General features: G+C 44.2%; 5 protein-coding genes across 6 annotated transcripts; 1 reads left to right on the plus strand and 4 right to left on the minus strand.

Annotated features, from left to right (window-relative positions):
- Positions 1 to 2,912: 2,912 nt before the first annotated feature.
- Positions 2,913 to 30,733, minus strand: LOC129328636 (uncharacterized). 2 transcript variants are annotated; one of them, XM_054977827.1, is made up of 5 exons: positions 29,866 to 30,733; positions 23,632 to 23,750; positions 15,757 to 15,858; positions 13,587 to 13,751; positions 2,913 to 3,816 (listed from the first exon to the last, which is right to left on the minus strand). In XM_054977827.1, the coding sequence occupies exons 1-5, from the start codon at positions 29,951 to 29,953 to the stop codon at positions 3,670 to 3,672; spliced, it is 621 nt and encodes a 206-aa protein (XP_054833802.1). In that variant the 5' UTR covers positions 29,954 to 30,733; the 3' UTR covers positions 2,913 to 3,669. The 2 variants fall into 2 exon arrangements, with proteins under 2 accessions (XP_054833802.1, XP_054833801.1); XM_054977826.1 differs by having other exon boundaries at positions 23,632 to 23,753.
- Positions 30,734 to 43,611: 12,878 nt separating this feature from the next.
- Positions 43,612 to 91,935, minus strand: XYLT2 (xylosyltransferase 2). The gene is made up of 11 exons (XM_054978796.1): positions 91,793 to 91,935; positions 64,201 to 64,672; positions 62,741 to 62,916; positions 61,594 to 61,796; positions 60,839 to 60,919; positions 59,619 to 59,835; positions 56,357 to 56,533; positions 53,633 to 53,895; positions 52,159 to 52,354; positions 49,576 to 49,909; positions 43,612 to 46,191 (listed from the first exon to the last, which is right to left on the minus strand). The coding sequence occupies exons 1-11, from the start codon at positions 91,925 to 91,927 to the stop codon at positions 45,869 to 45,871; spliced, it is 2,577 nt and encodes an 858-aa protein (XP_054834771.1). The 5' UTR covers positions 91,928 to 91,935; the 3' UTR covers positions 43,612 to 45,868.
- Positions 91,936 to 105,880: 13,945 nt separating this feature from the next.
- HEATR9 (HEAT repeat containing 9) lies at positions 105,881 to 152,476 on the plus strand. The gene is made up of 16 exons (XM_054976302.1): positions 105,881 to 105,962; positions 107,795 to 107,844; positions 108,138 to 108,307; positions 112,331 to 112,427; positions 114,335 to 114,391; positions 118,556 to 118,612; positions 119,866 to 119,926; positions 130,248 to 130,381; positions 130,532 to 130,717; positions 135,657 to 135,749; positions 138,290 to 138,409; positions 144,436 to 144,509; positions 146,599 to 146,650; positions 150,583 to 150,669; positions 150,776 to 150,867; positions 152,392 to 152,476. The coding sequence occupies exons 1-16, from the start codon at positions 105,881 to 105,883 to the stop codon at positions 152,474 to 152,476; spliced, it is 1,497 nt and encodes a 498-aa protein (XP_054832277.1).
- A 1,231-nt stretch (positions 152,477 to 153,707) lies between these two features.
- Positions 153,708 to 172,736, minus strand: LOC129327550 (CMRF35-like molecule 1). Its single transcript, XM_054976303.1, has 7 exons — positions 172,666 to 172,736; positions 166,634 to 166,824; positions 166,309 to 166,402; positions 160,939 to 161,048; positions 157,531 to 157,568; positions 155,424 to 155,564; positions 153,708 to 153,877 (listed from the first exon to the last, which is right to left on the minus strand). Exons 1-7 carry the CDS (start codon positions 172,734 to 172,736, stop codon positions 153,731 to 153,733), a joined length of 792 nt encoding a protein of 263 aa, XP_054832278.1. The 3' UTR covers positions 153,708 to 153,730.
- An 80,793-nt stretch (positions 172,737 to 253,529) lies between these two features.
- On the minus strand, positions 253,530 to 257,329 carry LOC129327551 (CMRF35-like molecule 7). Its single transcript, XM_054976304.1, has 3 exons — positions 257,248 to 257,329; positions 254,762 to 255,131; positions 253,530 to 253,713 (listed from the first exon to the last, which is right to left on the minus strand). Exons 1-3 carry the CDS (start codon positions 257,285 to 257,287, stop codon positions 253,530 to 253,532), a joined length of 594 nt encoding a protein of 197 aa, XP_054832279.1. The 5' UTR covers positions 257,288 to 257,329.
- Between the last annotated feature and the right edge of the window lie 18,560 nt (positions 257,330 to 275,889).

Consider the following 275,889-nt stretch of genomic DNA (forward strand, 5'->3'; position numbering starts at 1 on the left):
GGCTTTGCAGTGTTGATGTCAGTTGTATGCTCGGTAAACTAATTCATCTGTTAAGAGAGGCAGTTTAGCGGAAGGCGCAAAGCTGCTTTACACTGCCTGAGCGACATCCCCAGGGTTAAGGCTTGGTGGAGTATATCTGTCTAACAGTGTTAAGGCATTGGGGGGGGGGGTAATAGCTATCGTGCTAAGGGTCCGGCGGAATTTTGAAGAATTCATGTGCACCCTCCAAAATCACCCTTGGAAAACCCAGATTTAATATAAAAGCCAAAAACAGACCCCCTAAGCTCTACTCGTACATGTTAAGCCAGAGAGTGTTGCCCTAAGATTCCCTACATTCTGCAGTCAGAAACCCCAACTTCTGAAAAAGGAATACGGTATGCAGATTAGGAGATTTTAAAAATATAAATATCCTGATTGCAAATGTGGTGACTATCTACAGATTCCTTAGTTCTTCAACAGTGGAAGCCAACTTTTTCGATAAATCAAAACCACAAATCAAATCCTGCGTGTAGCTCTGGTACCAGCTAGCCCATGTACAGTCCCAGTGGCTTGTGCTTTGCCTCTGCTCCAGTGGTACGGACGCTGAGAGTTGGGGCCAAAAGTGAGTTGAGACTCTCTTATTGGTGGGTTGCAAAACCAGGGCTGTTTTACACTCTTTAACATTGCGCAAAACTCATGGAACGAGGCCCGCCTTCATAGTGCGATTACTGATGTCATGGCACCACAAAAATGGAACCGTGGCGGGGTGACGTCAGAAATCGTGCCTTGAATTCGCCCTCGTTCCATGAGTTTTGTGCGCTGTTAAAGAGTGAGAAAATGGCCCAGGAGGGAGGAGGAAGAACTGAGTGAGCAGAGAGAAGTGCTGGGACGTTCAATAGCAAATTTCGGTTGGTAGCTATATATGGTGCATAATGGTAATCAAATACAGCCCCTTGCTCGGTAATGCTATTCACAAATACTAAACATGAACAATACATTATAACCATATTCACTGCTATCTGAAGTGAGATTCCTCCATTTATGATGGGAAGGGAAAGTAGCATGGAGTTATTTTGTAAGTGGATTTCAAAAGGTACGCTAATAGTTCTACCCTAGGCATAGTTACACCCTTCTATGACTTCGGTGGACTTAGAATGATGCAACTGGGCTTTGGGCGGCACTGTTAGTGTAGTAGCTGGCCCCATTTTACAAAGGCTGAGATGGAGAACTTTGCTCTAGTCTACCGAGGCTGTCAGCAGCACATGGAAAACACACAGGAGTGAAGGTTCGATTCTCTGCCGTGAACACTCCTGTGTCTTGACATAACACAAGCCCCCACTGGCTTTGCCACAGGCTGAACATGTTCTCTCCACCAGTACCTCTTGCTCATTTTTGTTGATAATTAATCTGAGTTACCTTTTGGATCACAGTTGTTGGTTCCACGCATTTTGATTTTTAGATACGAGGGAACTGGTATGGGCATGTGTCCAACCATCCATGCATCCATCCATGTACAAGTTTTCCTGTGTTCTTCTGTGTGCCTGCAGCCTCTTCTGATCCCAGAAGGATAATGCTTGAGGTTGTGTGGTCCAGGTAGAGGAACAAGCAATGAAAATGGAGCTACGGGAGAGGAAGGAGATCGCGATTTCACCCCCTTGTCCTTCCTTACTCCATGCCTACACCTACCTATGGGGTAGAAGGGGCTGCAAGAACGCAGGAGGGCTCTTGTGTTTTGTGTACAGAATGGTTGAAGCCATATCATTATAGAGCCATGAAATTCAAATGATTCAGAAAACAGAAATGTTTCCCCCCCACACACACCTTAATTTTTGGATGCGTAAGAAGATGTATTTAGGACTATCGTGTATAAGTGTATTTGTGTGCATAAGAAATGTAATGGGTTGGTTTTCACGTACCACAGATGGTGTGCATGTTTTCATGAGTTAGTATAAGCGGATGTGTGGCATGGTTCTTAAGTCACACTGCGTCTTAACGTGCCAAGTCCGGCTAGAGGGAACATTTCTTTCAGTAAAGGGCAGGCATCGTTACTTCTAAAGTGGAGGCCAACCTCAGAAACGCTGTTCCAGAGCCGCCCCTCCCCCATCCCATATTAGCAAATTCCTTTTTCTGCCTTACAGCAACGTTTAATTAGCTTGCTGGCACCAACACGGTTAAAGCTGTTTGCCCCGGAGTATGTGAAACTGTGTTAAATGTTGAGTTAAGGGAAACCTGGTTAACTTTAACTGGGCTTAACGGAGCTGGCAAATTGCTAGACTGTGGTTAAGGAGGGGCCGGGAAACATTTGCTGGGAGAACAAGAAGGAAATATATCCCCGAGTCACTTGTTGCTGCGGCTTACTAGCAACAGTCAAACCAGGCTGTGTAAAAAGACCTTGAAATAACAAAAATCAGGTAATTCATTAATTCTGATGTCACCTGACTGCTGTTCCACAGGTAGGTCACAGACCGTCTCCCCCACCCCACCCCACCCCATCCCTTGAGAGGCTCATTACATTGGACCAGAGAGAGAGGTTCCAGACATTTCTTCATCAGATTGTTTTAGTTTAAACTATGGCATTGGGATCAACATTTTAAAAGCTTGTCAAATACAAAAAAAAAAGACCTCTAAGTAACAAAAACCGGAGTTAAACTTTACAAGATTGTCTGAGCTCCAACAGACAAACCTTCAGACAGAGTTAATGAAGGTGCCTATCCCCTTCCTGGGAGGAGAGACCTCTGTCTTTGCACGTAACCGTTTCTCAGCTATATGGCTTGGACTGAAGCTCAGGCTGTGAACTCTGTTTGCTCATCCGTCACAGGCGCTTACTGCAGAAGAGTTTGCTGCAAAGAACACACATCCTGCCTGTTGTGGAATCTCTTATCTTGTTTGGATTTGCAAAACTGTTCAGCACTTGGGGGGGGGGTGAGGGGAGAAGTGGAGGAGAGTCGCACTGGAATTTGTTCAAGTAGTAGGGCTGCATTGATTGATACAACTGGAGGGCAAAGTACATTCATTCCGTCACTCAAAGCGCCAGTCGCTTATTAAGAGTTCGAAGACAACCAACAAGGCAATGGAGATGCCTCCCTTTTGAGATTTAATACTTGGAAGGTTTGCCATCTCTCGGGGTCTCGCAGCGGTGTCTCTTCTTTGTTCTACTGAAACTGCCTGTGGCTCCTCCAAGGATTTTCTTTGGTTAGGCAGCTTTGCTCCGTCCCTTTAAAATGATGTGGCAATCTTCTGACTGGCTTTGTTCAAGGTATCACTCCCACTGGAGCTGACAAGTTCCTGAAGCATTTGTACTTGGCTTATTTATTCCTAGGGCAGGAAAGTACCCTTAAGATTCAGTCCTCTGTATTGGTTGGCAGGATTCCCTGGATCTAGACCATTCCAGATGGGAGATTTCCCCAGCCTCTCATACTTCACAAAAGAAGAGATTCTATTCTTCGAGTCATTTCATCCGTTACCCATCCGTTTTCACTGTTGGTTCCAGAGAGCTGGGGGTGTGCAGATCTTCTATTGTTTGTTCTCACTGCTAGTCCGTGAACATGGCTGGTTTTGTCTGGAATGTTCTAGAGCATTTCTTTCAGCTACTGTCGCACTGGGAAAAGGGCTTAGCAGAGTGCATGGTAGACAGGAAACCCATGTAGCGAACGCCGCTGTCCCAGAGACAGTTAGGGGGACTGACTCGGCCTATACCGATGTGTTTCTGTGAGGTTGGAATGTGGGCGAGGCTTGGAGCATGTCCGGCAAGCTCTGTCTGGCTGACAACTCTGAACCCGGTCCAGTTCCTGATAAAGCTGCAGGATACCTCAAGGCCTGTTCATAGGGTGGTGGTAGCTGTAGCGGGGGGGAAAGGAGGAATCCATTATATCACCTCGAACCAGGAATGATTGTGTCATCACCTCACAAACATTTGCTCAGACATATAGCTGCAGGGATCAGGATTCTGCTGGTTCATCCGACAGCCAACCGTCGATCAGCACATTGCATAAGGACATGGTAGACTCTGTGTGAGAGGCACTTACACAAGTATGATGCTCCATGTGCAGACCTTGGTGGGTGCTTAGGATGGGGCAGAGCAAACTGAGGCAATTCTAATATGCCACTCTGGTCAAACATTAGCATAAGCCACACTATAAAAGAATATCTGACACCCAGTCGATGAAGCAGTCCCACCACTTAAAAGGAACACCAGAGGTTGGATCCAGACTTAAGTGGCAATTTCTGTCAATCTCTCCTCCTCCCTGGTTGTTCTTCGGGGCTTCCTATTCTCTGGGGAAAGCATTTCATGGATATCAGTGGGTTTCAGCTAGCGGGGGGGGGGGGAATGTTCTGTTCCGCTTAATTTAGTTCCAACCCCATTTCTGGTCTTCGCTAGCCCCACTCAGTCTATCTTGCACTTCATTGTCCAAAATCACTGTCCTTTCAGTTCCTTCCTGTTCCCAAAACTTCCTACAGATTACAGATATGGAAGATCGAGAACAATTCCCATCATGCTGGTACTTGGTCTGTTGAGGTTACTGCAGTTCAGAGCAATTGGTGGTTTGTTCAGCAATGAAGTATAGCAACTCTCGGTTGACTACAGCAACACTTACATGTTTGCTTTAGCTTGGGAGAACAATTGGCCAGTTTATAAGTGAAAACATTCATGGCAGAGGTTAGAAATGGATTAAAGCAGGCCTTTTTTTCTGCCGGAATGCTCCGGAACAGAGTTCTGGCAGCTCTGCAAAGTAGTCACGTATTCAGGTGGCCCTGACCAGCTTGCAAACTGTGGGAAAGGAGCTCTTAAACCCCTGCTCTTCAGCTAGTCGGGGGAAGCCCCAAACGGGCTTTAAACTTCAGCTGAGAGGAGGGGCATTCTCCCCTCCCAGCTGAAGCCTCCCTTCCTTTCTCTTTCTATGTCTTTCCTTCTTTCTCTCTTTCTTTCTTTCCATGTCTCCTTCCTTCCTTTCCTTCCTTCCTCTTTCCTTCTTTCTTTCCTCCCTCCCTTTCTCTTTCCTTCTTTCCATGTATTTACTTTATTTCTTTCCCTTCCTTTCTCTTTCTTCTAGTGGGGCGGCTGCACCGTGCACGATGACATCACTTCCTGGAAGTGACGTCATTGCATGGTCCCAGGAGCATATGCGTGCACTTTACATGTGCATGTGTAGTGACAGGGGTGCCACCTCCTGTCGGGAGTTGCCTTGGGTGAGAGTTCCCCCACCTCTTTTCCCAGAAAAAAGCCCTGGAAGTCGCATTCATCCAAGTTCTATGTGACCTTCCCATAAAAAGATGGTTCACATGAGAACTTTTAAGTGTTGTGGCAGAAGGTGAATTGAAATTTGAGCACTCAGGAAAACGGGGATCATTTTCTGACATGAGTGGTTCTTTTATGAGAGCAAATCTGGAATGCACTGAATCAGAAAGCAGAGCATTGTAAGTACCAGAGAGTGTATTAGCTGGGCAATTGGTAAAGAGGGAGGTGGGCTCCTGCCCCAAGAACTTGCTCATGTGAATCTCATTTTTTAAAAAAATTAAACAATTGATTCGATCAACTATTGGCTGCTATATTTTCAACTGGATAGCTTCCATATTTTTTGCTTCTTGGTCCCAGCATGCCAAAGGTGTAACCTGAAACTAGCCAACTACACATTTAAAAGGAGCCCTACACCAGAACAGACTTTGCTAGGAGCAGTTGGACCAAATGGACTGCTTTGAGTTTCTCTTTGTTCTGGGACATGGATGCTGACATGAAAACCGCACTCGCTGCATTTTCCTCCATGCTGTAAGTAGGAACCTACTATGTAATTTCTGGATCCTTTAATGGAAAAGAGTCCAGTAGCACCTTTAAGACTAACCAACTTTACTGTAGCATAAGCTTTCGAGAACCGCAGCTCTCTTCGTCAGATGCATGATGCATCTGACGAAGAGAACTGTGATTCTCAAAAGCTCATGCTACAGAAAAGTTGGTTAGTCTCAAAGGTGCTACTGGACTCTTCTATTTTGCTACTACAGACTAAGACGGCTAACTCCTCTGGATCTGGATCATTTAATGTGTCATTTTAATGCTAATGATTTGTTTCCGCCCTGTTTCCGATTTCTGCTTGGTTTCAGATTTCTACAATCCCAATCTTATTGCATTGTTTATTGGATGTCAGGTGCTGTTGATTGTATTGATTTACACTGTGCAATCCACCTTGAGTCACAGTGAGAAAGGTGAACTCTAAATAACATAATGAAAAAATAGCAATAAATGTGCCCACTGAAGCATCCTACACAGGATGCTGACTGTCTGTGTTGGCTTCCACCTTGTGAAACGGCCTGCCTGGCAGGCAGTCTCCTCAAGCTTTTATCATTCTACAGAATATGTAAACTAGAAATGTTTAGGGGGCCATTTTTATAAAGAGATCAGAATTGCAGTACAGTTGAACAGTCCAGGAGGGCGCTTTTATGAATAAATAGGATTGTAGTCTACTGCAATATTTATTATATGTATCATCTTGCTTTCATGGCTCTGTCCTCTACCTTTATAATACACTTTCTCCATTGTTTATGGTATATCATGCCTTAGAAACCCTTGTTTTCTAATTCTGTAATCCTAGTTCTATTGCATTTTCCTAGATGTCTTATCCTATCCAATAAAATATTTTTTTATAACCCACCTTATCCATCTCAGCAAGAAAGGTGGGCTACAAACAAAGTAAGTAAATCAATCAATAAACTTTAGTCCACTTCCCTTTGTGAACAACATTAACACATTTTCCACTATACAATTATTTTAGAAAAAAAACTGTATCTAGAAATGTAGGAAGATGTAAATGTGACAAATGTGTATCATACAGGTACATTTGTCAAAGCCAGGTTTGGCAGGCTTTTCTTGCTAAGGGTACACTTGCTAGCAAAGCTTGGCTTGCCACATAATATGCCATGTGTATGCTTCCTTCATTTCACATAGCTTCTATTGGAAATACTCCTTGGAAAACCATTGCCAGAATATCAGTGAATGGAAGGAGAAATCGTTCCATAACACAGTTTCTTCCTCCATGCAAACTGTCCTAACCTTCCTTGAGAACTTTTCACGTCTGCAATCATAATTTGTGAACTGGGTGATCACTGACATGGGCAGCTGCAATTTCTCTGCTACCACCATCAGGGATTTTCTAGTGGCCAGAGACCCAGTTTTGTGCGTGAGTCTATAAATGGAGAATGCTCACATGCAGCTGGAAAAGAGTATTACATGGACAAACCCAAAGCCCGCAACTGTCTTGGGTAAGAAATGAAAGATGCAACACTAATGTGGTTCCGTTAACTCAGCTACCTCACCCTTTTCCATTGCCCTTTGGCACAGCTTGTAGGCATTTCCAGTACAAAACAGGCACAAGTTGTGCTGCAGGGGCTACTTGGTAAGATGGAGTGGTTGGGTTCACAGAAGGACATTAGAGGGGCATAAACGGCGAATTCTGATTGCACACTTTTGCATCCATGAAACCGCAGTATTGGAAAAATCTATGCCATTGTGAGCGTTTATATGATGCGCTTAGGTAGAGAGTGGGGAGAGCGGACTATACATTAATAAAAATAAAATTAAATGTTAGCTAGCTGAATAATTTTTTTTATACTCTTTTTTTTTTAAGTAGGTGGGGACTTGCTAAATTTGTAGTGGCTGCACAGACACTGGCCAGGATCCACCAGAGCACTTCCACGGAGGGATCTCCACCAGCAGAGCGTGACTCCCCCCCCCCTCCAGTTGTAGCCCCAAATGCTACACCTGGGAGACAGGAGACTCATGGAACAGCATTTCAAGGATACTGGGAGAGGCTCAGTGGGAAATCCTTCTGTACACAGAAACGTGTTGGTGGATTGCTTTAGGAAGAGACCTTGGCTCAGTGGTGGGGCGTTCGTCATGCAGAAGGTCCCAGGTTCGTTCCAGTTTAAAAAATCAGGTAGGAAGTGACGTGAAAGACCTCTACCTGAGACCCCCAGAGAGCCACTGGCTTTTGGAGTAGACCAGGGTTCCCACAGACACCTTTTCTGGAGTGGACCAGAAAAGTGATCAGGGCCAGGTGGGGCTTTTGCCTAATAGGGTTACTGATTAGCCATTGGAGATCTGGCTGGGCAGATGTTTAAAAAGTTATTTTGGCAGCAGCCACTACCATAGCACAAGGATCTTCACTGTGTGACTGGAGATAAGCTGTGTATAGGTAAGAAAATATTTCTAAACAATATGCTCATAAGGCATCCTGTTAAGAATAACTTCTTGAAATGTTTAAGAGTTACTATTAGAATTATGCATGAACTCGCTCCCAGAGACTTTGTGGGTGGCTTCGCCTCTGGTGGCAGCCATTTTTTTGTTGCAGCTTCCCCCCACTCCCATCCAATGTCAAAAGTTCCACAGGTATCCACAGGCTCCAAATGGTTGTCAAAATGGTAGACAATAACGACCCTGGTGGACCGATGGTCTGGTTCAACATACTGCAGCTTCATGTGTGTTCATGTGTGATCCAAGCCAAAAAAAAGTATGCCTAGATGAACCAATACTAGTTTTATGATATAACTTTCAACCAAGGAATAGATTTAAGCAGTCTTATAGCCACTGTTGGATATCAATTGCTAACCATTCTTGTTTTAGTGATGGCTTGTGATTTTGTGTGCTGACTTTTGACACCGAGCAATAAAATTTGTGTAGCTTCCAGTATAATAAACCTTTGCCCATATTTCTTGATATGTCATCTGATTAATCAGAGAATTATTAGGCTGGGAGAGACTTCAAAGGTCACAGAACAAAATAACAGAAATAGAAGTGGAAAGACATCAGGTACTCCAGACCCAAACAGCAAGAAGGCTGGGCTCCCTGACCTTTTCAACTATTGTGCAGGAAGAATTTAGACAGGTGTAGCCTCAAAGGATGGAATAAGAAAAGCTATACCTGCTCAAGTTTTGTGCAGCGAGGGAAGGGCAGTATCCCTGCCCCGCCCCCAGCCCCATCACTGGACTACTGAGGTAAGATCTGATGTGCTCCAGACAACTCTTAATACCATAACCCACAGAAGGCCACAGTTACTTGGGGACATCAAGCACCAGGACTATAGGTTTCTGAAGGTCAAAAGTAAGTTTTGATAAAGTCCAAGGACATGGAGGGTTGAAATTAGAGAAAATAAAGAACCTACCCCAAACTAGCAGTTCAAAATTGATCTGGGGTTAGGCCAAGTTTGAATTTGTGCTAGGAATGTTCAATGAACATAAGGAAATGTGGGTAAGTGGACAGTGAACAAGTGGATCATTTTAAAAGATACATTTATGGAATGCACACAACATAAAATAGTCCTTGGCTTCCCTGTCCTAGATTGGGGCTGGGTTGATTTTGGCCAGGTGAAAGTGTCCAGCATTATCAATATATAGGAGCTTTGTGTGTGGGGGTCCTCTTTGGGCCTTTAATTAAAGAATTTTAATAGCTGGCCATATCCTAGGAGCTTATCCCTTATTTTTCTACTAGCACCAGAGCCTGTTGTGATTTAATACAATGGGCTCTAGTGGCGGGTGGTGGGCTGAGCCACACCACAACGGGCTGGGCAGCCCCGCACTGCAGCAGCCTGGGCAGCCCCAGGTGCCCGGGCAACCCCACACTGCAATGGACTGCCAGGCCATGCTATCCCATGCCACAGCAGACCGCCAGGCTGGGGTGCAGCAGGCTGCCAGCTGGACAGACCCACACCGCGCCTCTCTGCCAGCTCTGCAGGCAGGCCTTTGAGGGGCTGTGGAGCCCACAGGGAAGCGCAACGTGGCCCACAGCCACCGCAGAAGCAGCGAGAAAACTGGAGGGGGCTGCCCTGCACTGTGCTATGCCTCCCCGCTGGCTCCACAGGCAGGCTTCTGAGGGGGTTGCAGTGGCAACAGGGAGGTACAGCCCAGCTCCCCTGTGCTACGCCTCCCTGCTGGCTCCGCGGCCCCTCAGAGGCCTGCCGTCCAATGACTCAATTCTTATTCTGGCGCAAGTGCACTTGCAGACTCCTCAGTGCCCCTGCGCCAGGATAAGAAGTGAGTCATCAGGAACACGGTTTGCCTTTTATGTCTTAGAATAGGCAAACTTCTTATCAAGCCCTTCCTTTCTCCAGACATCTCTCAGTCTTTAGAGGCCAATGAAAATAAATCTCAGCATTTTGGGAGGAGGCATTGCCCCCACTGCCATGAATACAGACTGAGGGCAGGCGTGTGATCTGAGTATAAAGAGCTGAAATCTATAATTAGAACGTGGATTCCAACACGTGCTTCTGCTTTTCCACCCCAGGCCTGCCCTTATCTAGACCGTGGGCTGTTATGAGGGCTTGCCTATCTGAAGAAAAGCAATTAAGTGCCCAGTATAAAACTGTAAGTGAGGCTAAGAGTGCTGACTGGCACTGCTGCCTGGCACTGGCTGTGGGATTCAAGGCCATTAGAATCAACTGAAGGATCTGAATACTTGAATGTTTTTCATATTTTGGTCGTGTCCCAATCAGACTGGTGTGGAGCCAAGACCAGTAATAATAGAATCCCATGACTCTGGTGGGCTTAGACTGGAGTAACTCTCTGTTGGGTTGCGCTACTGGGGAGCTGGACCCTTTAATGCATCAATGGAAGATGCTGATGGTTGCCGATCTTTCCAGTTGTCTTCCTCCCCCAGCAATCTCTTCTGTCCCCAGGGGAAGTTTATTTCTGGGGCCGTGGGACCCATGTAGAGTAACAGCCATGTGGGTCAGGATCCTGCAGTGGGGAGAGGAAGAAGACAAACTTGCTCCCTCCTGCCCCTTGCATGAGCATAGCTCTGCTGATGGAAGAGGCAGGAGGGAATCATTCCACCTCCTCCTCTCTGCAGCTTCCTAACTTTCATGGCTTTTGCTCCATGCAGGTCCCACAACTCAAGGAATAAACTTTCATAGCTTCATAAGGGACAGCTTAGGCAAGGGGAAAGCTGGAAAGATTGGCCTCACAGGGTCCTTGCGCTGAATTTAAACCAGAGTATTTTAATTCTGTTATGTGTTAAAACATTTATATTCCGCTTTTTGATTCAGGAATTTCTAGTATCCTACTCTAACAGTGATTGAAATGTCATTTGGCAAAATGATTTGGCTTTTGCCATTTATTTATTTAAACCTTTTCAACCCCTCCTTTCTCATTATACAAGGGCAACTGAAAATCTGGGCAAATTTAAATCTGTTTGGAACAGGATTCAGTTCAAGCTATGGCTATGGGTTTTGAGAACCGAAAGGACTGGTTTGATAGAGACACGGGTATCCACACCAGTTTCTTTCATCTTGTTATTTTTCCTGGTCAAACAGAGTTTGCAGATTTTTGCAGCACTCTGAAAACCTACAGTGTCTGTGAACAGAAACAAAAGAGGGACAAATGAAGGCAATATTGTCTCCTTCGAGCCACTTTCAAGTTTCTGTAACAAAGATTCTCTCTCTCTCTCTCTCTCTCTCTCTCTCTCTCTCTCAACAGATTCTTGTATTGCTCTTGTAGTTGTAATCCTAACTACATTTTCTGCATGCAAGTTTCATGGGCACCAAAAAGATTTCCACAACAATGTGTACAATCAGGGCTTGATGTGTAAACTACAATGCAAAACAAATTGCGCTCAACCACACCAAAGGATTACAGCCAGGGGAGCATGCTTTTCAGTGCAATTCTATGCATACTTACTTGGGAGTAAGGCCCTCTGTATACAGCGGGACTTACTTCTGAGTTAGCCTGCACAGGATTGTGGCGTCACTCTATCAGTTTCAGGTGGCAAAGAGAACCCGACATGGAGGAAATCTAAATCGCTTTCACTGTTTTGTTGTGCTTCCTCCCCAATTTAGGTCTGTATTGTAGACACCAATGAAGCAATGAGAAACACGCATGTGAACAGCTCCCCACTTGTTACTGTAAGTTTGCAATGTGAAAGTGGCCACAGCTCAAGAGAAACTTTGGCACAACTATGTTATGGGTAGATTTACAAATAACTCTCTTTTTGAGACTAAGATAAATTTCTCCCCTCAAAGGTATGAAGATACATGGGCTCCTGCGGTATTCTATTTAAATGGCTAAGAAGTTATGTCTTCAATTTGGGAACGACTTCAGATAATATAAGGGGCAATTTGGTTATTAGGATGTTACTTATTAGGATGTTACATAAAATTTTTTAAAACTTTTATTGCATGTGTCTTTTTTGGTATTTGATATATTGCATGTATAAACATTTTTAATTTTAAAAAAATGAAAGTGTCCACAGCTCAGTAGTGGGACATACATTTCACACGCTTCATTCCCAGTGCCTTCAATTTTAGATAGAAGGGTTGGAAGAGCTGCTGCCAGGCAGAGTAGATGGCATGGGGCTAGTTGAGTGACCCCCCCCCTCAACATGGAGGGGGGTCACTTAACTAGCTCCATGCCAGTGGGTTTCCTGACATGTATTTGCTTCTTTGACATAGCATTTCTTCCCCAAAGCAAACAACCAGCCAGTTTGAGAGCCAGTTTGGTGTAGTGGTTAAAAGCGGCAGGACTCTAATCTGGACAGCCAGGTTTGATTCCCCACTTCTCCACTTGAAGCCAGCTGGGTGACCTTGGAGCTCTCTCAGCCCCACCCACCTCACAGGGTGTTTCTTGTGGGCATAATAATAATATGCTTTGTAAACCACTCTGAGTGGGTGTTAAGTTGCCCTGAAGGGCGGTATATACATTGAATGTTGTTGTAATTATTATTATAACCACCCCTGTATTTCATTGGAGCAGGAGGTGCTTCAGAAGAACCCAGGAAGCATCATCTTAGCATCTTCAGGCTGCACCCGTTGTTGCCCACATTGTTGGTGGATGCTTGGCTTGCAACCTCTTAATTTTGGGGGGACTGGCTCTCGATAGCAGTCATTTTGTGGTGGCACCCACTCACTCTTCATCCTGAAAATTCCTAAAGTGGCCACAAGCTCAACAAGATCAGGCTAACGGGACAATATAAGGCAACTCCAAAGTTTCAATTAGGTTCTCTTTAAATTAAGTATTCTGTGGACTGCAGCCTTCATGTGCTGGAGAACTGGCCAAAAGCAAGAACTGAACAACAAAAAATTAGTTCAAGTACTTTCCAGACCTCCTGATCTTAATTCCTGTCTTGATCCTGATGGGAATCAGCCCGTTTGGACACAGCTCATACTGAAATGGATGTGACGGCAGCTATGGATAAAAGTCCATGCCCCCTCTCATATAAACATGCTTGCCACACACGTTCAGCCCATTCACACATAGGGCTGGCACACACTTAAGGCATGCCAGGATATGTGCAGAATGCTTATTCAGGCAAGCGCTTGACCCATGGCTGCCCCCCACATCTGATTAGGCTTCTTGTGGAAGACAGAAGAAATGCTACCTTTCCAAAGATACTTGATGAATCATTAACCAGAAGGAATATAAACAAGTAGCTCTGGAGCCTCCTGGTACGTTATGTTCCTTCTCCAAGAGATAAAAAAGCCATTGAAAAGAGAGCAGAGTTCTACAATATCACAGTAAGGAGTGCTATCCGCCAGTTCTACCAATGAACCCGACAAATGGGACGATTCTTTGCATTCATATGATGCGGGATGGGCACCTGGACAGTCAAAAGAGCCTGGCGGATGGTTGCTCACCTCTTGGGAGACTTCCGCCCACAAGCCAAACCTTTCAGCAATCATCTGGTGGATCTCCCGCTGCCGATCTTTCTTCCGCACACTCTCGTAGCTTGGCAGACGTGGCTGTTCCCATGGAGGCAGCTGATAGCTGCTGGGGGGTCCAACGCAGAAGAGTTCGTCCCCCTGGATACACAAACTAAGGTCACTTTCTTGTTCTGGGATAGTCATCTTGCTTAACTGGGATGGGTTTACAAGCTCTGCCCTCAACGATTACAGTCATTCTAGGCGTTGCAGCTTCATTGGACATTCAGGGCACATCAGGAGACTGGGGTCATTCAAGGTCAAAGCCAAGGTTAAGGTCATCCTCCTGCCCTCTCTCTTTCAAAAGCTGTTTCACACAGTTCTAGATCCTGAATATGTAAACTTATCTGGTTTACAAAACCAGATAAGTTGCATGGAGAACAAGGGTACCACGCATCCTGCCTGTCTCTGCATGCCACACCCACTGCAAAACACTGGTGGTGTGCCGCTATAAAATGCTACATCAGTAGCAATCTTTTCCTATGTCTGCCATACTGGCTATACTAGATATTCTTTGTTCAACAGACACACTATAGAAAGAAAAGTAAGGAGCCTTTTTTGCTGCTGGGCCATTCCCTTAAAATAAACTGCACTGAAATTCCACTCCCTGTGTCTTTGGAAGCCCTGATTTATTCAAAAGTGTGCACGCACACACTGCCCTCCTCCCATCTGAAAACAGAGGAAGGAGCTGTGTCTCCGTCAGAGTCGTGCTGTTCCTCTCTTAACACCAGGAACAGTTAGGATTTTCTCTGCTGAGAAGAGCCATCTGGGCAAGTGAGTGCAGTGCTAAAGCATGCAATTTACACTTACGAGCCATTTGCCATCATGTTTTAATAAGGAATTCTAAACGTCCAAAGAAAAATGCATTCAAAAAATAAAAAAGGGAGAGCTGATCTATACGCGCGGCAGAATCACCACGTGAACTACTCCTGGATTATACAATGCCAGGCTATAGAGTGGGGGACCACATTTCTGAATGCTCCTCTGCAATTCCAGGCCAGCCTTCTTTCTACCTGACATGCTAGTTTTCTATGTACAGGCAATTCTTCCCCAGGAGAGGGGCCATTCAAACATGCAGTGCACGCCACCACCCATAGCCTGAAGAGGTTCAGTCAATAAAAACTGTTCTTTATGGTTCAACATATATCAGTTGTCAGTTAAACACCAGTTAATGCGCAGCAATAAAAAATCAGATACCTACACATACAGTAAAATTAAACCTAATTGTTCAAGAGCCATTACCAACTCCCTCCTAATGTTAGCTGTGGCATTAGCAAAGTAAGCAACTATATATGTTTTTTCCTAACTTCTCAGAATAATTCCAATTTTTGCACTGGCAGTTTTTGTGCTAAAAAGGGAAGAACCCACCTACTTCTTCCCGATGTGTCCAGTCTATAAGGTAATGCAACTACTTTATCCCATCTGTCCAACGACCAGACTGAAAGAGAGCAAAGCCATTCCGGATGCTTTTGGTGAACCAGTTTCTATCAAGCAGACTCTGAGGCCAACCCTTATCCCATTAAAACCTCCAATGGTAGGGCTAATAAGGCATCCTGTATTTTGAAATACAGTCAGGGATCCATTCTGGAAAACTATCTGAGGATCTGTGTGGCAACGTATCCATCTAACCATGAGCAGCCTAAGGTCAGCAGACCCAAGATAAGCCCGTGTAGTCAGGGCTTTTTTTCAGGGGGAACGTGGGAGAACGGAGTTCCGGAACCTCTTGAAAATGGTCACATGGCTGGTGGCCCCGCCCCCTGATCTCCAGACAGAGGGCAATCTAAACTCCGCTCTGTCTGGAGATCAGGGGGCGGGGGCCACCAGCCATGTGACCATTTTCTCCAAGGGCAACCCACTGAGTTCCACCACCTCTTTTCCCACAAAAAAAGCCCTGAGTGTAGTGATAGGCAGCATTTTAGACTTTGACAACAAATACCTCAATTCAATTCATTAATAATACTGCAGAACAGTTCATCAGTTCTATCCATGTGAACCCTCCCTTTGCAAAGCCTCCTCACACCCTCTCCCTTGTGCTTTATTAGCTTCCCACTCGTGTCAAACTCTTCTTATAGATCTTCTATACCATTCATAAAAGACCTCCTCCCACCTGTACAGTGCCAGAATTTTCAGCAGCGCTCTCCAAACGTTGTGTTCCAGACTGGAGCCCCACCAATCGCTGGTTGCTACTGAAGTACGGAGGAGGACAGTCCTATATAATGTGAAGAGGGAGGGAAGGAAATTAAAATATGAATGAGCGTTCCTACGGGGGGGGGCGCTTACTGATTACGTGCCAAGATGTTGGCAAGTGACGCACTGCAAAGAACGAAGGCGACAAGCTGCCTAATGGAAACAGTAACTCCAAGTTCTTCTTTCCTTCAGGCACATCCATACACCGTATGCCTTTTTGGAAGCCTCTCTAGTTTAACCAGGGGTAGGATATGTTGGATGGATGTCAAGAAGGAAAGCAAGACATAGACTGGATGTTAGAGGAGGATTTTATTGGTTTCTAAAATGGGAAATCTGCTTGTGATAACCAGATTCTCTAAACGTTATCTCCTTTTGGCATGACATGACATCTTACACACACACAAAAGAAGACTGTCACACATCCAAAAAGGCAGTCCTACATGAACTTCTCCCCCTCCTCTTCTATATTACCTGTGGTTCAACTTATCTCATCTCCTAACGTCATTTGGTGGAAAATGCCATCAAGGTGCAGGTGATTTATGGTAACCCAACAGGGATTTCCAAAGCAAGAGACATTCAGAGGTGGTTTGCCTTTGCTTGATCCTAACCAGATCAGAGCACTGATGTCATTGTACTGGGCTTTTCGCCACTCTCCCTTCCTCTTCCCCAGGAGGGAAATCCTCATTATAATGACACTTTTGACACAAAGTAAGTTGAAGTATATAATATGGGGGATCAAACATGAGATGTTGCGACCATTTTTTTAAAAAAATGTAGTTCTGCTTTCACTCACCTCTCTTATCTGGCAGGGTTGTAAATATGTTTTAATAATAATAATAACAATAATAATAATATAACTTTTGATTTATATACCGCCCTTCCGGACAATTTAATGCACACTTAGAGCAGTTTACAAAGTATGTTATTATTATCCCCACAACAACAAACACCCTGTGAGGTGGGTGGGGCTGAGAGAGCTCCAGAGAGCCGTGACTAGCCCAAGGTCACCCAGCTGGCTTCAAGTGGAGGAGTGGGAAATCAAACCTGGCTCTCCAGATTAGAGTCCCGCGCTCTTAACCACTACACCAAACTGGCTTTAATGTCTTGGAGGGGCAGCTTCCAAACATTTCCACCTTCATTTCAGTACCACCACCCCCATCAGCAGCAGGGTAGCAGAACCTTGGAAGTACAAACAAGGGGCTATGTCTGGGCAATAAAACAAGGGACATCTCTTTCATGTTTCCATGGCACTTGAGCGCACTCTTAGCCTTCCAAAGAGTGGTTTCTTATCAATGATGACTGGTATTCATGGAACCCTTGGTTCCTGTTACACCAGATATGGTTCCCATAAGGTGATTTCCATGAGGAAGACCTATCACCTTTTATTTATTGCACCATACTGCTTACAGGGTGCGTGTGATCATCAAATGATATGATGGCAGAAACGGCAAGATGTTAAAGAAAAAATAAAGGGCCACAGCTGAACTTCAGCTGGTCATTAAGTTATTTAACTACAACTATAGGCAGTGGCAGTAAAATGATTATCATATTCCATGCTGTGAGCTCATATCAGAGGGATTGTGACAGCACCGGTAGCAGTAATCAAAGCATCCCAGTTGTAGATAATAGTGAATCATCTATAGAAATTCCCAACACTGGTCCTTTCTATCCCCGATCTCTGCAGGTGTTTTTCTCTAGAGCGGAGTGCTTTGAGTATAATATGGAGATCTAACGCAGCACTGGCTGGTGGCCCCCCCAGAACAGAGTGCGTGCACAATCTCAGCTGTGAATCCCACCTCCACTTCCATCCCCTTTGAACTCAGCGAGTCATTAACCAATAGGCACCTGCAGAAGGGCACCGAAACACAAAAGGAAGGAGTCGAGAGCCATACAGAGGGAACAACAGACTGAGTAATTGCAAGAATGTAGAACAGAGACCTCATTGCGGGGATGAATATGGTCACACTGCCAAAAGACTGCTCACTTCAAAGGATATATTGCCACTGATCCAGTAGCACTGAGCTATTGTAGGCCAAAGAAAAATTAAAATGAGTTGTCATTGTTAAAAGAAGAACTTAAACAGGCCAGGATCTGCCTTCAGGCCAAATAGTTCTCCTCTGATGAAAATATCTCTAGGTGAGCTACAATAGGATGAGAGGACATTGGGGAAAATACAATAGGAAAAAGACATTAAGGGATAGCAGACTATAATGGCTCGTGCAGGAGCAGGGCCAGGGAGGGAGGGGAGGTTTACTCGCATTCTTGTGAAAAGTGAATGTGAGCTTCACTGACTAGAAGAGGTTGACGCCTCAGTTTTACATTTCACCTTCCTTTTATCCCCCTTTCTTCCTGTTATGGGGAGTTTATGCCCATTGCTCTCAGATAAACCTCCACAGGTGTCTGAACAAGAGGTACCATATCAATTGCCTGAAGAGTTTCCATTGTCTACCCATTAATCCCTTCATGAGCAAAAATAACAAACTTGGCTTCCATCAGCTGTGCAAACTGAATCTGGGATTTGAAAGGTGAGCCGCAAGCAAATAAGATTCAGGTCTTATTGTTTGCAAAATGACTAGACATGTGGTGTTGATTCACATGGCTCAAGGCTCCACAATCTGTGGAGCGCTGCGAAGAAGTCTGATGGCTTTGTTGCCACCCATAGAGCAATATTTTCAATGTGTGCCAATGTTTTGTTGACAACCCACTTTCAGAAGCCTTCATGGCAATGTGGTTGATGTGAAAAAAACCTGTACTCTATGCATTCAGACAATCAAATGGCAATTTTAACCCACGCATGGAATCAAGGTTCATTCAGATAAGAAGGATCCACAGAATAATGTAAAGGCTTACCACAAAGTTACTCATAGCTAGAGATGGGCATGAACTGAAATACAAACTAAAAAAGCATGAACCAGGCCAGTTTGTGGTTTGCGAACCAGCGGTTCATCAGATCCTATTTCTGACAAACTGCCACGAACTTTAGGCTGGTTCGTTTGGTTCGTCAGACAGCCTGGTGCTAATCAATCAGTTTCCTAGGCAACAGGGGATGGACTTCTTGCAGACCTTCTGCTGACCCAGAAGTGACCTTCTGCTGACCCGGAAGTGATTATTTTCTGACCTGGATATGATGTTTTCACAAACCAAATGAGCCAGTTTGCGAACCAGGGGTAGGTTCGTGAAAGTTCGTGAAATTTGACAAACCACGAATCACATGGTTCTTTTTTTCTGGTTCGTGCCCATCTCTACTCATATCTTAAGAGAACTGGAGCTGACTATAGCCTGAAAGCATATGGTTAGCCGTATCCAAGTTCCACAGTCAGTAACCACTCAGAAATTTTGAAAAGTGGAGAGATGGCTACACCAGGTTTCATCACATGGTTAGAGGCTGCACATGATCACTTTCCCATACTAATACAATGGGGGAGGCCTTTAAGCAGCTGAGCCAGTTTCAGTTAGTAGCATGCTGCCACACGCTCAGAATCAGATTACTTGGCTTAAGATAAAAAAAGTAAGATTTGAAAGCACTAAACATGGGGTAAAACACACACTCTTATGGCTGCATTTACAAACATTTGCAGGTTGCCTGGCATGGCATGGCAACCATCAGGAGACTGGGATGGGTGAAAACATGAGGGTACTGTCAGTGATAGTGTGATGTCACTTCTGGAGGAAACCAGAAGTGACACCATGTCTCTCTAGGAATCATCAGATAATCTATGGTAAAACCATAGAGTTTTCAACAATTCCTAGAGCGGACTAACTTCACTTCTGAGTTCCGCTGGGTACTGACATCATGCCATCTCCCAATGGAAATTTTTAAAGACTATTTTTCTCCCCCAGAAGAGGTGGTGGGAAACAGGAGCCAGGGTGGGGAATCCTCTGCCCCTGGTAAGAATTTGACAGTCATAAACCCCCCAGCCATCTTAACATGATCTGAGTTGACTGTTTATATGTGCCACAAAATCAGCCATGATAGGCTTCATTCTTGGTCCCTCTGGCCACATTCATGACATGTGGAAGGCTTTATTTTGACAAGTTTCATCAGGAGTTGCTTGAGAAAGCAGAGGTTATACTGAGGTAGTCCTTCAACCTTTAAATGCAATACAGAACTTTCCAGAGAAAGGCTCTTAAGACTGCTTCCCCCAACTGCCGTCTAAGAATTGTGGCTAAATCAAGGATGAGACAGATGCTAGCTACTTCAAATTAATCGTCAGTGGTTAACTATACAGAATTTGGATTAATCATGATATTATCTCAATTACTCAATCCATTAAGTCCCCCTCAATGTTGTAAGACTCCATACAAAATTAGGACTTGTCACAAGATAAAATAATGTATTCAACTCTTCTGAGTACATACAGGGTATCTTTAGGAACAAAGCAATAAACTCGTAACAACCATGGGATAATGGTGTGGCGATTGTGTTCTTCAGAAGGGCTTTTCCAGGCCTGACTTCTCTACCAGGCTGAAAACTCCGAACAACATGGCTCTTACAATGAATAAGGTGACACGACTGAAGATAATTTAAGATAAACAAGTAGCTACGTGCACTATACTCTGTGAACCCTGAAATCTTTTGCAGATTCATGATGGTTTCCTTTCAAATTATGGAAGATCCCATACCTTGACTACAGTTTATTTATAGTGGGAAAACTTGGGGACAGACATGCCAGATGTCATTGTTTGACCCAGACACGATGGCTTTGCCCTATTTTTGACATGCGGCTACATTTACCCTACACCATCTAATCCTGACCTTTGGCTGCCATCTGCCAGAGCTGCCTTCTCAAAAGCCATCGGATAACAGATACTATTCATTTTTAAGGTGCCCCAACCTGTACCATTCATTCAGTTTGTGCCTGGCATGTGTGGTTTCTTTTGGGGTCTGAGAGACAGCTGCCTGGCTCTCCATTCTTTCTGAAGGTTTTGAATAGGAAAGAAGTGAGGAAAAATAGTTTTAAATTGTAATAGACACAATCCCTGTGCCAAGCTTGCTCCTTATGCTCCTTTTTCCTTGACAGCTTCCCTCCTCCTTCTTATAACCTGTTTAATAATCTCACTCTCATTCTGTTTAGGAGGAAGGATGAATCAGCCCTTCCTGTCACCACCCAGAGAGCAAGTGGAGTCTCTGGAACAGAGAGGATCTCCTTTGGGCAACTTCCTTCTCTCCTGGCTCTTGCTGCTTCCTCATTGATCAGGGTCAGGGCACGAGACAGGGTTGCCAAATGAGAACAAGGAAAACCAACCTGGGCAACTTGATTCGTAACAATCAGCTGCTGCAACTTAACGTGGCATGGAGAGAAGAGTTATTGCCTCCTTCGGTACACAGATCAAGAACAGGAGCCAAGAAAAAGATGGCAATTCTAGCATGAGGTCAAGCTAGGGTTGCCGGCTCGTTTTTCAATCAGGGCTTCTGTGCCTTTAACAGCTACCCATCTTCATATGCTCTCTCATAACTGGAACAAACCTAGCTTTATTTCTGTATACCAGGTAGCTATTAAAAGCAGAGGAGCCTGCTAGAAAATTGCTGGCAACTTGAGGGCAAGTCCTAAAGAGAAATGTACTGCAGGCAGGCCACCTAGCCATCTCTAAACCAGCCTTGGTGGTTACTACATGGCTAGAAGATCCAATGTGGCTCGCATTCCCCTCTCTCTGATTGGTCAGCTGTGGAACTCTGTGTTCTGAGGTAAAAATCAAGTAAAGGAAAGTAGTTAAATACTTTCATGGGTATCAAGCTAGTATTAAATATATAACGATAACCTTTTAAACTACCAGAGTGTCTCTGAGCTTGTAGGGCTGTCTCCCCACCACTGTTGAACAAACCAGTTCTTGTGTATTTGGAGAGAAGGGAAGGGCTGCTCTCTCCACAGCATGAGACACAGCAGGTTGGGTGACAGTGAGATTGCTCAGGTGCCCAGAGGAGACCCAGCTGGCTGTGGAGTGAGGGGAGTAAAACCACCACCCCACTGTGGCCAGCTTGCTCTTTTGTGGAGTGGCTGCCATGGTGGTGGTGAATGATTTTACTCTCTTTTCTCTGTAGTAGGGTTGCTCTTCTTTCGGCAATTGCCTACTGCTGGGATGAGAAATACAGAGACTGCAGAGAAGGAGGTTGTTGGAGAGGTTGGGCCCTTTACTTCCATCCCTGGCACAAGGTCTGCAGCTCAGGAAGGCTCACAGCTTACCTGACTTCCAGTCCCTCCAAGGAAGGAACCACCTGCCAGCCACAAGCACTACTGAACAACAACCTCCCCCACTTTCCTGGAACGTGGGAAGGGTGTCATACTGGGGGAAAGCCACAAGTAGCATGCCAAAGAGCCACATAACAACAGCAACAACAACAACAACAACAACAACATTCAATTTATATACCACCCTTCAGGACAACTTAATGCCCACTCAGAGAGGTTTACAAAGTATGTTATTATTGGTTGTTGTGGATTTTCCGGGCTATATCGCCGTGGTCTTGGCATTGTAGTTCCTGACATTTCGCCAGCAGCTGTGACTGGCATCTTCAGAGGTGTAGCACCGAAAGACAGAGATCTCTCAGTGTTATTATTATCCCTACAACAAAACACCCTGTGAGGTGGGCAGGGCTGAAAGAGCTGGTTTCAAGTGGAAGAGGGGGGGGGAATCAAACCCGGCTCTCCAGATTAGAGTCCCGCACTCTTAACCACTACACCAAACTGGCCCTCCCATGGTGATAGGAGTCACTCTGAAGTGATACCTTGTCCCAGCTCTCACACTTGGATAATGGACCCCCTGACAGGACAACCCCCGCTCAAACATGGGATTCATGAGCCACTGACTGAGTATCACTGATCTAAATAAATTCATCTGAAAGTCAGTCTTTGCTACTCAATGGACACCTCTGCACTTGTACATATTTAAGAACACATATACATTAACAAAGGGTATATTTCCTCCTACAGGAGCAGCAGCCACACCGAACACAATCAACACAGATTCAAGTTGGGGTCTTTTGTGGGGGATGTTGGGGAATTCAGGTGAAGTTGCCCCCTCCCCTTATTCCAGCTCCTCCTCCTCTCCTGTTGCTTGAAAACAAACGTTAGCCCTGAGAAAGCATGTATGAGAGAGGAAGGGAGGGGGAACCAGGGGGGAAATGTTCCCTTTCTGCCTGTTCCCAGTTCATGAGCTGTGGAAAGTATAATACCGGTTGCCGGGATACCAGCAACGGAAAGTGGCATTGTCTGTATTTACCCAGTGCCTTACAGTAGCGTTCCCTGCTGTGCTCCATCCCTGCGAAAGGAAGGAGGCCTGGCTTGGAAAAAGAGTGCCAGAGAGGCAGGGAGGGACTTGGCTCTTTTTTGCCCAGAGGGAGCCCATCATTGCCCTGGTAACAGAAGTCACTTCGAAGTGCTACCTTGTCCCAGCTCTCACACTTGGACAATGGACCCCCTGACAGGACAATCCTTGCTCAAAAGCTACCGGTTGGGGACCGGCTCAGGTGAAAGGGCTTTGTTTGTCGACAGAGTAGGGAATAAGCAGGGAGGTTCAGAGTTCCTTGGGGCACAAGACTATACGCCAGCAGGAGAGAACCACAAATAGCCTCCGAGCAGCTTTCCAACAAGGGATAGCAAACGGCGGCCGTTCGGTGCAAACACGCCATGCAAAGGGACCCTGCAAAAGGCGCACGGTGGGCGCAACTGTGGTTGTCTTTCAATCCAAGCAAAGCACAAAGAAATAATGCTGCTTCTCCAGGTTTGAGAGTGGGGGTGAGAGGATCAGGCAAAGCAGATGGATAAAACTCCTGGTCAAGGGCAGAAGAGAGACTTACATATTGGCTGGGATTCTGGAAGAAGCGGCAGGAGCACAGAAACTGGCAGCACAGAGGGTCTCGGTGATACAAAAGCAGCAGCAGCACCAAAATGGCCACGATGAACACGGAAGAAGAAACTGCTACCAAAGAAGAGGAAAAAGGAAATAGAAGGCAGGTTAATGGGAAGCCTTGAAATAGCGCCAAGCTCACTGTCTTTGCTGAAATCTCAGTCGTACGGGGCAACCGAAAGGGAGTTTAAACCCAGAGAGAGCAGGACAGAGAGTACTATGAGCCAAGCTACAAGTGACACCTCACACAGGTTGGACACTTGTCAGCTTCCCTCAAGTTTTGATGGGAAATGTAGGCGTCCTGGTCTTGCAGCTGTTATGGAGAGCCAAGCTGTAAAACCAGGACGCCTACATTTCCCATCAAAACTTGAGGGAAGCTGACAAGTGTCCAACCTGTGTCAGGCGTCACTTGTAGCTTGGCTCTGAGGCACATGTTGTGGCACTGTAGCAATGTCTGCTGCAAGCTAGGAGCAGCAGAACTGAACCATAAGTGGCAAACGGCAGCATTGGGCATCTAATGCAGGATCCCTTGGAAGACTGAAAATATCAATTACCAGTTGCAAAAAGCTACCACAAAAGCTCCACCCTCCTTCCCACTGGACTAGGATCTGGGAGACCCAGGTTTGAATCCCCGTTCTGACATGGAAGCTTTCTGGGTGATCCTGGGCCAGCCTTACACACTCTGAGACTTGATCGTGAGGATAAAATGGAAGACAGGAGAACAATGTAAGCTGCTTTGGATTTCCATTGGGAAGAAAAGTGGGGAGATAAATGAAGTAAATAAACAAATAAACATACTTGTAATCTAGTGACTTGTGGACTCATCTGAAAGTTGTATTAAACTAATCTATGTTGCTTGATGAGTAAAAAATTAACTTCACAGAACAAGTGTTCTGTACCATCTTGAGTAGAAAAAAACAGATACGGATACATATTTGAATAGCTAGTTGTTTGTAGGCTTAGAAACCAGCAACCTTTTGAATTACAAAAAATTGTCATTAAATACAATGGAAAGAGAGGCTGCTTTTCAGGGACAGGCATAAGCTATGCCAGGATGTCAAAAGGGCGGGGTTTAGAGTTCTTCCAGATTTTGGGGGGAGGTAGTAGCCGAAAAGAGAGTTAAGAACAAACTTCTGATCCCACTTCTGCCTTGGACTGGCTTCAGTAGCACCTGACAAGAAGGTATTTTCTTCTCTAAGTGTCTCCAATTCATTAGCTGCTGTTGGGGAGGGGCGGGGGAGCACTGATGCAACATCACACATTTCTGCAGTTTCAAATTACTGGGAAAATACGGAGTGGTGGTGGATTGGTGATGCCCATGTATCTTCCTGTAATATTTAATTTGCGTCTGAGATTCTGGGATTTTATCATCTTCCTCTCACACCTTAAGAGATGGGCCAACATTCACTAAGGAATAGGATACACCACTGATAAGAGGCAAATGAAAATATTTCCTATTCAGGAATAGAGATGGGCACGAACCAGAAAAAAACAAACCATGTGGTTCGTGGTTTGTCAAATTTCACAAACCACGAACTTTCACGAGCCTGCCCCCCACCCACCCCAGTTCACGAACTGGTTCATTTAGTTAGTGAAAATATCACATCCAGGTCAGAAAACCGTCACTTCTGGATCAGCAGAAGGTCTGCAGGAAATCCATCCCCTGTTGCCTAGGAAACTGATTGATCGGCACCAGGCTGTCTGCAGTGATGAACCAAAAAACGAACCAAACAAACCAGCCTAAAGTTTGTGGCAGCTCGTCAGAAATGGGATCTGATGAACCTCTGGTTCGCGAACCACAAACTGGCCGGGTTCGTCATGAATTTTGGTTCGTGCCCATCAAGTTCTAGAAGAAATCTGCCTGTTCTCAGTCTACGAGTACTCAGTCAGGGGTGGGGGTAGTCCTTCCTTGTGTGTATGATCCAAAACTTATTTGGGTTTAGCCTTTTTTTTGGCAACTCTTCCTTCTCTTATGGGACCTCTGGAGGAGTGCACCTTGGTAACTCTATCTTTGACTGCAGCACAATCTAATCTGGATCATTTGAACAAACCCTTCGATCCTTTCCAGACATGGTTTTCCTGGGATGACTAAGCAGCTGTTGCTAGTTTCTCCAGATATTACCCAAGCCTACCCATCAATCTGAATGCCTACCATTGTGAGGGGTGGGAAGTATTGTTGTAAAAGCTTGTTTGCTGTATACAACTGATCAGTTGCACATCTACAGGCAATTTTTACAGAGACAAGGATCTCTCTGTAATGACAGAAAGGGATAAGGATAGTTGCCTGCAATATTGATACCAGGGAATGCCCTTAGAAGAGAAAGGTTTGGGTAAACAAGGTTCAGTGCAGTGAGGTCAGACTGGTTGATTTCAAGTACCATCCAGTCCAGCTGCAGTGATTTTTGTATCTGACGAAGAGAGCTGTGGTTCTTGAAAGCTTATGCTACAATAAAGTTGGTTAGTCATAAAGGTGCTACTAGACTCTTTACTATTTTGTACCAAAACCATCCAGACTGAGATTCTGAAACAGGGAAATCCAGATGACGTGGACTGAAAAAAATGAACAGGTACTTTCTGGCCTTGTTTTATTATGGAATTAGGACTTCTTACTTTAAAAAAACAATTGGGGTGACAGTGGGAAATATGTTAGAAAAGTCTCCACAGAGGTGGAAGTTCGGTGGGTCACAGCTGGGAAAGATGGAAAGTACAGGTCTTAGGTCAGTCAGGTATGGTACGGAGGTTTACAGCCCAGCCACAACTGGCCCATGTTACATCAAATACTGGCAGAGGCTTTAAATATTTCATTCCATACAAGCATCACTAGGATCTAGTTCTCATTGAGGAGATTGACCTCTCTCTGAGCTGTACCACTTCAGACTGCAGGTGGGGGAATCACATAATGTAAAGCTCCCCCATTCAGAAGAAAAAAAAAATCTCTGTTTGCTGAAAACTAGTACAGGGCAGAAGGCTCAGCTAGATTCTCTCTCTCTGATATCCAGTTTTCTATAAGCGGGGCATTTTTGTATGAATAATCACATTTATTTTGTTTTATTTTCCACCTTTCTCACTGAGATTCTAGGTGGATTAGAGTGCCCCCATCAGCAGTTTCAAACATTTCAACTATTCGGTCAACCAGGAACAGTCCATCTCACATCCCTGTCCCTATCTCGTTCCTACTTTTGCTTTCGGGGGAATGCCAAATTAAAAACAGTCGTGAGGACTGCTCATTGTCATTCTTCAGTGATTAATTTGCTTACTTCAGGGTCCCTGGAATTTAAATCTCGGAAGTGGCCATAGAGACTCTAGAGGTAATACCTGCTCCTGAACCCTAAGGCTGCATTCAACACCCGGCCTGACATTTCATATGCTGCAGCCCCTGGGGTATATTTTGATTGTTGGTAGTGTGAATGAACCCAGACCAATGATGGGAATGCACATCCAGAAGTCAGGCACTGATCTTTGGTATAAGAACTGGAGCATTACAAGCATGTTCCTGTTTATGTCTGTGAAATGCTTTGGGCGTGTGAGGTCTAAATTGGTGCAGCCTGGACACATGGTTTACCCCCAACCCCAGAAGGAAGCCTTCGTTGAGTCACGAAACTTGGCGTGCTCTGATTATTGGCAGGAATTTGATAAAAATGGTCAAATTCTCTGACTTAAATTTCAAAGCTACAATTACTGTTTTCCCATTGGAACATATCTCTGCGCTGGATCGCCACCCAATCTCTAACTGGCAATTGTGTTTGTATCTTTAAATAAAACACAGACCTACTTCCCCCAGGTTTTCCCTTAGTGGCTTTCTCTCTTTCTTAATTCCTGCTTTGCCTCTGTTCTTTGTGTCCTATTTTCTTAGATTGTGAGCCGGTGGGCAGGGCCTACCTTTATTTTGTTCTCTGTAGTGCTTAGCAAGAGGCAAGCACACCACAAATGTCACAGTGCTGATGATATTCGGCCGCTATCAAATTCAGTGAAAATAATGAGCTGTTGCAAACTGTTACGAAATGCAAAACGTTTCCATTCCCATGATTTTCCTTACTTCAGAACAGTCCTGTTGACTTTAATAGGTTCGGTTTTGGATCGTGACTTTAATCTCTACTTTGTCACGTCTCCAGTTTCTCCATCTGTGAATGCTAGAAGGTAATATTCCCTTAATTCACCAGAGAGTGAAGACTTTGATTTTAATCTGGTTGTTTTTGTAAAAGCTACCTGAAAGGTTCTAACATGGCTGCAGGCCTCAAACTAATCATTCATTTCCCTGTAGTTCCACTGATCTGATTACTCCAGAGAAATTAGTTTGAATATTGTCCTTCTGTTGTGTGAGGTTTGGGCATTTTGAAAAAGGGAGTTTAGAAGCTAATGCTAAAGAATATGCTTTGTGAGACAATTTTATTTACTGTCTTAAATCAGAGAAAAAACATATTAATGTTTTGTGTTTTCAAAACACATCTTGGTTAAGGCATACTCAATCAGGAATCATGTATGCAGTGAATTAATTTATATCCTTACATCAAATCATAATGGAACAATTCAGGCAGACTATAAATAAATAAATATGTTCAGTTAGCAGGAGGAAATTTGCCTTCAGCCATGGAAGTAGGAAGTGAGTAAAAAGAGCTTCGCATCTATGTTGAACTTCTTCTGTCTTATTCTTAATCAACATTTCTGGTGTTAATATGGAAAAGTTGTAGCGCTAAATACACATTACAAAAAAAAATTTTGGGAAGGGCTTGGAAACCCAAAACCGATTCGCTCATTTCATCAATTAAAATTTAAAAAAAATATTGCTTCCCCAATACAGAGAATGCCAGTTTTGTTTTATACTCTGATGCCAACACTCCCAAAATGATAATTTCCGATCTAGGCCATGACCTTTGTCCTGAATAAAAATCGGGGTTCAAATCCATATTCTACTTCTACAGAGGATGCTGCATCTTCTTCCTAACAAAAAGGTATGGAAACTCATTCTCTGGAGGCTTCTGAGAAGAAATCTTCATCAGACAAAAACAGTGCTATGGATCTCACTTGTATACTTCTGTACCAGAACACAATGATCTGATCTGATGTATTATTCAGTCTGTAATATTATCTATTGAACGTCTTCCTAAAATAACTGAAGTAAAGGAGCTAGGGAAGAGGCACAGACACATGCACAAAGGTGTCCCTGTCCTGGAATGGGATGCCGCTCTGTTTTCCTCCTTATGGTTCTAAAGGGATGTCTATATGGGTTGTGAACGGAAGCCAGAAGCACTGAGCCTGCATAGCCAGATCTTGCCAGCAACTTGCTCCCACACACAACCTCATGCTAATTCGCCTCAATAACCTAAACAAAAGACCGGGGGAATTGCGGGTCATTGTGGACTACAGAAGGACACCAAATGGGAAGCATAAGTAAGTCCCATGCAGACATGCTTTAATCCAACATCCCTAGCCAGGACCCAAGTACTGGGAAGAAGAAGTAATGGGGGCAATAGCCTGGGGAGGGGTGGCCCGGGGTATAAGTCTATTATTACAATATGGTTTATGTCATTTCAGAAATAAAACAGATTTTTTTTAAAAAAAGCAGTTACTTCGGAAACTTATATGGGGTACAATTGTGGGTGGTGATGTTTGTTCCAGGCCCAGAGCAATGATGCTTCTCGAGTTCTGTTCCTAGCAGGAAATCCCAGATCACTCCACATCCCTTATGGCTGAACACCATGTACCAGTAATTTACAGAATCTACAATTGCCTGAATCAATGCTTAGCGGAGGCTCTGCCCAGGGCTTGTGGATATCAGTTTCTAAGAATTGGGTTTATTGCCCACATTGAGGAAATCGCCAGCATTTCCAGCCCTCAGAAGTTCAGGTGCAAAACCTGTGTATATACAGAGAAATAGCATCTCCTCTGAAGTGCCTTAACTTTAGAACAAATCAGGTTGAAGAGGGGTGGGAAGGGGGAGAGACGGGGGTGTTTTCTGCAGGCAATCTGGTTCCGAGAGGATCCCCCAACCCAATTTATGGTGATTCCGCACATGTTGGATAATGCACTTCCAATCCTCTTTATATATCATTTGGAACGGATTTTTTTGTGTGCGGAACAAAAAATCCACCTCAAACGATTGATAAAGTGCATTGAAAGTGCATTATCCAACGTGTGCGGAATCAGCTGTGGTTTAAGAAAGAGAGGTAGGCATGCAAGTACTCACTGGTCGCTATGATAATGGCCACTACATTGCTGTCCATGGGAACACTGGCAGTGGGCGCATGTGATGGTGCCTCGCTGGGCTCCGACATCTCGGGGGTGTCTGTTTTGAACTCTCCTCTACTGTGGCAGCTCCATAAGCCAGAAGCCCTGCCAGGTCGACCTGACCCCGTCTCCTTGAAGCTGTGTCTCCTGCCCTGGCCAGCCAGTTGCAGGACCCAGTCAACGTTTGCCCCCCCACCACAGAGGCCCTTCACGCAAGGTTGGTTTTTGCCTTCTCCTTTTCTTGATCAGATCCTGCCAGGAGTCCTAATAACGGCTGGAAATTTTTTTTGGCTTCTGTTTTCTATTGAGATTGGATTTGGAAAGCTCTCCTCCCCAGTTTAACCTGTTGTTGCCTGATGAATTCCGCTCGCCGTTCGTTGCATTAGCGGATTACCTTGCAAGAGCTTGTCCTAAAATCTCTTCGGTCGCTTCTGGAATAAACAGCAGCTACTTTCTCCCCCTCTTTTTTTCTCCTACAAAGGGCAAGCTGTACCAAAGGTGACCGTGCCTGGAATGGCTGGCTGGACTGGTCCGAGATGATTCCGCAGGTTTTGCTCCGGCTGTACCCCACCTCCGCTCCTCATAGGGTCCGTCCTATAGAAATCTGAAGAAACCTCTAGTTTCGGATCACCTCCACTCCCCGCGCCTCGACGCAGCCTCTTGCTTTTAGAAACCTTCCGGGCCTGGTTTGCCCCCTCCGGCACCTCATGCACAGCCAGGCTCACTATGCCCTTCCACGTGCCACATATTCCAGCGCCATCAAAGGAGGACCGGTGCGCAAGGATCAGCCAGGGCTGGGATTTGACAGACAAGATCAGACCGGACTAGGCGCTATCAAAGGAACCCCTTCACTTTCCAGCCGCACGGCTATCACCAGCCTCACCGGGAGATCTTTGCACCCTCGCTCTCCTTCCTGCTCCAATAGCCCAGTTTTCGCTCCTGATTGGCTGTTGACTCAACGCTCTGGGGCCCGATTGGTTTAAAGTGGGAATCGCTACATTCTCCGGATAGAACATTGTGTCGGCGGTCGCCATAGAAACTGTGCACGTGTGGGGGGGGGGGGCGCAGGAACACTCTTCCCCGCCTCCTCAAGCGTTCCTTTATCAATGGATTTTATTGTGTATCGTAATAGCTGCTGCCCTGATATCCTCCTGGGTTATTGGTTGCCGGCGGCCCGAGGAACAAAACCGCGCAGGCACAGGCGCTTTCTTTGAAACGATCACGAGGACTGTCTAACCCTAAATTAAAAATATTCACAGGGTGCAGAGATCGCTTCAAATTCCTCTTTGCTGCACTGTAAGGAGCCCGATGTATTCACCCTTCACAGCAAGCATGCTTTAGCACGATGGAGCGCGTTCAACTCTAGGGAAGCTCGGGTTCAGACCCCACCACCATTCTCCAGGCTCCAAAGCGGCTCGATCCACCTCATTCCAGAGCATGAGCTGTGTTAGCACGTTGCAACAAATACAACGCAACGTTTGGTGGCCGAGGGCGGATACACTTCAGGCATCTAATGAAAACCCACGAGAGGTGATGCTCCAAGAAATCATCTCATCTTCAAAGTGCCGCCGCTGTTCTTGGAAAAGTCACTCTCTCCTGTCATGACATACTTCCTGAAATCAATATGAGATAACACCCTGGACGCATGATGCAAATATGAGGGGGGTTTTGTTTGTTTTTTTAAAAAAGACTGTCGTAAAAAGCTCTTTAAAAAATTGTTACATGGCTTGTTATGAGGGGCAAGGTAGAGGTGTTATAACTCCTGGAAAGTTTTCAGTCCTTAGACAGAAAATGAAAGTATACTTGAAAAATAGTAAACAGGTTCCTAATTGATGGTTGTTGTGGGTTTTCTGGGCTGTATTGCCGTGGTCTTGGCATTGTAGTTTCTGACGTTTCGCCAGCAGCTGTGGCTGGCATCTTCAGAGGTGTAGCACCAAAAGACAGAGATCTCTCAGTGTCACAGTGTGGAAAAGATGTAGGTCATTTGTATCTACTCAGGAGGGGTGGGGGTGAGCTGAATCATCCTGTAAGAGTTTCCCAGGGTGTGGAATGCTAATGGCGGGAGGCTTCACTGTATCCTGAGGAGGTTCTTTTGCATATGGATTGGTGCTTGATGTGCTAATCTTCTCTGCAGGGCTATTGTCGGGGATAGAATGTTTTGTTAGCCTGGTGTCTTTCAGAACTGGAAACCATGTTCTGTTCATTCTTAGGGTTTCTTCTTTCCTGTTGAAGTTTTGCTTATGCTTGTGAATTTCAATGGCTTCCCTGTGCAGTCTGACAAAGTAGTTGGAAGTGTTGTCCAGTATTTTGGTGTCCTGGAATAAGATACTGTGCCCTGTTTGAGTTAGGCTATGTAATTCCAGTTTTGCAGACTGTAATTCCTTTGATATATGGCAAAAACACTTTTCCTGTAGGAGACTGTTTTTCCTTGGTTGTTTGATTCATCCTGGGTTTGATTGCTCTTCGGATTTCATTTCTGGAGTAGCCATTTGCCTGAAGTGCGTGGTTTAGATGATTAATTTCCTCATTGAGAAAGTGCGGCTCACATATCCGTCTTGCACGATCCACTAATGTTTTCATTATGCCTCTTTTCTGTCGGGGGTGGTGATTGGAGTTTTTGTGTAAGTACCGATCAGTGTGAGTTGGTTTCCTGTAGACCTTGTGACCTAACTGAAAGTTTGCTTTGCGGATGACCAAGGTATCCAGGAATGGGAGTTTTCCCTCGATTTCTTTCTCCATTGTGAATTGTATGTTCAGGTGGATGTTGTTGAGATGATTCAAAAAACCCATCAATTCTTCCTCCCCATGGCTCCAAATGATAAATGTATCATCCACAAACCGGAACCATACACTAGGCTTGTGGGGTGCTGATTCTAGAGCTGTTTTTTCAAAATGTTCCATGTAGAAGTTTGCTATAACTGGGCTGAGTGGGCTCCCCATGGCCACCCCATCCATCTGTTCATAGAATTCGTTGTCCCATTGGAAGTAACTGGTTGTCAGACAATGGTGGAATAAGGCTGTTACATCCTCTGGGAAAATCTGATTAATAAGTGCAATAGTGTATTTTACTGGAACCTTGGTAAACAGGGATACAACATCAAAACTGACAAGTATATCTTGTGGATTGAGTTTTTGCCATATATCAAAGGAATTACTGATCAGATGGGAAAGCTTATGAAAAAGCATAACCTTCAAGCAGTATTCAGACCCACCTGAAAAATACAACAGATGCTACGATCAGCAAAAGACAGTAGAGACCCCCTCACCTCTGCAGGAGTATACCGTATACCCTGCAGCTGTGGACAAGTTTACATCGGGACCACAAAGCGTAGCATCCAGACAAGAATAAAAGAACATGAAAGACACTGCAGACTTGGACAACCTGAAAAATCAGCAGTGGCTGAACATAGCCTAACTCAAACAGGGCACAGTATCTTATTCCAGGACACCAAAATACTGGACAACACTTCCAACTACTTTGTCAGACTGCACAGGGAAGCCATTGAAATTCACAAGCATAAGCAAAACTTCAACAGGAAAGAAGAAACCCTAAGAATGAACAGAGCATGGTTTCCAGTTCTGAAAAACAACAGGCTAACAAAACATTCTATCCCCGACAATAGCCCTGCAGAGAAGATTAGCACATCAAGTACCAATCCATATGCAAAAGAACCTCCTCAGGATACAGTGAAGCCTCCCGCCATTAGCATTCCACACCCTGGGAAACTCTTACAGGATGACTCAGCTCAACCCCACCCCTCCTGCGTAGATACAAATGACCTACATCTTTTCCACACTGTGACACTGAGAGATCTCTGTCTTTTGGTGCTACACCTCTGAAGATGCCAGCCACAGCTGCTGGCGAAACGTCAGGAACTACAATGCCAAGACCACAGCAATACAGCCCGGAAAACCTACAACAACCATCGTTCTCCGGCCGTGAAAGCCTTCGACAATACAAGGTTCCTAATTGTATTGGTATTGTGTGTGTTTGTGTGTGTGTGTGTGTGTGTGTGAGAGAGAGACCTGTGTTTACTTATTCAGTTCATTTATACCGGGCATTTCTCCCCAACCGAGACCCACAGCATCTTATATTGTTCTCCTCCCCTTTATACTCACAACAACCCTGTGTGGCAGGTTAGGCAACTGGCCCAAGGTCACCCAGCAAGCTTCCATGGCAGAGTGGGGATTCAAACCTGCATCGCTCAGTACTATATTCTAATCACTACAGCACTAGGATTTGTCCCTGCTCTGTCCTCAGCTAGAGGCTTTGTTTAGTTTCTCCTCTCTCTTTCTCTCTGCCATAAATATTAATAACTTACTTCCTGGGATTGTTGCTAATAAATACAAAAGGTAGCATGAAGCACTCAGCAGCAGCAAGGTATATATATTATTAGTAACATCCAGTCTTGCATTACAGCTACACCTGCTAATATATGTCTTCTTGTTTCTTATTTTCAACAGGAGCAATGTTGTTCAAAGTATACTATAAGGCAACAGGTCCCTGCCCCAAGCAATTTACAATCTGAAGCTCCATACTGGGGAAACAGACAAGGAACTGATGATATATCATGAGAGAATTTGTATTCACTTTGTTCACATGCTGGGGGTCAGCTGGGGGTTAAGGGATTGTGCCGTGACTTTTCCTTTGTGAATAAAGCATTTTTTTAAAAAAAAATCATACCATGTCCCTGTAATTGTAACACACACACACACACACACACACACACACACACACACACAATTAGGAAGATTAATAAAATAGATTCAAAATTTACAGATGATGAGCACCATCCAATTAGGTTCCAGTAAAATTACTGGCATTTTAGTCAGTCACAGCTCACTGAAACGAACAAGTACAGGATCAGGCCAAATAACCATACTGTATGTAAATTCCAGAATCGTTTCCATTCCAGAGCAGTCTTTTAACCGGTTTTATACAGAACACTTAACTGTGAACATACAATTTTGCCTCCCATTAACTCTGTTTTGGAAAAAATTAAAGTCTTCTTAAAGCAGCCAACTTCTCAGTGGTAGGTGTTAAAATTCTAGTCCTGATGCAATTATCAGGCTGCAAAGATGAAAGTAATGAAGAATCCTCACCCAAACTTGCAATTCTTCATGCCAAGTCATAAAAGAAAATGTACCAGTAGTCTCTCTACATTAAGTAGAACCAGGACATGAGGACGTATTCTTTTTTATTAAAATATTTATATCTGACATTTTTCCAAGGCCTCATGCCAACAGGCAAAGAAAATACAATAAAATGACAAAAAGCATAAAACAATGTGATTCTTGATGTGTACAGGTGGTTGCTAGACTCCTTTACAACCCATCACCTTTAGAACAGCTTACAGAACCAGCGATCCCTGTCAAAAGTTCTCTGAAATAGGGTCATCTTGCACACCTTGCTAACAATCGGACACCTAAAAATGTGGACTTCCTCTTGTAGGCTATTCCAGAAAACTGACTTAGGCTGTACAGAGAAAGAATGGAGAGATCTAGTAGAAACTGACCAGAGAAATGAAATTGGTTCATATAAGGAGATGCAGTCCTTTAGACAGCTTCTTTCCCTATCACACACCTGGATCCATGAATTTGAGAGCCAGTGAAGATGCCCTGACAGATTAACTCTCACAGGGATAAAATGGTATCCTTCTCCTAGTTTTAGCTCAGGTAATAATTCTCAGTCTGAAGTTACAAAGAGCTTCACTGAGATGTCCCCTTGCAAAGCTCAGTCCATCTACATCCTGTTAGAGGATATTTGCAATTAGCATTTTATTACTGCCTAGAAAATTTCAGGTGGATAGCCATGTTGGTCTGCAGTAAAAGAGCAATGCTTGAGTCCAGTAGCACCTTGAAGACTAACAAGATTTCCAAGGTATAAACTTATGAGAGTCAAAGCTCCCTTCCTTAGATACTTAGCAAGAGGCTCTGGAAACTTGTTCGGAATCAATGACCCAGTAAACAAGTGTACAAGTATCAGTGGTACAGGATCATAATGCAAGTACTAAGAACAATTCAGCCAAATCCTTTCACTGCAAAGGTTCAATTTGCTACCAAGACTTGCCTATCAGGAAAGAATCTGGCAAACCAGGCTTTACCAGTCTTATCCATTCTGGAAGAATGGGAAACCCCTTTAGGGTTTGCAGCTATGTCCCTCATGCCATATCCTTTGGCTTGACACCTCTCAGTCGTGCTTATTTGAATGTAGAGGTTGCTCTGTTAGAGAGGCAGTGGGATGCTAGCTTTCCTGGTTCTGCTGCATTCATATTCAGAATCGAATGTTTGTGTGACCTGCAGACCATCTGTTCATTTGCTTTGCCGAAGAAACAGATTTTCCCCAAGCATCTTCTACACAGCAAGACGCTTTAAATTGCCTGTAGAAATGACACAGGACTTTCTAGAACAGTACATTGGGGGGATTTTCTCAACTTGTAACAACAGTGATTGGACAGAGCGGAAAGGAACTGAAGCACGGTTTCTTGAACTTGTCCTCAGCAAGCAGATCTTGCATGTCGAGGTGAAACATAATGCACTGTAGTTGTTCTTGCCCTTCACCTGTAACATATTATAATTTATATACAGAACAGGGGAAAATCTGGCCATCGGTTACAGGGCACCACCCTTCACTGACCGAACTGCTGGGATGCCATGGAATGACTATAGGCTCTCTTAACTTCTGAAGAGGAAAGGAGAAAGCAACAGAATGTTGACAAACAGTGACAATTTTACAAGGGAACTTGAAGAAGTCAGTCAGGAGGGGGAAAAATTTCCCCCAAGAGAAAGAGTGCTGTCAATTGGAAGATGTGAGCAGGTGGTGTAGACTGGAAAGCTGAAGTAGGAAGCAAGGAACAGGATGCATAGAGGCAAGGCAGCTGGAAGGGTAGCAATACAGTCTGCAAAACTGGAATTGGGAATGATGGACATACGGATGGATGGGATTCCAAGAGGAACGTATTAAGGAGTAAATTTGCCTTGCAAGAAGAGCAGCTGTGCGCTATGGTTAAAAAGGAGTGGATAGCTAAGGGAGCTTTGGCAAGAAGAAAGCTAATTTTTTGCATCTTGATTCATAATTCTAAGCAGGGCTTTTTTCTGGGAAAAGAGGAGGTGGAACTCAGTGGGTTGCCCTTGGAGAAAAGCGGCGTGGAGGGCAATCTGAACTCCCCTATATCTGGAGATCAGGGGGCGGGGCCACCAGCCATGTGACCATTTTCAAGAGGTTCCGGAACTCCGTTCCACCGCGTTCCTGCTGAAAAAAAGCCCTGATTCTAAGTCTTGAGTTAGGATCTTCCTACTAGAATATTCCTTCCTGCTAGAATAATAAAAAAATAAAATGGAGACAAGATTGTCTAATAATATATTTACTTGTTTAATGTACCCAAAACGAACCAAAAATATTATTGAGGTGTACCTCTAGCCAGGAGATTAATGATCTGATCTGATACAGGAAACTTAACTAGCTACCTAGGGCTTCTTAAGAGCACACCTATATCTGAATCAGGAACACTTCGATGGTCTTAGAAGACTGTAGCTGGGCTTAGAATTGAACATAAGCCATATATGTAGGCAGTCGTTTTGATACATACTTGGGTGATTTACTATGAGGCTTAGTATTTTACAAGATTTTGAGTCTTTTCTCCAGCAAAGACTGCTGCATTGCTCTATTTTAAGATGGATTCAAGAAACTATTTCATACTGTACTTGAGAGATGTAACAGGCACGACAGCATTAAGAGTGACCTGAACACTCTATTATCTCCGTAAGCCTAATTTACACTGAAAGCTCAAGAATAGCCGCTATACATCTGGAACACCAAAGAAGGAAGATTGCCACTGCAAAATTCACGGACAGCATGTCTGCAAAAGAAAAAGCGTGGTACATTATCATGTATGCACGGTGGCACGAGAGTTTGTTTTGCAACAATTACTCAGATGGGTCAGTCACATCACACGCAGGTTGACTGCCAATTCCACGCCTGAAAAAAGTGCACCCTACTTCATCTATCACAACTCACCTGCTTTTGCCAACATTGAGATGACAGACATGCGCAGACTTGTGGACAGTCTTCTGATTTCCTATCACATATTATATCGGGTGTCAACGAACAGCTGACAGACACTTTGCATTTAAAGTGCCGTTCAAAGCACTGCCTCTGAATGGCCTAGGATGGTGATTAAGCCCAACAGTGACATAACTCCCAAATATACAGGCGTATCTGGAGATATGCCAGTGCTCCCCAGCTGCACCAGCATACATATGGGCAGCATCAGTGCCATATCTAGAACAGAGCAGGGTTTAGTTGGCATCAGCCCCTGGCGTAGGCATAATGTTATGTCACCCCAAACCCTGGTGAATCCTTTACAAACCCCAATATAACACACAGAGTGTGAAATACAAGTCCCCAGCTTCCCACCCTGCTCCCAAACCCTTGTGCAGTATAGGATACCAACTCTGCAGCCGTTCCCAGCCCTTCAAGCATGATATAACCCTCCTTGGCCCAAACACTCATAGATGATACCATGGGCCCATCTCGCTTTGGCCTCATGTTGTACACAATTAGGACACATGGGGGAGAAGAGTTAGGTGGTAGGAATAGAGAAAGGGGACTTTGCACAAGGGAGCACTGTGCATGGCCAGGTAAAGGAGAGACCAAACATACCTCTAAGGCTGCTCCACTTCTATGGTACTCCCTCTAAGTACACAAATATCCCAGGAGAGCATTTGCTTCTCTTATTGGGATGCAAGGACAATGCACCCCCGACAGGAAAGCAAATGCCTGTACATTTCCAGGGCTGTATGTCTTTAGCTGCAGTTCTCCCTGCCCTGGCCTATATGGGTTGTTGACACTGGGGCTGCTGGGGACTCTCAATAACCTATGCTGTGCCTGAGTCCTGTGTTCCCAGTTGGGTATGGAGTTAGAGGACTGCTCCTAAGTCCATGCAATGTGGGTTCTAGTCTAGCCTGCTCTATTTTGGCAATTAGCCTGTTGTTGGCCAAAAAGGGGGCTTTGCCTTCTTGCCAGCATCCCAACCTAGTGGGATCAGAACCCCTGATTCCTTGTTTCCACATAGGTGACTTTCCCCAGTGAGTTCTTGTGAGGTTGACAGATAATGCTTTCTGCGAGTGTGCAGTTGTGTGTTTTAGTTTCTGTATTCCAAGATGGGTGTTCCTTAGCTACCACTCCAAGGCCTGAACAGGAGAGGTCTTTGGCGCTCTCTCAGCGCTGCCCATGGCAAGGTAGTTACAGCGCAGTGACTATTTCTTTCACTGGTGTACGTGTGTACACCTGCCCAAAGAGAACATGGTTGCTGGAGAGGACATAAAGCAAGAGGTGTTGATTCTAGGGCTCCTTCTGCCACAGTCCTCCAGGGGGAGGCGGCCCTGTGGTCCCTCCCTCGTCGTGTTCTGCATGTGGGCAACAGCAGGTCATGTGGCTGGCTGCTTCCCTGTCTACCATGATTGATGGGTGTTAGTGGGCATGCCATGGACTCCAGTATAGTTGCTAGTTGGAGGACCCTTTGAAGGGAATTGAAACTTTAATGACAAAGTTGAAAGAATTTGGTGTAGCAGTCAGTTTTAAGGTTAATAAGCAGAAAACCAAAGTCTTAACTAAAAATATGAAAATACAAGATCAAATGAAACCTGAGAGCAAAACAGGGTTCAAAATTGAGAAAAGGGTAAAATACTTGGGTATTACTTTGTCAAATATGAATTGTATGTTATTCCAAAATAATTATATTAAGACTTGGAAAGAAATTAAAAGGGATATGCTAAGATGGGATAAAATATGGAAAGGCAAAAAACCAAGGGTCAAATTTAAGGTTCTACGGGATGCAAAAGAAAGAGGAGGTTTGGGTCTACCAGATTTGAGATTTTATTTTGCGGCTGTTTGGTTTGGATGAAGGAATGGATACAGTTAAAAAATAGAAGACTATTGGACCTTGAAGGGCATGATTTAAACTTTGGGTGGCATGGGTATCTATGATATGACAAAGTTAAAGCCAACGCAGAGTTTAATCATTATCATATAAGGCGTGACATTCTGAGAGTATGGAATAAATACAAACTTAGATTTTGTTCGAAAATACCTCTCTGGCTGTCATCACAAGAAGCTCATTTTAGAAGGGAAATGGTTAGTCCACCTAAATGGTTAACTTACTAGGATTTATTGGAATTCTCTCAGGACCAAGATAAAATTAAATCAAGCAGAAGGGCACGCTTGTCAGTGGTTTCCATATATGCAAATTTCAGAGAGATTCAAATTAGACAAGAGTCATTATGACTTTGAGAAATCTAAAACTGAATTTGAAATTGCCCTTTGTACGAATGATGAACACGTTATTTCCAAAATGTATAAATTTTTGTTGAAGTTTGAGACGGAAGAAGTGCAAGTAAAAGAATGTATGACTAAATGGGCGAAAAATTGTGGACATGATATATTAATGGAGCAATGGGAAAATATGTGGATAAGAGGGTTGAAATTTACATTAAGCTCTAGTATTAAAGAAAATTTTTACAAAATGATGTATCATTGGTATATGACTCCTGAAAAATTAGCTAGAATGTATAAGGGGGCGTCAAATGCATGTTGGAAATGTGCTAAACAAGAAGAGATATTTTTTCATATGTGGTGAACACGTAAGAAAGCAAAGAGTTTTTGGCTGCAGATACAATCATCAAGTCAGAAGATTTTGAAGATTAAAATTCAGTTGAAACCAGAGACTTTTCTGTTGGGAATAATAGACAGCCGGTTGGAAAAAAGCTTTAGAACATCGTTTTTATACTTTATTATGGCAGCAAGAGTACTTTATGCACAGAAGTGGAAAACTCCAACATTGGCTACAGTGGAGTAATGGTGGACAACAGTTTTGTGTCAATGGCAAAACTTACTGCATTGATTAGAGAAAGGATATTAGTTAACTTCTTGACTGAATGGAAACCGTTTATAGACTTTTTGCATGAAATGAATAACAAGGATTTGATGACATATGGATTTATGGATTAAGAAACATGAACAATAGAAAAAAAGAGGGGGTTTGTGACTAACTTAGAATAAGTGTGACTCTAGAAATGATATATACTTGTTGCAGAGAAAATCAGAACTCAACTTGTAGTGTAATTTAGGGTTTTTAAAATTTTAATTATATAGATATATGTATTGTTAGTGTGTCTTATGTTTAGAATGTTGTGTTTTTTCTTATTCTCTCTGTTTATTGTTTATAGCTATTATGTTATGGTTTATAGTTTATAGTTCAAATAAAGAAAATGCTAACTGCAAAAAAAGAAGACAAGATTCTCTGAAAAAGTTGATAATACTAGGAAAAGTGGAAGGCAGCAGAAAAAGAGGAAGATTTAAAATGAGATGGCTTGACTCAATAAAAGAAGCCACGTCCTCCAGTTTGCAGTATCTGAGCAAGTCTGTTAATGATCGGATGTTTTGGAGGTCTCTCGTTCATAGAATACACTTCCATCACACGTGGCCAGTTCTGGTGTGCCCCTCAAGACACAGTATCAGGCAGTTAGGGCCGGATTTAGATCAATCTGTAGGTCTTACAGTGGCAACAATCACTTGCTGACCGTTCCTGGGCTAGAAAATGATTGATATGTTGACCCCACCGAGAACGAAAAAGACAGGATCACAGCCAGAACCTTTGCAACCGTAACTAGGCAAAGGAAGGCATAGCAGCACACCTGTGCCTACCCAGCATTAAGGAAACATGCCAAATCCAGAAGCTGCTTTTGTTTAACGCTTCCCCCACTCTATTTACCAATAAAAGAAGGCGGTCTCCTTGGGGCTGTTACAAAATCTATTTGTTGAACGGCTTTGGAAAAGTGCCCTATTTACTCAATCAACCCTCATTAGGCTCATTAAAAGATGGTTATAATATCTGAGCGTAGGCAGCCTTGCTCGACCCCCCGGAGTGCAGCAGTGCGCAGGTTGATAATAAAGCCGATGTGGCAAGGTTAATCACGTTTGACAGTGCAACACCAATTTTTATGCAAGAGGCCTTGGAGCACTTTGCAAAGATTAATTCTCTCATTTCCTTCACAATGGAGTGACAATGATCTTATTCAATACTTGGAAACCCTTGGGACTAATCAGTTCAAAGATCCCATGGGTCAGTGATATATGATGATTAACAGAACCACAATTGCTGGACCAATCTCTTTCATGTTCTCCTTTGCATCTGCATATACCGCTTGCATATAGACCCAAGCTGGATTTTATTTTTACACCAAAATTACATACATTTGGTATTTTACTGTTTTTAGTGGGCTCAGGGAAGCAAATGGGTATGGCCCATCCCATTCGATCACTATGAATCCTGCCCAATCTCTACTCTCAAAGAACACATTTCCTTCCACCACAATAACAGGAAATCAGATTTGACGTCAGACAACTCCATGCTGTATTATCAGTATGGGTTCAACATACCACAGTCCAACTTGCAGCAACTATCGGAGAGCCAGTTTGGTGGAGTGGTTAAGAGTGACGGGACTCTGATCTGGAGAACCAGATTTGATTCCCCACTCCGTCACTTGAAGCCAGCTGGGTGACTTTGGGTCAGTCACAGATCTCTGGAGCTCTCTGAGCCCCACCCACCTCACAGGGTGATTGTTGTGGGGATAATAATAACATACTTTGTAAACCGCTGAGTGGGCATTAAGTTGTCCCGAAGGGTGGTGCACGAAGATGGGCACGAACCAGGAAAAAAAATGAACCGTGCAGTTCGTGGTTTGTCACATTTCACGAACCATGAACTTTCACAAACCTGTCCTGGTTCATGAACTGGTTTGTGAAAACATCACATTCAGGTCAGCAAATCGTCACTTCCAGGTCAGCAGAAGATCACTTCCGTGCCAGCAGAAGGTCTGCAGGAAGTCCATCCCCTGTTGCCTAGGAAACTGATTGGCACCAGGCTGTCTGCAGTGGTGAACCAAAAGAACCAGTCTAAAGTTCATGGCAGCTCGTCAGAAATGGGCTCTGATGAACCACCAGTTCGCGAACTACAAACCGGCCCATTTTGTCACAAACTTTGGTTTGTATTTTGGTCCATGCCTGTCTCTAGCAGTATATAAATTGAATGTTATTGTTGTTAATAATAATATTATTATTCACTGTGAATCTGAGGAACTTATGATAAACAATGGGGGGAGGAATTAGATCTTAAATATTTTTTTAAAATTATCACCTTTCTTTCAAACTCCAGGCTAGTAAGCTTCAATACGGGTGGTTTAGACTATGAATTTTTCACCAAAATGCCCCAAATTTTACAAAATACAAAATTCATATCCTAAATGCAGGATATAGAATACAAACTGATGTTAAATACATTTAATTTGTATAGTGCTACCTAAGGAATTTGTATTACTTGTGGAATCTGGGTAGGCAATGTAGGCAAAGAACTGCAATTACACGGGTCAAAACGGGAAAGCTGTGATGCTCAATCTACAATTCCCCATCATCCGGAGACACTTAGGAGCTGGAGAGAGAAAAAGGAATGAAACTACATCTCCCTTTCCCATTCTTAACCACAAAGACTCTGCACTGGAAGTGGACCTGGGTCCTAGACTTCATCTAATCCTTCAAGCTAAGAATAAGCCATTTTCCTCTAGTTCACACCATCAAAATGAACCCCATTTGTGTCTTATACTGGGGGAAAAGTAATTGGCTCCAAGAATTCACACTCTTCACACACTGTAGAGATATAGATATATTTGTGTTGCATATTTAAGACAACTTTACATAACGCTTCTGACACAAAGCTTTCGGCACTCATTCTTTGGAACAGGCTTTATGCCCTGCCTAGTTCTCCCCACCTCCATCCCCCACCCTTGGCTCAGAAGACAGAATACATTTAATGAGTCCATTTTCTGGAGGCAGGGGCTATCACTTTTCATAGTTAAAATAGTGAGTAGTACTGGGTGGGAAGGGGTATTGGACCTATGCAGAGCTCATACCAAAGAACAAATCAATCAGATCTTTTTCATGTGAGTCATGGATCTGGCAAACTCCATTCCAAAAGATCATCCGTTGCCTTAAAAAAAATGTTAGCACCACCCAAGCCATCTTAAAGCAAAAGCCAGAGATTGTTTATGATCTGCATGTCTCTGACCCAGAAAACACTCAGGTTTTGAAGAAATGCAGGCACGCCCTATCGCATGAAAGGGTCAGTCCAAGCCCTGAGATCCAAACATTCTTAAAATCTTGCCAAGTCCACCTCAGAACTCTGACCTGAGGCCCAGATCAACTTTAAAAAAAGAGCAACCTCCTTAGTTCCTTTGCAGAGGCTGCAGCAACAGTTCATTCCCATGTCAAGTCGTCAGCTATGCATTCGCTCTGAAATTTGATATGGCACACATTATAGAGAAAAGGTTGCCTCAAGGGAGCCCCTTTTCTCTTAACACTTTTGTTTCATAACCACTATTAGGAAAAAGACAATAGGCCCCAGACACTGCTGCCCCTAGTTCAACTTGGGGCGGTTCACTCAGCAACTGGGACTCACATGAAAGATCGTATCAGGATAAGAAATATGATTACACACCGATGACAACATTAAATACAGAACAGGGTCAATCCCAGCGGATGAAAACACTGTTTTTGCCTGGAAGGCATTCAGCTTTAGAGAGCTGACATGTTTGTGTAAAGGAGGGGGAGACACACAAATGGCGCTGCGTGACTTATTTAACAATGTTAGAAACAAAAACCGAAAAACAACCAGCAGACTGATGGAAAATGGGGGATGTGGGAGGAAACGTTGACTATTTACTGTGGCAGCAGTAGCAGGTTTCGAGACAGTGGCAATCCAAAGGCAAAAGAATTCATCCTGAAACCACATGAAGGAATTTCGTGCTCAGATACGGGATAGGCCACACGACCCTTGGGACGGGAGAGGTAGGAGCCAGGCCCCTAGCTCTACGAGATGCCACCAAATACAGTACAGCCAGGTTTCAGGCTAACAAAAGGAAGAATCACCGGGTGCGTTTTGACACATTTTCAAGGGGGTTTTAACATAGACAGAGGTTTGGCACAGACTGGCAGCTCTGTTAATGAGGAGCCGTGGCACAGCAGCCAGAGGGGCCTGGTTCCCTCCTGACTTTTAACTAAAGTGTGTGTGTTTGGGGTGGCAGTGGCGGGGGGGGCGGGGGGATGGCTCTGCATTGGAAAAAAAGAGAGAGTTTCTCTCTCTCTCTCTCAATTGTCTATAGCAAGAACCAAGCAATGAACACCACTAGGAGAAAACCAAGTATTCCACCCTCTTCTCATGCCTACAACATCACCAAAGACAACAAGGTATGGTTCAGTGTAAAAAGGAAACGGAGACACTGAGACCCTCCTTTGTGGGGCAAGGGGAGGAGGAATGACTGTGGTTTCTATTGCACTTTGCTTTATACATACACATAACATTTATTTAAAAAAATATGAACTAAAAGGATGGGGTGGGAAGAGGGGAAATGAGCATCAAGCTAGCACCAACTGCTCACAGGACACAGACCCAGTAAGTGACAGCCTGGCTGCCAGCATTCCCCGTCTACCCTCCCCTCCGTTTCCCAGAATCCTCTGCCAGCAACCATTTGGGAACAAAAAGTCCTGATCTTGTAGTGCATCGTCCGTTGTTGGGAAAAGTGTGCCGGAGCCAAGACACGGGCAGCTTTCCTGCCAGATCAGAATTTCCACTGCATGGATTCATAAACAGATGGCTCCTCCCATCTATGTGTTCTCTCTGACCAATCCTGAGATGGTGGGTGGGACATCCATCTTTACATCATCTTTGCACCGCAGACAAACGAGATAACTGTCTGTTTTAGGAATCCTCTCTTATGTTTGCCCAGTGCAAAATCACAGGACGACGCAATCTAGTTTTCCCTGTGTGTGTTCGTGTGTGCAGGGAAACATATGCTCCGCCTGCCATGTGGATGCTTCCTTGCTCCCAACAATGTGCTGCCGGCTGCCCCTGCTACCTCAGTCGCCCGTCAGGCTTGATGGCCCCCAGTTCTGATTTGGGGTCCGGGGAGAGTGAACTCCATGAGGTTTTGCTACAAAGCTCCAGAATGGAGCAACTGGAAGGACTTGCCACACATAGGCCGGCCACCGACCAGAAGCTGCCAATGCTGCTGTCTGTCCAGTTCTCTAGAGCTTTGCCTACTAGCTGTGTGTGGCGATAGGCGGCTCGTTCTGTTTCATCCAAACGTGGCAGGCTCAAGATCCCAGCCAGGCCCTGGAAATTCTGCTCCATGTACTCATTGCGGGGAGGACCGGAGTGCAGCCATTTGCCGTCATCTGAGCCAGAACAGAGAAGGAGAGGAGATTAGAGAGCTCAGCTGGGCCTGTGCCATCTTTCCCTATAGATAGCTTTATCCTCCAGTCCCCTTACTAGACTCACCCCTAGATTCTCCCCACTCCTGTTGCATAATATCCACAGCCCAGCTGAAGGACGTGAAATCTGGCAGGGGAGGCATCTTAGATTTAAATGGATTTTTTGATTTTGTAATGGCCCCTTTGGGAAATAGGTAAACAAAAAGAATGTGGACAAAATCGAGAGGGTGCAGAGGAGAGCAACGAGGATGATCAGGGGCCTGGAGACTGAGCCCTACGAGGAAAGGCTGAGGGCCTTGGGAATGTTTAGTTTGGAGAAGAGGAGGTTGAGGGGGGACATGATTGCTCTCTTTAAATATTTGAAAGGCTGTCATTTGGAGGAGGGCAGGGAGCTGTTCCAGTTGGCAGCAGAGGGTAGGACCTGAAGCAATGGGCTTAAATTACATGCACAAAGGTACCGACTGGATATTAGGAAGAACTTTTTCATGGGCAGAGTAGTTCAGAAGTGGAATCAGCTGCCTAGGGAGGTGGTGAGCTCCCCCTCACTGGCAGTTTTCAAGAAGAGGCTGGATGAATATTTGTCAGAGATGCTTTAGGCTGATTCTGCACTGGGCAGGGGGTTGGACTAGATGGTCTGTATGACCCCTTCCAACTCTATGATTCTATGAAAAAAAGGTATTAAATAAAATAAAGTTTTCAAAATGGTATAGGAAAATGAATTTAGTTTCCTGAGAGTCACTATTTTTGTTTTTGTTTTAAAAAAGAGGGAGAGATCAACACCCTTAGGAGACACGTGTCAAAGTCACACCTTTACAGCTGTAAAGACAGATAGGTAAGGCATACTGAAGACTCAGAAACATCTTTAAGAATGCTAACAATATCCCAACAGCAGTAGCACTACTTTTCATTACTAGAACTGAGCAGGCTTTCCAGCAGTTGAAGGGTGAAAACCGTGCCCTGTATGGTTCTTTGTCCTGTTCCTAAGAGAAGTAGAATAAATTACGCAGAGAAGTAAAACAGATTCAGATTTGCTCATCGGACTAGATAACAAGGTTGAATTTGGTTTCCTTGGCACAGGTTTTTGCTTAGTGCTGAATGTACATGCACACAGACATGAATACACCCACCATATCCTACAATAACCTTCTATCATTTCTCCCTTGCAGCAACTGTCTCATTGTTCCATTAACGGTACTAATGATTGTCTATTTTTATAATGGATTTAATAGTATGGTTAAATTCATTAGTACAGGTTAATGGTTTATTTGTTTCCAAAACATTTTCTCTTTCACCTTTTCATAGAATCAGAGTTGGAAAGGGCCGTACAGACCATCTAGTCCAACCCCCTGCCCAGTGCAGGATCAGCCTAAAGCATCTCTGACAAGTATTCATCCAGCCTCTTCTTGAAAACTGCCAGTGAGGGGGAGCTCACCACCTTCCTAGGCAGCTGATTCCACTTTTGAACTACTCTGGCCGTGAAAAAGTTTTTCCTAATATCCAGCCGGTACCTTTGTGCATGTAATTTAAGCCCACTGCTTCGGGTCCTACCCTCTGCTGCCAACTGGAACAGCTCCCTGCCCTCCTCCAAATGACAGCCTTTCAAATACTTAGAGAGCAATCATGTCCCCCCTCAATTTCCTCTTCTCTAAACTAAACATTCCCAAGGCCCTCAGCCTTTCCTCACAGAGCTCAGTCCCCAGACCCCTGATCATCCTCGTTGCTCTCCTCTGCATCCTCTCGATTTTGTCCACATTCTTTTTGAAGTGAGGCCTCCAGAACTGCACACAGTACTCCAGGTGCGGCCTGACCAAAGCAGTATAGAGAGGGGCTATGACCTCCTGCAATTTCAACGCTATGGCTCCTTTGATACAACCCAGGATTGAATTGGCCTTTTTTGCCACCGCATCACACTGACTGCTCATATTTAGTTTACAGTCCACTCTTACCCCAAGATCTCTTTCACATATCCTACTGCCCAGAAGTGTAACCCCCAACCAGTATTTGTGCTTCTCATTTTTGTGGCCCAGATGTAATACTGTGCACTTGTCTTTGTTGAATTGCATCCTATTCACAACTGCCCACTTCTCCAGAGTATTCAGGTCTTGTTGAATTTTAATTCTATCTTCTTGGGTGTTTGCAAAGAAGAAACACTTCTTTGATTGTTTTAGTGCTGTAATCTCTCTTTACATATAATAAGAATTCAATAGGAGGAAGAAAAGAAGTTCCAGTCAGGGAGAACAGGATTCTGCCCCACAAAAATGAAACACTTTTTTAGTCCTACAATCTATTGTTTTCTGTATTAAATTATTTTTCGTTGCAGATTTTTATTTACAGCAGCAAATTTTGCACTGATTCCAAGAGAGAGTCAATGTTTTTTTATTTTCATGCGGGTAGCTGTGCTGGTCTGCAGTAGAACAGCAAGATTCAAGTCCTGGGGCACCATAAAGACCAACAAGAATTTCAGGGTTTAAGCTTTCAAGGGCATGTTGACCCTTGAAAGCTTATAACCCTGAAAATGTTGCTGGTCTTTAAGGAGCCCTGGACTCAGACCTTGCTGTATGCTTTTTAGGTGTACGCGTAAGAAGTTTTTAAAAGTGTAAACCTACAAATGAATGCAAGAGTCAGACAAACATATATTTCAAAGGATCTGTATCATACAGGTACATTCTTCACAGAGCCCGTATGTACCCCGGAGAATGCTTAGATCAGCAGGTAAACACCTACTGGTGGTCCCTGGCCCCAGGGAGGCTCAGCTGGCCTCGACCAGGGCCAGAGCTTTCTCAGTCCTGGCCCCAACGTGGTGGAACTCTCTGTTGGAGGATACTCGGACCCACCAAGATCTTGTATCTTTTCGGCAGGCCTGTAAGACAGAGATGTTCTGACAGGCATACGGCTGAAGCCGGTCCCAGGTCCATCAAATAAGCCTCCCTACCAGTCTCCCGTTGAGGGGGGTGCTATACAGCCATCTGCCCCCAACATGTAAAGTTACAGCAGGATGATACCAACTCGCACCTCCCTTCTCCCCCATGTATGGTTGGTAGGGAAGAATGGAAGGGGTTCCATCCTGGGACCTGAAACCTATGTTTATTGAGATTTCTGATTTTATTGTGTCAACGTTTTTCTCTTTTGTATCTTTACGTATTACTGTAACCCGCCCTGAGCTCGCTCACAGGGAAAGCGGGCTAGAAACTGAATGAATAAGAACAACAACAATAATGATGATTGGCTAGTGCTGCCTGTTGAGTACACATTCAGTGGCAAAACCTCAGCTAGTTGCCAAAGAATGTGCAGAAAGGTCCAGCATCTTCAGCACTCGGTATCTCACCAGACCGACAAGGCACCACCCACCTTTCCTGAGAGGCTGCTTGCGATTGAAGGTCTGTGGGACCACCAAGAACTGGCTCTCACCCAACGGTTCCCAGAACTGGAGGAGACGGATGGTCCACACGCCAGGGCGAAGGGGCCGGTTCAGGGGCGGCTTGTACTGTGTGAACTCAGCCTCTGCGTCAACAGTGATGTCGTAAGATGTGGCGATGATGTAGGTGGGATCAATCCAAACGACAGTGGCCGTGAGGTTGGGGCCCCGTGACCATTTCTGCATAGCCACTGGCTCATCAAAAGGCCCAATCAGACCACCAAAGTTGCGGAAGATCCTCTCCTTGGGATCCCACTCAGTCCCTACCTGGAGGAGGGGAGAGAGAAGAAAGGCTCAGGACAGGAAAGAACACACGGTCCAATATGGAAAGGATTAAAGCTTGCCGTTTTCAGCTTACTATAGTAGACTTTCTAACAGCCTGAAAACATTTGTATAATTGAGGGTGGCCAACCTTCCTGGCCGAGTGCTGGAAAAAAATACAGCATCCACCTGTGAAGATGTTGGTACGTCAACAAATCTAAAGACAGTGAGTGGGCTGATGGTTAGACTTGGCCAGACGTGCATAAAGCAATCCAGGCTACGGTGCTGCTGCCGGCATCTCAGGGATTCGTTTTGGACTCAGCTGGTGGTTGGGCAGGTCTGAGAGGTTAGGAAAGGCATAAGCCATACCTGTTGCCTTCTCCCAAACAGCCAGCTCTCACAGCGTTGCTGAGGCTGAGATCTGGCCCTGAGTGGCAAGTAATATGGTCTGATATGTGACTGTCAGCTCATAGGTCAGGGGTTGTCTAAGCCCAATTTAGAACCAATCCTACTAAGTAAGGGTGCAGGATTAAAAAGTTGCAAAAAGCATAGTTTGCTGCACAAAACTACAATAGGTTACAAGGCAACATAACGTTATTTAAAACCACATCATATACCCAATAATCTTAGCACAAACCATGGACTAAGCCACCAAGTGCTTACGGAAGTTCCTCATCAGATCAGGAAGATCTTTTTTCCTAAAATCCCCTTCAGATGGTGATTAAGCCATTCCTCTGTGGCTCTCTGTGCTATTGTGGGTATTTCCCACCAAGTCAGACCCATCACTTTTGACAGGATGACCACTGCTCAGGGAAGACCCATGCAATCAATCCATGCAGGGTTTTTTTCAGCTGGAATGCGGTGGAACGGAGTTCCGGAACCGCTTGAAAATGGTCACATGACTGGTGGCCCCGCCCCCCTGCTCTCCAGACAGCTGGAGCAGCATGGAGGGCAATCTAAACTCCCCTCTGTCTGGAGATCAGGGGGTGGGGGCCACCAGCCATGTGACCATTTTCGCTGAGGCGATTTAAACTTTTAAAAACTCCCCCCCTTGTTCCAGCTGACCCAAAGTGGCGTCATTGGCCCTGGGAGCATGCATGCACTTTGCGCGTGCGCATGTGGTACCAGGGGCACCACCTCCCACCAAGAGTTGCCTCCTGTGCTGGCAACCCACTGAGTTCCACCACCTCTTTTCCCAGAAAAAAAGCCCTGGATCCATGTGACTGTGATACTCACACATTCCATGTGCCAGAGTCATAGAATCACAGAATCACAGGGTTGGAAGGGACCTCTAGGACCATCTAGTCCAACCCCCTGCAAAATGCAGGAAATTCTCAAATACCATAACACTCACAGTAACCCTTACTCTCCCTTTCACTCAGCTGGCTTGCATGTAGAGGGCATTTAAAGTGCTTGAGTAAAGGGACACAAGGTAGCCGGGGAGGGGAGACGTCGCTGGAAGGAGAGAGCTGGCAGGGGCTTTGCAGTGGGTGAAGACGCACTCACCAGTGAAGGAGCTTCTGCTACAGTTGCCCTGGCAGCACTCACATAAGCACTGCGGGCCCACACAGCCAGCTGCACCCTTCAGCTCAGAGGGACGAGGAGAGACCTTGGCCAGGTCTCAGCAGCAAGAGCTCCTCTGAGCCCTGAAGCTGCCCAGCCACTACAATGGCTCTTTGTGTAAAGGTAAGGAGAGGCTGAGGCATGCTGAGAGACTGCAAATCATAGTCCTGGCCAGCTACAGCAGGAGGGCAGATGTCGTATCGACCACGATGCTTTGGCCTAAGTTGAGAGGCACTGATCTCTCCCAAAGGGAGAGGCAGCCCCTCAGTTGACTCCGAGATGAAGGAAGCTTTTGCTCAGAGCTAAGCGCCCTACAGAAGATACCAAGGAAACATTCAACATCGGAATACCAGAGGGAGACCCACAGTCACCAGAGGGGGCTCCCCACCGTAGGGTGCTGATACTGGAGAAGAGGGAGAAGAAGGGGATGAAGTGAGGAAAAACAACATGCTGCAAATTCAGAGGCTTCAGGGAACCCTACAGCTTGCCCAGTTGGCTCAATCTATCCCGTCTCCCATTGTCCCTGAGAGACCACATCCATGTTGTGTCTTAATGGAAGGCCTCTTTCTTCGACGTGCTTTCTCATTGGCATAACTGAGGTTCTAAGAGAGAAAGTGTGTATGCGTGCACACGCTTGGACAGATCTGAGCCGAAAGAGATCATCAACAGAAGGGAGGAAACAGGAATCCTACCTCAAGGTTCTGCAGGCGGTTAGTTTGTCTCCCATGACCTGCTAGTTTGAGTGTCCCGCGGGGCATCATCCACATTTCTAGAGACTCCGCCTGCTGCGTTACAGAGTTCTGCACCTCCTGAGTCACCAAGTAACCCTGGAAATGGTCATCATAGAAATACAGATGCACACTGGATGGGAAGCCCTGTGGCTCAAACCTAGAGAAAGAAAGAAAGAAAGATAGCTATGATTACTTCACAATATCAGAATTAAAAAACAGAGACTCTCCTAACCTCTCTGGGCCCCAGGCCTATTAGTCAAAGGGACTTCTTAGGATAATTTCATCTTCCTGCAGAACTGCTTCTGTTATTGAAATTCACTGACTATCTGCTACGTTACCCTGGATACCCACTGCCACGTAAATGCATAAAGCTTCCTTATGCAGTCAGGCCACTGGTTCATCTAGCCCAGCACTTTCTTTTTTTCTTTCTTTTTTTAATTTAATAAAATAAAATTTATGTATTTAATAAATCTATTAACAGACTGTAAACATATACAAAAAAAGAAGCAGACACACAGCAAAATTACAGGATACAAATAAAAACACTGGTATCTACCGACCATGTCACTAATCCAACATCTCCTATCCCATCTCTACCAATACGTAAACTCACTCATCATCAGCTCATAATATTAATACCTCCTCTAGTTACATAATTCCAGGTTCCATTTTTTGTATCTATACTTTACTGAAATTAACTGCGTATCAGAAAAACGTACTGGTAACACAGATCTTTTATGGTCAAGAGCAATAGCCCAGCACCTTCTACTTCAACCAGCACACAGTAGTTCCCTAAGTCCTTTTCCAAATCTGCAACCCAAATCTGTAGACACCGGGCATTGAACCCAGGACTTCCTGCCTGCACAGCATATCCTCTGCCACTGAGCTGTTGCTTTATTTCAGTGTTTATATCCTGCCTTTCCTACCATCTACGATGGCTCAAGATGGTTCACAAAAGACAGCTAAGCAAATAATAGAGACACTAAAACCACAAATCAATCCAGTTACACAATAACAACAAGCCACCCATGTCCTCAACAGCACCAAACTCCTTCATAATCTTTAATCACTGACAAAAGCTTGGCTGTACAAGCCAATGTGGGGCCCTCAAGGAAACCACCGTGAAGGGCAAATTCCATTACTGAAGATGAATGAGTCCAAGCAGTGGCCAAACTGGTAACATTAAGGGAGGGAAACAACAGGAGGGAACTCTGTGGAGGTCTCAGGGGGAGCTATGGCAATTCTCCCAAGATACCGTGCCTTGTGCTCCCACAGCAGCAAGAAGGCCCCAAGGAATCAAACACCAAATTTCTACAGAGCAGGAGGTGCCTTTCCCTGTGAGTCAAGAGGCCCAAAATTCCAGGAACTCGCAGATAAACGCTCCCGTACCCAACCACTTCTATAATCCCCAGTATTTTGCAATTGGCGGAGCTACCTGCAAAGCCTCTCATCTTTCTGTGCCTGCGTAGACGTCACTTTCTGTAGCCCCAGCCTGGAGAAGGATGTGTACACAGTCAGGGTGACGTCGCTGAGCCCACTCAGCCCATCCACGCGGTCATAGACACTCTCCCAATAGGCCTTGAGGGCTGGCGTGTTAGGTGGGTAGTTACCATAGAGATGAGAGTCCAAGATCTCCAGCACCTCTTGATTGATAGTTGATTCGAACTTCCGGGCAAAGAAGGTGGGTCTGGAGAGTTGCTGTAAAGACAGGCATTTGTGAGAGAGCTTCACAACCCAAATCCTGAGACATTTGGTCTAGTCAACAGAAAATGGAAAGGAAACGGACTAAAAATTGACCATGGGGAGAAGACTTGGGGAGTCAAAATGGAGAAAGTGCCGTTCCTCAACAAATCCCTACAGATCCCGTGTGAAACCGTGCTGACACCTGCAGTAGTTAAAATAGAATCATAGGGTTGGAAGGGATCTTCAGGGTCATCTAGTCCAACCCCCTGCACACTGCAGGAAATTCACAACTACCTTCCCTTCTCCCCCCCACATCCATGCCCAGAAGATGGCAAAACACTGTTGGGATCCCTAGCCAAACTGGCCTGGGGAAAATTGCTTCCTGTCCCCAAGGTGGTGACTGGCATTACCCTGAGCATGTAAGAAGAGGCCACAAGAATTAAGCATTGATGTAACCTGTCCTGCCCTCCCTCTCATCATCTGTCGAGGTTCACAGAATCAGCATTGCTGTCAGATGGCCATCTAGCCTCTGCTTAAAAACCTCCAAAGAGGGAGAACCCACCACCTCCCGAGGAAGCCTGTTCCACTGAGGGACTGCTCTAACTGGCAGGAAATTCTTCCTAACACAACAGATATACAACTGATGTTACAGAGTGGGGCCCTAGCAAGCCCCTGCTTGTCATTCAGTCTTATTTGGAAAGGAAATGGCTGATTAAGCAAAGCGTTTGCAAAAGGGGAAGCCCTTTCATAGGGCGGTGATGGGGTGGGTGAGTGGTGGACAGCACACTGCTGCTGCAGGACAATGCAAGACTCATCCTGAATCGGATCTCTTGGAGATGTGCACTAGTGGGCATCTCTGTGCTCCTAATTCGAGCTTGATCACACTGGTGGAAGTTCTGAAATGACTTGTCAAGGGCTGTGACTGCCCAACTTCAAGGCCCTCAGAGAAAGCAATCTGCCTTTCAAGAACATTTCCTGCCTGATGGCCTAGCCAGGCAGCACTCATCATCATTACACCTGGCTTTTGCATGCAGGTTGCTGTTGCACCCGTTCAGTAGATTCTTACATCCATATGAGAGTCCATGATGCACTCCAAATCAATTTGTTCATATAATACCGAACCACAGAATCCGTTTTTGAAACTTCCAGTGGGGTTTATCATCACAGTTGACTCTGAACAAGATGTCCTAACAGTGCAATTCTACGCAGAGTTACTCCAGTCTAAACCGATTTAAAATCAATGTGCTTAGAAAAAAATCCCTGCGTAGGATTGGAATAAAGCTCAGAGGCCATTGTTGCATCCTTCATGCCGCATGCCTCCTTGAATCCCTACAAGGCTTTCTTCTCATGTTTTATGCTGATTTCAGGGTTGGCGTCAACGAAGCACTCCAACTTGGGGGGGCCTGATGATATGGTCTCGTGGCCTCTTTTCACTCCCTCTATCCCCCTCAAGCCACTCTCCTCTCTCAACTCCTTTCCTTCCCATTTCTATCTTTGTGCTATCCTGCTGCTCTCTATGCTTGGTATTATCCTCCACCTTTTAGTCTCCCCTACCATTTTAAAGAAAACGTTGCCATTCGACCCTTTCTTCTCCCTTCATGGTCAGCTCCTAGCCACGACCCAATCTGCTATGATCTATGTTCCCCGGAGACTGCTTCGATAAGCGGATAAATGTTTACTGGTGGTCCACGGCCCTAAGGAAGCCCGCCTCGCTTCAACCAGGGCCAGGGTCTTTTCAGTCCTGGCCCCAGCCTGGTGGAACGCTCTATCAATGGAGACCCGGGCCCAGCGGGACATATTATCGTTCCGCCGGGCCTGTAAGACAGAGCTGTTCCGCCAGGCGTTTGGTGGCTGAAGGGGGCGGTTCCATGTCGGCCTCCCACCTTTGGGGTGAGTTTTCCCCACCATTGCACCTTAATGTATTTGGTTAATTTATTTTATTATTGTTTATTGTATGTTGATTTTAGAATTATTGTTTTTTTGTTTTTATTGATTTTAACTGATGTTCACCGCCCAGAGCCCCTGAGGATGGGCGGTTTATAAATCAAAGTAGTAGTAGTAGTAGTAGTAGTAGTAGTAGTAAATAATAATTATTATTATAATTTAATAATAATAATATACCAGGGTGCCTTCTCTGTTCTCAACAACACACAACCAGGCAGCAGCACTAAGTACACAGACAAAAGTCAGAACTACCTGCCTGAAGAAGCCCATTAAGTGAAAGAGGCCAGGCTACTTATCAGAGCAAAGCAAGCAGGCTACTTATCAAAGGAGGCTGCTTATCCAAGCAAAGCAAGGTTTTTATTGTATGTGTTTTAATTATTATTATTATGCTGCTGTTTTATACTTTTTCTGTGATCCACTCTCAGGGAGAGTGGAATAGAAATGTAATAAAATACATAAATAAAAATAAAGGGGAGAAAGAACGATGCTAAGAGCCCGACTGTGACAGAGGGAAGGGGAATGTCTCCATCACCTGTAGTCTCAAGAAGTCTTGTGGCTTGAAGTCATTCGGTGAGCAGCCACACCAGTCAACAATGTGCTTATACTGGCACTTGCAGCCCAACTTGCGGTTCCAGTTTGTCACCCGGAGGTTGTTGTCGACCAGGGTATCACAGGCATGGCTGTTCTCCAGGACAGTATGGAAAAAGGACTGTACACAGACACAAAGAGAGCATGGGCTACAGTGAGCAATGGGGCAACCCCTTGCAAGAGACAACCACTGCCCGCCTCACCCCAAGTATGCCTTGTTCTAGCACTGACCATGGTATAAAGTGCAGGTCTGTGGGTACTGTGTGTGCTGCAAACACTTCCACATTCTGAAACAAGAAAAGCCACACTCTGCAAGAAGAAACCTCAAACTTATGTGATCAGAATATTTTAGTCAACATAAGCAAAGTATCCCAAACTGTTTAAGGTATTGACTTGTAGCTGGAAAGACCGCCTTTTCTCCTCACTGGATTCCCTTTTACAGTAACTTGGAAACAGGAAGTGAATGTGGAATGGGGCATTGGTAGTACTGGAAACTGCACCTAACGCTGTCAGGATTATGCATGAATTCTGGGAAAAACCATAACATAACCACAACTGCCAGATTTTGCCAATGTATTTTTGCAGACTTCACTGGGTGCTGTTTGTTAAACGGAAGAGGATCAATCTTAATGCCCATAAATCTACAGATCTGTCCTACACCCTGCTTTACCTTGAGTTTTACTGCAATATCAGCATTATCAACCACATCTGTCAATTTCACCATAGGAAAGTCAGGATGGTGCCCTGGCAGAGACTTTGGCTGATTCCACACACGTTGGATAATGCACTTCCAATCCTCTTTACAGATCATTTGGAATGGCTTTTTTTGTGTGCAGAACAAAAAATCCACCTCAAACGATTGATAAAGTGCATTGAAAGTGCATTATCCAACATGCGCGGAATCAGCCTTTGACAGGAATGTGAGAGAACTGGATTAAAAGAATTTTCAAACGTATGGCTGAGATTCCTTATACAGCAGGTGTTTTTTTAACAAGCAGGGCTGCCACCCAAGTGAAGAAATTGTAGTTGAATATTTGTATGAATTTAGTTAATTAATGAAAATGATTAACAGCGCTGCCCTAAGCATAGTTATACCTTTCTGAAGCCTATTGACTTCAATGAATTTAGAATGGTGCAAACTGTGCTTAACATTGCGTTGTAAAGCCGCAGAAATATGCATAGGAAGAAAAGCAGCATTTCTGAAGGAAGACGGGATACTTTTTCTATTTCAATAGGACGCCTGTGTATCCCAGAGAGTTCTGCCTTAGAAAAGGTATTCCTTTGTATCTCAAAGGTTAAAGGGAAATGCATCTTCTAAGTTGATTGAAAAGTTTTATAAAATCAAATGATCTAACCAATTAATTGACATGACAGCAATACTGATGAGGAATGAAAATAGTAGAAAGACTGTCCCTGAAAAGACAGTCTTCCCTGAAAGACAGTTTGCTCCTCAGCAGTCCCCAATGAATTTTAGAGCTCACTGTTCCCACAGGGTCATGGCAAAGCTCAAAAGGCTGGGCCAGTGCCTTGCAGGAACAGTGCGTCTGGCCTAGGACAGACTACAGAATCGCCCACTCTATACAGAGGCTTCAAATCAGCACGGAAATGGGCCCTCAAAGATAGCAAAATTTGAAAATTACCATCCTAAACCTGCAGGGTTTTGGCAAGGATGACTAAGGAAAATATTCACTGAGCTGTAGCTCACAAAAGCTCATACCCTACCACTAATTTTGTTAGTCTTATAGGTGCTACTGGAAAGAGCCCTGTGGCGCAGAGTGGTAAGCTGCAGTACTGCAGCCCAAGCTCTTCTCACAACCTGAGTTTGATCCCGGCGGAAGCTGGGTTCAGGCAGCCGGCTCAAGGTTGACTCAGCCGTCCATCCTTCCGAGGTCGGTAAAATGAGTACCCAGTTTCCTGGGGGTAAAGTGTAGATGACTGGGGAAGGCAATGGCAAGCCACCCCGTAAAAAGTTTGCCAAGAAAACGTCGTGATGCGACGGCCCCCCATGGGTCAGTAATGACTCAGTGCTTGCACAGGGGACTACCTTTACCTTTAGGTGCTACTGGACTCTTTTCTACTGCTAGACAGACAGACTAACACGGCTACCCATCTTGACCTAAGGAAAATATTGTTACTTGCTTTGAGTTATAAGAATGAAATAGGCTCGAAATAAAAATAATTTAAAAAGCATCATAAGGCTTCACATTTCTGGAAAATCCATCCAAGAATCCTTTTCTCCTTTCATCCTAAACCATGCATATAACCTTTTTCTTCATGTACTACATCAAACGTCAGCAGAGTTGCAGCGATTATATACACTCGCTCTCTGCAATGCCTACTGAAACAAACAGAACATATTAATATATATATATGCATCAGAGTTACTTTCTCCTTCTATTGGAAGACAGTTTGTTTGCAGAGGCCAACTTGTTTTGCTTCTGCACGATGCAAAGCAAACACATGGCAAAAATACAGCCTTGGTTGGTGCCAACAGATCTTGCCAACTTTCCATATTTAAGGTAATTAGGGCCCCGATAGGGAAAAATAAAAGAGATTGCATAAATGGCATCTGTTCATGAGCTACCCCACAGCTCTTCAGCACTGGCATCAGTGGCCGAGCAGGTGCACACAGATATACCTTACTTATACAGAAAGGCAGTATCTACTGTACCAGAGTCAGCACCAATCTACATGCCTATCGTTCAGTAAAGATAATTATATGAGAAGTCAGAAATGGAATGTGGGAGAAACACGACTTAATTTCATTCCAATGTTTGCACTGTGTTCTTATCTTCCTAATTCCCGGATAGTTTCCTTCTCAGAAAAAAGGGATTTCATTAGAGACTTGGCAATTTTATAGCCTTGAAGACGACTAATAAATTTAGACAGGTACAGTTGTGGCAGGGAGAGAAGAAATGACCCAATCCAAGGTTACTGGCTTAGCCAAGAATGTAACTTAGAGGTCTTTAGTCCCATAAAAGGTAAAAGGTAAAGGTAGTCCCCTTGTGCAAGCACCAAGTCATTACTGACCCATGGGGGGACGTTGCATCATGACGTTTTCTTGGCAGACTTTTTACGGGTTGGTTTGCCATTGCCTTCCCCAGTCATCTATGCTTTACCCCCAGGAAACTGGGTACTCACCAGGGCCCTATTCACTATAACTTCTAAGCCAAGTCCCTTGATTTATAGCCAGCCAGGAAACCCACCTCTGCTGGAAGAAGTGTGTACGTGTAGAACTGCCGCAGCTGGGAGACCAGTTTGTCGGTGGTGTAGACGACATATTCCACAAAACTGCGAGTGAGGGCAAACCAATCTGAACCGCCGTCCACCACAATGCCCTCCGGGATCTGCCGTTCGCCCAGCCGCCACATATGAGAGTCGCATTCATGGAAAAGTCGGTCTAGGCCCTGCTTCTTGATGAACCTGTGCAGGGATGAATGAAGGCCTCCGATTCACTAGAAAGCAACATGTAGAACACTAGAAAGCTGAGACCACAGTGCAAAGGAGCGGGATCTAGAATGCTACATGAGAACTCCTGATTCTGCGCCAGAAACTCCACATAATCTACATAATTATATTTATTTTGCCTAATTCATCACAATCTGAACTTCCATCTTATCTGCAAGGGCCCAGAGGATGAAGAAATAGCAAACTAAGCCTAGTTCTGGCAATCTGTCAGAAGTTTCAACAATTACCATGAGTCTGCCAATCTTTTCCCTTCAAGCTAGCAGAATTTCTCTACAGTAGCCTCTCCAGTAACACTCAAATGAAGCGGGTAGCAGAGTCGCTTGACCCATGAAGAAAAAAGTATGTATTGGCAGAAGGGTATGGAGAGTTTCAGGTTATTCAGTTACAGCAGAAACATCCTACATCCTTTGCACTGGGATACTTTTTTTAAAATCATTGCGAGTCTCTGTGAAGAAAAGGGGGGCAAAAATATTGTTAAGTTCTTTTCTTTTGGGCAGTCACTGCCATTGTGGTTTTATTAGAAGGACAGCGATAGTTCCCAATCTACGCAGGATAAGAACAAATTCTAAGTAAAGGCCCATTTAATTTTCTGAGCTTCTTGGAAAAACATATTTTAAAGCCATTTTCCCCCACAGGACTAGAATCATGATTTTTAAAACAAAAAAGTAAATGAAGAACTTCACAAACTGCGACTTTGAAAATATCTGGAATCTGAATTTCCAAACAGTCAAATTTCGCAATTCATGGTTACACTTGTAGTTTTGTGCTTGGGAACACACATCGTTCAATTAACCTGACCTCACTTGCTCAATGACGCAACTGCAGGTCTTTATCAATGAGTCACAGATATTGTGCTACGGAAATATGATGTGACAGCAGCTGATGGACATCTGATCGTCTTCTCTCCACCTACTTTTGCCCACCTTCTACTTTTGCCAAGCCTCGGTGAGAGAATTACCTGGCATTATCTCGACCATGAGACTTCAGGAAATTCTTGTCTCGGTATTTTGACAGGAACGTCACCAGCTCCTCATTGGTCCTGCAAGGGGCAATAATTTAAAGGATGAACTAATATCAATGGGGGGGATTATGGCTGGAATGGGTCACCAATATTTTAAAAAGGCAGTGACAAGCCAGGAATTAGGCAACCAAAACAGTATCAGAATCGGTTTTATATGGACAAAGAATTCAGCATCTAGATCCTGTCACTACCAAGTCGTTAACGCCTTCTCTCCTTGTCACATGACTTTGTCACACGCTCCGTGGGAATCAGGCTACTATTGGCTACAGTTGGTTCAGGAAAAGTAGAAGATCACTGATCTAAGTACTGAGCTAGAAGGATCAATAGTATGACTCAGTATACAGCGGTTTCATGAACTGGATCCCATGACCCATGAGAAGGTGGTGCAGATAGTTCACAAAACAGACCACCGCTTAAAAATATGGAAACTGCTTCCCAGTAACGCTTCTACCGTTGGGTCTCCTGTACTATCTCTCTCCCACCCATTTTTTGTGTTCTGCAGTGAAGGGTAGTCTGCTTCTGTTCTGGCACTTCCACCTCCTCCAGCCGGAAAGGCAAAGAAACGAACCCCTTCTAGTCATCTCACAGGATCCTACCATGTGAGATGGCCAACTCCAAACAATAATATTCTGTTAATGCTATCCTGCAAGTCTTCCCAGCTCTGCCCTCTTCCTCCCTTCTGCCTCACTGACCTCGTAGGGTAGTCTGTGGCACTCAGGTTGATGAAATAATCCCACGGCCAGTCCGTCATCTCCAGCAGATCCTTCATGCTGCGCAGGTACATCTTCAGTAGGCTGGCTCCGCCCCAGATAGTGACCATATGCCAGGGGGTGACCCGGATGTTGGTATAATGCTGGGCCAGCTCCAATACTTCACGGTGTAGGTAAGTGGAGCGCTGCAAGGGGCAAGAATCAGGAGAGAAAACTGAGTGCCAAGCTCGTGTTCTACAGGGCATCTCAAGGAAGATCATTGTTCAATCTGTTTCATTCATTCTAGAAGCAATTAGGAATATACAAGGCAGTGCAAAACTTTGAGGCGCAGTGCAGATTAACTTGAACAAGCCAACTCTAATTTACAAGATTTCTATCCCTCTTTAGTGGAAAAGAAAAACTGGAAACTATCCAGTCTTGTTTTCTAAAGGCTAAAAAAACAAGAAACCAGAAGAGGGTGCTTCCAAAGATCAGCAAACATCAAAATATTAAAACAGCATTTTAAATATATTTATAGATATACTAGCTTGATATCCATGCTTCGCTACGGTGGGAAGTGCATTTTACCTCAGGACATTTCAATGACTCCCAATAGCAACTGCAGACTGTTTAGAATGGAAGGGGGGAACCAATCAGGCCGCATATGCAAATGACCTCTGCGTTCCAATTGTCTGGGAGGGGGGGATGAGGTGTGGAATGTTGTGAGCCCCAAACAGCCTGCATATGCAAATGAACCTGAAAGGCTGGCCAAATCAGGGAAGAGTGGCCGAGCTGGCAGTGTGCGGGGGTGCAAGCAGTCAGCAGCCTGCCAGCCACACAGGGAAGCTGTATCCCTTTGGGAAAACACATTTTACCCCATTAAGGGGCGAATTGCTTAACATTCCTTCTTAGTGGGCGTTTACATCATGAAAGAATGTTCTCTCCAAATTTCATGTTTCTAGGTCCAGGGGTTTGGGCTGGGCTAGATGTCAGGACACACTGCAACTAGCACACGGAGGATTCAGGGGATTCTTTGTGCTGGGCCTCACCAGAGGAGGAGAGGCAGTTGCCCTGGGAACCTGGTGAGGGATTTGTGGATTCTTGTCCCCCCCCCCCCCCGCCACCATATCATCATGCCCACCTACCCCACCTTGTCAACATGGATGTAGAAGAAATGTTGCTGATGATACACGGCTTTGATGAGGCGCTTCAGTTGGCGGATGGCTCGCCCATGAACCACCAACATGTAGGCAATCCGTACTGGCTTGCTCACCGAGACCTGTAGCATTCTGCTGTCGTCCCACTGGATCACAGGGCTGACTTTCCCTGCATAGATCACAAATGGAATGATCATCCCTTGAGCAGGTAAGGCTAAACCTGTCCCCACAGAGAGAAGGAGCGGCCACACAAGCTACTAAGGACAAAATGACCTTTGGACAGAAGTAAGGCTCCAGGTCTTTCCAGTGCTCAGACCTAACAGTGTGGAAAGTTACCCAAAAGCAGCAATTAATTTTGCTATTAGAAACCACTGGAACGTTGTCTGAAGTGTGAGAGGTAAATATTGTCATAAGACTGCTCCCTAATAACTGTAAATGGGTATTTATCATCATGTCTCAAATATGGGGTCATGGCCTTTGACAAAATAAAGGTAATATTCAGTGAATTATAGAAATTAGGGTTGTCAACATATAAACTGGCCCATTTACTTATCCCTTTGATATCATTTTGATCTGTAGCAAATACTGGGTGATTTTTTTTTACCTCTATGCAATGAATCCCACACATTAAGCCTCTGCAAAAAGGCAGGGTATTTTTTTTCCCTGGTTAGTTGGCAAGACGGGCATGAACCGGGAAAATGGTGGTTCACTGCATTTCAGAAACCACGAACCACCATGAACTTGCCCAATTCATGAACCAGTTCATTGGTTCATCACTTCTGGGGCTGCAGAAGGTCTGCAGAAAACCCATCCCCCCGTTGCCTAGGTAATAGATTAATCGGCACCAGGCTGTCTGCAGTGACAAACTGAAAAACAAACCATACGAACCACTCTAAAAATCATAGTGGTTCATCACAGCTCGTAAGAAATGAGCTACAACAAACCGCCAGTTCTCGAACTAAAAACCACCCAGTTCATGACAAACTTTGGTTCGTTTTTCGATTCGTGCTCATCTCTATTGGCAACCCTAGCTGTATATGCTTTAAGTGTCAGGAGATGGTCTGAACTTTCTTATGCTCTTGTTCGTGGAAACATCAGAGAGATAGAGAGAGACAGAGAGAACTGGCTGAAAAGAGAAGCTGTTGGGGAAATCTATGTGTATCCCCCAATGGGGCCAATAGTGTCACCTTGAGAATCAAGTTTTATACAGGAACACTCAGCACACATCTGCTTCACAGTGGGACAGGCATGAGAACGAAGTTATTGTGTCGGTCAACAGAGTCAATTGCACTGGACTTGATGGATCATTGATTTGACTTGGTCAAAGGCAGCTTCACATGGATGCATGAAGACAGTGGATCTTGTGCTCTCAGAGTGTATGTGCTTCTGAGACAAGGGAATTCAGAGCATATGACAGGTAGTGATGACCCTCCAAGGTAAATTCAGTGCTCACCTGAGAGCTTGCACTGCCGGGGCAGAGAGCGTGGCATTAGGTTCCCTGCTTGGTGCAGGCACACCACATTGGCAATCTCCTGCTGACACTGCTTACTGCTGGCTCTGGCTAATGCAGACAGCGCATCCTTTCCTGTGATCTCACACTTGGGAGAGAAGTTGTTCTCAGTGGGCTGTGGTGCTCCTTCCACGCTGCCTGTGTCCCCATGTTGGAACACTGCCAACTGGGCATCCCCTCTGAGCTCTGTCAGGTTACTCCTACTGGAGGAATCCAGGTAGACTGGCATCCTGCGCCCAGGTTTGTGCTTCACTGTGACAGCTCTCACCACCTTGGCTACCAGAACACCTGGATTGTCCGGGCGATTCTTCCATCGTCCGTGCTTCCGGCTCAAGCTTCCCCGTCGGCCTGCTGAGCTGTCTGAATCCTTGGATCCTTCTCCATTTTCGAGTATTCGGGCCTTCTTCTGCCGTCCCTTCTCCAGTTTCAATCACACAAAGGAAAAAGGAAGAGGACGAGAATTTAGTTCAAGGGATCAGTACTAAACTACTATATGCTAAATACCAGCACCCCCCGCTTTTTAAGAGAATACAAACATTTCCATAGATTAATGAACTATGCATAGTACAAAGTGCCATGCCATTTTATTTTTGCCATCTGCTTAAGCTAGAAAAAAATGACAATCATAAACCACTGGTGGCAATATTTCTGGAATGAGCAAAACATGCTTTTGGTTAACCCAGCAACTCAGAGTTCAAAGTACACCGATGGGTCCATAAGCACTATGAGTGATAAAACTTCCTTATAAATATATATATTCTGGCTTTGCATTGGATTTTTTAATGGTAGTGACATGCACCTCAGTTGTTGACAAATGGATGTATATTTAACACATTTCATCTGCTTTTGCTATTCATTTGTAAAGTAGGCAATTATTATTCCCATTTCACAAGAAGGGAACTGAGAAGCAAAGATGACCTTAGCAGATCAAAGAAAGCAAAGTTAATAAGCCGCAAACGTAGATTCATTGGGAATAGATAAACCCCGTGTGTTAAATTGTAAATTGGCCCTTTACAGGGAGAAATTAAGATTCAAATAGTGAACTTTCTATTCAGAGGTGTAAAATGTGTGTTTCATGGGAGAGGGACATGGGCATAGATCCTAAGTGGTGTGAGGAGAGTCACCACACCAGAAGGCAACTTCCCTCCCCTCTCAATATTGCACAGAGCCACTTGAGATTCTCCAAGGGGGGAGCAACTGGCAAAATTGCCTTCCCCTCCCATGCGGATGCAAAAGCCATTCTGCTTGCCTGACAGAACCGCAACTGAATATCCAAGCTGCTGGAGACACATTTCCAAATAAAATTTTGATTTCTGTGCCGCCTGATCCAACAGACGTTTACTCAGAAGTAAGTCTTCCCAAGATCGATGTGGCTCACTCTCATTTAAGTCTGCACTGGCAGGCAGCCTGAATCTCCCCACTGACTGGGTGTCACCCTTTTGTACTGTATCTCCTTGGGCACGTCATTATCAGTGCATGGCAAAGACAGGATCTGAACCCAGGTCTCCACAACCACCTTTTTATCTGCTGGATTACACTGGCTCTCAGATCCTCATAGCAGCCAACTTAAAAGTGTCCAGGGGAGGGAAATCCTCCCATCAATGATATAGCCTTCATCCCCTCGTGTTATGTGAATTGATAAGCAGCCCTAAAACAACGAAGGCAGTGAATGGCTTTTCAGGGAACCGAGGCAGTATTACAGAGCTTATTGTCTGCATGTGCACTAAAAGTGTTTGTGTTCCAACATGTCTTCAGTGAAACTGGTTTTGCAGATCTCGCAGTGCTTCCAGAAGTATCCTGGAAAAAGTAAAAAAAATACCCCCTGGAGGTGCAGTTGGTACTGCTGCAATAGAAAAATGCATGTTTGGGCGTGGCTGCTGGATGTGCCAAGTGGACAGCGCCCATGACAGTCAGCACATGTCCATTATCACCTTCCCACACCTAGAGCAGTTTTGAGATGTTAACATTTTATTTTTGATGTTTAGGCAACAAGTAACAACAGACAAAATAGTGCCCAGTCATATGTCCCCACTCATATCTTCAGAAATGTAAAAAGATGGATGCTTTTCTACATATTTATGTTAGCTTGCAGAAAGGGGGAAAAATACAAGGTTACTTCCACTCTCAAAGAAGTGCTCCACAATTGAAATAACATTTTGTCCAATTTTTACAATCAAGTTTTGTTGTATATAACTTCTCCCTCCTGGTACTAGAACAACGGCAGAAAGACAAACAGACAGACTTCTTCCCATGTAATAATCTATATCCTCAGAGTGAAACTGACTGGACCAGAAGCATCTTACTAGTTAAGTTTATACCGCCGTTCACTGTATGAAATTAAGTAAAGCAGTTGTCACTAGAGAGGAGAAGCAATTAGGTCCCTCACCCTTCCCCAGTGCCCTGACCTGGATAGCCCAGGTGAGTCTGATCTCATCAGATCTCAGAAGCTAAGTAGGGTCGGCCTTGGTTAGTAATTGGATGGGAGACCTCCAATGAAGACCAGGGTTGCAGAGGCAGGCAATGGCAAACCACCTCTGTTAGTCTCTTGCCATGGAAATGCCACCAGTGGTCGCCATAAGTCAACTCTGACTTGAGGGCAGTCTCCACCATCACTACCACCACCCTTCTCCAGTAAGAGGGCTTTACCTTTCCTGCATTGGTGAGTATCCAACCATTCTGTGCAGGGAAGACAACATTTTCCTGTCGTCAGGTGGTAGGACACGTGTGGAGAAATTGCACCGCAGGTCGGGAACTGGAGTGAGGAATGACAAGGAGATAAAATAGCTCCGCCTTCCTCTTCTACCAACACAGCTCCATGGAGGAAAGGGGGTGGATTTCATACCCTTTTCACTCTTCATTCCAGACCACTGACCTGTATGGCTACTCCTACACATGGATCCCACAACCTCTGGAATGAACTTTCTAGTGGTCGGAAGAGGCTGCAGGCAAGGCTGTATGGTACCAATATGTACGTACCAATACGTCTGTACCTACCATACTAGGAATGATGTTAAGGTGCCCCCTTTGCTTGGTAGAAATAATGATCTATAAGCCATCATCAGGGGTAGATTCCAGTGTTAAAACAGCTTTGAAGAGAGCTCAGCCAAGGCACCGCTGCCATAGTGGCAGTGACAATAGGAGCAGGTTTGTAGCACCCACTGCCACCGATGCTGCATGGTGTCCAAGTGGCCCTTGTGGCACTGCCAGCGTCTCAGTGTCTTCTTGATACAACTTGCTCCTGCCCATCAGTGGCCCTTCTGGGCACTGGGCCACCAGGAACTTTCCCAGTAAGCCCAAACAGCTGTTTTATCCCAATCTTTAGCACGTCTGGATTCAGCTTCAATAAACTCAGGGCTTTTTTTCAGCTGGAATGTGGGGGAACGGAGTTCGGGCACCTCTTGAAAATGGTCATATGGCCGGTGGCCCTGCCCCCTGATCTCCAGACAGAGGGGAGTTTAGATTGCCCTCCGCGCAGCGGCACGGAGGGCAATCTAAACTCCCCTCTGTCTGGAGATCAGGGGGTGGGGCCACCAGCCATGTGACCATTTTCGCCAAGGGCGATTTGAACTTTAAAAAACTCCCCCCTTGTTCCAGCTGACCCAAAGTGACATCATTGTGCAGGCCTGAGTTCCACCAATGAGTTCCACCACCTCTTTTCCCAGAAAAAAAGCCCTGAATAAACTCACCCCGCATTCCATCTGCAGTCTCACTACAATAAACTCTACTAGTCCACTTGCGCTTCTTCCGCACTTTGGTTCACCTGAGCAGGCATGTATAAGTAATAGGGGGGGGGTGCATCCAATGGGCTGGACATTACTTCTTATGACTTCTCACATACTTTTTTTATTCCTATACTTGACACTGGTGTCACAAACCTATGGGCAACGCTCTTTTAGACGAGGTCTTGTGAGTTCCAATTAGGGTTGGCAACCCTAGAGAGAAAAAATGTCCTGTCTCTTTAACAGAGGCTTAATGAGATTTTGTTTTCTAGGCAATCTTATTTACCTCCATTCCATGAAAAGCTTCAACTGCCCATTTCTACACTTCTATTAAAAGGACAGGACATTTTTATCCAGGCCTGTTGGCAACTCTAATCCCAACTAAACTCTCTTCTGAAATATGCCAGAGAGAGAACTTTTTGCCGTCAGCTACCTCAACGGCTTTTCCTCTCACAGCGTTGGGGAGAGAAGTCTTCCTTGGAAAGATCACTAAGGAGCATATACATATGTTGGATGCAAGGTCTAATTCTCTACCAACAGTGGTGTTTTTAATCTCATTCAGTCTACATTCACATTCTGGCCAGTAGACCGACTTGAGCAACTAGGGACAAGAAGTTATACTTGAGCTTGCAGAGTTATCCCAGCTACAGCTTTTTACAAAAAATGGTATTTTTAGTGGTAAAATACAGAAAGCTGAATCCTAACAGCTTTTCTGCTGGTGCAAGAGGGAGGAGAGGTCTTATTTTGACCTTCAAAAGGTTATACCAGATCATAGATCCACATCAACAAAGAACCACGCAGGATAAGGACTGCAGTGAAGAAGGGAATCAGCTGACAGGATCCTACTCAGACAGAAAGAGACATCAGCAAAACACACAATTTAGGAAAGACAAAAAGGGGAATATAATTCTAACTTCCTACTCAGCACTGATAATTTGTTGAGCTATAAACTCCAGAACGCTAAAAAAAAGTCAGCACGTATACACACTCAGATAAACTGGAGCCAGAATGAATAGTAATGGTTTTACTGTTTTACTGCATTTTTTCTAATTTCTATTCTCCAGTTTTTGCATTTCTTATATGACATGTCTTATACTGTTCTTATTGCATGGTTTTAAATTTGTAACCCACCTAGAGCCTCAATGCAAAAGGCAGACTATACAGTAAGTAAATAATTTCTCAAAGTGGGCGTTTTCTGCTCCCTCCTTCCCAAATAAAACCCTCTTGTTTTCTAAAGGGTACTTTGGGGGCTGGAAATTTTCTTTAGGCCTCTTACCATTCAATTCAAAGCAGACATGCTCCTGTCAAATTGGTGTCACTCTGTACAGAATTGCACTCACAGCCAACGAGAGCCCAGGTCCGGGAGCCGGGATTTGTCTCACTTGTAGATTTAGAACCAACCAATGGAGAAGTTAAATTTGAAGCTGGTGCTTCCAGGTGGGGTATTAATAACTAAAGGCACATGGAGAAGTGAAGGGGATTACTACATGGCAGTAATGTGTCTTAACAGTTTCCGCTTAACTGGGCATTTATCTGTCTGGAAGGAAATGTGTTGTGACTGCTGGGACAATGGTGTGTGACTGTTCCCTCTGGGCACATTTGCTTGTTCTGGAATGTGACTAAGCCACCATGCTCTCATAGCAACCTTGAGGTATCAAAATGTACCCCAAAGGGCATTTCTCCACCACAATCAATTAATTTAAGATGATTGAGGCTAATTTGCTTCTATTAAGTAACCATCCTGGCAGAAACAGTGAAGCAGGAGAGAGGGAAAGAGGAAACTGAAGACAATTCCAGAGAGTCTGGAGGAAGAACAGTAGTCTTCCCACACCGGACCACGATACAGGATGGACGCTCTCCATCATCAGCACAATCTTATCTGCCTATTGTCATATATGTAGCCAAGCAACATGAAAACACAGGAGCCTTCAGGCCAGAAACTAACAACTGCCTTACTATTTAAGTGTATATATTATGTCCGGTTCTTGCAGCTACCAGCACCGGCTTCTTCAGCGAAAGAAACAGAGAAACCATCAAGCAATTATGGACTGAGTCAAGCCCTATCCATTCCCAAATTGTTAGGTTTTGCACGAAACTCCATCCCTCGCATGTTTCAGCTAATTGCTAGTGATGGGTCACCCTCAAGCCACTTTCCCATGCCTGTTCCAACATTTCACAATTTACAGTAGACTAGATGTCTAACCCTCTCCACACACACACACGTCTCTAAAGAGGTACAATGCTCAAAATGAGGTTGCAAGTGGTTAATTTCTAAGGCTGTCATCAAAGGGCCAACCGTGATGTACTTCAGGTGCTATGCAAATGACGTTTCTGTGTATAAATCAGAGCATGTCACTTGTAGGCATGAAACAATAACTGAACATGACTTCTTTGCAAGAGATACACCCTCCCCTCTCTGCATCAATGAGAACACTTGCAAACTCAGGCTGCTAATCTGGAATAAACCCCTCAGGCAAGGCTGTTCACATGAATACAGCCTCAGAAAAAGCGTCATTTTGGATGTTCATCATCAGCGTTACAAGAAAATGGAATACAATTATTTCACAGAACCTCCGTTAACATAATACTGGCTAGAGAGTTATGACGGCTGACATCCTGGAAGGCTATAGGTCAGTTTTGCTTGCAGTACGATTGTATGCAGAGGAACTCCACTTGAAAAACATTGTAATGAAGGGATTCTACCGAAGCAATTCAGTATAGGATTGCAGTGAAATACAATGTATGTTTATTCAGAAATCAGTTGTACTGTATTTATTCCTAGGAAAGTGTGCAGAGAATTTTGGGCTTAACTCATAACCTGAGTTACACTCATCCGAAGCTGAGTTACCCTCATTTAAGCCTACTGACATCCAACAGACCTGGAAAGCTTTAACTGCTTAGGGTGGCACTGTGAGTCTAGTCTACCCCCTCGTACTTGATCTACTGGAGCTCCTAACGAGTCAGATGTAGAACTGGCAATACCTCCCTTTCCGTCTAGTGTATGCTACAAACTCTATAATCTAGGGTGGCAGAGCGTATAGGAAGCGAGAAGTTTATTTGGCCAAACAACAACTTGCCTTCTCTAGAATAGCCAGGCTCTGCAGGCACTGTCTAGACTCTAGCCATAAAAGCTTCACAGTTGCAGAGTATTGCTGGGGCATTTAGTCCTGACCTTTAAAAAACAGCCCCCACTCTCCTGGCTTTCCACAAACGATGCAAAACCAAATTATTCAAAAAGGCTTTTTACTCAGATAGCAGGCCTGTATTGTAAAGAGGGGGTCTCAGATGCTTCACTAATGAGTTAGGGACCATAGACTTCGCCACTATCTTGCCTTACATATTGTCTCTTGCTTTAAATATGTGCTCCTATGAGCTACCTGTGCTTCATGTTGTCTAATGTCAGTCCTAGAACTGCTTATGCTGTTTCAGCATTTCTTAATTCTGTATTGGATTCTTGTATGTCTTTCTAAACCTGTATTTATTTACCCTATGACATTATTTCTGAAAATGTCCTTGATATTGACTGTACTAATCTCGCACTGTGTAATCCTCCTTGAGCCTCAGTGAGAAAGGCAGACTATAAATGATATTTATTTTTTAAATTTATTTTCGATTTTTATTCCGCCCTCCCTGCATTTCCAGCAGGCTCAGGGCGGATTACAAAATACATAAAGGTTAAAATATATTAGAGTTATTATAGTTAACAATTCTAAAAACATCCAATTTACACATAAATATAAATTATAAATAAATGAATAAATACACTAACTGAATGTCTTTGGAGTAGATTTTCTTTGAGGCTCACAGATAACTAGAAAGCACAAGTCATTAGATCAAGGCATGGCAAGGATCTCCATCGGCTACCAAAGCCACAATTCTAGTATTTTTAAAAATAGAAGCCCGAGGGTCAACCCGTGCCACAAAACAGAAGCGTTCGTGCCAGCTAGCATTTCTTATCCATGCCCCGAGATTCAGTTAATGGCCTAACTGGCCAGCTTTTACTCTGCTTTCTTTTAAAGCAACAATTCAATGTTTTTAAAAACAGGCTAAGTACAAGCAAAGATCAAATACTTCCCTGGGTTTCCACTTCAAACATGTATCCTAGAGAGAGGCCAGAACAGGCAGAGATAACAGCTCATTAGTCACCAGCCTGAGCCATCTGTTCAGAGACTTACAAACCTGTTTTATCTGCTCAGGAGGTGAGAGCTGAGGAGGAAGAAGAATAAACAAGGAAAATGCTGCTCTCCATTCAAATCACACTCCCCGGCAGGGTCAACCATGTACCCTCAGGAGGCAGGAGATACTTGCATCCGCCCCATCTCTGTTGGGGAGGCATGGAGAGAGACAGAGATGCTTAGGGGTCTTGTGGTCCAGAATATATTACCTTTCTCTAGAGCAAAGTCGTTTTGTTTACTTTGAGAGTTGAACTCCCAGCAGCATCTGTGCAAGTGTCTCTGTTCCTTTCCGGCATGCTCCTTTAACCCTCACACAGTCAAGCCCCTTCACATTCTCTTTGCAAAGGAAGGCATCCTTCAGGACAAATCTGTTCTCCGTGGCACACAACCTGGAGGAGCTGGTGACTGGGCAAGACAGAGGGATTCTGCAGGAGCATCTGTCTTCTGCTCCCTCCTTTCGCAGTATGCATGGCTGAGCAGTAAGGACAGGCCTCTTAAAAAGCCGATGCAGACACTGTTTACAGGTGGATCCGCCTCTCCCAAAAGGAGCTCTTCATCTAGCCCATGAGTCTTCCCATCCCAGGCGTCTCTCAGCTGCCAGTTAATGAACTCAGTGGTTCCTAATTGCAGCATGGCACAAATGCAAGCCCTTCCGCATGAACCACAGAGAAAAAAAAGTTTCTCCCACCTTTGGGCTTCATCTTTTGCATAAATTTTGGGTACATCTTTTGGTCCTTACACCACCAACATCCTCATGCGTGCTCTCTCTCCCTTCTTCATTTTGTTTCAGCTGTGGGAAACACACTCAACTGGCCGAAGCAAATCCACAAGGGCAGCTCTTTTAGAGAAACCATCATCCTGGGAAATGGATTCTCTTTCGAGTTCTCCAGACTGCCAGCATCTAGGCAATGCTAAAAAATGGCCAATTTTTACAGTATGTCACAGTCCTAATTTGCTGATAGCCAGACTTCTTAAAAACTTATTTATTTGGTCAAATTACTCAGTATAAACACCTCACTATGTTGTTACAGAGGCTCTATTCTTGTACATAGATCTTACTTCAGACAGTTACAGGCTGCATTCACACAATTATTGTTTGACATCACAAGAATGAGCTTTAGAAGTTCTCCACTCCTGCATTTCTCCTCCCACCCCACCCAGTGCACAGCTCTGATACGGAAGATTTCCTGACCTGCAATAAACCAAAGTTTCTTGCTTATAATATAAGTTTCTTGCTTATAATATAAACTAGGATCCCAAACCACAATTAAACCTCGGTTTAGAATCCTGACTTAGAGGCAAGAAACAAGTCAGAGTTTGTTGTAAACCAGCATTTGTTCTGTGTTCAATGGGAGGAGGGAGTGTGTAAATCAGAGAGGCCTTCCAAGGCCCCATCCCTTAACAACAAACCAGAGTTGATCATTACATTAAATGTCAATGTCCAATCCTGTTTTACTTTCAGAATAAGACTCTCACAAGTCCCTGTGCCAAAGCAAGAGCATGATAACCAACCCTCACAAAATGGAAGGGGAGGTGGCTATAACATATATGGGGAATATAAGCAAATTGCTATTCACTACCCATCTGCCAAAAAAGAAAGTGAAGCTCAATATTAACTCCAGCACTAGAGAAGGGGAGCACTCAGCCTTCAGAAGAACTAAACAACATTTATTTTTAAAAGATGGCAGAACAGTGGAGTGCTATCGTGCGTGGTGATGGGGGTGGGGGCACAGCCTCGCTTCTGTTCACCGCTTTAAGGTTAGGTAAGTGCTCTCATGCTGGAGAGCTCTCAACTTTTGAAGTGCAAATAAAAATACAAAAAAAGAATTTTCTAAACAGCATATGGGAGGGGCAGGGAAAGAGCTGTGCCACCAAGGGCTTCGTGAGCTCTCTCACACAGGGGTTTCTGACACTCACACAATCACATGCCACTCTAAAGTTCCCAGGTCACAACCCGGGGATTCATTTTGTGCCGCCACAGCTACTGATAGAGTGGGAACTGCAGCAGCTATCGCTTCTCCTGTCTGTGATTTCTCCATTCCTTCAATCCTTTGTTTCTTTTCCTGTTAGAGTAAGCAGAACTCCAGGTGTGCAAGCTGGAGGGGGGGGAAGGGGGAGATGAAAAGGATGAGAGGAGGAAGAAGAGGGAGAAGCCATGCTTGCTTCCCTTCTTGGATCATTGGTCGTTTCAGAAGTTCAGAGTCAGAGCAAACCTCTGAGTTGCCAGTCTGTCAGTCCTATTCAACACAAGGAGAGAAAGGCATTTCCCCAGAAATAGAATGCTGCTGCTTGAAACCGCAGGGAGGAATGAGATACACCTGCAAAAGAAACGCAGCTTTGAAAGAAGATGTCAGGACCGTGCAGAACAAATGAACAACAGCTACACTTTTACTGTGAAAAAACATTGATTTATTTGGAAAAGCCTCAGGAGGCTACTGGGAGAAAGATTTCCTAAGACATGTAACAGTTTAGAAGGATAAACTGTATAGCTAAGGGTGAAGGCAGATGTCACAACCTAAATGTGTTAGAAGCTGTTTGAATACACATTCTGGAATGTATTCTCAATTTCCAGAATGTTTTCTTTCAGGGCAGCCAATGCACGTTTAAACCACTTCTAAGATTGCAATGCCCGTCTTCACCCAAAGCACCCTCATATAAAGATCTATGTTAAGTTATATAGATAATTGGGCCAAGCTACAAGTGACGAATGACACAGGTTGGACACTTGTCAGCTTCCCTCAAGTTTTGATGGGAAATGTAGGAAGCTTGGCGGAATGTTGGACAAGTGACAGTTGAAAAGTCCATTGGACAGCAGTTGGAGAGCCAAGCTGCAAGACCAGGGCGCCTACATTTCCCATCAAAACTTGAGGGAAGCTGACAAGTGTCCAACCTGTGTCAGGCGTCACTTGTAGCTTGGCCCAATGTCTTCCAGCATGCACCACTTATACTCTACTTACATGCAGAGAAGTTAGCCGTGTTAGTCTGTGGTAGCAAAATCAAAAAGAGTCCAGTAGCACCTTTAAGACTAACCAATTTTATTTTAGCATAAGCTTTCGAGAATCAAGTTCTCTTCGTCAGATGCCTGATACAGAGGCATCTGTATCAGGCATCTGACGAAGAGAACTTGATTCTCGAAAGTTTATGCTAAAATAAAATTGGTTAGTCTTAAAGGTGCTACTGGACTCTACTTACAGACATCTTTCAGGGCAAATTCTAGAGAGGAATTTGTTGCTTCAAAAACAATCAGGAGTCTTTTGGCTCCTTAAAGACTAACAATAGTCCATTCTGACATCAGCATTTGTGTACCAGAGTACAGTTCGGCAGATGCTCTCCTATTTCTATCAGAAATGAGGACCAAATGAATCCTGCTTGGTGCAGTGGTTAAAGTGCTGCAGAAAGTCCTGCAACAGAAGAGACTGATATATGCTGCCCTGAGCCCCTTTGATTTTTTTTAACGCTTTTATTAGGAATTAACAAACATACAAACAAAACTCAACTGAGCATGAACTACTACACTTATCATACAGGAAGAGAATACTTATCTCTTTTTATCTATATACAAATAGCTAAAATAAGTAAATGCTTTTAATTAACAAGTTACAGAGTAAAGTATCCAGAGTTTGTTATTGATTGTAATATTTTCGATTTAGGTTGGATATTATTCAGATCAACATAATCAAAAAAGGTAACCATTTTTCAACAAAATTTGAGTTATCTGGAAAATGTTCTGCTTTATAAAGATCATTATTTATTTTTTCTAGGATAAAATGATTCCAGACCTTTTCAAACCAATTCTCCAATGTCGGTGTATGGTTTAATTTCCATAGTGTCGCAATTGCGCTCTTTGCTGCTATAAAAAAGTAGCGATAAGTTCCTTTCTAATCTAAGGGATGTATAAATTTCCTCATTGGTCCAAAAATACTGCCCTGAGCCCCTTTGATGAAGGGAATGAATAAAATGTACAACAAATTAATAACCAGTTACCTCATGCGCTCAGAGGGGAAGAATGGACAAACAACCACCACATACGTGGGCAACAACAGCACTCTTGATGCAGAGGAAAACTGTGGGAGGCTAGGATGAAAACTCCAGACCACACTTCCATGGGCATGATTCAGACTTCAAGTACATACAGAGCCCCTGCTCGGCAAACAGAGCTACCATACTCCTGACTGCTATTTCAGTTCAAAACCCTGGCAAAATCCCTTGAACTACGCGACATCACCTCATCAAATAAACTTTTGAACATCTTTCCAAGTCCTGATATCAGAGACCTTTTTAACAAGAAATACGAGAGAATGAATGGAAGAACTTCCACAGGAAAAGTTTATGTTCCAACACAGAGCTTTGCCTAGGGTTGCCAGCTCCAAGTTGGGAAATTCCTGGAGATTTGGGGAGTAATGCCTGGAGAAAACAGGGTTTGGGGAGGGAAAGGACCTCAGCATGGTATAATTCCATAGAGTCCAACCTCTAAAGCAGCCATTTTCTCCAGCTGAACTGATCTCTGTGGTCTGGAGATCAGTTGTAATTCTGGGAGATCTCCAGCCGTTACCTGGAGGCTCTCAAACCTACCATTGGCTCTGGGGGCAGGGTAAGAGGAGAACATGGCTTCTGAGGATACAATAAAATTTTATTTGATTCCTCTACTGATCCTCCAGATTAGTCACGGGCATTTAAAGAAACACTGCAAATTATTTCCACCAATGAAAAACGTCCTGTCCCTTTAACAAAGGCTTAAAGAGATATTATTTACTAGGGTATGTTTTTTACCTCCATACCATGAAAAGCTTCAGCCGACCACTTCCACCCAGAGGTTTAGACATTTGCAGCTTTCTCTCTATTATTGTGTAAATTCTTAGTTTGCTTGTAGTAAACTGTGACTTATATCTTAAGTTTCATGACAAATAGTACTGTTTTATATGTTGAGTTTTAAGCAATGTAAATCATGTTCTTGATGTTGTAAAATAAATTTAGGGTTGTTAAGTACATATTTCATATATTAAACAAAAATCTGTTTTTCCCCTTCACAGCTTCAAAATTTCCAGAAATTGTACATCTCTTCACCACACTGGCTTGTCTGCCTTACTTTCTTTTGTAATAAGTTTTATCAAATCTTTTGTTGTGCTTTACTGCAATCAAGTCCAGTTTCACTCTTGTGCCTCACAGACAACCATGAAGAGCACCTTGTAATAACATAAAGCCAGCTTTAATATTTTCTCTTGTAACTTCTTCCCTCACACTTTAAGTTTCAGTCCTCAGGCTGACCTCTATAGACTACAATCCCCTTGAGCCACCATTATTCCAAAGAACCAGGTCACAAGCTACATGGAAAACAGGGAATATGAGCCACGGGCATCGCTACATTCCTTATCTATGGGATGGAGCCTATACGGCACCAACAGAAGGCACTGGCGAAGCAAAACTTTTCCATCTTCCCCCCAGCGGTTGCTTGTGCATCTTAAAAAGGTGAGGCAAAGGCCTGTGTATGAAAAGCTATGCAATACAGGGGGCGGTTTTAAGGAGAGAAATCACACTTTTCTGCCTCTTCTGTCAATACAGCCTCTAGTTCTGATGGAAGAATTATTGGTGGAATTGATAGGAGACACAGTATTTGCCTACTTTTCCCTCTTCGGAGCAACTGCTTGTTTTGCACAGCAGCCATTTACACAATCTCCAACGGGACCTTTCTGGGACTCACAGTTAGCTAGCTAGTGAAAGGAGAAAGAGTAGGGAAAAATTAGGGCCTGGCATGGCCTACTATCTTTTTGCCGGGCCTGCAAGACAGAGTTGTTCCACCAGGCATCTGGCTGAGGCTGGGCCTCCGCCGGCCTGAAAAAAGGGGTGTATAAAATCTTAACCCTCCCCACCATCCTGTTTTAAATGTGTTGTTTTTAATGTACATGAATTATTAATTGTATTTTTAATATGTTGTTATTCGCCCTGAGCCTGCTCGCGGGGAGGGCAGAATAGAAATCTGAAAGAAATAATAAATAAAAATTCAACTTCCACCAATTCCTTATGTAGGTAGTACTTAGGATCCAACTTCGTGTCAATGGATGCAGATAACTAAAATAATATTTAAAATAAAAATAACTACCACTCTTCTAGACAGATTAGTGCCTAACCCAGAGCAGTGAACAAGTTAGTGTTATTATTCTCACAATACAGCTGGGGAGCTGGGGCTGAGAGGAGTGGCTTACCCAAGGCCGTCTACTGAGCTCATGGGCAGTAGTGGGATTTGAACCAGTAGACTGCTGATTCGCTGCCAAACCACTGTGCTACAACAGCTCTCAATATTAGGGATGATTCTAAGACTGCATATTTAGTTCACCACATTATTTGCGGGGGCAGGGGAGAGATAAGAGATGTGCCAATAACACATATTAAGCTCCAAGTGTTACAAGAAACTGAAAGATGAAGAGTCCACAGACATAAAAACTGATGGTTTCAAAAAAAACAAGCAAGGAAAGTTCATTATACTTACATAGTTAGTCTTTTCATTACTAAGAACATTGATGTCTAGCTGTTTTAGACCCCCTTCTGCTCATCAACTAAGAATACCCTAAACTCCCTCCACTATCTTTGCCTTGTCAGATTATTCAAGTATTTCTCATATTCAATATATAAAATTTCCCGACATTTAATCACTACAGCAAATATATTCATTGATCCTCTAAACTTGTGCTACAAGCAATCATCTTTGTAGCACCAAGGATCCTTCTTGCTCTGACACTTTCCATCAAACCAGTTGTAGAGGTTTTTGAGACCCTCACCACAAAGAATACTTATTTGCAAAGCATGCCCACCATCCAGATCCTAGAGAGATGCCCATTGGCCTTTTTTCCCTTTCAGTCTGGAGGAAGAGAACTTTGACATATTTGTATATAAATCAGAGAAATCAGATCGCATTAATAAAAAGATCTTTTATGATTGGTCTGGCCAATGGCCAGCCTTATGGTATAGGGCTATTTGCCCTTTTGATCCTTTCAGCCCTCTAAAAGCCCTGTATACTACTTTCATCAGCGGTCTGTGCCAATGCTACCAATAGGGAAATTGTAAAACAGCCTACTCAATTATCCATCCAGAGTTAAGAGAAAGCCATTTGCATCCAATATGACTATCACATTCTTCACTAACAGCAGGACTACAAGTGACGCCTGACACAGGTTGGACACTAGTCAGCTTCCCTCAAGTTTTGATGGGAAATGTAGGCATCCTGGTCTTGCAACTTGACTCTCTGACTGCTGTCCAACGGACTTTTCAACTGTCACTTGTCCAACATTCCACCAAGCTGCCTACATTTCCCATCAAAACTTGAGGGAAGCTGGCAAGTGTCCAACCTGTGTCAGGCGTCACTTGTGGTCCCGCTCTAAGACATCCCAAATGTTGCTAGAAGGGAAACAAAAAAAGTACAAATGAAGATAATATGCATAAATATAAATACCCGCTTATCACAGTTCAGATGTTTTTTTAAAGATTTGGGAATTCGTTTTGTGTATCATGATTATTGGGGAGGGAAATGCAATGATACACAGAGCCAGGTCAGCAGTATGGGTGGCTTTATCAAAACCTGGGGCACAGACCTTGAATTTAGCTGCTTAAGTGTGAGCTGGAGTCCAAAGTACAGGCAGCCAATAGGTCATACTTCTACCATTTACATCATCAGGCCTGGCCAATCAATAAGCTTCATACTGCCTGCCAGTCGCAGCAGACAATGTTGCACGCTCGTATATCTTTCTATGTCTGAGAAAAGAGTTTTGAGATCTGAGCACACACTGTCAAACCGTAGGCCTGTTTCCAGCCTCAGACCTGAGGTTTTTATTTCAAGTCACAGGATTCCCACATACTATGGGGTGGGGAAAAGCAGTGATGAGGTAATAGATAAGTATACAGATTCCTGACACCCTGCACTGCAAAATCTTCACAGATCTTTCTGATTTTTGAGTCATTCGCAAACACTGCCCACTTCTTTTCAAACATTTCTCCAAAGCCATTAGGACTAGGGACAAATCAGATCGCCTCAGGTTTTTTATATGAAGGCTAAAAATAAATCCTAAGTAGCTAGCTGCTCAACTTCAATGAAAATACTTAGGAACTGGAAAATTTGACCCATCCCCCAGTATATATTTAGCATTTTATCCTTGCACAAGGGCCACTTCACATTGCAAAATTCTACGAAAATAATAATACATAAACTGCATGTATATTACCCATGTGGCATTCACATCAGCAGGTTTTTCACTGAACATACATGCACTGAAACACCATGACTGGCTGTGGCCACCCAGTGTATGGTTACTGTTTGCAGGAGCAAGAGAAAAAAACCCGCACGTGATTACTGTACATGACATTTTACATGTAGGTTCCGTGTTGTTCCTACAATAAACTAATACCCATTTTGGAACTTCAAAATGTGGAAACTGTCTCAGAGTTCCAAAAACTAACCGTGTTACATGTTTAAAAGTTAGGGTTGCCAGCCTCCAGGTAGTGGCTTGAGATCTCCCGGAATTACAACTGGTTTCCAGGCCACAGAGATCAGTTCACCTGGAGAAAATGGCTACTCTGGGGGGTGGACTCTATGGATTTATGCCATGCCAAGATCTTTTCCCTCCCCAAACCCCACTTTCTTCAGGTTTCTCCAGGTTTCACCCTCCAGATCTCCAGGAATTTCCTAACTTGGAGCTGGCAACCCTATTAAAAGTACTCCCCCCCCCATCCCCACTGTACTTCTGCCAGCTGATCCCCAAATTCTTGGTCGACATTAACAGAGCATTCCTTCCTTCTTGCTTATCTCTTTAGTATAACAGTGTTTTCCCCAAAGACAGAAACAAACACCTCTGCTGACTTTAGATGAATTAATGTTTATTTCGAATCATCTGCTTTTACGCCACCTGTGCTCTTCACAGCTACATTTCTTCTACTATAGTTCACAGATACTAGGCTCCTGTCTGATTCTTTGATGCGAACATATTTGGAGAGAAGGCGTCAGATCTCAAAAGGGATTGGTTAATATTAATTCATCCAAAATACAAAGGACGAACATTGGTGAAAAAATGACACCTGATCTGGATAGCCCCAAGTAAGTCTGATCTCGTCAGATCTCAGAAGCTAAGCAGGGTCGACCTTGGTTAGTAATTGGATGGGAGACTTCCAAAGAAGACCAGGATTGCAGAGGCAGGCAATGACAAACCATCTCTGTTAGTTTCTTGCCATGAAAACCCCACCAAGAGTCACCATAAGTCAGCTATGACTTGAGGACACTCTCTAACACCAGCTCTTTATAGCCAACATAGAAGTTTCAAAATCCCATGTAGATTTCCAAGGAGGGGGAACCAATTTTTGCCAAATCACCCCTCCTGCAGCAGCCCAATTCCCCCCCCATATGGTGGGAGGGAGACCCCAGGAACAGATGGGGAGGAAAAAGGCAAAATTCACCCCTTTTGCACCTGCACAAAGCTATGTGGGAGCCAATGTGAGAACCCTGACTGACTGGAATTCTTTTTCTGCGTCTGAGAATGCACGAGAAGGCAATGCTGATGTGAAGTCCCGTAAGCCTTCACTTATAATACAGTCATACTATTTACATGATGGGCATTAAGCACTCTGGGAAGCATTCTTTATATCCTTCTAAATAATGAACAAATCATGTTTTAGATGAGACAAAGAATACAGTCGTGTTTTATGCACCTGAATCCATTAGCATGTACAGTATCATCTCAACCATACTCACTTGGAAGTCTCATATTGATTATCAGGGGCATTTACTTCCCAGTCACTAGGCTTGGGACAGCCTGATCCCATACATGTTTTCTTGGAATAAACTTCCTCTTATTTTGCATTCAAAGGACTGCTGTTGTGGGTCACTTGTTTATTATTGTTCAGCTTTAGAAATGTTACACGTATAAGTGTATTTTCTGAAGAGCCCTATAGACATAGAACATGTCATTTGGTCTGGACAATAAATATCTGCAACCTACGTTTCTCCTGTGTTTGGCACATAGGCCATTTTATTGTTGTGAACTAGTAGGATGAAAAAAAGGTTAAAAAAAGAACCTTTTGCCACCTACAAAAGCCACTGCCTTCTCATTTCTGTACTTTGTGAGGAAGCTAGGATTCTTTTAGATTTTCTTTGAACCTTTTCAAGGACTGTCTTTAAAAGACCAGCCTCCTTTTCTTGTCTCAATACCCCTTGCCCCCTTCTACATCTCTGCCAGTGAACAGCCCGGCCTACAATAATACCAGGGGTCCTACGTGGGTTTTGTATCGATTTTTTAGGTGGAAACTCTTGATCCTTCCCCTTTCTATTACTCAGCGGCTACATACTACTTGTGAGACACTTCCTCTGAAAAACAGAACCTTAAGGGGTTAAGGAAACAGATACCGCAGGCAGCTTTCTGAAAACAGAATTAAAGCTAAAAAGAACTGCTTTAAACAGCGGCTAGGTAACTCAGGGAGTAAACCCAACAACCTCTTAAGGGAAGATAATTTTGGTTGCAAGCCGATGTAGCCCAATAGTACTTTTGCATATCATAGAAACAATGCCAGATCAAGGACACCTGGGGGATGATTTTGATACACTTAACCCCCCCTCCCTTAAGGAAAAAAACCCCTCTGGAATTGTAGCTTATGGTCACAGGCACTTTTCCAGAATAAAAGACCAGTGGGGTGTGGCAAATTGGATAAGAAGACTATATCTGCTTCGGAGTTTCAGAGGCTGCCAACTATCCAATTTCTTCATAATTGTTAATTTTACAAAAGCCATCAATTATTCAAATATCTTGCTTGTAATTGATTGAAACTAAATGTTACAATATATAGTTGATTCTACAGATGTAGCAATAAAAAAAAACATTGACCATTTATTACTAGATAAAAGCCTCTTATAAATGCATTGCCAGAGTCAAGGAAAACTCTAATCAAAATCTGATAAAATCATCACAGAAGAAAAAAGGCTGCTCTATAGTTGATTGGTATAATCCATCAACTAATGCTTTCAGCACTGTATTTTACATTCCATGAAATTCAGACCTATGTTGGACTGATTCCAAGCTATCACCCCACAATGTTACGGGCATTCAATCTATATCAACTCCCCTGCCCCGCCCCCTCCAGTCTGTATCTAATACTTGCAGGGCAGACCAAACATTTCGGAGTTGTGTCCTCATCCCCTATCTCAAATTACCATTCTACTACAAACATTTCTGAAAGATAATCTCAAGTGGCACAGGGAAAAAATGAACAAAGACTCAATATAATAATACTGATGATGATGGTGATAATGATAACGATAATAACTGTGCTTATATACCGCTCTTCTAGACAGATTACTGCCTCACCCAGAGGGGTGAACAAGTTAGCATTACTATAATCCCCATAATACAGATGAGGAACTGGGGCTGAGAGGAGTGGCTTACCCAAGACCTCCTACTGAGCTCATGGCAGTAGTGGGATTTGAACCAGTAGAGTGCCAATTCATAGCCGCACCACTTAACCACTGTGCTACAGTAGCTCCAAAGCTTCCCAAGGAAAAGGAAATTCTCTCTCTGGTGAGAAGAAACCCCCAGTCATTTTCAGGGTGCCACTTGCCAGGGTGCCCTTGCCACAGGCACCTGTTGCTAGTCTCCTTCCTCAATAGTTACCTACACGAGTTGCTGTAGCAGGAATCTCGGGGAGGTCAACATTGGCAATGAGGCAGGCAGACCACGAAGAGACTGCAGATGAGGCAAGGTGCCATCTGGAGGCCTTCCAGTCCTGTTGTAGCTTGCAGAAAGCACATACAGTTAGATGTTGGGTTTTGGCCAGAGTTGGCAATGCGCTCTTCTTGTAAGAGGATAGGACTATATGGTCCACGCTCATGAGAAGAAAGGATATCAATAGTTTTCTCTCTAATCCATCACTGAGTTTATTTAATTGTTTTTGAGTTGACTGTCAGTTTACTATAAAGTATTAGATAATAAATTCATTAGTTGTCCCACATACAGTTCAGATACTGGAAGACCTCGTGTCACTCTGAATCAAGGAAGGTTGTGGAAATGGATAAAATTACTAGTAAGATGAATACTAAAACTGAGAAGAGGTTCATTGGTTCCTTATATCCAGAGATAAAGGTAAAGGTAGTCCCCTGTGCAAACACCAAGTCATTACTGACCCATGGGGGGATGTCGCATCATGACATTTTCTTGGCAGACTTTTTACGGGGTGGTTTGCCATTGCCTTCTGCAGTCATCTACACTTTACCCCCAGGAAACTGGGTAGTCATTTTACTGAGCTCAGAAGGATGGAAGGCTGAGTCAATCTTGAGCCGGCTACCTGAACCCAGCTTCCACCAGGGTCGAACTCAGGTTGTGAGCAGAGCTTGGGCTGCAGTACTGCAGCTTACCACTCTGTGCCACGAGGCTCCTCATATCCAGAAATGACCTCAATTTATAAATTACTGGGATATGTATCCAGCTTTTCACAAATTGGATAGGGCTGTTTTTGCAATCATATGAGAAAGACTCAAGATGATTGCATTTTATTCTGCTATTTGTGGAATTCATTCATGCATATAAAAGTTGTAACTTCAAAAATTGCTTCTCTGGCTTTCAGTCCTCTAGACAGGCAAGACGGGGTCCATCCAATTGGCTCATCTCTTTTTGGCCATTTTTCACTGCTTGCTGATTTGAGTCTCAGGAAGGGGAATACCGGGTTCTGTGTTGTGTAGGGGGGGGGAGAAGGATGGGGTGGTGTACAAGGGCAAAACCTTCTAGTAATATCACCAGTCTGACAGGTTAAGAGAGGTATGACAATGGGTAGAAGAGAAGAAGGGGGCTCAGACATTATGCCCCCTTCTGATCCTCTTCCCAGATCAGCCACAGCTGCCTGGGATGTCATATCATTGAATATAACTGCTGTTGAGGGAGAGATTTATAAGTAATAAAACACAGATTATCAATTATGCTGCCATGGCATATGTTATCAAGACCAGATTGGATAATCAAGGGGCATGGGTTTATCCCAGCTATGCTTGACAGTGTTGGTTCTCAGTAGAACAGCTGGTATGCCCTACAGCTTGGGGTGGTAGAGTTGCCTTGGGAGTTTATAATGCCACCTGAACCAACATCAACAGATTTTAAGTATTTGTTTCTGGAGCTGGTCTCCTGAGAAAGAATTGGGATTTTGTTGCTGTACTGTGCACCAGGCTACCCAATAGTCTTGCTACGTCAGGTTGTATTGGCATTGGTCCTGGAATTCTCCATCCATGAGAACTCATGAAAGCCAGCATGGTATACTGGCTATTAAAGGAGGATCTGGAAGACTCAATTTGCCATGGAACCTTGCTGGGTAATGCTGGGTTCTCTCTCACCCTAACCTCCTCACAGGGTTATTGTTGTGAGGATAAAATGGAGGATGTGAGAATGATGGTGTAAGCCACTTTGGGTTCCCTATTGGAAAGAAAAGTGGGATATAAACATCTAAACAAACATCCATCCATACCAAGGCCCTGCTGTCCGGAGCAGTTCATGATTTCATGGGCCGCCATGACACACCCATGAATGGTTTCAATATACATCAAGCCTGATGCACATAGCAGATCACACTGTGACTTTGGCGCTTAGGGAAAGTCAGGATAATGGTTATATAGAGGTCTCAAGAACATATAACGATTGGATCAGATTTAGGGCTAAACTAGACGTTACAGCATCCAGGGGTCCAACTCATGGATGTCAATGTCATTTTAATGCTGAACTCGACACCATTTTAGAGCTAAACACTTCAGGGTTGGTACAACCTGAGGATGTGGACAAAATACTTGGAGAGCACTAAGGCCAACCGTATGCTTATTGCCTCTGTAAGAGGGCTGTCCACATGGATATCCCACATCATCAATGCATCCCTAACAAAAGGTTTTGTTTCTCCACCTCTTGAAGAACAAGCCTTCAGACCTTTATTGAAAAAACATCAAATCTAGATCCAGTAGACTTTAATAATTAGCCTGTATCAAATCTGCCTTCCTCCAGGCATTTCTGGAGGAAAGCTATCTTGATCCCTTTGAGCTTTTGATCAAGTAGCCCTAACCAGTGCTGGGCCACTCATTTCAATCTTTTCTGGAAGCAGGTTTCAGAAGATGGTGCTTGGAGACTTCTGTTCAGCCCTAAAGCTATTCGCCTACAGGATCCAACAAGGTTCAATTTTTTTTCTCCCATGAAACCACTGGGAGAGATCATCTGTGGATCTGGGGTAAGTTATCACTGGTGGGACGATGATACTGAACTCTTTCCTCTCAGTCAACATCCAAGGAAGCTGTAGATGATCTTAAACACTATTAGGAGGCTGCAAGGAATTGGAGGAGGGTAACAAACTTGAAATTAAATCCAGATAAAATGAAGGTGCTGTGGGTTGGAATTAAAGATGATCCAGGAAGAGCCCCATGAAGGAGCAAGCTCTCAGTTCAGGCATGCTCTTATATGCCTCGCTGACTCTGGGTGTCCAGTTGACAGAGGTAGCCAGAACTGCCTTTTTCCAACATAGGTTGGTTCAGCAGTTGCAGCCTTTTCTGGAAAAGGTTGACTTGCCTACAGTCAAGCTTTGCTAACGTTCAGGTTGAATTACTGTGACATGTTATGTGTAGCACTGCTTAAATGGGTTTAGAACATGGTGGCCAGAGTGCTTGTGGAGACTGGCTGCAGTGAGCACATTGTTGCCACCTTCTGCCAATTATATTAACTGTCAATGTGCTTCAGGCCCAATACAAAGTGCTGGCATTAACTTTTAAGGGCTTAAATGGCTTGGGTTTAAATTATCCAGCAGACCACCTCCACCCATCCACACCAGCTCATGCTCAAAGACTTATTGCTGGAACATCCTGTTGGGAAAAATTCCTTTGGATAGGAATTTGGACAAAGGATTTTCAGCACCCACCCGTGCTCTTTGGAATTCATTCTCCCAGGATGGTTCTGTCATCAGAAGCATCCCAGAGTCAGTTCAAATTTTTTTTCCAGAAGGCCTTTTTTTAGGCAAACCTGGTGCTTTCTGGTTCAGGGTCAGACACTTACCCACCTCCAGCAAGTGGTTTCTTTGAGTATCAGGTGGTACCCAGATGGTGGTACCCTTAGGAGCATCTGAGTAAAGAGTAGGCTCAAGAGCCGCTGAGTAATGGTGTGACTGGAACCAATGAGGGACCCAACATCTTGCAAGATAAGGACTTTCATGAGAAGCTGGACCCCTGGTGATTTGCTGCACATCTGATGAGATGGTTGGGTGGGTCACAGAGAATGAGGGTCACTGAAGATGATCAGTCTTCCTAGATGCTCCTAGATGCAGAAGATGGGCAGTTGGAAGAAGAAAGAGGACTGATGGACCACAGAGAAGCTCCAGTGAGGAGTCATCAGGTGTGGGCCACTGAGCCCCCCCTCCACCATGGTACCTATTTTTTACTCTTTTTATGGACTTTTAATACTGTCAGACACCGTGAATATTTATTTCGAAATAGAAAAGGGGGAATATTCAAGTAAACAATATCAAACACGTGCCCTTAAATCACATGAATGTAATGTTTTCAGCTTTGTTAGCGTGAGAGAACGAGAGAATGGGAAAAACCTGAAGGCCATTTAGTTTAAGGTGTGGCCATCTATGTATTTTTTTAAAAAAAAAACACCCACCGTTTGCACACGCCTTGCTGCAGATCATTCTCTCTCATCCAAATGAGAGTGCGACCAAAGCACAAAGAAGAAATGAATTATTCCAGGCAAGGAAGAATTTTGCAGAATAATCCAAAGGGCAGAAATAAACAAGCTATTACACACATACACATAAAGAACACACACACACACACACACACACACACACACACACACACACACACACACACACACACACACACACAAATCTCCTTTCCATGGATATTAGCCTGATCAAGGTGATTTTCTCCCCTGACCTTGAACAAGAATCAGTCAATATATTCAGATGAATCTTACGGCACAGCCTTTCTGGCATTATACCATTTCAGAATGCAGTCAGATCGGATGATACACACTTCCTTACACATGGAAAGTTGGCATGGCACAGTGAAATGTTTACAGTTCCAGAGGGCTGTTACACATGGATCTTCTGAACATGTAGGTCAACCTCAAGCCAACCAATTTGGCCTGGAGCATGAGGCAAAAGTCCATGTAAGAGGTCCTCAATAGAAATTTCAGTGGCTTAACAGTGCAAGTCCATCTACCAAACATCTGATCTTGAACAACAGAAGCTCTCCTGAAAACCATGGTAGTGAATGTTTCTCGTGGAAGCATGCCATTGCTATTTATGCTTTAGCACTATAGGTAGAAGCTACAGCTGCAGCCAGAATCGAGAAGATGGGATGTACAGAAATCGAGAAGATGGTACATATACTCAGATCCTCTGAACTCATTAACGGGTTCATGTTCTCACAAAATGTTCTGGACAGGGGTTGGATCTTAACAAAAAATCAGTTGTACTTTTCATATTCACAGAGCCAGGGGGCAAACAGCAAGAGATCAGTCAGCCCAGCCGCACTGTTTCTCAACGAGATGTTCAGAAAATGTTTCCCTGTTCTTAAGAAATCCATTATATCTGATTTCCCAAAGCAAAGAGTAAAAAAGATTATCTTCATTATTAATCATGGAAGAAATGTATGATATACATAGAAAAACATCTATGTATTATTTCAGACACATGTAACCAATCCCACTGGAAGACACAGGAGAGATCAATTTTATCACGATTAGACAGATTGCTTGTTTGACACAGTAACTATTTTCTCATGTAAAAGTAGTAAATTTAATGTAAGTACAAGAAAGATGTTTTATGCTATCTGACTTAAGCATCCCCGTGTGGCTTTAAACCCCAACCCCCCAAGATAACTATGGACATATAGAAAAAGCATATAAATTCCAAATAGTGCAAACAAGTGATGAGTAATGTTGAGTTAGACATTTCTGCCATACCACAAAGTAATTCACATAGTTCAGGTGCAAGACATGTTTTACAAACATTAAATAAAGAACCTGTATTTTCACCTTTTACTTTGTTGATTGGAATTACTCCAGTGTTCAACTGGCACATACAATTTGTATTATTCTTTCGGGGTCAAAGGAAAATGGCAGAATTATTTAGCTCAAACCTTAATATGCATTAGTTTTCTCTTCTCATATGATCCAATTTCCGAAATACTGAACACGGTTATTACCAATATGACTTCATCTGAAAGCAGATTCAGGTGGCTGTTTCTGTCAACTCTTTTTTCTGCTTACTTCATCAATGAGCTTGAGCTAGATATGGATTCTCATCCTGTTAACAGGTATCCAGATCACAAGTTAACCCATGAAGACACATTCCTATCTAAAGTGAGGTGGTGGCAGGGTGGGTGCGTGCAAATAAAGCACACAGACAAAATGGGCATGGGAACTGACCAAATGGAGTACACAACACTTCCATCAGTAACTGCCTAACATCTCTTGCCTACGCTCATTCAATTTATGTATTCGAAACAGAAATTACCTTTGTCTCTGTAGCGCATGATTCCCTTCGAAGAAAGCCCTGGGTGCCAACTGTCCAATTCCATAAATAGGGTCAACTTACCAATGCTGCCATATACAGACTAATAAAACAATTCTATGTGGCAGACATGATGACAACATACTGAGATGATGATGGTGATAATAATAATAGATTTATATACCACCTTTCAGGATGACAACACCCACTTAGAGCAGTTTACAAAGTATGTTATTATTATCCCCACAACAAACACCCTGTGAGGTGGGTGAGGCTGAGACAGCTCCTAAAAGCTGTGACTGACCCAGCTGGTTTCAAGTGGAGGAGTGAGGAATCAAGCCCGGTTCTCCAGATTAGAGTCCTGCGCTCTTAATCACTACACCAACCTGGCTCTCCACACATGCTCATACTATGGACTGGGCGGTGGTTTTCACCACTGCCTACAAAAGAGGAAAGAGCCATGGCACCAAAAGGACCTTCTGAGAGACGGAATGAAGACGCTTGCCCCCTCTACCCTCCAGCAGCGCTGCAAAGATGAAGACTGAATAGCTTGGCCTCACGGCAACCTCATCCTGGGGTCTTTTTAAAAAAGCAATGCTTTAATTTAAAATTTGTTTTAGAAAGTTGTAAGTTGTTTTCGTGCCCAATACTGGCATAAAAAATGAGGGTCTAATGGTGCATTTCTCAGTAGAGTTGCCTTCAATGGAAGGGTGGGACAGTGCTTAAGGTTGCACAGAAAACGTTCTACATAAATAAAGATGGGGGGGGGCAGGGAGGATATTTAAATAGCTTTTATGTCATGGCAAAATAATAATCAGATTCATGTAGTCAGCTTCTATATGCAAACCATTAGTCACACCGTAACATCTGCCCATGGACAAATTTAAAGCAGCCCCCAAACATCACACTATAAATCTTCTGGGGATACTCAGCTCAAACCAGCTCACACTGTATTTTAGCATCCCCAACAAACTTCTTGGCCTGATACCCACTTCGTACCCCAGCCTATCATGTCACATTTCTCAAACACAGGGGAAGGGACATAGCTTAATAGCAGAACAGAGCTTTTCAGGACAAAGGTCCCCGCTTCAGTCGCTGGTACCTCATGTTAGACGACCCAGTAGAGCCTAGAAAGGCCTTCCCTGAAGTATCTGGCTGGCCAGAAAGAGGATGCCAGGTTAGAGAGACCCACAGGTCTCTTCTTATGTTTATGTTACAAACAGACATCCGGGGAAATGGGTCACCTACCCAGCAGGTAACCAAGCACCCTGAAGGCTGAACTGATGCAGCAAGTTTTGGAAATGGGCGCGCTTATGGCATATTCTGTACCAAATCCCACATCTAAGGCATCGAAACTCCCCAGACCAAGCCCAGGAGCTCCCACGGACTCCCCCCTACTGTCATCTTCAGGTTCCTGCCACAGTCACTTCACAACACTGCTCTCCTATTCAGACGCTCTAAGGCTGCAATTTTATGCACACCTCCTTGGCAAGAAGGTCCGTCGGACTTAGCGGCAGTTTCGTCGGAGTAAGCAGGCAAAGAACCGAGTTCCCCAGATCTGCCAAAGCTTCACGCCCCACTTCGTATGTGAAACACCCCCTTGTCAAAATTCTTAAAAAGGAAAAAAAACCCCACATATTTTGCAACGCTCAGGCCTTGACACGCACCCCTGAGTTACTTACCACGCCTACAACTACCACGAACGCAGCATGACCACCACCGTCCGGACTTTACCGCACCGCCACCCTCTAGCTGAGCCTCCCAATCCCCAATGCACCATCGCCCTCGCCCCGAGGCGGGCACCCAGCCCCCGTCGTACCACCCACCGCCCCCAACCGCGGACACCCCCCACTCCCCTTCCCTAAGCACTCCCCACCTTGCCCCATCGACCCCGCAGCCACATGCGCCCCCTTGGCTTTGGGGCGCACCACCACATCGGCGCATCCGCCCCGGGCTGACCCGACGCAGCGCCCCCAGCCCCGAACCAGACGCTGCCCCGAAGGGGGCTTGCAAACGCTCCTTTCCGGCCCCGACCCGAAGGCGCCCACCCCGCGGGTCGCCGCTTCCCCAGCCGCCCGGCCAGCCCAGCTCCGTGCCCTCTCGCGTGACCGCTGCAGGCGCCCGCGCTCGCCCTGCCCTCACCTCGCCCTGCTCGTCCTCCTCCAGGCTGCTGAAGCTCCACACCACCAGGCCCTGGACGAGCAGGATGGCCAGCGCCGTGGCGATCGCCAGCTTGTACCGCCGGACCAGCTTCTGCACCCGGGCGCTCGCCACCATCTTCCTTCCAGGCGGCCGGGGAGAGAAAGAGGGCGGCAGAGTTGAGAACCCTGCAGACCGCGGGTGCGAGCACGCACGGCGCGGCAGGGCGCGGGCACCCGCACGCCGGCGGGGGGCCCCGGGAAAGGCGCGGGGGGGGGGCGGTGGAGAGGCGCTCGCCGACTCCGCCGTCTGCAGGACAGCCCGACCGGGCGAGCGAGCCGGCCGGGGCTGCTGGCCTGGAGCCCCGAAGGAGGCTGGAAAGGGACAGGGGCTGCTGTAAGGCCGAATTCTGAGGCGCGATGCTGGGCAGCCCAAGCGATTAGAGCCTCTCCTTAAAGCAAGACGCTCAGGCTCGCTCTCCCCTCTACCTCGCAGGTCCCAAAAGAGCCTGGATAAAATGAGAGGGACAGCCGGGTGAGAAAAACGTGATAAAGCCCCTTTACGCAGGAGAAAAGAGCAAGAGTCCGGTAGCACCTAGAAGCAGGGCTTTTTTTCTGGGAAAAGAGGTGGTGGAACTCAGTGGGTTGCCAGCACAGGGGGCAACTCTTGGCGGGAGGTGGTGCCCCTGGTACCACATGTGCCATCGCAAAGTGTGAGCACACTCTGAGGACCGATGATGTCACTTTGGGTCAGCTGGAACAAGGGGATTTTTTAAAAGTTTAAATCGCCCTCTGCAAAAATGGCCAGGTGGCTGGTGGCCCCGCCCCCTGATCTCCAGACAGAGGGGAGTTGAGATTGCCCTCCATACCGCTCCAGCAGCGCACAGGGCAATCTCAACTCCCCTCTGCCTGGAGATCAGGGGGCGGGGCCACCATCCATGTTACCATTTTCAAGAGGTGCTGGAACTCCTTCCACCAGGTTCCAGCTGAAAAAAAAACCCTGCCTATAAGACTAACAGAATTCAGCCTAGTTAGTTTTATAGGTCCTACTGCTCTTTTCTATGACTACAGACAAACACGGCTACCCTTTATGCAGCTTGTCTGGATGCCTTTAGATGCGGAAATAAATGCACCTGTGCCTTTTATCACCCTGATGTATCAAAAGGTGAAGATGAGGTTGTCTTCCAGATATATGTGTTGGGATGGAGGAAAATGACTGGCATAACATTCTGAAATTATTCCCATTTGGACATATGAAAATGATGTGTTGTCTATGAAAAACTGGTAGTGTGGGTGGTGGATTCGATGATCTCTCCAATAATTTATGGCTCAACACCACAATAATGGGGGATTTTGTTTCCTTTTTTCCATATTGCATTTTCCCAGATGTTCGGACTAGTCTATAAGTAGTAACATTTGTGATGCAGGTATGAGAATTACTGGGGCCCCAGTGTGAGCTAGCTATAAGATTAGCTAACACAGAAGCATCATGTGTGGCCTTAAATGTGGTTAGGACTTGAGAAGGAATATTAAAAGAGACTATTCTTCAGGGAAATCTGTTGGACCAGAGAAGATAACCTCTGATAAGCTCAGGTAATGTATGTAATGGGGACACCGTGTGAAAGGGACTTGACATGGTTACTTTCTGCACTGATCATACCAACCTGCTGCTCTGAAGCTGGCGTTCTTGATGTGGGAAGTATCCTGTGAAATGCCCCTTGGTGCCCCCATTACATACATTAGCTGTGCAGCAGGATACGTAACTATTGAGATGTGGAAGCCGTGCTGCTGAAGTAACATATTAATAGCTGCTACAAGACCCTGTTTTAGAAATAAAAATAAATCCAGAAGAACGTGAGCATACTTGCACGAGGGGATCCTGTCTGTCTATCTAGGCCTCAGATGGAAATACATTCTACAGAAGCATGTCAATTTAAAGCCCAATAAGATATACAAATGAGTGTACAGCTACTCAAAAAGACAAGAATTAGAGATGAAGGGGCTTATGGATTCCTTGCTCCTAACAATGATTTTTTCCCCACCATCTCTTTTGTAATGGATCACTGCTGATATTTACCCCTGGGATTTTGGCACTGTTGCAAAGGCAGAATTCCTAGACTGTCCTCTCCTTGACCCTCTGTGGTTTAATTTAAACCTAGTTCTCATTGAGGTGGTAAACCTTGGTTTGGGATTTCAAACTGCAGTTGGGGGCTAACATATTATGTTCTTCCACACCAAAAAAGTCTGCTCACAGGAAAATGGATGTCAGGGAGAATTCTTCTGGCCTAGACATCTCCCTGATATCTAGTTTTCTGTGTGCAGGGTATGTATGCGTGTTACAGAGGACTATTCCTGCAATCTGACATGTACATTCGACACCCAGCTGACCACTTCAGTGAGAACTAGGACATAGATTTTTAAGTAGGCTTTATTCAGAGCTGGAAAAGCGTGCATTGCCTAGTAGGCAACTAGTATATTTTTTTGTGGATTGGACAGTAATCTTGAACTAGTTAAAACAGCAAGTTTTTGGAGTGTTCTATAAATATGCAAGTTGTGAAACTACTTATAAATGACACATTATGAATTGAGAAGTCAAAAATTAATGAATTACACATTATGAATTAATGAACTGTGAATTATGAATTATCTAAATTATTCAATGTCAGTCACAGTTCATTGAGGTTTTCAGAGGGCATGGTTTGGAGTCTTCCAAGTAGCTCTCAAAGGAAATGAATGCTCAGATCTGACCGACAGATATGAAATGCTCTGTTAATTTCAATGTTTTTATGGTAATTCATCCCATTATCCTGGGCTGGCTATTGTTTTGGTTATGTTTGCTGAGACTCTGTACTTTGACCAAGATTTTCAAATTACAGTTTAATGTACCAGAGTGAAATACTGATATGGTTAGATAGTGAGGCATATAATGAACTGAGCTCCAAATAAATTAAACCAGAGTGCATAGAGCTGATGTCACGTAGTGAGTAGATAAAGGACCCCAATGAACTCACTAGTTGTTGGTGCTGCACTGGTACAGCTAGTCAGTATCCTGTGCTTGTCAGCAGAGAGGAAACCTGCAGAAGAGACCCCTTTCCAAGATTCCAGGAGCATAGGATTTGCACCAGTATCTATAGCGATCCCAGCGCTTTTTTTCAGGGGAACACAGTGGAACGGAGTTCCGGAACCTCTTGAAAATGGTCACATGGCCGGTGGCCCCGCCCCCTGATCTCCAGACAGAGGGGAGTTTAGATTGCCCTCTGTGCACGGCATGCAGGGCAATCTAAACTCCCCTCTGTCTGGAGATCAGGGGGCGGGGCCACTAGCCATGTGACTATTTTCACCGAGGGCAATTTAAACTTTTAAAAACAACCCCCAGCTGACCCAAAGTGACGTCATTGTGCGGCCCTGAGTTCCACCACTGAGTTCTACCACCTCTTTTCTCAGAAAAAAAGCCCTGAGCAATCCCATTACAGTCCAACAATCATGGAGCAGTATGCCAGTGACACCCCGCATCAGAGCCAAGGGTTGCCAACGGCCAGTTTTGATTTGATTAAAATATCAAATCAAAATACTTAAACATCCAAAAACAAAGGTCATGTCTAAATCAGTGCGATTTTGGAGTTTGTTTATTTTTGCACAAAATGAGAAGGTTTATTGCCTGGCCAACGAAGCAGCCCCACCAGAATGGAACAGGACAAATCTAATGCAGCTCCTGAATAAATATTGATGCAGTTGTCAAAACACCCTTTGCCAGGCAAAAAGCGAGGGCCAGTGTTCCTGCACACTCCTGGGTCTTGGCTGTTTCACTGGCAAACTGAGAGCCGAAACAGACGTGACGAGATACTAGAGTTCAACTTATGTTTCCTTACCTCAAGGTTTGTCGGGAAGTGTAGGCTTCCTTGCAGCTTAAACTTTAACATTTACAGAGCGGCAGGGAGGGAAGTGCAGGTGTGGGGCGCCTTTCCTCCCGCTCTCCAGGTGCATCACTGCATTTCCCCTTCCACCTCTCATGCGGCCCGGAGCTACATAGCCTGCTCACACAGAGCGTCACTTCATCTCCCCCCCCTCTCCCAGCCTGGCCCCCGCAGAGAAACGCCAGGCTGCACCAGGAGAGCAGGAGGAAAGGCACCCAGAACATCGCTGCATCTCCCTCCCCTCACTCATCTGGCCCCTGCCTAGAGCCGCGCAGCCTGGCGTTGGCTCTACAGGGGCTGAGCGAGGGGTGGTGGTGCAGCGACGCTCCGTGTGAGCGGGCTATGTAGCTCTGGGCCGCGCAAGCGGGGGAAGTAACTTTAAGAACCGAGAACTACGTTTATGAAACCGATACGCTTCTTGACTAAATAAAAGTTCATTTTGTTTTGTTATATCCCAGAGTAGCTGTCATTGCTATATCCCATTCCTATCCTCAGGGCCACATAGAACCACGAAGGAGTCTGACGCTTAGGCACGTTACCAAAGGGAAAATTTAAATAAAATATCTTGGAATATAATATTCCTGGTGGCAGCAATCTACCCAGAGGGTGTAAGGGAAAGATTAATGGCAAAATCTACCCAAGAGGAAGTAAAAGGTCATAACAGCAACCCTTGGCTCTGATGTGGGGTGTCGATGGCATACTGCTCCATGATTGTTGGAGGTGCAGCTGCAGGTCACTATTGCATCCATGCATTAAATGTAATAATAATAATGAGTTTATATATCGCTCTTCTAGACAGATTAGTGCCCCACCCAGAGCGGTGAACAAGTTAATGTTGTTATTATACCCACAATACAGCTGGAACTGAGAGGAACAGCTTACCCAAGGCCACCTACTGAGCTCATGGCAGTAGTGGGATTCGAACCAGTAGAGTTCTGATTCACAGCCAAAGCACTTAACCACTGTGCTACAGTGGTCTAGTCCTGCTCTTGACACACCACAATTGCTCACCTTCAGCCCCCCCCCCCCCCAACCCATTTGTGCAACATGAGGATAACAAGACTGTTCTACTACACAGGGTAATAATCAGATAATGTATATGAAGTGCTTGAACACTCCAAAGTGCTAGACACATGCTATCCTTATTACAGAGATTTCCAGCCCACGGCTCAGTTGTACACAGCAACAGAGATGGCAAGTAGAACCTTTCAGTGCAATTCTGCGATCTAGGTCTTGATCTTTGGTGTGCTACCTTCAAGAGCCAACCTTTTCTCTTCCAGCTACTAATTCCTCCTTACTGAGACAGTTCGGGGTCATTATTACTGCTCTTTTTCAACAAGGATGCTTTGGTTATACCACTTTCAATTTTTTAAATATTATGTTTCATCTTAATCTTAGGAAAGTGCTTTATATAAGAATTATTATATAATAATTTACCAGTTACAAGCAACTGTGAGTACACTGTTTGCCTCAAGCGTTGTTTTAAATATCCTTGCCACAACTCTTTTTTTCCACAGTATGTTGTAAGGTATTTTCCATTCATACTTCTAGAAGTGGCTGTTAGGACAGGCAAAGCATACATAACTCAGTGCCACAGAAAGCACAGTTCTAACCTGAGCTATCAGATACTGGTAGGCTTCTCATTACAGGCAAGTTGTTACTTGGTAACAGCTATGGATTTTTCCAAAATGGCTCAGCAGGGCTCTCTTTACACATGGACCAAACTTGAGATTTATTGGGGGAAACCTCAACTCAGCTCTTGTTTAATGTGTGACCTGAAGTTTATTTTTAAAATGGAATGTGGTAGTGGTGGAGGAGAGTGCCCTCAAGTCATAACTGACTTATGGCGACCCTTAGTGGGATTTTCATGGCAAGAGACTAACAGAGGTGGTTTGCCATTGCCTGCCTCTGCAAGCCTGCTCTTCACTGGAGGTCTCCCATCCAAGTACTAACCAAGGCTGACTCTACTTAGCTTCTGAGATCTGACAAGATGGGGCTTTCCTGGGCTATCCAGGCCAGAGTGTCTGTGTGTGTAAATTGGCTCCCATGCATGTGCTATGTGTGTTTTAGTAACATCAGGGCTTTTTTTCAGCAGGAACGCGGTGGAACGGAGTTCCGGCACCTCTTGAAAATGGTCACATGGCCGGTGGCCCCGCCCCCTGATCTCCAGACAGAGGGGATTTTAAATTGCCCTCCACACTGCTGGAGCAGCGCAGAGGGCAATCTAAACTCCCCTCTGTCTGGAGATCAGGGGGCGGGGCCACCGGCCATGTGACCATTTTCGCAGAGGGTGATTTAAACTTTAAAAACTCCCCCCTTGTTCCAGCTGACTCAAAGTGAAGTCATTGTGCTGTCCTGAGTTCCACCACTGAGTTCCACCTCCTCTTTTCCCAGAAAAAAAGCCCTGAGTAACATACTTTGTAAACAGCTCTGAGTGGGCATTAAGTTGTCCTGAAGGGCAGTATATAAATCAAATGTTACTATAGCCAGCTCCATGCATCTGCCGAGACATGATCGTATGGCCAGATCCAGGGCAGATGCGTGGAACTTGCTGTAACACACATAGCCCTCCTCCCATGACCTTTCTCTGCTAGTTTAAGCCCATGGGTGCAAAGGAGGAAATCAGGCTGCTCTTGCTGCCTCCTCATATGCACAGGAGCTGATTGGCAACCACCCCCCTGTGTGTGTATGTGTACACACACACATAATTTTAAAGGTAAGCTTTGGGTTACACATCAAACACGAGTTGTGGTTTCCTCAATAATACTCATTTGGCAGGTGAGTAAAGAGACCCAGGTTGGTGTTGCAGCAGTCCGTTGGTCCTGGCTGTAGTCCAACCAGTACAGTAAGCCTGGCAGAAGGTACAACATGGTGTCTTAGACAGATGTGCACTCTGGCAGGTTAGACGTGAAGTCCCTTTAGGACAGTAGTAATTTCTCTGCTACTCTTGGGTCAGATTACACTCCTCCTCTCTGCTCCCGGCCCACTTATAATCTTGCATGGGGATGTGCGCCTTGGGGGTTGCACCAACTCAGTATTAACATCTTACATCATTTCCAGTCTCCCCCTTTGGTGTTGCTTAATGCCAGCAGGGTCATAACAGTATGGTGCCTCACAGTGATGCAAAAGAATATGCCACCCCTATCTTGCCTGATAATGAAAAGAGGGGCTCTGATATATTTTTGGATGATAAATATGTCTTTATATACATGTATATACTATGAGTTTTCTTAAAAGCCCTCTTAAGGTCTGCGCTTAAAGATTCACATTTTGTAAAGCATGACCCAAACAGAAAATTCTCAGGAGGCTTAAGGAACAAACATTTCTAGGTTTTCAGGTTTGTTTACACAGGGTTTCTGTTCTGTTATAATCAAGATTACATAAAGTAACCAAGCCTCTGGCATTGTTCCCTTTGCACAGTTTAACAGTCAGTAAACAGCCAAATGGCAGTATATATAGATCCAAGACACAATTTTGTTTCCAGGGCTCCCTTGTCTAAATTAAAATGAACATTTTTTCCCTTGTTTTAACCTGAAAGTAAAAGAGACGCTGGTGGTGAACCGAATAGTACATGGACCAGATGCACAAAGGAAATGATTTCAAAGGCACTCAGTGCTTTTGTATATTGTGTGGTTGAACTATGAAAAGGACCAAAATCTTATCTTTGGGCAGGACAGAAGAAGGTCCAACTCAAAGAGTTTTAGGTGGCTCCAAATGCTGTGCCATGTGATCTGAGAGACGTCCTCTAGGACAGAAGATGCTGGGTGGAACTCTTAGATTATGCACAAGTTTGCAATTAGAAATTGGGGGGGGGCTGCAAAGACTTGGGGGAGGGAAGAGCTCATTTTCCTCTCCCCCACTGTTTCCTCTTTTCCTTCCCTGGAAGCCCCTGTAGCCTCTCTCATTTTCATTCTTCTTTCTCTCCTTCTCACCCACCAGCCAACCTAATCTTTATCTCCTCCTACCCCCCCCCCGTCATCAGCTTTCCTTCCTTCGTCCTGACAGCCTCTCCCTGGGAAAACCATGGCCCAGTTGTGTAGTGTCAGCTGCCAGACCCAATTGTACAGTGAGAAACCCGCAAGAACATACTGGGAGGATCTTATTTCCCCCTATATCCCCTTCCCTGCACTGTTTCCGCTGTCCCTCCTCCTGGCAAACCACACTATATCCTCACTTTTCCCTGCTTCCTTCTCTCCTTCTTGTCCACCTACCAACCTACTTTTTATCTACCCCCCATCATCAGCTATATTTATTTACTTCATTTATAATCTGCCTTTCTCCACAACAGGGGACCCAATGTAGCTTGTGTCATTCTCTTCTCCAGGGCTTTTTTTCAGGGGGAACGCGGGGGAATGGAGTTCCGGAACCTCTTGAAAATGGTCACATGGCTGGTGGCCCCGCCCCCTGATCTCCAGACAGAGGGGAGTTGAGATTGCCCTACGCGGAGAGCAATCTCAACTCCCCTCTGTCTGGAGATCAGGGGGTGGGGCCACCAGCCATGTGACCATTTTCTCTGAGGGCAACCCACTGAGTTCCACCACCTCTTTTCCCAGGAAAAAAAGCCCTGCTCTTCTCCTCCATTTTATCCTCACAACAATTCTGTGAAGTGTTAGGCTGAGAGTATGTGACTGGCTGAAAGTTACCCAGTGAGTAACGGCAGAGGGGAAATTTGAACCTGTATCTCCCAGAGCTTCATGTGGAACTTCAATGACTACACAACACAAGCTTTCCTACAGTGGTTGCTGTTGAATAGGTAGCAAGCAGCTGGGCCTGAGTAAGATCCCTTCAGATTGATGTCTGAAATACAACATCTACTTAGAAAAATCAGTCTTGCAGTTTTTTTAAGGGCAGAGATAGGTGCTAATGCCTCATTTAACAATAACATATTAAGACTGAAGTCTACCTTTAACTTCTCCTCACAAAAAACCCTAGCATATTAATGTTCTAAGAACTTATTTTGGAGGAGATAGAAAAGCTGGAGTCATCAAGGCTAACGATTTGGCACAATTTAGATAAACTAGAAAAGAGCACATTAAAACAGCTCTGAATTCTGTACTCGCACCTTTCAAACTACCAGATATTGGGGGGGGGGGGCAGTTGTAGTTTGGAATAGAGATGACTAAATTAAAGAGGCATTCAAACAACATTAATCATTATAGGAACACAGAAAACCCAACCTCAATTATTAAGAAAGAAATTGTAAGCATTTTGGAAGAGGCACTACTGGAAGGGTACTTGAATAAGTCCACATATGATTTTTATTGGAAACTGAGGGCAGAGTTCTACCTCCTAAGATTCACGAATGCATTTTTTCCATCCTTAGCAGACCTATTGTCTCAGGGCATGGTTGTATTGTGGAACCTCTGGCAATTTATCTGGATTTGTTTTAAAAACCCTTTGTTCCTAAGATTTCTTCTTATTTGAGAGACACCATAGATTTTTTAAATCACATTTATTTATTTTTATTTATTTATTTTTTCAATTTATATACCGCCCATCCCCAGGGGCTCTGGGCGGTGAACAGTTAAAATCGATAAAAACAAGAACTAAAATCAATATACAAATAATAAAACAAATTAACAAAGTGCAGTGGTGGGGAGAACCACTGTTTGTTTGTTTGTTTAATAAAATGTATATCCCACCCTCCCTATGAACGGTCTTAGGGCAGCTTGCATCAATAAAAAATACAAAGTTAAGACACAGTAAAATTAAAGATGAAAAATAACAAAAAATCTACAGTATGTCCGACATCAGGTGCTAAGACTACAATAAAACTACAGGTGCAGCCATGATGGTGGGATATAGAGCATGCAGATCGCCAGCCCCTCAACCAAAGGCCCGGTGGAACATCTGCATCTTACAGGCCCTGCAGAACTGAACAAAACTGGCAGGGCTTGGATCTCGAATGGGAGTGTGTTCTACCACGCCTGACCAAAAAGGTCCTGGCCCTGGTCGAGGAGATGAACATCCCTCCAGCTGGGAACCACCAGTAACTGCTTATCCGCAGAGTGCGAGGCCCTGCGGGGACATAATTAACATCCAGGAGATACAGATAAAAGGGAGTATTATTCCAGTCCACCCACATCTTTTTTTATGCCATCTAGCCAAATTATTGTCGAAGGCTTTCACGGCCAGAAAACGTTAGTAGTTGTAGATTTTCCGGGCTGTATGGCCGTGGTCTTGGCATTGTAGTTCCTGACGTTTCGCCAGCAGCTGTGACTGGCATCTTCAGAGGTGTAGCACCAAAACCTCTGAAGATGACAGTCACAGCTGCTGGCGAAATGTCAGGAAGTACAATGCCAAGACCACGGCCATACAGCCTGGAAAATCTACAACTAGCCAAATTATATTTGAAAAGGAACTACTTTCAGTTCCAGAGCCAATTGTTTTGGCAAATCTCAGGCATGGCTATGGGGTACAAATTCACTCCTAAACTAGCAAATATGTTTATGAATAGATTAGAGAATAACTTCATCCTCCAGGGAGATAACATTTATAGAGATAGCATTATCCTTTACAAACATTTTTGGATGATATTTTCATCATTTGTAAAGGCTCTGAGGATCTTACTCAGTTTGGCCAGTTTATCAGTGCGATACATAACAGCATTAATTTTGAAATGACTTACGACAGATCTTGGGTTAATTTTTGGATGTATTGGTGAAGAAGGAAGATAGGACGATACATACAGATCTTTTCAGAAAACCTGCCACAGATGCTAATTATTTTCTAGCTGGGGATAGTTTTCACCCTTTCCACTTGAAAAGGAAATTGCCTTTTTCCTAGATTCTGAGAATTAGGAGGAATTGCAGTCAAGATATGGACTTCTATAGACAAGCCAACATACTAATGAGCCAGTTAAAGGACAGAGGATACTCCACTAAAGTTCTTAAACAAGCCTTTTATAAGGCAAGGAATACACCCAGAGAATCTCTTTTAACACCTAGGATCCATAATAACAATACTGACAGAATCCCTTAAATGGGATTGTCCCTTTAACTTATGGCTGTACCTTCTCAGGAGTGAGAAATATAATTGAAAAACATTGGTACCTTTAGTCAGAGATTCCAAGATGTAAGACTAACCCCTTATTCACCTTCAAGAGAGCAAAAAATCTTTAAAAGATATGCTGCTCAGGAGCACACTGAAGGAACATACTTCAGATAATACCCCTGAATGAGGGGAGTGGAATTCCCAAAGGTAACTTTTCATGTGGCAATTGCACTGTTTGTAGTCTTTGTCTTAAAACCAACATGTTTCAAAATTCTTCAAAGACCAAAAGTTACTATATTAGATCTTTTGTTAATTGTAACTCCAAAGGTGTTATTTATTGTATACAATGCCCTTGCAATTTGCTATAGGTAGGTCTCACAATTTTCCTGTATGGATAAAGATTACAGAAAACAGAAGATGTGTAGCCAGATTTTTGTTTCATTTCTGTTTCATCTTTAGTCGGTATCCAGAACTCCATCTTAAATTTTACATTCATGACCTGGTTATAAGGTAAATTTCCTATATTTCATTTTGTGATTTTAAAAAAAAAATTATTAATTGGGGTTTAATTGGCTGTCTCTCTTTTTGTAGATTTATGGGCAAAGGAAACACAACTATTATTATCAGCGCCATTACTTTTTTTCATGCCCTTTTGGAGTAGAATGGTAAGGAATTCACTCCATGTTATTTTAATTTCATCTCAATATGAGTAATTTTTATTAAAATGTATATGTTTGATATTGGTTTTACACTCACCATCCTGATATTAACCATTATACATTTTTTAAAAAAATATTTTTTATTATTTTTCCACACATACATGTACAGACATGAGACAGTTATACATTTTTGTCCCCTGTCCCCCTGTACCTTTCCTGCTCTATTTCAGGTTCAGTATGTTCTAGTTGTATATGTTTTATTTATACATTTTATTGATGGAGGTGCTGTCTTTAATATCTATGTATCACTGAGGAAGGCCTTTGGGCCAAAATGTATCTGGTTTTATTGGTTTTGTATGTATTATTTATTTTATTTTATTGATTTGATATCTAGCCCGCCCACCCTGCGAACGGGCTCAGGGCGGGTTATAGTAAAATGCTCAATGAGCATTAAAACATATAAATACCTTTAAAAACCAGAAAACACCACAAATACATACAAAACAGCATTTTGGATGGCAGGCCCCCTCCAATTTCCCCAATCATGGTATAAAACAACACAGAACAGAAGGTGTGAGGTGGGGCCACAGTTTATAATAATCTGGTGACTGCGCTTATAGGGAGACAGATTATTACGTTGCCCCCCTGGTGGGAGACCAGTAGGGAGGCTCCTAAAACGATCAAAGACTTGCCTCAACCATATGCCTGGCAGAACATCTCTGTCTTACAGGCCCACCAAAAAGATACTAGTTCTTGGCAGGCCTGGGTGTTCTCCGACAGAGAGTTCCACCAGGTTGGGGCCAGGACTGGAAAAGCCCTGGTCCTGGTCGAGGCCAGCCGGGCCTCCCTGGGGCCAGGGACCACCAGTAGGTACTTATTTGCTGATCTTAATGCTCTCTGGGGTACATACAGGGAGAGACGGTCCTGCAGGTATGCTGGTCCCAGTCCGCTTAGGGATTTAAAGGTTAAAACCAAAACCTTGAACCTAATCTAGAATTCAACGGGGAGCGAGTGCAGTTGCTGTAGGATGGGAGTAATATGTGCCCTGTATGGTGTGCCCATCAGGACACGTGTTGTCCTAATAGTATTAGTTGTACTATTATACCTGTATATTAATGGTGTTTGTTAAATAGTGGGTTCAGACACGAGGTAATTCAACAGCTCTTTATTTAGCAGGAACACAACACACACTGACAGACTGAACAGAAGCCCTCAATATATATACAGCAGCTCCACCCCCAGAATAACTGATAGCCAATGAGAATACATACTTTACAATACCATCATTTGCATAAACTATATACAATGTTTGAAGTAGGCAGGCCTCTTTGTTATAGAGGACCGATTGGTTGCTGCCTTGAGAAAGTAACCTGTGATATTGCAGGGATTAAGGGCCAATGAGAATGCAGGCATTGGGAGCCTTGACTGAACCTTAAGCACAACACAGTATAGTGCATTGCAATCAATACAGTAAATACTTTAGAGGCCTTTCTTGGCCCAGTACACAACAGTGTTACTTTACTTTATGTATATACAAGGTTTTAGTACATATATGTACAACCATATGATGCTTTTATTCTAATCTATGTATTCCTATTAAACTTTATACCAGTGTTTTTAAGTTATTTTCAATGATTTGATATATATTTCTGTTGTTCCAGCCTCCTTGGTTACCCTTGGTTTGCAGAGTTGTTGTTTTTGACTCCCATTTTTTTGTTGTCTTTACCAGGGTGATTCATGCAAATTGCTTGCTATCAGGTTGCCTGGTGGTTGCTGCCATGCTTGGCCCCATTGAGTCCTCCCTCTGGTCATAACCTTCCTGGAAGGGGCCCTGCTCCTCCTCACCTCTTACTGACAGAAACCAAGGCTTGAACTTTGGCAGTGCTCTTGTGATTGCTAAGCAACAGCCTCTGAGGGTGTTTGTTTCTGGTGCTACTTCTATTATTTTGGATTTTTTTAACCCCCACCCCACCCCACCTCGTCCCCACCCAAAGTTTCCAAGGAGCTCAGAGTGGTGTCCATTGCTGGCTGCATTTTATCATCTCAACAACCCTGGGAGATAGGTTAGGCTGAGTGATTGTCTCAAAGTCACCCAGTGAGTTTCATCATAGACTGATCATCTGACCCCTGATCTTGATCTTTCTATCCTTACTCCAAGTACACTACAGTGGCCGTCTATCAGCTTTCTGCATCCCCCAAGTCACACACACCAGAGAAAGTGTTCCTGACAGGATCTCACCGATTCTTGGCTCAATTCTTGGCCCAGATTCTAAATACACAAAAACTATTTCCCCATTGAAGTAATTTGATTGTGTGTGGGGACATATGTAAAATGATACTGTCATCACAGTTGTGGCTTATGACATCACTCTTTACTTCTGATGCAGGGAAAATGAGTTTTCAAGAAGGATTAAACATTTGCTGCCGTATCTTTTGCCCGTCGGTTGTGACAATGAATCCTTAGGGCAAGGCTGATCTGCAGTGAAAAAAGAAACCCTTAGAAATGACGGGGCGGTGGTGGTAACGATGTTCCCCAGGATCACTGCCGGTATCAGAATGTCTCAGCCGTTATTGTGGAGCTCTATAATTGATAAACCAAACAGAACAGGTGAGTTACAGCTTTGGAGAATAATGTGACGTTACCCTTTATTATTATGTGAATTGCTGCTGGAATGATCCAGTACCAAATAGCAAAAAACTTAGAACTCTGTGTAGAATGGCAGACTGTGTATGGGGGTGGGGGGTATTTGTTTAGGATTTCATGAGTTGTACAGACAGGGCTTTTTTTTCAGCAGGAACGTGGTAGAACGGAGTTCCAGAACCTCTTGAAAATGGTCACATGGCTGGTGGCCCCGCCTCCTGATCTCTAGACAGAGGGGAGTTTAGATTGCCCTCCGTGCCACCGAACAGTGTGGAGGGCAATCTCAACTCCCCTCTGTCTGGAGTTCAGGGGGCGGGGCCACCAGCCATGTGACCATTTTCTCCGATGGCAACCCACTGAGTTCCATCACCTCTTTTCCCAGAAAAAATGCCCTGTGTACAAATATATTAAACTTCATTTGTATTTAGGTAGCATCAATTATATCACATCTCTCGTTGGTTTTGTCTGCTGTCTTGTTGAATTACTTACAGTGCCCAACTAAGCAAGTCTAGTCAGAATCATTCTCAGATCTATTCAATGGGGTTTATCCCAAGAAAGTGTTCTTAGGATGGCATAATTTATATGATGAAGGGAGCTTTGACTTTCGAAAGCTCATACCTTGGAAATCTAGTTAACCTTTAAAGTGCTCCTAGACCTGAATCTTGCTACCCAAGATTGTTGCATTGTTGATTAAGATAGCTAAGAAGCCTGGCCCTTTACTAGAAGCTTAACTCCAGGAAACGGGCAACTGAAGTGTGTCATGGCATGGAGATAAATAACATCACCTGGAAAATAATAGGGCAGTAACCTCTCTTAAAGGGACAGCACATTTTTTCTTGAGGTGTTCCAGTTGAAGCAACTTTATTAGAGATCCATACAGTTCAGGGTGTTCGCACAAAGGTAGCAATTGGCAGAAGTGACTATTCAAACAAGGGTACTAGTAATTATAGGGAAACTTCATACCCTTTGGGTCCGTTGACATTCTGGCTCGAAAACCCCGAAGAGTTACATGGGAACCAATTAGTTTAGGCTAGACAGAAGACAGAATGAAATCATCTCAGTCTCTGAGAAAAGATACATTGCTCGCTGCCCGCAGCTTGCATCCAAGGACACTTGCTAGAAAAGTGAAAGTAAATACCTTCAACAGATAACAGAGAGGCCCCACTGTCTCTTTGGTGCATTTTATGCTAGCAGTTTAGGCATTCTCAGATGATTTATACAGTATACAGAATACAACCTTAGCAAACAGTTACGATCAGCACAAAATGCAAAACATATTAATTATTGGAAGGTATGCAGGCATACATGACATGTTATTTATTCCCTGCTGTTTCAGCCTATGAAGTAGATGCTTTCAGAGCAGTTTGCATTCTGCACTAATCCTGCCCTAATGTTCTGCACCCCAGGCACTCCAAAGAGTACATTTTTTTAAAAAAAAGCCTGATTCTGCAAACGGAAAAATTATACAAACAAAGCAAATTTTCAGAGTCTCTTATTGTGCATGATTTGTTCAGCTATGTTTGCTGTTATGAAAAATTTATTCCGGTTTCGCCGCTGCTGCTACTATTAGCATTTGTACAGAGTTCATAGCTTTTCTCATAAATGGTGATCCTTGCAATGGTTATGAATGGTAGGCCAATATTATTCTCTCCATATAGTCATGGGGAGAAGCCATTCAGGGGCCTGAGGGCCTATCCAAACTGCTAGATAATATTAATTCACTTCACCGCTTTCTGAGATTGGCCCATACTTTGACCTAGTGACGGGTTCCCCTTCCCTCTTCTTTTTTTTTTTTAAAGAGGACAAGAAGGCTCTAGATCGCCAGATTCCAAAGAACTCCTTCCACCAGGTACAGTCTCTGCTACTAAAAAACAGAGTCCAGGAGGGGGAGTGACAGTTACCAGTGGCTTCTGTTGAGACCACATAAGCTATGGAAATCTTCTAGGATCCCATGCTGGAAGTAGGCTGTGGCATTCTGATACATTGGCTAAGATGGAAGAAAATGCCTAAGGCCAGTCTTGTGCTTCGGTGTTAGCACTCTGAGGTTTGTAGCCATATTCTGAAGGGAAAATGCATTTTTGGATGGGGAGCATATTGCTGACATTGCGATCCTGGTGGTTTAAAACTGTTTTTCTCCCCCAGACGCCTCATATAACATACCCACGACCTCCTTCATTTTGGAGAAAATCCACTCCTGCACATCACATTATCCAGCCTAGGATAATTGAGCAACCCGATCCAGCTAGTTTGAAGCGGCAATGTATATATCGAAAGAAGCTGGAAAAGGAGAAATCCAAGACCCTAAAGAAAAAGTAAGAGAGGTGATGCTGGGTTTCCAGCAGACAAAGCAGAGCAAAATAAACACACTTGTGCAATCTCAACTCCCCTCTGTCTGGAGGTCAGGGGGCGGGGCCACCGGCCATGTGACCATTTTCAAGAGGTGCCGGAACTCCGTTCCACCGCGTTCCTGCTGAAAAAAAAACCCTGGTAAGAAGTAAGAATGTAAGCGGTACCCTGCTGGATCAGACCTGTGGCCCATCTGTCCAGCAGCCTGTTTCACACAGTGGCCAACAAGTTTCTCCAGAGGGCTCAACAAACTGGGCACAGAGGCCCTGATGTTGCCTCTTAGCACTTGAAGCCAGCTGGGTGACCTTGGGTCAGTCACAGCTCTCTCAGAGCTCTCTCAGCCCCACCCACCTCACAGGGTGATTGTCGTGGGGATAATAATAACATACTTTGTAAACCACTCTGAGTGGCCATTATGTTGTCGTGAAAGGGTGGTATATAAATCAAATGTTGTTATTATTATGGTTTGCAGAGGTTTGCTCTTTCTGAATATGGAGGTTCCCTCCAGTCTCCATGACTAGAAGCCATTGATGGACCTGTTCTCCAGGAATCTGTCTTATCTTTTGGGGGAGAGTGCAGTCCAAGCCTGTTATAACACCATCTGGATATCCAAATTCCTACTCACATCAGCACCATTTTCCTTCTGTCAGCCTCTCATGGCCACCATGTCCCCCTCCCTGATACCTTGGAGGGCTATTTTTTTTTAAAAAAAAACAGTGATTTAAACAAAAAAATATAATTTTGAAGACTTGAGGGCACTTCTTCCAACTGAGTTATCAGTCTCCCAGTATAGGCTAGAGTTTTCCTGGAATTACAACTAATCTCCAGACTTCAGAGATCAGTTCCCCCGGAAGAAATGGCAGCTTTAGAGGGTGGAGCTTTAGAGTTCCCTCTCCTCCCCAAACTCCACTCTCCCCACGCACTGCCACAAATCTCTAGGAATGTCCCAGCAGCCAGAGTGGGCAACTGTATATACCAAACAGAAAGGCAGCCCTGGTTGCTATTTCCTCCTGCGCTCTGCAGACCACTATTTTGAGTACCCCATCTTGTTCTTGACTCTCCTGTGACCTTCAGGAACAATTTTTTGTGGGCAGGTCTATGTGGGCTGCAGTAGGAAGAGTTGTGGATTATTGGATCCATACCATTCCATTTTTGTGGATTATTGGATCCATACCATTCCATTTTTTCACTCACAGAATTATTTTTTAACCTGGAAAACAGTAGGGAGGTTTCAAAGCTAGCCACAGTCCTTTCATGAACTTCTAAGGTGCTATGATTCTGGGTTACGCTTCCTTTCTAGGAGCATTTATCCAGATGTTTCTTAGAAAACATTCTGCTGCTTCCTCTAACCTCCAGTAGATGGCGCTAACATATCACAGATTTGTCAAGTTTGTCTTGGAGGACACACTCTCTCTCTCTCTGATGAAGAGAGCTGTGGCTTTCAAAAGCTTATGCTACAATAAAGTTGGTTAGTCTCAGTCTTAAAGGTGCTACTGGACTCTTTACTATTTTGCTACTACAGGCTAACTCCTCTGGATCTACACGCACAATAGGGAAAGGAAAATACTCCAGGACAAGGCGTTAATGTAAGGTTGCCAACTATGACTTAGAAAATTCCTGGACATTTGAGGATGGTACATATGGGTGGGGGAATTGGGGGAGGAATTTCACCTAGAATATAGAGTTTTCCCTCTGAAACCACTGTATTCTCCAAGGAACTCCTCTGTGTAGTCTGGAGATCTCTTGTAATTCTGAGTGAATTTCAGGTCCCACCTGAAGGTTGGCAACCCTACGTTAAGGTAACCCTATGTTAAGGCTATTAGACATCTGTTTTATTTTGCTGCAATAGAATAACGTGGCTGCCCCTCTGAAATGTATCTCATGTGCTGCTATTGTTAAATTCACGATCATTTCAATTGTTTTCCAAGGCACTTCAAGGATCTAACTGCATATTACATTTTACTCCTGTCTACTATGAGGACTTTTAATCAGGTGTCATTTGGGAGTAATTCAATTCCAGGTGTGCAGGGCCCCCAATAGTTTGGGTTGGGGAGGCAGGAATCCTTTCTCCCTGTATGTCCCAGCTCCAGTCTGGCTGCGCGCCCGGTGCCCCTGAGAATTGATACCAGATGAAAACTCCTTGCAGCAATATGTATAAAATATAATGTGTAGCTACCTTTTGAGTTTATAGGGCCATGTAAAGACATTGCATTTGATTTTTTATTCAAGTGACTGTTCAACTTATGGTTGCAAGAGGGAGTCCCCATTAAAACTCCAAGTGGATTATTTTGAAAATCTGGCATTTCCCACAAAATCCAAACATTTCATGTTCAGTAGAAAAACAGTACCTTTTCTACAGATGCATGATGTTTCAATACTGCTCAGCTCTGTCTGCCCCTATTCCTCCATTTTTGCCAGTTAGTCTCTGCTTGGTCACTGACGTGGCTATTGGGGTGCGTTAGCAAATGGCTCCCATCTCTTTTGGATCTGGTACAGGGCAAGGTGAAACACTTGTCTGCCGGCTTCGCTAGCTTCGTGGGCTGTGTTCAGCTTGTTGCTCTTCATTCTCTCCGTCTCATCATTGCTATACACAGCCCAAGAGAGTGTAGACTCTTCCCCACCCATTTTAACCCTCACAATAACCTGAGAGCCAGAGAAAAGGCTAAAGAGGTTTTGATTTTGAGACACTTTGGCTAGGCAGCCCTGTAGAATGTCTGAGAGCAGCATCAGAGAACACCAGGATTAAACCAGGCTGCTTGGTCAATCAGGGAAAACCATTGTTATGACTGGCTGTGGCCAATAAATCAACTAACCGTGGTTTCAGATCCTGGCTTGGTGTGCTGTAACTGACTGTACTTGGGGAAGTGGCTGACTTTCTGATGATCATGTTAATCATCGTTAGCTTAATGAAACCAAGCCGCTGCCTCTCTTCAACTCAGAGTGGACTGGTTGGCAATCTGGGCATCCCCTTTATGCCATCTTTTCCAAAAGGAAGGGACACGGCTGACAAATCAGTCCAAATGAACAAAAAGTGCTTCTGGCAATCACCGTTATCCACAGATGGATCTGGACTTAGTATCTGTATAGGAAAGTATTCGGGAGGTGGCTACCAAAGTACACGGGGTTTGGGGGGGGGGCGGTGTCCAGATGCAAACATGGCATGTGCACTTGAATCAAGATGCAAAAAATACAACAATAACATTGAGTTAAGAAATGAATTTAAATCTCAAGTGTAAAAAAACCAAGGCAAGGAATAGGTAGCAGCAGCTTTGAAAGGAGACAAAAATTAGGATAAGCGTCTGGAAGTGATCTTTGTGATATAGGAGTGTGTCTATATACGTTAAGGGCAAAGTATTTATGAGAAGGAAGAAGGCAGCTAGGGTTGCCAGTTCTCCTTAACCTCCTGCTGGGGTGGGGGGGTGGGGGGGACACCTAGCACTTATCTTCCCAATCTTCTTGCTCACTCACAGAGTGCACATGCGGTCCCAGCAGGCACAATGACATCACTTCTGGAAGGGACATCATCACGGCCGTGGGGAGCACGCTTGCTGCACGCTGGCCAAGGAGGCTTCTTGCCTCCTGGGCCGTTCCCCAGGGCATTTCCCCTCTGCCAGCCAGGTGAGTGGCAGTGAGGGGCAGAGGCTGGGAGCAGGGGATCCCCTGCCCCCACCAGAGGACCTGGCAGTCCTAATTTAGCTGAGCACATAGGACTGAAGTCAGATCACAAACTGGTGACAGGACAAAAGTCAGACGTCGCTTGCAGGTTTGATACACCTGTCCCATGGAGGGGCTGGAACGACATGAATAAGATAATGGAAGGCACAACAATCTTATTCTCCTTGTATTTTCAACCATCCGGTGAGAATAATGTTGATTTTTGTAGGGGTTTTTCTGCATGCTAACACCTTCAGCTCCAAGACTGAATTGGTCTGAGTATATTGAAAACCAACTTGTAAACAACTTGTAATGGTGTCTCTTCTCTCCCCCAGGTCTGACTTTTTGCTGTTAAAGTTTGTTAAGGTAGCGAAGCTTAAGCAGAAAGAGATTTACCCATGGAATGAAAAGTTGAAACCAGAAAGGCTAAAGGTCAGAAGTCAGAGCTTATGGCTTGCAAAAAGGCATCAGTCAAAATCCACTTAAGAATCTTAGCTCCACTCTTTATCCCTCCATTCTGCCTGCCCACAAATGTGGAACCTTTTTTAGTGTGGTACTTTTTTCCGTGAGGGATGGGGGAACCTTTTATTATGCAGACCACATAGTTCGTTTAAAAAATAGCCATAGTTTACCATCCAAAAGATTATCTTTGTTCTCTCCCATGAGAGACCTTTTTCTTACGTTCACATGGTTACTTCTTATTTTATATTTATGGGAAATGGGCGATCTCTCCTTCCAACTAAAGTAACCTGTGTAATTTTAGCTCCTGGAAGTTCTCACTGCTAGGAGAAGTGGGGTGAGCATAACACAATCATTTGTAAATAATTTTTCATTTGGAAAAGAACCTAATCACAACAATTCAATGCAGTTCACTTTACAGATGGGGGAACAGAGGGTGAAGGAGTGTGACTGGCTGAAATGCACACCTGGGTCGAATCCACATTCACCCATTACCTGCATGTTTATCAGATATCTTCCATTTGCCTCCAATCCGCGATTTTTTCCTCTTCGTTCACATTCCTGCTTCCAATCCGTCTTTCTCGCGTGTCCCTCCGGTCACACGGCTGCTTGAAAACCACCTTTTTGGGCGGGACCTTTTTTTCCCACCCATTTTTTAAAAAAATTTTTGAGTGCACTTTTCCGTTATTTCGATCTTGCCTTATAAAGAAACATCATTGAAGATAATGATGCCTCTCTTTCCCCCACTGACAGCACTGATGGCTCTCTCCCGTTTCTTTTTTGGAAATTTGGAAGCATGTGGGAAGCTTTTGTGGGCATTTCCTATGCAGGACAGTTCAGTGCCTGAATTTTACTGAAGTTTCACTTCCTTGGAGTGTCATTATTTCGATATTTCGTAATTTCGATATTACAGTAATATAAAATAAAAAAAATAAAAAACAGTTAAAAAGGAAGTTTTGCGAGTCCGTTCTGAGGATGGATTCACCCCAAAATGATTTTTCAAACTACCAGATTTGATTCAGGAACAGCATAATCAATAAATCCAATGCTATGAAGTCAAAACCAGTCTTTCGCAGACTACGGAGCACTTGCAAGTTGAATCAGCCAATAGGAACTCTCAGAACGGCCGGAGAGACAGGAAGGGGGGTGGTTTTTAAAAAAACGCATAAATTGCGCATTGGCCCATTCACGGCCACCGTGAAACTCCCGTTGAAAACCTGTGACCACATATTCGGGAGAAATGCGAATGAAATGCGTCTGTTTAATGAGGTAATGTGACCGGCGCTCGGGATTGCGTGGGGATTGCGGGGAACATGCGACTTAGAATGAGTAATGCGGATTCAACCAATGTGTCCACAGCAGAGGTGATTGTAGGTCCAAACAAGAATCCAAAAAAACAATCAAAATCACAAAACAGAGTCAAATTTTTGAGTTTGCCGAAACTCTTCATCAAATTGAATATTAAAGAACAAACATACAAAAAGGGGTGGGGAGATAAAATATGTTCCAGGATTTGATGTTAGGCTCCTGTTTGCATCTTGTGCAGGCCATGGCTGTAGACTTCATGAGGTAATTTGGAGCTGGCATCAAATTGCACCTTAGTCTTATGAAACTAAGAAGGTAAAATGGAATATTTATTTGAAAATTTACTTGTAGTTCAGAATTTTTTCTACTGACACAAATAGACCACAGAGGTGGATTATCTCTGCCCAAAAGGGCAACAACAATTTAGATCAATTGGTCTTAGCAGGAAGTGTTTGTATCAAGAGTCAGAAGATTTTCAGACATCAACACCACTTCCAAGAGAACTGTAGACTATCACAGATATTTTCAGTCCCTCTCCTTTTAATACAGCTGTATTCTTTATTTGTGGCTTGCAGGCAGTCATCAAGAATTTAACTTCCTCGGTTGAATCTGAACAACTCTATGCAGCTCAGGTGAGGTAAAGTCTCCCTCTGGATTTTTTCCCAGCTTCTGCAAAGCCGATGTATTGTCGAAGGCTTTCACGGCCGGAGAACGATGGTTGTTGTGGGTTTTCCGGGCTGTATTGCCGTGGTCTTGGCATTGTAGTTCCTGACGTTTCGCCAGCAGCTGTGGCTGGCATCTTCAGAGGTGTAGCACCTCTGAAGATGCCAGCCACAGCTGCTGGCGAAACGTCAGGAACCACAATGCCAAGACCACGGCAATACAGCCCGGAAAACCCACAACAACCATCGTTCTGCAAAGCCTTTTGTCCTTCCATCATAGGGGAATAATATTTATTTTTATAAAAATGAAAGTTAATGTTCTCCTAGAACCAGGGTGGATCTACTATGAAACTAATGAAGCGTACGTTTCAGGGCCCCTTTTTAATGCATGTATTTTTCAACAAAATTGATAGATTTTTTAAAAATGTTTTTAATTAAAACAAGGCTAATGTAGTGACAAAATCATAAGCCAATGGGTTGAAGTACTTAATATTGACCTTAGAATATGCTCTAATACCCATTTCATATGGCCTCAAAATGTCCCTGTAATGGGTCAAGTTTCAAAATTTTCTCAGGGGCTTTGCAGTATCCAAACCCCCAATTGTGGCCCTATTGTTGCTGGTTGAGCAGGGGCCCGCATAACAGTTCAAGCTTCAGGATCCCAAAAATGTAGGTCTGCCACTGCCTAGAATGACTTTCAGATTTTCTTTGAAGTCGCTCATTGGCATGCCCACTGTGGTTCTACTGAGCACTGCTCCCCAGTGCGGCACCTGCTCCATGTTTTAGGAGAGTGGGCAAGGCCCTTGCCTGGAGGCCTCTCTGCTTGGCAGGTGGTTCCCACCTTGAAACAGCCAGTGCCGGAGGAAGGGTCAGCTGCAAACCTCCTTGAGGTGCAGGCCGTATGCCAAGGATGGAAGTCAATATGACTCTTTGGGTTGATGGTAATTGGAAATGAGGAGATGCAGAGTGAGTACTTCTGTTTTCAAGGTTCAGATCCATGTGTTTGTATCAAATGAAACATTGCTGGAAACTTGTTTCTCATATTTGAGTTTACTTAAGGAGGATTTTAAAAAATTTAATATCTTAGATTCATACTTTGCCCTGTCCCATGAGCTCAGGTCACTTTACTGCAATTTCATCAGACTCTCTTCTCTGGTCCCTGAAGAGCTTGCAATTAAGTATTTGGCCAAGGGAAACAAAGGAGAGCATTTTTTTTCTTTAAAAAAGGTCTTCTATTGCCCATTACTTCCCTTCTAAATCAAAGGCTATTGCTTCTTACCAATTGTATTTCTCTCTTACTGCTGAGACCATAAAGAAAATGAAGAAGAGGAGAAGGAGGAGGAGAAAGACTCTGTCTATTTCCAATTAAAGAAAAGTCTTTAAATAATTTTGCAGATCTCGAGAAAAATAGAGGTTTAATAGGATGTTATTTCCCAGGTGATATTATTTATCTCCATGCCATGAAAAGCTTCAACAGCCATTTTGACACATTAAGTGTTTATTAAAGGAACACCGTTCCTCTGGCCAGTGGGTAACATTATATATAACTTCATATATTATATATAACTTCCTATATCCAGAGGAATTAGCTGTGTTCGTCTGTAGTTGCAAAATAGTAAAAAGTCCAGTAGCACCTTTAAGACTAACCAACTTTATTGTAGCATAAACTTTCGAGAACCACAGGTCTCTTCGTGAGATGCATCTGACGAAGAGAGCTGTGGCTCTCGAAAGCTAATGCTACAATAAAGTTGGCTAGTCTTAAAGGTGCTACTGGATTCTTTTCTATGAAAGGGAAGGGTCCATTCCTTGCTGACTGAGTAGCTGCAGTGGGTCAAGATGGCAAAAATGTCCGACTCATTCTTCTCCTGCTCACCAGGTAATTTGGTTCTAAATGGTCTCTGGGAGGGGAGAAGTGCAATGAGTTTACCTACGTGTAACCATTGGATTGTGGCTGTTGAATTGGAACATTTGACCAGGAAACAGATTAGAGAACGAAATGCTTTGTACATTTTGTAAAAAAAGAGCTGGAGGAACTCATTAGCATAACTCATTAGCATATGCCACACCTCTTGCCATCGCCAGAAGTGTGTCATTAGTATAACTGATTCGCATATGCCACACCCGCTGACATCACCTATTCTAGCTGTTTTGGACCCAATCCTGGCCATTCAGGGCTGAAATTAGGCCCCAAATGGCAAATAAGGGCTGAAAATGGCCGAAAAGGGGCCCAAAATGGTCAGGATCAGGCCACTGATGAGCGGGAGAGTAATCTACCACTCGTCAGAGGCCCGATCCGGGCCGTTTCAGCCCCAATCCAGGCCGAAACAGGCCCAAAATGGCCAAGAGTCGGGTGGGGCACCTGACATGTGACCTCTTTGGGGAACTGCTGGAACTGCGTTCCTGTGCATTCCCTCTCGAAATGAGCCCTGGTTGTCACATTTAAAACAGATACAATGAACTATTTGGTATTTTATTGCTGTTACATCTAGAATGGATATAACCAATAGTATATTGTGAATTTTGCACTTTTCATTGAGCACTTATATTCTGACATAAAGTATGTTATATTATCATTAGACATTCAGTCTTATTGTGGTGGGGTTTCCCTTTGTGCCGTAGACTTACTGCAATACTCCTCTAATTTTTTGCCCACTTGTGAAACAGCAGCAGATGGGATGACGATGATTGCAGAAGTAATCATACAGGAAGCAGAACTTGCATGAGATATAAATAAAACCAAATAAGAATAAGAGTCCAGTAGCACTTATAAGACTAACAACATTTGTGGTAGGGTATGAGCTTTCGTGAGTCATAGCTCACATTCAAATAAGAATGTTATTCCAGATTTTCAGCAAGGACGTCAAGAAAATCATTAGGTTGCCATGCCTCCTTCCATTCTAAAGTCCAGGGAGTGAAAGTTACCATAGAGACTTTGCTGTAAAGGAATAGATGATGGAACACAGATTATGTCTGATTTATTCATTCTCATATCTCCAAATGGTCAGCTCAGAGAAGAAGAAAGAAGGCAGCACAGAATCTGTTTAAGATGAAGGCAATAAATTATTCCGTCAGCTTTTTCTGAGGACCAAGCTACAAGTGACGAATGACACAGGTTGGACACTTGTCAGCTTCCCTCAAGTTTTGATGGGAAATGTAGGCATCCTGGTCTTTCAGCTTGGCTCTCCGACTGCTGTCCAATGGACTTTTCAACTGTCACTTGTCCAACATTCCGCCAAGCTGCCTACATTTCCCATCAAAACTTGAGGGAAGCTGGCAAGTGTCCAACCTGTGCCATTCATCACTTGTAGTTTGGCCCTACATGATCAAATATAGCGCAAGTGAACAGGGAGGAATACACGTGAGTCTGTTCACTTGCCGTTCAAGTGTCGTTTGTCACTTGTAGCTTGGCTCTGCATTTCCGACTTAAACCAGATCATTGCATCATCACTGACCTGCAGGCCACCTTGGGTGGTACTTTTCTCTCACAGGCCTTTCCTTGCTTATGGACAACCTCCTAACCTAAAACAACTTCTCACTTGCAACCGTGGACCACTCAACAGAGGCACAAACTCAAGCACAGGACCCTGCCACAAACCTAGATGCCAGATTTGACCTCATACACACTCAAGCAACATGATCACGTGGCTTAATAACCTATGCTATTTCTACAGTTGCCAACTCTGGGTTGGGAAATTCCTGGAGATCTGGCCTCAATGGGGTATAATGCCATAGAGTCCACCCTCCAAGGCAGCAAATTTTTTAAAGGGGAACTGATCTCTGTTGTGTGGAGATCCCCTCTAATTCCAGATCTCCAGGCCTGCCTGGGCATTGTCAGCCGTAGACAACACTTTACTCTCACACAGTTCCTGGCAGGTTACAGCTGTATGCAAACACAGTGTGTCTGTGTGGGGGAGGGGAGGCACTGCACAGTTCATAGAAGTGATGATTCTGAATGCTGAATAGCTGTTAAAATGCATGCCAGACGCTCTGTCTAGAAACCAGTTCTGTAAATGGTTATATTTTTTCACATCTGTCTGCAGTTTCTTTCTTTTGCTCTCAGCTGAGCTGAATGCCTGTAGAAACTGGGCTATTAATTGTTCTGATTTTCATGATTGTCTTGGCTGGTCACTCTAGGCTCTTGGTCATCTTGGAGTTGCCGAAGAACACATTGTCTCTGCACTTTATAATACAGTGAGTACAGCCCCTGTGGACTTCTGTTCTCTTGTGATATGCATTTAGAAAGTTTTCAGAGGCTAAGCAGATGTTATGGGGGATGCGTGGTTGTTGCTGACCTGCACGTTTTCCCTTGGTAACACTTAGGAAAAGGCATGCATCAATCATTGGATGTTGTCACATTTAGTGTTTCCCTATCACAATCCTAATTCATTAATTGCCACTTGCAGGGCTGGAGAAACTCTGGATGTGATTATATCACATCACACATTTTGTTTAATGGATGTTGCTGGAGAGGAAGATATGGGTCAGCTTAAATATTGAGTTAGTCATCACTTTTAGATGATGGTAATGGCTGTGCCTGTAAGAGAAATAAGATTAGGGACAGCCCATTTTGTTTTTTTATAATATACTGATGTATATTAAATGGGAATAAGAGATTGTGGCTTTAGTTAAATCCTGTATATGTCCTTCCAGGAAGTATTTTAGTCTGTCCTGGGCTATGGAAATTAACGTCTAGTATCTTTCATTATCTTTATTTTCCATATTTTGTATCAAACCAATTTTTGTATCAAACCAATCCTGCACCATGGTTCTTTCATACCAAGGCCCATTTAAAAGTGTGAATATTTATTCCGCTCATGTTTTGCATAGCTTAAAGACTATGACTATCTATGATAGCTTACCCTGAAAAAATATATGAGAATGGCTTCTTTTTAAAAAAAAAAATTCTGTCCCACTTTTCATGATGGCTTACATAAATCTACAAAACTCATGATGATGTTTTGCTACTATCAAAGTATTTGACAACATGAATAAAGAAGCCAAAAATCCCTGAACTTCAGAAAACTGTCTTCACGTCCCTTAGAAATCTGTAATTAATTGATTTGGTGATAATTAAAGACACAGATTATAACAGACAAAGATCAAAAAGAGGGTGGATGGATGTTGCACAGATTTGGGATCATACCAAAAGATTTTCCTTCCGTGTAAAGTGAGCGGAATACTCTGTGAGGCATGCTTTCTCTTACAGCATGTCGCTTGAATCATGTATGGCTATTTGCTCTGCCTGCCCTTTCCTGCTGTGCACCCCCTTTGTACTTATGGCACCTGCTATTGCTTATGGGTGATGAATGGATAGTTCCACTATTTGATTTTAGTGTTGGACCAGATGGCATCTGGAATCCTTCTGTTACTAGGAATGTATCGTAGATATTTCTGCAGGTATGCTCTTCCCAATTAGCCTATGATGTGTGCTTATTCTCTCTTAGCTTCAAGAATGTGAAAGTCTGCCCTTGAAGTATGAAATAGCTCGGTCCCTGGCTTTGTTGGGTGAGTCACTATCTTACTCAGATCACTTACAGGAATACCAGCAGCAAGGTACTTAAAATGGGCATGAGACCCACTGGCATTGTGGACGATAGATGATTTCAGTGGTAGGAATTTCTCTACTTGTTCTTGCAGTCCTTGCCTTCAGAGGCAAAAATACTATAGTTGCTTTAAAAAAAAAATAGTAAATTAGCCAAGCATGGATTTCAATGGACTTAGAAGTATGCAACTCTTGTTAGGATCATAGAATCATAGAATCATAGAGTTGGAAGGGGCCATACAGACCATCTAGTCCAACCCCCTGCCCAGTGCAGGATCAGCCTAAAGCATCTCTGACCAGTATTCATCCAGCCTCTTCTTGCAAACTGCCAGTGCGGGGGAGTTCACCAACTCCCTAGGCAGCTGATTCCACTTTTGAACTACTCTGACCGTGAAAAAGTTTTTCCTAATATCCAGCCGGTACCTTTGTGCATGTAGTTTTAGCCCATTGCTTCGCGTCCTACCCTCTGCTGCCAACTGGAACAGCTCCTTGCCCTCCTCCAAATGACAGCCTTTCAAATATTTAAAGAGAGCAATCATGTCCCCCCTCAATCTCCTCTTCTCCAAACTAAACATTCCCAAGGCCCTCAGCCTTTCCTCGTAGGGCTCAGTCTCCCGACCCCTGATCATTCTTGTCGCTCTCCTCTGCACCCTCTCGATTTTGTCCACATCCTTTTTGAAGTGAGGCCTCCAGAACTGCACACAATACTCCAGGTGTGGCCTGACCAAGGCAATATAGAGAGGGGCTATGACCTCCTGCGATTTCGACGCTATGGCCCCTTTGATACAACCCAGGATTGAATTTGCCTTTTTTGGTACTGTAAATGTGTCTGGACCTTGGTATATGATGCTACTAGCCTTTTGATGCTGGTTACTTGCTCACTTTAGTCCCCCCTAGTTCCCTTGTAGTGCCAGTTTTCATTGAATTGCTCCTTGCATACAGTATAGAGGTTTTGTTGCATTGCTCTTCACTTTTCTAATTCAGATTCATTGTATGTACCATACAATTTTCTAGTTAATGCCTTCATTCTGTAATCAGGGTTTATTGCACTGTTTGTTGTATTATCGTACTGGCTCCTGTTGCATTGTTTTAAATTGTGTAATTTGCTTTGGGTCTCAGCAAGAAAAGCAGATGATAAATAGATAAATAGTGCACATACTTTCCATGAAGGAAGATCTCAGAATCATCCCTTGCCATCTCTAATTGAAAAGATTTCAAGCAGAAGGTGTTGAGAAAGACTTTTCTCTTCCCGAGACCCTGAAGTGCCACTGCCAGCCAGACTGGACAGCACTGATCTACATAGACCAATGTCCGACTGGATAAAGCTTCATATATATTATCTGTATGAGAGTGTCCACTTTTGAAGCAATATCCATTAAATTGGGGGGGGGGGGAGGCACAGCAGTAGTTACCATTTCCAGCCAACTGCTGGCAATTCCCTGGGAGTTCTTGGAGGGGGGGGGCATGGTGAGAGTTGCAGGTTATGTTCTACCTGTTGTATCTAGTTATGTACCAAGACAAAAAATAGGGAACCACTTCCTCCAACAGATGTCAGATCATAGGAGAGCCCGAGGCTCAAGGAAGCACACCAAGAAATGCTACTGGGCATAGTATATCAACACAGGGTATATTACCATTCAGACCACAATTGGTGTAGTAACAATGACAATTCTTGGACTTATATAGTCCCCACAAAAAATTACAAAGATTCAAGGACAGTTCAAAAGCAGTTTGATGTAGACGGAAAGCCGCCCTATATTCAGGCTGGCGTCTGCGAGCAAGCTGTCAAGATCTGAGTTGCTAGACTCAGATTAGGAATGCTGCAACCCCGTAAGGAGAAGGCGACGAGCCTCGCCGGCTTCTTTGCACTCATGTCAGGCTTGTCTCTTTCCTCAGGCCATTACACCTATAATAAACCGCAATGCCGTAAACCCACATATCAAAATCAACACCAAAAGTATACTAACATTTACATGCCAAAATAACATACTTACAATTATTGCCCATAATATTCACTTGCATTATCTATCGTGGAGCAATATCAGTTGCATCGGGATGAGCTCTAACCACCCGAATTCAAATTTCTATAGCCAGCTGCGACATAGCACCACCTCTCGGGTCACAACTACTTACACACAACAATATGTATACGTAGCAAACAAGTGCCCCCGCAAATCACTTTACTAGAAACTCCAAGGGTAATTAGGTTACATAGAAGCTGTAAATATAATTTGAAAACTGGTATATAGACCTAATAGGCGCTTATAGCCAACATTCCAGTAAATACTTATAAATACTTACAAACAACATTCCAATTTCATGATTGTACAACACAAATGTAAGTATGAACACCCCCACGAACAGCTGTTCGTTGGATATTTCGTAATCTAGTATAATAAATATAGTAATATAGTAATAAATAGAATCACATTAGAATAATAAATATAATTCACATTGGAGCAGTTAAAATGCAGGTACAAAAAACTCTTACAATTAATATAGATAAATACACCTTTAATAAAAGAGTCTCTCCCAGTGATTTAGAGTTCTCGTACATTAAACGTTGTCCTACCTCACAGGGATGTTTGAATTGACTCAATAAGTCCTACAGGGCATATATAACATAAGCTATATTTAACCAATTTCATGAAATTTCATTAAAAAATTCATTAAAAAATTCATTAATTTTTTTTATAAAAAAGGGGAATAATCTAGTTCATGATTGAGTCCGCTGGGGGACACGGTCTGGAGGCAGAATATCCAATGTGCCTCAGCTTGTAACAAAAGTCTGTTGGCATGCCCGGGTTTCGATACAACTTCTAACACTGAAAATACTAATTCCCTTTCATTCCGGTGATGGACTAAAAAATGCTGAACAAGAGGAGCCTCTAGGCTATGTGTTCTTATTTTCGAGAGATTTTCCTGGATCCTGAGACGGACCGGGCGGGAAGTACAGCCTATATACAATAGGGAACAGGGGTACTGGATGAGATATACAACATTGGATGTGGCACAGGTGGAAAACTGTTTTGAAAACAAAGAAACCCCTCGTTTTGTTCCTGCTGCTCCACTGAGCAGCAGAGGGAGGCTAGAGCCCAGGGGTGGGAGGCCTAGCAGTAGCTAGTAACATTCAAAAAGAAAGCTGATAAGGTATAATAGTTAATTTAACGAGTTACTTTTCTATATGTGTCACTGTTTTTTATCAGAAGAAGAATTTGTTCAGTAATGAGCTAAATACACATCATATCTACTTCTGGTAAAACATATATAGAAGAGGATAAAAGTGACTGGCATGTTGGAGATACAGCTTTTCTATATCTGTCTTAGTAGGAAGAGATGTCAGAGGAGTTAGCTACCTGAGGAACACATCAGGAATTAATTACCTTCTAAATGACTGCTGCATTTCATGGGCTTTGCTTTTTGTCTCTAGAGCAGCCTTGACTTGCCATTATCTCAATTGTATCATTTGACTCCATTTAAAAAAATCATTCTAAAAAGCTTTGTGCATCATTCGTACAAAGTAACAGGAGCATGCTGTCTGCTTGGCCCTTTTGTGTGACAACTGGGAAATAACTGGCCACCTCTAATGACATGCATTTGAAAGAGAGAGAATTTGAAAAAGACACACATGCATACCACACTGGAACAGCAGGTGCATATTTTGTATTCAGATATCATACCCAATCATACACCAGGCCACCTCATTATAATACAAAACTGCCCTGGTGACCTTTCCATCAAGGGCTGTGGGGTTCATCCAGGCAATTTTATATTAGTTGTTGTAGATTTTCCAGGCCATATGGCCGTGGTCTTGGCATTGTAGTTCCTGATGTTTCGCCAGCAGCTATGACTGGCATCTTCCGAGGTGTAGCACCAAAAAACCAGAGATCTCTCAGTGTCAATGTGTGGAGAAGATGTTAGCAGCTAATTTAGATCTACTCAAGAAGGTGGGTTTGGGCTGAGTCATCCTGTAAGATTTATCCTTGGTTTAATCACACTTCTGATTTCATTTCTGGAGTAGCCATTTGCTTGAAGTGCGTGGTTTAGATGATTAGTTTCCTTGTTGAGAAAGTGCGGTTCACATATCCGTCTTGCACGGTCTACTTATATTTTTATTATGCCTCAGATGCCTACAGACTTGGCCAACCTGAAAAATCAGCAGTGGCTGAACGTAGCCTAACTCAAACAGGACACAGTATCTTATTCCAGGACTCCAAAATACTGGACAACACATCCAACTACTTTGTCAGATTGCACAGGGAAGCCATTGAAATTCATAAGCATAAGCACATATTTCAACAGGAAAGAAGAGAGTTTAAGAATGAATCGGGCATGGTTTCCAGTCCTGAAAAACACCAGACTAACAAAATTCTCTACATCTTACAATAGCCCTGCAGATAAGATTAGCGTATCAACCACCAATCCATGTGCAAAAGAACCTCCTCAGGATACAATGAAGTTTCCCCCCATTAGCATTCCACACCCTGGGAAACTCTTACAGGATGACTCAGCCCAAACCCACCTTCCTGAGTAGATATCAATTACTTGCTAACATCTTCTCCACACATTGACACTGAGAGATCTCTGTCTTTCAGTGCTACACCTCTGTAGATGCCAGTCGCAGCTGCTGGCGAAATGTCAGGAACTACAATGCCAAGACCACAGCCATACAGCTCGGAAAATCTACAACAACTAACGTTCTCCAACTGTGAAAGCCTTTGACAATATAATTTTATATTACCTTTCTTTAATCATTTGTCTATTGATATGCTTGGAATGACATTTCAGAAAAGTAGCATATCAGCAATGTAAATAAATAAGTACACATTCTATTTGGACCTACCTTGCTGAAGACACTGTTGGTAATTCCTTCCTGATAACTCACAACGCTCATCTTCTCTCTTGGCTATCTTCTTCCTTCCCCACCTTTTATAAGTTTATCGTATTCTATTTTTATTGCATTTCTACCTACCTTTCTCCTTTATGGAACTTCAGGCAGCTTAGATATTGTTTTCTCCAGAAGGTTTCCCATTCAGTCATTGAGAAGACCAAGCTATGTGGACTGAGGGTGCTGTATTATGTATACATCAACCAAAGCTTGAGAGTTCTTTTTTGAGCCATAACATAGTATTATGAATGTATTCCCCTTCTGCATAACACTGATACAACTATAACATTTGTTTGTTTGTTTGTAATATTTATGTGCTGCCTTTCTACTAGAGGTGGGCACGGACTGGGAAAAACCCATGGGCTGTGGGTCCGTGATCCATGGTGTTTCACAGATCACGAACTTTTCATGGTCCAGTGCCAGTTCACGAACAGTCAGGTTCGTTGGTCCAGGCTGGTGCTGAGAGCACTTTAACCCCCTTGCTCCAGCTGACTGGTGGGCCCTGCCAATCAGCTGGAGCAGGGGGGATTTAAATGTTAAAGCGCTCCTGGTGCCACTTGCCAGGCTTTAACAGACCACAGACCAGCAAAAGGTTCGTGGAGTCCATGAAAAATGGGCGTCCCATGACCTACTGGTTTGCGAACACCGAACTGGCCTGGTCCATGTTAAATTTTGGTCGGTTTTCCGGTCTGTGTCCACCTCTACTTTCTACTTAAATAGGGTCCCCAAGGCAGTGAACAACAGATATTATAACATTAAAATAAAGTTTAAAATGTATGTCTAAATACAACTTTTTAACAAAACACATATAAACATACACACACATAAACACACAGCCAGTGAGGAGGGCCAATAAGAGTGTGGTAACATTATGGAAAAGCTGATAGTTTCGGAAAATGTTATTGGCAAGCCTTACTGTTTTTCTATCAGTTTTTTTAAAAAGACGCCCCTCCTTCTCTGCAAATATGCTAAATATCTCAAATAACTATAGGTGCCTGGCTCCAGATGGAACTATGAACTTTGAGGTTTAATGAGCTCACCATCAAATGCTACCATTTTAATTCTTGCTTATTGCTGGTATGATATAAAACAAAGAGTGCTCTGTCATGCAGTACCTTTGTGCAATTAACATTCTCTCATACAACCTCATTCAACATGATTTAATATGACTCATCCTAGTTAACCACAGACAAATAGGAATACACAGATAAGCTGTTTAGCACAATCCAAGGACAAAACCCAAGCAGGGGTCACCATAAGTCGGCTACAACTTGAAGAAACTTTCCCCCACCAAGGACATGCTATGCAAATCCGAATCACAGCTTGTGTATTGTTGCAGCTTGTCCTTCTGAACTATGAGCCAACGCGACTATGGCGGTGTGGCTCATGTGGCCCTGACAGACAGGCCATTCTGCTTCTCAAGAAAGTTTGCTAAGTTGTGGCTCTGAGAAAGCACCAGCCTCCTTTTAAAAATTGCATAGCTCTGAGCGAGTTCATGATCTAAATATAGGTTTTGAAATATGCAAAATCTTCAATAAAATATTAATAGAGAATAATAGACTAATCTTTACTGAGAGTTATCTACTTGAAGAACTGTCAACTTCTCAGAACTGCTGCTGTGTTATTTTTCACCCTTCGCACTTAATGACATCTCCACCTTCTAACATGCCATTATGTGCTATATCTTAGGGGATCAAGTCTGATATTGAGGCTACTGAATTGATGGACATACTGTCTTCCCACAAAACCATGGATACTGAACTTGATGTTTCATAAAGTGTGGTTGGTTCTGAAGCAACTTTGCTAACCGCCACAGAACTCTTAGAAAGCCTCCAATCATAAACAGTGTCCTTATCAGGGGTCATTTCGTAGAAAAAGAACTGGAGGAACTCATTATCATAACTCATTAGCATAACTGATTTACATATGCCACACCCCCTGACATCACCTATCCTGGCAGTTTTGGACCCAATCCTGGCCATTCAGGGCTGAAATTGGGCCCCAAATGGTCAGGATCGGGCTGCTGCTGAGCGGGAGAGTGATCCCCCCACCCATCCAGGCTGTAACAGGCCCAAAATGGCCGAGAGTCAGGTGGGCGGGGCCACCTGACATGTGACCTCTTTGGGGAACTGCCGGAAGTGCCTTCCGGTGCGTTCCCCTTCAAAATGAGCCCTGGTCCTTATTATTGTAAAATAACACTAAGGAAAGTCCTGATTACAAGCCTTCCAGGAGTATTTGCTTGGCCATTGGACTACAGGTCTGATCCAGCAGGAATGTTCTTAATTTTACTGTTCCAGTATATTGGAAATTTCTAAATTGATCTATTACACTGAATATGTGTCATAGATCCAGAGGAGTTAGCCGTGTTAGTCTGTAGTAGCAAAATCGAAACGAGTTCAGTAGCACCTTTAAAGACTAACCAACTTTACGGTAGCATAAGCTTTCGAGAACCACAGTTCTCTTCGTCAGATGCGTGGAGGGTAAAGAAGGCTACAGCATGCTACAGTAAAGTTGGTTAGTCTTAAAGGTGCTACTGAACTCCTTTCGACTGAATATGTGAGCATTGAGCAGGAAGGGCAGTTATTGTAAGTGAAAGAAGACCGGGAGGTATTGAATTGTGAAGGGGTGTGGTCTCCTTTTTGTTGTGCAATCAGCCAACAGTGGAAAGAGACTAATTTCTCTAACTAGCTGTGACTTGTTAAATCAGGTCATGCACTGGTTTCCATTTACAAGGAAGGTTGTAGTTTGCCTTATTTTTTCACTGACAGTGTTTACTAGGGTTGCCAGCTCTGGGTTGGGAAATTCCTGAATATTTGAGCGGTGGAGCCTGGAGAGGGTGGGGTTTGGGGAGGGGAGGGGCCTCAGCAAGCTTTAATGCCAGAGACTCCACCCTCCAAAGCAGCCATTTTCTCCAGGGGAAGTGATCCCTGTTGGCTGGAGATCAGTTGTCATTCCAGGAGATCACCAGCCATCACCTGGAGGCTGGCAACCTTTCCTCTTCTTAAGCAGCAGCACTTTGAATAGGTGGCCACACTTAAGCCAGCCTTCCTCTGCTGAGTTTAGAAACATGAAGGAAGGACTAAGAAGTCCCACCTGCTGTGTCTAGAAGCAGTGAAGACTGGAAGGAACGTGCTTGGAACAAGTGCCTGCCCCAAACTCTTTTCCTGTACTTTCTGTGAAGAAGGATTTGTTCCTACCCTGACCTGGATTGCTCAGGTGGGCCTGATCTCAGAAGCTAAGCAGGGTCGGCCTTGGTTAGTAATTGGATGGGAGACCACTAACAAAGGCCAGGGCTGAAGAGGCAGGAAACTCCTCTGTTAGTCTCTTGCCATGTAAACCCCACCAGGGGTCGCCATAAGTCAACTCTAAGGGCGCTCTCCAGGCCAATACAGAGGGCAGCTACACAAAAACGGCAGTATTAAAAAGGGGTTTTCCTCTCTTGTTCAGAGGGAACAGTTTTTCAGAGAGAAGGAATGATTGGTATGGCTGTTTTTTTTTCTTTGCTTCTTTTCTTCTGTATGGCCGATCTTCATTGCTTCTTCAGTTCTCAACTGCTAGGGCAGGATTTTTTTTTTTAAAAAACTTATTTTCTTTGACTCCATCTATGCTTTGCAAACCTACTCACAGCCACAATCTTTAAGCCCCTCCTCCCCTTCCAGTCTTCACTTAACACATATTGTGGAAGTTCATGTGCATATTCCACCCAGTGGCCACTGGAGAACACCGAACACCAATGAGGATGTCAGTGTAAGAAAGGAAACGCTTGCATCATGTTGCTGGATCTTATTTTCTAGAAGCTAAGAGGAGAATCTCTTACATGAAAAGGTGATCCACAGCAGTCATGTACAGCAGTTCTTGGCACTCTTGTAATTGGATGGGTTCTTTTCTTTCCTAGCTGCCAGGGCTTTTTTTCAGCTGGAACACGGTGGAACGGAGTTCCGGAACCTCTTGAAAATGGTCACATGGCTAGTGGCCCCGCCCCCTGATCTCCAGACAGGGGGGAGTTTAGATTGCCCTCTGCGCCGCTGGAGCGGTGCAGAGGGCAATCTAAACTCCCCTCTGTCTGGAGATCAGGGGGCGGGGCCACCAGCCATGTGACCATTTTCTCTGAGGGCAACCCACTGAGTTCCACCACCTCTTTTCCCAGAAAAAAATCCTTGCTAGCTGCCTATAGTGAATGTCTCTATTGTGGCAAAGTAGCCAAGACAGATTTCTGTATAAGACTGTCTGATGGAACCCATCATGAAAGGTTCTTGGATCCTCACTGGCTGATATTCAGGAAGAGACCAAGGTGAGGTGGTCAGGTTGGGATGTTTCAATTACTCTGGTTGTCAGGGCAAAATGTTTAAACTCTCAAGGAGGGAGTTCAAGGTGTATATTTCCTGAAGGACTTCAGATTGACATCAAGGTTGCAATCTTAGCACTGACCTTAGTAGAACTGGCTTCTGAGTAAATGTATATGAGAAGAAGCTTTAGATTTCTGAGTTTTATTATGTTTCAAGGTTTGAAATCTAATGTTTGTAGGAAGGGCTTCATGGGAACAGCAGGGCTTATTGCTGGAATTTTTGCAAGTGTCCTACGCTCAGTCATGAAAGAGTTAAATTGTTATTCTGTTTGTTTAGTCAGATAGCTAGTTAGTATAGGACCACTTAGGCTTCGAGAGAAGTTCCCGCCAGAGAAAGTGGGTGTCTTTAGTCTTAATGAGAGAATCTAGGATTGTCTATTGGATAAGCCAGTTTTTTTGGGGGGGGGCAATTAGCTAGCAACATATACTAAGGTTTTATTGCTCTTTGTTCAGTCGTCTGCTACTACAGTACACTTCTACTACTTCACTAGACTATGCAGTCTAAGCTTTTCTCTCTCTAGTACCTAGTTGAGACTATCAAGATGTAGTCAGTAACTGTTTGTTGTTTTTCCTACCAAATGTACCCTTTTTACCCTATTATGTAGTAAAGAATTTTTATAGAGCTAGAATCACAGAAGTCTGTCTACTTATCTCCATCGAGCTATTATCAAACTTTGTAACTCTGCAAACTTATATCTTATTGCTATGCAACCCGCCAACACTTATCCAGGAATATCTAAAGCAATGGCATGCTGTAACAATAAGCAAGTAGACTGCCCTTTTATTCACCAGCATTAAGGCAGCCGTCCTTGAAACAATTGCAATTGGAAAGCAGATTTTAGCTTCCAGGCAGGCAGGAAGGCTTGAGCCTGGTATATCTATGTAGCTGTTGTCATCGAGGGTTTTATATACTCCCCATCTATAAGATTTCTGTAAATTGTCCCTGGACTGCTTGCTTGTTGATGAACAGTTTGTGTGTTTCCCCCTTGATTCTCCCTGAACTTCCTGAGACTTTTGCTTTGAACTGTGACCTCTTGATTCTCTGGCACAGGTTGCCTGGAGGAGACCTCTGTAATGAAAATACTAATTAGACACTTGAAGGATGTGAGCCTGAACCGGAGAGAAGATGTCTTGTCTGCCCTGAAAGTGTCTCTGCATGCATGGTCAATATTGCCTAAATATGAGGTAAGAACTCAGATAAGCAAAATACTGAAGCTCTGCTACTGGGGGACATGCGCTTTGCCGGTCTCCTTCCCTTTCTGGTCGACACAGTAATCCCATGCAAACAGCCCTCAAGCAGGGCCGTTTCTGAAGCATCCGCTCTTTTCTTAACAGCATTGCATAGGTGCCCAGTCCAGTCTGACTCGGAATCTCCAACGGTTGGTGAAATTGCAGGAGCCCACGGACAATGTATCTTTCAATGCAGCCATTTGCTTGGGATACCTGGATAGATCCAGTTCAGATGCCCAAATGATAATGTTTCGGTGTCTGACCCAGAAGGACTGGAAGAAGAAAATGGAGGTAGGGACGCTGCATAGGTTTGGGGTTTTTTATGTTGCACTTTTATATTCCATATATGCCTATGAGGTCCACACAGTTATTTGTCTATGAAGGAGGAGGAGGAACTGGAGAACCAAGAATGCCCTGCCTTCTTTCCACCAGTGAGACAAGGATGAAGTTGCAACCATTGCTTTTTCTTCCTGCTTCCCATTTTGCTTCATTTTCCCCACGGTCGTTCCTTTGCCGGTAACGGTACTTAGACGGGATATATCTGCCATATACAAAAATGGGATTGTGCATCATATCCAAGAAATGAACGAAACATTATCCAGGCTTTAAGATGTAACCCACAGATGCCCGTTCCAGAAACCACAGGAGTTTCCTTGGATAGGTTGTTGGGAGATTGACAGGACTGGCAATCTAGTAGGCAAAGAATTTAGTAAGGTCCAGGGAATCTGTCAGATAATGGGCTAAGCAAGTCTTGTCAGGTAGAAGCAGGTGCAAGGCTAGACAAGGAAGCCAGGAGCAAAGCTTAGATGCTGAGAATTCGATCCATAAAATGGTGTGCTAAACACGCTCTCTCGCTCTCTTTTTAAAAAGTAGTACTACAGGTTTATTCTGTGCCTCCATCCAAGGGTGACTGGAAGCCCTGATCCTGTTCTCACTCATATTACTACTCCTAGGTGACTGAGTTCTGCAGCTAGGAAACTTCTTCAGTCTGCTTTGGATAGTTTTCCATTATTTTTTTTATTATGCTTGTGGGGAATTTTGCACCAATCATATATGAAGCTGCCATACCAAGTTAGACCATTGGTTCATCTAGCTCAGTATTGTCTACTCTGGTTGGGAGCAGACAAAAGGAAAAAAATTGATACCAGGACTTTTGGCATAGAAAGCAACCAATATATCACTGATTCATGGCCTAAATTGTTCCTGGGCAAGGTCATTAAGGATACAGAATCCTAAGGTCAACTGGGAAACATCTCAGTGTTTCAATACACCTGATTACAGAGAACTTGAAATCTTGTCGAAGGATTTCACGGCCGGAGAACGATGGTTGTTGTGGATTTTCCGGGCTGTATCGCTGTGGTCTTGGCATTGTAGTTCCTGATGTTTTGCCAGCAGCTGTGACTGGCATCTTCAGAGGTGTAGCACCGAAAGACAGAGATCTCTCAGTGTCAAACTGTGGAGAAGATGTTAGCAGGTAATTTATATCTACTCAGGAAGGTGGGTTTGGGTTGCGTCATCCTGTAAGAGTTTCCCAGGGTGTGGAATGCTAATGCTTCACTGTATCCTGAGGAGGTTGCTACACCTCTGAAGATGCCAGTCACAGCTGCTGGCGAAATGTCAGGAACTACAATGCCAAGACCACGGTGATACAGCCTGGAAAATCCACAACAACCAACTTGAAATCTCTTTGCCTCTGCATACTCATCAGTCAGGGTTCAGAACATGACACAGTAGACTGTTTGGTGATGATGAGAGTTTCTTGGTCCCTGATTCCCACAGCAGGTAGAGGGAGAGACACTGTATAGTCCTGGGCAAGAGACTGGGCTGCTCACCAAGACAGAGCCCATGCATGCCCATATGCTGAATGGCTCCCATCCACTCTGCCTGCCCTCTTCCAGCTACTACAGGCAAGTTACTAGTTTCCAGGCTGCTCCCCTCTCCATTGTTGTCTCCTTGTTATTGTCTCAAGGGGGAGGGATGTGAGTTGGCAAGGAGGAAGAGGAGAGAAAGAGAAGGATACAAAAGGCAAGACTGGCCTCTACAGATGGCTGGCCTGCAACTCACTTTCAGAGGCTTTGCAACCCACAAGTTGGGAAACACTGGGTTAAAGGATGAAACAGCTGAGTAGCTGCTTTACCTTTCAGGGGCAGGGCAGCCTCCTGTGCCCTGATAGTTGGGAACAAGCCAAGCCTTGTCAGTGTATCTGTACCTTCCTAATTGTGATACCTCAAGCAGTCACTTGGGAGGCTTGGCTCAAGGACTGGCCTTGAATATTGGGCTTTGACAAGCTTCATTCAAATCCTGACAGAGTCATTGACTCTTTAACTGAACTGGTGGGGAAAAAATCCTCTCATATACTTCAGTTCCTTAATCCATATTGGGAGTAATTTCTTGTCCCTCCCAAACCTGTTGCGTTGGTCTTGGAGCAAAAGATAACTGGAAAGTCGAGTGCGTTATTGTTGTTGTTTTACTCCTTCCTCTCACTACCTTTTTCCTTGCCCTCTGATCCCTGCTCAAATATAAATATCTTTGGGGCCATGTCAGTATGTTTAGGTGGGAGATTTCATCTACAACGCATGCTGTCATGATCTGGCTGTGCCAGGAAGGCCTAGCAAGGCTTCAGAAGCCTGTTAGTAGTGGGAGTAGGCCTGCCTACAATTCCCAGGAGCCCCTGGGCCGTTTTGGCGCCCTTTTTGGCCAATCAGAACACAGGGGGTAGTGCTATATAAGTCTGGGAAGGCAAAAGCCTATGTGCTTTTGCCTGCCCTGGAGGGCAGGGGGTGCCTGGCAAGCCGGCTGCCCCCTGTCCTCTCCTGCAGGGAGGCGAATGGTGCGGGCGGCCTCGCAGCCTCTCGCACTGCTTTCGCCTGCCCTGGAGGGCAGGGGGTGCGCGGCAAGCTGGCTGCCCCCTGTCCTGCGGAACAGGCGAAAGCAGCGCGGGGGTCTGTGAGGCCCCCCGCATCATTCACCTGTGGGGAGGCGAATGGGCGGGCGGTTTCTTAGCCCCGCACGCTGCTTCCGTCCACCCTGCGTGATGACGTCACCAAAGTGACGTCATCACACAGTGCGGGGAGTGCGCGCGCTGTGCGCACAAGCGAGGCAGTCAGCCAAGGGTTGCCCTGGGCGTGGGCAACCCTGGATCTGGCACTGCACCCATCTATTGTTGCTAAGGCACCTTACTTGCTTCTTTGTTTGCTATTAACTGACCTTATAAATAAATCCTTTTGTTTACTCTGCTGGGTCCTGTTTATTGGCCAAGCTACAGAGGTCAGAAGGGTTGGGAGGGTACTCTGGGCCTTCCCAAGGGACCCTAAATCCTAGCGTGGTGGCTGTGTAAGGTGGTTCACCCCACCTGAGGCATGACACATGCATATGGCTTTCCTCCCTGCCCTTTACTGCAGCCATTTTGAGAGGAAATTGTGACATTTGTAAGACTTTGGTATGGAAATGGTATTAAGCACACCAGTTTAATCAGCTGCCAGACCACCTTGGGAAGAATTAAAAATCGGTAAAAGACAAAAAGTTCAGAATGTAAGATGTAAAGGATAAATGATTTATTGCAGTTACTGCCTATGATTAAAATAGGTTGTGCAAATCCAAATTCTGCACCCTGTATCAATTATGCAAATCATGAAATTGTACATGAATCCACTTAATCTGTATTATTTATTTGGGCTGCAGTGTTTTCAGAAGTATGAGTATACTATTGTGATTAGCAAAAGACAACAAAGGGAGATGAGCTGCGGGTGGGAAAAGAAGGTACCATGAGTGGAGGACAGAAAGCTATACAGAGTGCAGGAGGCCAGCTTCTGGGTTGGATCCAGCCAGCTTTTTCATCCAACCTCAGCCAATTTCCTTCCTCTCTACAGTCCCTAGCCCCAATGGCTTTTGTATATGCAGGTCCCATGATATCCAGCATAGACTTTTTTAGTGGTGGGTGGCAACCCCTTCTTTTTATTAGCAGAAAAGCTGATCAGATACAACCCTTTGATTACACATTTGTTCCAGGTCCAGAGGGGTTAGCCGTGTTAGACTGTCGTAGCAAAATAGAAGAGAGTCCAGTAGCACCTTTAAGACTAACGAACTTTACTGTAGCATAAGCTTTTGAGAATCACAGTTCTCTTCGTCAGATGCATGGAGGATAAGAAGAAACTGGTCAGATATATAGGTGGAGGGGGGGAGTAGATGCAATCAGTAGCTTCTGATAATGGGATCAGTTTGTTTCTGATAATGAAATCAGTTGCTTCTGATAATGAGATAGCCATTCATAGTCCCTATTCAATCCAAGCCTGACTGAGTCAAATTTACATATGAATTCCAATTCAGCAGCTTCCCGTTGGATTCTGTTTTTGAAAGGTTTCTGTTGAACTACAATGACCTTTAAGTCCTTGATGGAATGTCCTGATAGATTGAAGTGTTCTCCCACTGGTTTCTGGATATTGCCATTTTTAATGTAAGATTTGTGTCCATTTATTCTTCTGCGCAGAGGTTGGCTGGTTTGTCCAATGTACAGAGCAGATGGACATTGTTGGTACATGAGGGCATATATCACGTTGGAGGATGAGCAGCCGTAAGAGCCAGAGATAGTGTAATTGACCCCATTGGGTCGTGTAATTGTATTTCCTGGGTAGATATGAGGGCAGAGCTGGCATCTGGGTCTGTTGCAGGGTCTGGTACCTGTGCTGGTGCCTCTGCTAGCCGGTTCATGGTTGTAGGTGAGAAGTCGTTTAAGGTTGGGGGGCTGTCTGTAGGCAAGGAGAGGTCTTCCACCCAGGGCATTTGTTCCAGATTTTCTTTAGTTTCTGATTGTTTGCACGCTCTCAACTGTTTTTCCATAAGACACTTGCTCAGAAAATTGGCTTTTTAGAAAAGAGGAGTAAAAAGTTTTTGAAGACACATATTTAGGATCAAGCCAACAGGAGTTAAATATTAGAAAGACAGGCTCCCAATTAATTTTAAATGATTTTCCGGATGAAAATAGTTTGACAATGGGAAAAATGCTCAAAGAAGTTTTAAAATCTCTTTTTTCTTCAAGTGTATAAGGACCAATTGGATAAAAATCTGTGAGGGCCGATTTTAGGCACAGATAATTCTGCTTCAGTTTAGGGATGGGATTAGATGTCAAGAGATTCTTTGTATTCCATTTGTATACCGTTTGATTGGGGCAACCCAAATAACCCATTTTTTCTATTAAATTTGTGCTCCCTCCATGCATATCAACTTCGGGCAGGCTTTGGTCATGTTGGTACATCACATGAACATTGTGGATGCTGTTATCATCCACACAGTTCTTGAGCAGCTTCGATGTTCCCCCGTATACAAAGTAAGTGGGCTTTGTTCTATGGCATATCAAGCCAGTCTCTCATTCCTGAGTGTATTTCTTTCCTATTCTTTCTTTTTTGTTTTTGGTCTATGGGACTGCACTTGGAATTTTCCTTGCTGTTCCCCAGATTTCTTCACCATTTGGATTTGGTTGTTGTGACCTCCTTACACACTGCCACCCACCACAAATCTCCCTGTTACAGGTTTAGGGCAGTTACAATACACCACCTATCCAGGGACGGCACGCCCATTGAGGCCAGATAGGTGGTTGGTGCGGGGTGCCGGAGGGGGCACTGCTCCCAGTCCTCCCACCCCGTGCTGCCGCCGCCGTCAGCACATGCCCCCAGCCGGGTGCAGCAGCCACGGGCAGGCATCTGGGGTGGCGCAGGGCAACCAAGTGGGAGAGCTGGGAGGCCACCTGCGCGCTGTCCCAGCTGCCTGCCACAGCAATCGGGCCAGCTTTTGCGCGCGCCCATGATGACATCACATTGAGGGAGCACTCTGGGGGGTGGCTGTGCCCTGCGCGATGACGTTGCTTCTGGGAAGTGAGGTCACTTCTCAGAAGCGAGGTCACTTCCTGGAAGTGATGTTGTTGTGTTTTTCCGGTGACACACAACGCGCTTTGCGCACACGCGTGTGATAATAGAGATATCCACACCTCTTTTCCCAGAAAAAAAGCCCTGAACAATGTTCACTCAGAAGTAAGTCCCATTGAGCTGAGTTAGATTCCCTTCCAAGTATGAATGCAGGGTTATTCATTGTTCAGGACTTATTCCTAGAACTTTAGTGCTCAGCCCTTGAACATCTGAAATAAAAAGAGTACACCAAAAATGTGTACAATGTATGTTTCTCACTACTGAACATCTGCAGCACATCCGATTGTAAAAAACAGGAGATATTGCTTGGCCAGGGGTGCTGCTGCATCTACCTTGACACTTGATATCAGAAGTCTTGTTGCTGGTGCTCTTCAATTGAATTGAAGCTGGGGGGGGGTCTTCAGTTTGATGTCAAATATTATTAATGCAAATGTACATTTCTAACTATAGGTTACATAGTATAAAAGAAACAGAAATAATATATTACAAAATATAAAAAATATTTACAAAATATAAATAAAATATTCAGAATTAGAATGGATTATAAATTTGGAGTCAGAAAAACATGTCTGTCTGCTAGTTAAAAGATAGCAGTCAGGTCAGTTGATTGCCTGTACAAAATCTGTGTCAGATTTCACAAACAGAAGCAGCAAACAGAAAATTTATTGGGGTCAGAAAGCAGAAAGCAAGCATTGACACAATCTGAAATTCAGAAAAGGGCTGTAACAACTTGGATAGAAATTTAGTTCTTGGATCCCTATATAATGGCCACAATAATAAATAGTGTATGAGGTCCTCTATCTTTCCTTGGCCACGTATACAAAAATGTTGCTGTAGTGGCAGATAGAATGGTTTAGAAACATAGCTTAGAAATGGTTCACCTACAAGATCTTCCTTTTCACAGCTATGTTTCTAAACCATTCTATCTGACCGTGTGTTGTAGCCACTTCAGAGAAAATATGGACAGGATCAGGTTGCATTGTGTGTTGTACTCTTGCAAAAGGACTACTTATCCCTGTTTTTTTTCCTATTCACTAGGGCCATTTTCATGCGTCTGTAAACCTTCAGAAAATCGCACAAAACTCATGGCACGATGGCGTCTTCATAGCGCGATTTCCTGTCATGATCCCATTTAATGGTGCAGTTTCTGATGTCATTGCACCATTAAATGGGATCATGACGAGAAATCGTGCTATGAAGATGCCATCATACCGTGAGTTTGACATGATTTTCTGGAGGCTTACAGGCGTATGAAAATGGCCCACGTTGGGTTCCCTTGTGTGCCTGGGAGCCTCCACATGATATTCTCATTCCAAGAACAACTTGTGCGGCTACTGGGCGTTCCCTTAAAGATGGAACAAAGGAAAAATGTCCTTTGCTCCAGAGATGGCAGGATGGCTTCCAGCCTCTACATGGAAGTTCAGCCTGCAGCTAATCAGGGAAGGGGGCAAAGAGAAGCTCCATTTCTCTTCTTCCTTGTAGCTCTTTCATGGGCCTTTTGTGGGGAGGTGGTTCACAGTTAAGTCATGGTGTCACTTTTACTGTGGATTAGCTGTGATGGAAGAAATGGGGGGCTGGAAGGCAGGGCCCCCCAGCTATTGTAGTCTTCGTGATTCTCTGCAAATACAACAAATTGCAAAGGGAAGGAGATAGACATGATCAGTGCAGAAATGGGGCCACACAGAGGCCGTTCTCACCTGCCTCCCTGCTTCTTGTTCCTGCTTCCACCATGGGGGCACCCTTTTGTACCTCTGTGTGGAGTACCCCTTGTGGGTGCAGCTTAAGAAGTGACAGAGGTGACAGGAATAGGTGACAGGAGTAAGAAGGCAACAGCTTGATGCCACCTTTTTGGGGACGAGTGGGCTAGAGGGAGGGTAGTGTTGCAGTACTAGAAGAATGAGCTTTGTTAGTCCATGCTCTCTTCTTGTTGCCTCTTTCCACCCAGCATCGTGCGGACTCTGCCAAACTCTTGACTACCATAGGGCTGGAAACAATCCAACAGGCACACCTGGAGGATCGTGTTTTTAACGTGCTTCTGGAAAAGTTGTATGAGGAACCACTTTTGGTGAGGTTAAAAGCTTGTAGGAGCCATTGCTCTGATACTTGCATTTCGCTAGGTATAACATCATACTGACATTCTGCTGATTGAAGTTGATCTTTTCTTACTTTTCTGTTCCCTAAGCAACCTTCTGTATCCCCTGAAAAAGCCGTGCTGGAGGGTTGGAGGACCTTCAGCCCTATTTGAGTGGCAATGCAGCCTTATAATGTTTGAAATAAATTAATAATATTTGGGAACTATAGTGAGGAAAGATTCAGGTGAGATCACCTCCTCCCTCTTCAGTCAGTGGGATATTGTCTGGATCCAATGCTATGTCTTTGCTAGGAAGACGCTGAAAGGATATAAACCTCATGCCTAAAAGGAAGGATATTATTGCAGCTGGCCTCTCATTAACAGCCTTTTTGAAAACCAGATTTTGTCCAAGGAGTTTACAAATTACATAAAGCAAGGGCAATAAGCTACCATGCCAGTTTGAAATTGGGTGGCTATTTCCAGGGCTTTTTTTCTGGGAAAAGAGGTGGGGGAACTCAGTGGGTTGCCCTTGGAGAAAATGGTCACATGGCCGGTGGCCCCGCCCCCTGATCTCCAGACAGAGGGGAGTTTAGATTGCCCCTCAGCGGTGCGGAGGGCAATCTAAACTCCCCCCTGTCTGGAGATCAGGGGGCGGGGCCACCAGCCATGTGACCATTTTCAAGAGGTTCCGGAACTCCGTTCCACTGTGTTCCAGCTGAAAAAAAGCCCTCTATCGCGACTATGTAAACGAATGGCTAGTGATAGATGTGTCCACTCCAGGTGGTGAGCTATTTGAGTGGGTGGCCTCCTGTATAGTTTGAATGGATTTAACCATGCCCTGAAAAAGAGGAGCTATGCTTAAGATCTCCCTGAAACATGGAGGAGCTATTCACACAGCTAGCTTAACATTCAGTATGCTGCATTTGTGCTTGAGAGAGCAATCTGAATTAGGTCTACTCAGACTCCTTTTCAGGTCTCCTCAATGGGGCTTACTTCCAGGAAAGTGTTCTTAGGAATGCCCTGCTGGGCTGTTGCATGCTCAAAATCAGATGGAGGCAAAAATAGAGAATCTGGAGAAATCTGAACAAAGAGAACATGAGGAGCATGCAGCAAGATGGGGCTGGTATCAATGTAGCTTTCTCCCTGGCGGAACTCCTGTGCCTTTAGGTGAAGGTTTCCCTGAAACGCCTTCATTTGCTAAATTTCTGCCTGTAAAAAGCGCAAGAACCTGCTGTGGGGGGAAATGACATCTCTGCTCAGGGCAACTTTTATAATTGTGACACAGGCAGCAACAAACAGGCAAGGCAACCAGATACAAAATAGCTGTTCTGGGGTGGGGGCGGGGGGATACCGTTACAAAAGAACATTTATGTAATTCAAAAATGTATGTCATATTGATCAAGTTCCCAGTTTTAAGAATGTTCTCCCACTCTTTTTAGCCTTCTTTTAGCACAATTCTTAGAACAAGTTCCTGGCAATAAGCCCTATTGAATATAGCTGAGCAGGATGCTGGGAAGGCTAGGCTGGGATTGCTTTTTAAATGTCATAAAATGTGACCAAATATAGTTGTCTGCAGGCCTGAAGAAAAATGTCCTGTTTCTTTAATGGAGATTTTAATGAGATATTATTTAACAGGTTACGCCATTTATCTCCAAACCATGAGAAACTTCAGCTGATCATTTCTACGTGTTCAAGCTCTGTTAAAGGGACAGAATCTTTTTCTCTGGGCCTGTTAGCAGCCCTAGCAAAAGGAGGCAAAGATAGGTTGTAATGGAGTGTGCTATGTGCACAAATTGCAATATCCTATCAGTGTGCAGTTCTAAATTTACCTGTTTAAAAAGCCCTGCAATCAGGAACCCTCCTGGGGCTTAAGCCAAAGGGCTGAGTACAGCTCAGGGAACTTTTATAGGGGTGACCTCTTGTGAAGTCTTGTGCTCTTTTTCAGGGCATTTCTACCCATTCAACATGTGTCTAGGTAAAGAAACCTGGCTTGGTGAAAATTGGCACCTTGCTTCTGGCCCTGCTGCTGTAGTCATTTCTGTTTTAAAGAGCATTGACAGACAGTTGGAATACAATGGCCATTTTCACATGGCCATGCACCCGGAAGATCGTGCGAAACTCACGGCATAAAAGCGTCTTCCTAGCGCAATTTCCTGGAATGATCCTGTTTAATGGCCCTTTTTCTGATGTCATCAGGTCATTAAAGAGGATCGTGTCGGGAGATTGTGCTCGGAAGATGCTCTTATGCATGAGTTTGCACGATCTTCCGGGGCGCATGTGAAAATGGCCTTTAAATAGATTATTAACGTCCATTTACGCCCTAGTCATTTAAAGCCATGTGAAGTTTTAAAAGCCCTGTGTAAAGTTTTCATTGTGGACTGTTTCTTTATATAACCTAATGTAAAAGAGTCCCTGCTTGTCTGTCATAAGGCATGGTGAGATAGGTGGCCCTCTAGAAACGTCCATTTAAAGCAACTCAAAAAGCATACACTGCCAGAGGGTCAACCGTCCAAGTATTCCACCAATGTAACTGCATCTAAGATATTATGGAATGGGGATAGTCAACTTGAAAACTGAGAAAGAAGAGAATTAACTAGAAACAGGCACAAAGCGGGGTGGGGGGAACCCAAGCATGGTTTGTCACGTTCCACGAACCATGAACTTTCATGAACTTCCCCCTGTTCGCAAACTGGTTTGTTTGGTTTGTGAAAACGTCACTTCCGGGTCAGCAGAAGGTCTGCAGAAAGCCCACCCACCCCGTTGCCTAGGAAACTGATTGATTGGCCCCAGGCTGTCTGGTGATGATCAGAAAATGAACCAAACGAACCAGCCTGAAGTTCATGGCGGTTTGTCAGAAATGGGCGCATTTTGTAAGGAGAAGTTTATATACAATCTGGAAGAAGTACAGAATTTACCTACAAGAAGGAACCCCCTTGTGGGTGGTTCCATACGAGGTGATAGATCCGAGAGCTGTTGATAATGAACAACAATGTTTAACGTACAAAGAAATAACTAAAACTGAAGTATCTAAACTTAGAATAAAGACGCAAGAGGAACTATCACCTAACTATGATTGGTTCCAGTACAGACAGATTAGAGACTTATATAATTCGGACTCTGCAAAAGGGGGCATACGAACAGAGAACTCGGAACTAGAGCAGACCCTTCTTAAAGAAGACAAGAAAAGAATATCCAAGGTATACCAAGTACTGTTGAAATGGTACACTGAGGATGAGATAGTTAAAACACAGATGGTGAAATGGGCTATAAATTTCAATAAAGAAATAACAATGGAGGCATGGGAATACTTGTGGAAAACTACAATGAAGACAACGACATGTATTAATATTAAAGAGAACATTTTCAAAATGATCTATCGTTGGTACATGACACCAAAGAAGATTGCGCTAGGGAACTTGAATACTTCTAATAAATGCTGGAAATGTAGGAAGCATGAGGGCTCCCTCTATCATATGTGGTGGTCGTGTGAGGTAGCTAGGCAGTTCTGGGGGGAAATAATAAGAGTAATGAGTGAAATTTTACAGTTTCAAATAAATAAGAACCCAGAACTCCTGCTGCTAAACTTGGGAATGGAGGGAATCCCAGCCCATCATAGGACGTTGATATTTTATATGACTGCAGCAGCTAGACTTTTGTATGCGCAGAAATGGAAAGTACAAGAAGTGCCAACTATTGAAGATTGGATCTACAAATTGCTGTATATGGCTGAAATGGACAAGATGACAAGAAAATTGAGAGATCTAGACTCAGGGCAGTTTAACACAGACTGGGAGAAGCTGAAACAATATCTGGAGAAGAAGTGGGAGGTGGGAGGAAAACTGTGGCAGTTTGAGAACTACTGAAGTACAATAAAAGTATAAAAGAGAGGGGTGACTTTACCGGGGGAGGAAGAGAAATGTGAATTTATAAGCAGTTAGATTAATTAATTGATTGAGATATATATAGATATGTAAAGGTTAATTGATAGAATATTGATAGAGAATAATTAACGGTTTAAACATGAGGATTGAGTAATTAACAATATTTTTTTACTTGATAAGACTTATATGCACCAAACTGAAAGTATAGAAGAGTCAAAACGACTGACTATGTGATGAGTTATATAGAAATATTATAAAAAGAAGAAATGATTAATATATAGAGAACAAATTAAATTGTTTGATTCAAATGTGGGAAACTTTTATGGTTTATGATATATAGAAATATTCAAAACTGGAAAATGGGATAAATTGTTTATCTAAAGAAGTATAGTTTGGATGTATAGTAAGTAAAAGAGTTAAAGATGTACTGCTTAATATAATGGAGAATATATATGTGTTTTAGACAGAGGAAATTAATAGAAGTAAGGGAAAAGGGACAGAGGGTGGGAAAGCTGTTGGAAGTCAACAAAAGGGGGGGAAAGGGAGGGGGTTAGAAACGAAAAATTAGGGGAAAATTGAATGTAATGTAATGTAAAAATATTAATGTTCTAACCCAATAAAAATTTTTTTTTTTAAAAAAAAGAAATGGGCGCTGATGAACTGCTGGTTCACAAACCACAAACCGGCCTGGTTCTTGCTGAACTTTGGTTCATATTTCGATTTGTGCCCGTCTCTAGAAATAACCCTTAAATTGAATTTTGGCTTCAGTACCAATCACAGTATTTGGACTGAGTTGCAAAAAATGGCATTAATATCAGGCATAATCCTGATGACATCTAGACACTTATCCTCTTCTTACTACACAGACAGCCACCCCTGTTCATACCATACCAGAATGACTGATTCCACCACAGTGGAAAAGAGCTAGAGTCCAGTAGCACCTATAAAACTAAGAACATTAGTGGTAGGGTATGAGCTTTTGTTCAAGAGCCCTGTAGCGCAGAGTGGTAAGCTGCAGTACTGCAGCCCAAGTTCTGCTCATGATCTGAGTTCGATCCCGGCGGAACCTGGGTTCAGGTACCTGGCTCAAGGTTGACACAGCCTTCCATCCTTTCGAGGTCGGTAAAATGAGTACCCAGTTTCCTAGGGGTAAAGTGTAGATGACTGGGGAAGGCAATGGCAAACCACCCTGTAAAAAGTCTGCCAAGAAAACGTCATTGTGTGACATCCCCCCATGGGTCAGTAATGACTCGGTGCTTGCACAGGGGACTACCTTTACCTTTTTTTAATGAGCTTTCGTAAGCCACAGCTCACTTCTTCAGATACAGCTAGAATGTGAGTCCATCTGTCCTTACATCTTGGAGAGTGGAATGATTACAGAAGCTGAATGATAATTACTGAATGACAAAGGCAGGTGTGATTGAATAGGTTGGGGTAGTGGTGTGGAGAAATCAGCATTGGTAATGAGACAAGAAGCCACAGCTCACTTCTTCAGATACAGCTAGAATGTAAGTCCATCTGTCCTTACATCTTGGAGAGTGGAATGATTACAGAAGCTGAATGATAATTACTGAATGACAAAGGCAGGCGTGATTGAATAGGGTGGGGTAGTGGTGTGGAGAAATCAGCATTGGTAATGAGACAAGAAGCCTAGGTCTTGATTCAGTCCAGTTGGATACACTGTCTTGAGCTTCATTATCAGTTGCAATTCAGCAGTCTCTCTTTCTAATCTCCCTTGAAATTCCTCTGCAGGATAACTGCTACTTTTAGGTCAGCAACTGAAAGTCCTGGGAGGTTAAAATATTCCCCCACTGGTTTTTGTATGTTTTGGTTCCTGATGTCAGACTTATGTCCATTAATTCTTTGTCAAAGAGACTGGCCAGTTCGTCCACCACAGAGTATCAGAGACCAAGTTTCAAATTTCCACTCTTGCTGGGTGACCTTGGGACAGTCACACACACTTAGCCCAACCTACATCACAGGGTTGTTAGGAGGATAAAATGGAGGGAAGGAGAACAATGTATGCTGCTTTGGGTCCCCATTGGGGAGAAAGATTGGAATATAAATGAAGGTATTTTTTTAAAGTTTGCATCTAATTCCTCCTAGCCTGTCTTCCCGTCTCTCTCATCCTGCATCCAGGTAGTCCGGCAGTCAGTTGCCTTGGCTGTTGAAGAGCTGAAGATGAAGAAGCGAGTCTGGGACATTGTGGAGAAGTAAGTTGCAAGCCAAGAAGCAAGAAAATGCAACAATGCATTTGTGGTCCTTCTGCAAAATTGTGTTGGAGACAATATTTGCTTCTGGGATGTTATGGAGACATCATTTCACCCCTCCGGCTTAGATCAGCTGCTTGTCAGGGAGATCCCCGACAAGCAGCTGATCGGAAGTTGAAATGTCCCTTTCCCTGCTGCTTCACAGTGGCACAGAAAGGGGCATTTCACCCTGCAGGCATGGATCAGCTGCTTGTTGGAGATCCCTGACAAGCAGCTGATGCGGGGTTCAAATGCCCCTTTCCTTGCTGCTGCATGCCGGCTGTTCTGTTTCCCATGTTTGCAGGAGTTTGCTTATTCCCTGCTGGCTTTAAAAGCCAGGAAAGGGCGAAATGGCTGGTTTTCCCTTCCTCCTTTGGGGTATGCACATACTCTCTCTTTTTTCAAAGGCAAGAAAGTGTTGCAACATTGTAACATTTTCACATGGCAACATTGCAACATTACTGCATTTCCCTCCTGGCTTTAAAAGCCAGGTAAGAATTAAATAGCTGCTTTTCCCTCCCTCCCAGACATGTTTCAGGCTTTGCCAAAGGGAATAAAAACCAAGCGTTTTGCACAGCCCTTTGGCTTCCCTGCCACTTTGTTTCCAAAGGGCTGTGCAAAATGCTTGATTTTCATTCCCTTTGTCTGGGAGGGAGGGGAAAGCAGCTATTTAATTCTTTCCTGGCTTTTAAAGCCAGGAAAAAATGCAGTAATGTTGCTATGTTACAACATTGCAACACTTTCTTGCCTTAAAAAAAAAGAGTGTGTGCATACCCCAAAGGAGGAAGGGAAAACCAGCCATTTAGCCCTTTTCTGGCTTTTAAAGCCAGCAGGGAATAAGCAAACTCCTGCAAAAATGGGAAGCAGAACAGCCCACATGCAGCAGCAGGGAAAGGGGCATTTAAACCCGGAATCAGCCGCTTGTCAGGATCTCCCAACTAGCAGCTGATCCAAGCCCATCCAGTTGTCTGGAAATGGGCTCTGACAAACTGCCGGTTCGCAAACCACAAACCAGCCCAGTTCCTGACGAACTTTGGTTCATATTTCAGTTTGTGCCCATCTCTACTTGAGATCTGCCTCTTGGCCTTAAGCAGTGGGTTAAAAGAGGCTGACGGCAGCACATTACCCTGGCAGTGAGTCTTCACTTGCCAGTCCTTTGGGAATTTTGCCTTCTGACGCCACCCTTAGGTGACCGGCAGCCCCCCTGGGGACACAGGCACGCTTGCTGGGAGCCTGTTTAATTGCAATGCAAACGTTTAGGGTATTTTTACCGCACCATGGTCTTTAGCCAAATTAGTTTAACAGGTTTTGGTAGTGGCATTTTGAAAAAGCTGAAAATAGCTCCCCAAAGCATGGCCAGAATCACTGGAGTAGGCATTTTGATGTATCTTTCATGTGTTCTGACTGTGTACTTGTTCTCAGTCCTGAAGCAGTTTTAGAAGTATTAAATAATTTTTAAAAAAATTATTTTAAAAAACCATGGCTGGAGACTTATCCACATATGTACTTACACAGTTAACTGAAAAAACACATAGGTTTTCTCTAAGATATGAAATTAACTAGTCCAGAAATTGGCTGTAATAGTTTTCACACCATCGCTCTGCTGCCTTCTGTGAGGCTAAGAAAAGTGACTGCAATTTGGAATGAGAAACCAGAGTAAATAGGATCTCCTTCCAAGCTCTGCCCTCCTCCATTAGGAATACATGCTTAAAAATCCTAATACTGTTGGTGCCATTGAAGCCACAAAGAGAAATATTTTATAGAAACAATAATTTCTAGACAAACATGCAGATCAAATCTATGTACGTTTACACAGAAGTAAATCCCATTGTGTTCAGTTGTAAGTAGTAACTACTGGATTAGCTATTCGCTGGTAATTAGGCATAGGATGTCTTTGGCTTCTGCCATCCAAGTTTGGAAATATAAAGCTGAAGAGTTTTGCTTTCATTGAATTGGATCTGGCAGAATTTGAAAGGGTTCCCCCCCTACCCCTAATCATTAGAAAACAATTGTGCTTCTTCCATTTCACTTTATGGTTTTTTCATCCTCACAGAAAGCTAAGGGACGAGAATGAGGAGGCCAGAAAGCAAGCTGTAATTTCCTTAGTAAGTCATCCTTTGATTCTGTCCACATAGTTTGTGATGAGTTTGCAGCTTGTAATCCCCAAGTGGACAATACAGATGTTATGCAGAGAGAGGCTGTGGGCTGTACATTTATCTATAAGGTTGTCGCAATAGCTTAGTCTCAAGCAGGGGTCATTTTGTAGAAAAAGAGCTGGAGGAACTCATTAGCATAACTCATTAGCATATGCCACACCTCTTGCCATCACTGGAAGTGTGTCATTAGTATAATTGATTTGCATATGCCACACCTCCTGACATCACTTATTCTGGCTGTTTTGGACCCAGTTCTGGCCATTCAGGGCCGAAATTGGGCCCAAAATGGCAAAAAGGAGCTGAGAATGGCTGAAAAGGGCCCAAAATGGTCAAGATCAGGCTGCTGATGAGTGGGAGAGTGATCCACCACCTGTCAGAGGCCTGATCCAGGCCGTTTTGGCCCCATTCTAGGCCGAAACGGGCCCAAAATGGCCGAGAGTCAGGTGGGCAGGGCCACGTGACATGAAACCTCTTTGGGGAACTGCCGGAACTGCATTCCTGTGTGTTCCCCCTCGAAATGAGCCCTGGTCCCAAGACACTAGGAGTCTTACTTCTCCCAAACTAGATGCAAATGTGTATTTACCATGATGCCATGTCATCTCTAGAGCTGCTAACTGTCCTTAATCTTCCCAGGTTCCCACCAATGGTGGGCAGTCTCCCAGTGATTGTAGCCACTGCCTGCTGATTGCTGGTGATGGGCAGGAGGAGGCAGGATGCCCAGAGACTGACTGCTATCAGCTGAGACTGGGAGGCAGGCCAGGGAAATGAGTGAGAATGAGCCCTGGCCAATGATGTCACTTCCAGTGTGACCCAGATGTGATGGTATCACACTGGGGCTGATTCTTTAGGAAGCAGCGCAAAACATACTTTGTGCACACAAAGGTCCACTTTCCAAATATTTCCCCCAGAAGAACTTATCTCTATACTCTGGTGATAAGTTGCCATCCTGAGCGATCTTCAGGTCCTACCTGAAGGTCAGCAACCCTACCTGGGGAGTATGTAACAAATAGAACAGTTTAAAAAATAGACGACAGGCTCAGTATTAAAAGTGTGATGTTCAAAAATACTTTTTAGCAATATGGCGTTCAAGGCCTAATACTAGGGTTGCCAGGTCCTCTTACCCTCCCCGTGGGAGGAGGGACCCGGCACTTACCTTTGCACCATTCTGGGAGTCCTCTTTATGCAAGCTCCCAAGGAGGCACGACGACCTCACTTCCCAAAAGTGACGTCATCATGCAAGCATGGGGCATGCATGCAGTTCTCGGTGGGCAAATTATGGTCCTGTTTTGGCTCATTTGGGGCCCAAATTGGCCCACTGTAAAGTGCGAGAGCATTCTCGGGACGGCGTGATGATGTAACTCCCAGGAAGTGCAGCCCCAAAAGCACGTCTGGGAGTCCCGTTCCTGTGCCTCCCCCCCTGCTGGCCAGGAGAGTGGGAGGGGGCGGAGGTTGGAAGTGGGGGATCCCCCACCCCCACTGGGTGAGCCGGAATCCCTACCTAATACACACAGCAGAGGGAGGGGCATATGATGTGGACTGCCCATATGCAAGAATGGCTCTGAGTCAGGATACTTTAGGCCTTAACAATTAGTGCTGGCAGGCCTTCCACTATGCCTGCTGCTGTTCTGAGTGGGGGGTGGGGCAAAAAACAACAATGTTGCTACATCTGGGGTACATCCAGAAGTGATGTAGGGTATCTCTTATAATCACTGGAAACTCTATGGTTAGTTTCTGACAATTCCTAGAGCTATCCTATGTCACTTCTGGGTTTCCTCTGGAAGTGATGTAGCAACATTGCCGATATTGCATTACCCCTTATGTCCCCCCCCCCCGCCAGCCCCAACCATCCTATTAACAGTTCATTTAGGAGTCAAGACCATATGGCTTCTTCTCCTCCTCTCTAGGAACTAAAAACTCCTCCCTCAGCCAAGGGTGGTCATCCTAGTCCTCTAGGGAACAGGACTCACCCTAATGGTGTCCTGTGAAGAGGTGATGTCACTTATGGTTATGCAGCCAGAAGTAGCATCAGAGAACACCATTTCAAGCCCCCCATTCTCCCCCACTGCTGCCCACTGAGTGCTAGCGGGGGATGGGAGATGCTAGAAGAGGTTCCCCCACTAGTCGTGGGTAAATGGCAACCCTGGGTCATTCCTTGGTTGGCTTGGTATTACTGGGTCTTAAAAAAAGACAATATAATAATACAACACTGAAGGAGTAAAGATGATGAAATAAACTGTTTCACTCCATTCAGCTGGAAAGTGTCTCATATTTAACTGCTTGCAGCTATCAAATATCAGGAAAAAGACTGGTGAACCTTTTCTCCAGTGTGCTAATTTTCTATGTATTTCATACAGAAAGGATGGGGGGGGGAGTTGTTTGTTAACACAAGGGAGCATTCAAAAAAGTGTACAACTGCCTGAAGTTTTTCAGAAATACTTACACTTCAAGCAGAACCACAAGTGACAAAAGGCACAGATTGGACACTTGTCAGCTTCCCTCAAGTTTTGATGGGAAATGTAGGCATCCTGGTCTCGCAGCTTCGCTCTCTGACTGCTGTCCAATGGACTTTTCAACTGTCACTTGTCCAACATTCCGCCAAGCTGCCTACATTTCCCATCAAAACTTGAGGGAAGCAGACAAGTGTCCAATCTGTCCCTTTTGTCACTTGTGGTTCTGCTCTTCATGTGTTAAGAATCTCTTTCCACTCAGAATATCTCCTGTGGTACTTTTGGACTAACTAAGAAAAAAGGGGGAGGGGGTTGAATAATCTGCTTCTTCTCTGTTCATCTCCTCTTTTTTCATGCTAGATTTTAAAAATACCTTCCTGCCATAGTAAATTTCTTTAATTTAGCTCCACTATGTTTTAGAAAGCTATCCTAAGGAAGTCTAATTAGAATCCTACTCAGATTTATTCAGTAAGGCTTACTCCCAAGAAAGTGTTTTTAGGATTGCACTGTTAATTTCTTGCATTGTCAAATCTTACTTTTGTTCCCTTGTAATGTAGCTGGCTCAAGGTGGACTCAGCTTTCCATCCTTCCGAGGTCGGTAAAATGAGTACCCCCGTTTCCTGGGGGAAAAGTGTAGATGACTGGGGAAGGCAATGGCGAACCACCCCGTAAAAAGTCTGCCAAGAAAATGTCGTGATGCGACATCCCCCCATGGGTCAGTAATGACTCGGTGCTTGCACAGGGGACTACCTTTACCTTTAATGTGGTTCAGTATTCCATCACATGGATTATGGTCATGCTTTTGGACCACGTAATCCAGCAGTGACTGTACCTGATTGCAAGTTGTGTATTTATGTGTCAGCTGGTTTAGTAAAAACTGTTACCATATTTATTTATTTGCAAGATTTCTTACTCACTTTTATTTATTTGCAAGATATCTTACTCACTTACTCAAATCAGACAGTAAAAATTAGTATCAACAGTAAATACAGTACAAACACACAGTAGGCCTAGTTTCCAAAAGAATACTGCCACATTAGTAAACAGTAATACCTGAAAGGACTTTAAGTTAAAACCAGCACCTAAGAATTGGGCTTGTAAACAAACTGGCAACCAATCCTATTTTATAAAAGGCAAGCCGTATTCCAGACGACTCTTATCCTGGTGTGTCTCCAGAGGGTGCTGCTGTGGCAGGAATCCCAGGCTGTGATCAGGCGAGGAGCAGGAGGCAATGCCTGCCCCCCATTAATTGTGTGGCAGCTGAAGGCCCAGTTTAAACAAAGTGCAGAGTGTACCACATGGTTAAGTTACTCTTGCCCATCAACATCGTATTTAAATTGGGCCAGGATACTAAAGTGCAAACTGGAACTATTCTGCCTCTTGTTTGCCTTCTGTAATTGCAAAGTGACACTGTGCTCCCCTATCTCTTTCTAGGGTGTCCTTGGTTTACGCCATAAGAATGTGTTCTTTACCTTACTGGAAATGCTGGACCTCGATACCAGCGAGGAGGTCCGCATACAGGTTAGTCATGGGGTATTCCAGAATTCCTAGTGGGGCGATCAAATTTCCCTGCTGTACACTGTCTTTTTAATGAATAGTATCTTTGAGTTTTTTGCTCCTATCATAGGTCAGCAAGACTTTTTCCACTCTGGGAATGAACAACATACATGTGAGGAAGAGTCTAAAGAACAAGGCACAGACAGACGGGACTCTAGCAAGGTATTGTGCCTGGCAGACCTTCCATCCCAGCCACTTTGGTGCTGGAAAATACTTTGTACCTCAAAAAGAAGGAACGATGCAACCCAGGGCAACATAACATCAATCAGTGCTGCTTCTGCAGGGATTCTGGACTATTGCATTAGCTGCCAAACCTGTTTGCAGAGTAGTTCCTTGGGTGTTGAACTGCGGTCTGGTGCTGATTCCACAGGGTAGCTGTGTTCCCCCATGGTGCACACTCTCTTCTGCATGCCTTCTCACGGATGCCATGAACTGATCTAAGATATATTTGCTTGAGTGGGGCTGCTTCGTCGTTCCTACCTATGCTTCTCTGTGTATTGGTCTCTGAAGTGCCTTCTCTCTGAAGGCAGCAAGAGAACAAAACCCTTCAGAAAGGTGAAAAGGGGACAAGTGATAAGGAGATGGTCTCCAAAGAAGTGGTAAGGAGCATATCAAGACATAGTCGCCATGAAGGCGAGGGCAAGGCAGAGGCTGACTGTCACCAGCAAGAGCAGATCCATCCCCATGTTTCTCCAGCCAGTCAGCCTGCCTGATTCAGAAATTTTAGAAAGGAGTAACGCTTGACCAGAAATTAGGAGCCTAAAGAAGCCGATCACTTTTTACTTGCCCAGAGCAAGATGCTTGTGCACAGGCTGAAACCTTGCTCGATATTCCTTAGGATAGCCATATAACCCATAGCAAGACCGTTTCCACGCGTCCTTAAAGGAACAGCCCACTCACTGAATGCTGGCGGCTTTTCTCCTTCACTCCACACACCTCCAATTTCAAAGCAGGCTGTTCGGCTTCCATCTTTTTCAGTGCCTTTTTGGGGACGCAGGAAAGTGTGGGAAATTGCATTCTCATAAAAGGCTCCCCCCAAAACCTGGAAGCCCAATAGCCTGCTACTGCTTTGAAATCAGAGACATTGGAGCAAAGGAGAAAAGCCGCCAGCGTTCGGTGAGTGGGCCATGCCTTTAAGGACGTGTGGAAACAGCCCAAGCCAAGCCCTGGCAAGCTGAAAGTGACTTGATAAAGTATGAAGTGGATAATGTGGAGCTGCAAGCATGACAGTGAAGAGAGACCCCTGAAATTTTGTCACTCGGGTCTCAGAACTGGGAGCGTCAGCATACCTGCTCTTAGCTTAACATTAGATTTTCCAAGCAAATTGAGCCAATCAACACTGTGCAAAGAGTGTAGGGGAAGATAACAGGGTTATACATACCTGGAACTGCTGTTCCTCAGGTGGTCTTCTGTGCAGCCACACTCTGGGACTGTGACGGTGCAGTCCCATATTGAGATTGCACAGAAGCCACAATGATGACAATTTATATTTGAATGGACATATTGTTACTCAGGGGTTTACAGTGCACTCCTAAGCAGATTTACTTACTTTCTAAGCCCGCTGAAGTCAGTAGAAAAGTAACCCTCCTTAGGACGGCACTGTTAGAAATGTGAGTACCCAAGGAAGACAAGTCCACAAGCTTCTCTTCCTTTTTGAAATTTCTCCTCCTTCCACTTCCTTTCCAGAGAATGCGCCAAAGCCTTGAAGATACTGGATAAAGTCCCTGCTATCCAGAAAGACTTGATGCTGCAATCTTTCTGGCTTCACTGACACCTAAAACATTTTGGGTAACGGAAGTGGCATGAAGGTAAATCAGATGGATTAAAACAGTGCATATAGGAAAGAAGGCAAGGCATGTGAGACTTTCTTTCAGCATGTTGGTTTATTGAGTGCATTCCTGGACTAAGAAGTCAAGTTGATTGCAGGTGCCCCTCAGCTCCATTTTAGGTTTACCACCTGGCTTCTCTTCCTACAGACTGGTTGACCTTGAGTTGCCTACTAGCCATTTGGTCTGCAAGCCATATTAAATATTAAAATTGTCAGTTTACTCCTTTCTGATTTTATCAAATCACCAGGGCCATTCCCCCACCCCACCCCCCGGACCTGTTGTTGTGACAGGAATTAGAAATCATGGGGAAGAAGGGATCAATCTCTGCTCGGTAAAAAAAAAAACTCCATCTTTTTACTACTGCAAGTCTTGATCAAAACGTACTTTTTCAAATATTTTTCTGCATCCACAAGAACAAAAAATGTTGTTGCTTTGTAAGAGGAGGGGCTGTGGTGCAGCAGAAGAGCATCTGCTTTGCATGCAGAAGGTCCCAGGTTCGATGTCTAGCCCTTCTAATTTTTTACAAAGGATCATTTATGTGATGTGAAACACCTGAAGTCATTGGCCGTTTCCAGATGGCTTACCTGCACCCGGAACGTCGCGCCATGTTGTGGGGAAAACGCGAAATATCTCGTTTTCTCATGCGAGTTTTGCGCGACGTCGCATGAGAAAATGTGATATTTCGCGTTTTCCTCGCAACGTGGCACGATGTTCCGGGTGCAGGTAAGCCATCTGGAAACGGCCTTGGACCGCTGCTGCTGGTCTGAATACTGTAGATAGGATTGACCTTGATGAACCAATGGTCTAATTCAATATCAGGGAACTTCACGTGCACAAATTTTCAGGAAGCATCCCATAATACAGGTAATATAGGACTCTGTGTTTTTAAGATATAATGAAGGTCTAACATTTGTTCAAATTATATTTATCTCTCTGGCATGTACCTTTTCTGCCTTCTGTAGCTCCAGCAGTACAGACCCAATATTTTTCTCTGTTACAATGAGTGGCACCACTTTGCTTTCATTCTACAGATCACCAGCAGATGGCTGTGCGGAGCTACTTTAGATCAAAGCAGAGATATAATTCTATTTTATTGCTTTGCACCATCAACGAAAAAGGGGCTCTGGTCTAAAGTGCTGGTCCAGGAAAAAAACACAGCAAAGTACAAAAGAAGCACTTCTGGCGATTCCTTTTTATTATTCTTTAGGCTTAATGGCCACCTCTGTATAAAAGATTTCCTGAATCTTTGACAGGACTGGTCCTACGTTGGCATAGACAGACAGCTGTTGCGGATCGGAAATATTCAGCGTAGCATAAGAAACCTCATCACTCCTGTCTGAACTCTGAAATGAAAACAATCAGATTAACAGGCTAGCATGTTTAGAATTTCAACAAGCCCCATAGAGCTTGCCTGCTCTGTGTGGAAGATCCCCCATATAGTCCCTGCCTTTTTTCGATTGAAACAAAAAATGTTATGGTGGGTGGCAGAAGGATACACTGCCGAGCACTGTCAGTGCCGAAACCGAAAGCACTTAGTCTAACAAGGTTTAAATAATTTTAAGACAATTACATTTTATTTTAATACAATCTAAAAATAATCAGCTATCCTACTGCTTTTGCCTTCCTCTGCCCCAACATGAGATATGGGGAAATTGTTTTATTTTAGTGAGCAGTCGGGCCTGTGGTTTTCTCTTACATCTTAACATAAAGTAGTTAGTACCTGAGACGTCTCTTTTTAAATAGAACCTGAAAAGTCAGGGCTGAATTATCCTTTGGGCACAGACACTTCCCTCCCCCCATCTGGTGGCTAATCCTTACAATCATTTCTAACAGCATTGTTGGAAGAGGAGGACTCAGCGCTGTCCTTTTCCTCAGGTTCAGAGGGGGACAAACCAAAGAGTTAGAAAGATAGAGAGGTCGGGGCACTCTGTTTACTGCTCTGACTGTCCTTTGATATGTAGATTGCTATTCTCAGGATTTCCTCCTCCGGACTTCCTCCCTCTCACTTCTTCTCCTCCTGGCATTGTTCCAGGCAACACATCTCTCTAAGGTTGCCAGGGACCTGGAGTCCCTTGTTAGGAGATGCCCAGGTCCCCGGACTATCCCGGTGGGGGATTGCGAGCCACTTACTTCCAGGCCTTTTCTTCGTGTGTGTGTGTGTGTGCTCCTGGCTTGCATGAAGACGTCACTTCCGGGAGTGACATCATCACATGGGGGGGGTCAAAGGGTGCCCCCGGGTCAAAGGGCGCCCTTTCCTCACTGGCATGGGTTGCTCTTGCTGTGGCCGCAGCCTGCTCTTGTTGCCATAGCTGCAGCTTGCTCTCGTTGGGTGCAAAGGGGTGGCGGTGAGAACTGGTGGCAGTGGAGGTGAGAGCGGGCCTGCTCTCGCTGCTGCCACCCGCTCTTGCTGCTGCTGCCGCTGCCTGTTCTCGCAGCACGGGAGTGCGCCCCCCACCTGGGGGTGTGCTGCATCACCTGGGGAGTGCCCTATGGAGTGCACCCCCCTGGCCTTCCTCCTTCTCCTCCCTCCATCTTGGCAGCATGGATGCAGGCCTTGTTCTGCCATCCATGTCCATCCTTAGACTAGATAGGTAGGTAGGATCTGCCTCTCCTCCTTTCCTATCAGAGTATGGCATTCTTACAATAAGGAATTCTCATTTCTTTTCTAACTTTAAAGCAAGTATATGATTTATTATTTTCATTCCTGCACCCACACCAGCCAGCAGAACCGGCTCATAACCATCTATAATCACACTTGCTATGCCAAACGATAGACTCTGCTAATGGCCCAAACATGGAATCCTTTAATTAGGTTTCTGAGGCCTTCATAATGATTTATTTATCAAGCATGAGGTCACTTCCTGTTGCTGTCTTACATTTTCTTCTTACCTTTTCCTGAGAAGGGAGCTCTTCATAGTTATTTCCAGGATTGACCTCCACATTGCTGTAGAACTCTGTCCCATCAGTGCCTAGGTGGTGGCCAGGAATACGGTGTTCACTGCCTGCATCTACTTTATTGAGAGCAAGCACCTGGGGGGAAATGGAGAGATCTTCAGAATACATGGGCTTTGCCAGATAGCAGCTAAGTATTTCTGGGTTAAAAATAAAATTTGGACGTTTTTTTTCCCCGGAATGGTGTGGTGCCGTCTCAGCAGCTGAGTTATGAGCTCAGTGCCATGATCTTCCTGACTCTTTGGGACTCGAGGATTTGGGCCCCCAAACCCCCCCACAAACAGGGAGGGTAGGCCAGAGCAAGGTGGAAGAGCTCAAGGAGACCAGCAATCCCCTGTGTAGCCCCCCTCACCGGCTCAAGGCAAGGACTGTGGAAGAAGTCTGTGGCTCTCAAACTGCAAACTCTGAAACTTTGAATAAGCGGAAATAAGCGAAGACTCCTGACAAGATAAATAAGCAGAGACAACTGAAGGACCGAAAAAGAGTGATTCTACTTGACATCTCTCCAGTAAGAGAATTGTTTATGACTTTATGAGGGCTATTCAGCTTGAGGAGGGGGGTTCCATTATCCTTCGGAGAAGCGGCCATTTTATGACCCAGAAGAATGTTATCAAAGAGTGATTGCAAAAAGTGTTTTTCTGGGAGAGAGCTGGGTAGCAAAAATCTTTTGAATTATAAACAGCAAGAGCAAAGTAGCTTTTTACCTGTTTTAAGAGATCTTTGGTGACTATCTGAAAGTGAGTGAATAAAATGGTGCTCCCTCAAGAAGTATTTTTAAAGCTGCAGCAAATCTCTAAACTGTTGGATGGCGTATTAAGAAAAGCAGAGATACTTGAACCCAAATCAGATAAGGACAAAGTGATAGATGCCAAATTAGAAGAAAACCTTGATGGGACAGATTTATTTGAAAGAAAATTGGAAGAGAAACTACAGCAAAAGCAAACAGAAAACCAGTCCTCTGCCCCCCTTCTTATTTTTCTTTTTGCTTTCCTTCCACTGGAGCTCTTCTCTTTTCCTTAAATAAAAATATTGTAGGAAAGAAGGGGCCATAATACTGTTTTGGAGGGAGGGATAAGAAGAATAAAAATGAAATTCGAAGTATGACCCGCATAAATGGGTCTTGGGGGGGGTCTCTTATTTCCCCTCTTATATGATTTTTGTTGGAAGTCTTTTTATTCCTTTAAATCGGGATAGGAATGATTTTGATATAAGTTGGTAGGTTTAATAGAGGAAATACTAGGGAATTAGAGGGAACCTTATAAGTGTGTTAATTTAAATTATAGATTAAGCTAAATTTTGCCTACATATTTTCTTCTGCCTTTACATACTGAAATACAAATAGTAAATTTTAGATGGCTTTAGATTTGATATATTAAAGATCAAGGGTAGGCTGTTATAAAAACTTTATTGTATACTTCTCTCCTTTAAGAAAATATTTAATGACATATACAAATAATGGGACCAATAATAGAATGTAATGATGTTCACTTCTACTTTCTGTTTTTTCTTTTCTTTTCTCTGCTTTATTTCTGAAAAGATTAAGGGTTTAACACCCTGGGCTCAAGAATTAAAGGATTTAAATGTGTTTTAAAATGATGCTCACTTAAAATATAAATAATAGTTAGAAATGAGAAAGGAAATGGAATAGATTGGTTAAAAAGCAAGAAAATTAAAAAGCGCTTGGAGAGATTTAAGTGGACTGTGTACTATATAAAGAGAGAAAGAAAGGGGTATGTGGTCACTCAGTTTCCTTTTCTATGGATTTATGTCTATATTGCAATTTTTTCTGAAATATTGATCATATAATGGATTATCTTGTACACGAATCTGAGATAAAAAAGTTCTCTTGTCTTTTTTTTGTATTTTTTTCTTTTTTGAAAACTTAATAAAACATATTATAAACAAAATGTTTAACTTTCTTTATTTTGCTCTATCTTTTTAACATTTTCACAATACAAATACAATTTTTTTAAAAAAAACCTTTCAAAAGTATTTCTTTTAAAGATTGGTTAGTGTTTCAAAGAGACATGATGTTTTGCCTTACCATGCTTTGTGGCTTTTTTTCTTTTTTGCTGTTCCAACCTAATACGGAAATGGATGCAACAGTCAGAAAACAGGGCAGTCAAATGACACAGGCTCAGCAGGGTAGAGGGCAAGCTACATCTTCTTGGCTAAAGTTCCCCTGAAGTTAATTGCATCTATCCCTATACAAATATAACTTAGCTAAGGTCAAAAAACCAGAAACTGATCCCACTAGTGCCTGCATGTAGCACTTTCCACATGGTTTCTCATTTTCTTACCTGGCTGCCACCATTTCAAACTGCAGTGCCTTTTGGCACATTTGAGCATGTTTTAGTTGTGTGTGATATTCTTGCAGTCTTTATACCTGCCCTGCCAGTCTGGCTAGCTAGTGTTACTGTGCGGCAGTCATATGTAGTGAGGAAGCCCATAGTTCCAAAGAACTCCAGGGAAACAGTTTATAATTATCTTTCCCAGGCTGACCTTACTATTGGGAAAACTAGGCTGCCCTTCAGCTTCAGTTTTTGGAGTAGCATGAAGGGGCAGAATAGTGCCATTTATTCAAGGATACCTTTACTACCACAGTCAGGGAGGGATATTTAGATTTTCTGCATCAGGCAAAAACATTTCCTGAGCCAACTGTGTGTATTATAGATGTAAGTAAAGAGCCCATGTGTCCTAGGACTGGGCAGGCTAGGGTTCAGTTTCTTGCACAGTCATGAAACTTACTAAGTAACCTTAGAATAGCTATGCCATTTGCCCACTTCAGGCCTGAACTCCCCCATCTCTAGGCCCTCCCAACTGTCCTTATTTCTGAGGCTGGTGGGAGAACAGTTGGGGGCAGATGTGACACCAGTGCATCAGCTGATATTCTGGAAACTCTGTTGTGTGTTTGTTAGTTAGAACTGTAGACTGCATGAATACACTTGTCCTGAAAGCCGTTTCACCCATCCCTGTATCTCTTTGCTAATAAATGGATATGGTTTTGAACACATCTGTCTCTGCGAGTCCCCTATTCCAGACATGCAAGCAAAAGGGAACATCACAATAAGCAGAGATCCCCAACCTTTTTGATCCTGCAGGCATCTTTGGAATTCTGAAACGGTGGTGGGAGCAACCACAAAATGGTGGTCGTTTTCACATGGCTTACCAGCCTCCGGAACGTTGCACAAAACTCCCAGCAGATGGTGTCTTCCACGATTTCATGCAAAACTCCCGGATAACAGCGTCTTGCTGGTGTGATTTCACGTGAGAAGACCGCCCAAATCCACACGGCTGAAGTTTGCCTCTATTTCCCCGCCATTTATGCGTTTCTCAGAGGGCTGTTCACATACTCTTACCTCAATCCCACCATTCTATCGTATTTGTTGCGCTGCGCCTCAGACAAGGTTGTCACACTTTCAAATGCTTCTCTTGCGCAGTTCTCACTATGGATGTGAACAAATAGAAGCGGTTCCGAAAGAGACCGCCCCCTCTTAACTACCCCCACTTCCTTGTTTCTTGCCTTTCCGGAACACTGTCCTTCTCTGCCAAGCAATTCTTATGGTCCCGACTCTGTCCAAGGCATGCCTGCACTCCCGTCCTGTTTATTTTTTAAAAAAGGGGGGGGCATTCCTAGCGCTATTGCACAATCTCGTTCATGAAGATCACCCACAAGCGGTTTGGGAAGTGGTGTTGTAAAAAGTCCGTGGAGGCATCAAAGGTGGTGGGGTTGCTATTTTTTTACAGTAAATAATGTTTCACTGCCAAAGGAGAGCCTAGGTAATTTCTGATAAGCGGACTGTGCCTGCAAAGGTTGACTCTTTCCGGGTTTTGTTTTTTTAAAAAAAATATTAAAATTATCGGTATAGCAAAAAATCGCTATTCTATAATTATAGTAGAGTGGTAACATTAACCAATCACAGGCATCAATGTGGGTGTGGCCCCACCATTGCAATTGAGCAGAAAATCGATATAGCAAAAATCTAGCATTAATTTTTTTTTTAAGGCTATGTAATGTCATCGGTGATGGCAGATCTAAACCCGCCCAATATCACGCAATTCTCCCAGGGATGTGAATGGAATATAGTGCGACACTGGCGCAGTAAAAGAGGGCATGTGAACACAGACTGGGACATTGCAGGATAGAATCCAGTGCAATTATTGTGTATGAAAAGCGGAAGGTAGGGAAGTGTGGGTTCGGCCACTGTCTGCCAGGAGTTTTGCGCAACGTTCTGGAGGCTGGTAAGCCGTGTGAAAACGGCTGGTGGCTGGAGGAAGCAGAGCCAATCACAAGATGGTAGGGAGTAAAGTTATGCATGACTCTAATAACAATTTTTCTAATGTTTCAGGCAGAAGCTCTGTTTAACAGGATGCCTTTAAAAATGAATGTACTGTTTACAAATATTTCTTTGCATACACACAGCTTACCTTCAATCACACAGAGAAGATCCTTTTGATGCAGTGGCAGCTGCTGCCAAAGCAACATTTTAAAATAATATGCACAACCAATCAGATTTCCAGCAGCCATTCAGAAGCCCTGCTCGGCAAATGTCCCATCTGGCTATGCCCACTTTGTAAAAACACTTGGTGGGCACCATGGTGCCCATGGGTGCTGTGTAGGGGAGTCCTGCAATATAGTTTAAGAAATTAGTCTTCCAGTTTATTTCACAATAAATAGATATATTCCAGTTATACTTGTGGAAAGAACAGATTCTGAATGATGTGTACTTTGGAGGGACATAAACAATTGTTGGATAATCCATTTACTCTGGAATAAGCGGGGGAGATTGGGTCCAGTTGTCTAGGGCCTTTTCCTCACACGTTGAATAACGTGCTTTCAATGCCCTTTAGCAATCCTTTGGAAGTGGATCTTTTGTTTCACACATGAAAACCCAGTTCCAAATGATCACTTAAGAGCATTGTAAGTGCATTATCCAATGTGTGTGGAAGCAGCCATCGATAAAAGTGTGCACACACTATTGCCAACTCGAATGCACATCTACTCAGGTTTCTGGGAGTGGTGTGGTAGGGATCTACTTCAGGTTCCAGGGCTGCTGCCAGGCTCTGGGGCCAAGCTATTATTTATTATTGGTACATTTCCTGCTGCCTGCTCAGGTAGGGTTTCTGGGAGTGGTGCAGTAGGGATCTTGATAGCTGGAAGAGAGCCTGCTGGCCCCTTCGAACAACGAACAATGAACATGTTCGTGAACAGGTCATGTTCGGCAATGTTCGTTGTTCATTGTTCATGGATGGCAACGAACACCCATGTTCGGGTTTTTTTTTCTGTTCGTGCCCATGTATAGTCCCAAGTAGCAGCACAGAATTACAGGCTGAGACTTACAAGAACACAGTGAAGAGATAAATAATTTGATGAAGGCAGGGGGAAGCAAAGAGATATGTTAGCAACAGAGCAACATCCAGTGAATTACTAAAGATACAAAGTTACTCTGACCTTTCTTCTTCTTCTTTGAGATGATAAGCAACACAACAGCTGCAGCTAAGAGAAGGAGAAACAGCGGGATGATGCAGTATATTAAAATGTAGAGCTTTTGTTCCTTGGACCTAAAGAAAGAAAAACATAATGCCTGTTTCCACACATTCTCTTTCTGTGGCCATTTCATAAAGATAGAAAGGCAAAGGCCAGATAATGGTCCTGTTGTAGTTATGGGCAGTTTAGCCTTTAAAGCAGGTACTTTGATCGTGTCAAACAGAAAAAAAAATTAAGAGACCTCTAGAATTCTGAATTTGCTACTAAAACCAATTCTTTAACTGGGAAGCATAATCCGACCTCAATATATACAACACAAGCTCATCCATATAATGTAATTTAATGAAAATAATTATTTCAAGAAGAAATATATGGTTGTCCTTTCCCTGCTCCTTAATGATTTCTTTGACTAAGTCCTGGTGAAATCAATGCAAGCAATGGAATGCCTATTGCAGAACTTGAATAGCATGTTCATTTCATTCCTTTTGCCTTTCCTGATTGCTTTATTGAGTGTTTGCACGTATTCGGTATTGTACTCTAATGAACAGCACCATGTTGGTCACATGTGTGAGTGAGCCACTGTGGTATAGTGGTTAAAATGTTAGACTAGGATTGGGGAGACCCAGGTTCAAATCCCCACTCTGCCATGGAAGCTTGCTAGGTAATTTTAGGCCAATTGTACCCTCGTACCTTGCACGATGATGTCATTTCCTGTGACATTACTTCCGATCATGGCACCACGCAGTAGTAGGGGTGAGCACATGCTTCACTGTGGGCTGGTTTGGACCTCAAACAAGCCCGATTTAGCCCTTTTGGGGCCCAAATCAGCCCACGGTGAAGTGTGGGAGGGCTTTCAGGGTGGCGTGATAATGTCAGTGATGTTGTTGCACCATCCTGGGAGCATGCCTGGGATGTCTGTTCCCGTGCCTTCGTCTCCCACTGGCCATGTAAGTGGTGGCGGGGGGCCAGAGGGTGAAAGCAGGGGATCCCCCACCCCTGTCAGGGGAATGGGATCCCTATCTCATTCTCTACACAAGGGTAGTTGAAAAAGACAGCCAGTGGAGATTGCTCCTCAGAGGATTTATTAATTTCATCTTCACCTCCCCAAAGGGGAGAGTAAATTGACAGTCTTTGAGGAGGTGAAGATGAAATTAACAAATCCTCTGAGGAGAAATCTCTGCTGGCTCTGCGTCTCCCTACAGTTGAGCGTCCCTGTGTAAGATGTTTCATATAAACTGACTCTGGGAAACCTTGCGAAGCATTTTTTAATATTGCTAAGCATTCAAGCATTAGGGTTGAAAATAAAAGAGATGGAGAGGAGTGGCAGAAGCAACAGATTAATCAATCAGCAGACCATTATCTGCCTGTTATTATTTATTTTATCAAATTTATACGCTGTTCTCCCCTCGAATGGCTCAGGACGGCTAACATCATATGTTATACAATTGGAACCATATACATATCTAAAAGCCATAAAAACAATATACAACTGGCGCCATGATCAACTCAGGCTATAATAAATACCTAAAAAACCACGTACATAGCTGCAGCACAGCCCAAGGTGGCTGGCAGCAGAGCATGGGATGTGGCACACAGGAAAGGGACAATTCGATGGCTGTCAACCAAATCCCTGGCGGAACATCATTGTGCAAGCCCTGCGGAACTGTAACAGGTCCTGTAGGGCCCATATTTCAATTGGGAGCATGTTCCAAAAGGGCCCTGGTCCTGATGAAGGCAAGACAAATGTCCTGTGGACTGTGAACCACAGGAGCTGCTTATCCACAGAGCATAAGGCTCTGTGGGGGACATAGTGGGAAAGGTGGTCCTGCAGGTATGCAAGTCTCAGTCCATAAAGGGCTTTGAACACTAAAACCAACACTTTGAATTGGATCTGGAACTGAACTGGAAGCCAATACAGCTGGCACAGCACAGGATGGATATGTGCCCGAAATGTTTCCGTATGGACATATGCTGCCACATTCTGAAGTAGTTGTAACTTCCGGGTCAGGCCGAAAGGCAGCCCAGCATAAAGCAAGTTACAGCAATCCAACCTGGAGGTGACCAGTGCTTAGATTACTGAAGCCAGGTCTCGAGGCGAGAGACAGGGCACCAATTGCTTGGCCTGCTGAAGATTTAAAAAAAGGAAGATCTGGCAATGGCCATGACCTGGGCTTCCATAGAGAGCGTGGCATCCAGGAACATGCCCAGGTTCTTCACTGTCGGTGATGGTTGTAACGGCACACTGTTGAGGGTTGGGAGCCAGGGCCTCACATCCATCACCCCACAACTCAGGTACAGAACCTCTGTCTTTAGAGGATTCAGCTTCAAGCGGCTCTGACATAACCATTCTGCCATGGCCTCCAAACCATTAGCCAAGGAATCCTGGGCGGCATATAACTGGCTGTTCATCAATAAATAGATCTGGGTGTCATCTGCATACTGGTGACACTCCAGCCCAAAGCTACAAGCCACCTGGGCAAGGGGGCATATATAAAAGTTGAAGAACATCAGGGAAAGAATCGGTCCCTGAGGGATGCCACATACCAAAAAATGGCAGGCAAACATCTGTTCCCCTAGTGCCACCCTCTGTCCCCAACCATGAAGAAAGGAGTTCAACTACTGCAAGGCTGTCCTACAAATCCCCACAGCGGTGAGGTGGTGGGTCAATAAGTCACAATCAACCATGTCAAACGCTGCTGTAAGATCTAAAAGTACCAGCAGTGCCAACCTGTCTCGATCCAGGTGTCACCACAGATCGTCCATGACAGCGACCAGAGCTGTCTCCATACCATGGCCAGGACAGAAGCCAGATTGGAATGGATCCAGGATGGACAACTCATCCAGGAATACCTGTAGCTGTTCCACTACCGCCCTCTAAATTACCTTGAAGATTCGAAGATTCGAAACTGGACGGTAGTTGGCTGGATCAACAGGATCCAATGATGGTTTCTTTAATAAGGGCTGCATCACTGCCTTCTTCGGTGAGTACAGGAAAGTCCCAGAACTCAATGACAAATTGATGATGTTGGCTAAAGGAGCCCAAATCCTGACTGTCAGCTTTCACTAGCCATGACGGGCATGGGTCCAGTGGGCATGTGGTAGGTTTCACAGCACCCAGGATCCTGTCCACTTCCTCCTGAGAGAATGGCTCGAAGTGATCAAAAATCAACTCTGATGATGGCCAAAGGGCCTCCAATTCACATACCGTATCAACCGTCCCTGACAAATCCCGACAGAATGACAAGATCTTATCCACAAAATAGCTCCCAAATGCCTCACAGCCTATTGTCAAATTCCCATTTTTCTTCTTCCCCTGAGAGAGGGACATCAAGACTGAATCACTCTAGATAACTGTGTCGGGCGAGAGCTAGCGGATGCAACAGAAGTCACGTAGTAATCTCTCTCTGTGGCCTTTGCTGACATAGGTTTTCATTAGTGTCCTATAAGATGTTCTTGATGCTTTGTCATGGAGTCACCACCACACTTGCTCTAGCCATCTCAAGTCCCGTTTCAACTGTTGTAGCTCCTCAGTATACCGGGGGCCACTTTGGCTCGGGAGTGGAGAGGGCAACGGAGAGCGATCTTGTTGATGGCTTCAGAGTTATGGGTATTCCAGTCCTCTACCACCTCATCTAACGAGGCACCAGGGGGCATTGGACCCTGTAGAGCATTCTTGAATCCAATCGGATCTATCAAACTCTGTGGGCGAGCATATATCAGCTCATCATCCTGATGGGGTATGTGTGTGAGGTGCCCAGACAAGCCCTCAGGACAAAGTTGTCTGACCATGGCACTGCCACAGGCAGACCCAGCTCCACTTGAATCCCACCCCAAAGATCAAATCCAGCACGTGCCCTGGTTGATGCATGGGAGCTGATATAAACTGGGAGAGTCCCAGTGTCACCATGCATGACACCAGGTCCATAGCCTGTGAAGAGGCAGCATCGTTGGGACGGACATTGAAATCTCCCAAGACCAAAAGCCATGGATATTCCAAGGCCCAGCCAGCAACTGCCTCCAACAGGTCAGGCAAGGCAGCTCCTGGTTTGCTGGGTGATCAATACACCAAGAAGATGGCTAGACTCTCCTCGGCATCCCACACCAGGACCACACAATCAATGCTGGTAATCTTTGGTGTGGGGAGCAGCCTCATGGAGAAAGACTCTCGGGTGAGCACCGCCACCCCTCCCCCCAGCCACTGTCTCGGGACTGATGGAGGACTGAGAAACCTGGGGGAGGGGTTAGTTCATTCAAGGCGACTGTTTCACTGCCTGCACCCAGGTCTCAATCACGCATACCAGGTACATCTTCTCCAGTGCAAAATATTGCTGGAGAGTCACAGTCTTATTATTTATGGACCTGGCATTGCAGAACAGCAGTGTCGGGAGAGGGCATCCAATCCTAGTCCCACTACTGGCATTCTTCGGGATGGGGCAAAGGTTGGAAGGAACCCGAGCTTGTCCATATCTCCAGTTTCTTCCTTTGTAAAACCTAGCCCCACCGCCATACTTCCCACACCCCATGAGCACTGGGATCCCCGAAGCCATGCCAGCCATCCACACTAGAACTTATAGTGCCCCTACGGCAGCCACCCTAAGAGAATGGCCACGCTACTGTCCAGGTATATAAAACCACAATCCCTAGCCTAGCGAGGTCTCCTACTCCCTTAAATCTAACGAACATAATTCAGTGGTCCTAAGAGAATCCTAAGGCAGGGCCTAAATGATACAAGATCCTGGCAGGCCCAAGTGTCCTCAGACAGAGAGTTCCACCAGGTTGGGGCCAGGAATGAAAAGGCCCTGGCCCTGGTAGAGGCCAGCCGAGTCTCCCTATGGCCAGAGACCACCAGTAGATGTTTTCCGATTGAATGAAGTGCTCTCTGGGGCACATAGCATATGGGGCACATATGTTAATATGATATGTTGTAGCAAACCAAGACCTATATTCTGCAAGCTATGTAAAGGTGTAAGTGGATGGAATTCTGACTCTGTAAAAAATAGAGAGGTAAACTATACCTAGACTTTTTTTTTCTTTAACTGAGGATGTGGCACCAGCATGAAGGCAGAAGAGTTGCAGCAGCTGTTTCCTCATTCTTAGAGTATTTAAAGGTGCCAGAGCCCCCTCTGGTGAAATATCTACTACTGTAAACTCCATAAACTCCAAATATTAGAAGTATTTTCAAAGGGGAAGCCTCTCCCTGTTTGACATCTCAGAAATGGGAAATGTTCATTGCAAAGAAATTGGTGTGTGGGAGTTGGGAATGACGTGCGGACATTAATAACCCCATACTGAGCCTAGAGACAATGGTAACAGAATGGGATTCTCAATACTCACCCTTGTGAAGGAGGCGGGGTGGGGTTGGATTTAGCTACAGCAATCGTGGCAGTGGAAGTGAACAGCTCTTCTGTTGTTGATGTTTTCTTTGGATCTGAGGTGGGATTTAGACAACAATTGAAGAGTATTAACCACAGTTATGAGTCACAGATACTCCAATACACCAGCAGTCAATATTTTCAGCATACTGTAAGGAGAATTTCATCAGTCTTGAGATGTTCTACAGACTTTTTGATTGTACATTTGCACAGAAAAGTCATTACTTTGCAGCTCAGCAGCACGGGTATGTTTCTATCATAACAGTGAGGAGAAAAGAAGTTTTTACCTGGAGAAACTTCCACGCGAATATAATGTCTGTCATTAAGTGCTCCTCTCTCTATGCCGCATTGGTAGGTATCAGAATCTTCCTGTTTCAGCTTGTCCATGGTTATTTCAAAATAGCTTTCTTTCTTATTGTCTCTGATGGAGACTCTGTCATCCTTCACCAAATCCCCCGATGATGATTTAATTAAGAGGCTTGAACAAAGTGTTAAAAATGAGCCTTTACACCAGAATTTAGTTTTTCGTTTCAACCATTTATCATAATGGCATTGCACATAGAGTGATTCTCCTTCATAATACATAACTTCTTCTGGACCTCTCAGTGTCCAGTAACCTGTGGAAAGCAAAAAGGACCAAAGACACTGAGCTCACATATTAATGCAAATAGCCACACATTGAAATTGTCCCTTGATCAGAAAACCTTTGATATCATGCCCCAACAAACACATGAATATATGTTTAAACCAGGGGTCATTTCGTAGAAAAGGGGCTGCAGGAACTCATTAGCATATGCCACACCCCTTGATCAGGCCAAAATGGCTGGGATTTATCTGCTGCCAGACAGGGGAGTGTTCCCCCACCTGGCAGTGTCCTGATCAAGGCCCTTTTGGCCCCAATCCAGGCCAAAACAGACCCAAAATGGCCATTTTGGGCATGTTTTGGCCTGGATCGGGCCCAGAATAGCCCAGATCGGGTCAGTGCTGGGCAGAGGAGGGATTCCCCACCAGGCACCGACCCAATCCTGGCGGTTTTGGTCCTGATCCCGGCCAAAACGGGCCCCCCCATGGCCATTTGGGCCCGAATCAGGGCTGAAACAGCCAGGACCAGGTCAGTGCCGGGCAAGGGAACTGACCCGATCCTGGCTGTTTTGGCCCAGAATTGGGCTATTTTAGCTCCAATCGAGGCCTAAATGGCCCTACAGTCAGGTGGGCGTGGCCCCCCTCGAAATGAGCCCCGGTTTAAACCAACATGGGAATTAGCTGTTTGCACAGATAATGGAAATACAGTGATTTTTTTTTTTTGCCTAACCAGCTTATGCTGTTGTCTCTCCTTATTTCATGTCTGTGGGCAAGACTATTTGGCACAAACTCTGGAGCAGAGTTTGCTGTGGTTGGCAAGAAGGGAGCACAAAGCCTGCTTTACACTGCTGTGATGAAATGCCCTTTAAAGAAGGTTTCCTAAGTGGAGCAATCAGAGAGCTGGAAGGGAAAGAGTTATCTGTTGCCTGGAATGAGAGCTTGATTGACAGGCTGCTCCCTCCTCACTGACTGGCCAGAGAGAATCAGGGCCAAGCTACAAGTGACGAATGACACAGGTTGGACACTTGTCAGCTTCCCTCAAGTTTTGATGGGAAATGTAGGCATCCTAGTCTTGCAGCTTGGCTCGACAACTGCTGTCCAATGGACTTTTCAACTGTCACTTGTCCAACATTCTGCCAAGCTGCCTCCATTTCCTATCAAAACTTGAGGGAAGCTGACAAGTGTCTAACCTGTGTCATTCGTCACTTGTAGTTTGGCCCTCAGTCTTCAGGCTGACAGACGGCTGCTGACAGGATTTTGTTTTCAGAGCGTGTGGGTGAGAGTTTGACAGGGAAGATCAGACAGGTTTCCCTCTGGAATGAGGGGGAAAGGAATATTTTACCTTCATTGTAACATTGTTTTCCTGAAGAAGAATTTTAGTTAAGAATTCCTGGTTTAAAAGTCAACACAAGCTGAAGCCTGTTTACACAGCCATGAGAGAACTGGGAGTGTGTTAGCAAGAGAGATAGGGTAGTGGGTTGAGACTCCCTGTCAAGCCAAGTGAAGAAGGGTTATATCTTCATAGGAGAAGAAGATTAATTCCTGCCCAATATCTAAAGGGGGGTTGGCTCTGAGGAGGACTGTTGTGAAGGGGAAACAGTTTTAAACTAACTCCAGGAAACCTGAGTTGTCAAAGGGAACAATTTGAATAAAACATTGTTTCTGTAACCAAAGTATTAAATAAAACACCTCTTACTGTTAAGAACTAAGAATATAAGAAACTAAGAGCAGAACCACAAGTGACGAATGACACAGGTTGGACACTTGCCAGCTTCCCTCAAGTTTTGATGGGGAATGTAGGCAGCTTGGCGGAATGTTGGACAAGTGACAGTTGAAAAGTCCATTGGACAGCAGTCGGAGAGCCAAGCTGCAAGACCAGGATGCCTACATTTCCCATCAAAACTTGAGGGAAGCTGACAAGTGTCCAACCTGTGCCTTTTGTCACTTGTGGTTCTGCTCTAAGCTTCAAGGAAACTTTTTTGCCTGTTTCTCAAAGAATATTCTGTTCTACTGACAAAATTTTACCTCAGAGCTTTTGTTCTATGACTGCCCTTATTCATTCCCTGCCTGTTCAATAAAGTTGTTTTTTCTTTTGAACGTTATACAGTCTCCAGGGACATTTTCAACAACACGAAGGAAGGGGGCTCCTGCTTTCCCCCATCAAGTTTCCGGGCTAAAAAGCCAAAATTATAACTGCTTATCAGAGTGTGACAAACAAACTTTCAAACCACAAATAGAGACAGGCTACTTGGGGCTGCTCAGCCAAAGGAGGCAAACTTGAATTTTGACCAGAAAATTTGCCCCATAGTGGCGGTGTGAAAGAAGGTCTGTCATAACTGCGAACAGTATGGGAAGCTGAGAAGTGGAGCAGAGAAAAGGTATTTAGGGGCCAGCTGCTATTCTGCCCACCCTCTTTCTTTGCAGCAAGAAGAGGAAACACCTGCCCTCCTTTCCTCTATTTTAGAGCACGCACTAGCTGTTTGCCCGTTTGGGGGCTGGTAGGAAATTTTTGCCCCTCTGGTGAGATTGGCAAAGTGTTGGTATTTTTTCCCACCTTCATTGCTCTGAAAGTGGTATAGGTTGCAGTCGCTGATGTCTGGTCAGTGGTATCCTTCTATGATGGTAGCAGTGCAGGAAAATGTTGTTTGCGTGGTACACATACAGCTTAGGTAGAGCATCTGAGGCATCATTTTGAAGGATGAAGAGCTAACTCTCAGTCCAGAAACTGCAGCTTTGGTGCCTTCAGTGACCTGGGACAAGATCCCCTTGAGAGGTACCATTATCCTTTCCACATAGACCTCATGTGTAGGGGGGTAGGAGATGGCACACCTCCCTCAAGCATTAAAGAAGACTTGGCACAGAAGAGCATGATCCTTACCCGTGTGATGGCTCAGGGCTTGGAGCCAGGTAGCCTCACCCATGAAATAAAGGATGCATAAACAGAGAAAAACACACTTCTGCATCTCCCCAGTCACCTGCACTGCAATTAGGTTTGTAGATGGATTATGGCCTGTGTGTACTGCAGATTCCCTTGAGCAATGAAAATAAAGTTGGCCCTTTGATTACAAGTTCATGTGTTCCTCCTTTGGGAAATTTGCAGTTTAACACAACAGTTCCCATCTTAGAGATTGTGCAGGATTTTCTTTCAGTAGTTTGAACAGTTATGGAAGCAATATCTTTCAGTTCAATGACTTGTGGAGATGCATGAGGATATGTATGGAAAGACTGGCCAAGCAGAGCTGTGTCATTTAGTGCAGAAATGCTAACCTCACACTTTATTGTAGTGTCTCTTAACTTCCTCCAGAGTGAATATGGATGAAAGCTAAAAAGTTTTCCTGCTGTGTGGCTGTTTTACATTTGCCATGCAGTAGAATTCCCATGGAACTCATCATTGTAGCAGATGCAGTAGTGATTTATGAATTTAGATTGGCAAGGAATACTCTTCCTCTGAACCCAACATAAGACGAAGCAAATCAAAGACACAAAAGTAAACTTAGAACTGAGGTGGGGGGAAAGTAACATGCATAAGTGTGCAATGTGAGCTGAAGGATTTTAATTTTTATAGAAAGCCCTCACAAAAATGCCTAATTAATGCAAAGCTTTCTTTCTGAATTTACATTGAGGCTGTAGCTGTGTGCTCAAAAATTACTATTTGTTTTCAGTCTGTTCTATTTCACACCTCAAGAATTTGGTCTAAGCCACTTCTGATTGTGCTTGCATTTTCCCCAGCCACTACCCACTCTTCCGTCTGAAGTCCCACACATAAAAATTATGGTCATCCTTGGAACAGCATTTGTCTCTTACCTGGAATCAGCACCCAGCCTAGAAGATACAAAGTCCTCAATCCCCTCATGGCTCTGCTTCCTTCATCAAACTGGTGGGAAGTAATGCCATTCAAGAATCCAAGCGTGTCATGACAAGATTCCAGAAAGGGAAAGTAAATTCCAGTGCTCATTGATTACATCTTTATGTTAAATGTGGGGGGGAAAGCAGAACTGCAGGGCTGTCTTTAGAAATAGAGGAATAGAGAAGGAAGGCTTCTCTTAGGAAATCCTCTGTACTCGTAATGTCATAACACTGTGGTTAGATATTTCTACTTTTATGATAAGAACCAGAAAAACAACATCCTTGCTGGAACAATAGCCTTGTTGGCACCTATCATTAAAGCCAACCAAACGTCTCTGTAAAGCTTAAATGGAAAACATGAAGACCACAAATTTATTCAGTTGTAATGCTGAACTAAGATAATGCCATTATAAAGATGAGCTTTGGAAGTCCTCAGTCTCACCTACTTCCCTTTCTTCCTTCCCTCACGTGCTCCGTGGGTATCAAACTCTTCTGGGTTAACAAGTAACCGTGGGTGAAATGACAAACTCTCATTGTTCTGATCCCTACATAACAGGGTTCAATGCCCATATTTTAATTCTGCTCTAATACTGGCCATCTTCACACATCTTTAAAATAGCACGATGCTCATGAAAACTGCCAGCTTCCTCGCACGATTTTTTAACACCATCCGGGATGATGGCGCTTTCTTGGCTTCCTGCCTCTGATTTGCAAACAGCATAAAAAATCACACAAGGTCGCCAGCAGCCTTCTGTGAGTATTGCGCTATTTTAAAGAAGTGTTTTGTAGGCAAGTGAACAAGCCACATTTTGTGGTTTTGTCACATTTGCATATTGTAACAAACTGGATTGTTGGGAATCGGGCTTCAGTATCAGAGATGTGGAAAGGAGGAATAGGGAGCACTTGAACCAATAGCACCCATTGGTCTAACAACTGGATTTTGCTTCTTGTTGGCAAATCTGTAATTTTCAGATGTAAGTAAAAACGGGATATATTGAATTAATATCCCTATTGCTGTCATTATCATATTTTTAAGGCTGTAATTCTGAGCACATTTTCTTGGAAGTAAATCTTTTTTAAGTCAATGAGACTTCCTTTCAGTTGTATGAGGTAAGGATCAGGTTCTTTCAATGCATTTTGGATTAGGAACTGAAGGTGTCGAACAGGCAAATGCTTAGTCATACTTTGTAAAACGGATTCCAGAGTTTTATTTAATTATTAAATAAAATTGATGGCACGTTGTATTTCGATATGGTAAAAGTAAATCTTTCCAGGTGTTGAAGTGATGTGTGCTTCAAATGTAACCAGGAAAAAGTCTTGTTAGCCTTCTGAGTAGGAACAGAATTCTTCACGGCACTTCTTGGTGGCCATATTGTGCACGACCAAGCTCTCCAGCTGGAGTGGTTTGTGGATCACCCTCTAACCTGAGAGCCAGTTTGGTGTAGTGGTTAAGAGCGCGGGACTCTAATCTGGAGAGCTGGGTTTGATTCCCCAGTCCTCCACTTGAAGCCAGCTGGGAGACCTTGGGTCAGTCACAGCTCTCTCAGTCCCACCCACTTCACAGGGTGTTTGTTGTGGAGATAGTAATAGCATACTTTGTAAACCGCTCTGAGTGGGCATTAAGTTGTCCTGAAGGGCAGTATATAAATCTATTATTATTATTATTATTATTATTATTATTATTATTATTATTATTAACCTTCCTTGCTGTGCCCACACAAGCAGTTTTTTCCCCTAAATTCCAGCTTCCAGAAACAGTCCCACTGCCTCTGCTGGTTTGTCCTGAAGCAGAGTGGCTGTTTCCAAACACTTATACTTGGCAACCAACCTATTGATGCCACAATGGCTGTTTTCACGTGGCCAGGCACCTGGAAGATCGCGCGAAACTCACGCCATAAAAGCATCTTCCCAGTGCAATTTCTTCAGCACTATCCTGTTTAATGGCCCCTTTTCTGACTTCATCGGGCCATTAAACGGGATCATGCCAGGAGATTGTGCTAGGAAGACAGGAAGACGCTTCATGCTGTGAGTTTGCATGATCTCCCGGGGTGCGTGCGAAAATGGCCAATGTATCTAAGTGCAATTTTCAGAGAATAGCTCATTCTCTGTGGCCTAGGCTAGAATGCAAGCTTTATTTTTATATTTGACATATTTACAAGCCATGTGACTTTTTTGAAGCAGTTTCACTAAAAAAAACTATTCACAATCAAATCAAGTTCAATGTAACAACAACATTAGTCTAAAAAATTCCTTTCTGGAGGAAGTGCAGCATACAAATCTAACACGTAAATAATGTTTTGCTTTCCCTCCCTGTCACAAATGAAAGGAGGAATGGGGCAGCACATTTCTAAGCTCCAGATGCTAATAGTATCTAATAATCTCTCAGAAAGAAAATAAATTTACAAAGAAAAAAGACCCAACTCCAAGGAGCTGGGAGCATAGCCATTTCACAGGAGTCTAGAAAAATGCCACTTACTCCCACCAATCATGAACTGGAATACTAATGACACTTCTGGGTCAGCCAGACATGGAAGCAGCCAGCTATCACATGGCAATGCCGGCATGCCTCTGGAACATCACTCTGCCCACATTCACATCCAGAACACCACAGGAGGAGGAAGAAAGGAAACACAAACAAACCCCTGCAGGAAAGATGCTGGATGTTCACTAGGAACCTTGGTAACTTTAGCAAGTTTTGTCAATGGGAATTTGAAATCTTCTTCAAATAGATAATATTTGGGCAAGCCAATGCACAAGGAAAAAATATAGCTGCTCCAACTATAGCATTATCTGTGGCTGCTATTTCTTCCCTGCCACCAGAGAGCTTCCAGAGACTTAAGCAAAACTGGTACTAGCTAGATTTCTACAGCATTATCACATTACAATGGTCGAGTGCTGCAGTGTACTAAATCCCAGCTTTCATTTTTAAAAATCTATTGAGCACATTGGATTGTAAAGTTATAAACAGGGACATGCAACCAGCACCTTTTCCCTTCTAATGCTGCAATGAAAAGGGCTAGATTGGCAGAGATGGATAAAATGACAAGAAAACTTAAAGACCTAGATCCGGGACAGTATTTGGCGGACTGGGCGAAACTGAAACAATTTTTGGAAAAAAAATGGGATGTGAAAGGAGAACTGTGGCAGTTTGAGAATTTTGAAATAAGACATTTTAAACAGAAGAGAGAAGTGACTTTACCATTAAGAATTTATATCTATTTTAATCTAAGCTTGGATTATAATATAGCAGAAGAGGGATGAAATTTAGAACTGATTTTTTAAAGAATAAGATAGGGAGGTTATGATAAGTAATACCTTTATCAGAGTATATGAATAAGGGAACAGTTAAACAAATATACTGATGGGGCATACTATATATACTATTATGTTGGTAGATTAGATTGTATATTATATAATGAATGTGCAGTATGGTGCTGTGTGCGGTGCCACATTGGTGGCAGGGTGCACAGTAGGGGTGTTAATACATATTATAATGACAATAGTATATTTGATAGAATATATGTTTAAAAGAAATAGAATATGTTTAAACTAAGACTTTTGTTATATATTATATTATATTATATTATATTATATCATACTGGTCTATATTGAGGGGTATAAGATTTATACTATATTGATAGTATAATTGATAGATGTATATTATACTGATAGAATATTTGATAGTATAATTGATAGAAGCATGCTATATTGATAGGATATTTGATATATATGATAGAATACCTGGGAAAAAAATTAGAATGTGCTTAGACTAAGGGAATTATCAAGTAATAAGAGGGGGTAAGGGTTGGAAAGCTGTTGGAAGTCGATAGAGAGGGGGGAGGAAAAGGGTGGGGGATAGGGTTAGTTAGATATTGAGGGAATGCATGTATTGAATTTGAAAAGTATACTCACCAATAAAAATTTTCTAAAAAAAAAAAGAAAAGGGCTAGATGATTTTTTAAAAAAAATGAAAGCTGGGAATTGGTACAATGTTACAACATATCATTATAATGTAACACAATAGCCGTCGAGCTATCACTAATTAAAAAAACAAAAGCTTGGGGAGGGACTTAAGAAAAATGGCACTGATTTTTACGTGTTTGTTTAATTTATATGAGCAGGACCTGCAAAGATGTGCATCTTGCCATCCCCCAACATGTCCAAATGTGCTCTGACTGTGACATTTCCCAAAAGATCGTATCAAACCAGTTTTAGGAAAGATCACAACAAAGAAGGGAGAACCAGAGAAGCAGGACAAACCAAGGACAATATCATGTGGATGCTTCTGAAAACATTGCAGCAGTAAGGAAGCCAAGGAGGGGCAAAACATCTGTGGGGAAACAGCCCTGTAATATTTTGTGAATCAGCCTCTAATCTTTACTTCAGCGCTTTCTGTGATTGCACCTCTGCAAATAATTCCAGCTTGTGGAAGCAGATCGGAAGGATCTTGGCTGGTTTGTTTTGAAGCGTATTGGACTTTTCCTCCAATAAGAAAGTCCACCTCTTGGCTGTGTAGCTGCATCTCTGTTACACACAAAGAGAACTGCCCGGTTATTATAACAGGAGGGAGAAGAACAAAACGGGATAGGTTGCGTTTTCCCGTAGTGTTGGTACTTCGAGGTCTCAAGAATGTGTCCCCTCTGGTGCCCCCTCATCAGAGTGCTGCCCACTTCTTCTGTGCATCCAGATCACTGCAAGGACCAAGGCCAGGGAGATGGGCATTTTCAAGCAGATCAAAATCAGGAAGGGCACATAATTCTGGTATCTGTATAGAAGAAACGATATAATCAGGTTGCAAAAAAAAAAACCCTCACAAAATCATTTCTCACTGTTTAGTAGTTTTTGTCAGAACACTGAACATGAATAGCAATGGCCACAGGTTCTAGTATCTGGCCCATAGTTATGATGCCTTCAGCTATGCAGAGAAAGAACTTGCGATCATTTTCTGCAGAAGAACAATCACGTAAGTAGCTACTTGGATATCTTTTTGCTTTTTAGCATTGACTTGCTGCTAATCCTTTGAGCACAAGAATGCCTTGGGTCAGCTGCTGGCCTTATCCCAAGGACTGACCTTGGCCGTTTCCACACTGCTTACCTTCCCTCAGAATGACCTGGAACATCGCGCAAAACCCGCAGAAGATCGTATTTTCTCGCGTGAGATTTGCGCAACGTCATGCAAATCTTGCGCAAGAAAACGCGATCTTCCTCATTTTTTGCAAGATGTTCCAGGTTGTTCCAAGGGAAGGTAAGCAGTGTGGAAATGCCCATACTCTAATATTCCTGATGATGTTTGCCTCTTGTCACTCTGCCTCTGACAACTTGTTCATATGACAATTGCATTTCTTAACTGGTATAATCAAAGCAACAATTATTATTTTATTCAGTCAAAGATTTATTAAGTCAACGAGGGCTGCCTTATATGTGAACTCACCCAAGTTCTAATATTTCTTCCCTTATATTTGGAGAGAGATATAGGATTGCATTTAAGGCTCGCTAAGGAATGCATCAAAGTCAAGACTTTGGATTGGAAAGGGGATTCTTTACTCATTTTGTTTGAAGATCTGTCATATTGTAAGCTATTTGTCGGAAGCCTGCACATTCTACAAACATTAACACAAAATGTTAGCACAAAAGCAGAAGCGATGGCAGAAATTTTTCTGTTTGTAGGCCAACATTAGATAAATGAGAAGAAAGCCCACACACTACCTGATGAAAACTGACTTGGGAAAGGAGCCATTGTGATGTAGGATATCTGGTTGTGAGGCAGAAAGAACTAGAATTGGAAAGAAAAATGAGAAATTGAAGTACTAGTGTCAAGATCAAATTAGTATCTTCAGACTACATAGATGTGTTTTCCTCCAGGTCTCTTATTTTGATGGTAATAAATTGCTAGGTTTCCTTGTGCATTCAGTCCATCAAGATCAACCCATTGTCTACTCTAAAAAATGTATTGCCAACGCCTCAAACAGTCCAACAAACCTGAAAATCCAGGATTAAATCAGGGCTGTTTCCACACTACTCACCTTCTTCTGGAACGGTGCACAACATCACTAAAAAAACACAGAAGATAGCGTCTTCTCGCATGAATTTTGTGCGACGTCGCACAAAACTCGCACGAGAAGATGCTATTGTCCATGTTTTTTTCGTGATGTTGTGCCCCGTTCCGGAAGAAGGTGAGTAGTGTGGAAACAGCCCTGATTGAAGGCAAGGGACCTGTAAGGGAGGAGACTTCTTGGTAACATCTGTATGAATAGGGGGGGGGACCCTGATAATCTTGTGATTCCTGGGAGGAGCCAGGAATTAGGCAAGTTTCTCTCAGTTAGGCCTGGTTAGAGTGAGAAAAGGCCCAGGTAGAGAGACCTTAGTCAGTATGTTATTCAAATAAAGCCATAAGTTTTAGCAAAGAAAGGAATTGTTTTGTACGAAGACTGAAATCACACTCTTTGAAACAACTCTGCCACCTGCATAACATCTATGCTGAGCTATTTCCCTGCAGGTCAGAGGCATGAAATAAAGGGCAAGATCCAACGGGCACATGGCTCACAGCCTGTGGCTTTGACTGAGCTAGCCCAGTGGTTCCATGACAAACCCAGGGCCAGGATGCAGTGTGGTCTGCTTTGTTATTCTGTTTGCTCATATAAAGTGCATTTTTGTAAGCTGCTTTGGATCTCTCCTGGAAGACGTGATTTCGTGCAAAAATCCCAGATGACAGCATCTTCCTGGCACAATTTCACACGTGAAGACGCTGTCTTCCGCGATGTTCTGGGAGAAAGTAAGACGTGTGGAAACAGCCAAACATTCTTTAGCATTCGGACATCAAAACCTTGAAACCAACAGGGGAGGAGTCTCACAACATCTTATGGGCATGCTGACAGCACTTTAAGACACAACACCTTCAGGTACTGCTGGACATGAGGCAGGCTTGAAAAGGAGAAGCTGCAAAGAAAGTCGGGATAGAAGGATGGAAAGATTCGGACACACTTTTGTTTCCAGCCTCAAACCAGGCCTGAGGTGTTCCTTTTATTATTTAGGCTGACAGGACCAAACCCAAGAGGGCTTTTCTACCCAGGTAATAGGGTTGTACTGTACAGAATGGTTTAGAAGCTAACTGGGTAAAGGTTTAGGGACTGTGGTCTACGTATAACTATGTATTTCTACAATACAAATTCTATTGCCTTGTATATTGGATGTTCCATCATGTTGATTATATTGACTTACACTGGCCATTTCCACACACGTTGAATAATGCACTTTCAATGCACTTTCGCAGTCCTTTGGAAGTGGGTTTTTTTTTCCACACGTCGAAAAGTAGTTTCAAATGTTCACTAAAGAATATTGAAAGTGGATTATCCAACGTGTGTGGAAGCAGCTGCTGTGTAAGCCTCCTTTAGTCCCAGTAGAGTTGCCAAACTCCAGGTGAGGACTGGAAATCTGGAACTGAAACTGATTTTCAGACTACAGAGATCAGTCACCCTGGAGAAAACAGGTATTTTGGGGAGTGGACTCAATGGCATTATACCCTGTTTATGTCTTGCCCTTCTCCAAATTCTGCCCTTGCTGGGCTCCATCCCTCAAATCTCCAGGAATTTCCCAACCCAGAATTGGTGACCCTAAATCCCGGTGAGAAAGACAGACTATAAATAATGTAAATAAATAAATAAAACAAAGAACCAAAGAAACAAGGAGGCTTTTGATGGTGACTTTCTTTTATCTCCAACTTAATTGTGAAGCACAAAATGTTCTTACAAAAAAAAGTGTCCTCTTTTCCACATATGTCATGCCCACCACCTCAGATGTTCCTTTTTTAAATTATATCATAACTCAGTAGTACACATACGTCAATTCCACAGTGCCCCTTTCTGCTTACAATTTTCAGCTGTCATTTACTATTAAATACAACCAGCTGCCCCTGTGTGGATTATGAAAGCCACAAAATGGAGCCATCTGCTGAGAAAGTAAGAATCTCTTCAGGGGGAATCTCCAAGTATGCAGAAAACCTAGAACTTAGTAAATTAACCAATTAAAAAGGAGTGGAACCCCCGCCCCTCCAAAGTGGCCTGATAAGGACAGAAAATGCTTCAGAAGGAAGAGAATTCTGAGACCAGTTTAGCATCAGTTGAAAGAAAAAAAGGGGAGGGTGAGAAATGGGCCTGGTCAAGTCTCAAAGAGCCCAAATAATACTAAAAGAGGAGATTTGTGGGTTGGGATTTCCAAATTGGCCTCCTTGTGATTTCTCACAGGTCCCAGCTTGTTGAAACCACCCCGGAGATTACAGGAATGGGTAAAGTTGGACTGAAGCCTTAGGGCCAAGCTACAAGTGACAAATGACACAGGTTGGACACTTGTCAGCGTCCCTCAAGTTTTGATGGGAAATGTAGGCATCCTGGTCTTGCAGCTTGGCTCACCGACTACTGTCCTATGGACTTTTAAACTGTCACTTGTCCAACATTCCGCCAAGCTGCCTACATTTCCCGCCAAAACTTGAGGGAAGCTGGCAAGTGTCCAACCTGTGTCATTCGTCACTTGTAGTTTGGCCCTGAAGAGAGTCACGCATCTTCAGATTTCCCCATCTGTTGAGAGCGAAAGGCTGCCTTTGCTTCAGAGCTAAGTTGTTTTTCTTTGGCTGCCTCCAATTGACATCATTGCGCAGCCCCAGGAATGCTCCCAGGAGGCCCGTGCCCATGCCCTTTCCCCTGCCAGCCAGGTGAGTGTTGGCAGGGCCGAAGGGGGTGGGAGTGGGGGATCCCCCATTCCCACTGGGGGACTGGTAACCTTAGACACAATGGCTGTCCCTCAAAATATACTCCATCTCCAAGATCTAATCATTTTATTGTTCTACAGCATGCTGTATGTTTTTAAAATAACTATTAGCCCAATGAGGAAGAACTTATCCTTGCTAGCCATAATTTCTGCTGAAAACATCTGGCCAGTTCAACTACAGTCAGGGTTCAACTTGTGAAGGTGAAATCAGAACTCACTCGCTCACAGTGCGGTGCTGGGGGAGGAGGCTGAAAGTGCACAGGACACCAATGAGGCACTCTACTGGTGTACTGAGATGTGCGGATGGAGTGCCCTGGCAGTATGATGCCTCAGCTGGGCACCAGTGTGGGAGTGTTGTGGAGCAACGCTGGCACAAGCCACTGTGCCGGCAGGGAAAGGGGTAGGTAGTCCCAGGGGCATGTCAGGACTGGAGTTAATCCCTAAGACACAGGGCCGGATCTACATATTTTTTGAGGGGGGGCAAAAGTGAAAAAATGGCACCTCCTTATATTTTTTCTTTATATATACATATATGATCAATGTTTTAATATAGATATATAATCTCTTAAACCACAGAATAAATTGTGTTGACTTCTATGAATTGTTAATAATAACAACTTTACATTATCTTATCCATCATTAGCTAAGCATCCCTCCTAGAATTCCTTTTGTTGTAGGGAGCCAAGGGAGTTCATAGGCAGACATGCATGTTAGATATTAGGAAGACAGAGTTTAAGGAACTCAGAGGCCTGACGAGAGTCATTCCATGGCAAAAAATACTGGAAGGGAGAGGAGCAAGCGAAGGGCGGGCTCTCCTAAAACAAGAGCTTATTGCGAGCTCAAGCTGTCAATGTTCAGACAAATGTGGTAGGGAACTCACAATGACAGGGGAAATTTAAAATCCAACAATGGAAGCCCACTACCCAAATAAAGAAAATAGATTCAAATTCTTAATTCTAGAAAAATAACATTTATTGGTTAGCCAAGGCAAGTTTCTGACACCCAAAAGAATCCACAGCAGATGCAAAGTAGAGATATATGAAAAGTAAACTCTCTTGCTAGGGCATCATGTCCTTAGGAGAAAATGCAGATAACTACTTAACTTCAACTAAAAGTGAACTTTTCTGGCTTATTTTTCCTGCAAAACTTCTCACAGCATCATCATAATTTATGGTATTTGCCACACCACTTTCAATAGACAATATAGCCAGTTTTGACAAACACTCCTGATACATTGCTGACCTGGGGTAATCTCTTTTGGCTGGAGATCATATCTAATTCTGGGAGATTTCCAGCCTGGAAGCTGGCAACCACCATACCATAAGGCTGGATGCTAAGGACTGTTCTTACTAGTGGTGTAAAATTTCCACAAGTTTTGAAGCCATAGGAAAAAGGTCCCCCCTCCTTTTTTTTTTTGCTACATAACCTGGGAAATTTGGGGGGAAATTAATATGTATGCAATTCATTAACTTACTTTCCTGACAAATCATGTCTTATTTTATTGATTTAACAACTTAGCATATAGAAGTGTGCTATGTGGAATAATTAAATTTAAAAGTATAAAGTATATTAGTATTAGTATCCTACGCCCCTACCTTCCTGCCTTGGTTTGATCTAGGGATGTGCGTTTCGGCATTCAGAATGCCGAAAGAATGCCGAAACAAAAGTGTTTCGGCTTCTTTCGGGGAATGCCGAAACGTTTCGGGGAATGCCGAAACGTTTCAGGTAGCCGAAAGAAAAAAGCCGAAACGTTTCGGGATTCTTTCGGCTTTCTTTCGGCTTTTCTATGGGAAAATGCCTCCGTCTTCCAGGACGTCTGGAGGAGGCATTTTCCCACCGAATAAGCCCAAAATTGGTGGGGACCTTCCTCTAACCCTTCTCTAACAACCACCCAAGTTTCAGACAGATTGGACTTTGGGGGGCCATGTTATGGCCCCCCAAAGCAGGTCCCCCCATCCTCCCATAAGAAAGCGAAGGAGCAGCATATTGTTAGCATGCTGCTGCTGATCTTTCTTCATTATTTCCTATGGGGAAAAAATGAAGAGGCAGGCTTCCTTTGCCAGGGGTGGCATTTTGCATGCAAAATGCCCCCCAGCCCTCAGGGGCCCTTCTCCCACCCCTCCTCCCACCCCCCACCAAGGCTCAGCCTGCTCCCACTTGGGGGGGGCATTTCATGGCCTCCCCAAGTAGGTGCTCTAATCTCTACCACTGACAGCTGGGGGAGGCTTGTGTTGCCAGGGGTGGCATTTTGCATGCAAAATGCCCCCCAGCCCTCAGGGGCCCTTCTCCCACCCCTCCTCCCACCCCCCACCAAGGCTCAGCCTGCTCCCACTTGGGGGGGCCATTTCATGGCCTCCCCAAGTAGGTGCTCTAATCTCTACCACTGACAGCTGGGGGAGGCTTGTGTTGCCAGGGGTGGCATTTTGCATGCAAAATGCCCCCCAACCCTCTGGGGCCCTTCTCCCACCCCTCCTCCCACCCCCCACCAAGGCTCAGCCTGCTCCCACTTGGGGGGGCATTTCATGGCCTCCCCAAGTAGGTGCTCTGTTCTCATCTCTACCACTGACAGCTGGGGGAGGCTTGTGTTGCCAGGGGTGGCATTTTGCATGCAAAATGCCCCCCAGCCCTCTGGGGCCCTTCTCCCACCCTTCCTCCCACCCCCCACCAAGGCTCAGACTGCTCCCACTTGGGGGGGGCATTTCATGGCCTCCCCAAGTAGGTCCTCTCAGCCCCTAAAGTCCACCCCTTACAGCCCCACACAAACCCAATTCCCCCCCAGCTGCCACACACAGACCCAAATCCCCACATTAGCCCCTCACAGACCCAAATCCACCCCCACCTGCCCCACACCCATAACCCCAGGAACAGGCTGGCAAAGGCCAGCCCTCTCCCTTTGTTCCCTATGCTGGGAACTTCTAAACTCTCTTTCCCTAGGCAATTCTGCACAGCCCAGGGGTGCCACAATGGTGGGCACACTTCTGAGTGCCAGCTGGTCCCTGTGAAAGAGCACCTGAACCACAGACACCCTCCCTCAAATTCCCCCACCACCTACAGAGATGGCTGGCCAGCCAGCCCCATTGTTCCCTATGATGGGAACCAACTGCACAACAAAGAATAAAACAAGAACAACACAAAATAAAGTTTTAAAAAAATTATATTCTCCCTTCCAAAGTACAAGTAGGCAAAGCATTATGACACATTACACCAGCAGTCCCCCACACAGAAAAATTAAAACAAAACTCACTTAACATCAGAGAATCACAAAGCATGATTCCTGTCAAAAACACTTTATTTCTTGAACAGCTTTAGGTTACACAGCAGGGGGGAACACCAAAGGGCATGGCAGCACTATCTTACACAAAAATAACACAACTCACTTAACATCAGAGAATCACAAAAACACAATTCCTGGCAAAAACACTTTATTTCTTGAACAGCTTTAGGTTACACAGTAGGAGGGCACAACAGGGCATGATAGCAATGTACTGCAAAAAATAATACAACCCACTTCACCGTTTTTGACAGCAATTGTGTTTGTGTGATTCTCTGATGTGAAGTGAGTTGTGTTATTTTTGTGTAGTACACTGCTTTCCTGCTCTGTGGTGCCTTCCTAAAGCAGTTACAGAAATAAAGTGCTTTTGACAGCAATTTTTTGGGGTGATTCTTTAATGTGAAGCGAGTTGTGTTATTTTTGTGTAAGATAGTGCTGCCATGCCCTTTGGTGTTCCCCCCTGCTGTGTAACCTAAAGCTGTTCAAGAAATAAAGTGTTTTTGACAGGAATCATGCTTTGTGATTCTCTGATGTTAAGTGAGTTTTGTTTTAATTTTTCTGTGTGGGGGACTGCTGGTGTAATGTGTCATAATGCTTTGCCTACTTGTACTTTGGAAGGGAGAATATAATTTTTTTAAAACTTTATTTTGTGTTGTTCTTGTTTTATTCTTTGTTGTGCAGTTGGTTCCCATCATAGGGAACAATGGGGCTGGCTGGCCAGCCATCTCTGTAGGTGGTGGGGGAATTTGAGGGAGGGTGTCTGTGGTTCAGGTGCTCTTTCACAGGGACCAGCTGGCACTCAGAAGTGTGCCCACCATTGTGGCACCCCTGGGCTGTGCAGAATTGCCCAGGGAAAGAGAGTTTAGAAGTTCCCAGCATAGGGAACAAAGGGAGAGGGCTGGCCTTTGCCAGCCTGTTCCTGGGGTTATGGGTGTAGGGCAGGTGGGGGTGGATTTGGGTCTGTGAGGGGCTAATGTGGGGATTTGGGTCTGTGTGTGGCAGCTGGGGGGGAATTGGGTTTGTGTGGGGCTGTAAGGGGTGGACTTTAGGGGCTGAGAGGACCTACTTGGGGAGGCCATGAAATGGCCCCCCCAAGTGGGAGCAGTCTGAGCCTTGGTGGGGGGTGGGAGGAAGGGTGGGAGAAGGGCCCCAGAGGGCTGGGGGGCATTTTGCATGCAAAATGCCACCCCTGGCAACACAAGCCTCCCCCAGCTGTCAGTGGTAGAGAAGAGAGCAGAGCATCTACTTGGGGAGGCCATGAAATGCCCCCCCAAGTGGGAGCAGGCTGAGCCTTGGTGGGGGGTGGGAGGAGGGGTGGGAGAAGGGCCCCAGAGGGTTGGGGGGCATTTTGCATGCAAAATGCCACCCCTGGCAACACAAGCCTCCCCCAGCTGTCAGTGGTAGAGATTAGAGCACCTACTTGGGGAGGCCATGAAATGGCCCCCCCAAGTGGGAGCAGGCTGAGCCTTGGTGGGGGGTGGGAGGAGGGGTGGGAGAAGGGCCCCTGAGGGTAGGGGGGCATTTTGCATGCAAAATGCCACCCCTGGCAAAGGAAGCCTGCCTCTTCATTTTTTCCCCATAGGAAATAATGAAGAAAGATCAGCAGCAGCATGCTAACAATATGCTGCTCCTTCGCTTTCTTATGGGAGGATGGTGGGACCTGCTTTGGGGGGCCATAACATGGCCCCCCAAAGTCCAATCTGTCTGAAACTTGGGTGGTTGTTAGAGAAGGGGTAGAGGAAGGTCCCCACCAATTTTGGGCTTATTAGGTGGGAAAATGCCTCCTCCAGGCGTCCTGAAAGACGGAGGCATTTTCCCAAAAAAAACCCCCGAAAGAATGCCGAAAGAATGCCGAAAGAATCCCGAATCCCGAATCCCGAAAGAGATTCTTGTTTCGGCTTTCGGCTTTAACGGTAGAGAATCTTGTTTCGGGTAATCCCGAAACAAGAAAGCCGAAAGTTTTTTCCTTGCACACCCCTAGTTTGATCATCTCCCTCTGTGCTGATCTCTAAGCAAATACAGCAAATAGAATGGTGCCTGCCAGCTGGTGGGGTGATGGAGGAGCCCCCCCTCCCCCTCCATGCGCACCTTTTGGCGCAGCGGCACTTCAAGCTCTTCTCATCCCAGGCAGCAGCGCGCACATGCAGAGACAAGAAAAAAGCGAGTGAGCCAGGCACAAGCGCCTATTTGCTGGGAAGAGAGGCGAATGCAGATCCCCCTCCTTGCCAGCGCACAGGCCGCTCTCTCTTTGATGGAGCAAATGGAGGCGCCTGCTGGCTGCCGGGGCCGGGGGGGGGCTGGCAGTGGAGCCCTTCCCCTCCCCCTCCCCCTTCACACACACATGCCTTCTGCTGGCTGTCCCACCGTTTGGTGTGCTTTGCTCTTGAGAGTTGAGGCAGAAAAAAACCAAGAGGGAGAGCTGGGCACGAGCGGCTGTTTGCTGGGGAGGAGAACTCGGATTCTTCTCTTTGCCCATTTGCCACCCCCTCTTTGATGGCGCCCGGGGCAGGCAACCCCCCCTGCCCCCCCCGATCCGGCCTTGCTAAGACATCCCAGCCCAGGAGAGCCAGTTTGGTGTGGTGGTTAAGAGTGCGGGACTCTAATCTGGAGAGCTGGGTTTGATTCCCCGCTCCTCCACTTGAAGCCAGCTGGGTGACCTTGGGTCAGTCACGGCTCTCTCAGAGTTCTCTCAGTCCCACCCACCTCACAGGGCGTTTGGTGTGGGGATAATAACAACATACTTTGTAAAACCGCTCTGAGTGGGCATTAAGTTGTCCTGAAGGGCAGTATATAAATCGAATGTTGTTGTTGTTGTTGTTGTTATCCCTCCAAACAAGCAGACAGTTAGGCCATCAAAAACGACAGCATAGTTCATACGGGCCCATACAACAGGACAGGCCAAGCACTGTTCCTACGAGTGCAGCCCCACCCACAAGCTCCAGCAGAGCAGAGGATGCTGACTACAGCTGCCTGCAACCAATCGTGCCCCTCCCCAGCAGCTGCCTAACCCCATCTCCTGCACCCAATTGCAGTGCCATCCCCCAGCACGCCATACCCAGGCTGCCCCACGGTTCAGCAACAGGGTGCCCAGCACAGGACTCGGTCTGAGAGCTCTCTGCCATGTGGACTTAGAGAGTACAGTGTTGCGCTTTGGTGGTGGGAGAGGCACAGAGAGTGCTCTTAGCACTGCTGAGGGAGCACTTAGCACCAACACCCGAGCAAAATCCACACCATGCGACTAAGCTGTCTCCTTCCAGAACCCTAAGAGATACCCCATCTCTGGAAGCTCTTCCCAAAGGGGCAATAACGTGATGGCAGGTGAGCAGGGGCAGGAATCCAGCTGCTCGAGCCCAGGCATCTACACTTGCCTCGCCCCATTCCCCGTGCAAAAGCCTGGGAGCTGCCTCAGCAGTGTTGCCCCCTACACCCAAACCTAGCAGTGGGTTTGGGGTGACCCAAGCCTGGCCCTCCTAGCACCATGCACCAGTGGGGTAGACTCCTAGGGAAGTGTGTCTGGGAGAGCTGCCCATGGTGGGGGGCAGGGACACTTGCAGCCCTGTCCTGGGATGTTAGCACTCTCCCTTGCCTGGGCTCCTCCTTCCCTCAGGAGAGGGACAGGGCGCAACTGTAATTTGTGCTTGGCCACTACTGTGCTGTGTGGTTCAGCTGACCAGGGAACCATGGGACCCGTTGCTTTGCAGGATCCAAGCCCTATGCAGCAGCAGCAGATGGAGCAATCACAGAGTACTTCCTCATGGGATCTGAGAATGCTATGTAGATGGTTACAGCCTGCCCCATAGAGGCAATCCGAGCTCCCCCAGGGGGTTGGCACAGCAGGTGCTGCCAGGGCCTCACAGGGATGGTTGTGGCCAGCATAGTGTCTGTGCGGTTTGTCATTGCAGCACATGTTTATGTTTAGCATCTCTATAGGGAGGGGTCATTTCATAGAAAAAGAGCTGAAGGAACTAATTAGCATAACTCATTAGCATATGCCACACCTCTTGCCATCACCGGAAGTGTGTCATTAGTATAATTGATTTGCATATGCCACACCCCCTGACATCACCTATTCTGGCTGTTTTGGACCCAATCCTGGCCATTCAGGGCTGAAATTGGGCCCAAAATGGCAAAAAGGGGCTGAAAATGGCTGAAAAGGGGCCCAAAATGGTCAGGATCGGGCTGCTAATGAGTGGGAGAGTGATCCACCACCCGTCAGAGGCCTGATCCAGGCCATTTTGGCCCCAATCTAGGCCGAAACAGGCCCAAAATGGCCGAGAGTCAGGTGGGCAGGGCCACCTGATGTGACCTCTTTGGGGAACTGCCGGAACTGTGTTCCTGCACATTCCCCCTCAAAATGAGCCCTGTCTATAGGTGTTGCTTCAGCAGGGAGACCCAGAAGTCTGACCGGCGCAGTTCCTGCTGCTCTGCTCAGTCGCCAGTTTCATTCTCGCCAATGGAGCAACCTGTCTTGGGCAGCTTTCCAAGCATCACATCTGCTTCACTCAAAAGCATGCTGTGCAAGGGACAGCTAGCCTGCCTCCCTGTGCCCTCAGGAGCAGCTTGCAAAGGCACAGGTGCCATGCTGAACAGAGGAAGTTGGCAACCCAGTTGATCGGATCACTTCTTGATTTGCAGCTCAAAAATGTCCGGGGTGTTCTGTGTCTGTCTGTCTGTCTGTGAGCTGATACATCTACGGCCATCCATGCCCCGTCCTCCCCCACCTGTGACTGCCACTTTGAGCTGCCCTTCACATGTCTGAGATTGTGGGCAGCCATGCTGGCTACTGGACTTCTGTTTTGTTCAGGTGCAAATCATGACAGGGGTCCAGTAGCACTTTGAAGGCTAACCCCACTTATTAGTCCCTTCCCCTCCCCCCCCCACTGCTGGCTGCTGTATGCAGCTTGCACAGGGAACAGGCTGGTGGGTGGTCCCGGGGTGTGGGTGCTGCTCTAGCATGGAGAGGTCTCTGGGTCCCATACTCTGCTGCAGCATTGCTGGCATCTGACAAAACATGCAGCTTGGTGGTACAGGAACAGAGGACCTGTGATGGATGTAAGGGCACAGCTGCCACAGGTGCATCATAGAGGGGTTGTAAGGTGCCATCCCTGCAAAAATAATGGATCTCCAGGGCAGCCGATTGGTTGAACTGTCCTCTTCCCCCTTTTGAGATTGGCAGAGGAAAATCATCTGTTCTTTTGCCTACCTCTCACCTTGCCCATGTGGAGATCTAACTGGGAACCCTGGCCATACTACCCCAAAACCTTTCCACTAAGCCATGCCTGTCTGTGTATTGGTCTGGCCCCATGTGGCTGATGGTGATGTCAGGGCTGCAGTGGAGTGCCTACTGCCTCATGGCATGCCTCGCTTGAAACTAATGTTTGGGCCAAGTGGTTAGGATGCTGATCTTGGGCAGGGGGACTAAGGTTGCCAGATCCCCTTACCCTCCGGGCAGAAAGTAGGAAAACCGGCACTTACTTTATAGATGTCCTCACGTGCACACACGCTTCTGGACTATGTGATGATGTCTCTTCCAGGAAGAGACATCATTCTGCAGGTCATGTGCTGCTCCTGGGAGAGTTCCCATGCTCTGCAATGGGTTGATTTTGGCCTATTTGGGGTTGAATCAGGCCTGTTTGGGGCAGAAATTGGCCCGCTGCAGAGTGCGATAGTGCTGCTGTGGCGGCGCAACAGGCCCTGGAGTGTTCCTGCACTCTGTAGTGGGCCGATTTCAGCCTGTTTGTGTTACCAGAACTGCTCTTTATTATAATGGGGAATTAGCTGCAGCAGTCTGTAACTATTAATATTAATATTAAGCGAGGATCATAACCTATGTTTACGGAGGTCCCGATCCCAGACACTCTAGTGAAAAAGAGGCAGACAAGGAGTAAGGTCCAAACACGTGTATTGAGTGTAGCGTAAGCCTAGCTTGCACAATCATACAAAGAACATACAAGGTCTAAGAAATACAGAGTAGGAAATACAGAGACGTTCGCATTAGCTGGTTCCCAACGATGATAAGGGAAATACTCACAATCCTGGAGCGAAGCAGAGACACGGCAGCGAGGGTGGCCCAATGCCAGCACTGGGACCACAGACGGACAGCAAGGAGGTCTGGATGGGGAATGGCCGAGGCCACAGACAGCGAGGGGTTCTGGATGGGAATGGCCGAGGCACCGAGTGGTCTGAGAGACCAGCTTAAATACCCCAAAACGTACCCTGGGGCTGGTGCTTTACTTGGTGGTTCTCACAGTTTAAAACAAAGGGTCTAATGGGTCACTGAATGGCTTGGATGGGCCACTTTGGTAATCAGATTGTGATAAGTGACATCTCAGGAAGAGGGGACAAAAGAGGGAGGGGGAAATCCAAGTGGGCTGAAAGGATGTTCCAGCGGACAGGGCTTGTCCTGATGTCATCAGCTCTGGAATGCGGAGGTTTCTTTGAGATGCATTCTCTAAGTGCTTGGGATGGTCGGCACTTAGTTCCTTCTCCGGGGCGGCTCCTAAGATATGCAGAGCGGGGCGAGGGGCTCTCGCTGCGGACGTGGTGTGCCCGCTTCGCCGAAATGGCTTCTCAAAGCAGTCTTCTTCCCAGGGTCTTCTGGCTGCCTGAGAACATGGATGCCGGCTGGGCATAGCTGGGGCTGGATAGCAGGCTGCCCGGTAGCGAGGGCAAGCTCGGCGACCGGCTCGCGGGAGGATCCAGGCGGGAACTGACCAGGGAGCGCCTAGCCAGGCTCGCTGGAGGTTTCCCCGGCAGGCGCCCGGCTGCTAGCAGCGGCTTGGGCCCATATGAGGCAGGCTTCCATGGAGGCAGGGGGAACAACACTTTAAAACACAGTCCAAAGCAGGGAACAGGCACGGTCCGTGGCAGATGGCAGTGCAGGCACGGGGCACCCTTGTAACAGAGTCCAAACGCACACAGGGAATTCCAGATATAGGCCAGGGCAGGGCTTGCCCAGGAAGAGAGTCCTTTTTGTGCAGTCAACCAAACATGGAGTCAGTAAACTACACAGTCTATTGCAGCAGCAAGGTAATTGACACGCAGGCAGGAAACTGACACGTATCAGAGCACACACGTGCAAAGCAGTCTGTGGTGCAGCAGTAAAACAGTAATGCAGGAAACTTTAACACAGTTCATAGCAGGCTTCAAAGCAGGGGAGGGGGCCTACTTGGCAACAATTCCCCCCCTCGGAGACCCCGGGACGTCAGGCGCGCGGGTCTCCGAACTTGACTTCAAAGGCGAGGTGGTCGGCAATGTCCGGTGGTCGAGCTTCGAGCGAAGAAGGAGTGGGAAGGGAAGGAGGGGGAGGCGTCACTCAAAATTTAGTTTGGAGAACCACCTAACCGAATAAGTGCAATTTAGATCAGCCAATGGGCTGCAGGTCTCTGGGTTCACACCAGGGGGTGTGCTAAGTGCAATCGTCAGAATAAATAGTAATAATTCATAGCAATAGTAATTCATAGTAATAGGCAGCAATGATCAATTCATGCATATAAATAGCAATAATTCATAATTGGGTACATTGATTAATTCATGGATGAAGGTAATTCATATGGAATTCATGACGGGTTAAAAGCATTAAAAACCAGGAGCAATTAATATACATGGATTAATTCATGGATAGTTAAAATCATAAATAGATACATAGGATTAAAAGCAGGGACAATTAAAAGCAATTCATACAAGGTAAAGTGGAATGTGCAAGCAAGGCATAATTCATTGAGGGTAGGCTAATTCATAGATAATTAAAACCATAAATACATAAATACATAGGATTAAAAGCAATGATTCGGGAGGTTAAAACCAATAAAGCAGCAAGAGTAAAAGCAAGTGCGTGGAAACAATTCATGAGGGGTGAGCGGCGGAAGGGCTCATAGGGGGGGTCAGAAAAATAAACTCTGCAATTAAAAGACCAACTCATGCGGCCAGATTAAAATCAAATTCATAGAGCTTAAAAATCAGAAATAAAATAACCTTTAAAAGAGACCGTTCAGGAGGGGTCCCGGTTAAAACCAAATTCATAAAATAATAGATATGCTAGAATTACCTCGGCGGAGGGAGTCGGGTTAAAAAGGCAATTCCTGAGGTTAAAATCAAATTCATAGGGATAAAGTTCATGGGCGCACTTGCAATAGATAGAGAGAGGGACTAGTTCGGGGCTAAATTCATGGGAGTTAAAATTCATAAAAGCAATGAGAAGAAATGCATAAAACAATAGAGCTACAAAGATCACAGACGGCTCAGTCCGCAGTACAGCTGCTGGACTGGGTTGTATATATACAGGAACAAGCAAACTTAGTCCATGTGTCCCAAAACACACTTCCACCCCCCCTTGCTGTCTGCGTCAATCCGCAGAGCAGGGTCGGTGAGCGGCGAGAAGGGCTTCAGGCACACAGTTCTAGTCCTCATGGAGGTGGCGCTGCTGGCGGTCGTTTGGAGACGGGCCGTGGGCTGGGAGGCAGAGAAACATGTCCCCCCCTAGTCCACAAGAGGGCCTTGGAGCGGTGTCCGGCAGCAAAGCGTCCATGGGGCCGGTGCAGGATCCGTACACATAATAAAACATAATCACAGTTCATAACAACGTAAGCAAATAAACAAGGGTTAAAGGAGGGCGCCAAGAATAACCTTTAGGGCAAGAGGAGGTCGGGGTTGTAATGATCCAAGCGGTAAGACAGCTGGAGTTGCTGGAGCTGTCGGCGGCTCCAACAGCCCAAATAAAGTAGTGAGGCACATAACAAAACTTGGAAGGCTAAAATAACGATGATTGGGTGCAAAGCCAAATTGTAAATCCCAGTGGCAGTGGGGCTCCAGCCAAAGAGGGTTTCCCACCACGAGTGTTCTCCGGTGGTCTTAATCCGCTGGACCAGATCCAAAATCTCCTTTCCGTTGTGGGACACAACCAAAGCAGTGGTATCCCCGTCCCTCTGGATGCTCTGGAGGGTGCGGTGGAGCTGCGGGTGGGCCAGGAGCTCGTGGATTAGTTCCAGGCCGATGCCAAGGGAGGCAGGCTTCACATAACGATAGATGGAGGGTGCCACCAGGATCTCTTCTTGGGTCCAGACCGGTACCGTGTAGGTGAAGTCGCAGGCTGCCACCGAAGACAGGTTGCAAAAGCAGCGGTTGACTCCCGGGATCACGGGCTTAAGCTGGAACGAGTTCAGGATCACAAAGTCGCAGGCCGTTCGCACGCAGGCACATCCTTTTCCAATGTAGACCACCGCGGAGCTGTTCTCCCGGACGACCTCGAAAGGGCACTCGTTGAGGGCGTCGACTTGCGGGGCTACACAGGGGTGATGAGGTGCAAAGGCTTGGTCTTGGCAAATGAAGCCGGTCTGGTCTCGATGCTGGCACCCTTGGAGGCTGACGAGCTGCCATCCGGTCGGGGTGAAGCGGGCCCAATGGTCGGGGTGGCGGGCGTAGAGGACCTCGGTGTCGCTGACTTGGAGTCCCAGAGGCACGACTGGATACACGTGGAATGACTCGTGCGCACTGGCCGTTAACAAAAATAATTTAAGCTCCTGGGTGGTCGGTGAGAATGAGGAATTTACAAGAGACCACCAGGATTCAAGCTCCAGTTCTGTGGGTGACAATTTGGGCATAATCAATCTTTTAATTTCCAGGGGCAAGTGCCCGTCCGTGGCTTGCCGAATTAGCCCCATGGCCACAGCCTGGTTTAATTGTTGGGCTTGCATACATGCCATGGCTATTGACATGTTGCGTTCCAAAGACTGTGTTCCCTTGAGCAGCAGAGAAAAATCTCTTTCAATTTGACTCTCCCAGTTAACTAAAATGGAGCTGATCTCGTGTTGCCCATTCGAAATGGAATTTAGGGACTGCACCACCGGTTTACCTAAGTCGGAGATGCTAGTCGTGACATGGGCAAACTTATTAGCGAGAGTCTCAATGTTGACCGAATCCATGATTGCTAAGCCTCCGGCTGCAGGAGCGGTCCAGTCGGCAATGCTTCGTCTGGCACGCGAGAGAGAGGGGGAGGGATCGATCCACAGTTGTAGCCATGCATTCCAACCCTTGCTACCGGCCTCCAGATAGGGAGCGCACTGCGGCAGCCTCTGGGTTATATTTAGCTCAGCTAAGTCGATGCGGATCTCTTTTAAAGACATTTGCGGGCGGACTAGAACTCTCTCTCGAATGTCAGTCTTCAAAACATGGGAGCCCACTATATGCGTGCCGCCTTGGCTTAATTGCTTATTGCTAGCAATCAAAGGGTCAATTTGGATGGTGTGGGTCTCCTGGGTCCGGATCAGCAGGGAGTAATTGCCTGGTTCGTGAGTCAAGTTTACAAAGAGCAGCCCAAGCCGGTGAAATTTCTCTACTAGGGGCTTGGTTTGGCATTCGGGCGTCTGTTGAACCAGAATCCAATCGGGTGGGCCATGTTTGGCTAGGTCTTCCTCTTTTACAATCCAGGTCAGGTTCTCCCAGCGTTCTATAGCAAAGGAGAGAACTGCGCCTGAAGGGGGCGTGATAGTGACTGATGCAGACTCAGTGGTGGTAGTGCCTAGTAGGATGGTCATTCTAAAGGGGTCTCCTGCCTTCCATACTGCGGCCGACACTAAAATAACTTCACAGTATGGTCCGAAAGCCTCAGTAACAAATGGCGAGGTTTCGAAATTGGCAGGGGTGGTATATTTGTCTACCACCGGGACTGCGGTGGGGGCTGGCCTGATACGGGGAAGAAACATACAAGGAATCGGAGCAAGTGGTGAAACGGTATCCGTAGGCGAGTAACACACTAGTTCTTGGGACATAGTTTTTACTCCCACACATAAAATAACAAGCTCTGGGGGCCGGATCCACTGCTCTTCACAACTGCGGAAGTTAGTGCGATCCGTGGGGGTGGTCATATTGCTCTGCTGCACAACTTTGCAGACCATCATTTCATTTCCTGCCAGGGTATTTATACATCTCCAGTGGGGGTAGGGCATTAATTTGGACGGGCGTCCCTCTATTAGGGTGCCTGTCAGCACGAGCAGACACAGAGTAGCCAGGTGCCTCATCTCCTGGCCTTCTTTTCCTTTGTGGTGAAAATATCCTGGGGAGACCTGCGGATATAAGTACAGGTTCCCTGAGTTGGTTGCAGCGAAATAAATGAAGTAAAGGGGGACGAAGAAAAAGGGAGAGCGTTTTTCTGCCAGCACTGTCTATTAAGCGGGGTTCGAACGAGAAGTCCCGGAGCACTAAGCGAGCCTTCCAGCTTGTTGCTCTGGGGAACTCCTGTGCGAAGGTTTCTTTCTCAAGCGTGTATATTTCAGGGGGGACGTCTTTGCGTCGAGCAAGGGTCGGCTGTGCGTTAGGCGGGATTATGCAAACTCGCCCCAGGGGTCCCTGGGTGCCTAGGCTATGTGGCCTTCAGGTGCCCCTTGCTCGGTGGCGGGCTATTTTTATTTTGCGGGCTGAGAGCTATCTGTCCGGCTCGGCCTGGCCTTGCCGTTTTAAAACGAAAAAACTAGAGAGCGGCTTACATTAACTATAAGGGTTGCTGCAGACGGGGGCCCTCGCTTTAATTTCCTAAAAATGGGCTTTCGTCATATGTTTGCAGGACTAGCAATTTTTGGAGGGACTCCCTCGGGAGGCCCCATTTTCTGGTTTTTAAAAAAAGGTGCACCGGGCAAAAAGAAAAATACACTGAGCAAAAGAAAAATGCTCTGAGCAAAAAGAAAAATATGCGGAGCAAGAGGCATACGGGTGTGGGGTGTTTTTAGGTTGCCCTCACTTGGAAGGTCTGGCAGGGCTTCATTAAAACTGCAATATGTCTCCCCCCCTTCTTTTCCCTTGTACGGTATGGGCAAGGGAAAAGATTACGTGGGGCGGACGGCTGCTGGCGGAAAGGGCCGAAGTGGAGCCGAGGGCGCTCGGCGGCGTTTATCGAAAAGCGGCGGAGGAGGCCGAGATCTGTCGACGCCACTGAGTCTGGGTTATTCGGGGGTCATCTTGGCGCGGGGGATTCTGGCTATGTAAATGAGGTACGCTGCCCCTTGTGCGTGGCGAGCGCACCCCAATAACATATTCCAGAGGTAACATATTTACAAAATACTGGCGGGTCTTTTACCTTTGCACTAAAGCGTACTGACTGGTGGCGCCGTACAGCAACTCACCATGACGAATATGAACATTAGTAGAAGAGGGATATTGGGTTATTTGGGGATCCTTTTCCAGGGGAGGCACGGCCCTCAAAGCCAAAGCCGACCATCATGCGAAAGCGTGGGTCTGGCAGGTGAGACCCCGAATCTACGTAGATGCGGGATCTTCACCAGCACGGCGGGTGATATATTTTCGAATACAGAGATCACCTTTATTGGTGTGTCTCCAATATTGGAAACGCATTCACCTTTGGGCTAAAGCCTCTCCAACCACTTTCACACACAGCAAATCTCTTTTGCCTGTGCAATTTTTTCCGAACATGCGGCTTACAATCCAATTAAGAATCACTCTCGGTGGTGGTCCTATTTGGCTTTGATTGCCGTGTCTTCTCCTAAGGGTCCCAACTGTGGGGCCCGCCTAATGAAGTTAAAGAATAGAACCGAAAAGAAATAACAAAAACACTAAATGATTATATGAAGCCAAGTTGGCTTTTTACATCTAATTTCAAAAGGGAATTGGGCTTCAGGTTCACACACACATCAAGTTAAGACTGCACAACGAAAAGGGAAGGGGGCTGCGGGGACTTGAACTCAAGTCTCCTTAAGGTGGCTTTTCCACTCCTGGTTCCAATCCCTTCCAAATTCTGAGAGGGAACCAGTGATTACATTTATTTGGGCTTACTTCAGCCTGGGAGAGGACAAAAGGAAGAACTGGGAGGAGGTCAGAATCCTGGTCTGGCCAGTTTTTCTATTTCAATGAGGGGTGGGGGTGCAACGCTGAGTGGGAACAGTCTGTTTTAGATGTTGCTAGCAACTGGGATTCTTTCTGGAGTTTGCTCACTTGCCTTATTACATTCCTGACTGCACTTACTGCTGGAGGCTCTACCTTTTCACTAAGTTTTGGGCTTGAGCATTTTAAAATGTGGAAACAGATACACAAATGTCTCTGAATTAGCTCAAGCACTACTAAACCACACAGGCACAACATGAGGTTTTCTTCAGGGGTGTTAGTCAGGGAAGGCTGAGAGAAAGCTATTTGGTGTGTAGTTGCAAGCACTGGATTCTCAAAGCAATGTAATTCTTTTAAAGGAACTGCATTTTTACTCTCGTTTACCTGTTCTTCAGGATCATTGCAAGAGGGCACAGTCACGGTGGTCTGTGTATAGCTTGGCTGGGGGCAGTCTATGGGAGCCAAGACAATTTCTTGGGGAATGACTTTTAAACTCTGCACATGCTCAGAGGCTAAAGTGAATTCTGGCTTCTTGGGCATGGGGGCTGAGGCAGAAGTTGGAGGCAAAGGTGACTGGCTACCTGTTTCACTGCCTTTGGCGGGGCGGGGTGCTGATTCAATCACTGATTGTTCCTCTAAAGTCTTTAATCTGGCCTCAGTGAGTCTCTGGGATTCCAGGAGATTTTGCATCAGGGTTTTTAAAGTGGCAGTTTCATTATTCTGGTTCTCCAGCAAAGTCTGCATGCTAAGGAATTTATTGTGGAGCTGCTCTTTCTCTATTGTGCAAGCTTTTAATTTTTCTTTTAATTCCTCATTCTCTTTATTAAGATCATTTATTTTTAAATTCTGTTCCCTATTTACACTTATGAGCTCATGGATTTTATTTTGCAGCTCTGCCTGGTTTCTTTCAGAGGTGTCTGGCAAAGTTGGTGCTGGGTTCTGGGTGCGAATCACCCTTTGGAATCTTTCCTTCTCTCTTTTATGTTTCCAGCTATTTTTAGTTCCCGGAGGTCGAAGGCTAGCCTCAACCTTTGGTTTTCTCCCACGGGCAGTTAAGTGGGGAGAAGCATGTGTGACCCCCGGGCATCCCTATTGGAAAAAGGGGTTCCCAGCTGGTGGCGGCTCTCCTATTACTGTAGCCACTGGCTGTGTATGTTGGGGAGGGTCATTCCTAAAGATGTCTAGAAGAGCGGAGAGAAGAACTGAAGTGGGCTGCTGGTGGAAGAGCTCCATGTCTGCCCCATGATCCTTGAGCCGCTTCCAGAGTTCCCAGCGGAGTGAGTCCCTGGCTGGCGGCGGGCCACCTAGGTCAGAGGGCTCCTCATGGTTCTTTGGCTGCGGTCTCCAGGAGTCAGCCTGACTTGGGGGAGGGTAGACATGGTGATTGTAGGGGTGAGGTGCCCGAGGGGGCAGGGGTGCCGAGGGCAGCGCAGGTCTCCAGGGCTCAGAGGGTCCCTGTGGGGAGGAAGGGTAGTGACTGGGGGTGGGCGCAAAGGTTACTCCTGGATGAGAGTCCCTTTGGCCGCGGCCCCGAGTGAAGCTACCACTTCTCCCACGCAAGATGCCACCTCTAGGCTCCGAGTACGAGCTGTGCCCTTGGGGCCGATATTGGGAGTGGGGACCATGGTTGGCATACGTGACTGTGTTGATGGGCTCACTCTCTTTCCTATGGGGGGCCAGGGACTTCACATGGCGGATGGCGCCGGTTTCTCGCAACAGGCCAGCAATGCTTCTGATGCGAGCCTCCAGGTCTCCCCATGTAATGCTCCCGGGCTCTACTCCTGCTAGGGCTAGGCGAGTGGTACTATTGAGTCCATCTAAGACTGCTCTCCTGAACTCTAATTCGTCAAAGTCGGGTACATCGCTTGCATCCAGATCTACTTCATCTGCTAGCTCTGCAAGAAGCTGCTTTCTAGCTAAATATGCCTCTGGGTCCTCCCCGGGTTTCTGGGACTCCGCAATGTACAGGGCTTTCAAGCTTTTGGTGGGCCACAGGAATGCATAGATCTCTTTAATTGCTCCATACTGGCTGCGTGTGGCTAGCCGTCGGTTAGAAATATAGGCATTGAGGGCCGAAACTATCTCAGGGGCGGCGCATTGGCGAGCCAGTTGGGCTACATCGGAACCACTAGCGGAAGGCTGAGAGGTGGTCACATGGGTGAACCACTGGATGGCCGTGTCTCGGTTTAGGGGTCCCATGCGATCTGCTATGGCTTGGAGCTCATCGGGCCTCCAATTGCGAGTTTCCTTAACGACCCGGTCTGTTTTCCTGCCATCCTCGTCCATGGATACAATTTCCTTGGTGGCTATTGGGTGGAGGGGCTGTGGGGCTTCCTCGGGCTGAGACGGAGGGGATGGCCAGCTGTCGGTACTACCTTCGGGGAGGGCCAAGAGGGCTGCGGGATGCACGGCGGAGATTACGGCCTGCTGCATTCCCAGGTGCTGCTTTAGGGCCTCTAGCTCCCTCTTACAAGCGGAGTGGTCTGCAGAAGCTACCTTGGAGTGATTGTGCTCTGCCATGAACTGGGCGGCATGGGTTAGCTTAGCGATTCTTTCCTGTCCCTCGATTACTGCATGCTCAGCCATGTCGGCACGAGCGGTGGCCGCTTCAGCCTTGTGCTGGGCGTCCTGGAGGGCGGTAGTTAATCCTTGCTTTTCTAATATGAAATTGACGCGTTCAGCGCGCCACTCAACTGCTTTTTCCTCATGGTCTCTCTCCTGTTCGACTAGTTTGGCCCTGAGACTCTGGATTTCTAGATGCAGGGCGTCCTGTTCTCGCTTGGCTTTTTCCTCTAGCTCCTTCCTCTCTTTGTCCTGGGCTAATCTGAGCCTCTCTATTTCCTGCTCACTATCTTCCTGCGCTATCTGCAATTTATTTATCAGGGACACGCTGTCCTGTAAGGCAGTGAAAAGTGCCCAAGCTCCGTATCTGTCCTTCTTGCTCGACTTGGGTTTCTCTTTCTCACAAAAATCTTGGAAGGCACTTCTAACTATCTGGAGTGGGTCGGGTCCCTTGAAGGAACCGGCTTCCCAAGGGCAATCTCCCTTCTTCACTAGCCACTTCTCCAGGCGGGGCACGGTGGGGGCTGCCCGGTACATTTTCCTTTTTAGCTTAAGGCTGATCTCGGGGGAGGTTAAAGAGTGGATCAGCGACAACCAGGGGTGGGGCGATTAAAGCTGCTCAAGGGTTTTAACAACTTCTTCCTCTCTATGTCCCTTTTGGGAGGTTTATCCTTCCCTCAGGTCCTCAAGGGTTTTTACCAGGGGTTTTTAAGGTTCTACTTTTAGGGTTCACAAGGGTATTTTTAAGGGTTCTACACTCGGCTCTTCTCCACCGGGGGAGAAGGAAAATTCCTATTCCCGTTTCAAGCTTGCCTACAAGCCACGGGACCAGGAAAAGTTTACTGGCTCAGAGGGTGCTCTCAAGCTCTCTAAGCCCAAGAACCAAAAACGCTCAGTGCTTCCAAGCCTCTGCTCAGAAGCTAAAGCTCAGGGGTCTCCCAAGCCTCTACTCGGAAAACCAAAGCTCAGGGGTCTCCCAAGCCTCTGCTCAGGCAACCAGAAATGCTCCCAAGCCTCTGCTCAGAAGCTGCAAATGCTCTCAAGCTCTCTGCCCAAGAACTAAACTCAAAGTGTCCCCAGGCCTCGTGCTCAGAGACAAACGGTTAAACTGTCTCCAAGCCTCGACCAAAAGACTAAATGCGCTCAAGGACTGCCTCTGCAAGTCCCCAAGCAAAAGTGCCCAGGAGTAAAGCTTACTGTACTCCCAAGCGAGGTGCGCTCAAGAGTTCTAACAACTCCCAAGCAAAAGTGTGCCCAAGAGTCCCACTGACTCCCAAGCGAGGTGCGCCCACGAGTCTGACTTAAAACTTGCAAGCGGAAAGGCGCCCAAGAGTCTAACTTAAAACTCTTAAGCACGGTGCGGCCGGCTGCCGCGGGGCTTCAGGAACCTGGCTTTAGATTCCCAAAGCTAACTAACTGAACAACCAAACGGACTGTCGATCCCTTCACGTTTCCTCCGGAGCGGGGATTGAAGCCTAAGTGCTGGCAGGAGCGGGGTTTGGACGGACTTAGGAGAGACGGGGGAGGGCGGAAGAGAATTTTATATGTGCTGCTTCAGGATATATATAAATCTATAGAGCCTACTTCTGGGATCCCACCCACATAGACGCGTTTAGGCGGCCCGGAAGGTGGCCAGGAACTTCACCAGTTCAGAGGTCCTCACCCACAGTACACCGGTTATAACGGCTGGAGGGCCTCGCGGTGCACCACAAAAGGCAAGTAGTCCAAAGCTGGCTGAAGGAGGAAATGGGGGAAAAGCCAACCCACAAGATAGAATTGCTCGCTAGAGCCACGCACAATCACACTTTTAATTCCCTGAGCTAAATTGCGCTTTTTACACTGAGGTCTGGAAAATTTTCCTCTACGTCAGTTCGCTGAAAACACGCGTGTCGACTCACGTGCATTCACACGACCTGGGTTATGCCCGCATCCTCCACCAGTAAACTGTTACCAGAACTGCTCTTTATTATAATGGGGAATTAGCTGCAGCAGTCTGTAACTATTAATATTAATATTAAGCGAGGATCATAACCTATGTTTACGGAGGTCCCGATCCCAGACACTCTAGTGAAAAAGAGGCAGACAAGGAGTAAGGTCCAAACACGTGTATTGAGTGTAGCGTAAGCCTAGCTTGCACAATCATACAAAGAACATACAAGGTCTAAGAAATACAGAGTAGGAAATACAGAGACGTTCGCATTAGCTGGTTCCCAACGATGATAAGGGAAATACTCACAATCCTGGAGCGAAGCAGAGACACGGCAGCGAGGGTGGCCCAATGCCAGCACTGGGACCACAGACGGACAGCAAGGAGGTCTGGATGGGGAATGGCCGAGGCCACAGACAGCGAGGGGTTCTGGATGGGAATGGCCGAGGCACCGAGTGGTCTGAGAGACCAGCTTAAATACCCCAAAACGTACCCTGGGGCTGGTGCTTTACTTGGTGGTTCTCACAGTTTAAAACAAAGGGTCTAATGGGTCACTGAATGGCTTGGATGGGCCACTTTGGTAATCAGATTGTGATAAGTGACATCTCAGGAAGAGGGGACAAAAGAGGGAGGGGGAAATCCAAGTGGGCTGAAAGGATGTTCCAGCGGACAGGGCTTGTCCTGATGTCATCAGCTCTGGAATGCGGAGGTTTCTTTGAGATGCATTCTCTAAGTGCTTGGGATGGTCGGCACTTAGTTCCTTCTCCGGGGCGGCTCCTAAGATATGCAGAGCGGGGCGAGGGGCTCTCGCTGCGGACGTGGTGTGCCCGCTTCGCCGAAATGGCTTCTCAAAGCAGTCTTCTTCCCAGGGTCTTCTGGCTGCCTGAGAACATGGATGCCGGCTGGGCATAGCTGGGGCTGGATAGCAGGCTGCCCGGTAGCGAGGGCAAGCTCGGCGACCGGCTCGCGGGAGGATCCAGGCGGGAACTGACCAGGGAGCGCCTAGCCAGGCTCGCTGGAGGTTTCCCCGGCAGGCGCCCGGCTGCTAGCAGCGGCTTGGGCCCATATGAGGCAGGCTTCCATGGAGGCAGGGGGAACAACACTTTAAAACACAGTCCAAAGCAGGGAACAGGCACGGTCCGTGGCAGATGGCAGTGCAGGCACGGGGCACCCTTGTAACAGAGTCCAAACGCACACAGGGAATTCCAGATATAGGCCAGGGCAGGGCTTGCCCAGGAAGAGAGTCCTTTTTGTGCAGTCAACCAAACATGGAGTCAGTAAACTACACAGTCTATTGCAGCAGCAAGGTAATTGACACGCAGGCAGGAAACTGACACATGTATCAGAGCACACACGTGCAAAGCAGTCTGTGGTGCAGCAGTAAAACAGTAATGCAGGAAACTTTAACACAGTTCATAGCAGGCTTCAAAGCAGGGGAGGGGGCCTACTTGGCAACATTTGGGGTCAAAATGTGCCTACTGCAGCCACTGACTGTGCCTGTGCATGCCCCTCCCAGGGCCGTCATCAATTGCAGTTGTCTGATTGATGGGTGCTGCCAGGGTTGCTATAGGCTCTGGCGTACTTGCTATGCCATCTGAGCCTGGCAGAGTGGCGTGTTTTGTCACTTCCCCCCAAGGACTGTCTATATGGAATGGATCAGCAACTCTGCTATTGCACTGGAAGCTGGCCGCTTCTACCTTGGCAGACCTCAGGATGGCTTTGCCCATCACATACCTGTCACGTTAACAGGGGCCATCAGATCACGTCCATTTCCTTGAGTCACTGCACAGTTGTACGTTCCACTGTCATTGCTGGTCACATTATCTATGTTTATTGTGAATTGGTTCTGCGAATGGCTGTCCCTGATGGAGAATCTGTTTTTTGTCGCTAGCAGTTCTGACCCCGTAGTGCTAACAATTGCAGGGCAGTTTGTTTCACCCAATCTTCTGCACCAGTATTTCTTATTCCGTTGATACTTTGGATCATATTTGCATACCACAGTCACTGGAGAGCCTAGAAAGGCATCCACTCTCTGGGGGCCAGTAAGAGCTGAGCAACTTTCTGAAAAATAAAATGAAGCAGGGCAAGTTACAATCCTGCTTCCCTTACATCTAATGAGGAGCGTTTCTTTACGTGGCTGAACATTCAGCCCTAGAGCCAAGCTACAAGTGACGCCTGACTCTGGTTGGACACTTGTCAGCTTCCCTCAAGTTTTGATGGGAAATGTAGGCATCCTGGTCTTGCAGCTGTAATGGAGAGCCAAGCTGTAAAACCAGGATGCCTACATTTCCCATCAAAACTTGAGGGATGCTGACAAGTGTTCAACCTGTGTAAGGCGTCACTTGTAGCTTGGCTCCTAGTTGCAGCCTGAAGTAGGGCAAGACAGGCAGGTCAGGAACAGGTCTATCACTTCATCTCTTGTTGGCAGCATGAACAATGGCTCAGATTGCACTGGAGACTGCTGTACATAATATCCCACACGGATCATCAGGAAGACTCTTATAATGTACATGGGGAAAACATCTTGTGGCACAGCATAGTTAAGGGTGTGAACCATGAACTGAGGAGACCCCCTGTTAAAATCTCCCCTCTACTACTAATCTATAAATTAAGCCACTGTTATCTTATATCTCTTACACAGAACTAGTACAAGCTTACAGGTCCAGTTTGGTGAGTGGTTAAGAACAGCACTCTCCACTCCTCCAGTTGAAGCCAGCTGGGTGACCTTGGGTCAGTCTCAGCTCTCACCCACCCACCCAGCTCATAGGGTGGTTATCGTGAGGATAATAATAACATAATAATAACATACTTTGTAAACTGGTCTGAGTGTGGCATCAAGTTATCCTGAAGGGTGGTATATGAGTTAAATGTCGTTATTATTACTATGTATGTGCAATTACTATTATTACTGTGTATGTGCAATTATTATTCCTATGTATGTGCAATGTTTTGCATGCGTGAAAGGCTGCTAATAATGCACCACCATAGTTTAAAGATTTCTCACATCATGGGTTGTCAACAACATTTTAGGCTAGTCTTCTATTATCTCCTACCACCTTCAATGGCAACATCTATCTATCTATCTATCTATCTATCTATCTATCTATCTATCTATCTATCTATCTATCTATCTATCTATCTATCTATCTATCTATCTATCTATCTATCTATCTATCTATCTATCTATCTATCTATCTATCTAGGCTTTTATTTTGTCCTCCCCGCAAACAGGCTCAGAGCAGATCACATCATTTAAAACACAATACACAATTCCATACAATTTCCATACAACCAGACGAAAAAATTATAAAATCTCAGTTCATTAACATACAGAATTATAATAGTTTCCCCAGTGGCAACAATAATTGCTTAGCTAATTTAAAAACACAGGGCGGAGGACAGATCTGATGCGGAGGTTTAAAACATGAAAGTCTACGAGCCAGAGATTACTACATTCCAAAATATTTCCACTGCTACTGAAGTTTTCAAATCTTGTGAGAACAAAACATTTCTGATACTTGCCAGTCCGAGTAAATGGTCACATTTTACCCTAATTTCCATTAGAGGATTATATCTGTCATTGCAATGGAACATATTTAACAACTATGAGTGACTGGGATTACTGGTAAATGTCGAATATGTTTATCTCACAGAAATGCTTTCTCCGCTTATGATCAAGCCATGGCAAACTTTGATAATGATGATAATAATAAGAAAATCTGGTCATTTGCCAAAGACCACACTGTTGGTCTTGAGATTTGCTGGTAAATGGCAGAATTTCTAATATTTCCATAGCAACTTAACATTTTCAGACTGGATGTTAGCTGTTCTGGCATATGATGTAATCAGTGCAGGCTTATGGCCCTGCACTGATTTCTGCGTGCAAACTGACAGTATATAGTGATGACTCAGATTCTAACGCAAGCTTAATTTTGGCTAAAGTCGCAGGCATTAAAAAGAATCTTACCTGGTAAGAGGAGCATCATACTGCCAACCCAGAGGAGCAGATGCATTGTCTAGACCGCTGCTCCCTTCTCACCTTTTCCCCTTCAGACGAATCTCTTTGGGGCAGTGAATGATTTTTGTGGCGTTTGCAAACCTTGTTGTGATGCTGACAAGCAAAACAATCATTGCTTCTTCTTTTTGCTGTTGTTTCATCACTTCCCTTTGCTTCCTCACGTGCTGTTAACACACTTTACGATCAACTGTAAGAGGGTGGGGATTGCCTCTGTCAAAACTGCAACCCTGATGAAATGTCCACCGCAAACTGCCCTGTAGACAAAGTAGGCAAGGTGCTGGTGGGATTGGGGGCAAGTCCAGCAGTACTGAGCTGAGCGAATGGATAGACTGGTATGCAGGGCTTTTTTTCCTGGGAAAAGAGGTGGTGGAACTCAAGACCACACAATGACATCACTTTGGGTCAGCTGGAACAAGGGGGGAGGTTTTTAAAGTTTGAATTACCCTCAGTGAAAATGGTCACATCTAAACTCCCCTCTGTCTGGAGATCAGGGGCAGGGCCACCAGCCATGTGACCAGTTTTAAGAGGTGCTGGAACTCCATTCCACAGAGTTCCCGCTGAAAAAAAGCCCTGCTTGTATGGGAGAAGATGATCCTTGTAGTATCCAGGCCCCAACTCTCCATATCTTATTGTTTTGTTCCCCAGGGTAGGGGTGACAACTTCCTTATTCTTTGGAGCCACTGTGTTCCCAGGTGATGCTCTGGGGGCCAAAACTACATTTTCAGGGCAATCCTAAACAAAGTTACTGCAGTCTAAGCCCATTGATTTCAATGGGCTTAGATTGGAGTAACTCTGCTCAGGATTGTATTGTTTGTCACTCAATCAGAACCTCACAGTTCTGCAAGACTCTGTGGTCGCTTCCCACTGAGGTTTTCCTCCATTCCCACCCACTGCTCCCCAGTGCAGGCGATGGTTCTCTTGGGGGGGGCGGCTTCTGTACAACACTGGCATGACATTGTGATGTGATTTTCCACCCTCTGAGTTTTCTCTGGTTCCACTGCACAGTTCCCAAACGTGATCTGTTATGATCTTTTCATAAACATTGCATTGTACCTAAGGTAGGTTTGGGGAAGTGTGGGTAGGATGTGCAGATTTCCACACTTCTTTTCCCACATCAAGTGCCATCTGCTGCTATTTCCCCTTGTGCCTACCATTCTGCCCTCCCACTGCTGGCAGGAGTTTTGCTGGTTATTTTTTTTAAGTTGGCAATTTATATATTACTATATTGCCTTAACACTGTAGCAGTATACCAATTACCATTCCAGCAACAAACAGAGGGGTGGGGGAGAGAATGGCAGGTAAGAGAGGGGTACTGTAAGGAATACTCCTGTCTGTGAGCGAAGCTACAAGTGACGCCTGACACAGGTTGGACACTTGTCAGCTTCCCACAAGTTTTGATGGGAAATGTAGGCATCCTGGTCTTGCAGCTTGGTTCTCCGTTTAATTGAAGTTTACAGAGTGGCAGTCTATGGGAGGGAGAACATGTGGTCAGAAGGGGAATGCAGGCGTTGGGCTCTCACCGGGTGCCCCCCTTCCACTTCACTTGGGTGTGTGGGGGGGTTTCTGTAAACTTCAATTAAACGGAGAGCCAAGCTGTAAGACCAGGACACCTACATTTCCCATCAAAACTTGAGGTAAGCTGACAAGTGTCCAACCTGTGTCAGGCGCCACTTGTAGCTTGGCTCACAGTGAGCACCGCTGTTGTCCCCATGTGAGAAGCAACCTATGGCTCCATCTAGTCCTATGGGTGCTACAGTCTGGGAGCATATGCACTCACCATGTTACAACCAGGTTATTCCATACAAGATCCAAATAGAAAAAAGGCAGCTTTGCTATATAGATCTCTGTCTTAACTGCAAAACATTTTTTTCCTTATGAAATTGCAGGTAAGCTCTTCCTCATATCATGACTGAAATTTGGCAGGACTTTGTGAGTGTGTGTGTTATGTGCCGTCAAGTTGCCTCCGTCCTATGGCGACCCTATGAATGAAAGACCTCCAAAATGTCCTGTCATTGGCAGGACTATAAGGGCGAAATAAAATTGTGTCCAGGTCCATATGGGCTGCTCATTGGCCATCCCTGCTCTAGGGCTCACCGTCTCCTCTATCTTTCTCTACCTACATTCAGTTACTCTGAATGTAGTAACTGTAGTTGAAACATTCAGTGTTTCATTCCTGAAACACTGCCAAAGTTGCTCTTCTTCTTTTTTTTGTGCTATAGTATGTCTTGTCTCAATTATTACAACATTCCTCTCCTTCATTTTCCTTTGTCTTGAATTTAGCTGATCAGCATACTTTCTGCACTAGTCATTGCGACCATATGACTCTTCCACCTTTGCACCGGCTCTCATTTCCCGTTTATTTTTACTACACATCTCTCCTGCTTACATCTAGATCTTTGCAAGATTCCCCCTCCCCTTTCCTCTCATTGTCTTTGATCGCTACCTTTATGCAAGAAAAAGAATATTAATTTTAAAAATGCTCTTCTCTTCCTCCTTTTGGAAGGTCCTCTTGGTCCAAAATGCGATGCTAGGGTCAGTGGCAGACCTACATTTTTGGGCCCCTGAAGCTTGAACTGTTATGGAGGCCTCCCCAGAATAGATTCTGGCAAACTTGGTGAGCCAACACAGCTGGGGGTTCGGAGGCTGCAAGCCCCCAAGAAAATTTTGAAATTTGACCGATTACAGGGACATTCTGAGGCCATATGAAATGAGTATTAGAGCAAATTCTAAGGTCAATATTAAGTATTTCAATCCATAGATGTATGATTCTGTCACTAAAATAGCCTTATTTTAATAACCAACACTTTAAAACTACATCAATTTTATTGAAAAATTCTCTCATTAAAAAAAAAGTTACTTCAGGGCCCCTCCAGGATTAGGGGCCCTGAAGCATAAACTTCATTAGTTTCATAGTAGATCCCCCTCCAGCAAGACTACTATATCACTCCTACACTAAAAGATCTGCACTGAATTATGGGGGAAAAAATCAGTTCACGTTGCATGACATAATCAACACATTTTCTTTGCAGCAAAGAAGGATGTGGAAACATATGTAATTACTTGGTTCAGATGTTCTGCAGAAACTATGATTTAACTATGTATAGTAAGGCCCAATGAACATGGGTCACTCCCTAATTATGGCTTTATTAGAGTGTGTCAAACAAGGATCTGAAACCTTGACTGGAATTTGGTTTATGAACCACTGAAAAGCTCTGTCTTTAGTTACCACCTGTCTGTCCTCTATGGGTATGGCCACAGAGAGCAGAGCTTCAGAAGAGAATCTTACTGGTGGGCTGGTCAGTACAGGACGAAGTGCTCCTTCACAGGTAGCTATTAAATAGCTACCTGTGATATAGAAATCACAAGGCCCTGGATTAAATGCAGTTTGATTTACAAACAGGGGAATTCCAGATAGCAGTTGCTGAGTCTCGCCTGGGAGATCCAGACATGAATGGAATGCCAAATGTAAATGCAGAGTGACCAGAGGTGATTAGTTTACTTTCCTTTCAGCTATGGATGAAGCCAGAGCAAGAAAGGTCTCGCAATATCTCCCCCACTTAGCACATTCCTTTCCCTCCTTCCGTAATGAAATCCCCAGCCCAAGATTGAGGAGAAATCAATTAGCACCCATAAGTTTATATAATTCATTCCTGGGAAAGGTACATTCCCCACCTAAAGTCATCAACTGAGCTCCAGGGACATTAATTTGCAAACATTCCTTTATGATTCTACAAGAGAGCAAACCTTACTCTTTTGTCATACCCTGGCAGTGCCAATCAAGAGGTAATCAAACCTTTGTTATTCCAAGGAACTGACCATTCAGGTCTTTGTTCCAACGGCTGGGAGGGCACTCCAGCCTCAGGGTATATTTTGCCCTATAAGAATAGGGACCTTTGCCCCATTCAAACTGTGCACGCTGTGCCTGAGCGCTGAGCGCTGTACCCTTGGGGTTGCCTCCCTGAGCCTCTCTTTCTCTCCTGGCTGAGAACACAGGACATTTGAAGCAATCTTCCCCCATGTACCACATTCCTCTTCTGATTGGTAAATATACTTCCCCTCCTCCTCACTCTATTCTACCTTCTGCCTAGCTTCCTAGCTGTGAGTGTGTAACCATTTTATTATTTGCTCCTGTGTATGTGTGCATTTCCCCTTTTAATAAAATATCACTCTTCGAACTTGAGCACCAGCCTCGTCTGCTATCTTGGAGAAGGGACTCCATAAAAATTGGAGAAGATTTCCCACCGTTACCCTTCTTGTATAGCCTTACTCCTTGCTGCTAATTTCCCCACAATTTGCTTACTTGCAAGGAGATCAATTCAGGTAACACTCCTGCCAAGTAACTGTTACTGGGCAAAACTGAATTTCTTATTCAGATAATAGGACTGTGTTGTAAGGAAATACTTCAAAGACAGGCTTCAATAAAGGGATAGGGACTGCAGACTGTACTAGTGTGTATTGTCCATTACTGCCATTCATTATGTCATATCAAATTGCTTTTGGTTTGTTTCAACGTTGTTTCTGCTCTGTGTGAGATTCCTGCTTGTTGGTCTGTTCTTTGTCTAAGAAGAGTTGAGGTCAGCAATGGTCCAATGTGGAATGGAAATGAATCGATTATTCTAATGTAAACCCTGGGATCCAAGATCCCAGATGCTCCAGGGGGCATTAGCAAGCTACTTGATTAACCACAAATGGGCCATAGATGCTGAGAGTTTTGCCATGAGTGTGGCTGCAAGGCAAACTTACCTTGATCGAACTCCTTGTTTATAAGCAAGCTGACTCCCCCTTTGTTACATTGCCTTAGTTTTGTTGTTCAGCTCAAATGCCAAGCTGAGCAGCTTTGTGCTCCTCATCATGACACAAGAACTTGCCCAGGAAATGACAAATCACCTCCAGAAAAATAACTACAATTCCCCCATGGTACCCATGGGGTTTACTTCTGCAATGCAGTAACAGTAATGCTCAGATCAGGATAATTTGGCTGTGTTTCATTTTAGTTTTCAGCACTGATAATACATACAAAGAACACTGCATTTGACAAGTGCCCAAATACAACTCTTTTAAAGGTATAGAAATTTTTGCTGACATGAGAGAAGGAAATACAATTCCCATGAGGCAGAGAGAGAACGTGAATGTATGGCTTGATATGGATCTAAACCAAGGAGGGGAACGCCCAGGGAACCCAACAAAACACTACCAGGTGCAACTCAATTTTTATACCAATATAATTAAATCAAACTTCTATACCAATCACTCAATAATCAACAGTAAACTTGTATACTAACCACTCAATAATCAACAGTAAATACAAAGTTACAAAAATTCATCCTGTTACTGGATGAATTTTTGTAACTTTGTATTTACTGTTGATTATTGAGTGGTTAGTATACAAGTTTACTGTTGATTATTGAGTGATTGGTATAGAAGTTTGATTTAATTATATTGGTATAAAAATTGAGTTGCACCTGGTAGTGTTTTGTTGGGTTCCCTGGGCATTCCCCTCCTTGGTTTTGATTGTTAAGGAACCCCCCGTTTTTTGTTGACGTTATTGATATGGATCTAGACAGTTTTGCAGACAGTGACACTTCCATTAGGTACACAGTTAAGGCCTAAGGATTATGATTGTCAGGCCACAGCTGTCACACTGGTGTTGCATCACTGTGACGATGCCCCTTCTGGTAAAAACTGGAAATGACATAACTAGATGCTGTGGAATTTATAAAATCCACAACATCACCAAAAGTGACATCAGCATGCTGGTGTGATGTCAGTGCATGGTCCATCCCCCACCACTTCCTCCTGCTGTCACCTAGGAGGGCAGCAGGCAAAGCAGCAGGATGCTGGGAGGTCTCACACTATAGCAGGAGGCCTGGCATCCAAGCTAGGTACATATTTACAGCTATACTCTGGTGGGAGCTGGCACCTCAAAGTCACAGACAGATAAACAGAACTAAGAGGACATGATTTACTAAAGGAAACTATATCATATTCTGGGGGACAGTGGTTGGGCTGTTGCACCAACATAGATAAAAGCACATGACAATAATCAATACTGAGCAATACTATGACATGTACTTGTATTCTAGATGAACTTTCAAACTTTGCATGAACCATCTGTGTGTTTTTTCCTAAGTATTAGGTAATTCTAACAGGTGTGCTTTAATCGTTTGACAGTTAATTAAAATAGTGGACTCAATCGAGATTAATGTTCCTTTATCAGAGATTCAATCAATTCAACAATCTCTATCAGAGATTCAACCAATACAACAATTCCTCTATCCAGGGGTCATTTCCTAGAAAAAGAACTGCAGGAACTCATTAGCATAACTCATTAGCATATGCCACACACACCCTGACATCACCGGAAGTGTGTCAGAAGGCAATACCCACCCCTTTCCCCAAAGGCCCCTTTTCCCAAAAATCTCCAGGTAGTTCCTTAAAGCAGAATGAACTCAAAGCAGCTTACTCTTCTCTGGAGAGCCAGCCCTGTTTGCACCCACGCACGCACGCACGCACGCACGCACGCACTCTCATGAGTCACAAATGAAAACAAAACAGCAGAGCAGAATGAATTGGGAGCAGCTTATGTTCCTTTGCAGCCCAGCCCCACTCGGCTTGCACTCATTCACTCATTTTCTCTCTCTCTCGCCCCCGCCCCCTCTCTTAATTACTTGCTTCATTAAAAAACTAGGGTGTATTTTCAATAAAGTGAAATAAACTCTAGACAGGTGTCTGTGTGCTTGATAAGGAGCTGCAAAGTAATATCGAACCCTATATAAATGTACTGATAAACAAGTGGTTCAAAGAACTTAGCTATTTGACAGGTCTGAAAACTAATTGCTGAAAGCTTTCCAAGAGAAAGATACATCTTTCTTTCTCAACCCCAAATGGGCTGAAATAGCCCCGCATAAAAAGCAAGAGCATGCTCGTAGCTGGTGATGAAGTTACTTCTTGGAAGTGACATCATCATGCCTCGCTGGGAGTGTTTATTTGAGTTTATTATTATTTGAGTTTATTGAGTTTATTATTATTTGAGTTTATTACTTGAGATAAGAACCTCTGGAATTGATTTGCAAGCACTGGAAATAATCAGCCAACTAAACCAGGTGCAGAGAGTTCTCCTCACTTTTTCTAAGGGATTTTCCTAGCCTGTGCTTTTTAAAACATATTGAAACCTGTTCCACTCCTGACCAAGGAACATAAAGAGATGAAAAGAGAGTCCAACTTGGTTTCCCTGCAGCCTGTCATGATGGAATTTACCTGTCAAGGGGAGGAGGCTCTAGCAATGTGTGCACCCCTTAAGGAGTTGCCTCTATCAACTTATGTGCATAAAGATATAAACCTTGATAACTCCCTGGAGGTGGATTTGATTGAATCCTTCCCAAATTTACCAAAGGAAGATCAAAGGGCAATTGTAAATAGATTGGAGACAATGAGAACTAAGCTCCTAAGGTTAGAGAGTAAAACCAGGAAGCAAGAAAACAAACCTTTGGAAAAAATTGAGAGACTGCAAATTCACCCTCTGTTTGATATTCATGCAATTAAAGAATCGACCTGCCCTGGACTCTCAACCAACTCAGACGAAGACACGCCCATGCCACCACAAGAAATAATGAATAAGGAAACTTTAACTGTATATCCAGGGACCTTATAATTTACAAGTCCGAAATCAGGGCTCTGGACCCAAATAAACCACTGCCTACTGAGTCGCAGGAGAGACACACCTTAATGGTTAACAATAGATCCCCAGGGCCACAGAAGTCTGTAAAACCATTAAGATCTTACAATAAGGTGTTGCAACAGAGTCATATGAAAGAGGTGGGAAATGGATGTATTTTGAAGGACACAGAGAACACCTTAGACGCTATTGAAATTCTGAAATGACAACTAGTTTCACTCCTTTCGTGGAACATTGCAGGTTGGTCTGCAAAAAGCCAAGATAGAGATTTTATGGATTACATTACACAATTTGACATTGTCTTTTTACAAGAGACATGGATGATAAAGAAATTTGATATCCCCAACTATATGGCTATGCTAACTCCTGCTACCCTAGGCCCAAAAGGGGGAAGACCCTCAGGTGGCCTGGGAATATTTATATCTACCTCTTTGGAAGCCTCTGTCAAAGAGTTGATAGATGAGAAGGAACAGGCTGCGGCTGTTGTGCTGTCTTTTCATAAATACATGGTTTTATGTTTAAATATATATTTGTGACCTCAACCCTCACAAGAACAAACTAAAAGAATATGGAAGGAGGTAGAATTATATATATCTGAGTGTATATGAAAATTTCCATCTGCAATGTTGATTATTGGGGGTGATCTTAATGCTAGGCTGGGACACGATGAACAGCTGTTAGGAAAATTTAGACTCAATGAGTTGGAAACTGAGCAGCCCCTCTTTAGCTGTATATCTCTAGATCTGGTGGCAAATGTTGCTGGCCTATATTTGACCCAAATGGTATATAAATTAAACTTAATAATATTATATGGATCAGTTATAGGGGATCCGGCAGGCCAATTTACTTACCAATCTGGAATGAAACAATCTGCAATAGTCTATATCTTGGGGTCTCGAGATCTGCTAAGCAGCAACTTAAAACTTACGGTTGATATAAGACCAGAAAGTGATCATTTCCCCCTGAATCTCAGTTGGGAAGTTGAGGCAAAACTCCCAAATCATAATAAAGATCTAAATTACGAGGGAGAGGCAACAGGGGAAGGACTAAAAATCAAGTGGGGCAGCTCTCTCAATAAGAAATTCAACATGTGGACACAATCAAGAGAGTGTAAGGCTCTCTTCTATAAGATAACAAATTTGCTAGTGGAAGAGGATGCCCCCCTAAATTCTTATAATCATCTTGTCTCACAACTCAAACCACTGTTAACAAGATCTGGTAAAGCCCAACCAAGTGGGGAAGTACCCAATCAAAGGTGGTTTTATTGGGAATGTGTCCAGGCTAAGCAAAAACTTATTGAGAGCTTTAAAGCATTAAAAAAAAATTAAATAGTAGAACATTAGTCGAAATGCAGGACAAGAAAAAAGCTTATGAAGCACTATTAAAGTTAAAAAAGAGAGCCTTTATGTTTTCTAAGTGGCAGACCCTCATCGAGATCACAAAGAACAATGGCCGTTTTCACACTGTCTATAAATCGCATGCGACTCATAGAAGGCTGCCAGATTTCTCGCGCGATTTTTGACACCGTCTGTTTACAAAACACCACAAACAGTGATTTACTGCGTTTTGTAATCGGATGGTGTTAAAAATCGCGTGAGGAAGCTGGCAGCCTTCCGTGAGTCTCGTGAGATTTATAGACAGTGTGAAAACGGCCAATGATAATGTGGGGTTTTGGAAACCGATATCTGGAAATTATGGAAATAAAACTAAAGCAATGGCATCCATTATCTCCGCAGAGATCTGGGAGAAACATTTTGCAGCATTATATAACGACCCACAACCTATATCACCCATAGAGATCTAACCGGAAAGCGTTCCCTTAGGGCGTCCTTCTACAGCTGGACAGGTCACTCTCCTGATCAATCAATTAAAAAATGGCAAGGCTCCGGGGAGTGATTTTATTCCAGCTGAATTGTTAAAACCAAACATAGATAGGTGGGCTCCAGTCCTGGCTAACCTCTTTTCTTATATTGATCAAATTGCCCAAATTCCGAAAGATGGGGGTTTGGCAATCATTGTACTCATATATAAGAAAAATAGCACAGCTGACCCAAATAATTACAGACCAATCAGTCTTCTAAATATTATTTGTAACTGTATACAAAATATCTCTGTATGAAATTATATAGTTGTTAGATCAAGAGAAGTATTTAGAAGTGGAGCAAGCAGGGTTCATGCAAGGGCACTCAACTTTGGACCACTGCCTGATTTTATACTATTTCATCCAAAAGTATGTAAGATCAGCTAAGAGATCCCTTTTTGTCGCATTTGTTGACCTTAAGGTGGCCTTTGATACAGTGTCACGGGACAGGTTCTGGGCAAAATTAGGAAGTTCAACCATAGATAAAAGGCTCCTACTTCTGAATTACATGAGAATATTCAATTGCAGATTAGATATAACAGTGACGGTAAGCTAACTAGACGCATCCCTTCACAAAAAGAAGTTAAACAAGGCTGTCTACTGGCCCCCTTTCTACTTAATATTTATGTAAACTCACTGATACAGTGTCTATAAGGGATAGATGTTCATGCCCCTAACCTTGCAGGAGGGAGACTGTTATGACCTGTACTTTCTTTGGGGTAGATTTTTCTTTTAATCTTCCCCTTACACCCTCTGGGTAGTTTGCTGCCACCAGGAATATTTTATTCCAAAATATTTTATTCAAATTTCCCCTTTGGTAACGTGTTTAAGCGTCAGGCTCCTTCGTGGTTCTATGTGGCCCTGAGGATATGAATGGGATATAGCAATGACAGCTACACTGGGATATAACAAAACAAAATAAATGTTTATTTTTCAAGAAGCGTATTGGTTTCATAAAAGTAGTTCTTGGTTCTTAAAGTTACTTCATTTACTCTCATTCACACAGCTGGCCTTTCTTTCCCTGACTGAGTGTCCTTTCACAAACATGCTCAGTTCAGGTTCCATACAGGTTATATTTCTCTCATAAACACTTCAACATATTCAGGCAGCACACAGCTAGCCTGCTTTCTTCTGACTGCCACTTTTCTTTCTACTCTCAGTCTCAAACTGCATTCACTCCGCCCACCCTCTCAGTCATCAACCAATCATATCACTCACTCATCCATCTCCTTCACCCCCCACTCTTCAACTATCTCATCAAGCATTTAAAGATACATGCACACATTTACTTGGAATCATTACAAATCCCCCCTTCTCCTTAAGCGGAACACATCTCTTTTCCAGAAGAGTTGTGTGCAGCTTCCTCTGGCTTAGGGAATATTTTATAGTCTCTGCAGTTCCAGTTAGGTCCATTTCTCACTCTTCTGTGGGTTTTTTTATTGTTTTAAAGTCTTGTGTTTCTTTATCTTGCATTCCTCCTCTGCTGGGGTGTCATCTTCCTCTCTGGGATGTTCCACTGCTGGGCTGAGGTCATCTTCCTCTCTGGGATGTTCCACTGCTGGGCTGAGGTCATCTCTGCTTTGGCCTTCTCTACTAGGTCGTTGTTGGCTTCTTCTGGTTGTTTCACTATCAATATTCTGTTCCAACCTGGCTTCACATCTGGGTAAGGCATCTGCTACTATGTTATCTTTGCCTTTGATATACTGGATGTTAATATTGAATTCCTGAATGTACCAAGACCACCTTTGCAATTGTGTATTGGTATTTTTCATTGATTGAAGCCACGTCAAAGAGTGATGGTCCGTTAATAGCGTGAATTCTTGTCCCCATATATAACTTCTCAACTTGTTTAAAGCCCACACTATTCCTAGACATTCTTTCTGCACTGAGGAGTAGTTCTTCTCCCTGTCTGTTAATTTCCTGCTTAGATAAGCCACTGGGTGTTTTATAGCATTATCCTCTTGCAGTAACACTGCACCTAATGCTCATTGTGAAGCGTCTGTGGCAATGTAAAAACTTTTCTTGTAGTTTGGTGCTCTTAAAATAGGCTTTGATGTGAGTGCTTGTTTTAGAGAGTTAAATGCTTCTTGGCATTTTTCATTCCAAACTATTTTATCTGGGTTCTGTTTCTTGGTCAGCTCATGTAAGTGTATTGCTAGTTCCCCAAAATTAGGAATAAACCTTGTATAATAGTTCACCATTCCAAGAAAGCTTCTTACTTGTTTCTTTGTCTGGGGAATATCTAATTTCTGGATAGCTTCCACCCTATCCCACAATGGTGATACTTTTCCATTCCCTACTCTGTGACCCAAATAAGTAACTTCTGGCAACCCAAACTGGCATTTGTTGACCTTGATGGTAAGCCCTGCCTCCTTTATTCTATTAAGCACTACTTCCAAATGTTGTATATGTTCCTCCAGGGTCTGGCTAAAAATAGCAATATCATCAATGTAAGCGACTGCAAACTCATTAATTTCATTTAACACTGAATTAATTAGTCTTTGGAATGAGGCTGGAGAATTCTTCAAACCAAAAGGCAAAACGTTAAACTCATATAAACCATCAGGGGTTATGAAGGCTGTTTTGCATTGGGACCCCTTCTCCATTCCTAGTTGCCAAAACCCTTTACACAGATCTATTTTTTTTTTGAAAATTTTTTATTGGTGAGTATATAATACAAAATTAATACATACGCTCCCCATCCTACCTAATTTATTTCAACCCCCACCCTTTCCCTCCCCCTCCTTATAGACTTCCAACAGCTTTCCAACCCTTAACCTATCTTATTACTTAACTTATTTTCAATTATATTCTTCTAAATCATATATGTATTATGTCACTTACTCTAAGCATGTTCAAATTCTCTTATATATACTGTATTAAATCCACTAATATATCCATTCTCTACATCACTACTTAAACTGTATATTTTGAATAAAATCTCCTTAATAATAATATTAGCTTAGATTAATTAATAGCTAAATTTTCCCATTAATGGTAAAGTTACTTCTCTCTTCCATTTAAAACATCACAAATTAATAGTTCTCAAACTGCCACAGTCCTCCTTTCACGTCCCATTTTTTTTCTAAGTATTGTTTCAGTTTCCCCCAATCTGCAATATATTGTCCTGGATCAAGATCTTTAAGTTTTCTTGTAATTTTATCCATCTCTGCCATGTACAGCAATTTGTATATCCAATCTTCTATAGTTGGTATTTCTTGTACTTTCCATTTCTGCACGTACAGAAGTCTTACTGCTGTAATCATATAAAATAGCAATGTTCTATATTGCATTGAAACGTCCTCCATTCCCAAGTTCAGTAGCAACAGCTCTGGGTTCTTATTTATTTGGGTTTGTAAAACCTCATTGATTACTTCAATTATATCTCCCCAGTATTGCTTAGCTACTTCACAAGTCCACCACATGTGATATAATGATCCTTCATGCTTTTTACATTTCCAGCATCTATCTGACATGTTGGTATTTCCTAGCGCAATTTTCTTTGGTGTTAAATACCATCTGTACATCATTTTGTATACATTCTCTTTAATATTTGTACAAGTTGAAATCTTCAGTGTATTTTTCCACAGATGCTCCCAAGCTTCCATTGTTATTTCTTTATGAAAGTTTATTGCCCATTTCACCATCTGGACTTTTACTGTTTCATCTTCAGTATGCCATTTTAGAAGTATTTTGTAAATCTTTGAAATTTCTTTCTTGCCTTCTTGTAAAATCACTTCTTCTAGTTCTGAATTTTCCACTCTTATTCCTCCTTTTAAACAGTCCGAATTATAAAGATCTCTAATCTGCCTATATTGGAACCAACCATAACAAGGAGATAGCTCTTCTTCTGTTTTTATTTTTAACGTTGTATATTGCATTTGTGTTATCTCCTTGTAAGTTAAACATTGTTGTTCGTTATCAACAGCTCTCGGATCTATTACTTCATATGGTACCACCCATGAAGGAATTCCATCTTCCATATAAACCTTGTATTTCTTCCAGATAGTGAAAAGGCTTCTTCGGATGTAATGATGCAAAAACATAGAGTCCACTTTTACTTTATCATACCACAAATATGCATGCCATCCAAATAATTTTTTATGTCCCTCCAAAGCCAGCAGTTTATGATCTTTTAATGTTATCCAGTCTTTTAACCATGCCAAACATATTGCTTCGTAGTATAGTCTTATATTTAGCAGTTGCAAACCACCTCTTTCTTTTGAATCTTGTAATACTTTCATTTTCACACGTGGTTTCTTGCCTCCCCACACAAAGTCTGAAATTTTCCTTTGCCATTTATCAAATTGTTTGGAGTCCCGGATAATTGGAATTGCTTGCAACAAAAAATCACACGTGGTAATACGTTCATCTTTACTGCTGCTATTCTTCCCAACCATGACAAATTTAATTTATTCCATTTTATCAAGTCTCTCTCTATTTGTAGCCATAGTTTCTCATAGTTGTTTTTAAATAAATCTATATTTTTTGCAGTCAGTTCAATGCCAAGATATTTTACTTTGTTGGTTACCTCACAGTCCGTTATCTCCATTAGTTCTTGTTTTTTTTGCTTAGACATATTCTTACACAATATCTTCGACTTCTTTTTGTTCACATAAAATCCCGCCAGATCTCCAAATTCCTTTATTTTATCTATTATTTTTGGCATGTTGTCTATTGGATCATCTACTATTAACATTATATCATCTGCAAATGCTCTGACCTTGTAGGAAAATTCCTTTATTTTTATGCCTGGGATTGTATCGTCCTCTCGTATTTGAATCAGCAATATTTCCAAGATCAAAATGAACAACAATGGAGACAGAGGGCAACCCTGCCTTGTGCCTTTGCTTATTTTCAGTTTTGTAGTCAAGTCATCATTCACTACAATCGCTGCACATTGATCTTTATATATTTCTTTAACCGCTTGTATGAACTTTTCTCCCATTTGCAGCTTTTCCATAGTGGCAAACATAAAATCCCAGTTCAGATTATCAAATGCTTTTTCCGCGTCCACGAAAAAGAAACCAACTTCCCTATCACAATGCTTATCATAATATTCAATAGCGTTTATTACTGTCCTTAGGTTGTCTTTGATTTGTCTATTAGGTAGAAAACCAGCCTGTTCTTCTGCAATAAATTCCAGCAGCCATCCCTTTATCCTCTCCGCCAGAACTTTTGCAAATATTTTGTAGTCATTATTCAGCAACGAAATTGGCCGATAATTTTTAACATTGGTCAAATCCTGCCTGTCTTTCGGAATCAACGATATGTTGGCTTCGTTCCATGAATCAGGAATCTTTTGACCTTGCATAACTTCATTCATTACTTCTCTTTAAAAAGTTGCCAATTCATTAGCCATCATTTTGTAGAACTTTGCCATTATTCCATCCGGTCCGGGTGCTTTCCCTAAGTTCGTTGATTGTATAGCCTCTTTTATTTCTTCCTCTGTCACTTCTCTATTTAATTTTTCCTTCCATTCCTCTGACATCATTGGAAGCTTCATTCTTTCCAAGTATCCCGCTATTGAATCTCTGTTTACCTCTTTTTTCTGGTACAGTTTTGCGTAAAATTTATAAAAAGCTTTACTGATAGCTGGTTGATCCAACACTATTTTGTCCTCTTCTCGGATCTTAATTATAGTTTTCTTCTCTTTTTTCTTTTTTAATTGCCAAGCTAAATATTTGCCAGGTTTATTTGCACCTTCAAATGATTTTTGGTTCATTTTTTCAAATTCCACTCCAATTCTTTATTGTTCATTGCCGTCAATTGTTCCTGCAATATTTTTATGTCCTGGTATATTTGCTTCTTCCCTGGTCTTTTCTTAAGTTGTGTCTCTTTAACTTTAATTTTTTCCATTATTTCCTTTCTCTTTTCTTCTTTTCTCCTTCTATCTCTTGCATTCAAGTCCATCAGTATTCCTCTTATCACCGCTTTATAAGTATCCCATACCTTATAAGTTGACATGTCCTTGTTTATGTTATATTGTATAAAAAACTTGGTCTCCCTTCGTAGCAACGCCATATTATCTTCTGTCTGCAGTAAGTCCTCATTTATCCTCCATCCTCTTCTTTTAATGTTTTTTACAAATTTCCACATAATTGGATTATGATCTGAGTTTACCTTGGGCATTATCTCCACGTCCTTAGTCCATATCACCAGTTCCTTGGAAGCCCAGATCATATCAATTTTTGATAGTGTAAAATGACTTGCAGAATAAAATGTATATTGTCTGTTTTTGGGGCTTTGTCTCCTCCATACATCCTCCAGACTTTCTTGTTCTTTAACCTCAAAAAATTTTTTGGCAACAGTCCTCTTTTTTTATGTGCACTTTTAGATTTCTTGTCTTCTTCCAAATTTGTAACTCCATTGAAGTCACCTGCCAAGATTATTTGATCATAGGTCAGTTCATCTAGCTGTTTCTGTAAGTCCTTGAAAATTTTTTCTTTTGCACCATTAGGTGCATAGATTTCCATCACCGCCATCTTCTTTGAATTCCAAATTATTTCCACTGCTATGTACCTGGCATCTGTGTCACATAAAACTGATTTAGGCTGCAGCTCCTCCTTTATATACAGTACAACTCCTCTCTTCTTCTTTCTGGAGGCTGCTACAAATTCATTTCCAAGTTTTGCAAGTTTCAAATATTTTACGTCCTGTTTTTTAATATGTGTCTCTTGCAAACACACTATATTACATTTTTGTTTTACAAGCCAGTGGAATATAGTCTTATGTTTAGAAGGTGAATTCAGTCCGTTTACATTCCAAGATATAACTTTACACTCCATGATCAAAGTTTAGTACTCTTTGGTAAGTCTTTTTCATTGTCTTTAATAAAGGTTTCCATTTCCTGGCCAGATCTGATATTCCTCCTAATTCCACCAAATTTGAAAGCCAGCCCTTCAGGTATTTCCCATCTGTATCTGATTTTCAAATCTTTTAACATCTGGACCAGCTCTCTATACTTTTTCCTTTCCAACAACACCGATCTGGGCAGCTCTTTCATGATTCTCACTGTTTTCCTGTCAACTTCCAATGGATCTTGAAATTTTTTACTTACTATTGACCCTCTAATGCTTCTAGTTGTGAATTGCACAATCATATCTCTTGGTAATTTCCTTTGAGCCGCAAATTTTGAATTAATCCTGTATGCCATGTCCAGAAATGCTGCTATTTCCACTTCCTCTTTGTCCAGGTAACCTGCTAAAATTTCAGTAGTATAATCTTGGGTTGATTTTTCCAAAACTTCCGGAATTCCGCGAAATCTAAGTTGTTTTTCCATTTGTTTACATTCCGCCATGGCCATTCTTTTCTTCACTCCTCTCATCTCCGTTCTGTGCACATCCGCCAAAGTATCAGCTGCATTTTCAACTGCATTAACTCTCTGCTGTGTAGCTTGTAAGTCTTTTTGGACTTGGTCAATATTTTTAGATAGCTCTGCCATCTCCATTTTAAATGCCTCTTTAAAGTCCTTCAAATTTTTCGCCATCTCTTGCATCATATCTTTGAGCTCTTTATTTCCTTCCATATTTTTTTTCTCCATCTCTTTATTTCCCTCTGTAACTTTTTAATCTAAATTTTCCATCGCCATCTGCCAGTCCTTTTTCGACATCGTGGGGCTAGATTTACTTCACTCCCACGAGTCCACTCTTTTCCTTAACTCCATGGCGTAGGCTTATTCTTTCCCTTTGTTTTTAAAAGTCCGAATCTAAGTTATTTTGCAAAAGTTAATGTTTACACAGTCCAAAATGTCGGGTGTCTTTTCTCTATGATCTTGTTTGAGGCTCTGCCCTTACCCTTGTCCAAAATGTCCTACTTCCGTTTTCCTTGAAGCCAAAACTCTGCCCTTCTTCAAAATGGCGGTATTCTACTTCCTTTGGTTACAAGCCGCTTCTCCCCTGCCTCTTTATGGTTATGACACACAGCAGTTCTCACGATTTTAAAATTTTCTCACAGTCCGCTATCTCTTCCAAGCCGCAGGTATGTAAACAATATTCACTTTCCCGCTCTAACTTCTCTTTAAAAAGTCAAATTTTAGCAGTTTGTTTGCCGGAACTTTCTCTGTTATTTATTAAGCCTCTTCTGATTTTCTAGTTCTCTTTATCACTTTATTTCTTATTGTAATCTGTCCGTACTGAGAGATAGCAATCTTTACCTTTGTAGACTTTTTTTGGGTTGTAATCACTGCTTCAATTATCCAATCAGTTCAAAAGCCTTCCTTGGTGTTGCTGAGGCTTGGGCATGAGGGTCTTATGCCAGAAATTGACTCCAGAGCCACTGCAGAGATCTTGGCTGCCTGTCTATGAGCGGGACCTCAAGGACGGGTGGGGGATCATTGCGTAGACACCCCCTCACACCCGAGATCAACACACTCTCAAGGTCTTGAGCGTACTTGCTTGTTCTCTGCCTGAGAACAGGGGGCTATGGGCAATTTGCGCCCCTCCAGCCCCTACAAACAGCGGCATGGACAGCTCAGCTCCCTGAACTGCATTAGACTTTCATGGATCCCAAGCCGGAAGTCCTTTACACAGATCTATGGTAGATATAATCTTAGCTGCTCCTAAGGTTTCCAATAATGTATCCACTCTAGGCATTGGATAAGCATCTGACTTTGTGATTGCATTCAGCTTCCTATAATCTACACAGAAACGGATAGTGTGATCTGGCTTCGGCACTAGTACCACTGGTGATGCCCATGGACTAACAGAAAGCTGTATAATTCCTAGTGCTAGCATCTCTTTCACCTCCCTTCGTATGTTGTTCAGCACTTCCCCATTTGCCTTATAAGGTGGCATTCTAATAGTTGGGTGATCTCCTGTGTCTATGTGATGCTCAGCTAAGTGTGTCCTGCCAGGTTTAGAAGAGAACAAACCCTGAAATTTCTCTAGGAGCTTATAGATTTTTTCTTTGATGTTAGGTGCTATAGGATATTCCCACATCAGCTGTTGAAGGGTATTGTCCCCCCTGGTTTCTTCTAACAAGTCCATAAGGGTGACTTCCTCCACCTCCACCTGTCGAACTATCTGTAAGGTGCCATCCTCCCTGGAGTAATAAGGCTTCAACATATTCACATGTACAGTCTTCCACCTCTGGTCATTTTTATTCCTAGAGATAGCATATGTGAGCAGGTCTTGCCTATCCCTCACTATAAATGGTCCTTCCCAGGCTGCTTTTAACTTATTGGTTTTTACAGGTAAAAATACCATCACTTGCTCTCCCACTTCAAAAGTTCTTTGCCTGGCATTCCTGTCATACCAGAGTTTCTGCTTTGCCTGTGCACTTGCCATATTGCGCTGTACCTGCCTCATCATGTCTTCCATTTTTCCCCTGAGACATTATACATAATCCACTACAGATGTTTTTCTTTCTGATATCTTTCCTTCCCATTCCTCCTTCACTAGACTAAGGGGTCCCCGAGGATAACGCCCATACATTAATTCAAATGGGGAGAACCCTGTGGATTCTTGAGGTACCTCCTTATATGCGAAGAGAAAATAGGGAAGCTTGTCATCCCAATCGTTTGGGTGATCTTGCACATATGCCTTAATCATGCTTTTTGAACTGCCATCGAACTTCTCCACAAGACCATTGGTCTGAGGATGAAATGCAGTAGTCTTCAAATGCTTTATGCCACAGCATTCCCATATAGCTTACATAATTTCAGACAGAAACACTGTACCTTGATCAGATAGTATTTCTGCAGGGAATCCTAATCTCAGAAAAATCTTTAAAAGTGCTTCTGCAACTGATTTTACATCCACAGAAGATAGTGCCTCTGCTTCTGGGTATTTAGTTGCAAAGTCTATCAAAGTCTAGCAAAGTCTAGCAAAGTCTAAACCCCCCTTTCTGGTGGGTTTAGGGAGTGGTCCCACTATGTCAATTCCCACTCTATAGAAGGCTTCTCCAGTTATGGGTAAGGGTTTGAGAGGAGCTTTTGCTTTATGCCCTTGTTTCCCTACCCTTTGGCAAATCTCACAGCTTTGGCAGTACTCTTTCACATCTTGTGAAATTCTAGGCCAGTAATATTCTTTCCTTAACCTCTTCTTGGTTTTGCTAATTCCTAAATGACCTGCGCATGGAATGTCATGTGCCAGTTCAATCAAGGATTGTCTGTATATTTTTGGAATAACCAGCTGTTTTTCAGGTTCCCAATTTGACTTGGTCCCCTTTGGTTTCCAGATCCTGTAAATTAGCTCACTTTCCCACACAAAAATGTCTCTTTCTGTGTTCATTTCATTCTGCCTGGCTTTCTCTCTTATGTCTTTTAACTCACAATCTGTCATAATTTCTCTTTTAAACTCCTCAGAGTTTTTATTTATGGCTCCTCCTATTTCTTGGGACATTTCAGCAGTAATACTACTGACAAGAGTTTGTGTCTCTCTTTTCCTCTCCTGCAATGTATCAATTGTGTCTGTTGCTAAGATACCTAGGGGCTTGTCTTCTGCTCCCCTGGCTTCAATCTGTGGAAAATCATTGGAGTCAGTGCATATTTGAATTCTTGCCTTTGCTCCCATTACATCTCTTCCTAGTATTACTGGTATTTTCTGTTCTTTAATAACTGCTACAGGAAAATATTCTTCTTTCCCTCTCCAGTTAATTTTTAGCTGGGCTAGTGGCACTCTTTTAGAATTTCCTCACACACCTTGCAAGGATATTTGCTTATCTGGAATCAGGTTTTTCTTATCAACAAAATCCTCCCTGACCAGTGTTACTGAGGCTCCTGTGTCTAGAATGGCTAAAATATCTCTCCCATTTATTTGTACCACCTCTCTCAGTTCAGTATCCTGAGCGACCTTCTCTATCTTTACCCCACACAAGTAGACTGTTTCTTCAGTGTTTATGGGTAAGGTAGTGTTTTTACTGGGTGTTTCATTTGTGTTTGTTGAGTTTTTGGAGTTTCTATCATCATCACTCTGATCATCTGAGTCAGTTCTAGTGACCCTCCTTACATGCTTAAGTGTTGTTTGCTTGGGTTGGTTCTTTCGACATTTCAAAGATAAATGTCCTTTCAGACCACATACAAAACATCTTTTATCATTCCAGTATCCATCTTGGTTTCTCTCTATATTTTTATCCTGACCTTTTATAATCTGAGCTCTCTCATATGTTTTTTTACTTGATTTAAACTCTGGTTTGTAGGAATAGTCTTTCTTTTCACGGCGATCCCAACCTCCTCTATTAAGTGTTAATCTATCTGCCCACTCTGATGCTTGGTTGATATTCTCTGGAAGTTTATCTTTAACTAGAAGTCTGATCTCTGAAGGAAGTTGAAATAAAAACTGATCCAAAATCATTAGATCCCTTATTCCCTCTTTAGAGTTAGCTTTGGCAGATGAAATCCATTTATCAAAATAGTCTTGTCAGTTTGGCACTAAAAGACTTAAATGACTTCTCTTTCTGAGGCACTAGGCTTCTAAACTTCTTTCTGAAGTAATCAGCACCTAGCCTAAATCTGTCATATACTGCCTCTTTGTATTCAGCATAAACAACAGGTTTATCTGAGGGAAATGTGTTGTAGATCTCAGCCAATTCCCCTCTAATTAAACTGGATAAATACTTCATATATTGTGTCTCTGGTATTTCCCAGTTCTGAGCAAATCGCTCAAAAGTGGACAGGAAAATTTGTGGATCTTCTCCTGACACATACACCATAAAATCTTTTGAGGTAACTTGAGGTAAATCAGCTCTGGGTTCAGAGTTTCCCTCCTTTTTGTTCCCATTCTTAAATCTCTCTCTTTCTAATTGTAATCTTTCTGCTTCCAAACTGGTGTGTCTTTCCATCTCTTGAACTCTAAGTTCCATTTCAGCTTTCCAGTTTTCCCTCTCAAACTGTTTTTGTTCTGCATCAACTTGCAGCTTTTCCCATTCAAGCTGTTTTTGTTCTGCTTCAGCTTTCAACTTTTCCTTCTCAAGCTGGTTTTTTTCTCTTAGAAACTCTAAATATTCTGGACTGGGATTATACATTCCCTCAGGGTTTCTCTCAGATGCAGTACTCCTAGGCTCCACGCTGCTTTGTATCAGTATAACTCTCAGTTCTTCTACACTTTTCCCCTCATGAGGTAAATTTAACTCACTGCACTTCTGAATCAGAGCCTCCTTTTTCATCCCCATAAACTCTGCCATTTTTCTTTCTTTTTCTTGTATTTCCGTCTACAATTTTACTAAACTTCACCAGATTATGTTCTCTCTTTTAAATCCTACTAGTTCTTCTGTGTCTTTCCTTTATAACAGTTCTATATTCCTCATAGGATTTAACTGTACACTGTCTCTTTGGCTATCTGTCCCCTCAGAATGCTTTTCTCTCTAAATATAAACCAAGTGTATGATATATTATTTTCATTCCTGCACACACACCAGCCAGCAGAACGAGCTCACAACCATCTATAATCACGCTTCCTATGCCACACGATAGATTCTGCTAACAGCCCTAACATGGAATTCTTTAATTAGGTTTCTGGGGCCTATATAACAATTTATTTATCAGTTAGAAAAGGACTCACCTGGGACAACATTCACTTGGAATCCAATATCATGCCCTACTTTCTCTATGGCACATCAGTATATCCCAGCATCTTCCTCCATGAGGTTCTCCTGTCTCACTGTGAACCAAGAGCAAGTATGATTGTCCTTGATAGATATTCTGCCAGCCTCTGCCGCTGCCTCTGAGCCTTTGGTCTTAACAACTTCAGTACAAGAATTCCAATCCGCTCCTTTGCACCAATATTTATAATATGTATGATAATTTTCAGCATATTGACATGTCACAGACAGAGACCCGCCCAGACTGGGGCCTCTCAAAGTAGACGTACAACCTGAAAAATAGAATAAGTAGACAATAGATAGCCACACAATAGACTCTGCTAACAGTCCAAACATGGAATCCTTTAATTAGGTTTGCGGGGCCTACATAATGATTTATTAGGTTATGGGCTTCAGGTTATGAGATTTGCCCAACTGACTAACTTAAAGGTGGAAAAGAGCAAAACTAAAGCTGTGCAGAGTGCTTCACTGATTAAGCAGAGAAACTGCAATTTACAGAAACTCAGAAAACAATAGGAAAAGATGAGTTCAGGAAATGAAGGAGCTGGGGCTACATATTCCAGCTGCTCCCAGCCAAATTCAAATTCTGCTCCGTCAGACAAGAGGTTGAGCTGGAAGGATCTCTTGCCTGGAGTCTGGCATCCACCATCCACAGGAACGCCTAAAGAATGCAAACTATGATGCATGAAAGGAGGCCTTGGAATTCTCCCTGGAACTTCACAGCATTTTGGATGTAATTACTGATGAACCCCCAATTCCTACAAATCCCCAACGGGAATTTAAAGATCAGAAAGCAATTTATCTTTTGAATGGCACTCTTAATGAGCAGCAGAAGGCAGTAATTTGAAGTGCCAAAACTGTGAAAGAGAAATTTGATTTACTAACTTCTATGCATAAGAGATCTGGTTGGACTTATGTGAGTGAACTGAGAAGAAAACTGGCAGATGTAAAATATAAAGAGACAGAATCTTTTGATGACCATCTTGGGAAGTTAATGCATGTCTCCAACCAGTTAAGTGATGCTGGAAAACCCCTCTATGATGAGGATAAACTCTCTGCATTATATATTTCTTTACCAAGCAGTTTTGTTAACATGATCTGTCAATTGAAACAAATAATATTACCTTATTTGCCCAAGCAATTAATTTTCTGCGGCAGGAATGCAATAGAAGGCGTATTTTGCATGATCTTGATAAGAGTATGTCTGTTGAAGTTGCAAACAAGCTCCATTTTGGGAGCAGCAGAGGAAATGGTCGTTTCAGAGGCAGAAAGAGAATGGATCAAATTTCAAGTGAGGTCAGGCCTCCAGAGCCAGAGAGGCAATGTTCAATTTGCATGCAAATTGGTCACAGAGCCACTGAGTGCTTTTCTAATAGCCAGCCTGCCAGAGGCAAGACTCAGAGACATACAGAGAAGGATTTTGCAAGAGGACAGAGAGAGAAGGATTTTGGGAGAAAGCATGTTTCTGGTGCATCTAAAGGGAGATCCCACTACTCCTATAATGTTATAACGAGTGATGAATTTAAAAGTAATTCCTTTTGGACTCAGGATCAAGCTGGCATTTCATAAAAGATGCACAGTTGTTTGAAGAATGGAAGGAAATTGATGAGATTCCTGTTGAAACTGCTGAAGGAAAAACTTGCCTAGCTTATAAAATAGGGCATGTTGTTTTAGACTGTAAACTCCCAGAAGGGGGAACATGTGAACTGCTTCTGAAGGATGTACTTTATGTACCTGATCTGAATTCAAATTTAATATCCCAATCAAAGCTTGATTTGGAAGACTATGAATTTAAGTGCAAAGATGGAATATGTACAATCTGTCTAGATGGAGAAGTTAATGCTATGGCTACAAGAAAGAGACCACAGTAATTCAATATCTGACAAGCAGCAAGCCAATCTTATTCAGCCCTGTGCAGGAAAGCTTTGTCTTCATCAATGGCATAAAAGATTTTCACATGCAAGTTATGACCGTATTTTGCAAATGCAACGAAGGCATAGCAAATGGACTAGATCTAGCAAATTGTCATGTACCTAACCAGAGATGTGAATGCTACATAATTTCTAAGTCTGTTAAATTGTTTTTTCAAAACCAAAGTGAGCATAAAACAAGGAAGCCACTTTATTTAATTCATTCATATATCTGTGGCCCTCTACCTGTACAAACTCTGGGAAAGAATAAATATTTTGTTACATTCCTTGATGACTTTTTAAGATACACAATAGTATATCTCCTCAGAGAGAAATCCCAGATGTTGGACCACCTTAAAGACTTTGTAGCTATGGTCCAGAATAAATTTGGAAGGAAATCACAGATCCTGTGCTCAGATAATGCCACAGAATACATGCCTAATGCCACTCAGTAACTTCTGAGACAGGAAGGCATAGAACAGCAGACCACAGCGGCCTACACTCCTGAGCAAAATGGAGTTGCAGAGAGGAAGAATAGGACACCGCTAGATATGATGAGATGTATGTTGCTTGATGCTCAACTACCAAACCAATTTTGGGGAGAAGCAGTTGTGACTGCCACATATACTCAGAACAGACTGCCAACAAAAGCTACTGAAGCTACCCCATTTGAACTTTGGCATGGCTATGTACCAAGTGTAAAGCACTTGAGAGTCTTTGGAAGCAAGGCCTACTCCTACATTCCAAAGGAGAAGAGAGGTAAACTAGATGATAGAGCTTCACTAGGAATACTGGTTGGATATTCTGCACAAAGGATAAAGGATCTATGATCCACAAACCAGAAGAACCATTGTGAGCAGAGCTGTATACTTCAATGAAAGTGAGAAGGCTACACCTGGAGAGGGGGCTCCACTGCGAAGAACAGCCAAATCACATATCCTGATTCAGATAAAGAACCAGGAGACTCTATGATACACATCACTGGCACACCAAGTGCAACTATAGTACCAGATGGTTCACCACTGGAGACACCTGGCCCACAAAAGGAACAGTGTCCAGAGATATCTGACCAACCAGAGACACAGAGTGCAGAGGTGGAACCAAGACGATCAACACATTCAACCAAAGGTATTCCAGCCCCACAACTGTTCTACCTCACAAGAATGGCAGAAATGCCTGAACCTACTTCATGGGATTAATTATCCCAGCTACCACCAGAGGAAGCTGAGAAATGGAGAAGAGCTGCACAAGAAGATCTTGAACCCCTACCCAAGAATAAGACATGGACACTTACACTGCTACCTCAGACGAGGAAAGCAGTGAGGTGCAAATGGATCTTCAGAGTCAAGCATGATGAACATGGCTTATTCCAGAGATACAAATCAAGACTAGTTGCTAAAGGCTACTCTCAGAAATATGGAGAGGACTTTGATGAAACTTTTGCACTTGTTGTGGGACACACCACAGTGAGGACACTATTAAGTGTTGCTGCAAGCAAGAACATGCAAGTGGAACATCTTGATATCAAGACAGCATTTCTACATGGTGAACTAGAAGAGGATATCTATGTGCTCCAGCCCCCTGCCTTTGAGAAAGCAGGAGAAGAACACCTTTCATGTGAACTACAGAAGAGAATTTATAGACTTAAACAAGCTGCTTGCATTTGGAACTTAAAACTGCATGATCTACTCATCCAAGCAGGATTCAAGAGGACGACGACGACGACGACGACGATAATCGATTTATATACCGCCCTTCAGGACAACCCAATGCCCACTCAGAGCGGTTTACAAAGTATGTCATTATTATCCCCACAACAAAACACCCTGTGAGGTGGGTGGGGCTGAGAGAGCTCAAGAGAGCTGTGACTGACCCAAAGTCACCCAGCTGACTTCAAGTGGAGGAGTGGGGAATCAAACCCAGTTCTCCAGATTAAAGTCCCACGCTCTTAACCACTACGCCAAACTGGCTCTCACTGAAGTGAGAATGACCTTTGCCTATACATCAAGCAGAAGAATGGCAAATGAATTTATCTTCTGATTTATGTAGATTATTTGATTGTGGCTTATGAAAATCCAGATGACAGCAAAGAAGCTGTACAACACCTAAGCATACATGTTGAGATCAAGCAGCTAGGTAATGTCACTCACTACCTAGGCATGCAACTTTACAGAGAATAAAATGGAAGATTCCTTATAAACCAAGAGCAAAAGATCAATGACCTTATATCTTTCATGAAATGGAAGATGCATACACAATTGCTGCTTGTGATGGATCCCCCAGCCTTATCTGGCTGACACCCTTCGATGACACCCCTTGTGAATGATTCTGCTAGCTTAGGACGGTTCTGATTTGGGATCTCACAGCTCCTGTCACCACTTGTGAAGTATTCACTGGTCGAGGGACCCTTCTGACAGGGAATAGAAATAGGGACCACTTACACTCCGGCTCAGTAGGTGTGTTGTAGACCTCTTCTCATGAGGCTAGAACTCAGGCTGGAAGCAGGTTCACTCTCTGGACAGAATGGAATCCTCCTCGGCTCTCACAGACACAAACTGGAACTAGAATGTCACTTCGTTGCACCAGCAGCTCCTCAAACTCTGCCACTTAGTCTGACAGGCTGAGGGCTGGTTCCCCTCAGGAGGTATAAGATAGGCAGGAATTATCAAACCGGACTCAGATTAACAGAACAAATTAACTTTACTGAAGCACATTTTATCTTCCTCCTGCACAGCCTTAAACAGTTAAACGTTCCAGATACCTCATTAATTAGTCCTCCTCAGAGAACTCTCTAAACACATCTCCCTTCCCTGGTTGCTAGCCCTCCACTTTCTTTACCAGAGTCTCCCTTAACTGCCAAAACTCCCAATTAAGAATTCTAAACGGTCTTAACTGCTCTTCACTGCCGCTCTCTCTCAACACGGCAAACTGACTCCACACCAAAAGGAGATGTTTACATTTACTAGCAAAGGAATGTTTTGGTTGCCTCCCCCCTAATTGCATCCTGTCCCCTTCTGATATATGTCCCCTTCTCTCCCCTCTCCACCCTCCTCTTCTGTATTTGACCGGTTTGTATCATGCATCTGACAAAGAGAACTTGATTCTCGAAAGCTTATGCTACAATAAAATTGGTTAGTCTTAAAGGTGCTACTGGACTCTTTTTGATTTTGCTACTACAGACTAACACGGCTAACTCCTCTGGATCTTTATTCAGGACCTGTCACTCAAACAGGGCCTGTCCGTCACACTGCTCCTATGGAACCAAGCTATGTAAAGGATCTAGATGACACTGAGAAACTACCAACAGACAAGAAGTATCATGCTGCCATAGGCAAGCTACTTTACATCAGTACACTAACAAGACCCGACATAAGTGCTGCAGTGGGTCTACTATGCAGAAAATATTCAGCACCAACCTTCAAAGACTGGAACACAGTCAAGAGACTTGTTAGGTATCTGAAAGGTACAGCACATTCAAACTCAAGCTACCAGCTAACAGGAAACCTGAACTAATCATGTACACAGACACTAACTATGGAGAGAACTTGAATACCAGATTGTCTACAAGTGGAAATGGAATGATAAACTGGACAAGCAAGAAGCAAAACTCAGTCACTCAGTCTTCAACAGAAGCTGAATATATCTCAGCTGGACTATGTTGCCAAGAGATAACATGGCTAAAGAGACTACTAGAAAATCTTGGAATACAGATCTCACAACCTGTGACAATCTATGAAGACAACCTAACTTGTATCAAGCTCCTACAGAAAGATGACGTTCACATGCGAACCAAGCATGTTGACATGAAGTAACGCCACGTGAAAAAACTGCTATAGAAAGGCATTGTGAAGATGAGCTACAGTCCATCTGGAGAGATGATTGCCAATGCCCTAACGAAGTCACTACCAAGACAAGATGAATCTCATAGACTGATCTGAGCAACAGCGAGAGGGGGTTTGGAAGAGGAGGATCCAGCGCTGTATTTCTCCTCAGGTTTCAGAGGAGGACAAACCAAAGAATTAGAGAGAGAGGTCAGGGTACTATTTTACTATTTACTATTGTTTTACTATTTTACTATTGTTTTACTATTGTTTATTGCTTTGACTGTCCTTTAATATGCAGATTGATATTCTCAGGATTTCCTCCTCCTGACTTCCTCCCTCTCTCTCCTCCTCTTCCTGGCTTTGCTCCAGGTAACACCTCTCTCCTCCTCCTCCCTCCATCTTGGCAGCATGGATGCAGGCCTTGCCCTGCAATCCATGCCCATCCTTAGACTAGAGAGGTAGTTAGGATCTGTCTCTCCTTCTTTCCTATCAGAGTATGGAGGTCCTGCAATAAAGAACTCTTATTTCTTTTCTAAATATAAACCAAGTGTATGATTTATTATTTTCATTCCTGCACACACACCAGCCAGCAGAACAAGCTCACAACCACATATAATCATGCTTCCTATGCCACACGATAGACTCTGCTAACCGCCCTAACATGGAATCCTTTAATTAGGTTTCTGGGGCCTATTTAACAATTTATCTATCAGTTAGAAAAGGACTCACCTGGGACAACAGTCACTTGGAATCCAATATCTCGTCCTACTTTCTGTATGGCACACCAGTACATCCCAGCATCTTCCTTCATGAGGTTCTCCACTCTCACCGTGAAGCAAGAGCAAGTATGATTGTCCTTGATAGATGTTCTGCCAACCTTTGCTGCTGCCTCTGAGCCTTTGGTCTTAACAACTTCAGTACAAGAATTCCAATCCGCTCCTTTGCACCAATATTTATAATACGTATGATAAACTTTATCATATTGACATGTCACAGACAGAGACCCACCCAGACATCCATGCACTGTGCTGGGGCCTCTCAGAGCAGATGTACAACCTGAAAAATAGAATAAGTAGGCAATAGGGCCGTCGTCACACGGGCATCTCTTCCATTAAATTTCCAGCATATAGCGTCCTACCTGTTATCGGCACAGTAACGTTTCTTTGGGTCACCTAACGGCTCTTCGCGCCACCACCTGTCCACACTGGAGCACTCTGTTCTGTTCTCTCTACCCGCACAAGCAGCTCCTCCCCCCTTTTTAAAAATTATTCTGGCGTTTAATTCCGCTATAACGGAATAACAGCATATAAACATTCCGTTAGAGCAAAACATTGCGACCCTTTTGTTTTTCCAACTCTGAAATTATATAAATAGCCCTTTGCCCGCAGAAAACTCCCTGTCTGACGTGATCCCCATTGCTGACGACTCTGCCATGGCGATTGAGTCATTTTTACTTCAGCAGAAAGTTTGCATTGTGTTATGGCGTTATGGCGTTATAAGGACATAATAAAATAAAAAAAAGGGGAGTCGCAGGAAGAAATGGATTCTGGGATTGAAGGGAGGGCATAGGGCGTTGCGAGGCGAAATACATCGATGTGAAGCATTCACACTGAGGCACAAAATAGCGTGACTATCAAGCACAAAGCAGAAGAGAGAAAATCGCTACAGTGTTGGAATAAGGTGGGTGTTTGCCGGGAAATAGCGCCTTTTTAGCGCTAAATAAAAGCCCGTGTGACGACGGCCCAGATGAAGCTCTCAGGCCTGCCCAAGGCAGGATCAAAACTGGGATCTTTGTAAAAAAGATGCACCCACTTGATGTTTGCATCAGCTGTTTAGGTAATAAAATATCTTCTGGTAAAATTCATTAAAAGGAGTTGTCCATCTATCAGATTTGCCAAAGCCATGTCAAAACCCAAGAAATACAGAAGTTGTCTTTAATTGATTAGCTCAGTTACACTAGCCAGGTCTAGCTGTTACCTGCCCCTTTATTCTTCATCATCGCCTATCCTTGCTTCTCTACCCAGGTCCTTTCTCAAGATGGGCCCTTCGCCAAGTCAGCCGTAATGTTTCAGCCACTAAGGAGCTAGACTGCCGAGACCTGGGGTAGGTGTTACTTGTTACACCCTTGGTCAGGGTTGCCCTCCTGGTCCCTGAGAGGCTTGGGTCCTCCCAGACTTGTAGAGACCAGCCAGCCGCTTCCTCCTCACATTTCCTATTGCTGGGGCCTTTTTTTATCCTCCGTCTCCTGGACACTCCCAAGTCCTGTTTCCCGTGTCTACTTTTGGGTATGTTTTTTACTCCAGAGGAGGATTCTACTTCATCAGCTAGCTAATACTTGGTGGAAGGGGCTGGCTCAGTCAGTGGAAGAGCAGAAGGTCTCAGGTTCAATCCCTGTCATTTCCAGTTAAAAGGATTAGATAGCAGGTGAGATGAAAGACCTCGGCCTGAGATCTGGAAAGCCGCTGCCCGTCTGAGTAGACAATACTGACCTTGAGGGACAACGGTCTGATTCAGTATAAGACAGCTTCACATGGGTATTTGTCCTTCAATCTGCTTCTCTAGTGCTCCTGTAGATGCACAGAGCCCTTCCCTCTACCCTGTAGCTACGCTGCTGCCATGCTTCGGGCTGTTCCTCTATTCCATCCCTTCCCCCTCAGGGCTAGGGTGCCAAGGATGTGACAGAAGGGAAACAAAACAAAAGTCCATTGGCATCTTAAAAGCTAACAACATTTAGTCCAGCAATATCTTTCTTAAGTCATGGCTCACATCCCAGACGCAAGAGAAAGAAAATCATTTCCCTGGGAAAAGGGGGGAAAGTGACCAAAGAACGGCCTGCTGCTATAAACCAGGTATGATCTCACTCTTGAATGGTTAGATCATACCTGGTAAGGCTGTTATATATAAGGGATGATGAGAGAGGTCAAAGGTTCTAGCCTGTGGTGAAGATAAACAAAAGCACAATATAGTACTAATATAGGGAGATGTAGTAATAAAGGGAGGTCCCATGGTCCAGTGACAGAGTATCTCAGGGTTTCAACACACGAGACAAAATACACTTGAATTACATGGGTAATTCAAGTGTATTTTGTAATTCGAGTGTAATTCAAGTGTATTTTGTCTTGTGTGGTTTGACCCTCAGGCATCTCTAATTAAAAGGATCAAGTGGCAGATGATCTAAAAGGTCTTTATCTGTGACCCTGGAGATCCACAGGCAGTCAGAGTAGAGAATACTGACCTGAGTAGACCAATGATCTGACTTAGTACAAGTCAGCATTGTGAGCATTTGATTCACAGAAGGCAGCAAATATGACAGTGATGATAAGCAGGGCCTGCCATCAATGCCAAGTGTTGTTAGGACAGGTTCAAATGCCCATTCTGCTTTAGAAGCCTGATGGGTGACCTGGGGCCAGTCACACACTCTCAAGGCCAAGCTACAAGTGACGCCTGACACAGGTTGGACACTTGTCAGCTTCCCTCAAGTTTTGAGGGATCCTGGTCTTGCAGCTTGGCCCTCCAACTGCTGTCCAATGGACTTTTCAACTGGCACTTGTCCAACATTCCGCCAAGCTGCCTACATTTCCCGCCAAAACTTGAGGGAAGCTGACAAGAGTCTAACTAGTGTCAGGTGTCACTTGTAGTTTGGCCCTCAGTCTAACCTACCTCACAGGGTTTTCATGAGGATAAAATGGAGTGAAGGAGAAGGACACAGGTTGCTCTGGGGAGAAAGACAGGGTATAAATGAGGAGGAAATCTCCAGATAAGAGGCTGCTTGTGCCCTTCACAATGAAGCCTTCAGTCTGAATGTGGGGAATTCATAAACGATTCCTTACAAATCTCTGATTATTGAGAGTAAGCCAATCTGCTTGGAACTAAGTTCCATTTAGGAACGTGTTGTTTGGATTGCAGCTTAAGGTTCACATTCACTCCATTTCTGGCATCTGACAAATCAGTTTGGAAGATGATCGATCTTGATGTTAGGTTAATAGAAAATTGGCTTGAAAACCTGTCAAAAAGGAGCCTGAATCACGTTCCCTCCATTTTTGAACTTTTGCTAAGTATGCCAATAACTGCAAATATAAATTGTTTCACATAAGAAAACTAATTAGTAGCACACATCAAAAGTTCTAGAAACAGTTATTTCTCATGTTACACCAATAGGCTTGCCATTGGTTATGGCTGTTGCATGATTTCAAAAAACAAAGGGAAATCTAAATATTTCAAACTACGTTATTGTAAAAGATGGGTGGGTCCATGCTAAGTTCTATTTGAAAAATTATTTGAATGTGTCTACTTTTTCATGTTGTAGAAATTTTAAAAGTGGGTGTAAAACTTGCCTCATTCTTTGTTGATTCCTGAAATATGAACCATTTTAAAATCCAGTTTCTGAACTGTATACATCTATAGATCTCAAAAACTTTTCAGAATAAAAACTTGTTAGCCTTTAAGATGCTGCAAGGTTACTTTTTCTTTTTGCTATGAGAGATTGACAAGGCTAATCTGGAATGTGTTAGTTTCTCTAACAGTGGAATCAACACATTTTTTTTGCCCAATTTAGTCAAAAATTTCTCCACTTCTCTTGTATGGATCATAGAAGAGTGGCTGCAACTAGGAATTAGATGAAAATGCTTCCAATGACGTTTTCCCCATCCTTTACATGATCTGTATATTTATTTCCATGTTTAGTGTTACCGTGGCAAGGGAAAAATTATTGTGATGTACTTCTACTTAACATTATTGTTAAACATCTTTTACAGAAATGGATATTCTATGCCATACTCCGGGGGGGGGGGACCTATTAAGTTAAAAAAAATGCAAAAATGGATGGTTTGCATCTTAGTGAGATATGTAAACAATAATCACGTAGCATCTTATTACAAAATATTATCAAAATTATTTTAAATATCTGACAATGCAATCCTACGCAGAAGTACATCCTTCTACACTCATTAACTGCCAAAGACTTAGAAGGGTGTGGCTCCTTTGCTTCAGCTAGAACTGCTTTACACCCAACCTCTGGCTGTGAATCTGGGTATCTCAAAACCCTAGGAATTATCCCTTTCTCTCTTGCCATCTGGCTGTGTTCTCTTCGGGCAAGCAGACACACACAAACGTCTCACCTATTAGGAGGAAGACGAAAATTTTCCCCATTAGTTGCAGCTGCAGCATGCTTACTATCCCTATTTGCTCTTTTCAATACTTGCTTTTTTGAATTTCAGCAGAGACATCAGCTTCTCTTTTCAAATGCTACAATTTGCCAACTATGTGTCATATATCAACTCCAGTCACTTCTGCTTTTCTCCTCCAGTTGTGGTGGTATTCTCTCTTCCTCAAGATGTCAGGGAAGCTGAAGAGATGAACTGTTGAAATGTGTCCTCAGCTCCTAATATTTCAAACATAGTGTATAATCTGGAGCATTAGGATTCCTGTCAAAGGCAGAGAATATTGACTATAGGAAAGTGTGGGGAGGCAAGGAAAGGAGACGAAGGAGCATCAGAGAAAGGGTAGTGAATTGGGGTAGAAATGAATGAGGAGACTGTCACACAAGATGCATCAATGTGTTATCCAAATAGGAGGTCTTCTTAATTGGTTGGTGGGAATTAGCATTAAAGAAGGAAAGCGAGAAGAGGGAACTGAGATTCTCCATCTATGTATACTGGGATACATAGGAGAACTCTAAAATAAACAAGCAGATGTTCAATAGGAATGGTTTATTTATTAACAAAGGAATAAAAGGCAAGCATACAGAAAACACACACAGAGCTAACTACAAGTGATGCCTGACACTAGTTGGACACTTGTTAGCTTCCCTCAAGTTTTGATGGGAAATGTAGGTGTCCTGGTCTTGCAGCTTGGCTCTCCGACTGCTGTCCAATGGACTTTTCAACTGTCACTTGTCCAACATTCCACCGCGCTGCCTACATTTCCCATCAAAACTTGAGGGAAGCTGACAAGTGTCCAACTAGTGTCAGGCATCACTTGTAGTTTGGCTCTAAGAAAACAGCGAGAAAATGGGAGACAGTAATTTGGGATAGGGTAATAATTACCAGTCCTGAATAAAGAGGGGTCCATGGGAGCAGCAGCAAAACTAGCAGCATTTCACGGGGAGAAGGAGAGAGGACTCAGATGTATCTGAGGGTGCAAGTATGGGTCCAGAATACACATATACTGGGCAGCCCAGTTATGGAGCAAAACGTATCCTGGGGGCAAGGCTGATTTCTTGCTCCTTAAAACAATATCTTAATGGCTTATCTGGAGGTAGGACAATAAATTGGGAAAGGTGTGATATGACTATCTGGGATGGACTATAGATAAAATTATTGCTTGATTACCCGATACGTGCTGGGCAGGAAGGCTATCAGATGTGCTGAATAGCCTGATTAGATAAGCGGGAGAGGATAGGGGGAGGAAGGTGATTAGGCAGGGAGGTGTCTCCAGAAGCTTCATTCTCTCTGCTGCTCTCCAGGGTGTGGAGGGCCATCAGTCAGTCATTCCTCCCCCTATGGCTCATGCCTTGGTAACTTTCCAGTCTCCAGGCTGGCTGCCATCCTCTCTGCCTGGGGCCAGGCAGTGCCTAGGACTTATGGCAAGAGGTTTATGATATTTCCTATCAATAAACTGCCCTTTGCAGTGTAGTGAGGGGGGGGGGTCTGACTGCTAACAAATGGACATCGCGACAATTATACTGAAACATTAAAGTGACCTCTGTTTTGATGGTTCATCCAAAGAAAACAGAGGCTTAGTTTCCTTGACTGTTTTATTGCAAGCAGCAAACTGGAGACAACTATATAGTCCTCCTTGAGCTCTGAAAAGAAGCTGTATTTCCAGTTTCTTACTTACTAGATGCAATCTGTGTTGCAGCACCTTCTGTTGGTTAGGAAAACTAACAACCTCCATAGCCAACTTCCTAACAATTTAAGGTGCAATACACCTCCCACTCTCTACCTGGTCTCCTACCCTTTCCCACTCCATGCATCTCACAAAGGGAGCTCTGACTCTCGAAAGCTCATGCCCTGGAAATCTAGTTGGTCTCTGAGGTGCGACTGGACCCAAATCTTACTCTTCCACTACAGACCAACATGGCTACTCACCTGAAACTATCCTCCATTTGGTTTCATATGAAATAATCTGTCACAATGTTACCCATTCCCACTCTTTTGTCCAAGAGGTTCAAGGCAAGATGTGTGGTTCTCCATGTTATCCTCACAAGCAGGGCTTTTTTTCTGGGAAAAGAGGTGGTGGAACTCGGTGGTGGAACTCAGGACTGCACAATGACATCACTTTGGGTCAGCTGGAACAAGGAGGGAGTTTTTTAAAGTTTAAATCGCCCTCAGCAAAAATGGTCACATGGCCAGTGGCCCCGCCCCCTAATCTCCAGACAGAGGGGAGTTTAGATTGCCCTCTGCACCACTGGAGCACTGGCCATGTGACCATTTTCAAGAGGTGCCGGAACTCCATTCCACTGAGTTCCAGCTGAAAAAAAGCCCTGCTCACAAGAACCCTCTGAAGTACTTTAGGGTGAGGGGATCAAGTGGTCCAAGAACAATCAATGATCTTCATGGAACAGTAGGGATTTGAATCCAGGTCTGCCCTGTTTTAGTTCAACACTGTTGCCCTATCACTTCATCACAATCGCTCTTCTAGACTAACATTACGGAGCCTGGTATGTGCAGCTGGCTGCTTATAACTAGGGGTGTGCAATTTGGGTTTCTGAAACCGGAAAGAAACCAGAAACAAACTTGTTTCGGGTTGTTTCGGGTTATCCGAAACGTTTTGGGAAACCCGAAATGTTTCAGGTTATCCAAAACAAAATAACCTGAAACGTTTCGGGTTGTTTCGGGTTTTTCAATGGGAAAATGCCTTCGTCTTCCCGGACGCCTGGGGGAGGCATTTTTCAACCGAATCAAGCCAAAATTGGTGGGGACCTTCCTCTTACTCCTCTCTAACAACCCCCCAAGTTTCAGACCGATTGGACTTTGGGGGCCATGTTATGGCCCCCCCAAACCAAGTCCCCCTATCCTCGCATAAGAAAGGGAAGGGTGAGCATATTGTTAGCTTGCTGCTGCTCATCTTCTTCATTATTTCCTATGGGGAAAAAATGAAGAGGCAGGCTTCCTTTGCCAGGGGTGGCATTTTCCATGCAAAATGCCCCCCAACCCTCTGGGGCCCTTCTCCCACCCCTCCTCCCACCCTCCACCTAGGCTCAGCCTGCTCCCACTTGGGCGGGGGGCATTTCATGGCCTCCCCAAGTAGGTGCTCTTTTCTCTACTACAGCTGGGGGAGGCTTGTCTTGCCAGGGGTGGCATTTTGCATGCAAAATGCCCCCCAGCCCTCAGGGGCCCTTCTCTCACCTTTCCTCCCACCCCCCACCAAGGCACAGCCTGCTCCCACTTGGGGGGGGGGCATTTCATGGCCTCCCCAAGTAGGTGCTCTTTTCTCTACTACTTATAGCTGGGGGAGGCTTGTCTTGCCAGGGGTGGCATTTTGCATGCAAAATGCCCCCCAACCCTCAGGGGCCCTTCTCCCACCTCTACTCCCACCCCCCCACCAAGGCTAAGCCTGCTCCCACTTGGGGGGGCATTTCATGGCCTCCCCAAGTAGGTGCTCTCAGCCCCCAAAGTCCATCCCCTACAGCCCCACACAAACCCAATTTCCCCCCAGCTGCCACACACAGACCCAAATCCCCACATTAGCCCCTCACAGACCCAAATCCACCCCCAGCAGCCCCACACCCATAACCCCAGGAACAGGCTGGCAAAGGCCAGCCCTCTCCCTTTGTTCCCTATGCTGGGAACTTCTAAACTCTCTTTCCCTGGGCAATTCTGCACAGCCCAGGGGTGCCACAATGGTGGGCACACTTCTGAGTGCCAGCTGGTCCCTGTGAAAGAGCACCTGAACCACAGACACCCTCCCTCAAATTCCCCCACCACCTACAGAGATGGCTGGCCAGCCATCCCCATTGTTCCCTATGATGGGAACCAACTGCACAACAAAGAATAAAACACGAACAACACAAAATAAAGTTTTTTAAAAAATATTTTCTCCCTTTCAAAGTACAAGTAGGCAAAGCATTATGACACATTACACCAGCAGTCCCTCACACAGAAAAATTAACACAACTCACTTAACATCAGAGAATCACAAAAGCACAATTCCTGTCAAAAACACTTTATTTCTTGAACAGCTTTAGGTTACACAGCAGGGGGGCACACCAAAGGGCATGGCAGCAGTATCTTACACAAAAATAACACAACTCACTTCACATTAAAGAATCACCCCAAAAATTGCTGTCAAAAGCACTTTATTTCTTTAACTGCTTTAGGTTACACAGTAGGAAGGCACAACAGGGCATGAAAGCAGTGTACTACACAAAAATAACACAACTCACTTCACATCAGAGAATCACCCGAACACAATTGCTGTCCCCCAGCTATAAGTAGTAGAGAAAAGAGCACCTACTTGGGGAGGCCATGAAATGCCCCCCCAAGTGGGAGCAGGCTGTGCCTTGGTGGGGGGTGGGAGGAAAGGTGAGAGAAGGGCCCCTGAGGGCTGGGGGGCATTTTGCATGCAAAATGCCACCCCTGGCAAGACAAGCCTCCCCCAGCTGTAAGTAGTAGAGAAAAGAGCACCTACTTGGGGAGGCCATGAAATGCCCCCCCAAGTGGGAGCAGGCTGTGCCTTGGTGGGGGTGGGAGGAAGGGTGGGAGACAGGCCCCAGAGGGTTGGGGGGCATTTTGCATGCAAAATGCCACCCCTGGCAAAGGAAGCCTGCCTCTTCATTTTTTCCCCATAGGAAATAATGAAGAAGATGAGCAGCAGCAAGCTAACAATATGCTCACCCTTCCCTCTCTTATGCGAGGATAGGGGGACCTGGTTTGGGGGGCCATAACATTTTTCCCATTGAAAAACCCCGAAAGAAACCTGAAACAACCCGAAATGCTAAACCCGAAACGGCTAGCCGTTTCGGGTTTTGCTGTTTCCAAAACAGATTCTTGTTTTGGGTAAACCCAAAACAAGAAACACGAAACAGAGTGCCTTTGCACACCCCTACTTATAACACCTGTTTGTTTGGGCTGGAATTCTTTAGTCTTTTCTCTGTTCACTGTGAATTCTTCTTTCAGTTTTACCACAAGCAGACAGTGCTGCCAAGAAATTCCTGGAGATTTGGGAGCATTGCCTGGGGAAGACAGAGACTGGGGAAGGGATGGACCTTAGTAGAGATGCTTCTCCCATAGGAAAAATATTTAGGAGAACTCCCTGCAGCTAGCTACAGTGCTGGGGGAGGTGGAAGAAGGCAGGTATTTAAGAGAAGGGACAGCTGGAGAAGAGAGTTGTTAGTGTTGGAAGGCAGAAAGAAGGAAAAGTATACAGTAGGCCGAGGCAGAAGCCTAAGAGCCATGCTACAAGTGACGAATGACACTTGTCTGGCAAGTGAACAGACTCACATGTATTCCTCCCTGTTCACTTGCCATTCACTTGCGCTCCACTTGCTCTGAGGGCAAAGCTACAAGTGACGAATGACACTTGAATGGCAAGTGGATCGAGTGGCGCGCAAGTGAACAGGGAGAAATACACTTGCCGTTCAAGTGTCATTCGTCACTTGTGGCTTGGTCCTAAGAGCCAAGCTACAAGTGACGCCTTACACAGGTTGGACACTTGTCAGCTTGGCTCTAAGATGCTATTCTCCCTGTTGAGGCAGGAACAAAACTGAAGGGAAGAGTGACACCTACTGGAAGACAGAAAGCCCAAATTAGTCCTGCCTCCCTGAACAGAGGGTAGGAATTACCCATCTCAAGATGCCCTTCACCTCAGAGCCAAGCTACAAGTGACGAATGACACTTGCCTGGCAAGTGAACAGACTCACATGTATTCCTCCCTGTTCACTTGCCATTCACTTGCGTTCCATTTGATCAAGTGGAGCGCAAGTGAATGGCAAGTGAACAGGGAGGAATACACGCGAGTCTGTTCACTTGCCAGGCAAGTGTCATTTGTCACTTGAAGCTTGGCTCTCAGAAGGAGACGTTCTAGGGCATCTGTAGGATTCAGTAGTCTGTTTCATTTTTCACATCAGTTCTAGGGCACTAGAATATGGAGTAGTTCCAGCCCAGGTTCTACTTACGTTTGAGTATAAGCTGGCTAGATGAATTGCTACAAAGGACTCTCTAATGCCTCGTGTTCTTTTATTCATTTCTCCTAAATAAAGTTGCTATATATTTATTAAAAGCAGTTTCCTGGATGATTGAAGCATCTTAAAACATCCACCCCCTCTAGGACTTCTGTTTCTTCCAGACTTCACCCTCTGAAAGTGCAGGTTTGCCAGCTCCAGACTGGGAAATTCCTGGAGATTTTGGGGGTGGAGCCTGGAGAGGGTGGGGTTTAGGAAGGGGAGGGAGCTCAGCAGGTTATCATGCCATAGTGTCTACCCTCCAAATCAGCCATTTTCTCCAGAGGAAGTGATATCTGTTGGCTAGAGATCAATTGTAATTCCAGGAGATCTCCAGCTACCACCTGAAGGCTGGCAACCCTAGCTCTGATCTTTGTAGTTTGTTCAGTTGTTAATCTGGGAGAATCTCAGGCCTTATCTTGAAGTTGGCAACCTTAGGTGCAGAATCTGCATTTTTTTTTCATTCTTGCCCATCTGCCTGTGCTGAAGTGGTGGTGTAAGCTTTTGTTAGCAACTCTTCAGCTTTTGATCCAGAGCCCGTATTCCCTTTCCAGAGAATCTCACTCTCACAATCATATCAGAGCCAGTTTGGTGTAGCAGTTAAGAGCGCAGGACGCTAATCTGGAGAACAGGGTTTGATTCCCCACTCCTCCACTTGAAGCCAGCTGGGTGACCTTGGGTCAGTCACAGCTAGGGATGTGCGTTTCGGCATTCAGAATGCCGGAAGAATGCCGAAACAAAAGTGTTTCGGCTTCTTTCGGGGAATGCCGAAACGTTTCGGGGAATGCCGAAACGTTTCGGGTAGCCGAAAGAAAAAAGCCGAAACGTTTCGGGATTCTTTCGGCTTTCTTTCGGCTTTTCTATGGGAAAATGCCTCTGTCTTCCGTCTTCCAGGACGCCTGGAGGAGGCATTTTCCCACCGAATTAGCCCAAAATTGGTGGGGACCTTCCTCTAACCCTTCTCTAACAACCACCCAAGTTTCAGACAGATTGGACTTTGGGGGGCCATGTTATGGCCCCCCAAAGCAGGTCCCCCCATCCTCCCATAAGAAAGCGAAGGAGCAGCATATTGTTAGCATGCTGCTGCTGATCTTTCTTCATTATTTCCTATGGGGAAAAAATGAAGAAGCAGGCTTCCTTTGCCAGGCGTGGCATTTTGCATGCAAAATGCCCCCCAGCCCTCAGGGGCCCTTCTCCCACCCCTCCTCCCACCCCCCCACCAAGGCTCAGCCTGCTCCCACTTGGGGGGGCCATTTCATGGCCTCCCCAAGTAGGTGCTCTGCTCTCATCTCTACCACTGACAGCTGGGGGAGGCTTGTGTTGCCAGGGGTGGCATTTTGCATGCAAAATGCCCCCCAACCCTCTGGGGGGGGGACACCAAAGGGCACGGAAGCAGTATCTTACACAAAAATAACACAACTCACTTCACATTAAAGAATCACCCCAAAAAATTGCTGTCAAAAGCACTTTATTTCTGTAACTGCTTTAGGTTACACAGTAGGAAGGCACCACAGAGCAGGAAAGCAGTGTACTACGCAAAAATAACACAACTCACTTCACATCAGAGAATCACACAAACACAATTGCTGTCAAAAACGGTGAAGTGGGTTGTATTATTTTTTGTAGTACATTGCTATCATGCCCTGTTGTGCCCTCCTACTGTGTAACCTAAAGCTGTTCAAGAAATAAAGTGTTTTTGCCAGGAATTGTGTTTTTGTGATTCTCTGATGTTAAGTGAGTTGTGTTATTTTTGTGTAAGATAGTGCTGCCATGCCCTTTGGTGTTCCCCCCTGCTGTGTAACCTAAAGCTGTTCAAGAAATAAAGTGTTTTTGACAGGAATCATGCTTTGTGATTCTCTGATGTTAAGTGAGTTTTGTTTTAATTTTTCTGTGAGGGGGACTGCTGGTGTAATGTGTCATAATGCTTTGCCTCCTTGTACTTTGGAAGGGAGAAAATAATTTTTTTTAAACTTTATTTTGTGTTGTTCTTGTTTTATTCTTTGTTGTGCAGTTGGTTCCCATCATAGGGAACAATGGGGCTGGCTGGCCAGCCATCTCTGTAGGTGGTGGGGGAATTTGAGGGAGGGTGTCTGTGGTTCAGGTGCTCTTTCACAGGGACCAGCTGGCACTCAGAAGTGTGCCCACCATTGTGGCACCCCTGGGCTGTGCAGAATTGCCCAGGGAAAGAGAGTTTAGAAGTTCCCAGCATAGGGAACAAAGGGAGAGGGCTGGCCTTTGCCAGCCTGTTCCTGGGGTTATGGGTGTGGGGCAGGTGGGGGTGGATTTGGGTCTGTGAGGGGCTAATGTGGGGATTTGGGTCTGTGTGTGGCAGCTGGGGGGGAATTGGGTTTGTGTGGGGCTGTAAGGGGTGGACTTTAGGGGCTGAGAGGACCTACTTGGGGAGGCCATGAAATGCCCCCCCCAAGTGGGAGCAGTCTGAGCCTTGGTGGGGGGTGGGAGGAAGGGTGGGAGAAGGGCCCCAGAGGGCTGGGGGGCATTTTGCATGCAAAATGCCACCCCTGGCAACACAAGCCTCCCCCAGCTGTCAGTGGTAGAGATGAGAGCAGAGCACCTACTTGGGGAGGCCATGAAATGCCCCCCCCAAGTGGGAGCAGGCTGAGCCTTGGTGGGGGGTGGGAGGAGGGGTGGGAGAAGGGCCCCAGAGGGTTGGGGGGCATTTTGCATGCAAAATGCCACCCCTGGCAACACAAGCCTCCCCCAGCTGTCAGTGGTAGAGATTAGAGCACCTACTTGGGGAGGCCATGAAATGGCCCCCCCAAGTGGGAGCAGGCTGAGCCTTGGTGGGGGGTGGGAGGAGGGGTGGGAGAAGGGCCCCTGAGGGCTGGGGGGCATTTTGCATGCAAAATGCCACCCCTGGCAAAGGAAGCCTGCCTCTTCATTTTTTCCCCATAGGAAATAATGAAGAAAGATCAGCAGCAGCATGCTAACAATATGCTGCTCCTTCGCTTTCTTATGGGAGGATGGGGGGACCTGCTTTGGGGGGCCATAACATGGCCCCCCAAAGTCCAATCTGTCTGAAACTTGGGTGGTTGTTAGAGAAGGGTTAGAGGAAGGTCCCCACCAATTGTGGGCTTATTCGGTGGGAAAATGCCTCCTCCAGGCGTCCTGGAAGACGGAGGCATTTTCCCATAGAAAAAAGCCGAAAGAATGCCGAAATAATGCCGAAAGAATCCCGAAAGCCGAAAGCCGAAAGAGATTCTTGTTTCGGCTTTCGGCTTTAACGATAGAGAATCTTCTTTCGGCTTTCTACTTTCGGCTATAGCCGAAAATTTTTGGCTTGCACACCCCTAGTCACAGCTCTCTGGAGCCCTCTCAGCCCCACCCACCTCACAGGGTGATTGTTGTGGGGATAATAATGACATACTTTGTAAACCGCACTGAGTGGGCATTAAGTTGTCCTGAAGGACAGTATATAAATTGTATGTTGTTATTATAATTATTTCTTCTCGGATGAAGAAGATAAGCTAGAAGGCTCTAAATCTAGGAAGGCCAGCTTATTTGGAGTCCGAATTGCAGCAACTACTACTAAAGGCAAAATCAAAAAGAGTCCAGTAGCACCTTTAAGACTAACCAATTTTATTATAGCATAAGCTTTCGAGAATCAAGTTCTCTTCATCAGATGCCTGATCAAAACTGGGCAGATACAGAAGAGGAGGGGGAAAGAGAGAGAAAAAAAGTTAGTCTTAAAGGTGCTACTGGACTCTTTTTGATTTTGCTACTACAGACTAACACGGCTAACTCCTCTGGATCTACTACTAAAGGGGCTGCCAAGGCAGGGGACAGAAGAATCTAGGGTAATTTAATATTGCCACAGTGAGAAGTTTCAAGCCAAACCGCTACTCTTTTAAATTCCCCCCAACTTCACTGGAGGAATATGCACTTTAGGAACAGTTTGCACCTATCATTGTGATTTTCTACACAGCTGACAGAGACTGGGCATATGCCTTTAAAAATACATCAGGCCTTTTCAGCCAACTTTGAAGAACCAGTCTGTCCAGGGCATGATGGTCTATGAGAAGGGAGACTGAAGAGAAACAGCTGTAATGCCCACCTTTCTCCCTAACATGTTTACTCAAGTTAGGTGTGGTAAGTGCAAGCTGGAAGTGCAAGCTGGAAGTTGTAGAATTCTGTGGGTCTGTTCTTTGTTGGTGTGAGTGGGAGGCTGGGAGTGGGAGGGCCAAGCTACAAGTGATGAATGACACAAGTTGGACACTTGTCAGCTTCCCTCAAGTTTTGATGGGAAATGTAGGCATCCTGGTCTTGCAGCTTGGCTCTCTGACTGCTGTCCAATGGACTTTTCAACTGTCACTTGTCCAACATTTTGCCAAGCTGCCTACATTTCCCATCAAAACTTGAGAGAAGCTGATAAGTGTCCAACCTGTGTCATTCGTCACTTGTAGTTTGGCCCTGAGTCTCTGGCCAAAGCATGGTTTTTTTCTGGTCTAGCCAGTAAACTGGTCACAGCTTGGTAGATTGGTTCAAGTGGTGAGGAACCAGTCACTTCTGGTTTAATTCACCCTCAAAGGCTACTGCACACAGTTTCACATCATTACTGTTACTTCAGTGAACTACCATGTGGGAAAATGGAAAGGCAAGACTCAAGGCTCAGCAAGATATTCAGTGGATTAGAATCAGATGTCCAGGTGTGTACCTGGTCTGGTCAGAAAACTGGAGAGTTGGAAAGACATGGGTGCGAATCTAAGGCTGTTTAGCCAAATTCTGCCTATCAGCCCCAGCCCCCCCGACTGTATTGTGGGGATAATAATAACACTAACTTGTGAGGCACTAATCTGCCTCACAATATCTGCGCTTATATACCACTTTTATAGACAGATTAGTGCCTCACCCAGAGTGGTGAACAAGTTAGTGTTATTATTATCCCCACAATACAGCTGGGAAGCTGGAGCTGAGAGGAGGGGCTGACCCAAGGCCACCTACTGAGCTGTGCTTTGTTGTGTCTGTTGCACCGCAGGCAGAATTTGGCTAAATGTCTTTGGAGGCAAGAGTGTAGCTCTCTGCCTGCAAATTGAGATTAAAATTGTTTTTTTGTTGAGGATGACCTATTGGCTGCCTTGAAATGGGATACTTTCAAATTGGTTTGGATGAAAGCTTTGCATGAGAAACTGCCACTAGTCAGTAGGATGACTAATCTTATTTCTCAGATGGGTAAACCAAAAGCTTACTCTTTGATTAAAAAGTGCTTTCTAGAAATCAGTCATGGAAGCTTGACATATAGAGTTTGTCATGTCTGTTCCCCCTGGTCCTTTGGCATTACTCCTCCAAAATCTTTACCTTCCTATATGTATAATTTGATTATTCCATGCTATTGTAGAGCTTTTTTTATTTGCGAGATTGAATATTATACCTTCTATGGTTTTAGAAGGGAGATTTTTAAGTAGGCCTTATTCTTATAGAATCTGCCCTTGTGGTCTTAATAGGATTGATACATCTTTACATGTTCTGTTTGAATGCCATTTGTATGAGAATATCAGAGACTATTATATTAAGCCACTTATTACTAATTAATCACACACACCCCCTTCACACACACCTCGGAAGCACTGTTTTATCTGCTTAAACAATCCTGAGATTACTTTGGCGGTAGCAAAATTTGTTCCATTCCTTTTATCCCTTGAGTCCAAAAAAGATTAACAAGAATTTTTGATGCTCAAGATTTGTTCATCAACGAGTGTCTAAGGGAATAAAAAAGGAAAGGATGGTAGCAGAGAAACGATAGTTTCCTGCCACCAGGGCTTTTTTTCAGCAGGAACGCGGTGGAACGGAGTTTTGGAACCTCTTGAAAATGGTTAAATGGCTGGTGGCCCCGCCCCCTGATCTCCAGACAGAGGGGAGCTTAGATTGCCTGCACCGGGTCAGTGGTGTGGAGGGCAATCTAGACTCCCCTCTGTCTGGAGATCAGGGGGCGGGGCCACCAGCCATGTGACCATTTTCTCCGAGGTCAGCCTACTGAGTTCCACCACCTCTTTTCCCAGAATAAAAGCCCTGCCTGCCACCATTGTGTCTGCACAGTGTAGGCCAGCAGAGCTGTTCTCGGTTATCGGAGACAACAGGTGGGGTAGATTTTTACCTTCATGCACATGTTTAGTGCATGCATGCTCTGGCAACATGATGATGTTATTTCCCATAATGAGGTCACCATGCCAGAAGCACTCTGGCATTTGTACAAAAACTCGATGTTTTTTGCCCAAATATTAGAGCTCCACCCATTTCTGGATATAAAGGAAGTGATGCAATGATTTATTTAATTTATTAATTGGACATCTATCCCACCCTCCCCGCAAGCGGGCTCTGGGCTGGTTACCTACATTTCCCATCAAAACTTGAGGGAAGCTGACAAGTGTCCAACTAGTGTCAAGCATCACTTGTGGCTTAGCTCTCAGTCTTGCAGGCTCGCCAGAACAATCAGAGATGCCGGCAGGCCCATATATCCCGGATAAAGAATTCCACCAGGTTGGAACCAGGCTCTGGTTGAGGGCAGTCTCACCTCCGTGTGGGGCCCAGGACCACCAGTAGATGTTTATTGGCTGATCTCAGCACTCTTCGGGACACATACAGCAAGAGGCAGTCCCAAGGTATGCCGGTCCCTGTCCACGAAGAGCTTTAAAGGTCAAAACCAACACCTTGAATTTTATCCAGAACTCAACGGGGAGCCAGTGCAGCTGCTGCAAGATAGGAGTAATGTGTGTCCTATACAGAACACCAATGAGAATACGTGCAGCAGCAGCATTCTGGACTCGTAATTTCTGGGTCAAACCCAAGGGAGGCTCTGCATAGAGCAGCTACAGTAGTTGCAGCAGTCCAATCTGGAGGTGACCGTTGCATGGATCACTGTTATGATGCCATTTCTAGATGTAAAGAGAGTGACGTAGTCGAGTGGCCAGTGATTTCATGGTGTTGCTCGGAAGAGCCTACTGTGAACCAGTAAGTCCCCCCATTTCTTCCCCCACTGGCCAGCTGAAATGCAGCAAGAGTCATGGGCCATAGGAGACTGGGAATCCACAGTAGGGTGCTGGCAGCCCTACTGGCAGCTGGCATGGAGATTGCTTATATGACCCTTGCCCTTCCTGGCTACTTAAATCTGCCTGGGGGCTGGATTACTGGGTCCAAGGCATAGTTAATGCCTCCTGGGGAGGTTGCAATGGTTTAAAACAGGCTGTGGTGGTGCATCCACTTCTAAAGAAGCCTCCTCTGGATCCAGGAGATCTCAACAACTACGTTCCATTCTTGAGCAGGATGATTGAATGGGTGATAGATGGAAAACTTCAAGCTTTCCTGGATGAGGCAAATTGTTGAGATCTTTTCCAACCTGATTTTAGGCCTGGTTATGGAACTGAAACAGCCTGGGTTGTCCTGGTGGATGACCTGTGCCGGGAAACCAACAAAGGGAGTTGCAACTCCATTGATTCTCCTGGACCCCTCCACAGCTTTCAGTATCTGCCATTGTAGTATCCAGTTTTGGAGTGAATGTGGACTAATAAACTGAAGATTAATCCTGGCAAGATGGAAGTGCTAATGATGAATGGAAAGTTTGACCTGGGATTTAAGTGGCATTCTGGCTAAGGTTGCACTCCTCTTAAGGAACATTTCTGTAGTCTAGGGATGCTCTTGGAAACAGGCCTACTGCTGGATTAGCAGGTGGCGGCTGTGGCCAAGGGTTCCTCTTACCAGCATCATATGGTTAGCCAGCCGAGGCCTCTCTTGGACAGGAAAGATCTGGCCACTGTGGTGAATGCCCTGGTTATATTTGGATTAGCCTATTGCAATGCACTGTACATGGGGATGTCCTTGGAAAGTGTTCAAAATTTCATTTGGTGCAGAATGCTGCATTCAGGATGTTGATTTGGCTCCCAGTCTGTTTCCAGGCACTATTTAAGGTGCTGGTGTTGACCTTAAAGCTCTATATGGACTAGCATATCTAAATCACCACCTGCTCCCTTATGAATCTGCCTGACCAGTACACTCATCTTCCTAGATCTTGCTTCAGGAGTCCTCACCTTCTGAGATTAGGTGTGTGGCAATCTGGGAGAGGCCTTCTTGGTTGTGGCACCAAAACTCTCTTCCTGGGGGAGTCATCTGTCCCTTGCCCCCCACCCCTACTGGCCAGATGAATTGTAGTAGGGGGCAGAGGCTGGAAGCAGGAGACTGGTAACCCTAGGCCAAAGGCATTTTGTTTTGTTTGGCATTCCTTCATTGATCCCTCCTTCCTGCCCTGTGTTTTAAATGTTGTTTTTATGTTTCTGCATTTTAGATGTGGTTTTATGATGTGTTTTTGTTTGGTTGCAATTGTTTTTATGACATGTTTTATTATGTATGTTTTAAGCAGGGTATAAATTTTGTAAATAAATTCTTTCCTGAACAAGGAAGAAAAATCTGTTCTTTCCCCTCAGATTCTGTGCTTGGAAGAGGCTGTGCTAACTTCCTTTTGAGAAAATTTTCTGAGCATTCACACATATACTTCCAGTGAAAACCAGCATGTTTATGACTGCCCATTTAAACGTATCTGGATAGGATGAGCTGGAAAGTTCAAGTTCCATCTGCAATTGGATTCCCCCTTTAAGATCAGTATTAATAGTAACAATAACGGTGACTATTTGAAACTACATTTGTGGTAGAATGACACTTGCTTTATTTCAATCCTCCACATCTGGTTTGTCTGATCCCGCGATGTAAGTGCCGTTGCTCTCCCTCCTTTTTCATACATTCTCACAATTATTCCACTTCTCTTTGCTATAGCAGCAGTGATTGTATATCCCCTTTCTAAATTAATATATCTCTTGGCACTCACCCACCCCCAATGAGCATCAGTCAGTTGTTTAGCAAAGGAATGTGTAATATTTCTTAGGCACATACTTGTATGTCCTCTTTGAGCTACCTGAAAGTCTCCAGACTTCTGGGCAACAGGCGATAGCAGTGAGGGTAGTCAAGAAGGCGTGGGCAAGTCTCAGATAGGAGAAAACCCACCTGGGGAGTCCCAGCTGATCGGACAAAGACCGAAGCAGACACTGTGGCTGCTCATGGCAATGTGCGCAGACTCCATCTGCTCAAGATTTCTATACTCGGTTTTTACAGACACTTCCAGGACAAATGGAGTGACAATATTTACTCCAAACAACAATTGATCCAGTTTTGTAAAGTTATGACATAACCTGCATTTCAACGACTTTGCAAGTGCAAATAAAACTTGTGTTCTCCTGCAAGCTGAGGGAAGGTAGACGAGGCAGGCATCCTCACTGAGAAGCACTAATGATGAGAAATTCTGATTTAAGCTAATTAGGCTGCTAATTATGTCATCTGGCATGTTTTCTTCTGTACGAGCCTCTTTCTGACGAGCCTTTAACCTTTCAGACATTCCGGATGCTCTTGTTAGTTACAATGAGCGCTTCCTTTACTTTCCTCCCAAGCTGGCTTAGCTCGTCCCAGAGGGATACAGTTGGGTTTTAGGATAAAGTCTTCTGCCTCAATACAGTGATAAGAGGACAGCTAGATTCAACAAGTAGCCACACAACTTCTGTCCATGGAGCTGGGGGATCTCCTTCACGCCTCAGTCTTTTCCTAGGCTAAGAAAGAAATTGTTCATGAGATACGGCTAAAATGAGTTTCTTACTAACAGAGTTGTAGCATTTGATTCTTCTTACCTACCTTGGGGTTTATATGTGTTATCCTAAGAACGTGTGAAGAAAATCATAGGTTAAAGCTAATTTACAGTGGTGGGGATGGGGGATCTGTAAATTATGAGTGCTTTTTCTCTCTGATTTTGCCAGTTATGTAGCTCTGCAAACAATGTGAGCAATTCTATAGATTTGCAAAATATCTGACTGAAAATCCTCATGGGCAGCCCAGAGACATCTACCATAACATACTGAGAAATCTGGGAGTCAGTGACATGGCTGAGTCAAATGAAATCAAAAAGAGTCCAGTAGCACCTTTAAGACTAACCAATTTTATTGTAGCATAAGCTTTCGAGAATCAAGTTCTCTTCGTCAGATGCATGGTACAGAAACTGGTCAAATATAGAAGAGGAGGGGGGAGGAGGGGAGGAGAGCGAAGATGCAATTACAGGGGGAGGGGGAGGGTGCAACCAAAACATTCCTTTGCTAGTAAATGTAAACATCTCCTTTTGGTGTGGGGATGTTTACATTTACTAGCAAAGGAATGTTTTGGTTGCATCCTCCCTCTCCCCCCCCCAATTGCATCTTCTCTCTCCTCCCCTCCTCCCCCCTCCTCTTCTATATTTGACCAGTTTCTGTACCATGCATCTGATGAAGAGAACTTGATTCTCGAAAGCTTATGCTACAATAAAATTGGTTAGTCTTAAAGGTGCTACTGGACTCTTTTTGATTTTGCTACCACAAACTAACACGGCTAACTCCTCTGCATCAAATGAAATAGTTACCCTTCATTGAGCCTAAGTAGTTTTCTTCTTGCATCTCTGGACTCCTGGCTCTGCAACTTCGGCCGTCCTTGTAACAAATATGGACCCAAATCACAGCAGCTATCAAGGCTAGGAAAATGGGAATTTTCAAGAGCAGGAGCAGAATCTGGATATTGCTGGACTGCATTCTAAAAACAGGCATGGTGAACTTATTCCATTAAATGACACACAACTCAAATAAGTCATACTTTTAAAAATGAAAGAATCAACCGTGGCTCCTTATTTAGAGAAACCTAATAGATGAATTGTAACATATTGTAACATATTTAGTAAGGGTGGCAGAGGAGAATAAGATGTACATAATGCCCCTATCATTGGTGTTCAGTTACATTAAGGCTTGGCTGGCATTCACCGACTCATAGGAAACTCCAAACTGGAATATTTATGTTACCTTTCAGGAGCTATGGTAGCGAACCTAGGTGCTTCTTTTGCGGTTTCCAAAACGCTGTTTGAAAAATCAGTCGAAGTAGCAACATCTGCACAGAAGAACAATGGCAGTCACATCCTGCCCTACGATATTTGAAAATTAGTCACATTTTATTATTTTTAAAAAAACATTTCAGAGTGGGCCCAGGTAGATCCTAGGGCTGATCTTGCAATATGGTAATTTAGAAAATAAAATGCAAACTGATAGAGGGCAGGTAGTTGGATTCTGGATATGTGCGCTCATCCATGGCCCAGTCATGATATGGCACAAAGCTCATTGGATTCACAAATTCCACATCAAGAAGAGTTCTCTCCGATTTTGCACATGTGCAGGGTGGCATCTGTAGGAGGCCTTGTTCAGATGAGGGAAGCAGCTGTGGAGGAACATAGGGAGAGAGGCGGTCCCAAAGATATGCTAGGCCAAGGCCATGAATTGCTTTGTATGTGATAGCCAGTACCTTGAACTGAGGCGGCAACTGGTAGGTAGCCAGTGGAGTGATTGCAGAATGGGACTAATATTTATGCTTCTGCTCGCTCCCAGTAATGTAATAAAACCATTGGAAACCTTACTTCCCTTCCCACTTCTGAGATTTTACTAAACATTGTCTTCTGAACTGTTACTGAGGCCTTAAGGGCTAGAAACTTGCTTTTTAAAAAAAGAATTCTATACCCAACCGATATCATATTAAAACACAGTCTTGGTTTACGTAGAAGTGTGTTAGCTTCCTCTCTAAGTACATTTGCTTTTACTCTAAACAATAAATGCAGCTGAGAGAAAGTGTACCTGAGGTAATGATCACCTCTACGGGGTGCCAGATGTCATATCTAGTTCTCTGCACCCCACAGAGATATGTCCCCTTGTCTCCCTGTCTGAGGTTGTCCATGGTCACCCTGAATATTCGAGATGCATGGTTGTCTTTGATGGAGATTCCATTCTGCTTCACTTCTGCTTCTGATCCTGTTGTGTAGACAACGTGGTTACTAGAACAGGATCTAAAACTTGCTTCTTTACACCAGAATTTGATGTATTCTTCATTGCCCTCTCCATATTGGCACAGCACAGAGACTGAGCCACCAAGGGGAGCGGTCACTGACCGAGGACCCTCAAGTGCCCAGCACCCTGTTGAAAACAGAATAAAAATGGAAAACCATTTTCACCCAATGCAATGATCAAGACCTCAAAATCCTTCATGAAATTAATTAGGAGATTATGAAAAATGCAAGGAAGAGGCTTTGATCTTCTTCATGTCTATTGATGAAAAGGATACAAGCAAATTGATGTTCAAAATTCTACAGCAAAGACTCTTACCATATATGGAATGAGAAATGCCAGATGTTCAAGCTGGATTCAGAAAAGGAAGAGGCACCAAAGATCACATTGCAAATTTATGATGGCTGATGGAACACACTAGGGATTTTCAGAAGAAAGTCAGCATGTGTTTTATAGATTACAGCAAAGGTTTTGACTGTGTGGATCATGGAAAGCTATGGAGAGTCTTAAAAGAAATGGGGATGCCACACAACATCTGATTGTTTTGATGCACAACCTGTACTCTGGGCAAGAGGCTACGGTCAGGAGAGAATATGGAGAAACAGAATGGTTTCCAATTGGCAAAGGAGTCAGACAAGGATGCGTCTTATCTCCCTACCTGTTCAACCTCTGTGCAGAGTATATCATAAGGAAAGCTGGATTAGATCTAGAAGAAGGTGGAGTGAAAATTGGTGGAAGGAACATTAACAATTTGAGATATGCACATGACACCATGTTACTGGCAGAAAATAATGAAGACTTGATCAACTACTGACGAAGGTTAAAGGAGAAAGTGCCAAAGCGGGATTTCAGCTGAACATCAAGAAGACAAAAACAATGACTACTGAGGAATTACAATTTTAAAGCTGACAATGAGGAAATTGAAATTGTTCAAGATTTTCTATTCCTTGGCTCAATCATCAACCAAAAGGGGGACTGCAACCCAAGAAATCAGAAGAAGATTGAGACTTGGAAGAGCAGCCGTGAGGGAGCTAGAGAAGATCCTTAAATATAAAGATGTCTTTCTGGAACCAAGATCAAGATAATCCAAGCAATGGTATTCCCCATTATTATGTATGGATGTGAAAGATGGACAGCGAAGAAAGCTGACAGGAAGAAGATTGATTCATTTGAAATGTGGTGCTGGAGGAGAGTTTTGCTGATACCATGGACAGCCCAAAAGACAAATAAGAGGGTACTAGGTCAAATCAAGCCTGTATTCTCCCTAGAAGCTAAAATGACAAAACTAAGGCTATTGTACTTTGGACACATCATGAGAAGACAAGATTCTCTGAAAAAGTCAATCATGCTAGGAAAAGTGGAAGGCAGTAGGAAAAGAGGAAGATCTAAAATAAGGTGGCTTGACTCAATAAAAGAAGCCACATCCTCCCGTATGCAGGATCTGAGGGAGTCTGTTAACGATAGGACATTTTGGAGGTCTTTCATTCATAGGGTCACCATAGGTTGGAGGCAACTTAACAGCACATAACGCACACACATAACACACTGGATCTTAGGTATTTGCATTGCAGAATGAGAGAGTGCAACAGAAAGGCAGGACATAGTAGCAGGATTCCCTTCCACAGTTAGTATCAGGAGGAGATGTAAAATAAAACGGAAAGCACCAAACATTTCTCTAGTCAAATAGCTCAGTGTGAAACATCACAGATGCATCACTGACATTACAAAACAATGTAAAATAAGTTAGCTTTCTGTTGTTATGAAACAAACGTTTCACATGCCTCAAGGTAAATTGCTCGAACGATTATGCATTTTTTAAAAAAATCCAGAACACTGCCATAGTTTTACTTATGCAGTAGGCTTTCTAAGGGATCGTGGAATTAATAGCAATAAGGGTCACTGGAGTGGACCATCCTCCTACTCTTCCCTTAGATGCTAGTAGCTACTAGAGCTGTGAATGCAACTGTTGAAAGAGATTGCCAATCCAGATCTTACACCCATTGCACAGAATTCCCAATATGCTCTATTTCTGGGGATTCTAGTGCAAAAGTTTTGACTTTTGGTTTCTGAGCTCTCAAAATTTATGTTCACACCCTGTTTTTATATAAGAGAGCTTCACAAACCAGGTCCAAGACTTTATCTTAAGGGCTGCTAAATTGCCCGAGGCAGTATGTTCCCTAACTTGTGGTAACCAGGCAGCCTGTCTTTTCAGAAAAGTCCATTCCACAATCCCAATTGTTCTCACCTTGCAGTAGAGTCCATATCAAACCACAGAAAAACTTCATTGTTCTCTTAAAAGCTCCTTTAGGGAGAAATCTGGGTTGAGGTGTTTCCAGGATCTTATTTCTTTTGAATCTCAACAACAAATCTAATTATCTGTGGGGACTCTCTGTTGCCTGATTGGCATTTCACCAGGGAGGAAAATTCAGATCTTGCTCAATTTTTGAAACACACAATGATTAAGCTCTTACGAGGAAGAGAAGTAGATGGTCTAGCAGGAACTGCAACTTAACGTTCAGTGAAATCCTAAGCAGAGTTACTCCAGTCTAAGCCCATTGATTTCAGTGGGCTTAGACTGGAATAAATCTGCTTAGAATTTCACTGTTAATGCCGGATTTTTTATATTCTTTGTCATGGCATATTAGCTACCATTGACACTGATCTTTCAGTGGGGAATTGTATAGTACCACAAGTTCACAGATGACCCCATTTTACAAATCCCATCAGCAATAAAATCATTATTTTCCATGTGTTTTAATGAGCCACGATGTTCTGATATGAAGAATGTACCCTAAAATTAGTATAGGAATATCTGGCAATTATAATGGTTACCTGAATGGCTGTTTATCCTGCTACTCTGAGAACTATCCCTCTTAGCATGTCTAGAGTGCAGACTGGCACCACAAGGGCTAACATATAAACCAGGGTCTACTCCTATATATAATGGGGTTCTGTGGGTAGCATTGATCAGCACCACAAGTGAGGGGAATGGAATGAGAGAAAGAGGAAGGGAAAACAGGCACGGTGGGCTGCCTCCCCTAGGTTATCACACTTGTAGAGAATTAAAGACTTGACACTCAAGTATGCTAATAGGATTTTACTACTACTAAATAAGGAAATAACGGAATAGCTAGGAAGGCACAAACTAGAAAAAACACAATAATAACATTCGATTTATATACCACCCTTCAGGACAACTTAACACCCACTCAGAGTGGTTTACAAAGTATGTCATTATTATCTCCACAACAATCACCCTGTGAGGTGGGTGGGGCTGAGAGAGCTCCAGAGAGCTGTGACTGACCCAAGGCCACCCAGCTGGCTTCAAGTGAGGAATCAAACCCGGTTCTCCAGATTAGAGTCCTGCCACTACTACACCAAAACACGTAACAAAGCTCCAGGATGGTCACTTGTACACATTCTATATCCTACAGTGTTTTAACTCATACACAGTCTTAATTAGCAGGAAGCTACCACTTTCCTAGTTGGAATTATGTTCCAGATGTTCCTAAATATGTTAATATATGTGTATATGCAGGTGCAATAATAAAATATACAACCTGTCCTGAAGAATGATGGAAGAAAATAGATGAGATGGAAAAATAGGAGAAAGGGATGGCATTTAGTTCCACTCACAAGCCAAAAATGGTTTAAGTTCTTCTGACTTCCTTGAAATTCTTTGAAAGTTTTGCCTTGAAAATTTTCTTGAGGCAATTCTTAAGTCCTGTTCAATTTTCAAAAGTACTGGCTGGATATGATACTGGCTAGCTTTTCTTCTACCTGAACTTTTGGGAATCACATTATATTATCACAGTGTGACAGAATGGGCTTTTAAATGAAAGGTTTACTAAGTGCAGCTCCCAGAGAGTGGAAGGGAAGGGAGAATGATTGGCAGGCTACTCCCCCTTCTCTGTGATTGTCCAATGAGAAGGTAATAGTTAATGCTGACAGAGTTGTTGGAGGAGTTGAAATTTGGGGTCTGACAAGAAGGGTCAGATGAATAATCCTCTGTGTGAGAAAAAAGGAAAAGTTTGCCCTAACTGAGACACCTTTAGGTTTAAAGAAGACTTTAGTTAAAGTACAAGTGCGAAAGCCAGCACTGATTTATAGTTAGAACAGGGTGTGTGTTGTTGACAGAGGAATTTGGTAGTAAAAGGAGACTCTCCTTCAGCCAAGCGATCAGGGTTATGACTTTTGGAGAAGAATAATTTCTGCCCAGGGTCTAAAAGGGGGGGGGGTTGGCACTGAGGAGGACCCTCAGTCAGGTGTAAAGGGGAAAGAATGCTGTATTGAAGTCAGAACACCTAAGCTGTAAAATGAAATCTGTGAAGGAACCTTGTTAAAGTAACCTAAGTCTGAAACTACCAACCTCTCACTTTTAAGATCTGTAACTACTGAAACTAAGATTTAAGAAGATTATTGTACCTAATGCTTGTGAAGTTTTCTGTTCTGCAATCAAAAGTTACCTCAGCTTTTCTTTCCCTGCCTACCTATTTACCAGCCCTGCCTGTTTAATAAACCTGCTGTTTCCTTTTGAACTTTACGCAGCCTCTAGTGCCATTTCATTTAATGAAGATGTGGCCTCTTGCTTCTCCCCTACCAAATATTTGGGCTGTGATATAAGCCAATAATATATATGTTTTAAGTGTAGGACAAAAGGAATTTAAGATTATACCCAAAGACATGCTACCAGAGGCTGCCCAGCTGCAGCAAGCAATCTTGACCATTCTGGAGGGAAAATCTGCCTCACAGTGGGGGAGTGAGTGGGTCATATCATACACAGCTGCTGAAAACTGGCCTTTTTAAAAAAAGGAACCTGGGCCGTTTCCAGACGGCTTACCTGGCTCCGGAATGTTGCACCATCTTGTGGGGAAAACGCGAAATATCGCGTTTTCTCGCGCGAGTTTTGTGCGATGTCATGCGACGTCGTGCAAAACTCGCGCGAGAAAACGCGATATTTCACGTTTTCCCCACAAGATGGCGCAACGTTCCGGAGCCAGGTAAGCCGTCTGGAAATGGCCCTGGTTTGTTGTTGAACTCAGGTCAATGTCAAACGAAGGATATGCATTTAAGCTACCCAAAGCTCATTAAGAATGGCTTGATGTTTGCGGTAAGGTAGCTCTGTTAGTCTATGGTAGAAAATGAAAACAAAGTCCAATGGCACTTTAAAGACTAACACTATTTATTCCAGTATGAGCTTTTGTGATACGAGCTCACTTCTTCAGATTCAATGGGAAGATTTTTGAAGAGGAAGAATTTCTAGGTGGAGAGACTTCTGCTTGAATGTCATGCTCCTCATTGGAATGCCTGTTCATCTCGTGGAAATAACATGCATAAAACTATTTGGGTCAGTGCTCAGAACCTTGCTTAAAGGCAATGCAATTAGACTTCATGCAGAAATGTGGAAGGATATTACGAAAACAACTACCAAGTCATGCACACATATACACGCCTCCTTTGTAACAATGCTGGATAGGGACTTTCAAGTATGATAAGGAAGAGGAGAAGATAAATGGATGGACAGCCGCACAGGAGAGCAGGAACTTAATACTAGAAGCTGAGTGAATTTTTTGTCTCAGTAAATGCAAGGGCATAGAACAGATAGGGGGGACACAGAAGAAGTAAAGGGAAACTGTAGGAACACGCAGTGCTGGAAGTCATGTGTGTAGCATGGACAAGAGAGGAAAGGTTAACGGCTTGTAAATTTGTCTAATATAACCTTTAGAGAAAGGAAGCCCTCCCTCCCCAGCTTTTCCTCGCAGCTTCAAGGCCTGCGTGAATGCCTTTCCCATTTAAGAATGGAATACCGATGGAATACCCTTGGAATCTCCTTCCCAGGTCCTGGTAAATTGTCACCACAGCAGTGCTGCTGCTGACTTTACATATCAGGGCTGGTCACTCGTCACGTGAAGATTTACCTTGTTCTTATTGCCTGATACATTAGTATGATGCGGTGGCAAAAAGGGCCAATTCAGTCCTGGGTTGTATCAAAGGGGCCATAGCTTCAAAATCGCAGGAGGTCATAGCCCATCTCTATACTGCCTTGGTCAGGCCACACCTGGAGTATTGTGTGCAGTTCTGGAGGCCTCACTTCAAAAAGAATGTGGACAAAATTGAGAGGGTGCAGAGGAGAGCGAGGATGATGATCAGGGGTCTGGAGACTGAGCCCTACGAGGAAAGGCCGAGGGCCTTGGGAATGTTTAGTTTGGAGAAGAGGAGATTGAGGGAGGACATGATTGCTCTCTTTAAGTATTTGAAAGGCTGTCATTTGGAGGAGGGCAGGGAGCTGTTCCAGTTGGCAGCAGCGGGTAGGATCCAAAGCAATGGGCTTAAATTACATGCACAAAGGTACTGGCTGGATATTAGGAAAAACGTTTTCACGGCCAGAGTAGTTCAAAAGTGGAATCAGCTGCCTAGGGAGGTGGTGAGCTCCCCCTCACTGGCAGTTTTCAAGAAGAGGCTGGAGGAATATTTGTCAGGGATGCTTTAGGCTGATTCTGCACTGGGCAGGGGGTTGGACTAGATAGTCTGTATGGCCCCTTCCAATTCTATGATTCTATGATTAAGTCGCCTAATTGTCCATGAGCAGTCACTGACTATTTACGCACCTCTTTTAAGCCAAGTGTATGGTGACATAAAGTGGCACAGGGATGTGAGTCTTCATCCACTTAGCTATCCTTCACTTGAGTCAATATAACCAGCCAATCACTGTGGATGTCGGTTCAGAAGGTAGGATTTCTCTGGGGCTTGAGCCCTGGCACCTCATTGTAGAAATTAAACACTATGCACTATACTACACATTAACTCCAATGGGTTGTCTAGAGACCCAATCGTTCAGAAATTCTCCTGCACAAGGCACACTGAAATTATGGGGAGATGCAAGAGGTCAATGTGGCTTGGGTCAGCTCTATTACTGATATGTACAGGTAATAACTTTCTCCATCCATCAACTTTTATACTGCATGAAATCTGAGAATAAAGAGCCAGGTTCTCTTTACATCTGGGATAAGTAAGACTCTTTGGCACTTGATCAAGCATAATGTAGATAAAAAAGGCATAATCTAGACAAAACAAGGCTAATCCGAGCCTCCAGGTGTTCTACTGAAGCAAACCCCTTTGAAGAGAGAAAGGATTATGGTGGGTGACTGCTATGAGGGGCACCTGTGTTAATTCAAAGGGAAAGCACACATGGATACATTAAGAGCTCTCAGAAGTAAGACAATAACCGTTCGTTTAACACAGTTATTAGAGTGCATTCTTCTTTGTGTACGATTAAGACGTTTCATTATGCTCCAGGCACACTAAATTAGCACACAGATTTCTTTCCCATTGTATTTATACAAGCACTTAATACTTCCTTGCTGTCTTATCACAATACAGAATAGTTGGCTTTTTCCTCTCAAAAGGACATACTTAAATCTGAAAATGCCACAGAAAAAATAGCACAAAATCTTAATGATTTCTGATCATTTGCGTTCATCCCATGTTCTTGCCCATGCGCTTCCTGAAATCAAATTCATTTACAGAAGACACTTGTGCAGAAACCCTAGAAATATGAACGGATTGGAGGAAATACCAAAAATTAATTGAACGGAGATGTAAGTGGACATTTTTTGATCAGGGAACTAGTCTCAAATGGAGCTGGCAGGCTGTATGGGATAAAGAGCCTTTATTTTGTTTTAAAATAAATTCCCTACCTTCTGTGAAAGAGAAGATGCCTCAGTGGCAAAAAAAGGGATTACAATAATCAAAACCAATAAAAGTGCAGGCATTAGAAGTGAAATAGCAGTTCTGTGGTTCTTGCATTCTATGAGCACGAGAATATATGCGGGCTCTCCAACAGGAAAAGGACTGCTTCAAATGTTGTTTCATTTTCAGGCTGCCCCTGCCCCAAGAATAATTTCTGCATTTGTTTTTTTTATCCTGCTCTTCTTTAAAGGAGCTCAAGACGGCATACATAATAATAAACATACATCTCTTTTTCCCTTACCAGGGCTTAAAGCAGTTCGGGACAATGCTTTTGATCAGGGAAAATTATTTTTATTTTATTCAATTTATATTCCACTCACCCCGGACTCAGAGTGGATCACAGGCAGTAATAAACACAATAAAACAGATAGCATGAATTAAATTAAAACATATCAGCCAGAGCAGTAAAGTCTAAAATGGACAGTCGTGCCCATATGGCACATCACCAAGCATTAAGACACATCTGTAGGGCAGGGTGGGCAGCTTCCAGATGACAGCAATCTGGTGGGCAACACTCCCCCTCCCCATAGGAGGCTGTTTTTTCAGCCTGCCCACCTTAACCCCCATATACCCAGCAGAACATCTTTGTCTTGCAGGCCCAGTGGAAAGAGAATAAATTTGGCTGGGGCCGGGTTTCCACAGACAGAGAGTTCTACCAGGTTGGGTCCAGGACCGAGAAAACCCTGGCCCCCTGACAGGCAAGGTGAACCTCCCTAGGGCCAGGGACCACCAGTAGATGTTGATCTGCTGAATGGAGCAGTCTCCAGGGAACATACGGCGCAGAGGCGGTCCTGCAGGTACGCTGCTCCCAGTCCACTAAGGGCTTTAAATGTTAAAACCAAAACCTTGAACCTGAGCTGGAATTCCACTGGGAGACAGTGTAGCAGGCGCAAAACTGGTGTCATATGTGACCGGAACTGAGTCCCAGTCAGAATATCCACTGCTGCATTCCGGACCAGTTGTCACTTCCAGATCAGACCCAAGGACAGCCTTGGGCAAATGGCACAGAGGAAGAGCTAACATCTCCCCAACCCTGAACCAAATGTACATCCCCTCTCCCGTTTTTCAGCTGCCCTTTAGGCACTTGGAACCATCATCACAAATAGTTTGGTTCCTAGTCTGGCAGACTCAAAGACCAAGCTCAGAGATCTTACCTCTCCCATGAACTTTTTAGATGGCTTTAAATAAGCTTCTCTTCTCCAGCTAGATATCAAGTGGAGTGCAAGTGGAGCGCAAGTGAACAGGGAGGAATCCACGTGAGTCTGTTCACTTGCCATTCAGGGGTTACTTGTCGCTTGTAGCTTGGGCCTGAGTTTCAGTGCTTAGGGCGATAGCCTTAAAATATGTTGCATTTTAGAATGCAGGAATGGAGGAATGTATTATCCAGGATGACATTACTTTGCTTCTCCTACAGAGCTCTCCACCCAGGAGTGGATTAAAGAAAACTCTCTGTTCAAAGGCTATGTTTCCACACTTCTGGAACCTTTTTAGTAACTCGAAAGAAGACTGCAGATGGGCAACAGGGGAAAAGGCAGCGAACACTTGCTTCTGCCCAGTCATACCTTCTCCTGCTAAGATTCTCCGCAGCTAAGCAAGTCATGACCTGATTTCAGAAACTGCATAGCCACAGTGAGAATGAAAGCTGAAACACCCTCCGTACCTTTCCCTCCTCCCAGGTTAGCTTCTGTATGAGGAGGATCCTGCATCTCGCCAGTGATGGGGTTCCAGGTAAAGGGGTGGCAGGGGTCAGCAAAAGCAACCAGGGCAAGTGGGACTTTTAAAAAGGAAACCAAATACGAATCATTTCTCACAATGAAAGACATTTTGAGTGCATTACAACTAGGTTTTGATTGCTTTACTAGCGGTGAAAAGGGGAGTCGTTATTCAGAATTAAGTCGCCTTTTTAGCCCTTTCGGACCGTTGGTGTATACATTAATTCCCTTGGTTACTTTCTTGTACTCTTGATGAAGGGGCTGCAAAGTGTGTGAAGTGACGCCACTTACCAGCCTTGTGCTTCAGGCACCATGAGAGTTGTGTCAGTGTTAGTGTATCTGTGAAAAACCCATTTACACCTGTAACTAATCACTTGATAGTCACCTGATGATGAACACACATTTCTGAACTTCTGAAGTTCAGAATTGTCTTCATATAAGAAATATGGATCGGGTGGGCTGTTAGGGAGTGGCTTAGCAGGGAACACAAGTGTAAACAGGGTTCATTTTGAGGGGGAACGCACAGGAATGCAGTTTCGGCAGTTCTCCAAAGAGGTCATGTCAGGTGGCCCCGCCCACCTGTCTCGCGGCAATTTTGAGCCCGTTTCAGCCTGGATTGGGGCTGAAACGGCCCAGATTGGGCCTCTGACGGGTGGTGGATCACTCTCCCGCTCAGCAGCGGCCTGATCCTGATGATTTTGGGCCCGTTTTCAGCCATTTTCAGCCCCTTTTGCCATTTTGGGCCCAATTTTGGCCCTGAATGGCCAGGATTGGGTCCAAAACAGCCAAGATAGGTGATGTCAGGGGGTGTGGCATATGCAAATCATAGTTGCAGAGGAGTAGCCATGTTAGTCTGTAGTAGCAAAAGCAAAAAGAGTCCAGTAGCACCTTTAAGACTAACCAACTTTATTGTAGCATAAGCTTTCGAGAATCACAGTAGCATCTGACGAAGAGAACTGTGATTCTCGAAAGCTTATGCTACAATAAAGTTGGTTAGTCTTAAAGGTGCTACTGGACTCTTTTTGAATATGCAAATCAGTTATGCTAATGACACAATTCTGGTGATGTCAATGGGGCGTGGCATATGCTAATGAGTTATGATAATGAGTTGCGCTACTGAGTTCCTGAAGCTCTTTTTCTACAAAATGACCCCTGAGTATGAAACAGACCCTGCAGTGTCACTCTGGATTTCCAGAGGCGCCGGGTGCAGATACCAGATCAGCTTGGCTCAGCAGCTGTTTGGGGTTATGGCATTGGCTGCTGACTCTCTCATTTTGCAACATTTTGCACTTGAAAGCTTAGGCCTCTGATGTGAATCCATTTTCAAGCCATCCAAATTTCCATCACTAGTAAAGGGGTTGCCAACTTTCCAACCACCGAATATAGATAAGCCATTAACTATATGAATGCAGGCATTAGCAGGTCATGCTTGTCTCCGAGATGTGAAAAGCTCCCTCTGATTTCTACAGATCAAGCTATTTTAATGGCACAGGAGCAGACCAAACTATTCATTTGGCTGCCTGTAAATCATGTGGCTGATTAAAAAGTCTTTCTCCTGTGCTGACATCACTAGGAGTGAGCACCCCAAAAATATTGGGGTTTCCTGCTTTGGGTGAAACCAGCGCGGGGCGTTTGAAACTGAAAGCCCCCTTTTTTTTAGATTTTAGATTTTTCTACAAACCTGGGGCATTTTCAGGTGTGTAGGAAGATCTGTCTTGTCCATTCATGTCTCCAGTCTCCAGATTTAAGTATCCACAGATCAGGGCCACTTGGCTATTAGTATATAAGATGGTTGGGGTTGATTTTTTTCTGTGCTGTATTATTGAATGTAACTGTATTTTACTGCTCTCTTCTGCTCTCTAGTGGTTGTTCTGGAAAGCAGCTTAGTCCCACTGTGCACCTGTTCTGGAGGGAGGCCTTGCAGCCCTGTGTTAAAGAACTACAAGTCCATTAAAAATGGAGTCAGCAGACACAGGTTTAAATCCAGAGACCCTGTCACTTGTAGCATGGCTCTTAGTAACAAACCATTCTGGTATGCTAAACCCTAAGCAGAGAGTTATGCTCTGACTCTCGCAGAGCTTGGTTGGCAATAGCAACTTGTTTCCATTGGGTGCCACACGGGGCTTACAAGCTCCCAGGTTGATTCCAGGCACATCAGAGCAGCTCCTGCTCAACTCCTGTTCTTTGAACCATGTGCAAAAGCTCACCTTGAATTGGGGAGCAAGGATGGCAAAACCTGAACCCAGAGTGAATATTCAAAAAGCCCCTTATTATCTCTTTAGAGGCTGAGCTGTCCCTGGTAAAATAAGTATTTAATTAATGTTGCATTTTTGTCAGCTAAATAGAGTAACGGCCGCACTGAATAGAATCCAGACTTAATGAGCATCGCTTGCACATCCTTACTTGGGGAGAGACAACACAGGGCAGGAAGAGAGGCTTCCTCTTATTGATTCCAGCTGTCTGGCATTTAATTAGAAAACTAGATGACTCCATAAGCAGCTGGGATCTTTTGAATGGAGTCAGTGAGAGAGCTGTAGGTGAGGCAAGTGTTACTGAGAGATGCAGGGAGCGGGGATATATTTGTTTAGTAGAACAGTTTTCAGGTTGTCTGAATTCAATATAATCATAGGGGGGGCGGTTAGCCAGAGCCTCAGGTAGTGTAAATTTAGAATGCTTCATTAATTTCAGGGTGATTGTGTGGAATTAACACAGGCTTATTACTTATTTGATTGCCATGGACTCCCGTTTGCTTATTGTTCTGTGCTCCCAAACCTTGTAGAAACAATAATGCATTTTTTGCCATGTTGTTCCCAAGTGTTGATTCTACTTGGCCCAGTTCTTCTCTGGTGGTTACCTTATGGGCATCCTTTCCTTTGAATCAGAAAGCACTTCTCTGATCAATTTCAGCTTTGCTGTTTTTATCTCGACACAGACAGAAATCAACTGCTTGGAGAAAAATGTTTTGTCTCTTGAGAAAAAAAAAAGGTTTAATGGGATGTTCTTTACCAGGTGATGCTATTTATCTCCATGCCATGAAAAACTGCAGCTACCCATTTCCACACATTAGGCCTCTCTTAATGGGACAGGACATTTTTCTTCATGCCTGTTGGCACCCTTAAGTCAGACCGTTACACTGTGATTAACTCTGAGTAGTTCGGTGTCACAGGACTCTTGCGAGAGCAAGACCACTCTTGCACAAGTCTGGTTAGATTTACAAACCAAACTGGTTTTTAAAGCACAATCTCACATTATGCTAGCAGCAGTAAATAATCAAATAAACATGTATTAAAAATGCCATATTATCTCACCTACAGGAATTAAGGATACCAACTAAAGAGTCTTTCTTGCTTGATACAGCAACTCAGAAGAAATAACATTCCAAATCTGTGTTTCAGAAAACACAGGAGTGGGTGGAGGTGCTGTAGAGTTGCAACAAAACCATAGCATCCTCATCCACGAGGTGTTCCAGGCCAGGGATGAGCAGAGGTGGTTTGCATTGCCTTCTTCCCTGTAGCAACCCCAGTCTTCCTTGGTAGTCGCCCATCCAAATACTGATCATAGCCAACCCTGCTTAGCTTCCAAGGTCTGACAAGCTCAGGCTAAGCTGGGCTATTCAAGCCACAGAAGACAGCATTAAGTAGATCAAGATGGGTTAGTCTGTCTGTAGCAGTAGAAAAGAGCAAGAGTCGTATAGCACCTATAAGACTAACAAAATTTGTGGTAGGGTATGAGGTTTCGTGAACCACAGCTCTTTTTTACAGCATTAAGTACTGTAACACACTTGCTGAGGACCAAACTTTAATAAAAGGTTTCCAAGTGGTCTCCAGCACAGGTCTTATAACAGTTACTCTGCTTAAATAGTCAACTTCCACAGAAGTACTACTAGAACCAATATAGTACTGACACAAATAACTTACTATAGATATGCAACAGCACCGCCCACTGATAGAGGTGGTCATAGAATTATAACAACTTTCCCCCCTTTATACGCCTATAATCATATTTAGGAAGGCACAAAATCTGTAAACCAAAAAGATTTCTGAGCATGTCTCCTGGCCAAGTTCTATATTCATTTGCCAAGCCCATGTCATTGATAACTGAAGCATGGGGTTCAGGGCATCTTGTGAGATCTAACGTTTCTGCTATGGGCACAATACCTTTTGTCTGTGTCAGAGCCCTCCGAATTTTCTAGCAATTCCTCCTCAAAGATGGGATTGCCTTTCAGAAGCTGCAGGGACCTCTAGTGACATACTGACCAGCAACAACAGGGTTCCCAACAGCAGTGGTTCTAGTGTCATGGTCCAAAGTGAAAATCCAGGGTTAGGTAACATATTTCAGAGGCAAAGCCCAAGGGGCATTTCCCCTACTGGTGATGCTGGGTCCCATGTTAGGCTCCTCTCTACAAGCAGAGTCAGCTCCTCTACTCCTAAGTAGTAGTGGGATCCAGATCTTGCCATGACTTATTGGTCTATTCTGGCCCTTCATCAGCAGGTGGGAGGCCTCAGGCTGCCAAGGGCACACTCCTGTGCCTGGTCCAGGTCTCTGCCCTAGCCCTTCACCTTTCTTACTCCTGGGATCCTTTAAGAAACCACATTGACTCTGGTAGTGGACAGGTCCATGCTGGGGCCTCCTGGCTCAGGGGGTGGTGCTGGTGCTGGCTCAGGATCCCTTTGGGAGGCCCCTGAGGAACCTGTCTCGCAAGAGGCATCTGCCAAAGAAGAGCTTGAGGGCAGGTTGTCCCCCTCTTCTGATGTGATACCAGTGCAGTCCATGACAGTATACTTCACCCATTCTTGCTGCCTGTGCAGGCTTATGAGGACCACAAATAATTTCATACTCTTATCTCCCACACAAATTTGTTCTTTGTTAGCTGGTACAGAGATGTTGCCCTCTCTGATAAATCTTTTACAAATCTTGTGTAAAAACAGCAGAACTCATGAAATCTTTGTACCTCATCCACAGTTGTTGCTATCTTCCTTTTTAAAAAATCAGATTTAGTTTTCGGGTTGGAGGCTCCCGCCCATTCTCACTGACAATATGTCGAAGGAACCTGATACAGTTTCTTGTGAGCTGGCTCTTATTCCCTCCCTGTTTAAATTCAGACTCTTTGAATACTTGCAGAATCCTTTCCAGGCCCAACAAATCTTCTTTCTGTGTTTTATGGAAACAGATGGAGGCATCTAAGTAGGAGAGGATGATTCATTTCATAGGATCACCAACTCATTGAAAGATACTCAGGACATTCATAAGCCCAAAAGGCATTCATTCTGCAGTTGTCAAAGAGCCCCATGAAAGATCTTCCAGAGCCACTTGAATATGGTGATATCCAGATGCCAGATCAAAACTACTAAAAAATTGTTCCAAACATTTCATCCTATGTATCTGCTATGTGTGGAGGTAGACAGCCGTCTTGAACAGTTTGTTTAATCTTCTGTAGCAAACATGGATCTTCAAGTCTCCATTTGGCTTCTTTACAATTACTTAAAGGTGTAATTTATACATTAAAATCAATTAAGCATGCATATGCGCAGCCCACTCAAACCCCACAAATGTACATTCAAAGGCCTCTTGTGTGGTTTCTCAGTAAAGAAAAACAACTTAAATGTATTAACAGCTAAGGATTTTTTAAGTCATAGAAACTGCAAGTATTTAAATCTTTCAAAATATATAATCAACACTGTATAGTAAAATCTTAAAGCCATGAAAAAAAGCAGGGAAGACAAACCATTCCTTAAAAGAAGACTGAAGCCATGAAACTCTAGAGGAAATATCTGCTGCATTCAACATTAATAGCCAGTGATTTCAGTAGTAATATGGAGAACCATGTGGGGAAACCTTACCACTACACAGTAAATAGTTTGGTGTAGTGGTTTGGTGTAGTGGTTAAGAGTGGTGGGACTCTAATCTGGAGAATCAAGTTTGATTCCTCACTCCTCCCCTTGAAGCCAGCTGGGTGACCTTGGGTCAGTCACAGCTCTCTCAGAGCTCTCTTAGCCCCACCTACCTCACAGGGTGATTTTTGTGGGGATAATAATAACATACTTTGTAAACCGCTCTGAGTGGGTCTTGTTGTCCTGAAGGGCCGTATGTAAATGGAATGTTGTTGTTGTTGTTACATAACAACTCCATACTTTACCAAACATAAAACTGCAGGACAGAAAAAACCTAGCCCCAGTTTGTAGTGATATAGATGACCAAGCAACTATATGACAAAAAATCCTAAGGCAACAGGTGTGTTTACCCTAAGTGTATAGAGACTGGAGGACTCCAAGGCAGTGATTCTACTGGATGCAGAAGTGCTGGCAGAGCCACCAAGTAGATCTTTAATAGATCCTGTTTGGATTTTTTTCAGGGGAGATTTTCTTGTGTTTCTAATTGATGAGAGTTTAGTGGCTCTCTTTTAAATGGCACAAGGTATGCAGTACAACAATAACATGCTCTTCATCTGACAAGAAATGAATGGCTGTGGGATTCTATCTTTAAAAGGCTTGTTGGGGTATATTTATGAAATGTAAGATAATGCCCACCCTCGAACTAGAAGACAGTCAAATGATACTTTCAGATGTATCTACAGTGACTTTTTTTAGCTCTTAGGACATGCTTATTTGAAACAGGAAATATCTGACTGTATTATTCTGAGGTATGGCTGCTCTTGCTCTTGATCCTGGCAGTTATTATGGGTATACATAGGTGGAAACATAAATGCAAAGCTTATTAGTGAGGAGAGGAATTGCTATAAATAGCTATATATGACTGTTGATACCAGGAGTGAGAAAACAAGGAATTCAAATGGATGCTTAAGATTCACAGAATCACAGAGTTGGAAGGGGCCATACAGACCTTCTAGTCCAACCCCCTGCCCAGCGTAGGATGAGCCTAAAGCATCTCTGACAAATATTCCTCCAGCCTCTTTTTGAAAACTGCCAGTGAGGGGGAGTTCACCACCTCCCTAGGCAGCTGATTCCACCTTTGAACTACTCTGACTGTGAAAAAGTTTTTCGTAATATCCAGCCAGTACCTTTCTGCATGTAATTTAAGCCCATTGCTTCAGGTCCTACCCTCTGCTGCCAACTGGAACAGCTCCTCGCCCTCCTCCAAATGAGAGCCTTTCAAATATTTAAACAGAGTAGTCATGTCCCCCCTCAATCTCCTCTTCTCCAAACTAAACATTCCCAAGGCCTTTCCTCATAGGGCTCAGTCTCCAGACCCCTAATCATTCTCGTTGCTCTCTTCTGCACCCTCTCAGTTTTGTCCACATCCTTTTTGAAGTGAGGCCTCCAGAACTCCAGGTGCGGCTTGACCAAGGCAGTATAGAGAGGGGCTATGACCTCCTGTGATTTTGATGCAATGGCCCTTTTGATACAACCCAAGACAGAGTTTGCCTTTTTTGCCACTGCATCACACTGACTGCACATATTTAGTTTACAGTCCACTCTTACTCCAAGATCTCTTTCACATACACTACTAAAGTATGCTACTTTAAAGCTACATTGATATAGCTTTAAAATTACTCACATCTGAACAGAGATCGTATCTTGATCTGTCAGACATGAAATCCCCCAGTGCTGACACATAAATCAACAAATATGATGCAAGATATGAGACATGGAATATAGATTCCATGTCTAACTCTGGTTGCTAATAGATTGTGTTTCATTAAAATGATTCATTAAATTCTTATTTGTCTGCTTCTACATCTGCAGGATCAAGGAAACAGCTAATTAGCTAACTGCAACTGTCTGAACTATTTTGTGTATTGAGCAAAACTGTTCATTTCCTAAGCCTGGTTAGAAATGGAGAATCCTTGCAAGTGTGTGCATGTGTGCGGCAGAAATATTATAGAGGCCAAAGAAATGTTTTACATCAGACTTGAATGTCTGAGCCTTTCCTTTTCCTACCTATAACAACAACATCATCACCATCATTCGATTTATATACTGCCCTTCAGGACAACTTAATGCCCACTCAGAGCGGTTTACAAAGCATGCCATTATTATCCCCACAACAACAAACACCCTGTGAGGTAGTTGGGGCTGAGAGAGCTCCAGAGAGCTGTGACTAGCCCAAGATCACCCAGCTGGCTTCAAGTGGAGGAGTGGGGAATCAAACCCGGCTCTCCAGATTAGAGTCCCGCGTTCTTAACCACTACACCAAACTGGCTCTCTACCTACACAAACTTGTGTTCGCTATTTCATTGCTGAGACCACTTATATGATCCAAACAGGCATGCTGTTTAAGACAGAGTGAGGGAGATATAATTAACTTTGCTGGGCAAATCTGGTGAACTTGCAGGTAATCAGATGGTAGTACAAGTGGAATCAATTCAGAAGGAAAGTGTTCATTTTAAAAAACTGTTTATGAATAAAAGAAAAGCTGTTCCTTGCAGCAGCGTGCTTTTATTTTTAAAAATCAGTCCATGTTATGGTCGTCTGCTACTACTCCTTTTCAAAAAAGCTAAACATTTTTGTCCTAATCCACCACAGAAGATACGGATTCCCTCGTTGAATTTGGAACTGCAGGGTGGATGTTGAATTGTGATGCATATTCCAGCACGAGGCATCTGATACAGCTCTCGTTCATACGGATGTAGGGCAATGATCCCCAATATGGTACGCAACTGGTTTGCTTCTTTGACAAAGCATCTTTCCCCCAAAGCAGAGAGCCACTCCTGGCTTAACTTCATTGGAGCAGGAGGGGTTTCTGAAGACTCAAGGAGGCATCACCTAAGTCACCCAATTCAGGAGCAGACGCTTCCATCATAGGAGAATGCTTGGTTTGTAACCTCATAACAAGATTGTCCCTGGCCCCCATGGTAGCCTTTTGTGGTGGCACCCACTACGAGATGGGGGAGCCAGGTTCAAATCCCCACTCTGCTATGACAGCTGGCTGGATGACCTTGGGCCAATCGCGCACTCAGCCTAACCTACCTCACAGGATAGTTGTGAGGATAAAATGGATGGGAAAAGAATGACTGAAGCCACTTTGGGTCTCCATTAGGGAGAACAGTGGGGTATAAATGAAGTAAATAAATAAATAAATTCCAAAAATGCCCACAAGAGCAACAAGATTGAAGATTCCTGGTGAAGACTGTAGCCCTTTGCATTGCAATGCAGTTACTGATTTGGGTGGCACATGAGTCATGTCATATGACTATGCTGGGACTGATGCTATCGACTGCAGTGCAAAGCAGAAGCTGAAGGGCAGAGTACTGCTTTCCACCCGTCTCTTTGTGATACAGCTAAGCTTCAGTTTTCAGAATGTCAGAAGTCTCCGTGCTATTGAGATGTATAGCTGTAATTGTGTACAGGGTGAATCACGGTTACTTTGGATTCGTTGCCTATGATTCTATCATTGTGATTATTAGAAAAGGAAATTCTACATGGGCATAAACCTGCATGCCCATGGTAGGTGAAATGCCTTTACAGTGATGTCCTGGTACTCTCTAAGTGCCAAAATAAAATTGGCACTTAGAGAGCATTGTTATCTAATCAAGAGTATTTGCTAATTGCTGTACTAAATTGATTTGTTTCCTGTAAACTCTTTGTGTGATTTTAATTATGTAATCTGAAAATGTGATTTTTGTGATCTCATAGGATATATATGTTTGTATCTTTCTATGCTCCCAATAAGACTTCTGAATAAACACAGCAAGTTTATCTATGGGCCAAGCTACAAGTGACGAATGACACTTGAACGGCAAGTGAACAGACTCACATGTATTCCTCCCTGTTCACTTGCCCTCCACTCGATCTAGGGAAGCCCCTAGATGTCTTTTAAATCCATAGGAGCAGCCACATGATGCAGGGGACTGGGTGTTGCATAGAAGTAGGAGGTTTTCCCATATGTGCAACTTGGTGTATTTTACTAGAGATATTCATTCTCAGTCTTTAAGACTAGAATACATTTGTCCCAGCCTTCTGAACTTCAACAACAAGGTTCTGCTTTTTAAAAATCCCATCATTCAGTACCACTTGAGCAAGTGTTTCTTCAGCAGAAGTAGAAAACTGTCATAACTACTTACAATAAGGGAGACCCCCCTGGAGGCACACAGTTCTTCCAGACCTCACTAAAAATATCCCTTCTGTGCATGAGAAGGTCAAACAACACTTAGGCAAGGGATGTGTTGTGCTGTTTTCTGTGAGTGCCTACGCAAAACCATCTTGACTAGCGTATGCAATCCCAAATGTCCTAATTTAGAGCAAAAAAATAAGATATACTGTCAAAGGCTTTCATGAATGGAGAACGTTGTTGTAGATTTTCTGGGCTGTATGGCCATTGTAGTTCCTGATGTTTTGCCAGCAGCTGTGACTGGCATCTTCAGAGGTGTAGCACAGAAAGACACAGAGAGATTTCTGTCTTTTGGTGCTACACCTCTGAAGATGCCAGTCACAGCTGCTGGCAAAACGGCAAGAACTACAATGCCAAGACCACGGCAATACAGCCCGGAAAACCCACAACAACTAAAGAAAGAATAAGACTTAGATCCCCTTTCATTTAGTTCACCAAACCATGCAAAACTTGAGCAGAAGGTAGCCTGTCTGAAGGGAAGCTTGTTCTTAGCTGGCTCGGCTGGGTTTCAGCCCAGTGTTCCTCAGCAGGCTCCTGCCTCATCTGTGCCTGATCCTCTGTGGCTGGCTCCTTGCCCTGGCACAGCTAATGCTCCCTTACTGTGCCTCTGCTGCTAATCTATGAATAAAGGATACGGTGGTTTTTTTCAGCCTCTCAGGTAGAATTAGAGCAGGATGAAATTATGGCGGTGTGGAGATGTTTGCCATGTTTGTTCTGAGTCAACAAAGCGAGAGTATCACAGTAATGTACAAATAAACAGAAACAAACAAGCCGTGAAATCTAACTAATGGGTGTCTCTATTGTAAATCAATCAAATTTGAGCAGCATTAAAGTCAAATTAAGCAAGATACAGAGAATATATGTACACACCGTGTAGGTGATTACAGAAGGCAACGCATCATATATAAATACTTAAAATATAATTCAACAGGATTTCCTATAGAGTATTAAAGTGCTATGTGCCTAAAATTGACCCGAGGTCTGAACAGTAATCACCAAAGTCCCAGTAAGTATATAATGAAGCAATGCCAGAAGGTCTTCAGTGCAGTCAATTTCTATTGGAGAAACAGTGTATATGGTCTCATATAAAGACAGTGATAGGCGGCAGTGAAGAATGGATACACAACTGCGACGGGAAGCCAGCAATCTGCCTGTTTCACCTCTTCATCCTGGCAGTCGTTATATCACAGGGCACGCATATACACCTCCACTAGTCATTCGATATTCTTTTAGCCTTTAGCATCTGCCTTCCATTTTGGCACGTGCTCTATTGATTTACAATAGAGACACCCATTAGTTAGATTTCACGGCTTGTTGTTTCTGTGTTTGTTCTGAGGACAAGCTAGCAAGGCAGGAAT

This window comes from Eublepharis macularius, chromosome 4, assembly GCF_028583425.1.
Source record: "Eublepharis macularius isolate TG4126 chromosome 4, MPM_Emac_v1.0, whole genome shotgun sequence".
Lineage (NCBI taxonomy): Eukaryota > Metazoa > Chordata > Lepidosauria > Squamata > Eublepharidae > Eublepharis > Eublepharis macularius.

Bases quoted from the DNA above. Each gene is read 5' to 3' on its own strand.
- LOC129328636 (XM_054977826.1), bottom strand. From the start codon at position 29,953: ATGTCGGAGCCCAGCGAGGCACCATCACATGCGCCCACTGCCAGTGTT. The intron at 23,754-29,865 runs GTGAGTACTTGC...CTTCTTTGGTAG, and splicing joins GGCCATTATCATAGCGACCA to CAGTTTCTTCTTCCGTGTTC. The intron at 13,752-15,756 runs GTGGGAGGAGGT...TTGTGTATCCAG, and splicing joins AAAATTCTGGCACTGTACAG to GGGGACGAACTCTTCTGCGT.
- XYLT2 (XM_054978796.1), bottom strand. From the start codon at position 91,927: ATGGTGGCGAGCGCCCGGGTGCAGAAGCTGGTCCGGCGGTACAAGCTG. The intron at 64,673-91,792 runs GTGAGGGCAGGG...AAACTGGAGAAG, and splicing joins AGGAGGACGAGCAGGGCGAG to GGACGGCAGAAGAAGGCCCG. The intron at 53,896-56,356 runs GTGATGGAGACA...CTGTCTTTACAG, and splicing joins AAGACTTCTTGAGACTACAG to CAACTCTCCAGACCCACCTT.
- HEATR9 (XM_054976302.1), top strand. From the start codon at position 105,881: ATGTTCCCCAGGATCACTGCCGGTATCAGAATGTCTCAGCCGTTATTG. The intron at 112,428-114,334 runs GTCAGAAGTCAG...TGTGGCTTGCAG, and splicing joins TGAAACCAGAAAGGCTAAAG to GCAGTCATCAAGAATTTAAC. The intron at 150,868-152,391 runs GTATTGTGCCTG...CTTCCTTTCCAG, and splicing joins ACAGACGGGACTCTAGCAAG to AGAATGCGCCAAAGCCTTGA.
- LOC129327550 (XM_054976303.1), bottom strand. From the start codon at position 172,736: ATGAAGTCAGAAAAGGGGCCATTAAACAGGATAGTGCTGAAGAAATTG. The intron at 155,565-157,530 runs GTAAGGCAAAAC...ATTTCCCCCCAG, and splicing joins AAAAAAAGCCACAAAGCATG to GTGCTTGCTCTCAATAAAGT. The intron at 153,878-155,423 runs GTAAGAAGAAAA...TTTTCATTTCAG, and splicing joins AGCTCCCTTCTCAGGAAAAG to AGTTCAGACAGGAGTGATGA.
- LOC129327551 (XM_054976304.1), bottom strand. From the start codon at position 257,287: ATGAAGTTTTTCTGTGGTTTGATATGGACTCTACTGCAAG. The intron at 255,132-257,247 runs GTGAGAACAATT...TGTTTTCAACAG, and splicing joins GATATGGACTCTACTGCAAG to GGTGCTGGGCACTTGAGGGT. The intron at 253,714-254,761 runs GTAAAAGCAAAT...GCCTGTTTTTAG, and splicing joins AGCTGCATTTATTGTTTAGA to AATGCAGTCCAGCAATATCC.